Source organism: Dipteris shenzhenensis, chromosome 20, assembly GCF_047967505.1.
Source record: "Dipteris shenzhenensis isolate YYH24624 ecotype China chromosome 20, Dip_SZ_1.0, whole genome shotgun sequence".
NCBI lineage: Eukaryota > Viridiplantae > Streptophyta > Polypodiopsida > Gleicheniales > Dipteridaceae > Dipteris > Dipteris shenzhenensis.
Genome location: NC_141615.1, coordinates 1,499,010 through 1,787,367, shown reverse-complemented (window position 1 = coordinate 1,787,367; position 288,358 = coordinate 1,499,010). Strand labels below are relative to the sequence as shown.

The window sequence follows — 288,358 nt, the reverse complement described above, 5'->3', positions numbered from 1 at the left end:
ACTTCTTTCATAGTGGATTTTTTATTTATTTTAAAGAAACAAAGTATAACCCCCCCTCTCTCTCTCTCTCTCTCTCTCTCTCTCTCTCTCTCTCTCTTTCTCCAAGTTTTTGACCTTAGTATCAATGGCCTTTCACGCCACACCCTCTACTCACTTGTAATCCACAATTGTTCATAGTTTTTAAACCTTTGAGGAAGAGAGAAAGAGAGGAAGAGCAAGCTCAAGCGATGTTAGGGTTTTGGTGATTGAGCAATGCTAGGGAAAGGGAGGTGCTGCTATGGGGAGGGCAAAAGTAGAGGGTTATGCTATCAAAATGGCAGAAGCAGAGCGAGAGATGGGACAGAGGATGAGGGTTTAGTGGAGGCCTAGGACTTAGGTTTAGGGGTTGAGTATGAGGTTTTTCAAGAATGGTCTGCCCGTCTTCAGGGGCTCTCGAAAGACATCATAAGAGGGTCCTATTCCATGAAAGGATTTCACACCAATGTGTTCTTGTGTATGAAATCCTCTAATAGAATAGGATCCTCTTTCAAGAGCCCCTAAAGGATACTTAGCAGCAGAGCAAAACCCAAGTTCTAGACCTCCCCTAAACCCTCGCCCTCCATCCCATCTCTCCCTCTACTTCTGCCCTCTTGATAGGTACACCCTCTACATTTGCCCTTTCCATAGTAGCACCTCCTTCTCTCAAACCTATACCAAGTGATCAAGTGCATTGATCAAATGTCTTAAAGGTTGAAAAACTATGAACAGTTGTGGATTACAAGTGTCACGATTGTCGCGTTGAATTTCCTCCCTGTAATTTATTCTTTCTTCCCTTCTTCCTTTCTTTCTTTTGTCTACATTCTTTACATATTTTTTGCATTCTTCTCTATATTTCCACACACTTTCTACATTTTTGCATTCTTTTCCGCATTGTTTTCCATATTTCTGCATTCTTTTTGCATTTTCGTAGTCTTTTCCGTATTTTTGCGTTCTTTCTTCTTTTCTGCATTTCCGCATTTTTGTTTCACATTTCAGCATTCTTTTTTGCATTTCCATCGCTATTCTTTCCCTATTTTGGCACTCTTTTCCATATTTCTGCATTCTTTTCTTCATTTTCACATTATTTTTCGCATTTCTACATTGTTTTCTATATTTTTGCATTCTTTTTGCATTTTTGCACTCTTTTTCGTATTCCCGCACTCTTTTCTGCATACTTTTATGCAATTTTGCATCCTTTTCCGAATTTTGCATCCATTATTCTTTTTTGCATTTTCTCATTCTTTTCCTCTCTTTCTCTCTTCTCCTCTCCACTACTCTTTTATGTATTCTTTTCTTCTCCTCTCCTCTTTTCTCTTCAACTGTCCTCTCTTTCCCCTTCCTCTCTTCTTATTTTTGCATTAATTAGTATTTTCACATTTTTGTCGTTTTATTTATTCATCTTTCTTTTTGTGTTTGAATTTGTGTTTTATTTATTTAGCATGGATTCATAATGCTCATCTTTTGCTTCGAAGAAGTCTAGCCATTCTAGGGGAGGCCATGGACTCATGAGTTTAGAGGACTTTGCAGCATAGATGAGACCACCGTCCAACCTAGAGAGATACCAGCATCTTATCCAACCTCGGATCACCTCATCTCGTGTCTCTCCTAGCGCATGGGGTCTCCCTAATGCTGGATCATTAGCATTGCTTACCCAACATACATCACTTGTCACATTTAGCTAGGCATCATCGCCTGGGGACCGAGGTCCTACCTCTAGGAAGAGTAAGAAGGATAGTTGTTGGGATGGAGGTGTAGCCATAGATGTGGATGAGATGGCACACCTTGCCACTGGCCCCTTCTCCACCCCTCTCTCCACCACCCCTAGCTACACACCTCACCCTAGCAAGACTAGGAGGTGCTCTTGTTGTGGTCGGAGTGAAGATATAGATGAGTTTGCAGATTCCCGCTTCCCCCACAATGATGTGGCATAGCTTGGTACTAGCCACATGCCTTCTCACTCCACCACCCCTACCTCCACACTAGGTCGCTCCACCCTAGGTTGATTTGACACCCCTCGCTCCATCGCCACCCTCATCTCTAGCATTCCTTTCATACTAGAGCATATCAACCCTGAGGACCTTTGATACACTCTCAATGAGATGCAAGAGATGATTGAGCATAAGAAGGGGGGAAAATTCATCGCTTATATGAGGTGCCTGATGACCTCATTTTTTTCCATGCAAGCTGGCACATGTAGGATGAGACAACAAAGAATACTATCATAGCGACACTCAAAGAGAAATTTCCAAACCCGTGGGATATGAGTTTAATGATGATTATACACAAAAACTCGCATGAGCTTTGTACTCCAACATCGTCAGCCAGAGATGAGAGATACGCTGAAGGCTAGACAAAGTAGGCCTTTGTGGGCACACAAAGAAGATTGGAAGCTTGCCAATAAAGATCTCAGAGAAATGTCGGACAATTTTTAGAATCAAAGAAGGGCGATGAGGAGATGGCTAGACACAACAGGTGCTTTGTACCTCAGGAGTGGTAGAAGGGAAGGCTATGAGGCATGGATGGTAAGTCTATTTCTCTTATAATTTATTGTTCTATTTGTTTAATTACCCATATATGGCAATTCATCTAACTCTCTTAATTTGGGTCCATAGGAATCTATGATTCATCGTCGTCCTATAAAGCGGAGTATCGGAACGCATGGAGGTAGGAGCGACAGTATTTTTTACAGACCTGGAACATCAAGGATACTACATTGATTGGGCTGTGGTGGCCACTCTCATGTAAGTCGAATCCAATCATCATTGTTCTCAAGCATATTTGATCATACCATTGATTTTACAACTAAGCTGTAATCTCATTTTTTAAATTGTTTCGTTCTTGGGGTGGCTATGTGGAAACCCCAAGTGACACAGAGGAGGAGGAGCTTGCAGGTGGGGACATGGAGAAGAGAGAGGAGGGCAAGGGATTAGGTAGAGGTGGAGAAGCTAAGGGATTAAGCAGAGGCGGAGATGGGTCTAGTGGTTCAAAAGAGAATTAGTAGCAGTTTTGCCATTTTGTATTTAGCATACCTTTGGCAATTTTGCCATTTTATATGTCACCTTCAAATTTTTTACTACCCTCTTCGAAAGGGAAATTTTGTAATAAGACATGATAATTTGAGAGTTTTAAGCAATTTTCTATGTTCCTACCTTGGATTGCATGTTGTATCTCTTATCTTCTAAGAGTGTCAGTATATATATTGATGCTTTAACGAGTGTTGATATATATCGATGCTTCTTGGTGTCAGCATATATCGACACTAATACCGATGAACATTTATCGACACTAATATTGACGATTTACGCTCAGGAAAAAAAAGGTGTGATTTTTGTTCAAATATGATGAATACCTTGTAGTGGATATGGCAAGATGACCTAGTCCCATGACCCCAGATTTGTCGCTTAATTATCATGAAAATTATCATTTTCTATCACTATATGTTTGTGTTAGTAGAATGATTATTGATGTCACTATAATAGTTGTTATTGTTTATATATTTAATGATAGTCTAGACATACATTGCCCCATGGTATGTGGACCACCACATGATACAAACTTCTTTATTTCTATATTTCTTTCCTTCTTTTTTCTTTCTTTTTTCTTTACTTGGGACAGTGATAGATCATGCTATAAATGATGTTGGTTATTTCTTACTAATGCTCAATTGGAATTCATGAGGATATTATAGGGATTGATAAGTTAAGCTATTACATTAACTTCCCCTTTATTAAATTTTGATATTCATGCTTTTGTGCATTAAAAATCCCCTTCTATATGCATATTTCTATGAATTTATAGGATAAAATAATCCATTGTGTTGAATCCATATTTTATGGTTACATATTTCTAGGGACACTCCTCCAATTAAAATAGCTATGCTAGTTCTTTGCATTTTTGTGCTTTGATTTGGTATAATACTAGGCATCAAGTCAATGTAGCTAGGCGTAAAGGCACACTTAGATATTTTGATATGGATAGGTGGCTCATGGCATGTGTACGAATGACTTAGCAAAATACAAGGTTGTTATGCATGAATAGTCTCCTTATATCTTTTTATAATTGGACTCTACTATTGTGGACTATATCTTCTTCCTCTTCAAAAGCCATTAAAAAAAGGCTCCTTAGTAACACGCGGCAACGTGCGGGTGATGTACTAGTAAGCACTTAAGAAGAAGTTACTTTATACAAGTATAGCTACTTTTTTGTGCGTTTTAGTGTCATGTTGCCTCATTGTTGTTGTCCACGTCCTTGATCATGTGTTCCATCTATATACTAAGAGAGATATCAAAACATGGAGTCTCCAAAGTGGGTAGCCTCTACTTAATCCAATTTGTAGTTAAAGAGTTTATGGGCACCACTTTGATGTTGTGCGCCTCTAGATTGGTGTTGCGGGAATGGTATATTGCTTCTCGATGCATCAAAAGAATATATTTCTCCTTAATGTGCCATAAGAATAAAATATTTCATTAGGCTAGTTACTATTCATCTTGTTGCCCATGCATTGATTCACTGCATGTAACAAGATGAAATTTCTTGGAGTAAGAAACACCCATTGCCTATATACTTAGTATGTATGGCCATTTCTTAAATTTTCTTTCTCCTTTAGCTTTGGGATTTTGAAAAACCTCCCCTAGCTTGTTGCTATAGCAAGCTCAAGTGCCCTTTAGCAAATTAGAAAAATTGCATGAAGTGTACGGTTTGTGATGCAAGATTATGGCCGGGCCCCTTTAAATGGCTTTTTTTAATAGCACAATACCTTGAGTGATGGTCATAAATTAAATCCACTTATCGCCATTGATGGCTCTCTATATTTCATAGTCCTTGGTATGTATTTATTAATCCATTCATTTCTCACTCGCTATACTTTAGAGTTCCATTTTTGCCATGGAACACATAACTACTACTTTAAAATAAAAGTTGGATCCTATTGTTTAATGAAATTTTCCTAAAGGGAAAAATCAGATTAGAAAAAATATGAACATGAGACACGACACAGGGTCCATCAGGACCCAATCCTCCCTGCAAATGTCCTGCAGGGGTAATGCTTTATTACTGTCTTGGTTTATCCAAAGATTTGTGCCTTTTGGCAATTGAAGCCCAACAAATACATGAACAAAATTATACTCCCAAGAGCTCATAATTTATCCTTAGTTGCAATCTATGTAATATTGTTTCATCAAATACAACAATATGAAATGGCATCCTTCGATTGTGCATCCAACTTGGCTATCTTTCCATTTGATGGACCGAATCTTGCCTCACGAATCTTGCCTCACATTGAGGACGGTCATGTACATTTCTTTGACTAGCTTTTTTGGCGGTATATAGTTTTACGAAATAGCTTTTTTGAAAAGAAAGTATACTCTTTGCTTTTTTGCTTTTTTTATGGATTTTGTCTTGTGTTTCTTTTTTTTCTCTTTGCAAGATAGCTTTTTTAGCAGTATATAGTTTTGCAAAATAGCTTTTTTGGAAAGAAAGTATGCTCTTTTGCTTTTTTGTTTTGTTTGTAGATTTTATTTTATGTTTTTTTTTCTCTTTTTACAAGATAGCTTTTCTCGTCACAACTTTGTTTGGATAGTATGTTTGTAAACAACTTTTTTTGTTTGTATGAATTTGCTTTTTTTTGTGAGCCTAAAAAATTTGCGAGCTATGGCCCCCTTGGTGCCTGTTGCCACCTATTTCCTTGAGTTGCTAGAATATGATAACCTTCTTTGTATCCTGACATAAAATACAAAAGAAGCAAGCAAAAATACTGTTAATCAAAGACATATTGCAGGCCTGACACTGCTATAAGAATTGATAACAAAGAAAAGGTTTACATGCTAAAAAATTCTTGCAAATATAGTCTTTAGCAATGTATTTTACATCAAACTACTAGCATATGTCTACAACTTATAATCCAAATCAAAGTGGCAAAAGTTAAAAGCCATTAACAAGCTCATAATAAAATTGCATATGCTATGCTTTGCATTGATTCTGCTTAGCAAGGGGTATGATTTCCACAATACAAGCACATTCATCATACCCACCTCACACTATTCCACATTTTTATTTATAAGCACATGGAAGCATGTGTTATGTTAACCATAATCATAGAAGGATCATGAAATGGTTATAGTGAGGTGAAAAACCAGAGGGCTTGACAACCTTGACAACGCTTGCTTTTGGTGTGGCTACAAAGGCTTGGTTCTAGGCTTATACCTAAGCTTATGCATTAATGAGGGGTGCAAAGGGGAACCCATGAGAGGGATCTAATGATAAGGTTCCTAGTGGGACACATGGCACCAAACAAGCAGCCACTTGGCAAGTGTTGGGTTTAGGGGAGATTTTCAGAGAGAGGCTCCACAAAGAAGGATGGGTAAGACAAGGGAACTCAAGGGGAGTTCACAAAAAAAGAGTTGGCATCATCTCGAGGGAGCTCTCAAGGAAATTGCAGTTGGGTGGAAAATCAAGAAATCCCTCCATGTTGATGATGTTTCATAGGTATCAGAGCTGGGCAATGTATTCACAAGATTCCTTGCAGCAAGTCATGTGCATAAACACCTCTATCTAAAGTGCAATTTATTTATTGTTTTGCTCATTTTTGCTTCCGTGGTTGGTTACAATTTCTTTTGTCTTCCTTTCAAAGACCCTTTCTTAATATTAATCTCAAACCCTTCAAGCTCTTAGCCTCACTGGTTTCAAAGCAAAGAAGTCAAAAGCAAAAAGGATTTTGGAAATCGTGATTGTGCTACAAGTAGGATCGAAAAGAAATAAATATTTCATGTGAAGGAAAAGAGCAAGTCAATTTCGAAGATTTCCAAAGTCGATTTCAAAGATAAATCCAAACCCTTGAACAAATACTAGGGAAGTGCCCATCATATTTTTTTCTCATTTAAGCTTTTTGCTTTATAATATTTGAAAATTTCTAATTTCTAAAGCAAAAACTCTAGAAAGAGATGAGGCGATCAAGGAGAGAGAGGAAAAGAGCTAGCAAGGGGAAGATGATTATGGAAGAGGAAATACATGAGGAAACGCATAACAAAATTCAAAAGGATAGTATGGAATGGAGGACGCGATTACGGAATACTGTATTCGGAATTCATTAAACTTGAAACTAGAACATGAATTATAGAGCGGTAGTTGGGGACAATTAGTGATACATTAAAAGCCCTAATTGAAGCCATATCTAAACTATCTAATTCTCAATCACTAACTCCTATGGAACAATTACCGATTCCTCCTAGCCAAGTTGAGAGGTCCACCTCTCAACTTAAAGAAACCTCTAACATTCTTAAGGACTTAAAACCACCAATTTTCAATGGGGGAAAAGGAATGTAATAAGGACACGATTAATACGTTCTTGCAGAAATGCCAAGACTTCCATCGACTTAGGAATACCCCTCCTAAAAATAAAGTCGTGGAAGCAAGTCTTTCCCTTGGAAATAAGTCCTATAAGTTGGAGATAAATGGTGGATGAGCCTCAAAGAAAATGATAGAATTCCTAGGTATTGGGCTAAATTTGAACAAGCCTTCTGAAAAGAGTTTTTACCTGAAAATGAGTTAGAAAGAGCTTGTGAAGCTTGGGACAATTGTGCTTTGGTTAAAACCACTTTAGTCTAGTACATAGCAAGCTATAGGGAGGTAGTCCAGAAGATAAGGGGTTTCATGAGAGGTCTCAAAGACACTTATAAGATTGAGGTAAGAAGAAATTTTCTCAAGACCTTTGAAGAAGTAGTTGAGTATGCCCAAATATATGATGACACGATGGGGAAAACCAAAGCCAGAACTTTGGAACAAATAGCTTTTGTTCCTAAGTTCAAAAAATTTCCCAATTTGAAAAGGAAGGGGCACTTCAAGAAGGTTTGGCAAATACCATGCTTCTTGGAACTACCCTAAAAACAAACATGCGGGAGCTAAATCCCCACATAAACCTCCACAAAAAAAGTTACATGTGGTGCAGGTGTTGCCGCTTAATAGTACTGAAAAGTACATTGAGTTAGAGGTTTATGATGAGAATAGCACCCATAGATGTTGCCTATCATCGGCAATGTGGTAGCCCACCTTTGGTTCTCATGATTTAATGAGGATGAATACAAAAACAAAGGGGCAAAGGGTAAGAAATATGGTCGATGGTAGCGCAACACATAATTTCTTAAACTACTCACTAGTTAAGAAATTGAAGTTGCCAGACAGTCCAAGTGACCATAAATATGTGGTCTCTTTAGCAAAGGGTAGTGATAAAAAAGTTTGGGACACCATGATTCATGGTGTAGAGGTGAAATTCCAGGGTTATCAGGATGCCTTGGATTTTTGAATTATGCATCTCGATCGAATAGATGTTGTGCTTAGTCGAGCGTGGTTGTATAGTGTTAGGCATAGCTTGCAATGGAGTTATCTAAATTAAAAGATGGCCTAGGGTCTTCTAGAATCAAGGAGAACATGATGTGCCTAACTCTCCTCTTATTTGTTTGATGGAATTGGAACGACTTCTACAACACCAACAATTTGAGGCATATCTTTGTGAACTTTCTTTTATTGGTGATTTTATTTCTACTATATTTGAAAAGAATATATTTTCTCTTGATGTGATTAACAAGTATGATTCTTCATTTAAGGATTTAATTTTTGAATTTAAAGATGCTTTTTCAAATGATTTGCTTGATGGGTTACCTCCCGAACGAGACGAACGAGATGTAGATCATAAAATAGACATATTTCTAGGATCTACCTACCCCTGTCTATAAACCATCGAGAGTGTCATACCCTGTTTGGAAGTGGTTGATTGAGGATCCTGAGGCTTTACAGAAAACCTCAAGGCAATCCATCACACAGCTGACATCCTGATCAGTATTTCTAGGGGTCAATGTGGTGTCATCAGTAAATTGCTGACATACCAACTGTTTACCATTCATAAGTTCAATACCTTTGAGACTTTCCTCTTGGACTTGACTTCTGATAAGCCACTCAAGGGAATCTATTGCTATAGCAAACAAAAGAGGAGCTAAGGAGCAGCCTTGTCTGATTAACCTTTTTAGAAAAAAAGGACTCACTCATCTTCCCATTGACATTGACCTTGGTTGTGGCATTAGTGAGAAGAAGCTTGACATTTGACACAAAAGAACGACCCAGACCCATGTCCTGTAAAGATTGGATTATGAAATCGCATTCTAGTCTGATCATAAGCCTTGTCAAAATCTACTTTAAGAAAGCATATATTCTGTTTAGTTTCTTTAGCATACTCACATCCTTCCCAGATATTAATGATGGCTTCAAGAAGGTGACGTCCTTTAATAAACCCCTTTTGCTCAGATGGAATCCATCTTTCATCTTGCCTTGTACCCTAAGAGCTAAGCTTTTGCAAAAATCTTATAACTGCAATTTAGCATTGTTACTTAAGGGTCTCTAGTTCTTGAGCTCATCTTTGGGACCCTCTTCAGGGATCAGTTTGATAATTTCCCCATTAATGTGAAGAGGGAGAGCACCTTTCTTGCCATAGCAGTAAAAGATAGGGGCCAACTAGTTTCCAGAAAGACTTACAGAACTCAATAGGTAGCCCATCTTCCCCAAGTGTCTTACCATCTTCCATAACTGACACAGCTTCCTTCAACTCTTCCAATGTAAAGGGTCTCTCCAAATAGGGTAGATCAAACCGTTTGACAGCTTTCTTCATTCATGTCTTGAATTAGTTCAGTCGGAAGCCGATTAAGCAAGTAGTTTGCAGTGGCAATTGCTTTTTCCCAATATTAATTAAAAAGATGCTTCTCACTGAGCATTTCTTTAGCACTATCTACTAAAGTACTATTCTTCCTTCTATTACATTCTGCTGAGAAGTATCTGCACATGTGAACCATCTTTAAATTCCATTACTTTCGTAAAAGGTCATGAATGCTAAAGACATTATTCACCTCCTCTGTCTGATCTCATGACTTTGATCTTTCTGCCTATCTGGTTCTCAACCATTCTTGAAATCTGGAAAAGACTTTAGATTTCTCTTTCAAAAAATAGACCCAATAATATTTGACGTAGTCATTGATGAAAGTCAAGTAGTAAAGTAAACCATTGATGCTATGAGTCTGTGCATAACCTCATATATCTGTATAAATAAAATAAAGACTACCTCTGGCTTGAGAGGTGCTTCTACCAAAACTGGTTCTCTTTTGTTTACCAAAGCAACATGCTTCGCAAACATTTCCAAGAAACTATAGTTTTGGAATTTCAATTGCCATATTCTAATTTCTTAGTTGCATTAAGCTTTTGAAATTGTCATATTCTAATTTCTTAGTTGCATTAGGATTTTGAAATTGAGATGTCCATATCTCTTATGCCATACTACAAAAAGTGGCATTGACTGCTGCTGCTAGCATCCTAAATAAGCATCTTTCCTTGATTGCTTTTCCTACTAGCTCATATCCTCTAAATTTGTCTCTAGTTGTGCATTCATCTCCATCAAAGATGACTATATAGTTGTGTTCTGTCACTTGCCCAATTGATAAGAGGTCCTTGCTAAGCTTTGGAACATAGAGTACACCTTTCAGCAATCCTTTCGTACCAGTGAGATTATTCATAGGGACAATGCCTTTCCCTTGAACTGAATTTGGTGTGTTATCTGCCGTATTGATAACATTTTTCTATCCTTCGAATGGTTTCATCTCTCTCTATGAACCATTCCTGATGCTTTGTCATGTGCAATGATGCACCACTATCAATGTACCAAGGATCTTGATCTGCTAGCTCAACTTGATAACTACATTCTCCTTTTAAATTGCAACAATCTCTCAATCTCGATCTCTCACAAGAAGGATGGCGCCTCAGTGGAAGACAGAACCATGCTCTAATACCATGAACAAATATGGAGAGAGCAAAGGAGAAGAGTGGAGATGAGGAGAGAGGGCATATCTAGAGAGCACACCACAAATGACTAATTGTATGCTAGTATTAGTTGAAAATGATGAATATATACGAAACCCTTTAGGGTTAGGGTTAGGGTTTCCAACCCTTTCCTTTTTAAAAACCCTTTTGGGTTAGTGCTATGCACATATGATCACATGATGTTGAGATGGTTCCTCAACAAGTGGTGCCAGCCAAATGCACTCAAGTTGGGTCATGCCCTCCTGGCTTGTAGGGTATCCTAGAATAATCTGCTCATAAATCTTGAGGAGAGAAACCAAACGCTAATTTCTACTAGGCAACCAGACGTTGATTTCTACTAGTTGTTCAGTCGATATGAGCAAAGAGCTTTGTATTCCTTCATATATTTTTATGCTTAGAGGAATGGGCTCATAAATAATAGGTGTATCTCTCTAGTAGTTGGCCTCTTGCTCAAGCTGACAACTGAGCATGCTAACATGTTGTACCTTGGTCACAGCCAGGCCATTAGTGGGTGAGATGCTTCAGTAAGTAAAAGGAAGTAGCGATCAATAAAAAGTGGCCCATAATTGAGATATTTTGTATGTCATTCATTCTATTAAAACATATTCATAGAGGTTGTAGAGGAGCATTGAGCTCTCCAACAAAACTCGAGTACGAGCCATCCTCCTACTAATTGATATCATTCAGTTGATATCATGTAATCACACTATATCAGCTTTGTCTTCTCATAAGTTACACAAATATATGTCTCTATAGACCTGATATTCACTAGATTTAGAGAAATAAATCTCCATCACCAAAATTCCCACATAGACTGTCTTCACTATCTTATCAGAGCACAAAACACTCAGTCTTTCTTCATTGTTGTTGTCAAGGTCTACTCAGGAGCACGTCTCCTGAGTCCTCTCTACATCGAAGAGATATAACCCATGAAATAGCTATCAAAGAAGTTTCTGAAAGTAGGGTCAGTGCATTAATGTCTCATTAGTGTTGACTCAATTTGTCAAAATGGAAAGCCTCCCTGCAATAACTAGGGCCAACGTGCTACGTACTTCATGGCAATAGACCGCACCAAAGCATATGATTGTCAAACAACTTCATAGGGCTCTCCGCATTCACATAGTCTGGATGGCACCCAAGCATGCCAGTATCCTTACTACAAACGTTCAAGCTATCATGCAAGTGACTCTTTCCAAGGCCACTATGAACTAGACCGGCTGCATTGTTGTAAGGAATTCTGGACCACCAATACTAGAGAGGCAACCAACATTGTTCCAAAATAGACGAGGTAGCGTGCAATAATACCTAATGTAATGCTTTCAAATTTTTGGCTAAGGTAGAGGAGCCATCCTTGCTCGCCCACCATGGTATCCTCTTACTGTGGCAAATTACAGACCAGAAGTGAACTATAGTGAGCCAGCACAAGAATCGATTGTCTATGGTCCATCCAATTCAATGCCATCTTGAACCGGTCCAAGACTCGGGGAAAACTTCTAGTGCATGGCCTGGCTACTCAGGAGTCCTAAAGAAGAGTTCGAATAGTATATGTAGAATGTTTTGGTTCATCATCATCCACGAATTTCTCGTTGTATCTTCACATTAAATGTCTCCCACACTTTCCAACCAACCTCTTCTCTTTATGAGTCTCGATAACACCCAACCATGGTCAGAGGTACTTGCTCCCTTCTTGGTGGCCACTCACGATCCAGTGTGGGTAGTTTATAATGGGATTTCAAGTAAGTACAGGTTTGTACATATATACAAATACACACACACACACACACACACACACACAAATATATATATATATATATATACATATACATATACATATATAAATAAATGAAAATGCACACACACGCACAAATATATACATATAAATATATATATATGTCCAAATAACCATGTCTACTTCCGTATCAATTAAAAATGGTAGTAGTAATGTCCTTAGGTGCTAAGTTGGGCCTTTGTAATCAATTTTAGCTTTTCCCATCACTACAAGAAGGGAGACGTATAGTAAATCACTTGATAGCCTCAAGGATTTCAAAGGTCCCAAGGAGGAAGGTTTCATCATACATTCTTTAACAATAAGTCTTTTTTCAAGCAATTAAAGGGCCCCGATCCAACTTAACTAGATTTATTGAGTTAGAGAAAGAAAAAAGCAAAAGAGAAAAATATGTGGCAAGTCACCCATAATATTGCATAGTACGTTGAGATCAAGGTAAGATTAATTGGTACTTCCATTTTTAGATATATACATCACGGGTTCCCAATCAATATTAATTCCGAGGAACCCCAAGTTCTAAAGCAATATATTTAAATTATCGTGGCTAAACCATAGGGTTAGAAATTTTCGTCAGAGTTCATGGCAATGGGCATCCTTTTTCCTTTGATCCTCATGTTGGGGCAGAGGGGCATCACTCATCAATTAGGTGCTCCTAATTTTTCAATAACTAGATAAACATGGTGGTCCTTCCAAATGTCATTTGCACAGTGGCAAAAGTCAACAATAATATCAACGGTCTCTAAAGTGTTGGTCAAGTGCCAAGGGTCCCCAAGGGAAGTCTAAGCAAGTGTCAATTTACATACACATCCCAAGACTATAAGGGTACTTGTTGAGGGGAGGGGTGTGTGTGTGTATAGATTTAATAATCCCATCAATATATGAACCATACAATTAATTCAATCATTTGGATAATTATAAAAAGATGCATATGAGAAATGGATTGAAATTCTTTAAGAAAACTAAATTGTATTCTAAAAAAATGGAATTAATATAGGAAAAAACAAAAGATTACATTGGACTATAAAGCTTACCTGTTGAAAAGTGTAAAACCAATTTTAGGGGAGGAAATTATTGATTTTTTCAAAACTTAAGCTACGATGAATTATTGATCCATAGCTAGTAACAGAATTCATTTTATGAAAACAAAAAGTTTAACAAGACTAACATAATGTTATAAGTTTTGGATATGTTTATTAGCATACATCATGGGGGTACTCCTCACACTATGTTGAGTGGGTTACCAAAATGTACTAATGAAAATTAATAAAAAGCTAAGGGGAGAAAGGGGGGGATATAAGCATAGAACAAAGAGGCAAGACTAGATTTCGCTTCCCTTTTTAAGTTTGAATCATTCATTATTGCCTACTCATATTATACACAACTGCTTCTCCTTTAAAATCAAACAAGCTTCATTAATGAAATAGTGGGATTAGTATGTGAGAAAAAAGACTAATAAATTAAACCTCAATCAATAATTTAAAATAATTTATTATACAAAACTACTTCTCCTTTAAAATCAAACAAGTTTCATTAATGAAATAGTGGGATTAGTATGTGAGAAAAAAGACTAATAAATTAAACCTCAATCAATAATTTAAAATAATTAGAAACCTACATATATAAGTATATATAACTACAAAATGAAATAAATTTAATTAAAAAGGGAAATTAAAACATTTGAAGAATTTATACCATAGAATCGACAAACAGCTACAAGTACGAATATATATGTATATATAAAGCGTAAACACATATAGATATCAATAAACAAATAGATAATAAAAATATATATAATCAAATAACTAAGAGTATATAAGAGAAATAAATTAAAGAGATATATGAGAAAAGTACTAGAAAAAACAAATTAAATGGAGGAAAAAAGAAGGGCCTAAAAAGAAACCCAAGGTCTAAGAAATTAAAAAGGGGTTGCTTATATATATATATATATATATATATATATATAGACTAAAGGAACCAACCAATAGCAAGTTACTATAGATATCTTCATACGCGACTCGTGAGTAGGTTCGCAAGATAATGAAAACATAAATAAATGAAAAAGGAGACAGCATATACAACACCATGCAAGTGTACCCACGTAGAAAACTATCAAGCCAAGAGTAGTTATATGATAGCTTGCCAAAAAAAAAAAACAATCTCTATCCGCAATGCTGTGTCAAAGCGCAACCATGCAATAGGTACAGGGTCATGAGCAGCCAAGTGGTCCAAAAGGGAAGAGTCATTAAGCCCATTAATCAAGAGAGTCCGTTGATTGGAGAAGGAAAGAACAATAAAAGGGAAAGCGGCTGAGCACAACTGTAAGTGAGAGCCGGACTAAGACTAAGATGCAGCAACGAGTAGAACACTAACAAAATGGGCCAAACCATAGGCTACATGGAGGGCTAACCTCTCTTAATACCAAAGAGCCGAGTAGAAATGCAAGCAACAGGAGATCCCTGGGAACCGCATCGTCGCTGGGTGCACAGGGACAGTTTGTATGGCCAAGGGATGGCAAGAGAGTATAAGGCAAGTAGAATCCTTACGTGTGAAATGGAAGTCAAGATAGGGGACAGAAGATGTAGAGGCACCTAGCAAAAGGAAGGATCAGAGCAGCTCGGACTCTACGTGTGAGGCATAGCCTTGAGGGTAGCTTGCAAAGAGGACCTAGTTTGTTAACAAAGTGGAAAACTCACTGTCTCACCTGGTTTGTTAAGAGAGCAGGTCGAGTATGAATTCATAGCGTGACCTTTCTATGGCGAATAAGATCACAATGCCGGAATAGGGAGAAGAAGCAATGACGACTCAAGAGAAGATAGGGGACTATGGCATGGTAGAAGGAAGTCGTGAGTGGGGAGATGAGCAGGGTGATGAACTGCATGACAAGGGGAGGGTATAAGCAAGGGAGGGCGGCTCAGCGGTTGTGTGTAAATGCACGGGAGGGGCGGTGCTTTAAGATCAAGAATGCCCATGCCCATTATGGAAGGTTGGTGGTGAAGAATATGCATGGTAATGAATAGCCAAGCACGAGGTTGTGTGTTAGGGAGGGTTTCTTAGGGGTTGGTTCATTAGGGAGTATTTAGTGTTACGGGGTACTAGTTAAGGGGTTTGTCTTGTGTGTGAGTACAAGGGAAAACTATGAGTGAAAAAATGGGGAAAATGTAACTCAAAAAGGGTAAAAAAAAAGGAGGTTTAAGTGGGGGGTGGTTGGCATCATAGTGAAAATGTATAAAATGGAAGTGTGTGTGTGTGTATAGGGTAACAAGGCCAATTAGAAAATGTTGTAAGATGTTGGTAACATTGTAGTGGTTTTGAGGTTAGAGTGAGGGAGATGTGTGCGTGTGCGTGTGCGTGTGCATGTGCGTGTGAAATTTTTTTTGAGAAAAATGTCTCTGTGTGTGTGGACTTGACAAAACCCTGTTTCATAGTGAAATGAAAACAATTTTCATAATGGACACGAGAGAAACCTACTGTGAAACATTACAAAAAAATCAAGAGGTGTACAATTTGCAAAAGTTTTATAGAATGCTTGACTATACAAACAAGTTTTACTTTGATAAGTCGTAGCAAGCACCACTTTTGTTGAAGAGGGGAGTGTGCTTACCTGCGACCATCTAACAAGAAAAACACTGTGAGAACCCACTTGAGCTTAGTTGGGAAGGCAGGTGTCATAAACACCCCTCCTTCGCTATCAACATCACATTAAAAATTACCGCTTAAGTACACTACACACTTATAAAGCTATAAAGATTAAGAAGAGGAGGGTTTATATTATTAAAAAGCAAGACAATTTTGGGTTAAATTAGAGGGACTTTTATTTAAAATTTTGGAAATATTAAAGGTGGAAAAAAGGGGGGGGAAGTTAATGTGATTTTATGCAAATAAATTAAATGTGGAGGGAAATATATAATGGGAAGGAATAATGATAACAAATAATGGACTAGAAGTGTAATTGTAAGGGGAGAGAAGATGCTAAGAGGAGTAAAGTAAAAACTTATTTTAGGAAAGAAGAATGAACTTTAAGAATTTCAAAGGAAAAGAAAGAATTTAAAGAATTTTTAAAGAAAGAATTACAAAGAAGGAAAGAAGATGGAATTTCTAAAGAAAGAAATTTTAAAGAAAGGGGGGAAATTTAACATTTAAAATTTTAAAGATGAAATTTAGGAATTTTAAAGAAATTTAAAGAAAGACTATTTAAGAAAGAATTTCAAAGAAAGAAAGAAGGAATAAAAATTTTAAAGAAATAATTTTTAAAGAACAGGGGGGAGATGAAACCTTTAAAATATAAAGAGAAAGTGGGGGATTTAAAATTTAAAGAAAGGGGTTTTTTAACCTTTGAAAAGGATTTTAAGGGGGGGGGGGGGGGGGGGGGGTAAAAGATTTTAGAGATATAGCTAACCAATAGGGAGAGATAAATGAAAGTTAAAGGAGAGTGAAATACACAATAAGTGGCCCATGGCACAGCCGTGCAGGCAGCAAGCTCTGTAAAGAAACAGGAAAGGCGGGAGCCCGGAGCGAGCGCGGAATAACTAACACGGATCATAGCACAATGGGACAGACTATGGAAAGCTTGCGGGCAGGAGGTGTAATTAATGCAGTAGTGCACAAGGAGGCAGAGCCACATATCAGTTTTGTGGCGGATCGTGGTGGGCTAGGACAGCCAGAATGACGTAGAATAGGGAGGTGCAGTGCAAAGAGGGACGAGCAAAACGGGATGCGGGGAGTTTTTTCAAGCGAGCTGGGGGTATTAAATAGAGAGGAGTCATAGTAGTCCAGGGATAGTCGGGGGAAGGGGTTAGAGAGAGAATATGAGAGAGAGAGAGAGAGAGAGAGAGAGAGAGAGAGAGAGAGGGAGAGGGACAGAGGCGGGGGGGTTGTTAAGTGAATAAATTGGGGGAAGCTAGGGAAAAAAAAACAGGGTGTAATATGAGAAAAAGAGAGGGGTTATAGGGAGGGAAAAATATAGAGAGAGGGATAATTAGAGAAAAAAATAATCAGAGGGGGTTATCTTGAGAAAAATGAATCGAGACAGAGGGGGTTTGGAGAGAGGGTTTTGGAAAGTGAGAGAGGATAAGTAGGGGGAATAAAGGGGATAAGTAGGGGGTTAGAAGGTGAGAGATGATAAGATGGACGGGGAGTAAGTATACAAAGAGATGACTAGAGAGAGGGGGGGAAATTAAAGTAGAGAGGGGGTTATTTTTAAGGAAAATAAATTGAGAGAGGGGTTGGAGAGAGAGAGAGAGAGAGAGAGAGAGAGAGAGAGAGAGAGGAGGGGGGGGGAGTTAAAGTAGAGAGAGGGTAGGTAAGAGAGGGTTAGGTAAAGAGAGAGATGGTAGGCTATTAAGAGGGCTATATTAGGAAAAATATAGAAATTAGAAAAAATAGAAAAAGGGAACATAATTCTTGATGCACACCTTGGTATAGCTAGACTTTAGCAAATTGCATCAACCATCAACAAATTTTAAAAAGCCAATGATAAAGATTTGGTATTTTAAAAACTACTTATCCAAAGATTATGGAGTCCCAGTCTTAAAAGTAGATGGATCAATCCAGATTCTATGAAATTTTGTACTTACAAAAAATGGCCTATCGTATGCATGTATATCAAGCAAAAACATTGATCCCGTGGAAGATCAACATCTACCAAGATCTCATCTAGCCTTCTACGAGCTATGACACACTCAACACTCTCTTGATGCTAGTAAGCATATCTCGTGGTTGTAATAATAGCACTAGCATCAAGGACATCATCCTATCCAACCCATGAAAAGGATAGTAAAGGACTCACATTCAGCTACTATTACACTTTTTCAAAGCAACACGCTTCAGAAGGAATAGCAATTGAGAAATTCTAGTCACATAAGTGAGAGGGTATACAATACAAAAAATTAATTGTCAAATATAACACTTGATCTCCATAGTTATAGTCATTGTTTACAAAAGGGGAATTCAAATGAAACGAGAGGTTGGCTTTCGCCTCCTTAATAAGCCCACTACTAAACAACTATTGGGTGTCTAAACATCTGAAAACTAGTAGCTGCTACTCTTGTCGTCACTACTATAGCTCACTAAAATATAAACACTAGAGATGACAAGAAGGTGTGTGCAATCAATTGCAATATATAAGCAACAAGTTAATGTTTACTATGTGGAAAAATCACCTACATGGTGGATCATCTCCCCGTCGTAATTTAGAAAAGATCCTTTGAGGATTGCCACTCACAATTATTGGGCCTACCTCAATAACATCTCTTGGCCCAATTGCAAGGACTGATAAGTAAAATACACTACAAAAATCTCCAAAACATAATAGGGAGCATTTTCAAGGGATGCAAAGAAAACGTAAGCACATACTTGCATTCCATGACTTCGACCACGAAAGATCTAGTAAAATATAGTCAAAACATTTTTATTAGAGCAGAAGGCAGACAGGAATATCAATGTTCTAGCATAATTCTATCGTAGGCAATAAATGCAACCTCAACCATGAGAACCACATGTAAGTGATTTTCGGAAGACCAATTGTCATAGTAAAAGTAAGGCAGAAAAAAAATTAATGATGAGACTTGCAAGCAATGCACGAAAGTCAATAGCCTACCTTGCAATTGAGGAAGCCCCCTAAGCCATCCAAAAGAGTTGGGTGCGTAAATGCACTCCCCTTTTTGGTGGCTCAGGTCTTTTTAAAGGGGCTCCCTCAAACTCTATGACATGCTATTATTATAAATGTGCTATTATTGTAGGTTCTTAGTTTGAAAGTTATTTTTATCGAACTCTCCATACATTGCATACAATGAAGAGAAGAATCCATGGCACTTTTTCTACTTATAGAGAAAAAAATGTTATACTTTCTCCTATAAGAATAAATTATAAGTTTTCATATCAACATGGTGGCCATTGTTGACCCCGAGTACCCATGATCGCAGAGGTAACCTCGAGTAGCCAGGAACACCAAGGTGCGATCGAGTTGGCAAGTGCATTTGAGCAAGAAGGTCATGACCGGGTAGCCGAGCAGTTAGAGATTGCAAATTGGTTTTAGAAGCGTCGAGGTGATTGTAGCGCACAAAGGCAATCACAAGAAGTAATGATACATAGGCAACCAAAGCCGATGGAGAACTAACCTTACATAAGGCACAACACATAACAAGGACGGTTTGATGTTTTTCTTGTTCTCATTGTTAATGCTAGTTAATGCTATTTTGCTACTCAAATTGCGATTGCTTCTTAGAAGACTATTCCTCAGTTTGACACAAACCTTTTGTTGATACTTCTTTGTCTAGAGTCGACGTGAGAGTGAGCTGAGACCACAACATTAATTGCTCGAACTAGATACGAGTCCTCTTTTGGTGGATAAAAAGTTATGTTTCCTATGACACTCTCTCCCGTACTCCTTGTCGGTTCCGTTGCATGCTTGTTCCCCATCACCATATGATTTCGTCCATGTTATACCAAACCAAGCTGAGGAGACAACATTTGGCATCCAAGTGGGACCGAGTATTAGCAGCAATCACTGAGTTGCGTATTACTATGACCTACGGATGATAAAGATTCAAGACCAACGCATCTACGAGCATTTGGACAGTGGAGTGTGACCAGGCCATTTGCAGAGTACTTGATGCCATCGCAGATGTCTGATACACGCTCGGAACATCGACAAAGGTATACGGCCAAGCGAGCCAAACACCTGCGCCAAGTTTGGTAGAATCAAGCCGGAGGCCAAGGACGGACAACCAACATCCAAGAACGAGAGTAGTGGGTGGGCCCAAAACAGCGAAGAGCAAGGGGACTGAGAAGACCCGGCCTTGCAAGAAGGGAAGATGGGAGGACGAGGAGGAGCTGGGGAAGGCAAACGTGTGAAGGAGGATAAGGAGGCATCATTCAGCTACCACGTCCAGACCTGCAGTGAGCTAGTCCTAATCTTCAACCAAGAAGCGTGGAGAAGACTGAAGCAAGAACATCTCTACAACTTCAAAGAGCCAAGCTATGAGCGAAGCTATTAAGAAACTCAATGGGTAACAATCCTGAGGCGATGAGCACCTCTGATTGAGAATGGCGTGTTCGAGCCAAGAGCGAGTCACAACCGTTATTGCGAGCCCTGCACAAGGGGATCAATCCTAGAATCAAGACATGCACAGGAAGCGTACAAGCCAAGCTATGAGCGAGGCGACCCACAAGCACACAAGGTGACAAGCCCCGAGTGTAGATGTGCCTCTGACAATGATAGATGCGCTAGATGGGAGGAAAGAAATCCCGAGAGCGTTCGACAGTGAAAAGAAGGACGTGTATCCGATCAAGACTAACGTGCTAGATCAGAGGCAAGAGACTGAGCCCAAAATGGAAATAAGATCTGAAACTAGGTTGCCGTAGGCAGTCTTTTCATCATGGCTCTAACTCCAAATTGGACCTGAATCCTCACTATTATCCAATTGCAGTTTCAATAGCAAGATTGTGAGCTTTGTCCAACAATTAAGCAATCGAGTGAAGGCAAGAAAGAAAACATGTAATTATCTCCCTCCTTATATAATAGATTTGGGGGAAGAATGAATTAAAAAGTATGCTTTTGGGTCAAATTTGGAAGGAGTGTTTTAGTCCTTTAGATCAATCTAAAATCAAGGGTCTAAAGTTATACACGTGGCTTAAGGAGAGCTCACAAAAGTTTTCTAGAAAAGGAGAGCTCACAAAAGTTTTCTAGAAAAGGAGAGCTCACAAAAGTTTTTCTTTTCTAGAAAGCACGTTTCAAACCCTTGGATCTTCATAAAAATCAATGCCTATAATCACGACACAGTTTCAAACCGTTGGATCTTCAATAAATTCAATGCCTATAATCACAACACGTGGCTTAACGAGGGCTTAGAAAAGAAAAACTTCGTTCTAGGCTGCCTACCGTAACAAGCAAGTCATGCACAAATACGACCCAAGGGTCCAGCTTTGGGATTTGCCAAATATAAATTAGCACTATAACTATGTTATGCAAGCCCATCCCAAGAAGTATCCATACGCTTTTAGATGAAAACCAAGAAGTATCCATTATTTTTTTTTTTAGAGTATCACATGGAATTAGCAAGATTCCTAATTTGAATTGATCGTATGAAAACGAAAACCACAATTGAAGCAAGTCATGCGAACGTGCGACCCAAGAAAGTGGTATTGCAACCATTTCTTCAAGCTTCTTTAGATTTGGCAAGTCCAATCCAATATCATATTCACCAAATTGCTCTTTCACCAATTTGGCATGTCGAATCCAATATCATATTTACTAAATTGCTCTTTTACTCGTTCATTGATAGTTTCCACCTTTAAAGTTTGAGCAATGCTTCAAGTCCTCATAGCTCCTTGTAAATTATAGATGATAGATGCATTTATTTCAATTATTGCTTTGTTTGCTACATAAGCATGTTTGCTTGTCCCATGTTATACATAATACAAGAGCAATTGTACTCTATAGAAGCTAGGTTGCATCTTTGAATAAGAAATATTGTACAAATCTAACAAGCCTTTGTTTATTTGTCTTTTATGCTCTCATTCTCATAATCATATTTTAATTTGAATGCGCAAGACAAACGGAATTCACATTCTTTCTTTTTTAAAATGTGTCCACTACACTCACATGTGATTTCTGCTAAATTGATATCAAGTTTTTGAACAAGTTATAGGTTCATTTGCGATGCTCTTACTGAGTTTGTGAGTTGAAGAGGTATTATAGTTGTCACATATAGTCCCTCTATTTCTATTATCACTGCTTTGGATCCAAGCCCCCAATGAGGAGATATCCTTGGCACTATGGTGATAGGAAAAAGAACTTTAGGCAAGGGTGAGACTGGAAGTCAAAGATGGCATAGGATTTTCCTAGATTCATGGGACTACTCCATGAAAATGATGCCAAGTTCATGGAAGATACGGAGTTCACATCTTTAATGAAGGATAGGAATACACTAGAGGTGTTGTTGCAGATCTTAACTTACTGTTTAAAAGGTGAAGCCAGGATATGGATGCAAAACCATGCAACAATGTTTTGAGAGGCCCAAGACCCCCCCTCCACCCTGCCTGAGAGCCTACATATAGGGAAGTGAGAGCTGAATTCTTAGATCAATATGCTTGAGAAAGAGACCCCAATGGAATCTGGAAGAAGCTATGCAATTATTAATAAGTGTGAAACCAATATATGAACCAATACTTGATTCATTTTCTAAATGTGCAACCATTAGAGAGTAGCTTTCCATAATATCCATATAGAGATCCCACCCAAAATCATTTAAGAGATTTGTTGCAAGCCTTAAATCGGATCTTATATCGAAAGTGGAACTTAAGAACCCTCTTCACTTTGATGAAGCAATACGGTATGCACAACGAAAGAAATGGAAGATGAAGAGATTCATGGGACTACTCCACAAAAATGATGCCAAGTTCATGGAAGATACGGAGTTCACATCTTTAATGAAGGATAGGAATACACTAGAGGTGTTGTTGCAGATCTTAACTTACTGTTTAAAAGGTGAAGCCAGGATATGGATGCAAAACCATGCAACAATGTTTTGAGAGGCCCAAGACCCCCCCTCCACCCTGCCTGAGAGCCTACATATAGGGAAGTGAGAGCTGAATTCTTAGATCAATATGCTTGAGAAAGAGACCCCAATGGAATCTGGAAGAAGCTATGCAATTATTAATAAGTGTGAAACCAATATATGAACCAATACTTGATTCATTTTCTAAATGTGCAACCATTAGAGAGTAGCTTTCCATAATATCCATATAGAGATCCCACCCAAAATCATTTAAGAGATTTGTTGCAAGCCTTAAATCGGATCTTATATCGAAAGTGGAACTTAAGAACCCTCTTCACTTTGATGAAGCAATACGGTATGCACAACGAAAGAAATGGAAGATGAAGAGATTGTGATGATCAAGGTTCCAAGAGAGTCCAAAGAATCCACCAGTTTGCATTGAAGCTACTCTAGTTGTTGCCAGAGAAGAATCAATACTCTCTCTTGCCAAAGGGACAGAAGAATCTTTGAAAGAGAACCTCGAGGAGATGGTTGAATTAATGAAGAATATGAGCTTGAATATGTTGGGTGGTATAGGTTGAGGTAGGGAAAGAGGATCTTATGGTCGTATAGGTGGAGGTAGGGGAAGAGGATCCTATTGAGGTAGGGGTGTTGGAGTTCCACAAAATCAAAATGGGCAGCCACCATGGTAAGGAGGAAGTGGTCGAGATATGTATGCTATGAATGTGCAATGTTTTAATTGTGGTGAGTGGGTTCATTATAGCACCTATTGTGACAAGAATCCTCAATGGGAGATGACATGTTTCCTCTACCACCAATACTTGAACAAGAGAGCTAACAATTCAAGATCCTTCCTAGCCTAGCACTAGTGGTGGTACTACTGTTATACCCACAAATGAAAATAGTGAATGGAAAGATAAGGTAGCGAATCTACTTGGGTTGATGAAAGTTCCAAAAGTAATGTCGGTCTCAAAGAGAACTAGAGCTCAAAGCAATTTGAGAAACAGGCCCTAGTCCAATAAGCGGAAGCAGATGAAAAAGAAGTGATGGATTTAGCTTTGGGGAAGAGTTTTCCTGTTTTGAATTCTTCCTTGACTAGATGCATCTACTGCCATGCATGCTTTCATTGTTTCTTTCAAACCTTATGTGATCATTTTTGTTGTATACAAAGGATACCCAACCATGTAGGCTTTGAGATGTTTTTGTTGTGTTATAGTAAAGCTTTTTTCCACACGATATGGATGCATGTATTGGTTCATCTTCAAACTCTTTAAGATATTGAATAACATGCTTCAAAATGGAGACCACAAAAACATTCAAATTCTATGCCATGATAACTGCATTTGTTTAGAAGACTCTACCAGGATATATCTTGAATAAATAAGTTTGCCACCCTACAGCTCCTTCACAGTCATTAAAAGCCCAAACCCATTGTGATGGGCCTTTGTGCCCTCCAGAAGACCTGCCATCAACCTAATTCTGTCATATATCTAGATGAATCTAGGAACATTCCCAAACTCATCCTCTAAAAACACAACACAGTGCAGTTTCAATCTCATGATAGTCACTCCCAAGGTTGAAAACCATAAACCTAATTCTGTCATAACTAGTTTAGCAACTCTACCCACCTGAGAACAATACTACACTTTTCTCCACCTAATCTCTGCCATGGCTAGTGTAGCTATTCTACCTGCCTGGGAACTATGCTCTAGGCCTGATGCTCCACAGCTTTTACTGCCTCTTTTGAGCTCCATTTGCATATTACAATAAACTCCATTGGAACTCAGAGGGACATCCATGCACACAAGTGAGTGCAATATACAGCATATGATCACGAGTAAGAGTATTAGTACGAGTACCACACCTGACATGCATTGTACAAGTACTTCGACACAACCAAGGCTCCATTTACACGTGTACAACTACGAGAGTCGAGTAACTTTTAGGTTAGGATGTATGCATGAACACGACTCAAAAGAGAAGTGCAGGCATGCAAATCTAAACTAAGAGCACAAGTACAAGACGATGCCCAAGAGAAAATAGCACAAAGGGTCAGACAAGCAAAAACTGAAGAGAGAGAGAGAGAGAGAGAGAGAGAGAGAGAGAGAGAGAGAGATTTTAAGCATTGGGTGTATTGGATAAATTCTCTCTTTTTTTGGGAGGTGGCAGGGGAATGTCTCTCACATCAAGACAGTACCAATGACCATGAGAATGCTTCGACCCCACTTATGCAGAGTCTAAGAAAGCATACACTAGCACACTAGAAAATATAGAGAGATTGAATCAACAACATGCAGGCAAACAAAAAGTTGATCAGACTCACCACATGAAAAGGAACCTTGACGCAGCAAGAGCTCCTTAAGCGGGTGACACCATTTGCGCATTCCTCTTTCAATGACACAGTCACAAAGTCTTTCATGTAGAGTCTCTGTTTTTTAATAAAACACCATGCTGCTATAATCCAATTGTTACACTGTAACACAACTTCCAAGCAGCAGATAATGGACAGATTGAGCTCTCATTTTGACATTGAAAATAACAGGTTAAAGTGTACAGAAAACGTAAAACTATGCATGTCTCCTGCATTTTTCCTGTGCGTTTTGCACAAATGGTCTTAAAACTATCCCCATCAAAAGGGTACACCCAGGTGATAGCAAGATTTTACATTCGAAAGACATTAAGATACAACAAAAAATGGCTTCTAATTTGGAGAGACTCTCAATAACCCGGTCTCTTCAGAAGCCTGTTCTAAGACCAATAAGTGGAAAACCACTCTCTATACAGGGCAAACCTTTTGTGGAACCCCTTACATTCATATAAAAATGTTGTGAAGTGTGTAAAAAAGGGCCAGCTTGCATGTACAAACTTCTCAGCAAAATCTTCGTGACCCTCATGCACAAGGTCACAATGGCGGATGCAGCTGCTTTAGCAGCTTCTCTGGAACTCAGCTTCGACTTTACAGTCTCTGCCTGGTGTAAGTGTACCCCCAGTTCCCACACTGCATATCATTACAAGCTTGCGCATGCCAAACCAGGCTCATATTTCTGATCCGAAGTAGCATATTTGCTGGAGAATCCACCATATCATATATGACTGGAAAATCAAGGCCCAAATACCTCTTTAAAGATCAAAAGATACTCTTTTGGTCACAAATGGCTTGAATACTGCTGAGCGGTTACATTTTCTGGTACAGCCAAAGATACATTTATAACTGGAACCGCAGTATTATACCACATTTGCAACAGCATCAGAAACCCAAATTAACTCACACCAGGCCACTTTGCCTTTTACAAAACTGGTCTCTGTAGTGTAAAACCCTTTCAAACATATTCCATGATCGTTGTGTCCTGACTAACTTTGATACATCCAAAACAACCAGAAAGATGCCAGCAACATTTAGCTGTATGCCATCAATGAAACACATCCATGAAAGACCTCATCTGGGAACAATTTGTTGGTTCCTTATCAGCCTGCTTTGCCTCTCCGTGGAGAAAAAATCTGTTCACTCTCTCTCCTCAAGGGACTATTTCTCATTTTATCTTGGTCCAATCGCTGTGGAGAGTTTCTCATCCTCTCCTTTTCTGCCTCTTTCTCAGCTTTCTTTTTCTCTAACTCCACCAGCTTCATGTTTTCTTCTAAAGCTTTCTTGAACATGTTCACAAAATTCAGAAGTATGGAAGTTACTGCATAAATATAACAGCCATGAAAATCATCAAATCAGTGCCATATAAAACACCAGTACATAACGTGCAAGTATGCTTCACCGTAAGTCCAGAACTTCACAAAAGTTGCTTCAAGAACCAGGGAAGAGCTACTATGAGATGTCCACCAAAGCCATGAGCACCCAGCGATGGGTGTAGACCAGTATAAACTATGCTCATACACATACATATCCACACGCCCACAAATACTGAATGACTAGAAGGTTAAATAGAGCAAAATTACCTATACAGTTTTTAAGAAATCTCTGTTACACAATAAGAACATAACGAAATTATTAAAATTCAATATCAATATGAACCTCCAAACCGGAATGATTTACATTATCCTAGGATTGCAGTGAATTAACATGCATAGATTCCTTCACCCAAAAAATGTAGATTGTGTAAACATTGAACATTTAGAAGACCAAGGACAAGTACATCAATGATCATATATGAGCTGCCCAGCTGACTGCCATTTCCACTACAGATAAAAGTCCCACTAACACATGAAAATTTCAGGACGAATTTGCTAACACAGATGAAAACTCTACGACTTAAAATTGCAACACAATAGAATTACTGAAAATTATGCCTTCATTGTCTGGAATCACAATTATGCCTTCATTGTCGGGCATCCGCTGTTTTTCACAATGGCACAGGTTTTTTAAAAAGCAAGAAATAAAGCCAATTACATTCATAGTAAATGCTGCATCCATTGTCCTCCACCTAGGGCTGAAATATGTGACATGAGGTTTCCTCAGATATTCTAGATCACTTTTTGTATAGAGCATAGAAAACCATGGAATAAAATGTCAATTTGTCTTCACCTAGAACTCCTTTCAATCTGAAGTGTAATTATCAATGTCACTTTCAGCAGATGCCACATTTGGTATATTTGTAAACATGTTTTAAATGTAGGTGAAGGTTTCCTTGTTTGCAGGACACTACCCAACCATGTCACATTTTCAGTTTAAAGAATGTCTTTGAATGCAATTATCAAACATATGCTATCACACATAAAAATCCACACACCCACACATACTTGAGCACCCATTTATACAAAGTCTTGGTACAGAGTTTCTGTCGGCATTCCGAAGGTGAAGGGAAGGGGCAGACTCAGCCATGACGAAGGCTAGCCCTAAAGGAGAAGGCTAATCAAAAGGTAGTCCAAAATCTGTTCATTCAAGCTACAACTGCTTGTTATGAGTTCTCCACATCATACAATTCTTTTTAGAGGTTCTTTTATTCTTACAACGAGTTGATTGTACTTCCAAATTAAAACCTCTTCGGAAGAAAGTGTGTAGAGTTCTCATCCAAAACAATTCGCGAGGTCGAGCAACCTTGTGAAAATCCTTGGCATTATTAAAATGGCCCTCTATATGCCCAATAGGAAAGCAACAAAAAGAGTCAAAACCACAGCCTCATTCCAAGCTCACTAAACTACAGCATTCAACAACCCATTTCACACCCTTCACAAATGGCGGTATTCCACATTACACCTTGCAAACAATGGGATTACCTTGCTCAAATGGACAACGTGCAGGATCCTCCCCAAAATAGTGTGCAAGAGAATCAGCATTCCGACCCTGTTTCAAAACCAAACTCTTCATGAGAAATCAACATCAACATAATGCACACACATAGAAACCAAGCAGGAGCAATTGGTCAATTGATAGAAGGAGAAGAGAAAAAAGAGGTGGGGGTGAAACTACTAGATAGATAGTTCCCCCTTGCAACAATCTATGAAAGCAATCTATTATTGCTGCAATAAACACCATGGGGTAGTTTGAAGTAAGACGTGTTTTGGGAGACTCAATAAATCTTTCAAAGTAGGCACTTTTTGTATCTGCCCACCATATCTTAGCCATGTATAAACATCATCTATGGTATAGGTTAGAAACACAACTATAGGTGCTATGAAATCCCTTTTGTAAGTGCACTTGTAGTCAATCATTGCTCACCTTAGGGCTTACACAATGTGTGGATGCTCATCCAATCTTCTTCACATGCATGCATACATATGCCATCCAATGGGACGATTAGTTACCCTTTATGGCAATTGGAATCGCCATCTTGTATTGATGTCACCTCTGTTGGAAAGGTCACCTCCCCATCTGTAAGCCCCCATATGAGGAGAGCATGGGGAAGGGAGACCTAGGAGAACCTTTTGGTATTGTATCCATAGTTTTTTCCATATGTTACCATACGCATACGTCATACGAGTATGGAAGTATGATTGGAGTATGGTTCAGCCCCTAGGGTTGAAACATACGTGACCCTAATTTTACTCAAAAACATTTAGAAAGATATACATTGTACACATTACATTGACATGGAGCTACAAACCTTCTCCAGAGACCAGGGTCATTTGGAATCTAGATTCTGATACATAGTGTCAATGATAGATCAATACTACATCAAACATCATGATCAAAGGTAGTGGGTAGTAGAAACTTGGAAGTAGGTACTACACCAAAACATCAAAGGCAAAACATCATAGAAGAAAAGGCTGCCACAGCGCGGAAATAAAGCTGAAAATTGAAATGCATCACCATTCACAACCGATGAGGCTCAAGCCTCGAGCTGCAGCCTGCATCCTCATCCTCATTCTCTTGCTCATCCTCATCCTCATCATCATCATCATCATCATCATCATCATCATCATCATCATCATCATCATCAGTGCCATCCTCCTCCTCCTCATCCTTCTCCTCCTTGAGACCATCCTTGAGGCCAACCACAACCAAAGTTGGCCAATAGTGTAAAGAGTACGGATTAGCAACATACGGATTAGAATAGTGCTAAACATGTGTTTTCCAAGCTTTGGCCAAGCACAAAATCGATCCCCCCTCCCAAACAAAAGAACCCCCCCGGGCCCCCCTCACACACACACAACAAAAAAACCAAACTACACCCAAAAAACAAAACCTTGCCTATTTATTTAATTATTATTTTATTTATTTAAAAAAACTCGTACACAAAGCCGTACGGCCGTATGGAACGCATACGAAAAAAACGTCCATACGCGTACGGATGCAACTATGATTGTATCATGTCCTACTTTGTGGACAGACGGAAATATAAGGAGTTGCTTCTATATTTGTCTCTAAGCATTGTCTATTTACTGGCTTGCACATCTATGCACATTAAGTTAAGAAGTTTGTGATTCCACACCCCACACCACACTGTGTGAGCTCTTGCGCAATTCTATCAGTCTTCCGCTGTGCGTACCCTCTGTCAGGTCATTTCTAACAACCTCTTCATGGAGACAGTATATTATATTGTAATGATGTAATTTATGTGCTGCAATTCCATTCTTTGGCAATGTTGTAACAGTCTGCCAACCTACTCTAGCCATGGTGCCATCTAATCCTACCCCAAAGAAGATATGCACAAGTTGTCTCAACTCTCCAAAGCATCATTTGTGAAAATACCAACATGATGTGATATACCTCTATATGGCAAGCAAGACCTGATTGATTAGCAAAGCTCTATCGGCAAGGAAGAGTTTGATGGAGCTCCAATACAAAAGCTTTTGTCAACTACACTCTTGTTATGTCCGTAACTAACCTAAGATCTTGGATTGAATAGGGTTAGGGCAGAATCTAACCTTTGATGTTAACAATGTCTAGCTCTAAAGAATTATGGTACTAGACTATAAGTTCAAACATAGAAATTGCATGGGATGCATGGTAACAACCCTAAGATTGATAGGATGTCTTGATGAGTGAGGACACAAGCTAGAAATACCAACCAACACCACTGAGAGAGGTACAACACAACATCTTTAGCTGAAAGACAAAGGAAGGGGAATTTGCTACAGCTGTAGAACAATGAACTATCTACCAAATACTACCAAGACCGCAAAATCATATGAAAGCTACAATTTTGTTAAAAAGGAGAAGTTTAAATTTGTGAAAAGTTTTGAGTGGTTTTTAAGACTCACTACTTCTGCATATAAAGACGCCAAGAACTTCACATCTGCCTCTGCTGTGTTGAGGAAGACTTTTAAAACCTTCAAAAAAAACAAAGAGGTAATATTAGAGAATGGATACCATTTACTTGGCCCTCTTTAAAACTTAAAATATACACATACATCATGTGAAGGAAATGTAGCAACAAGAACCAAGATAATTTTCTTTCCCCCCCCACAAAAAAGAAAGGGGGGAACATAAAAAAAGAGCACCATCTCGATTGATTCATTGGTTATACAAATTATTAGAGTAAGACCAAGACCCAACCTGTTGACCACCAGAAAAGAATTTACTACAAACAACCCACATCTTGACTTGATTAACTGTCACCACAATGTAAATATCCTAAGTTAAAGTACAATTGACCATTTATTTGATCATAATTAAAGAGTTTTCATTTGTGTTAATTATGGTCGAAGAATTGACTACGGTCAAAGATACTTGACTCTGGTCAAGTAAGCTTGATTTCGATCAAAGAGGTTTTTTACCAAGAGGGTTAACTGCGGTTAACTAGATAACCACAAACCTAACTACGGTCAAAGAGTGTTGACTTCGGTCAAAGAGACTTGGCATGCGCCAAGAGGGTTAACTACAATTAACCAAGTTGTGCCAACTTCCGTTGGAGAGATGTGCCAGCTTCGGTTGGAGAGACTTGGCCATAACTAAGGCGCCACGACCATTGGTCAAAGCCCCTTAATTATGACCAAGAGGGTCGACTTAGGTCGACCAAGAATTGTGTCTATGTTTTGTTCACATATTTGTTCAATGGGGACGCCCACCTATGACTAGGATTAGTCCACAGTTTATTATTTGCATGCAAAGCGCTAACAATTAATGGGTGCCATGGTGGTGCGCTTTAATTAATTGTTGCAAATACTATGAGGGGCTAAAGATCCAAGTAATTTGGAGCATAGCAAGTATTTCGAAGGCCACCCGCATGATCAAGTGCTACGAAGACCCCAAAAATTGCCCTTAGAGACATGTAATAGGATTTTAGTCCAGATTTTTGACAAGTGGCATGTTGCCATTTTGGAATGAGCTCAAAGCTCTTGTAAAAATTGATTCACGTTTGAATTTATAACACACAGCTCTACGCTGAACTATGTACGCTGAGAGAAACCACTCTGACAGATACAATACAAAGGGCCAAGAGTGCCCCATTTAGAAGGGAACCCGCCCTGGTCTGTCTATTGTAGCAAGCCAACTAGGCCTGACTGGCCCTTGGTGGGCTGGTCAATTTAACCCAGCTGACCCAACCAGATGGTCGGGTGGTTGGTTGACCTTACTGGCCCCAACTATCCTGCTGTACCTTTGAAGACCCTGGTGGCCTAGTGGAGATCACTTAGAGCTATGGTCGCAAGAAAATGGCAAGACAAGAAGTGGCAAATCTAGACTTTTAGGAAAGAGTCTATGGTCGCAAGAATCTAGGCGGAGCATGATCTCAATACAAAATTTAATCAGTTAAGTTGCACATGGTACCAGATATTGTACAACTTCATCCGCACAATTCAACCTATTCCTAGTTTTGGAGGGGGACACCTAGATGTCCCCTCTCAGCTTGAGATGTGGCGTTCATGTAGTGGTGATCCATTGGGTGGACATGATGGTGGTATCTAGACATCTAAGAGATTCTTGCACATTCATGACTTGATTTGGTAGTGCCACATGCAAGAGGCGTTGTGATGATTGTATATCTAATAAGGCTTGGCCTAGGGAGTTCGTGGACCATGTGAAGCATAAGTTGAAAGTGCAAGAGCTGCAAGTCATAGGAAAGTGCAAGAGCTGCAAGTCATAGGACCACTTTTCAAGATGCCTTGACTTCACGGGAGGCTGAAGCAAATGGAGCACTCATTTGATCAGGTAAGAGGATCATTTCCTAAATCAGGTGGGAGGGTCATTCCCCCACATGTGAGACCCCGAATGAGGAGATGAAGGAGAGACACCTGTGATATGTGTGGGCTAGATAGGCCTGCCACATGGGCATTGTGGGGGAGATGCCACATGGGCAATTTGCTGGTAGGGCAACCATGTGGGCTGCATTTGCGGCTGCCATGAGAAAATAGGCTGCCAAATGGGAAGCACATATTGCCCAGCGGCTATGCAGGCCAGGCAAGGAGCTGGTTCAGCCCTGGAAATGGGCAGGCTTGTGGGCTTATATAGGCCCAGTAAGAGCAGTAGAAAGGGCCAGCTCATCCCAGTTATTAGGTCATCCTGGGGTCTGGATATAGTCGCGGCATGAGTTGTTGCAGCAGCACCCCTCTTGGTACTCATCTGAGCAGCTATTGGCTCCAAGTGTGAGGTAAACACGGGGTACCTTTTGTAGTGATTTTATGCATTTAGGAGCATAATATATATGTAACATTTTGGCTGTCTAGTTGGCACATTCTCTGGCCTTTGTGTATTTTCTTGTGTACTTGCGTGCACGCCACTGTCAGTAAGATATTGAGTGTTGGGTTATCCTGGGAACATTCCCTTGTAGACCCAACTGATAGTGGGGTTGGGGAAGAACAGGCCAGGTAGTCCCTGTTATTGGGTCAGCCAGGGGTCCGGATATAATCAGTAAGTGGATTAGAAGCAAGAACAGGGAAGCATGCATGGCCCCTCTTGGTACTCAACTGGACAGATCCAACCCAGCAACTAGAACAAGCAAAAGGAAACTTGAAAGAAGTGCGAGTGAGTGTGAGAGTGAGTCAGAGAGAGAGAATTATGGCATCTTCAATCCTGAATTTTTCACCCAGGCCTAGTCCTTTCAACATTAGGCATCTGTTTACCTGACGAAACCCTTCAGAGACTGCTCCATCATTTTCTGATGCAGTGAGTTCCTGCTCAACTTTTTCAAGCCCTTTACTAACTGCCTGCATCTCCTCTGCCAGGGACTTCAATTGAATCTGGAAAAAATCATATAGAACCATTAGGAAAAGAAGAGAGATCTAAAATCCATTCAAGTATATAAAACAGCCAACCTGTGCAAAAATACAAAAGGTTACCTTTGTAGCAGGTTCCAAATGAGAGAGATCTTTATCAAAATCTAATAAATCTGGCAGCTTCTCTGAGATTACCTGCACAGTCCATCCAAACATCACTTTAAATGTTTGCAAACATGGTAACCCCTTGCAACGAGAGAGAGAGAGAGAGAGAGAGAGACAGAGGGGGGGGGGGGGAGAGAGAGAGAGAGAGAGAGGGAGAGAGTTAGTGAGGTATTAATGCCCTTGGAAGACCTAACGGGCCTATGGGACAAAGTACAACTAGAGAGAGAGAGAGAGAGAGAGAAGAAGAAGAAGAAGAAGAATATATTATCGTCCTCTGAAGACCAAAACCGGCCTATGGGACCTGAGCAATACAATATCACAAGTACATGAAAGCTCCTCCCGAAGATGGGAGGGTGGAAAGAGAGAGAGAGGAGGGGGGGGGGGGGGGCGGGGGGGCGGGGGAGGGAGAACCAATCTAAGCCACAGACGCATACCCAAAGCCTCCCAATAACAAGAAGAGGGATAAATTTCTAACTATCCATACCTTCAGTCCATTACAGTTAGTCCACAACCATAAGCAAAATATCAACTGCCACACATAGAAGCAAGTAAAGATATGGCCTAGCCGGGATGCTGTTTGAAAGATAAAACCACTACGCACCACAGCCTATAAGCCTCAATGAGAGCAGAGCTCTCCAGCTCAATTACAATCAAGTTGCTTCATTACTGTTGACCAGCGAGAAGCCCTGGAGAGTAAGATGCCTGCTCCAGATTTTGCCAATTTGAGGCATTGGTCACTATTGACTAACAGTAAGCCGAGACTCACTCCTGAGCAAGAGCAATTCATAAAATCAGAAATGCCACTCTGCAGCAGTCCATGGCAGCAGCAAGGCAAAAGGGGTTATAGAGATGTTCCTGGAACCAGATTGCTGGATGCAGTCAGTCACACACCATCCCATCTAATCCATTTCACAAAAACAGGCCTAATCTGTACCTGACACAACCATCTCCACCAGTTATGCCTGCCCCAGATTGTCCTTTCTTGCATTCATTCATTTTCACACATGACAGCACATGGACCACACCCATTCATTCAGCCTCACCAATCTATTTGGCAGATCTAGCATCAAAGCTTCTTAAAATCAAAAAGTCATCATGATATCTTTTTGGATTTTCGCACGAAATTAGCAAAATGTCTCAACAAATTTATCAGAAATGTGGATCCATTATCGGGTGCATGATTGGTTGGCAGTGGGCACTTGATGACATTTGGGTCATGTTAGACCACTTTCAGTAAAACAAATGCCATAAAGTGCCCGCGCATGTCTGTGCACACGTGCAAATGTTTCCCTTAGGTTGTTACATCTTCAAGCCAGTATTGCAACCAAGGTAAATCTTTGAGCTGCTCAAAGGTCATGGGATCCTAGTATGAGTCAATAGCTACGTTTAGGTAAGGTTGGATCATGATCCACAAACCCTAGTAATAACTCAGGGCTAAGTAGGACACCACTACATGGGAGTCCCTACCATGTGTCAGCAATTTCCTACCTCAAATGTCTCAAATCACAGTAAGCACCCCAAAGGTGGCCATCAACTGGATCTATCTATACCACATTGCAAGCTTACCCTTTTCAAGGCCTATTGCCTTGATTATAGGAGTTGTCAAAGATAGGCGAGCTTGGAGACCATGTACCTCCTCCATATCTAAGATCTGTTGCATTTCAAGGATTTCACTCTTGATAAAGATATAAAACCGTTTTCAAATGAAAAAGAGCAATATAATTGGTAGTGGAAAAGCATACACAACAATGGACAATTCGCTGTGTTCGTCATCTGGCTCAATATATGTACAAACAACAAGGTGAGGATTTATAATGGTACGAAAGTGGATATCACCTTGGAAGAAAAATCAGTTACTCCTATTGATACCACACCTTTAGACAACACTACCAGTCAAGTATCTTTGCAGGTGCAATTGGCAAGACGAAAAACAAGTCTAGAAAAATGTCTCAACAAATACACCCTTTCTATTTTGATGATGCTATTCGGAAACAGCAAACGCTTCTCAATCTGAAGCCAAAAGCATCGACATACCAATAGTCATGGTAAGAGCATTGTGATTCAGTACCTTCGCAAGGTAATGCATGAGAGTCATCTTGTTATTCCGAGCACGAGTATCAGTGAGCTTCAAAAGGCTGTCAAGCTTGAAACCAACCGCCGATCCTGCACCAATATCATCCAAAAGCAACAGTGCACAAAGCCCATTTCAAGACATTCCCTAAATAAAATGGCTAGAGGCAGAATCCAAAGACAAGAAAGAATGCAGTTACCACGTGCAGTCCCTTGGTTTAAAGCATTGCCGAGAGAAAGGATAGTTTGCATGATCCTTCGCAACTTTAATGACTCTTTCACCTGAGACACACTAAGTAAATGGCTGTCACAATACCAACCTCAATGTGAACATCCTTCAGGATCAGTTCACATTTGCCATCAACATCAAACTGCCTCATTATATATACCTTCATAAGACTAAAATGTATCCAATCTTACAAATTAATTTTTTTATAAAACAAGCAGAAGAACAAAGGAACGAAGGGAGTTTGTCAGCGACTTTAAACAAAATTATTAGTAAATGAGAAAAAAAACTTAGTACGCAAAGCTAGGCTTATGTTCTCATCAGTAACCAGGCATGAGCTGCCATCTGGGCTTCATTTTTAAGAGCATACCTCATTAGATGCAGCATTGATTGTTTCCAAACTTGCTCTCAGCTCATAAACCTGTTCCAGCAAAGAGAAACAGAGGCTGTAGGTGTATTAACAAGGAATTTGTGCTATTCACAACATTGCTTTGCTCGTTATTTATGCCAACATGGCACCATATTTATTCTGTGTCTATTGCAGTCAGTAAAACAAGCCCAAAGATGCAAATCTACAATATAAAACACAAAGAACCTGCCTGGGTGGAAAACTGAATCTTGAAAGAAAAAACTCTCAGTTTTGATTCTGCTCGAGGTACTCGCATCAACTCCAAGAAAAACTGGCAAAAACAGGCCACATCTGTCTTCATATTTATGCGCTAATATTTGCAATACCAAGAACAGCACAACCTCTGCATATCTTGATTTCCCTCAACTCACGCGATGCTGCCAGCTTGTCAATAGGAAACACAGGTCTGCAGTTCCTTGCATGTGCTTGATAAAAAAGAAACGCATACTAATTAAAATTTTATATGAGCCCATTACCTGCTCACATTTTCCAAGGGTTTCCTTGTCACCATCAAAGGCCTGCAGCATGTTGAAACAGCTCAAGGAACAATACTACTATTTCAGTGATAAACTGCCAACTAATTGAAACGGGACTCCTTCCTGTCTTCTTTATTGAAAAGATGCAAAGGATGCAGAAGGCGGCTTCTCTGCATAATCTAACCATGTCATGCTCCACAAAGTTTACACTACTACAGTCGCAACTTGCCTTCTCTGCTGCTTTTACACAGGAATTGCAGCAACGAGTTAAAAAAAGCTATGAGGAAACAGACAGAAAACTCTTACCCTCAAAGTGTCCATTTCCTCTTTTGTTGGGCAAAACTTGATCAGATTTTCAACCTGGTCAGAGTCCAAAACAGTACTATCCAGAGCCAAGACTGCATTCTGCATCCATGTTAAGATAAAAAATGCAGTGGCTGGAACTCCAATAAGATGCAACAACCGAAGAAAGCCATCAACCTTCACAAATTTCACATATGTCAAACAATAAAGTGCTATACCTACCATTATACTTGGGAGTGGCATCTTTACTTTAGTAAGCATAATCTCACAGTTGTTTGCTCTTCTCATGTCAACCTGCAACAAATCAGCATTCAGAGCATTTTATCCGGTAAGGTCAGCATTGAGTTTTGCTTCAGTAGATGTAGAGAGACAAAGCTTACCAAATGTATGATTTCCTGTTTAGGACCATGTGCAGCACGCCGCCCTCCAGCTTTGTCATTGCCAGCAACCCCCACTCCACCATTGGAATTTGGGACAGCAGCAGAAAATAAAGACTCTAGCTCTGACATGTCAAACTCCGGTTGTCTGCAACCCATTTGCACACCATAAATCAGGATAAGTACAGGTAAGAGCCTAAAGAATTCCCCCAAAACTTGTTGAGTGCAGTTTTAAGTGATGGAGAGTTACTTGGACTGCTCTTCTTGCTTCTGAGCCTCAGCCCACAAGCTGCCTTGTACAGCTCGAGTAACTTTAACCCAATGAAGTGGCTTTAATGACGCCTTCTTTGCAGATGCTGATACAGGAACTTGGCCAGTAGGAACAGTATTTCCCCGCCCCTGTCCCCCTGGTGGCATTGGGGGGGCCGGTTGACCAACACCCCTACCTTTTCCAAAAGCCGGTGGAGGGGGAGGCACGACACCTCCCCTACCTCCTGGAGGTGGTGGAGGGGGAGGAGCACCGCCTCTACCCCTTCCTCCGGGAGGTGGAGGTGGAGGTGGCCCAGCTCGAGGTGGTGGGGGAGCTGGTGGTGGCAGTGGTGCACCAGTCTTTGAAGAAGCAACAGGAGCCATTGCTGGACCTCTAGATCCTGGGGGCAATGGGGGGGGAGGTGGCGGTGGAACCCCTCCAAGTGCAGGTGGAGGCGGAGGGGGAGGGGGAGGAGCACCTCCTGCACTGAATGAAGGGCGTGGAGGGGGAGGGGGAGGTGGAGGGGGCGGTGCACTGCCTGATCGTGAAGGTGGGGGAGGCGGTGGGGGTGGAATTGCACTCAGTGGACGTGAAGGTAGGGCAGAGGGTGGGGGAGGTGGGGGTGTGGGTGTGGGTGCCAGTGGAATTGCACTTTGTAGGCGTGAAGGTAGGGAAGAGGGTGGGGGAGGGGGTGGGGGAGGGGGTGGGGGTCGGGGCAGGGCAGTACTCCCCGTCCGTGAAGGTGGGGCAAGTGCAATAGAGGCCTCGGTTGCACGCCCAGATGGAGGAGGTGGAGGCGGGGGCGGTGGAGGTGCAGCCCTGCCATGAGGTAAAGCTGATCCTGCAGCTCCAAGTGCTGGGGATGAACCATGTGAAGAAGGTGGCAGAGGAGGCGGTGGAGGGGGTGGAGGCACTCCTTTAGCAAGTGGCATAGACTTCTGAATATCCTCACATGGGGGTTGGGGAGGGGTAGGGGAACCTGCTTTCTGCACTGAAGTTGGCAGAGCCTCAGAAACCATTGGAAGGGATGAGCGAGATGAAATAGGAACAGAATTGTTGAATGGAGGCACACCACCCACCCCAGAACGTGAAGGAAGAGGTGGCGGTGGTGGTGGGGGAGGCGGCGATCTTCCACTTGCAAAGGTCGATAACTGTTGAACTGGTGGAGAAGGGCGATGTACTGTGCTTGTTTGGAAAAGATTCTGAGGCGTTAATGGTGCATTCCCAGGATTCTGAGGCGTTAATGGTGCATTCCCAGGTGTCCAGTCCTGCTCCTTCTCTTCTGGAGGAGTTGGTGTGAATGACTGCTTGCTTCGGACGATTATCCGATCATTTATGTCACCAAGTAAATATTTATCCAGCTTTTCTGGAAAACCATTGGCAGAAGATATCTGCTGAAGAAACAGAAGAGCTGCTGCATTTCCATTGCCATCCACCCAATCCACATTGCTGAAAAGCTCTTGCACCCTCGCAAAAGCCTCTATTGGTAAGCCACCTTTCTCCTCCCCTCCCAGCAATGGAACAGGGGCCTTTGAAGGAGAAAAGTTATCGATGTCCCCAAACAAGATCTGCTTCAAACACCATTATGCACAGCATGAATGCAGATGCCTAGTCCAGGGTAATGTGGTATGCAAATGCAAAATGTTGCTCCCCCAAGGGCAAAAGCTTAACCTCACCTCAGCACGGAAATCCTTTGAAAAGCGCTCTTTCGAATCCCAAAGTATGTCAAGGTCATCACTGCCTAGCATCAAGATGTTCGAGCGAATAAAGGCAGTATTGAACATGACACGAAACATCATGGTCTCCCTCTCGGAAGCAGCATCAAGGTGTATGCATTCCAAGACAACATCACCTTGCACGACGCACTGAACGTCGATCTTCACAACGTCACAGTCGACCTGAAACAATGTTCAATCGTCATCAAAAAAGCATACCTACTCGAGCACGAACTGTATACCACTTCGGCAGCTAAGCCCTAAGCCGATTTCTCAGAAATTCCCGCGAATGCCCACCTGCCGGTAGTGCCGTACTGTTTTATTCTTTCTGCCCTGCGAGAAGAGCATTTGCGTTGTGCGACCACCCGTACGTTGGGGATCCCTGCCAAAGATACGGACAACGGGACTGCATCCTCCTTGCGTGTCAAAGGTAGGAACGACTCTGAGAATAAGACAGTCTAACGTTAATGCCCGTTCAACAGGTGGCCATTCGGGCGCATTGTTTCGTCTGGCGACGTACTGAAGGTACCGAAGTTGCGAGGGTATAGGATTAAGAGGCGACAAGAGCTGCAACAATCCTCGCGGTGCCTCTTTGTGAATCATGTCCAAGGTCCTCTGCTCGCCCGTTTGGAGCTTCCTGTATATGAAAAAGCAGGCCAGAATGAAGGCAAGCAGGGGCCAACCTCCCCTTTCGCAGTTGATGAGCAGGATATTGTGCTGACCCTCACGAGACAGCCAGCTGTCGCTGGCTCGCAAAAAATGGTGGATCATCGCCATCGGGAGAAGCGGGCAGCCTTCATATTGCCGAGGGTAATCCATCACCGTAATGTCATACTGGGATAAGATCTCTGAGAAGCGACTCTTTTTATCTCCTTCCCTGAAATTGCAAGCCAGGAAGGACGAACCAGGAAAATCTTCGTGCAGCTGTGTGGCAATCTGCCGCATGAAAATCCTGAACACCTCATCCCCCAGAACTTCTGTGGAGAAGCAAAAGTCGAACACTGCGAGGCATTTGCACAGACAATCGACTAGCGGCGTCAGCCATACGACACGGCCCGAAATGCCGGAGAGGGAGGGCAAGGACACGAACGCCAGAGAAATGAAACAACGACGGACAGAGTTGAATTGGCCGCCGGAAAGGTCGTCCGAGAAAGAAAGAGAGAAAGAAGCAGGATGTGCGACTTACCGTAGACACGTTCGGAGAACTCGAGGAGGCCATCGGGGGGGCGACGGTAGAAGAACCTACGGAAGAGGGACATGGTGAGGAGCGAGGGAGGGAGGAAGCATAACCCGGAGGAGCGATGGAGGGGGGGGGAAGCTGAGAAGGAGAGGTGGGAGGAAGGCTGGGGCGATGGCGAAGCAGAGGTTTGGCTATGGCGATGGCGAAGGATAAGCAAAGTGCAGGAGGAGAAGAAGAAGAGGAAAAGCAGTGGCAGCAGAGGAAGAGGAAAAAGAGGAAGGCGTGACTGCTTATGACAGACGTAGTTACGATCGTGCCTCCGACACCCCCTCCAAGACAGGCTTTGCGGCCTTAACCGGCCTTGCCTTGGGCCTGCCTTAATCCTAATACGTGCCCTCGTTGAGGCTGTAACGTGTCTCCTTTAGTATTTTTCCCCCTAATTTGCCTTTTGCCGCGTTTCCTTTTTTGAATTCCTCTCACTCCCACTTTTAGAGCGCATTCTCCTCCTTTCTTTTGGCCCCAAACAAGAAGCTTGCATGACATCTTAAATCCATCCTACCACTTCTTGCATCACGTTTTCATTTCAAAGTAAAATTGTTTATACATACATTTCAATTCAGCCTCCTTATTTTCTCTCTCCTCCCATGAAAGTACTACCTCGTTTATCACACTATGTTTTAGGATCAATGGGTTAAAAAAGTTGATGATGGCAACAACAAATGGCACATCATTGTTATGAATGCAAAGCATGATGGGGTTTATCTATAGGCTAGCATCTAGGCACATCACCATCCCCTAGTATGCCAAGAGCAAAAAATGGCAACCTTAGCTCTCTTGTATTTCTCTTTTTGTAGCTCTTTCCTTTTATAACATAAAATTCTTCTTTTCTCACAAAAAGAAAAAGAGAGCAAAAAAAGGCATAGTCTACGTTACTTGTGGAAAAGAAGGTTAGGTTAGATTGTTAAGCCCTCTTTCATTGTCCTCCCTTGCCTTCACATCTTTTCTATCTAATGCCAACACCTTTTTTTCCACAAAGAGGGTTGACATGAATTACTCACCAACCCAAATGTTTGATAGGTCTATTCCATGTGTCCTCCCATTGATTCTTCCTCGTATAGGGTAGGTTTTGTCTTAAATGTGGAATAGATACCCAAACATCCTGTTGATTAAGTACTTAGAGGATACAAGGGAAAAAAGAAAAGTAGTGGAAGAGTATTGCTTTACATCTCAATTGTTCATGAGCATAGCTAAGTCTCACTTGCACCCATGCACAAAAATTGCACTGGAAAAAGGGGAGGAGTTGTTAGGCAACAATTTCTATATGGGACAACAAAATCCCACCATATACAATAAAAACCAATAAGCTTCTAAATACATATGGAATAAGGTAAGCCGTTGTAAGACAAAATGATGTAGGCAAGAGGATTATTCACTCCCCTCGTTCTCTAATATTGGACACCCCACTTTGGGAGGAGCCACTTCTACAACCAAAAATAACAATAATGGTTTTCCATTCTTATGAGCATTGCAACAAGAGATAAATTTGAGTACAACATTAGGCAAACATTTATCAAATTGCACGAGGGGAATGAATTGTATATATAAAGGAAACTGAATACAAAATAGCAACCGTTGGCATGATACTAAATGGTACCGCACTATACATTCTACAATTCTAAGCACGAATGTGCACATGCATAAAACACGAAAGTAGTGTATGAAGTGGGAACTTCCTTGCTAGTTGATTGGTTGGCCATGTTGCATGGGCCTCCTTATATACCTAACAAGGTTAAGGAGACTTCCTCGCCAATGGATGCTTACACACTCTAACACGAGGCAATCACCCACCATGATAAGAAACTACGCCAAGAATTGTAGGAAGAAAGCAACTGACAAGGACTGCAATGAGAAGCTCAGGCTCATTGATCACCTTCCTCCATTCTTTCCCTCTGATTTCAATCTATTGCTATAGTGACAAAGATTTGCCTTCTCCACCCTTCACCCTACAGGAGTTTCTTTAGGGTACTCTACCTTTAAGTTCTTCTCTCTCTCTCTCTCTCTCTCTCTCTCTCTCTCTCTCTCTCTCTCTCTCTCTCTCTCTCTCTCTCTCTCTCTCTCTCCACTTGAAATGAAAGTTGAAAAGTATAAAAGACAAGCAAAAGCAAGATTCTCTCTTCTAGTTGGGCACAAGTCATTCAAGAATGGTTCAAGAGATGGAAGGTGGAGAAACTACTAGATTTTCCATTAGAGTATATGCTAGTGGTGGATATTGATTCATATCTTGTGGATGCACTTAAGGTAAAATGGGTAGAGGATGCAAAGAAGAGAAAACCAACGTATGATTGCACTCGCATGAATCCAACATCTTGGGAAACATGTAAAGGCACACCCAACCACATAGTGTCATTTGGTGACAACCAATGCAACGCGCTCCCATGATTTGGCCATTGAAATCGAAGCAAAAAGTGGTCTAGAAGGAAAAGATCGAGTATGCAGAATATGTGAAGGGCATGACAATGAAGATGAGGAACACTTCAAACTCACATGTCCATTCTATGCCAACATTACAGTTCACTTTTCCACATTGATTACCGAGTGTACCAATCTATCCCAGTTTCTTGAGATTAGCCATAGAAATCCCCATCTTCTAGGTACCTTTTTATGTCTATTATTAGAGCACAAACAAGAAATCATAACAAATTGCATGAGAATTGAACCCTCTGATCACTCAGAGGAAACTATGTAATGTTCTTGCTTGGTCCCTTAGGTCATGTCTCGCTTGCATTCTGAGGACACTAATAAACTTTTTCTAATGAGTCACATAAGCTCTTAAAAATAATAACTTTACTCCAAAGGTTAGATGACAAACTTTCTAAACTAGAACATGCAAGAAATCTTGGGCTACAAGAATTATCTAAAAGAAATAGAAAATGCCACGACAAGAGGGTTTGTGACTTGACAAAAGTAATAGCTTCCCCTTAGCTCTGATCCCATGTTAGGATAGGGATGAGAGAGGGAGGAATACATAGACCAAGTAGTTAATTATAGAGTACAGTCAAATAAGAAAATGACTATACATATTGATTCCCATAAGGAATTAACGTTAGGGCCTATCCCAAGTTCCAGTTTGAGTCGTCTCTAGCGTATAGTGCAATTTACATTATCTTAATACCCCTCTTTAAATGCACTTCGTAGATGTAGGGTGCTTAACAAATACTCTTAGATATTCAAGAATTAAAGAATGGAAAATAGTAGATAGATATAATTGCTCTTCAAGCTTGTATATGCTCATCACTAGTCATAGTGCTTAGGGATTTTGTTAACGATTTCATATTTGCATTAACCCATTATTCATGAATTTCAATGTTGTTCCCAAAATGCATGAAAATAATGCACTCTCGTTGGTAATTTGAAAAATTCACCGGTGAACCGCATAAATATATCGATAGTAATTAAATGAAATTGGTGGTACATATCATATGTCTGTGGAAATTTTTTTAAACCTGACGATAAATTTTACTATACTGGTGATACTTGCAATTATGCCAACAATATTAGGAATTCTATTAGTGAAGTTTTTAAGTGGATATACTACTTGTATCTTGTATCTTGTATCTTCTCACTAGCTGGATAAGAAAAATGCAAGACTGGCTATTTCTCAGTGGATGTAGCCCACACTTGGTGGACCACATATATCGGTCTCTCTCTTTCTCTTCCATTCTATGCGCTTTTTGTATTGCGTATTTTATGCATTTTGCTTCTTGCATTGCTGCTACGTTATTGTGTTACCCCTAACAAAGGGGATTATGTAAGGTATCAACATTTCCAAGAGGTGGATTTTGCTTGGTTATTTGGATTGGAATCGTGCCTTTATATTCATGTAACATACCAATTGTATCTGGAGAGATTGTGTTAATACGTGTTTATGCTTTTGCTCTTTTGGCTTGAAAAGCTATGACCTTTAAGTATGGAGATGAGAAATAGCCTTTTACGATTAGATCAAGTAAAAGGCAAGCTATTTGCAATTCAAGCCGATAGCATAGAGGCCTCACTTGATGTTGTGCACAATATGGTTGGTGAGATCGTGGTTCGTACTATTAATGCTAATGCAAGTCAAAATTAGGCTCCACAATCACAAGTGGATAAAACAACTTCCTCACATAATGTTCATGAGAGTTCTAGGCAAGGTACACTTAGAACGGTTATGGAGGTTTCTCAAGTAGTGACTATGTTGAATGGAAATACAAATATTGTAATGAGGTGAGATCTAGAGGTGCCCCTAATATAAGGGTTCACCTATTTGGCTCCACAAACAAATATTTGGGCTTTTCCATGCTATCAGAGGGGTGATAATTGCTTGACAATTAAAAGATAAAAACTACAATCAAGTGGAAAAGGCAAAAAATAACATTTTGCCAAGTTACAAGCAATAGTTCCAATGTCACATGTACCACCATTGCAACAGAAGCTCAAACTTCAACAATACATGTTCCCACAAGTAGTGAGGCTACTTAGGCCCATCTCAGTAGTGTTGGTGTAAGCTTGCCTCAGTCAAGGATTCAAGAAACACCGCATAGAACTGGAGCTAGGAGTGGGAGTGAAAATCAAACCCACAACCATCAATTGTAGAGAGGATTCGCAACCAAGACCCGGAAATGGCTCAATATGTTATTGGCTTATCGATTTTTCATTCTAGGTATCCATTGAGTATGGTTGATAATGTTGACATGCAAGATACATGGAATTACATCGCACAATATGGTGTAGGTTTCAAACCTCCTAATTATAATACCTTATGGACAACTGTACTAGACAAAGCGTATATGAGTAGAAATATCACATTAATTGAAGTAATTTTTAGTTCTTTCATAGCATAGCAAATGGATGGACAAATATAAAAAGAAGCCCGTTGTTGAATGAGATGATTGTATTATCGAGAGGAGTGGCATTTCATAAGTCCATTGATTCAAAATATGAAAGAAAATTTGGGGCTTACATAGCAAGTATTTTGGCAAACACCATAAGGGAGATAGGCCCAAACGAAGTTGTGCAGATTGTCATGGACAATGCAAAGAGTTGTAAAAATGCTGGTAGATTACTATAAAGAGAATTTCCCCAATCGTATGCATCAAGGTGTTGCACTCACACCTTGAACTTGGTGTTGAAAGATTGGTACAAGCATGGTTCAAGGAGATTATACACGAGGCTCGTGAGTTGTGAAATTTGTTCGATCACATCAATGGCTTGTGGCAATATATAGCTCACGAGATGGGTCGACAACGTTGCAATTGCCTATAGGAATAATATTTTGTATGCTTTTTACACATTGCAATCAATGATTGAAAACATGACTTTGATTGAGACTTTCCATTGTGACATTTTCCAAAGATGGGTGTCTGAGGCTGGGCAATAAAGCAATCTGAGATGAATGCAATTATATTAAAGATAAGATATCATCAAAAAATTTATGGAAGTCTTTTGAGGATGCCATGGGGATAACGTCGCTTATCATTGTTGCATTGAGAGGTCTAGACTCAAAGGCCCTAATCATTGTGAAATCTTGGATGCACTTTTGGAGCATAGAGGAAGCACCCATTACTAGAAATCCACCAATGCATGTAGACAAGAAAAATGTAAGAAGCCCCTTCGATGCAATTAAATGGAGGGAGCTATGGACTTTCTTTAGAAAGTGATGGGAGAAATCTCATAGTCCACTACATAATGTTGAGTAACTCCTTGATCTAGAGCGGTGGAACATAAAACCTGAAGAGGTTCCTAATGTTATGAATGATTTCCATAAGGTGGTTTGAGCATATTATCCGCACGATGATGTATTTACTTGTTGTGCCAATGAGCTCACTAAGTATCGATGCAAATAGGGTTTATTTGCATCACCTAATGTACACACGCTAGCCACAAGTACAACTATATGGAAATGATGGATGATGAATGGTGCTAGTTGTGAAATCCTACATCCACTTGCCATGAGGATTTTGGCCCAAACCAACTCATGTGCCAAAAGGAATTGGAGTCACTACAAGTACATTCACAACACTTTGAGAAAAAGAATCCAATAACATTGAGCTAAGAAGCTTATACATATGTATTGTAATCGTAAAATCTTAGCTAATGTAGGAGATGCATGATACAAGGAGCAAGCTCCAAAATGGGCAGATGATGTTGTCCCCAATTCCACCGGGCAAGGGGTTTCTCCCATCAATGAAATTGTCATTGTTGCACACCAAACATTTGAGAAGGAGATCAAGGAATAAGGTGATATGAGCAATGAGGACAATTGAGGAGGAGATCATGGAAGAAGGTGATATGAGCAATGAGGACAATGAGGAAGAGGATGCCATTATTGGCCTTCTAAACCACAATGATGATGAACAGGATGAGCAAAGTGAGAATGATGATGATGATGATGATGCCTGTAAACCTTGTAGCCTTGATGATTAAATTTTATGGGTATAAGGTGTAAACATTTAAACTTTGTTAAGTGTTAAACAAATGAGATAAATGGTCTCTCTCTCTCTCTCTCTCTCTCTCTCTCCCTCTCTCTCTCTCTCTCTCTCTCTCTCTCACACACACACACACACACATTTGCACTTGCACACATGCATGCACGCGAACCATTGTTGCCTCGTACACTACCCTAGCAAAAAAAATTATAGTTAAAGTTTAAATTTTTTTATATGCTTTTTTTCAAAACTAATCCATTGATTCCCCATTTTCCTCTTTCACATTCTCCTCTTTTATACTTTTTCTTTATTAATTACCTATACAAGGTTCCAAATTAATTTAGTCTTATTTAGCACCCTTCTCATAAGCACATTTTTTACTCCAATTTTTTAAACACTTACTAGTCTACATCAAGCTTGATAAGCTCCTGTTTAAGCTTGCATTTTTATTGTGACCCCAATAACAAGGGAGGGGTGTTTATGACACCTATCTTCCCAACTAAGGTTAAAGCCGTTTCTCACCAATTTTCTTGTTGGATGGTGGCATGTATGCAGTGCACCTAATTGTTCAAATTCTTTTCCTTTAAATGCAATAAGTTTGTCTTTCTTTTCCATTCTCCAGCTTCACTCTTTGGTCATTTCACTATGCAAAGGAGTGTTGTCAGGTCTTCCACACACACACACAAGCGCGTGCGTGCACACACACACACACACGATGTGATTTCATTAAGATGGTGCAGCTTACATTTATCTTTGTGTGAAGTGCCTATTTTATTTAGAGAGATTGTATTGATGCGTGTTTATGCATTTAGATTCTATACTCTCTGTTTGAAAACAAGATTTGAATTTGGTTGCAAAAGTGGTTGATGGCTTGAATGTCTAGCATATTAGGGTAAGGGTCAAGCACAAGTGTAAGCCAACAAGGAGATTGTGTGAGGTAATGAGATTTCCAAGGGGTTCTTTTTGCCAAAGCTTTTGGATTGGGAAGATTGTGCAACTTGCCTTTATATATGTGTGGGTGTCAATTTCTTTTGGAGAGAAAACATGGAAAAGCATTTAAACTTTTGGTGCCTCTTATAGATTTGGTATGCATGATGATGCAACATGCAGTGCTGCGTGACATGGGATATGACATTTCCAAATCGTAGGAAAGTAGACTCAAGAGGCTAAAAGGTTTTACATCATCGTAACAAATGTATGTACAAAGGAGATTGTGTTCTATTATAATTGGCTAATCTAAAAGCCTTAGAGAAAGATTCATCTCTTCAATAGGACACATATCCAACTCCCCATCATAACCAAAACATTGGAGCTCTTGTAAGTCATGTTTAGGTGTAAGCCTCTCCGATGAGTTCCCACAAGTGAAATGTTATGCATACGAAAACCCAAATGAACATCCAAGAAGAGCTTCACCATTTCTTTGAGAATCCAACCAAGGGCCTGAATGTCCAATTTTGGATTGTATCTCCCTCTTCTTGCAAAAAGACTTGCAAAGCCGATGCAAGCCAGTGTTTTCGAGCATCTTCTTGCTTGCGATTAAAAATACATCAATCCCAATCCTCTAAACTCTAGTTGTGCAACCACTTCATTCTCTTGAATATATTATGCCATGCCCCAATCACTATTCCCCACGCAACATGTACCACATGTAAAGCAAGCAAGATGTTGTGAGGGTGCAAGTTCTATGGAACCGTTGGGCCTAATGTAATCATGCTAGTCTTTGTAGATGAGCATGGAGCAGATGGTGAACATTCATACAAAAAAAATTTATTATTTGCCACAAATCTCCTAATCCAGGGAGTACATCCTCCATCCTCAAGTCTTTCTTCTACTTGCACCCACCTCTCTACTCCTTTTAATTGTGAATCAAAAGGACCCTTCATTATATGGCAACTGGAGGGAAAATTGGGCCAGGCTCCCACCATTTAAACATGGTGTGATGGTCCCAATGGGCCCTTTTATGGTTGCTACAATAACTCTCATGAGAATTGTGAGTCTCCCTTAGATTGCCTTCTCTCTCATCCATGCATACCAGCGTTGCCCCTATATTTCTTGCCAGCATATCACCTCCGCTGATTGAAACTCGAGCAACCTATTAGATGGACATGATACACAACCACATAGGTTCCAAACCTCTTTTGACTATTCAGCTCACTCCTTTGCAATTACATATTTCAAGGCCGATTGGTGATTCTCCCAGCTCTCAATTAGGCAGTTTTTATTGTCTAATTGCAGGACTTCACCTTTTTCCTCAGCCCATAGTGTATCCCATTCTTTCCTCTTTTGAGATATGTAGCAACTAACTGACTTTTAGCACACATCCTTAAATCGTGTGTGCACATTGCTGATTTGCCAATGAGCCAAATAAATGGATCCAACTCCCAATCCACCATGCTGCCAACCTAACAATTTAGGACATCCTATTCAAGCATTGACTTTGTGTCTTGTATAAGCTTTACCTACAAATTGTAGCCTATTTGTGCTTTCTATTATTCTCTCCGTCTCTCTCTTCTGCTAGCTATTTATGTACTCTAATAATTTCTCTCAAAGCATTTGGTTAACATGCTTGTTTTGCTTCACTTGTTAATCCATGCTTACACTCAATGCCAACGGAACCTTCCATATTGCAACTTGCAAAAAAAATTATGTAGAAGTGAAAAAACTATATCAGATACAATATCTACATATATAAAAATCCATGTGTGAGTGCAATGTGTAGTTTACAAAATACTATGCATGAGACAAAGTGTGGAAAAAAAAAGAGAGACCTCCCTCTTTGAGAGAGTTGAGGGACTTGACCCTTGGAGTGATCCTCTCTAGCTCCCATACCTTGTGAGTACAAGGGCTAAGGACTACCCCATGGGCTAGGACCTAGCATAACCCATGGGGTTTTGATATAGAAGCAGTAGTAATTATATTGCCGGATATTTATCCAAATACGATTGATAACAAGCACACTACGGACGGTACAACATTTAATACCACCGGTCATTTGCATATTACCAGCAAGCAAATTTGCACTGAAGCTTTTCGTCAGTATTTCTATTACTACCATAGGTAATATGAACTTTCTTGGTGGTTTATTGCTCATTATCAATGATATTATGGGAGTTTAATAGTGGTATTGGTCATTTCACAGTGGTATTTAGTCGGTTTTTTATTTTTTTAAATCAACAAGGTTTTGTTGTCATTGCATGCGTGATCTCATGAAAGTTTTGTTCACAAACATAAATCATGCAAAAAGTTGCATGATTATGTGAATATGCAATACATGATAGTGCTCATTGCCATTCTTTGCTTCACCCCAGGAGGCAACAAGGAGCCTTCTTGCTAAAAGTGGAATTGTTCAAGCCAGCTATGGAGATCCAAAGTGGCAAGGGATCCAAAGTGGAAAAGGGATTAAGGCAAATGCAAAAAATTAGAGGAAATGCAAGCCATCACCAAAGGCCAAGAATTCATGCACTCAAGCTAAGCACATGCTATCTCTACCAAGTGGGAGTATGAATCCAATGATTTGGCCATGCCTCTTTGACCATTCCCACTCACAAGTGAAATACAAACTCTCTCTATCATATGGTAGGATGACTCCATGGACTTGGCCATTCCCCTTTGAGTATAAAGCCTTCCCAATATTCCCAAGGTGAGTGGAGACTATCTACATCAAATGGCAGGATGAGTCCATGTATTTGGCCATTCCCCTTTGAGAATAAATTCTTCCCATTCCCACCAACAATTACATACTCTATAGAGATTTTTTTAAAATACGAGCATTAGCTAAATGGAAGGATGACTCCATGGATTTTGAGCCTTCTTGATAAAAGTGAAATTGTTTAAGCAAGCTACGGAGATCCAAAGTGGCAAAGGGATTAAGGCAAATGCAAAAAATGAGAAGAAATGCAAGCGATCACCAAAGGCCGAGAACTCCTACACTCAAGCTAAGCACATACTATTTCTAACAAGTGGGAGGATGAATCCAATGATTTGGCCATGCCTCTTTGACCATTCCCACTCACAAGAAATACAAACCATCGCTATTATATGGTAGGATGACTCCATGGACTTGGCCATTCCCCTTTGAGTATAAAACCTTCCCAATTATTCCCAAGGTGAGTGGAGACTATCTGCATCAAATGCATTCCCCTTTGAGCATAGATTCTTCCCATTCCCACCAATAATTACATACAGAGAATTTTTTGAAATACGGGGATTAGCAATAAATCCTTCCCAATTATTCCCAACGTGAGTGGAGACTATCTACATCAAATGGCATGATGAGTCCATGTATTTGGCCATTCCCCTTTGAGCATAGATTCTTCACATTCCCACCAACAATTACATACTCTATAGAGAATTTGTTGAAACATGGGGATTAGCTAAATGGAAGGATGAAAGTGGGAGTATAAATCCAAGGATTTGGCCATTCCCCTTTGAGTAGCTAATCTTCCAATAGTTCTCACCAATAATATTCCCAAGGATTTTGCCATCCTACTTTGAGTATATAATCTTCCCAATAATTCCCCAACATTAACTTACTCTCTAGAGGACTCTATGAAAAATGGAGTTTAGCTAAATTATAACCCGCACTCTTTGTGTCTAAATTGGCAAGTTTACTAAAATGGGTGGAACCCCCCTATATAATATATGCTCTACCCATTAAAGGTGGGGGGTAAAGTTTGTTCTTCCATATGCATTAGGGGATCTCCAATGGAGAATTAGATTCAAGCCCAAACCGAGTTAAACAAGAAGCCAATCTTGAAGACCCATGGAAGGAATTACAATCCCATGTGTGAGATGGTGTTTGATAAAAATTATCGTTTAGTTCATATATGGTGCGATACCTTGAATCATTGTGAATGCGCATCCTCCTAAATCATATTCCCCTAAGAAGAAGCACCATTTGTGAATGCCTGCTAATAGGAGACAGTGTGGGACCTTGAGATTTAGATGATCCCTGTTAGTTACTCCGCGCTCGCTCCGAGCTCCTGCCTTTCTAGTTTCTTTGCTCTGGCTTGCTGCCTGCACGGCTGTGCCATGGGCCACTTATTGGGTATTTCACTCTCCTTTAACTTTCATTTATCTCTCCCTATTGGTTAGCTATATCTCTAAAATCTTTTACCCCCCCCACCCCTTTAAAATCCTTTTCAAAGGTTAAAAAACCCCTTTCTTTAAATTTTAAATCCCCCACTTTCTCTTTATATTTTAAAGGTTTCATCTCCCCCCTGTTCTTTAAAAATTATTTCTTTAAAATATTTCTTCCTTCTTTCTTTCTTTGAAATTCTTTCTTTAAATTTCTTTAAAATTCCTAAATTTCGTCTTTAAAATTTTAAATGTTAAATTTCCCCCCTTTCTTTAAAATTTCTTTCTTTAGAAATTCCATCTTCTTTCCTTCTTTGTAATTCTTTCTTTAAATTATTTGAATTCTTTCTTTAAAAATTATTTAAATTCTTTCTTCTCCTTTGAAATTCTTAAAGTTCATTCTTCTTTCCTAAAATAAGTTTTTACTTTACTCCTCTTAGCATCTTCTCTCCCCTTACAATTACACTTCTAGTCCATTATTTGTTATCATTATTCCTTCCCATTATATATTTCCCTCCACATTAAATTTATTTGCATAAAATCACAGTAACTCCCCCCCCCCCTTTTTTCCATCTTTAATATTTCCAAAATTTTAAATAAAATTCCCTCTAACTTAACCCAAAATTGTCTTGCTTTTTAATAATATAAACCCTCCTCTTCTTAATCTTTATAGCTTTATAAGTGTGTACTTAAGCGGTAATTTTTAATGTGACCTTGATAGCAAAGGAGGGGTGTTTATGACACCTGTCTTCCCAACTAAGCTCAAGTGGGTTCTCACAGTGTTTTTCTTGTTAGATGGTCAGAGGTAAGCACACTCCCCTCTTCAACAAAAGTGGCGCTTGCTACGACTTATCAAAGTAAAACTTGTTTGTATAGTCAAGCATTCTATCAAAGTACCCCTCTTGATTTTTTTGTAATGTTTCACAGTAGTTTTCTCTCGTGTCCATTATGAAAATTGTTTTCATTTCACTATGAAACAGGGTTTTGTCAAGTCCACACACACACACATTTTTCTCAAAAAAAAATTCACACGCACACGCACATGCACGCGCACACATCTCCCTGACTCTAACCTCAAAACCACTACAATGTTACCAACATCTTACAAACATTTTCTAATTGGCCTTGTTACCCTACACACACACACACACACACACACACATACTTCCATTTTATACATTTTCACTATGATGCCAACCAACCCCCACTTAAATCTCCTTTTTTTTTACCCTTTTTGAGTAACATTTTCCCCATTTTTTCACTCATAGTTTTCCCTTGTACTCACACACAAGACAAACCCCTTAACTAGTACCCCGTAAACCACTCACTAAATACTCCCTAATGAACCAACCCCTAAGAAACCCTCCCTAACACACAACCTTGTGCTTGGCTATTCATTACCATGCATATTCTTCACCACCAATCTTCCATAATGGGCATGGGCATTCTTGATCTTAAAGCACCGCCCCTCCCATGCATTTACACACAACTGCTGAGCTGCCCTCCCTTGCTTATACCCTCCCCTTGTCACGCAGTTCATCACCCCACTCATCTCCCCACTCACAACTTCCTTCTACTATGCCATAGTCCCCTATCTTCTCTTGAGTCATCATTGCTTCTTCTCCTTATTCCGGCATTGTGATCTTATTCGCCATAGAGAAAATCGACTGTAGTCGCCATGACATCCTTGAATAAGAAGAGGATTGAGAATCCATCTTAAATTCTAATCAATTATATCCCTTAAGTGTTATAGCTAGTATGAGAAGAAGAAATGCATGATCGGCCTCTTAATTCTACTCCTAAACCTTAGAGACTCTAATTGAGACTGGAATACACAATATGTTAGAAGCCATGGAAGTTATGAAGACCACATATATGAGGAAACAAAAAAGGAGATCAGAGAGGAGATCAACAAATGCAAAATAAAGAAGAAATTGAATAGATCCAAAGGGAATGCAAGTCTGAATAAGAGGAAGAATTGTGTCACCATATTGGGAGTTCAAAGGACTTTAATCAGAGAGATGTTTCTACTTATTTGAAGTATCATAAGATCAACTAGGTAATTAATGGTATTTCCCCAAGACAAGAGAGAAGAGCAAGCACGAGTTAAAACTAGTGCATGTGAAATAGAATTGACCAAAAAGTCAAATTTGGCCTTTGGGGGGAAAGATGAAAACTTGTGTACATTGGTAAATAGGTAGCTCCCAAAGATGAATCAAAACGTAAAGCCCTAATACTCACATACAAAGATGTATTTGCATGGTGATACATATATCAAGGGTGTCTCACCTAGGATAGCAATGCATACCATCCCCACCAAAGAAGGTGTCGGATCTAAAGTTTCTAGACGACACTAGATTGGTTAAAAATATGTAGAGAAAGTGAAAGAAGAGATACAAAAATCTATCGATTCAAGGTTCATATATGATATTGAGAATTTTGGATGGGTGTCATAAATTGTTGGAAAACTTAAGAAGCAACACAAAATTAGTATATGTGTGAATGTTAACAATGTTAATTTGCAATAATAAATGGTCCCTATGTAAGAAAATAGTACGCAGCGGAAGATAACAACAACGCAAGTACACGATGGAAAGCTGGAGAGAATAAAAAAATTCTGATATACCAAACTGCTGATACAACTGATGGTTGGCTGTCCACCCGTGCGCTCTACAGACAGAGCTTCGATGGTGATCTAGACAGATGCTGGACGGAGGACTATGAGCGTGAAGAACTGGTGATCTGATGATAGGGGGTGGCCACTTATATAGTGTAAGTGGTTGACGGTCGGCCCTGTAATAGGCAGTCGGCCTAATAGACAGTCGGCCTGGAAGACCACCGACCCTTCAGAAAACATGCCGGCGGGCAGATGAAGGATCGCGCATAGGTCATACCATTGGGCCTGGGGCTATCGGCAGCCCCCGGACCCTGCCGCTAGGGGCTTTGCCCCCAAACCCCCACCGGGGGCCTGCGCCCCCCAGACCCCCTGCTATCGGGGGGGCTATCGCCCCCCCGAACCCCCCCTTTTTGCAGACGGGTATCTACTCTTGGCTCCTAAGCCGTCTCATAACCATCTGGTCTACTCTAAGACCCCTTCCAGTGTCTAAACTGGGGATCCCTCCCAATATCTGATACCCATCATGGCTTCTCCTCATATGGGGGCCTTACAACATTGGGTACACAGAATATTGGTGGGTTACATGAGAGGTGGACATTTGAGCTAACTCTAACACCCTAGAGATCAGTCCAAGATGTCATTTGGTACAAAATGGCAAACAAATGATGCCATTTGGCTCAATGATGCACCATTTACCTTTCAAAGGGTCGCAAGCTGTGCCTTTAAGGACATATTGACAAAAATTTGGCAAGTTATCCTCAATGATCTTTAGATGCAGCCTAATAAGAAAGGACATTTGGAGTGCCTAGATCAATCTCTACTAAAATGTTAAGGATAAAAAATTTTCTTAAAACTTTTAAAGTGATAATTCTTTGCAACAATTGGGTAATTCTTCTTCAATAATAGCACAAAAGACTATACAAAGTAGCAGATGTGCAAAAAAAGTAGCGACATTCATTTGTAATGATACAAAAATGCATGGGCAACCACATTGAGAAGTGTAGTAAGATTTTGTGAGACTGGGTGATAATATCAAAAGGTAACCTAGAATGGAGCATGGCCAAACATATGCAAAAAACATGCAATAGCTATAATTAATCTCTTAAAGTTTATAGCTTTAAGGATTTTCATACATGGGCAACCATAGAGAGAATCTAGTTGATGGGAAAATCATATGTCAGAATAGGAGACTATAGTAAAATGGCTCTCACATGCCCATAATGGCTTGATAGACACCAAAGAAAGTCTTCCCAAGATAAGGTGAAAGTCTACCTTTTTAAATTTCTCAAATCTTGCAAAATCAGGGCTATCTAAGGGACATATAAGGGGCACACTTAAGCACCAAAAGGCATCAATTTCTATGGACAATATATTTTTTGTATAGAATTCAAAATCTAGATCTATTTAAATCAAATTGAATGGCATAACTCTCTCTTTTCTAGAGAAAAGGAACTTCTATTTATGCTTTAAATAAAGCCACCATACAAATCATTGAAAACCAAAAAAGGTGTTGTTCATGTAAAAGAGAGAAAAAATGCCACCTAAAAAGGGCCAACTTGTTTCATGAGACCCCAGCATGCCGCCTAGGGAGTCTTTGGAACAAGGGCTAACAACCATAGTGGTAGACTATACAACCAAAGAATGCCTCTCGCAGTGAGGATGTAAAAAATGCCTACTGTTGCAGGCCCCATGCCTTGTAGGAACGCTCTCATCTTCAACAATCACTCTGAAACCCAAAGTCCCACGCTCCAAAATAGCTCATAGAGTGTAGATGATGTCTTGCCAAATGGTGCCAAGAGTGGCCACCAGAGTAGTCTGTTGGCCTCCCATGACAAACAACAGTGGGTGACCGAGATGTGCTAGGCATTGATGCTGGCAACTATCTTCCACACAATATCCTCTATCGAGGGTGCAGGGCGAGCTTGGTTGGGAGGATCTGCCTCATGTTTCTTGATCCTGGCCACTATGTGGCCATGAATCTAAAAGGCTAGAGTAGTGGGGTCTATAAAAAATGCATGCCCCCACTTTGTAAGCCATGAAACCATCCCCATCTGAAGTCTCTCTCCATCCATTGGGTGCTCACTACCATCCTCAAGCCTATTGCCTAGATCCTCTACACTACTTGGCATCAACAAAGATAGCGAGGAATCATCTCAAATCACTCTCTCCGTACAACAATGACATCTGTTGTCCACCTACATCTGCCTCAATAAGGGGCCATGGTTAAGCCTCGATTAACTACCATCCAAATAAATAGGAGATCTTTCGTGGCCGCAAGCCTGACCAAAGGCACAACTGGAAGTGGGGTATGATCTCCCTAGGGACCTCTTGCTCTACCCAACATCGCTTCCTCAAGGGGGTCCATGTTGTTGCCTCCAATTGCAAGCGGCATCCAATAAGGGTCATGTATGAGAAGAAGGGCACCTCCTCCACTCTCTTTAAGTGCCCTACTTGAGTAGGCCAAAACCACTCCCCTAGGTCCCACTACATGTCCCTAAGGAGTGCCTCTCCCATAGCCAGAGTCTCTAGTGTGCTCCCTCCCAATCCAAAAGAGCTGAGTTTGGGTCAATAGTCCAGTTCTTGCCCAATTGGCCCACAATCCTAATCCTCTACCAAGAAAGCCCATCTAAAGCCTCCTTATCCCATCAGTCTCTCTCAAGCTCTATTATCAAAAGGCCTCCTTGCCTAATTTGTAGTACATGCACCAAAAGGAACCCAGAGTCTACTTGAGGAACCATATGCTGAGAGGTTGTGGGGGTTAAAGGTCACTGTGCCTTTACCCCGGTTATGTACAATACTCAAACACATATATAAATGAATGAAAAAGAAGATTAGGGGGGTTCTACACCCACCAAAACTTGTGTGGCTCTCTGTTTCTCTCTCTCCTTCTTCTGTTGTTGCTTCCGTTGAGAGCATTCTCAACTGGTTTCAGAGCCCGGGTGATCTAGCTGAGCGTGCGTGAATGCTTGAAGCTCAGCAGCTCTGTGGGAGGAAGGAGACTTTACTTACATCCGAGTGTGTAGAGACCTTGGAGGAACCTTTGGAAAAGTCACTTTGGTTTTGCGAAGTGGTTTTGAGAGCCTGTTAAGTGTTTTCAAAGAAAAAGTCGTTTTTTGAGCTTTTCCCTATTTCGTTCGATGACAAAGACTCCATATTGACTTGTAGAGGCAACTATTGCTTGCTTTTGGTGTCCACTTCACTTCAGGAGCTTGGAAACACCTTCATTCTTGAATTTGGGATCATTTCATTGGATTTCTGACTCACTGTGTTAGTTTCTGCGTTTTTCTGCCCGGGTGTTGGAACTCAAGTTTGGAGCAACCATTTGCAGATCTGTCAGTTCTGGTGGACTCAGGAGGTCCTAAAACTTCTATGTTGCTCATCATTCGCACTCCGGTGGAGTTTACAAACAGCTCTATTTCCAAAAACGTTTTTTCAGTCTGTGTGTTGGACCCAGTGATTGAGACCACGGTTTCTAAAACCGTTTGTCCCATTGCGTTCCGGACGCCCAAAAACCCGTACCTGTCAGTTCTTACGTGATTTAGTGGAGGATTTTCAGAGTTATAGATCTCTGTGTATTCGATTTCGTCTCTCTGTTATGCATTTTTCATTCTAAGGTTTTGAAACCTTAGATTTATGCCACATGGCAGTGGATAAGTGTTGACTCCCATTTCTCACTCATCGGTTAGGATTTTGGAGTTCTGGCAGAAGAGAGATTTTTGCAGATTTTCTTGCTGAGTCCGATTATGCAATGGCACCCATGTTTTGAGGCATCTTAGGTTCTATTTTCAGTAGCGGTCATTACCATGGGACTATGATTTCTTGAACATACCTTATGCAGATCACTCTGGTTACAGTTTGAGTAGTGTGCGCTCATTCGTGGTGTGCATTGGGTTGCAGTGGATGATTTATAGGCCATTTGGATGCATTGCGATCCTTATTGGATGTGCTGATAGGCCCAAATTGCCTTGTGGGATGCTATTTTTATGGACGCTTTGCACATGGATGTTATTTTATGCTGAGGGACAGCTTTGACACATTGCAGGTGATGCACTAATAGTGCTATGCTCTCTTGGATGAGATATTATTGATGGATATGCCAGTGGACAGTGTTTATGCTTGAGTCATTTGGCACTTATTGGCATTTTGGATTGCCATTGCAAATGGCATTTTCTTTTGGGCCAGATTTGCTCATATGGATGCATAGTATATGCACATGAGTCAGATGCTTTGAGACATGAGTTTTGGTGATATTTCACTCTATTGTGGTATACACATTTGGGTGCACCTGGTATTTGGTGTGATTCTCTCTCGTAGGCACTAGCATTTGGGATTTTGCTTTAATTGCATCATGGCATCCTCTTCCATGTCTGAAAAGGAGATTTTCAGCATTAAAAAGTTTGATGGGATAAACTTTTCTTTGTGGAAAGAACAAATAAGGGATGTGCTTATTCAAAAGAAGCAGATTAAACCCTTGGCAGGGATTGAAGCTAAGCCTGCAAATATGTCTGAGGATGATTGGAATGAGTTGGATGCATTAGCAAAATCTACTATTAGACTTCATCTTGCATAGTCAGTTTATTTCACAGTAGTAAATGAGCAGACTATGGAAGATTTGTGGAAGAAACTGTGTGCCACTTATGAAAAGGAAACTGCCTCTAATAAAGTTTACCTCATGAAGAGGTTGTTTGAGCTGCAGATGAAGGAAGGGGTCTCCATTGCTTCTCACTTGAATGAATTCAATATTATTTTCAGCCAGCTTTAGGCTTAGAAGATGAATTTTGATGTGGAGACTAAGGCAATATTTCTCTTATGTTCATTGCCATCCTCATGGGATACCTTCTGTACAGCTGTCAGTAACTCTGCACCTGGTGGAGTACTGAAATTTGATGATGTTGTGGGTAACTTGTTGGCTGAGGAGATTAGACGCAAGTCTATGGACGGCAACAAGCAGGATGCAGCCTTAAATGTGCAAAGGGGTAGATCATAGTTTAGGGGGAAGTCCCAAGAAAGAGGGAAGTCTCGTAGCAAATCCAGGGCACGAAACATTGAGTGTTACCACTGTGGCAAGAAGGGCCATATGAAAAAGGATTGCTACAAGCTAAAAAGAGAGCAAAAGGATAAGAAAAAGAATGCAAATTGAGGTGCAAATCAAAAGGAAGAGAGTCCAAGGGAGGACAAAGGAAAAGTGAAGATCAAGGAGATCAATGCAGTCACACATGATAGTGACAATCACGCTCTTCATGTCTAGTTTATGGTACGAAAGAATTGGTGAAGATGTACTCTATGTTCTAAAGCTTAGCAAGAACCTCTTGTCAGTTGGGCAATGATGAACCACAACTATTGAGTCATTTTTGATGGAGATGAATGCAGGTGAATGCACTATCAGAGACAAATCCATAGGATATCAGTAGGAAAAGCAACCAACGAAGGATGCTTGTTCAGAATACTAGCTTCAGTTCAAATTTGCATGCCATGTTACCTCAACAAAAACCGATGCCACTTTCCATAGTATGGCGTAAGAGATATGGACATGTCAGTTTCAAAAGATTGATATAGCTAAGAAATCAGAATATGGCAATTGGAATCCCAAAACTTTCGTTTCTAGGAAAACTTTGCGAAGCATGTTGCTTCGGTAAACAAAAGCTAACCAACTTTGGCATAAGCACCACTTGAGCAGGAGGTATTCTTGATTTTCTTCATACAGATGTATGGGGTTATGCACAGACTCGTAGCATCAATGGTTCACTTTATTACTTGACTTTCATCGACAACTACAGCTGATATTGTTGTGGGTCTACTTTCTGAAAGAGAAATCTGAAGTGTTTTCTAGATTTCAAGAATTCAAAGCCATGGTAGAAAACCAGACAAGAAAAAAGATCAAAGTCATGAGATCAGACAGAGGAGGTGAATACATGTCTTCAGCATTCATGAACTTCTACAGAAGTAATGGCATTCAAAGACAATTCACTTGTGCACAACTCCTTAGTATAATGCAATAGCTGAAAGAAAGAACAATACTTTAGCAGATAGTGCTAGAGCAATGCTCAGTGAGAAGCATCTTCTGAATCAGTATTGGGCATAAGCAATTGCCAATGCAATCTACTTGCTTAATTGGTTTCGGAGCAATCCAATTTAGGGTATGAAACCTTATGAAGCATTCACGGGATACAAGCTATGCATTGGGCATCTCCACATATTTGGTTGTATAGAAAATTCCCACATACATGACGACCATGATTCATCACAGAAACTTGGATGTGAAGTTTCGTAAATGCATCATGGTTGGCTACAGTGAAGAAAGCAAAGCATACAAGTTGTATGATCCCATCAACCGAAAGGTCATAATCTCCAGAGATGTAATTTTTTATGAGATGGAAAACATCAAATACATAGGAGATACCTATAGACAAGGTTGATGAAGAAGGACAAGAATTGCCAGAGACACCCCAAGAAGAGTAGCAACTTACACGGTCTACTAGGGAAAGCAGATCACCAGCCATATTGATATATGCTCAAAAAGGAAAAGCAATTCAAGTTGAAACAACCAAGTATGCCCTTATGACTACCATCATGGCTATAGAATAGCCAGTCTACTTCGAAGACGAAGTTGGCAAGCCAGAATGGCAAACTACTATGAATGAAGAAATGGAATCTTTGTACTTGGGAATTATGCGACCTTCTACCAAGAAAGAAGGCCATAACAAACAAATGGGTTTACAAAGTGAAGTACAATGCAGATGGAAGCATTGAAAGATACAATGCTAGACTAGTTGCAAAAGGATTTGCACATCAATATGGTCAAGATTATGATGAGACTTATGCTCCAGTAGCAACAATGGAATCCATAAGATTTTTGATATCACTAGCGACACTCAACAGATGGAATGTATACTAGCAAGATGTCAAGAATGCTTTTCTCAATGGTTACTTAGATGAGGAAGCCTACATTCAGCAACCAATAGGCTATGTTGAACCAGGGAAAGCGAATCAGGTTTTCCATCTCAAGAAAAGCCTCTACAACTTAAAGCAAGCAACTAGAAGTTGGTATAGCAAAATCGACAAGTATTTTGCTAATCTAGGATACATGAAGTCCAATGCAGGTCATACACTCTATACAAAGTTCAAGGGGAAGACATTACTATTGCACTTATGTACGTAGATGATCAGATTGTAATAGCAAGCAATGATAGCTTCATCAATAAGCTAAATCAAGACTTATCTACAAAGTTTGCCATGAAAGATGTTGTACTTATGCACTATTGTCTTGGAATTGAGTTTTGGAGAGACTCAGACAACACCTCATGAGTCAACATAAACATGTTGATAGTCTTCTGAAGAAGTTTCATATGGCAGATTGCAAGATTGCAACCACTCCTATGGAACATAGTTTAAAACTTACTAAAGATCCAAAAAAGCCTACAATCAATGATAGGTACTATCGGCAACTCATTAGATCTCTTATATATTTGACTATCACATGGCCAGATATTTGTTTTGAAGTAAGTTCACTTGCACAATTTATGGCAAATTCAAAACAGTCTCACTGGAATGCAGCCAAAAGAGTCTTGAGATACAACATCAAAGGTACAAGACAGTTTGGAATAGAATACAGAGGAACTCATCCAAGATTACATGGATACTGTGACAATGGCTATGTAGAACATCAACATCAAAGGTACAAGATAGTTTGGAATAGAATACAGAGGAACTCATCCAAGATTACATGGATACTGTGACAATGACTATGTAGAACATCATGAGACCAGGAGATCCACACAAGGATATGCATTTTTCCTTGGTAAAGGTGCTATATCATGGTTGTCAAACAAGCAACCCTTATTTCTTTGTCTTCAACAGAAGCAAAATATAGGGCACTCACAACACGCGCATGTGAAGCTATATGGCTGAGAAGAATATTGTCAGAAAAAGATTACTTTGACTCATCAAAGCCAACAACAATATATTGTGATAATCAATCGGTTTCTTCTACTAAAGCTAAGCATAAAGCAACTTGCTTTGCTTCTTGTGAGCTACTCTAGTTGAGAAGTATTTCAAGAGACATGGGAGTAGTTCAAGTGTAGCCGACAAAGTTACATTGTGAGAATCAAAGTTGCATGGCGATTCAACATTACTTTGTGCATGAGCTCATCATGGATGGAGAGGATGAGCTAGTCTATTGTCCAACCACAAAAGAAGGTGCAAACACTTCATAAAGGCTCTTGGGAGAGAGATTTGCTGGAGTGACATCTTCATCAACCTAGCATCAGGCCAAAAGGTTAGTTCACCATTGAGAAGGGGTGTTAGAAACTAGTGCTCAACTCTCATGTCACTATGAGGGTACTGACTAGCTCTACTTTATAATCCTCCCTTTGTGAGAAGGAAGAATTTAGTAGCATGGATGCTCGGTACATCCCAATTTAACACTAAATGGAGATCAAGTGTGGCTTGGTGGTGAAAGGTGCAAGCATTCGATGGGGTCCAAGGCATTACCTCTGCTAGACGTCCTTAATGGGGGTGACCTCCCAACAAGGGCTATATAATTATAGCTCGTGTGACCGGTCAAAATTCACTTTCTATTACCCTTTTATTCACTTGGCATACAACCTCCATCCTCTAATGTTTCTAGCATGCCATCGAAGCTTCTTCACTAAAGCACATGATTGGGAAGCAGTTGCCATCAATTGTATCAATTGTAGCAATATTGTTTTACTCTCCATTCTCTCTCTCTCTCTCTCTCTCTCTCTCTCTCTCTCTCTCTCTCTCCTATAAATATCTTGCCATCTATGTTACACAAAAAAGTTGTACTTTCTTACAAACATGGGGGGGGGATGGTTGGCATATTTTCTCTTTAAGGTTTTATAAAATCCAAGGAAAAAAATATTCCCTTGTAAGGTAGTAGCTACATTTTACATTTCTATTATTTAAAAAAAAGGCACAATAATTTCCGCGCATAATTCGCTATGAGCTACAATGGTATACTCTTCACAAAAGCATTTTAGATAAGGACATAATACTTCCATAGATAATACTATATGAGTTACAATGATAACCCCCCCCCCCTTTAAAATTTCCCTATTTTCCCCTAATTCCCCCATTTTCCTTATTCATTTTTCTCCAATTTTCCCTAATCCCCCCCCCCCCCCAAATTTCCCTTTTTACCCTGAATTTACCTATTTCCCCATATTTTCCCTATATTTCCCCTACCCCTCTACCTTTTGCATTCATTTTTCTCCAAATTTCCCTAATACCCCAATTCCCCCCTTTTCTTCCCCCCCTCCCCCCTTAAATTTCCGTATTTCCCCCTAATTCCCCCATTCCCCCTATTTTTTTTCTTTATTTCCCCCCTATTTTTCCTATTTCTCCCTACCTTTTTTTTCCTTGTCCCCCCCACCCCTTTATTTTTCCTATATCCCCCCTCTACCTTACTACTCTCCCTTACTACACCCCTCCTAATTGAACTCAACTTCCCCAACCTCTCTACCTAACCAAACCTAACTCCACCCAACCTAGCTAACCCCCTCAATGCATACTATTCCTCCACCCCTTCGTTAACCCGCCCCTTTGTTTCTGATGCTCTGCCTCGACCTTCTTCCTTCTCGACCTTCTCCCTTCTCGACCCCCTGACTCCTCATTACACATCATATTTAAGGTCCTCCTTTCAGTATGCTCTTCACTGCCTACTCCCACTCGCTTATACTGCTCACTGCCTCCTCTTGTATAGTTGTTTCCCCCTTGTGCAATAACTACCACGCCCTCCCTCCTACTCTCTAACTCTATCTCTGATCAATATGCATCCTTTTTGCACTCCCCTCTCAGTCCATTTCTACTCCTATTACTTGGGACACTGTGCCATCTCTAGGACTCCACGCCATCAACGGCACGGGTCGACGGATTATTGGATCAAAAAATATGACGAATCATAATGCGCACCTCAAAGGGTAATCAACCGCATTCCAAGAAAAATTGGGAGAGCTGGTAAAAAAATCGTGGCCAATCTGCCATATGTGCATCGCAACCCGCACCCCTTTGATCATCTAATTGTGGCCCTTCGATCATGCGTTCATCCAACGGACATCGATCTACGTCTAATTTTGACCCTTTGATCAAGCCACCGCGATGTGTGAACTGCAGATGGTCGTGCAGTGGGGCAGATGCAGTTCTGGCAAACTGTGAAAGACATGTGGCAAGCCCTCGATCGCACTCCGCCATGCCAACCAATAAAACGAATACATGTGGCCGTCACCTCCTCGCTGTTGTTTTGATGGCAGGGAATTTAGTTCGGTCACCGATCCCTGTCGAAAATCGAGGCAACCGGCTCTTGGGATCGTCGAGTGGCTCCAGTTTTCTCCTGAGAATCATGTCCTGGAGCCGATTCCCTTCTCCATCACTGACGTCACCTGGGACACGCCCCATCACTGTTGCCTAAACAAAGTTCCTTGGCCTTTGTGCTCTCTTTTTGGCTCCTCCGTCGGCCATAGCACTCCCATGATTACCGCGTGCTGTAGCTCATCCATTTGCTTCTAGTCCCCCCCTCCCCCTCTTTTACCTTTATTGTTTCGTAAATCCCCCCCCTCCCCCCCCTCTTTAACCTTTCTTTAATTATTACAAAAGTCCCCCTCTCTTTTTTTTCTTAAAAAAAAATAAAACAACCGATTTATGTTAAGAGTGGGGGGGGAAGTCCCAAAAAAACCCCTACAAATAATGGCCAACTATGGGGGCATAGCCCTAGGCCTATACTCCTAGAGTAAAGAGAACTCAGTTCAAAACTGACTCAAGCACCAGGCTAGATCACCCAGGCATTGACTTTACAGTGACTTGGTCTGCCCTAGAATCTCGGCCAAATCATACAAGGATGACTTAACTGTGCCAAGGACTACCCCTTCCCCAAACCTTGGGGTAAGGTCTTTCCTAAACACTACTTGGTTCTTGACTGACCAAATCGACCAGCAAACTGCTCCTTGAATTAGAGGCCAGCATGCTTGCAAAGTGGAGGGGAGTCCTGTAGAGTCCCCAAGCAGACCTAGCTTCCAATGATTGACTAGAAGGAAATTTGTCACTAGGCCAGCATCCCTCATAGCGTTTTGACTTTCTTCCAACACCCTTTGACAATCGAGCATTGCCACATTAGATGCAAAACCAATTCCACCGTGTGACCACACAAAGCACACAGGCGGGAGACTTGGAAATTTTTTGCTAGCTTGCGTCTAGACGACAACCATTGATTTAAGATCTTCCAAAGGACAAAACTAAATTTCCCACATAGCAATCTTTCCCTACTTACTTGAACCTTCTATGCCACCATCCATGAGCGCGACGGAGGCCCCACTTTTAATTAAGACTCTAGACTAGTAAATGGCTTTCTAGCAGTCCTCTATAGACCGGTTTGGTTGAGATCTTCCTTAAGGGGGTATTCCCCAGATACCACTACATCATGCGCATACTTGGTGAAGCTATAAAGTTAGCTGGCTACTTTTCTAGGATTCTTAGCAGTAATAAATGCATCAATGCGATCTCCTGAGCTGTCAAATGGAAATTGCAGCTAATGTCCACTAGAGGGACCCAATTACCCCTCCTAGGGTCCCAGATTTGGGACTAGGATCCTAGCTCAGATTAAAAGTCCCCCTCTTATTAAAGCTAAAACTCTTAACTCTATTATCCTTTAATATTTCCCTGTTAACTCTAAATGTTAAGCTATTAACTCTAAATCGTCATTTCTTATAACTCATTCTTCTTCATCTTATTAAGCTATTAATTATTTGGAGTTGGTTATAAATATTCCTTTCTTAAAATTCATTCTCCTTTCTTAAAGTAATTCTCCTTATTACTTTACTTTTTGGTTTACTTTGTTTATTTCTTTTATTTAATTTATCTTCTTCTACCCCCCTCCCTTTGTATAAAATCCTCTTCTCTTAATTCCCCTTACAATTACACTTCTACTTTATTATTTTTCAACTATTGTTCCTTTCCTTTTAAATTTTCCTTCACATTAAATTTATTTGCATAAAATTACATTAACTTTTGCCCCTTTCCCCCCCTTTTTCATTCTAATATTTTGTATAAATTTCCCTCTATTTTGAATCCAAAGTGTTGCTTTTTTACAAATATACCCCGTTCCTCTTCTTAATCATTAAGTATGCAATTAAGTGGTAATTTTTATTGTGACCCCAATAACAAGGGAGGGGTTTTTATGTCACTTGTCTTCCCAACAAAGCTTAAGCTAGTTCTCACCATGTTTTTCTTGTTGGATGGTGGCAAGTATGCAAACTCCCCTTTTCAATAAACGTAAAGCTTGCTACGACTTGTCAAAGCCCGACCTTTAGTGCATTTATGCATTTTGCAATGCTTTGCAAAATGTCTACCCTTTTGTGGTGTTTTTTAAATATATAAACATTAGTAGTGGTTCATTACTTGCTCAAAACTTTTTCTTTCAATACATTTCAAACTTCTTTTGCCCACAATTTTAATTGTTTTCATTTCACTATGAAAAGGGGTGTTGTAAAGTCTCTCTCTCTCTCTCTCTCTCTCTCTCTCACACACACACACACACACACACAGAGTCCACTTTGTCTCTATGTACACTACAACCATATGTAAACTTTGCCTCTATGTATAGTATACCCATGGGGACATTGAATTTGTGGGGGATGTATAGTATACCCATGGGGACATTGAATTTGTGGGGGAGACAGGACCATAATGGAGACATATCTTCCTTCTCTTGTGCACATGAGATTGATGAGGAGGTAGGAGAAATCATTGCGAAACTAAGGGATGATTTATTTTGCTACAAGAGCTGGAAGTAAGAGAGTTTGATGCCAGGATAATTGGGAAACGTCGTTTCTCTATCTCTATTTCAAGACCTCGCCACTTTTTTCAAAGGATACCTTGGAGTGGGCAAAGTTAGCAAAAAATTCTGGTTTGGGATAAGGATGATACTCATGACATAGCTTCCTTCTAGCACGAGTAAGAGAGCTTATTTCAATAGAGGGAATTTGTCTCTTAGAGGTTGTCACAGTGCTCTTGGTCAAATGTAAGCATACTCATAGTCGTAACTTCCGAAAAATTTATTAAAATCTCAATATCTTTTTAAAAACAATTGTTCATTTTTCCTCAACATCTTAAGGCTTATACTCAAAGAACATTACACCTTAAGAGATATAGGTTCATGCTCTAATTTACATCCCGTTAAGAACAAGGTATTAGTCAAGGAGCATATATACTTATATTTAGAACACAATTGAATTGGAAAATAAGCTTGTACCAAACAAATTAATGATTGATGGACTATCTAGGTTAAAGTGAGAGCTGTTTTCTTAGGAAAGATGAGTTGAACAATAATTGTACCAAAAAGTGTCTTCATCATGAGTATAACGATGTACCATACGCAAGATGATTTCTTGTTTGACCAAAAGACCTTATACAAAGCATCTTACTTATGATCACAATTTTGATGTGAGATATAGAATGGTTTTGGTACTAAAACCTGTTTGAATGTAGGACCTGAACAAAATTTAGTGAGGAAGTAGCTTGAGTTTTAGGCATGTCAAACACTATAAATATAAAATATAAAACCAACATAAGGGATAACAGAACATAGGAGACCTTCATTATACATGCTTGCTTAAGAATTGCATCCATGGGTCCGCTAATACCAAGCCATCAATTAACATTACTGTGCAAAATTGCACATATGCTATTAATCCAATCAATAAAAAAAAGCTTATTTATAAAGTCAACGTGTCACTTCAAAACCTATGGCATGAGAAAAATTGCAATAGTATTGTTAGATGAGATGGTTTGAAATGATAAACCTGATCAAACAAGTTGATTTTTGATGCGTCGTTTGCTGTCATCCAAACTTCAAGGCTAATAACCTATGTTCAATTGATTCAAATGTGTCTAGAATAACATGCTTGTAAAAGGGCTTGGCATCTTGATGCAGTTTTTGGGATTCACTTTAAATCTTTCTGCAACATCCAAAAACTTAAGACACTGAGTAAAAACATATTTTCCCAACTTCACGAACTCGAAATAAAACAAGGGTATGCCCACAGTGCTGATGCAATATTGTTTTAAATCTTGATGCTTCATATGCATGGAGCATGCAAGCACTAAATCACCATTGTTATTCTCTGGAAAACGTTATCTAAAGAATGCTTGTAATTGGATCATAGCTCATTAGTCATATACCAACCAGTAGAAAGGAGTCAGCCCTATCTCTCATGTGCTGTTGGAAAATCACATTTGAAGGCATTAACTTTGATGCTTTACAACCCTATACAGGGAATACTAAAAACGCTAACCATTAAGTGGTGGTGTATAAAGCTAATATCTGTTAATTATGCAGATCAAAAGGTCTGATACGTTGTGCCAAGGAAGTGTGATGAGGTGATACCTTTAAGCAAGCTGATTAAACCATTGAATACACTAATAAAATCTTTTGCCAGAAGTATCATTGACATGATCTGTGTAATCCAGTCAAAACCGTCTTCTATCTTCTGCCAGGAATCTCAGAGCTTTTGCAAGCAACAATAAGACAGCTTCTGTTCATGATGTAGATTTTCCCATAATCTACCCTCATGTAAGATACAGAATTCAACAGCTGCCATCAACTCAAGCCTTTTAAGAGTGCAACTCCCTTTTTTTTTCTTGGTGTTTCTCAGATATTTCACTACCTTTTCCGCAGTGTGGCTTTGGGCAAACAGGTTAGCCTACTGAAAAGAAGCCCTGGTTTAGGAAGGTTTCCATTAGAAATACTTTTATTATATGCTTCCTTGCATTCTTGTACCACCTGGCCATAGGAAAGAATAACAAGTCCAAGTCCAATCAATTAGTTGAAACTTGAATCCTTGCATAAGCTTTACAGGTGCACAGAATGTGAGAAAAGCAATAATATAGCGTACCTCACGAGCATCCTTTCTAGGAATACCTTCACGAAGAGCAACCAGTTTTTCAACCACTTCAGGCTGCAATGTCACGTCTCACAATAGTTAGTTGTTAATGGAGATCACACTAGCATTCCGTTTCAAAGTAATAGATGGGATTGAGAGAAGCATTAAACATGAATAGGCAAAACAGCGAGTTTTAAGGTAAGGATTGAAGAAGGCCTACAGGACAATCAGGATGATTTTGTAGAAGATTTGTATATGCCAAAGTAAATTCATCTACACTTTCTGCTGATGCAAGCTCTCTCAATTCAATTAATGGCTGCACTCTTTTTTCAACTTTCTGCAAAAAACAATTGGCATAATGTCTCAAAAATTTACATCCAAAAATGTTCAAAAAGGACTGAGACAACATCTTTTGATGTTGTATTAGTACTCAAGCAAGAAGCTTCATAGAAGTTCTTCTAAGGATGCATCAGTCTTTACCACTGGATTTATGTAGTCTCTGAAAAATTCTGTCAGAACCTCTTCATCGATTTGCATCCTTGTTAATGTTTCTTCTCTAATATAGTTTCTCTGATGACACACAAGAAGAATCACACCACGTTAGCAGATCCATCATTTTGTAAACTGGCTTGGGCAATGCTTTTATGATCGCACATGTCTAAAGATATTCACATACCTGAGAAAGCAGATGGTCTACGTAGACTATAATAGTTTCTTCTAGGCATGACTCTACAAACCTTCGGAACGACCTTTCTTCAAGGAAACTGCACAAGATCAAGACGGAAATAATCTTACTCTTAAAGGGACCATGAATGGAATTTGAAGCTTTTTGTGGCACTTCTCTTCCTTCCAAGCCTTGCAAGAGGAAAGGAACACAAAACACTCATTTGGAATCTGAAAGGTAGACTTTAAAACAGTCTAGGATACAAATACATACATCTTTACATCCCCGAAATAGTCTCCAAATGTTGCTACAAGGTACTCAGTTACAAGGCCATCATTCCAATCTGTGCAACAACAGTCACCCCAACTAAGTATTATTATGAAGCAGAATTTGTTAAAGCCAAGAAAGAGTAGAAGTTCTGTTCTTCACCTTTCTGGTATAGTTTAGCAATCAACTCTTTTACACCTGGGTCTTCAAAAATTACTTTCACTGTATGTTGTACAGCTTCCTGAACCCAGCCAAAAAGTGGATGCCATCAGCTTCAGATAATGGATGGCTTTACAAATTCTTTGCAGATTGTTCACTCTCTCCATTACACGTCATTCTACAACAAACCTTGGCAACTTCTTGGAAACCCTTGCATGTGTCCTCAAAATTGACCTGCAAACACCCGTCAGACTGTGATGTCATGAGTGAGGAAGAGCACAGAAACTGAAGCAGCATAAGTTCTCTTTCCACAACGGATGCAGACCATATAAGCACATCAAATGAGGACATACAGCCATGAGTAACAACTACATAACAATACTAAGCTCTTCTTAAAATAATAAAGTTCTCATCTCATGCTACCGAATTCACTTCCAAAACTGACATAGATGCTATCGAATTCACTTCCAAAACTGACATAATAAAGTTCTCGTCTCATGCTACCGAATTCATTTCCAAAACTGACATAGATGCTATCTAGATAACTTTCTGTTTGGAAAATATTGCCCACCTTAGAGGCTAGAAAAAACAAAAAGTATAAACCAGCATGAAATCTATAAAAAATAAGAGTTCTTTTTTTACGTCTCTGTTCTTGCAGCCCAATTAGAATTTTGTACTTTTATATCTTTGCTTTTGCCCTTTTTACTTTTCTTCCCAATTTTGACATTGGTGTTTTTTCTCCTCTGATGTAAATGTACAATACTTCTTCAAACATGCATAGGGCCAAATAAAAGCCTGCTTTTGGTATGACATTAGAAACCAGCTTTGGTGCATCATTATGGTAGAGACACATTACCTTACAGGCTGATATTTCATGGAGACTTATTTTCATCGTGAGTACATTCAGGCCCAACAGGTATTCAAGAATTCACTTTGTTCTTATTTGATTTATATTCGTGAGTCTGATAAGGTGAGCAATGAGGATAGCCTTTCAGTCAAGACTTGAGAGGATAGATTTTCTTGGGGAATAGATGAGGATTTGCCAAGGAGAGTGCTTACTTGGTCTAGTAAACAAAAGGGTGATAAAAGGGTGATGGTGAGTTGATCTTGAGCTCCTCCCGCTTGCTAGCACCATTACAATACCTCTCCTCCCGTCACAGCTTCACCCCTCCCCGTCCGTTCCTTGCTTTGCCCTCTCTGCCCATTGCCTATTCTCCTTCCCCCTCAACTGCCTCTTTGCTGCTTGCTATTCCACCTCCTCCCATTCTGCCTTCTTCTACTGTCGTTCCACCCCTTCTAGCTGGTGCTGTGCAGCTAGACCCGAGGCTTCCTTAGGCCCCGTTGCCAGACTTAAGCCCTCTTTGCCTTTTGTAGGCCCATTCCCCCCTTTCTTATCCCTAAGGGATGCCCTTGCACCTCAACCCTTCCAGCTTTAGTTCGGAGCTTGCTCCTCAGGTCCAGTAGATGTGGCATAAACATTCTCGAGCTTGTCCAGGGCCTCCTTAGCTGAAGTAGTGAGGTTAAATTGATGAAGCAATTTGTTGGCCAACCTCACACCAATAATCGCCATTGCTTTGTAGGTCTGCTCATCCCTAGCTGAAAGTGATGCTGATGAGTATTCACCACCAGGACGATAATATCAATCTGAGGTAGCAAAGGCAACAAGCTGAAATGGATAACCAGCCCATAAAGGAGCTGGTCTAGGGTTCTGAAATGAATCAGCAGCTTGATAAAGGCATGAATAAACATATCCAGCTGCTGGTGGATGACCTCGGAGGTTCCAAAGCGCAAACCCTAATGGAAAAGCAGCAAGAATATACCTGGAAATGTAGAACTGAGTGAACCTGAATCAGAGAACAGCAAGTAGATTCCATGAAACACAGAAATAAGCCAAGGAAAGAGCACTTGTGGGCGGCGTGGAAAGCACTCCAGGTTCTGTAGCAGGTCCAAAACTGATCAAGTGGCTCTCTAGAGTATTCCGAAATGAAGGAGCAGGCCTCCACAATGCAAAACGTTTGTTGTGGGTGTGCTAGAGGCCTAAAACAGCTCCCAAAGGCATAGGCGGCTATTCAAAGTGCACTAGGTGCTGCAGCAAGTCTTCACGCAGAGAATTGATTGATTTTGATGTGCTGAAAGACCAGAAACACCTCGAAAGTGGCTGGAAATCAGCTCCAAGGTGATTTAGGGTTTTGAAATGCTGGAGCAGATGAGGAAATCACCTCTGATGTAGGCGGTTATGCTGCAGCAGCACCAAACAGCTCGAAATAGTAGTAGCAGCTCCAAACTAGGTCGAAAAGCCTCCAAAAGATCACGAAATTCTGAAATCAAGGCCCACAGGTGGTCAATTTCTGCTGCAGCAGCCTGGAACCCTGATTTTTGGCGATGAAAAGCTCCAAGATGGCTCGTGTACAGGCATTTCTTGAAGAAAATGCCGACCAGCAAGCAAGGGAATGCGCCAACCAGCAGGGAATGGAGGCGGCTGGCTGCGGAGAAGCAAAACTGAAGCAAAAGGCAGCAAGAAGGAGAGGCGAAATGAGAGCAGCAATGAAGGCGGCTGTGCAGAAACCTTAATCGGTAGGAGGCAGCTGAAAGACAGAACTGAGGCAGCTGCAAGAGGGAAGAGATTGAGCAGAATCAGGGTTAGGGTTAGGGTTAGGCAGAGATGACGTGGCAGGGCAGTTATGGCAGATTCACCTGCTCTGATACATGTTAGAAACATGGTGTGAGGGAGAGAGAGAGAGAGGCTAGGGAGTGAAAAAATGGTAGACAAATGTAAAATCCATGAAGGCTTTCATTCATTCATCGTCACTAAATGAGACTAGTGAAGTACAAGCCTTATAGGTTACACACACACACACTTGCACCAAGTCCATATGGGATAAGTCCCATAGTGACATGTGGCACTCACTGTTCACACATGAACTAGTACTAGATCTCCTAGTACAACTCATCACACATCACATCTCACACACACTCTTTGGCTATGATATCTCCAACACCCTTGAGCTTCAACTCTCCCAGTTGTAGCTCAAAGCTCCCCCTTTTTCCTTTACCTTTGCATTTTCCTCCCTCTTATCTTTCTTGTGCCTTTCCGTCGTTCTTCCTTCCTGTTCCTTTCCTCGTTTATGTTTCTCTTTGTTATGAAGGCATTGAGTTACTTTCTCCAGTCACATAAGGTAGGGATGGTTGGTATGTGTCTTCTGATCTGGCATGAGGAGGAACTTTTGGACTTAAGAACTACTCTTTTTGGCGGATGGCCTAGAGAGGATGAGGCTCTTGCTGGCCATTTATTGTTGTCTAGCCCTCTTAGGAGGAACAAATTAGTCCGATTTCTTACAGATAATGAGTGCTCTCCCATATTGGGGGAGACCCTTAACTCCCGTCAAACCCCTCCTTTTATGGGGTTAGTTCTCCCCTAGAATCTACAGCATAGCCTCAATCATAATCTTAGTCATGGATAATTTTATAGCCTCAGCCTAGCCCTTCAGTTGGGCTCAGATGCATGCCCTCTTCGATGAGGGGACCAAGCACTCGGTGGGCTCTGTGCGGTCTTCTCCATCCACTCTTAATATCTGAATGGCAGGTTGGTCCTTGTTTAGTATCTGCAACTGTATAGCCACTTGATTCGCATATTGGTTGACTCCATGACCCCTTTTGTCAGCTCAAAAAAAGGTGCATGTAATGTGGTGGCAGAAACCGGGCTCAAATATCTCCATGAACTACTCCCAATCATGGTTACCAATGTCCAACTCTATGTTAGTGCTTAGTATGCCATTAAGTGACAGCTTTTCATGTCAAGCGCATTGAAGTGAGAATCCAATTTTGTTGCCTTGTGTCTAGATGCACAATGGAAAAATAAATTTTGAACTGGTTGAGCCAAGACAGGAGTACTAAAGGCTCTCCTTCCCTTGCAACTATGTCTGTAACTGCTCATAGACTTCCCTGTAACTACCATTTCCAGAGACTGAATCAGTCTGTCCAGAGATCACATCTGGTCTGTGAGTTACAAACTTGATTTGAACCTACAAAAGGCTATTGCAGACCTGCGTTGCTGTTTTGGACCTGACCTCCTGCAGGATCACTGTGTTAGAAACATGGTGTGAGGGAGAGACAGAGATAGGCTAGGGAGTGAGGAAATGATGCTCAAATGAAGACATGACAAAAGGCTTTCATTCATTCATCAAGTGTGACAAGACAAGTGAAGTACAAGCCTTATATAGGCTACTCACTCACACACTAGCACCTAGTGCATATGGGATAAGTCCCATGATGACACGTGGCACTCACACGCATAGACTAGTACATGATCACCGAGTACTACACACCAACACACTCTTTGACTATGATATCTCCAACACACTGCTGTTCTGCCCCATGCTGACTGATGTGGCTATTGGGCAGTGTTTTGTTGCCCTAGTTGATGTAAGGCTAGGTTGAGGGCTCCACTTGGCTTATTTTGACAGATAAGTGGGGGTTTAAGAGCCCTTCCCCTTTATTAAGCCCTGGAAAAGTCCTTTATCCTTGAGCTGATTGAAAAATTGCCGAGCCAATGTACTTTTGTGGCATAGCAACATTAATAGGGATGGGAATGTTTTGAGAAAACACCCCTTTCTTGGTAAAGATGGCAGAAAAAGAGCTGCACAAGTCGAGTGACATTATAGATAACCAAGATAAATGTCCTGTCTCAGAATCAGGCTAAGAGAGTTTGGATTTGACAACAATGACAAAAGAGACTTGTCTTTGTTCATTCACCTATAAGGGGGAACTTCTTGACTTCTAGATATGGTCCCTCAAAGTGTGCATGTGGATTGGTCCTTACTTCTCAGTTAAGAATCCCTACCCAGTGACTCATTAACTACACCCCATCCCACTGGCCAACCAGAGATTTCGTTCAGCATTGATAATAATGGATTGCTTGAACGATTTGAGTGAACAACAAATCCCCACCCCTTAGAAGCAAGGATTAACAATTTTTGGGTGGCTGCTTTTGGAGAATGCCTTGAATATCAAAAACAGAAAAAATCGAATCTCTCAAGCTGATTTTGCCTGCCCCTCTGCAACCAAGTTCTGGAGGACAAGTCCCAACGTTAGTGGGTATCAGAGATGCCCAAACCAAGTGAGTACAGTTGGCTCAAAGATTTGGTTTCAAAATGGACGAAAGAGGGGCTTTCTACAAGTAGAAATAAAGACTTCCTTCCAAATGACAAGGCGGGTATGGAAGGAAAGACCTAGAAAGCCTTTACTCAGGTGGACTCCACAAGGAGGATCTGTACAAGATTTGACCATGCTGTCAATGACCCTTTTTAGCAAGGGGAAGATGAGCAAGGAGACATGGTCTTGTTGGTTGGGTCCTATAAATAATGTTAATTAAAAAGGGAATATACATATGCTTGATTATACCTAGGCATACCATTAGATGCTATAAATTTCTTGTCATCCCCTGCAAATTCTGACTTTGGTGACTATAAAAGTTTACCTGGGCAAAGCAGGTGATGAAGCACCAGGAAAAACAAATAATTTCAGCCAAGGATTCAGTCATGCATATTGGCGATCAGTGGGACAAGCCCACTCCTCAAGCTAGAATGCTTTGAATTTGGAATAATTCTTAATTGAATGTGATCATTGCGCCCGTCATCGAGTTTTGTCGAGGTAATTCAAATTCTCTCTTGGGTGGGAGATTGGAGCAGATTTTGAGAAATGTTTACTTATCGCAGAGCTGGTGCAAGATGCCCAGGCCCCATCCAGGAGGATGGTAGAATCAAAGCTATAATGGAAGTGCTGTAGATGCTAGCATGGGTTTTGTGCCAAGTGTGCCAGATTGTTATTGGGTGTAGAGAATCGCAGAGCTTTAGCGTTCAGTTGGCAATAGTTTAAAATACACTCAGAATGAAATCTCTGGGGGTTGAGAACAAAACGGGGAGCTGCAGTCTTTGGCAAATCTTTCCCTTTCATCATACTCCGGCCCATTTCGCAGATGACGCGCATCTTGCATTGGTTGTTTGAGAAAAAAACCAAAGTGGAGCCTTGTGGTAGCCTTCATTATAGTGACATTCCTTTCAGTGTTGAGACCCAAGATTGGGCTCTTGCTTTGTGCGAGTGTCTTGCAGTTTTCAACATGTTGATTGACAACATTGTGGCTCAGTTTGAGTATCTGTAATTTTCCTCAGTACGTGTTGGCCTCATGGGGATGATTTTTCTCTCTTTTCAACTTTTGTGACATGTTTTGGTTTTTGAGACAACGCCCCTGATTATTCTACAGGTCAGCAGGGTGGAGGGTGGAGTGGTCAGTTAAGGCGCTGTATGCCAGTTGTGATCCCCAGGTGGCTCGGCTCAGAGATCTCATTTTTAACGGCAGTAAGCCTAGTTGTATTTGTATGGTGTCTCTGGTGTAACAGGACATTTATCCTATATTTTAAAATTATAATTTCAAGATTACAAAAAATGATGCTTTGATAAAAATGCACAATGTGATGACACAAATCTTGTTTGACTAGTCTTCATACAAGCAAGAAAGCAAGGCGAATTTGGAGCATGATTAAGCCTCACAGTGTGAAAATAGGGTGGGTATCCATTGAGTTTGGCAGTGGTCAACGAAGAGATTCAAGCAAAGAGAGAAACCTGCTCTGCATAGTATGGCGTTAATGCCTCCATTACATTACTGCTAAGCTCCGTAGATAGCTCATAACAGCGTAGATTGTTGTTCACCTAAAATGCAAAGTGGTCACAATCAATGATGTCAGAATGTATCACGGCTAATGGCTTCTCCTTGGAAGAAAACTAAGCACTGAGAAAGACATAATACTTCTAAGATGCTAGCTGAACCCTCTCCTTCCCGAAAGCAGTTTTATGAACCAAGTTTATACCATGGCACACAGCAATTCAAGCTCAAGTTCTACTGCCTCCTCCAAACGTTCCCTCTCAGCTGCCTGAAAGTCACCCATTACCTGTAGGCAAAAACTAAAAATCTTCAATATAGATTTGATGTATAACCCAGAAAAGTTCAACTGCAGAGCTACCGTAACACAGACATGCAAGCAAAGTTGTGGCCTACCTGGATCACAGCAAGTGCAACACGATACAGCATTACATCTGTGCTGCTCTCCTGCACAACTTGCACTTGCTCACCCAAAATCCGGAACAGATCAACGGCTGCCATCGTGTAGCACTTTCCATCTTCAGCTTTCTTCACAGGTTGTGATTTATCAGCCTGCAAAATATTTCTATACCATACCTGAAATGCAGAAGCACAGTTTTAAATTCATCAAATGCCCTGGTCATGCTAATGTTTTGTTTCAAAAATCCAAAATCCTGACTCGAATAGCCATGCCTGCATTGTTTCTTGCATACGATCAACATAGGCATTCATCAAAGGATCCATGGCACCGCTTTCTGCACAGACTTGGGCTAGTGAATCATCGACTCCCAGGCTTATTAGTTGCTCTTGATATTGCACTACCCAACTGGTAACCTGTATGAGCATGCTTATTTAATTAGACGTTAAGATATTCTAAACGTTAAGCATGCTTATTTAATTAGACGTTAAGAAAGATATTCTAAACCTTGAAAAAAGACAAACCACCAGTGCTAGACATTGATGAAAACAGATACTACCTTCAATATTTCTGGATTACTGAGATCATTTGCCCTATCTCCAAGATTTCTCAGCATTTGAATGAACCGTTCAGTGTAGAGCTGCACCATGAGCTGGAAAATTTCGTATCTGAAAACAGAAGACATCGATTCACATCTGTAAACATGAACAACAGGAATGTTGAAATTTTAAAACGCCTAAAAACAATAGAACTTGATCACAAGCTGCTTTACCGAGTCCGGAAAAGCATTTAGTGATGGGACTTTGGAATATGTAAGGCAACATAAGAATGATGTACTGGGACATAGCTCTGATGGATAACAACCCTCTTGGGGCAGGTGGTCTACTTGTACTCGAGTTGTCCCAAGCACGATTTATAGACTTGACCTGTGTTAATATCTTATACATGATTGAAGTTCTAAACATTACAAAATAATTGCAGATATTCCTTAGATACCTGTAGCAATACCTAGCACATTGATAATGTTGGAGCACACATCCAATGATGAGACCTTACAATGACATCTTCCGATGACATAGCATGTGACATCACACAATGAGATGGCATCATAACAAGGTGAGGTGACGGTAAGTTGTTGATACTGTCCTTACTGCCAATACTAGTGGTGACCTGGAAGTAGTATTTCAAATAAACTAGCCATTAACCTTCAAAAGCTTCCCTTAATGAGTATTTTGTTTTGTGAGACTCCAAGCAGAGTCTAAAATTCTCAAATTTCGATTTCTCTTTGCTGTAAAATTGTCTGGATCCTGTTTTTCTGTGCTGCAAAAACTTGCCTGAGTTCATACTCTTAAGATTCTTCCGTTGTGATGCTATGATTCTATGTGTGTGATTCTTGCACAACAGTTGAGTCCTCAACCACAAACATGGTTCTTGCAATGTGAATACAAGTTATGTCTGATGGTCGTGAAACTTCACAAAGACCTTCAAATGAAATATGCACAAAGTTTCATAATCACTACTGCATCATACATAGTCTCCTCAGCAGCATACTTCCATGTCACAATAGATGTAGCATTTCATTTGCCCCTATAGAAGATCAACCAATGGTATTCAATAGTCTCACACAAGATGAGACTTCCCAAAGTTCATTAGCCTATTTCCCCAGAACACATACCAAGATTAGGAAGAAGATTTTATAGAGAACATTGGTTGTCTATTAGGGATAAAAAGGTTCCCTCTTTCTCTAGCTTTCTTAGAATACATACATTAGAGCGAGAACTTAGTGTGAGTGAACAGGCAGATTCTTTGTCACTAGTGTTTTATGCAATAGAGAATGCAAAGCATTATATATGGTCTGGCACTCAGCCCATACTTGTTTGGAGAAGATTATGCCATTGATAATGTGGCCATTTTCTTGGTGAGTGGCACTTTGGATTAATGTATGCAGTGGTGATATTTGTACTCCAATTCTCGTCTAAACCACATCAACACAAGACAGAGCATGCGAGATTGTCTTTACAACGATGCTTTGGAGGATTGATGTGTCATTTTGCTATTAAGGTCATCAGTGGACATGAACTAGAAAGCAAGGAGATCCTAATACATATCTGCAAATTAGAATCTTGGGATTGTTGTAAAGGCTCTAAACCTTTGGACTAACCACCTCAAGCGGTTATCTCACCATGGATGAGATGACTGAGCAACTATGGGTCTTTGGTGTTGGACTCACCATCTAACCATAGGTCGCGGTACCTTGGGCCACCCTTGAGCTAAAGGTCTGCAACTTCACTTGAGCTTAGTACACTATAAGTTAGCCCTCTCATCGCCCAATAGGAGATATCCTCAACATAATATTCCAAGTCAAGTATAGAGTTGACCTTTAATTTGACCATAGTTAATGAGCTTTTGGTTAATTTTAATTATGTTCCAAGAGTTCTTTTGATTAGTCAAAGAATTGACTTGGTCAAAGATACTTGACTCCAGTCAAGTAAGTCCAACTCCGGTCAAGGAGATTTGGCTTAGGCCAAAAGGGTTGACTTTAGTCAACCAAGATGTTCCAACCTAGACTTGGTTATAATTAAGGCACCTTGACTCTTGTTTGTATGTACACATCAGTTTGTTTGGTGCGGACGCCCACAAAGACTAGGAATTAGTTTAGAGATTTATTTTGCATGCAAAGGCTAACAATTAATGGATGCAATGGCTATGTGCTTTAATTAATGGTTGCAGGTACAAAAGAGGAGTAAATTGTCCAATTTTTAAGGGGCTAAGCTTGCCTATCAAGAGGAGATCACAACAACATATGACCACCATGCACTATGGGTTCATTTATCATAGAGGTGATGATATTGATCTTCATGCTTTAATGGATGCCATCAGACAGCAAGAAGCACCAAACTCGTGCATTGTCTTCCATGGAAGCAGATTACAAAGCAGGAGCATGGCAATATGTAAAACCACATGGTTGAGGCTTGATTGAGATGCCATAAATTGATAGCACATCCTTGTTTTGTGATAGCCCAGCTCTATTTGTTTTATGAAAAATTCTTGTGTTTCATGCAAGAGCCACAAGCACATAAAAGTGCCATTCACAAAAACGGTTGCATCACAAGAGGTGAAGGGACAAGTTGGGGCTGCAAGATATAAAATTGAACATTAATTATAGAGTTAATGCTCAGTTTGTTTTGTACTGTTTGAAGTCCAGTTTTGGACCAACCATTGGTCATTTTAAGGTTCTAACAATAGTCAACTCAATAAGGACAGCTTGTGAAAAGGGCGAATTTTTTGAGATAGTACATGGCATTGCCACATTATCAAGGGTTGTGGAAACCGTAACTTTGTCAAGTTGCGTCTAGTCTTGTGCATTCTTTTCACAAACTTTGTACAAGATGTACCTTTTCAAATTGTGACAGAGAGCTAGCTGATTCCTCCATTCTCTTGTTTCCTTGGCCTCCAATGTTACTTCACCTCCCAACTATTAGGTTCCGAGACTACAGGTACATGTCGCCTCTCAAGCCTTCGATGACACAACCTTGTGAAATCCTCCCATTAACCCAATGCTTGCCACTTGGGACTCATATGGGTGCCATGTGGACCTTTGACCAAATAAGCCCTCTTTGAGCTTTCCTATGCATTCCTGGCCTATTGCCTTGGCCTAGGATTATCATTAGACCCTAGCCATTTATCTTGCGACAATGTTGTAGGAAGAAATGAACACAGGAAGCAAGGAAAATGCAAACACAAGCTCAAAGAGTACTTACTGTAATGAAAATGCTACTACAATGAATGGACGCTCAAGAGGGAGCCAACATAACAAAACCCTAGGGCTAAATGCCCTAACAGGACTAAGTGTCCTAACTATCATAAGTGGTACATGTACTAACTGTGCCAACTGACCTAATTGAATGTAACTAGGCCTACAAGGCACATACCAAGGAATGAGTGGCACCTATGGATAGCCCATAGAATGGCCTACAAACCCCCCTCCATGGTATGGGCTGAAGTATCCTGGACATGGATCAAGATACCTGGATATCTAATGTCATGGTTGCAAGAAGTAGGAACTGTAGTCTACTTCTTGCTAAACCAAATGAGCTACCAAGCATAAAATAGTTGCCACTATGGTGTCCGAACAGCCAACCCAATCACTATCAATGAATCCATGCATAACAAGTGAAGAATCAGCCTCATAAAGGAGGCCAAATGCTGAATGCCTTTGAGATACCTGAAGACACGCTTCACGGCATGCCAATGGTGCGTAGAGGGGCTGTGCATATATCTGCTCAACTGTGAGATAGCATACTGAAGATCAGGTCTCATATGGCATAAGTAAATCAAACAACCAACTACCTGCTGATAGAAAGTGACATCACATGCACCGTTGCCATCCTCAGAAGCAAAGTGAAAACTAGGCTCTAATGGTGTGGGTACTGGCTTGCAATCCTCAAACTGAAAACACTGCAAAAGTTGTCGGTCCAATATACTTGGATTGTGACATCCAAATGCCCCCCTCACTGCTAGCAAATTGAATGCCCAAGTCAAGCCTAAAAGCTGCAATTTGCTCAGCATGTGTCCCAGTCACAAGCATGTCATCCACATAGAGCACTAAAATCAGCAAATCTGTCCCACTCTTGCGGATGTAAAGGGTAGCCTCTATACGGTTGTTCTGAAAGCCAAGTGAGAGTAAATGAGCATGTATCCTAGAATACCAAGCCCGAGGTGCCTACTTCAATCCATAGAGGGCTTTCTTTAAGCGACTTACCTTGCTTTTAGAACCTTCAACCTCAAAGCTAGGGGATTGGCAAACATAGACCTCTTCCTGCAAATGCCTATGAAGGAAAGATGTCTTGATATCAAGCTGCAATGAAAGTGGGAAGGCAATAACAACACAAATAGTAGTGATCCTAGAAGTGGGGGCAAAAGTCTCCTCAAAGTCAATGCCTTGCTACTGAGCATAGCCCTTAGCAACAAGACTGGCTTTGGAACAGTTCACTGAACCATCAGCTTTCCATTTAATCTTGTAAACCCACTTAGTTCCAATGGCACTCTTCCCAGGAGGCAAGTCACATAACTATTCTGATAGATTGAATCCAATTCAGCTTGCATAGCCTTCAACCAAAAATCATTTTGAAAGGCATCCTTACGGCATAATGTCTCTTCATTGCATGCTGTAGCAACCAAATTAGCATGCTCTTTGCGGACAGCTGCTCTAGTACAGCACAGGAGTATCCTGTTTGCTGTCTTTTAATGTGTCAAGGAGCCAACGGGAAGCTTTCTTGGGTTCCTGTTTCCTATTCAAAAGCCCTGTGCCTAACGTCCTGATCAAGCTGAGGCATATCAAGCTGTAAATGAGGCTGAATATCATGCTGCACATGTGGCTGCAAATGACCAACAGATGGAGGAGGAGCAACCTCATATGTGACATCATCATGAGCATCTAACGGAAACAAAAGCATCATGCTATCAAAGAGATCTGGGGCATCAACGGGCTGGTAGAGCTTGTAGCCCTTGCGATACAACATCCCTACTGATAAAACACTTGCCCATGCGAGGCTGGTAGAGCTTGTAGCCCTTGCCCTTTGAGCTATACCCAATAAAAATGCATTTGATAGCTTTATCAACCAACTTGGTGCGTGTCTAAGAAGGCACATGGACATATGCCAAGCATCCAAAAGTCCTCAAGTGAGAACTAAAATAATAGAATCCCCCAAGAGCTGCAACCCGCATGGGTCCACAAACATCATGATGAACCAAATAAAGCTTGCGTGAGGCACCAACTCTCCCATCCTTGGGAAATGCAAAACGGTGCATCTTACCAAGCAAACAAGGTTCACAAACATGCTTTGAAGGCATATGCATTTTGGGATGCTCAACAACCATACCATCCTTATGTAACTTCACCAAAGCCCCAAAGTTGAGGTGGCCAAACCTCTAATCCCACAAATGGGTATCTGCCATGGCATAAGAATCAAGAGCAAATGCATCTGCCTCTGTAAGTCCAGCATCATCCAATCATCTGTCATAGGCATTGAGTCTATACAGCCCTCAAGTCAACGTCCTAGTCAAGACCATAGTAAGGGCATGTGTAGCATCATAGACCGCACACCGAACACCATCAAAAGGAACCTGATAGCCACAAGTAGCTATGGCTGAAACAGAGATGAGGTTCTTGTGAATGCCTGGAAAGCCTTTGCCTTTGTTTTTATGTTGGGCAGCAAAGGCTTGATCACTAGCCATAGAAGCATTGCGGTTTGCACGGCTTTGTTCCTCCTGTAGTAAGAGGGCAACTAGCTGGTCAAAGGAATAATGGTTGGCATTGCCACCTGTAACCAACCTCAACGTACTAGCAAAACCCTGATGAAAGTAAGGCAATCCATCAAGGGTATAAGAAACAAGCTAAGAATCATGTACCATCTCATCAATATTAGCCAATTGCTGTTTCAAATCCTTCACACAGTTAAGATAGGCATCCATGTTACCACCCTCTTCAAGCTTCAAGTCCTTCAACTGCTTGCCGAGATAGGCATCCCTCGCCTCATTCCACACCGGATATAAGGATGCAAGCTGACCCTTTCAATTGAAAGAGCAATCAAGGCATGTGCTTTGGCATCACGACCATCCCACTGAATCTGCTCCTGTGTAGGAGGCAAAGTACCTGTAGTAGAAGATGAAGCTACTCCAGAAGTAGCATTAGACCGCATCACCTAATGAGCCTGAAGCAGTACCTGTAGCACCAGAAGCTACATTACGTATAGGCTTGACCTCAGAGCCTGAAACAATGTGGCACAAATTCTTGGCAACGAATACATGCCCCATCATGTATGCCCACATGGGGTATTTTGTGCCATCAAGCTTGTCCTATGAACCAAGCATCCCAAAAAGGTCATCTTTACTGCCAGCCATTGATGCAAATAGAAAACAAGTACCACAATTGACAAAAGCAAAAGAGGAGAGGTACAACTCTCAACTACAAGTACTAGTGATTGCAAAAGCCTCAAGGCTTTCAACTGGATAAATATCTTGCTGTCCCAAATAAAGATGCTGAGTGGACAGCAAGTATTCAGCTCAAGGAAGATGAAGACCTTGAAGAAAAGTGCTCAGCTGATGTTCAGCAGCCCTTTATCAACTTGAGATGAGTCAAAAAATACTGCAGCAACTGCCAGGGATGTAGAACTCTCAGCCAAAGGTGAATAGAGAGTAATGGATAGCAAGGCGGCTGACCTAGAACACCTCAAATCGCAACAGCCAGCAAATGACAATAAGTCAGCTGGTGACATAAGTCAGAGTAGGTCTGTTGCTCCCGCTGGTGCCTGGCTGCTCCTGTTGCCCCTCCCCGCCATCTCCTCCTTCCCGCAGCCTCCCCCGTCTCCTCCACCATCGCCTCCCCTTCTCCCCCGTCTCTTCTGCCACCTCCTTCCCCTGCCTCCTCCTCTACCTTCTCCGCCCCCCCTCCTTGCCTGCCCGTCTTCCTCCCGCCTACCCTCTCCGCCTCTCCCGCCTCCCCCCCACTACCCCCCCCCCGCCTCCCCTCTCCACCTCCTCCGCTTCCCCTCCTCTCCTCCCCTCTCCGTTGCCCCTCTGGCCTCCCCCGCTGCCCCTCCCGCTGCCCCTCTTCCACCTCCTACCGCCCCTCCCACCTTCTCCACCTCCTCCTCCCTGCCCCCCCTCTCCGCCGCCTCCTCCCTGCCTTCTCTGCCTCCTCCTCCACGCCATTCCCTGCCTCATCTCCGCCTCCCTCCCTACCTTCTTCCGCCCTCCCCCCCCACCTCATTTCTCTACTTCCCCTCTTCGCCTCCTTCCTTGGCCACCTCCCAGTTGGCTTCACCCTTTTTTCCTCTTCCTTAATAGCAACGGGAGTTTTTGTGCTTGTTTGGAGAAAAAAGGTCTTGGTGGTGACCCTTGGTCTGGCCAGAGGGGCTCTATGGCAGCACCCTCGAATCCCACAACCGTCAAGGTCCTCCTTTTTCCAGTCGACAAGCAACAGGTACAGCAAGCAGTTCAGTCCCTCCAGGACAAGGCGATCATGGGCATAATTGTGGGCCTTACACCCACAAGGCGACAGGTGCGAGAGTGGATCCAGACGAGCTTGGCACTAGAGGGTGACCACATTCAAGAGGTCACCATCTATGGAAGAAGCGGCTTCCTCATCCAGCTGAGCTCCCCCGATACTGTCTTGACACTTGTGGAGTAGAGCCCATCCTCCTTGGCCCGCATTTGGTGCACCTCTTTCCTTAGTACCATGTCTTTACAGTGGAGGACATGGACACGATACACCATGTTCCCCAGTTCCCAGTTATGCTCCGCTTCCCAGAACTCCCAAAGGAGTATAGAGCCATCCTCCCCTCCATTGGTCGGGCGTTTGGCACCGTGCTCGAGTCTCCTCCACATTCGACTGCAGCAGTGGTAGCAGATGACAAGGTCCCCAGGATCAGATTGGTGGTTGAGAGCCCAGAGTCCCTTCCAGAGTTGATTCTCCTAGAGACTCTTGAAAGGGGTACACTTTGCCAGCAACGAGTGGAGATTTCTAGGTTGCCAGGACAGTGTCTTCGTTGCAGACAGATGGGTCACCTAGCCAGAGATTGCCCTCGTGGCCATGGCCGAGCGCCCCCCCCCCCCAAACCCCGCAGAGCAGGCAAAGTCACCAGGCCAGAGTCCAACACCCCCTCAGACAGGAGCAACAGGAGTCTCAGACCCTTGGGTGACCCCTACAGAAGGGGACTGGACCCTGGTTAGAAAGAAAAAGAAACCAAGCAAACACGCCTGCAAGCGCCGCAAGCAAAGGACCAAACGTAGAGACAGAGAGACAGGGCATCTGAGGAGTAGCAACAACAGCATCCCTTACGTGGAGACCCACCTCCCCAGCGGAAGGGACCACCGCCCAACCAGATCTCGTTGTGTTGGAGGTTCAACATTCGCATTCACCCTTGCATCAGCAGCGAGCCACAAGAGCTCCATATGTGGCGATGGTGAAAGCCGCAGACATTAGCCCGTCAGCGGCTAAGGAGTAGTAGATCCAGAGCCCCAACAAGCTTGATCAGCAAGGGGGGCATGTGGTCGCCCCTATTCCCCCTCCTCCCCCTGCCCCTCAAGATCCCTCCCCCTCTTCTTCTCTACTCCCCCCCACCCCCGTCTCCTGGGTTCCCCCCGCCACCTCCCCCCCCCTCGCCTCTCTTGCTATGATCGCTCTCACCACCCGCCCCCCTTCCTCCACCTCCCTCACTCCTCCCCTGCCCTGCCTCGACACCCCTACCAGCAGGCAAGGGTAAGACGACGTCCCCTTCCACTTCCTCATCATAGCATCCGGTCCATTCGGGGAGGAAGCAAGAGAGACGGGACTCGTCCTCCCGATCAGCAGCTCCCAACCTCCAACTTGGGCGTCCCTTGCTGCAGGACTTCTGGAGATTGGGACCCTGGAATTATCTGGAGAATCCGGACTCCTATCCTTTACGACTGGAGATAACGCTTATGGTCTTGCAGCCCTGAAAGGGGGGTTTGATCAGCGTAGTGGGCTTCTGTTGGGTGTTGGAAGCAATGGAAACTCAAAAAATGGAAGCAAGAAGGAGAAAAACGAGATGCTATAATAGATTGCTGCAAAACTGAAGTGAGGAGGCTCAAGGGAGAGCCAACATAACAAAACCATACGGCTAACTACCCTAACTAGACTAAGTGTCCTAACTGACCTAGATGGTACATGAACTAACTGTACCAATAGTCCTAACTAGGCCTACAAGGCACATACCAAGGAATAAGTGGCACCTATGGATAGCCCATAGAATGGCCTACAAAACCCCCTCCATGGTATGGGCTGAAGTATCCTGGACATGGCTCAGCATACCTAGGTATCTAATGTCATGGTTGCACATGTTCGTCTTGTAGGGATATAGTAACCTATGACTATACAGAGTATAACAGATAAGGTTACAAAAGGTACTAAGTTTAAAGCTTGCCGAAAAGCCTCAAACTTAGATCAGAGGTAGAGCCTTCCTAAAAAGATCTGCCAAGTTGTGTTCAGTGGGAACACAAGACACCTCAATATCACCTACGGATAATCGCTCTCTGACATAGTGATAGTGAACCTCAATATGCTTTGTGCGAGCATGGAAAATTGGATTCCGTGCAACAGTCAAAGCACTCTGACTATCAGTGAAGATGACGATAGGAGCAAGTAACTTCCGAAGCCAGACACAGTCCACTGTAGCTGTAAAGGCTGCTCTGTACTCAGCTTCACAACTAAAAGTAGCAACTGTACTCTGCTTCTTGCTGAACCAAGAAACACATGAAGTACCAAGCATAAAACAGTTGCCACCATGTGACACACGAGTGCCCGGACAACTAGCCCAATCGCTATCAATAAATCCATGCATGACAAGTGAAGTATCAGCCCCATAAAGAAGAGGCTGGAACAGACTGGGATGAGGCAGCTGCAGCAGAAAAATGCTTCAAAATGCTCCAAAACAGGTCTTCCTTTGCAGTGGGCACTCCAAAATGCAAACTTCCCATGATAGAAATACTTGGAGAGGCCACAGATGCTCACAAGTGTGTAGAAAACCAGCAAACCAGCAAGAAACAGGCTGCCAAACAGCTCCCAATGGCTCCAGAAGGGCTCCAGGTGGCTGGAAATGGCTAAAGGGTGGATCCCTGACCTGCCTTGATACCACTGTTGGGTGTTGCAAGCAATGGAAGCTCAAAAGATGGAAGCAAGAAGGAGAAAAACGAGATGCTGTAATAGATTGCTGCAAAACTCAAGTGAGGAGGCTCAAGGGAGAGCCAACATAACAAAACCCTAGGACTAACTGTCCTAACTGGACTAAGTGTCCTAACTAACCTAGATGGTACATGAACTAACTATACCAATAGTCTTAGCTGACTATAACTAGGCCTACAAGGCACATACCACGGAATAAGTGGCACCTATGGATAGCCCATAGAATGGCCTACAGCTCCTAGACACACCCTGTTAGGAGATTCCAGTTCGCCTCCACAGGGTTGGAGAAATGGTCCCCAGAGGTGTTCGATGCTATTATGGGAGATCAGATTTCACGTATGATGGACGAGTGGATGGGACCACCGAGATTGGACCTTTGGCATGCCCATGGTGCGGAGGTGAATTTTCAGCTGTGCTTCACGCGAGAAGAGCCAATGTGTGGTTTGGCGGTAGGAGTTATCAGATTGCCGCTTGAGGCAAGGGTTGATTAGGCATACTACTAGCCCCTCCAGAAGTGTGCGGAGCTGTTCGAGGTGGAGGTCTCCTTCATGATGAAGTGGGCACAGAAGTTTGGCATTGAGCCAGTATCCACCCTAGTATGTTGACGCACAGACACGGACTACTCACCCTCCAAACCCCCGGCAAAATCACATAAGGGAGTCTTTCTGGAAAAGACACCCACTCACAGGAGAGCCTTGTTTTCTGCATCCCCGTCCTCATGAGCTGGACCATAGTGAGTTGGAACATGCACGGGCTCCACGACCGTGCTCGTAGTCAACTGCAGTACCTGATACTCCGATAGGAGTTGCAGAGAGCAGTGGTAAGGCGGACACTGGACATCCTTTTGATTCACGATCATATGTTCTCAACATTAGACATTAGACGGCGACACCACCTTCTCCCAGGGAGAGGTCCGAAGGAGTGGTCCCCTGCAGTAGGACGGAGCGGAGAGGTCTGCATCTTGGTCTCACAGACTTTGGCTCTAGAGGTCTACGGTCAGGGCGAGCTTATCCCAAGATGGGCAGTTTGGATGGGAGTTAAGACGGGAGAGTCAAGGATTAGGATCCTGGACGTGTATGCCCCAGCATGCAGACAACACCGCCCGGCCTTTTGGAGGAGGCTATCAAATTGTCTTTCGGATGTAGACTCCTAGATTGTTGGAGGGGACTTCAACAACCTGGAGTTTGGGGAAGACAAGCAAGGCGGCGCCTCCTTCTCTGAGATGCCAACAACAAAGCCAAGCACCTAGGAGCAGTTCATTTTCATGATCAATGGCAGAGACCCATGGCGAGAGCCAGATTTCAGCAGGATACCTAGCAGCAGCCTCTTCTCCTTCGAACAGAGGAGACATGATGGACTGCTTGAGAGACTAGACCGCTTCTATGTTGGGGACTGGGCACTGCACAGAGGCAGCTCTACCGGGATTCTTGCAGGTACCACGATGTCAGACCACTCTCCAGTAGTACTTCACTTAGATCAGCCCCACCGAGGTGTTCCCCAAAAGGGGGTCCGCATTCCAGAGGATCTCCTGCAGGACGAGGAGATTCAGCAGGTCATGGCAAGGATTTGGGAGCAGTTAGAGACGACACCGTGTGAGGGCTGGGCTTCGTGGGTGGCCGTTGCGATCCAGAGGAGCAGTGAGGAGTTGCACGCTCATGCCTTAGGCGGAGGAGGACTCTTCAAAAGCACGAGCGGGCTTTGAGGAGAGACCTTGCCTCCATAGAGCGGCTCAGGGAGCAGGACCCATGTTCTCAATGGCTTAGTGACAGGTTCAAGAGCACTCGCCCTCAGCTTCAGGACACGGAGATTCGGCGGGCTGAGTTCTCCTATCACTCTTCCCGGGCCCAGTGGGTACAACAGGGGGATAAGATGACGAAGCAGTTTTTTCATACCACTGGGCCTCGATCGGTAGGCACACAGCTGCAGCGTCTCCGTGATCCATAGGGCATCATGCACACTGACCTACAAGAGATTTTAGACCTGACGACAGGATTTTACAGCCAGCTCTTTTAGACTGAGAGGATGACGCCAGCTGGTCTTGTGGCCCAAGAGGTAGTTTGGGCTCCCGTTCCGCCAGTAGTCTCGCAAGATTTATGCAGCAGACTAGAGGGGATGAGGAGCTCTAGGAAGCCCTCAAGTCTCTCCCGACCCAGAAGTGTCATGGCGAGGATGGCTTGACTCCGGCCTCTTTCAGAATTTCTGGGAGATTATCTCCACCCCTTTTCGACTAGCTTGCCAGGAGATATTTGACACGGGCCCCCTCCCTCAGTCCCTGAGTAGGGGGTGGATTTGTTTGATCCCGAAAGAGGGAGATAGGTCAAACATCCGGTAATGGAGACCGATCACTCTGCTTGATACTGCATACAAGATCCTTGCCAAGGTCTTGAGCTTGCGGTTACGGACCCATCTTATTGACATCATCCACGACACACACACCGGGTTCGTCCAAGAGCGCAACATCCTGGACAACATCTTCACGTTTTGGGAGGCAATGGATTGGTCCAAGGAGGAGTCATAGCCGCTGGCCGTCCTCCTCTTGGATTTTGAGAAGCCCTATGATCGGGTCAAGTGGTCCTTCCTGGAGGGTTACTATGAGGAGATTGGGTTTCTTAAACAGATGGGTCAGAGGAGTTTCTGGGCTTTATGCGGGGAGCTCTAGTCAGATGCTTATCGGAGGACACACGGGCGAGGCCTTTCCTTTCTCTCGCTTGGTGGCCCGCCAGAGCTGCCCACTCGCACCCCTCCTCTTCTTGTTTATGGCGGAGGCTTTGGGCTATTACTTGAGATCACAGGTGGCGGGCCTCACAGGGTTGAGGCTCTCAATCAGGCAGGAGGAGCTGCTAGACTCTAAGTTTGCAGATGACACGGCCTTGTATGTAGAGGGCACCGCAGCGAGTTTCGAGAGAGTCAGGGGAGCCCTAGCTATTTATTGCGAGGCCTTGGGTGCGTGGATCAATCGGGTCCGCGGATCAAATCCATAGGTTTCTTCACAGGCTATGAGGAGACATAGGAGATTCGTGAGTGGGGGAGTGACTTTGGCTTTAGATGGATACCGCGGGACCAGACAACAAGATACCTCGGATGCCAGGTTGGTATTGACGTTACAGCAAAGCAACAGATCGCCTCGGTCTTTGAGAGTGTTCGGCGCAAGCTTCTCTACTGGAGCTCGGCCAAACTCTCCCTAGTAGGTCGTGCCTTAGTGGCAAACCAGGTCCTTGGTATATCGCCTCCTGCTGGTGTTTTCACAGAGGGTGCATTGGACAGCTCCGACGGTTGGTTCGGAACTTCCTTTGGGCAGGTTCGGATGGCACGAGGAATAGTAGAGCCCGGGTCGCTTGGCAAACGGTGATCAGGCACTGTGAGGCTTGGGTATCATTGATCCGGCAATGCAAAGCAAAGCCCTCCTGGGCAAGTTGGTTGTTCGCGGCCTCACCCGAAGTGTAGAGCCCTGGAAGCTCTTCTTACAACGAGGGCTTCTCAGGAACACCCCACGCATTGGGGGGCAGTGGCAGCTTTCACACATATGGATCTTCTCAGAGGCCCCCCACACAGGGAAGGGTTCCCACTTGATAAGGAGCTTTCACAAGGTCTGGCAGAGACTAGCAGAGGACCTCATTCATGCTTCACCCAAATGCAGAGAGGAGTTTGAGCGACCCTTGTGTGGCACCCAGAGATCCGAGGTCAGGAGGGACGTATGCTCGAACAACGGACTCACATTGGTTGGACACAATGAGACAGTGGGCCAGCCGGGTCTTTTGGCAGATGGAGCAGATTACCCATGGACACAGAGGCGAGGCTTGGCGCCATAGCGCCTCTGCGAGGGACAGGGCAGCGGATGAGAGAGATTGACCTAGCCATCCCTGAGTCCTGGTGGGAGGGACTTCACGTATGGAGGGACATCAGATGGTTGGGCCAGTTTTCTCGGATTGTGTCCCCTTCAGGATGATGATGCAGTGAGGCAGCGCGCACCCCGGTTTTTTCCATGTAGGACCTGGAGGCCTACTTCAGCCACTCACTGAGAGAGACCTTGAGATGGATGGGAGTCTTGATGGGATTCACTGGCAGATGATCATAGTGGTGGGACGTCTGGGGAAGGAGTGGCACATTGACCCTCCCAGTATCTCAGAGGAGGATGCCCCCAGATGGCGCCTCTGGCTTTGGGAGGGTAGACCCTTGAGGGAGGTCCAGTGGAGTGGTTTTGGCCCTCCAAGGGCGGCCTTGCTGGGCAGGTGGACGAGGTGCCCTTCTTTTCCTACACCACACGGATTGGCACGAGGCTTTAGATGGACTCTTCAATGTGGACCCCCTCAAGGGAGAGGCATTGGGTGGCCCAGAGAGTGCCCTAGGATGACCGTTCCAAGTTTTGGATGCGGTTATGGTCCAGTTTGCGGCCAAGGAAGATTTCATACTTCTTCTAGTTGGCCGCCCACAGAGGCCCTGCCCATCGGACCGTGGTTGGAGCAGATGCGGGTGGAGGGGCAGTGCCATTGTTGCTCTGCTAGTTTCTTGGAGACGATCCCGCACTGCCTCTAGAGCTATCGTAGCGCAGCGAGGATCTGGATGGGAGCCCTTAGGATCATGACCCATATGCAGAGTCTTTAGAGTACACCTCGAGGATGGTGGCTTGGTTGATTGAGGGAGGACACGTGTTCCAGATTGATGAGATCTCCCCAGCTTACTGGATACAGGGTCAGAGCATTCAGAGGATACCGCTCCATAAGGCAGTCCCTCCTGATAGCCTAGCTCCTCTTCCTCCTTCGGACGACAGCGTTTGGGAGGTGGTAGCCAGTATCACTGCATGGGACATTTGGGTGGCTCGCTGCAGTCTCGTGATGGGTGAGCATCCGGTTCCACCTTCGGCTACCTTGGTTGCCATATGACAAGATATCATCTACACCCTACGCTCCACTTGGAAGCGTGGGACCCTAGGCTCTAGGGCAATTGTCGAGAAGCATGCCCAATTCTGCAAGGTTTGGCCTGCAAGAGTTTTCTACATCTTCACTCCGCAAGGGATTCGCTCGCTGGTTGTATAGTCCCCCCACCTGGCTGTTAGCCTCAGTACCAAAGATCCCCTAGGCAGTGAGCTGGGTTTCTTTGGAATAGGTCGGTCTTCTCTTTCAGCCTTTTCTGGTTTTTGGCCATACTCAGCACCTTCGGGGCTGCTGTTTTGCATGAAGACTTTCAAGCATTAACAGAAGGTTCCTTTCTTTGAAAAAAAAAGGTCAGCTGGTCTAGGGCACCCCAAAATGCAGCAATAAGCCTCCAATGTGTAAGTCGGCTGAAAAGGATATTAGTGCAAAGATATTATGCTTGCCCAGTTTGTGAAGATAGTTTCAAGAGGCAACACTTTGTGGAGATAGTTTGGAAAGGAACCACCTATGCATCACGAAAAATAGTGCATGACTATCCCAAGCTACACAACTGTGCAAGTGTGTGGTAGCAATTGTTTTCTTCTCAAGTATGCCAATGTCAACTAGTTAGCTCCCTCTTTTTTCTCAGATGTATTGTTTGTTATTGCATTTTGTGATTGGGGTTATGGGACTGATGAATGCATTCAAGCCAAGGTCTTCCAACCAAATGGATTGCCAAATTACTACATCAATCCAAAACCCGACCTCATAGGTGTATCGAAACAAGTTGAAGTATGTCAGGCCCTAGACATTTCCAAAGTCGACCAATTATCCAAAATTGTAAACACTTCTCAACTTTGAACCAGCCAGAATGTTCAAAGAGCAATGATCTCTACAGGTCAAAACTCACATTAAATTGAATAGTCAAGGCAAGCTCATAAACTTATTTTTATCTCTTCCGAAACATTTGATTGTCAGATGATGCTTGCACTAATTATTGATTGAAATATTTGCTAACTCCATGTTCATCAATTCCTGTCATCTGCATGGAGTACTCCTCAATATTGGAGAGCATATCTCACTTTTTACATTGTATAATGCTATTGACTATGCTAAGTAGAAACTCTTATCATACTAATTAGAAGTATTGACTACGCTGATTAGCACTACTTACTATGCTAAGTCACTAATCAATATGATATTTAGTCCTTATTGAGTATGCTAATTAGAACTACTTAATATGATAATTAGCACTACTATATACGATAATTTTCACTCTGACTATGCTAATTAGCATTACCGAATCAACTATGGCATGAGATTTGTGCAATTAACATATGGGGGATGTATGAGACAAAACTTGGTATCATTGGCTGACATGGAGATTTAATCAATAGAGAACAAGCTCTTGTTGTGTTGAAGATTGATGTTTGGCAAAAATCTTTTGCATTGTGAGCATCACAAACTCTACACCATCCCTCATAAGTCTACTATAAACACTAATTTGACCAACCACCTAAGCAAAAAATGGAGAAAGAGAGACAATCCTAAGCACTCTTCGATATGCAGCCAATCAAATGCACTACTGTAGTAGCCAATCAAATGACATAAGTTGGAAGTTTTCCATAATCTTAGACACAGATATCTTCACTAGTGATTGATCATACACCATGCCCACCATGGTGTCGTGATAGTTTTTGAAGACAGTTTGGGTACTACAACAATTGGCAACACTATCTAATCCTTTTCCCAAAAGCATGCAACAAGTTGCACATATAGCATATCTTGATGCCACCACTTATTCTTTTCCTTTTAGACTTGGCGTTATGGATAGCGTGTTTAGTGATGCAAAATCATGCATGGTTCCTGATTGATCTTATTTGTCATTCAAAGCATTACTTAGTTTTAGCTTGCAATTAATTGCTAGTTTGTAGATTGTATTGAGCAACCAAAGAGGCGAATCAAGAATGATGGTGATTTATACATCTGTAGACCCAATGTTGTGACTCGTGCATACCAACACCTCTCATTCCCATCTTGCATGAGCTGGAATGACAATGTCAACCAGTCTAAACGATACTATAGTCTCAAAGGTGGTAGTTACGTTGGTAACTAATCAAGAGCCAATTTTGATAGAAGCACTATTGGGTCAAGAGGGATTCTTAATTTGTTTTATTTGGACATTTGGGGAGATTCACAAACAAAACATGCTAATGATATGTGGGGCAGGGAAAAAATGGGTTGCCAAAGGCAACAGGTTGGGCGGGATCTTGGGGGTGGGGGGAGGAGGATTGGCAGCAGCCACTGTGGGCTGGGGACCTGCAGGGCGGGGGGGAGAGCTCAAACGTATTGAATCTTCTCATCATGTAAAAGCTTTAGTATTATAGTATTTGTCCCATCCTTTACTCATTCAGGTCCTAAGTGGTTATCACATTGAACAATGGTATCCATCTGGTACTTACATAAGCTGATTTGAAGGGGAAAACGGCAAAAAAAAAGGGATCAGGCTCAATTTGGGTACACATGAAACCTGCGATAGGGTGCAGGGATCAGCTGCCTCTGGAGGAAAATTAAAATTATATCATCATCGTGACTGCTATCATAGTGGGATGTCTGAAAAAATGGAGTGGATATACAGATAACAAAATTGCTGAGATGAGCTTTTAGCAAGGGGTGCACGGGGAGAAATACAAGCTGCAGTCGGCGTATTGCATAGGGAACAATAGATTTTCATAACATTGATCCTTCTACAGAGATGGCTTTGACAAGGCATTCTCATTAAGCATCACAATATTTTGCTGGGTGAACATATCAAGTTTGTCTAGTATTTTGGCAGCAACTTGCACTTTAATATGCCATGATAAATAAAACAGCAAGAGAGGAGGAGTCGGGGGCACTCAGAATACCTGTTGAAAGATGCTTTTGGACAAGCCTTCTTCTAAAAGCTTTTCGCACAAAAAAATTTCATAGATACAAATTTGTTGCATGAAGATAAGGAACTACTCTGACAGGGTATGAAGATAAGGAACTACTCTGACAAGGGCATGGAGATAAAGGAACTACTCTAACAGAGGCACAGCAGAACAGGGATGCATAATCATCATGAACTTATTACTGCAATCAGTTGAAAAAGAATAGAATTATCGACTTCTATTCAAGGGTTTGAGCTACAAGCTCATCCATTTTCTCTTGAATTTACCGGTCTGGAACTACAGATTTTAGCGAATAGAAAATGCAGGCTCTCATAAACGAAGACCTAGAGAGAATACCTGGGAGGAAAGCATGGCGCTACAAAGTCATACATATCGGGCAATTCCCCGGCTATCTGCATGATTATGACCAAGACACAGAATACATTCGTCAACATAATCCTCTTTCTTTTTTCAGAAGCATTAACACAGACTCAAAATATGACGGACTCCACATATACAGCGTTTTGTTACTTACTGCATTGGCTTCCTCAAGGGCAGCCCTGAGATCTTCTTCAACAAGCTGCAGAGAAGCTTCCACTTTGTAAGGAGCCTTATGTTTGAATTAAAAGAGTTATAGTAACTAATGTAAACATACATCAGGAATGAACACATTCAAAGCCTTATGAGACTAAATATAAGAAAATGAGATTACATAAGCATGTTAGTACTTGAATGGCCAAGTTAAGACCCTTTGAGAGAACCATGATGATTAGTCATATTAGTTATTTTCATCGATCGAGTTCAACAACTTATTGGATTTGCAGGATGGGGTCTGAGGAAATGGATGATCTCCTGCCAGGGAGTACTAAATCATAAGAATTGAACAAACTGCTGACTGTAAGAACAAGAGGAATAAGGAAATCCGAAGATGGCCAGAACCTATCAAAAAATTTCTTGAGACCAAAGCTCAAGTGAATATCCGGTGGCAAACAGGAAACATTGATGCCATCCATAGGCAAATTCAATGTTTCATATTTCCTAATGAAACAACATGGTTATTTCCTCACCCTGGAAAGAAGTTCATCAAAGCGTTTTTCCACAGCCCTCCGAATCTCTTCATAACATCTGTCCTTATAGCCTCTTCCTCCAGCTTTTTGTTTTTCCTTGACTTGATCCTCAGATTCCCTTTGATCCATCACTACTTTCCCTGCTGTTGTGGATGGCCTGGGATTATTTAAAGATGTCATCATTGAGGTACTTTACTGCTGCTATATTAACTACCCTAACATAAAAAGATCTTTGGAAAGTGTATATCCAATGTACAGAACTGTATTGAAACCCAAAGTATATAAACAAAGAAGTTCAGAATATATACGTCTTGTTGCCTCTTGGAGTCAAAAGATTTGAAACAGAACCTCCTTCAGACTCAGCAGCTTCCTCTGCCTGTTGCTGGTCAAGTATCTCCTGCATCTCCACCACTCTAAAATCAAATAATCAGCTCATAAAACCAATAAAATAGCCCCCCAGAAAACTATAACAAATCAGCCTTTCCTTGCAACCTTGCTTGTGCTAGGAGTTTTTAATAGGCTGCAAAGTTGAGATTCTTTATTCAAGAAACCCAGGGTTCAAGATAACCAAAATCCTTTTTCACTAAAACATAATGTAAGGGTGACTAACAACCTACATTGTTACACTGAAAAGAGAGGAATACCACTATTGCACACACACAAACACACTTGTCACTGATTCAATATAGTCAGGTAAAATAAAATTAAACAAATCTTGAAACTTAAACTAGATCGAATTCCCAATCTGAAAGCTTAGAAAGGAACTGAAAGATCATCCATATGGAAATATGGCGGAGCTAGTATATATTGTGATTCCCAATCTCCAAGACTGCTCACAGAGATTCAGGTGATGTAGCTTCTTATTCTGATGGAATAAACTGGTAGGGATAGTAGCTGCAGATAGAAAACTGTACTGACAAGGGATTCTTCTCAGAAAGTGAAGGGTTAACAGGAAGATCCAGAAAGATGACTTCACATGCGGGAGAGAAAGAGATAAATATGGAGATGAAGTTGTGCTACGAAGTAATATCTGACATCCAGAGAACCAAATTGAAATCCATACTGCTAGTTATTGATCATGCACAAAATAATGGCTTCTAAATCCCACAATTCGTGGAAATAATCACAAATTAGTAAATGCAGGTTTATATTAAATGTTCAAACAGTTCAGCCATTTCATGGCAAGTCTTCCCTAATCTTGCCTTCTGATCCTGTTCCTTAAGATCTTCCACTGCTCTGGAATATGGTCAAAGATTCATCTACTTTGAGGGGTGACACAGACGGGTGGAGTCTTGAAGACCCTTTCAACAAAACTCTTGAAGCAGATTAATGATTTCTGCAATCAAGTGAGCTCTAAATCCTGGGAGAAACGGTCAAGCTTGTTGGAAAAGTGAGTCATGAACTATGGATTCAGTTTTTTCATTCACCCCTTGGGTAGTTATAACCTTGGGGCATAGAAGGACCACGTCATGACATTATCTCATTGGTCCCTAGGGGGTTAGACATTTTCAAGCGGCCACATGAGATGGTGTACCCCCACAAAATCCCACCATGGATCAAGGGGATGGGCGCCATCGTGTAGTCAGTCCTAGTGGGCTTTGCTACATGTCACACAAGGCTGCACTCACCAAACACTCTAGGCATCCAATCACATGAGCGCATTCACCCAGACGTGTGTTAATGCATTTGTTTGGCACAATATGTCAATGCCACACAAGAGGGGGATAATGGTCGAGCATCTGTATGAAGCCAAAAGTAGGCTTCTCTCACACTTCCTCACCAACAGTTAGGTTTGAGTGCAAATGATTCATTTTGTGTGAGCAGCCATCAGTTGCTGCATTTTAGTTAGTACATTGTAGCCATTATTTGGCACTTGCAATTCATTGTATGTGAGCAGCTGTCAGTTGCTGCATTTTAGTTAATACATTGTAGCCATTAATTGGCACTTGCAATTCATTGTGCGTGTGCATTGATTCTACCTGTATTTCTGGAAGGGCATCAGAGTCTCGTGAGTCTCCTTAGGCACGTTGCTTTCCAGGCCATATCAAACCCACAGCTTAGGCAGTCTTCTAGGCTCTAGCAGCAATACACCCTAAAGACCTCTCTGAGAATTGCAAAAAAAGAAGAATTATGGTTTTTGTTTGCGCCAGCGTCAAACATGGAAGCAATATTGTCTTGAAGCAAGGATTTCAACCAGGTGACAAAAGCAGTGGCTACTGTAGGAGAGAAGGCCAACAGTAAGAACGTCACAAAGGCCTTAAGCAACACAAAGGCACAGCATCTCAGAAGACCATTTGCGATGGAACACACTCAAGTTGGTGCAACGATTAATTAAAGCAAGCAGCAACCTACAAAGAGAAGTTGTGATCTACACATGGATGAGAACTAAGTTAATGCGCTACTGCTATGATTGGCGTGGCAAATTAGCTACCCGAAAGCAAAGCATCTACACAGGCATAGTGCTGTATTGGAGCCACAATCAAAGCAAGCTACATGAAACATGTAGATTTCTCATGGCTGCAGGTCAGCTACAATGTCACAGACAACTTGTTCTGTCCCAAACTAACAAAAAATCCATTCTGGGTTTTCACTGCCACTTTTGGCTTTACACCTGTTGATTCCCTATAAGCGTTTCCCCACTTCTGGTTATTTACTTAGAGAAGCAGGGCTGTGAAATTAGCCTTCAGACCCATATTTGTATTGAAAGGTCGTCGAGCCCACATACAAAGGAGCTAAGCCAGTTACAATCTAATAGCTCACCCACAATGGATCGTCAACAAATGTGTGAGGCTACCTCTAACTCATCAAAGCCCAAAGTGACGCCACAGGTTGACTTAGTGCCATAGCCCAAATCACCACAGCCTGTGTGAAATCTCAACACAACCCGTCACACCCTTCTATTGCCTTTTGTGCATATGTTGTCTTCCGTTGGCTCCTCTTTGTTAAGCCCCTTTGGCTGCTCGATGGTAGCCTATAGGGCTGCTGCTATAGGGAGCGCAAATACTGCTGTAGAGCAAGCATGGCCAAAACAAGCCCACATCCCAAAAGCAGACTAAAGGCTGGAACCACCAAATGCATACGACCAATGATGAGTGATGAGTCTCTGAGGAGGAAAGGTGGGAAACCCACACAAGCAAGGAAGAGAAGAGACACGTATGGGGAAGTAGTGGCCAAGAGCTCAGTAGAGGCCTGTGTTGTGGGCAAGAGCAGAACAGAACAGCAGAATGTACCAATAGGATGGAGAGATAACGAGCAGATAGAGGTAGCAAACAAAGAAAGAAAGTATATTAAAGTCTTTGGAAGACCGATGGGTTTATGAGACTGTGAAAAACTTGGTACAAAACGAGCTGAGGGTGGAGCTACTAAACGAGCATCCACACCAATGCAGAATGCAAGAATGCAAAATGATAGTACTAAGTACAACATAGTCATGTCAGTGGTCGACTACATATCAATCTCAACATCATCATCATCATTAGGAGATTAGGGTGGATGAGGCAATGGAGGCATGAAATCAATGATAGAGTGCTGTTAGCTAGCTGCTCATGGGTGCGGCTCTGTGATGTCTCCTGGTCATAGCACTACGCCTAACAAGGGCCACAGTAACCCTTGTCGGCCGGGCTCCGACTCTGAACAGAGAGGGGATATCCCTTAGTGTAATATGCACGTCAGTCCTCTATCTGAGCTGTCGGGTCACTGGCTCTGGGTCACGATCATGTCGAGGCCTCGTCTCATGGGGGTCCATGTGATCTGGCAGGACGAACTCCGTAATAGAGCTCTAAGAGGGATCTGCCAATAAAGAAGTTTGCTCCTGTCTCCGTGATCGAGTATCCTCTTGCGGTGCCTGACTACCTCATGGATGAAGCCCGCTAAACATCATTGGTCAGGGTAGGAGAGGAATCAGGACAAAACCCTAGAGCTATCTCTGAAGAGGCAGTAGAAACGCCCTCGGATCTCATAGTAAACATGGCACCTGAAGATGAAGTGCTCCTCCGTCTCAACCTTCTACATATCACATAATGTCCATATGCACATCTCCCTGGGTCGGCCCTCTGCTCTGTCGCTCTCAATACGAAGTGTACGTGAAGAGACCCGGAACTGCCCAATAGAGATCCTCAGTGAGTGGGGTAATTGGATCTGCGTGTATCTTGGTGGGTCGATGAAACCCTCCTCTATGATGTGCAAGCACTGATCTCTGTAGAAGCTGAGCTTCACTTGGAGCAGAAAGGAGAAGAGTGAGCAAAGGCTAATGAACAAAGATATAATAAGTAGATTTGTCTAAATGCATCTCAATAAGGCTGACAATGAATCTCCAGCACAAGTAGAACTCCTGGAAACCATGCTCTTCTCTATTGGGTGTCAATAGCCTGCCTTGCACAACTCTTGAGATGGGAGGTGAAAAAACTAATGGGTGTCATTAGCCTTCTCAGCACAGCTCTTGATACCAAAGGTAAAGGAAACAAGTGCAAGAGTAAACTACGCCTTGGATACTCTCGCTCCTTTCGAGTGATGAAGAGGGAAGAGAAAGAAGTGATGGAGAATGGGAGTGGAACTCCCAATTATATGCCCCATGAGATGGGCATGGTAAAAGTAGCCCATCCGACCAACCAGTCAATCTGTAACCAACTAACCAGGTGACTTGGCGACCTGCGATGTGATAGGCCGACTTGCCACTTCAGCACATCGATTGCCATGTCAAAGATTGAGAGCAATGGCATCACCTATGTCATCAACAACGTACCTTATCACACCACCATGCCCATTGCCATGTCAGCAATCAGGGGCAATGTCATCAGCAACGTATCCTACCACATGAGCACCATACAAGTCCACGTGGCATTTTACCAACGTCAACACCTCTCATACAAGTCTGTTTGCCACACCAACCACCTTTATACAACTACCATGTGTCTTGTGTGGCATGTCAGTGTTATCCCTATGGACTAATGACACATCATCACCTCAGGTGGTTGTATGCCCTTCCTCCATCCCTTTTTGCATTTATACAGGTGATTTGGACAGCCATATGCTGTCTTTATCGTGCTGCCCATCTCATCAAGATCATGGACGCCTACATACAGATGCCAATGCATCTCATCTTCACCTGCACTATATGCTCTTGGCTTCTTGTCATTTGGGGGCCTTGCATGCGAGCAACTAAGGTATAGTGAAAAAGATGATGATGATGATATATTAGTGTCCTCAGTAGGCCACTGAGACATGACCTATGGGACCTAGTATGAACATTGCATAGTCTCCTCTTAAGTGATCAGAGGGTTCAATTCTTATGCATTTTGTCATGATTTCTTGTATATGCTCAAATAGGAGACCTAAAAGGTACCCAAGAGACGGGTATTTCTATGACTAATCTCAAGAAGTTGGGATAGATTGATACATTGGCTAATCAATGCCTAAAAAGTGCACTCTAATGTTAGCATAGGCTGGGGATGCGAGTGTGAATTGTTCCTCGTCTTTAATGTCATGACCTTCACATAATGTGCATACTGGATCTTTTCTTTCTAGGCCACTCCATGCTCTAGTTTCAATGGCCAAATCATGAGAACAAGTGCAAAGAACTTTGATAGCTCGCCTTGCCCTAGGTGGCATGGGAATGATTGACAATATGTGGTTGGGTGCACCCTGATGTTGCTTTATATGTTTCATAACACATTGGATTGATGCGAGTGCAACTATGCTATTCCTTGCATCCTCTTGCCATTTTAGCTTAAACGCATCCACAAGATATGACTCAATATCTAGAAGTAGCATACCCTCTTATGGAAAATATAGTAGTTACTCCACATTCCATCTCTTAAACCATTTTTGGATGTGTTGTGCCCAACTAGAAGAGAGAATCTTGCTTTTGTTTGTCTTTTGTACTTTACAACTTGCATTCCAAGCATTACTCTAGCAGACGATGCATTTCCGTCCCCTTAGCCTTTCTCACATATTTGTACACCCATATGATGGCTTCCATCTCAATGGGTCGTATGTTAGTTTCTAGAAGCATCACTAAGTAGCGGGTAGTTGGCTTGATCCCCAAATGCTGTCTCGAGAACATTTATTGCACTTTCTCAATGTCATTCCAAGAGGCTTGAGATACGCTACCCCCCCAAACTTCCATTCCATAAAGAAAAACTAAATCCACTATAGCACTAACATGTCCAACATTGGTATGCAGTTTTTGCATGTTGCCCGAGTTAATTTAGATTAGAACATGGTGTAGCCGGCCATCCCACCTTTAGCTGGCATTCTCTGCATGCACTCCGTCCACCATTGTTGGCACATCGATACCCAAGTATTTGAAGGAGCTAACTATTTCAATTGTGTCACCCTTATATGTGAAACATGGGGTAGACCTTTGGCTTGTTGGTTTTCACTACCATGATATTTGTTTTCCTCACATTGACTGATAAGCTGCTTGTTTCACAAAACTCTTTAACAAAATGTAGGAGGTGCTGGAGCATGTCAAACTCACGTGCGAAAATTATGATGTCATCATATGAAACCAACATGATAAGATGCTTTCCCAATGTTGACCTTGTGAGCTTTTCATTTATTGCCACCTGCATAATTGCCTCTTCTAGATGATCTATGCATAGGCCAAATAGAATGGGCGAGAGATGTCATCCTTGTTATACCCCCAAATCACTACTGAATGGACAAGAGAAACCATCTTCTATTTTTAGCATACAACGCACATATTCATATACGTGTGCCATTGCAATATGATATTCTTTGGGTGTGCCAAGTTGTGCCATACATTCCCACAAACCCTTCCTAGGAATAGTATTAAAAGGCCTTTCTAAAGTTCCCTAGCAACAATACAATGTTTGCCCCTTGAGCTGACTTTCTTCCGTAATAACCCAAAGAGTACCTAGATGGTCCAATGTGGAGTGATTCGATTGCAAACCTGCTAGACCAATGTCGATGCAATGAAGGAGGCAAGGGCAGATTGGAGGAAGGGGATAGAATTGGCAGAAGGGAGAGAGAGGAAGGAGTAAGAAGTGAGGAAAGGAGGTAGAGGGAGAGGAATAGAGAGAGAAGGGTGAGGGGAAGAGAAAGATAGAGAAAGAAAGTCTATTAACGTCCACTGGAGACCAAAAGATCTATGGGACAGCAAGAAACCCTCTAGTACATCTGCTTTAGGGAGGGCACATGGCAGCTCCCAAGGAGTGCAAAGAGCCACCTCCATTATTTAGAATACCTACATGATAGTCTGGAAGAGTAAATAGCCATACATCAGTTTAAGATTGAGAGTCTTTTGGTTTTGATTTGAACTCTCTGATTAGTGCTACGCCTTCACGATAAACTGCCCATTTTCCATCCTTTCTGGCAGCCCTAACTTTAGCTAATTCAGCTGCCTTAATCTTTAGTTAAGCTTGTGTAAGCTCCTCTGCTATCCATACTTTGGTGCCCTTCAACTTGTAAGATTGTTGAAGAAGCTTAATCCGAATATCTTTTGACTTCAGTGTAAGGATAGCATGACCTTTATAGTGCAAAATAGAAGCTGGCCTGGTCGTCATCATCCTGCTCATCATCATCCACCCATTCAATGTTGGGCAAGCTTGCTTTGATCTTTGTCAATATTTCACTATATGTGTCCTCCTCTTTGTACCAATCTTCTGGGAGTCCCCCTCTTCTAATCTTCAGCCCATTACCACATCTAGCTTCGTGTTCTTTAATCTCTGCTTGAATATCTGACTTACATGCTTTGGTGTCCACTTCCACAATCACTTCCTTCTTGGCAGTTTGTACTTTAGTGTGAACAAGATCTTTGACTGTAGAGACTAGCTGCGGGGTAGGGGTGGAATCCTTACAAGATTTTACAGCCTCATCAATTATTGACTGCTTACCACGCCCTTCTAGAATGCGAAGTCGAGCCTTTACTTCTGCCAGTTCCAATCGTAGCTCTCTCACTGCCTGTTGCAGATAAAAGATCTGACCCTGTTGCCCAAGGATGGGTCGTTTTCGGCCTTCTTGTTGGTAATTTCGTGCATATGGAGAGGGTGTCATGGCTGCAACTGTAGAGTACTGAGTCTTGATGGATGTTGAAGGAGTTGAGGGAGTTGAGGGGGGCTTGGAGGAGAGGGTAGGCCAGTAGTCCATAGTTGGCTGTCTGTTTCAACACCCTAGCTTAACCTAACCCCCGGGTTGGGTTGGGGGTTTAGCCCAACTCGGGGTTAGGGTTAGTTAGCTGCTTCTAACGGGTACGGAGGTAGAGGTACGAATGGAGAGGTATGGCTTCTACTAACGGGCGGTACGGTACTGGATGCCTGCTGACGGGCTATGTAGACAGGGGTACGGACGACGAAGGGACGGGGTACAGAGGTACAGACGAGGTACGAAGGTGCGGACAGGGTACAGACGAGGTACGGAGGTGCGGACGGGGTACGGACAAGGAAAGAGAGAGAGAGAGAGAGAGGCTGAGCGGGGAGAGGCTAGCGGGAGGGAGAGGCTAAGCAAGAGAGAGAGATTGGGAGAAAAAAAGAAAGAAATTTTATTAAAAGTCTTCAGAAGACCAAAAAGGGTCTATGAGACTTAAAGAAACTGATACAATGAACTGATGAGTGGAGCCACTAAACGGGCATTTACACCCAAGACAATACAAAAATCCATAACCAAAAACCATGATCCATAGCCTTGTTAGAATTAATATCATATTCTAGGCAGTGGCCAATGTAATGTAATAAGTGGGTTAGGGGCACTTTTCCCTCATTGAGGTTTTTCCCCCTAAGCACAGTCTAATCCCTAACTACGGTTAGTGGATAAGATAGGGTTTCGTCACTTAGACAAAACCCCTCACTTCTATTTTGTACTCACTTCATTTCAGCCCACTATTCAGTAGACTTACGTTCAGCTCACTCTTGCTCTCATTTTGTTCACATTTGGTATCAAAGCATGACAAGCTCTTGGACCAGCTCCTCGTACCCAAGCTCCTGCGCCTCACCTAGCTCTTTGCTCCCGGACCTGCTCCCAGCTCCTAGCTCTCAGCTAGCTCCCGTCCGTACAGCTTCCAACGCATTCCATACAACTGCGTGCTCTGTGTCTGCACGCAACCCGAGCTACACATTCCGTACAATCAGTACGACTGTACGGATTCCGTACTGTTCCGTACCTAACAGCTTGCCGCACGTATGACGCCGCTTCTATATGTACAGCGCCATACCTAGGTACTTTGCCTGCGTTGTACAATTCCATACATCTGCGACGTACGTTCGTACAGCTCTTGCGCCATTCTATTCGTACTGTGTACGAATTTCTGTATAGCAGCGCCACAACTCTTCCGTACATGCCTTCTGTGCAGGTTCTTTTCTCTATAGGTATTCTTACAAGTGTTCTTTGGCAGGCATTCTTGCAGATAGCCATTGTTTGGCTTGCATTCTGGGAGCGCATTTGGGGCATATTGTTTTGTTGCAGGCATTGCAGTCAGGTTGCAGAACCTGCTCCAGAAATTTGGGGCTTTTTGGTTCTGCTTGCAATCTTGCAGGCAAAATTTGGGGCTTTTGCAATTTTTGCATATATTTGCAAAATTTGGGGCTTTTAGTTCATTTGTCCCTTTCAAGTGCAATTTCTTGCAGAAATTTGGGGCTTTTGCATTGTGGATGAAATTTGGCAGTTGAAAGAGCATTTTGGAGGTCTACAAGTAGTTTTGGACTCAGAGTGAGTCAATTTGCAGACTTTTGCCACTTTTTGCAGACTTTTGGGCAATTGCAAAGCATTGTGGTGCATTTCAAGCCTTTGATGGGCTGTGACAGTATTTGTCACTGTGGGCAGATTTTCTTTGGCAGATTTTGGTTGTGCATTTTGCATCCCATAAAGGGATTTTACTTGTTCAATTTGCTGTGTTTTTTTGAGTTTATTTGGCAAAAATGGCTAAGAACAACCCCAATGAGGTGTTTGGAGTCCTCACACAAGAGGATAAGTTGGATGGCACCAACTACTCCTTATGGAGTTTTATGGTTCGCAACATCTTGGTTGGCAAACATCTTTGGGATTATGTCAATGGAGATGAAGCAAGGCCAGATTCTATGGCTACACCTGTCACTCCTACAGCTGGAGGAGGTCAAAATGCAGCACAAGTAATTGAAGCTGTTGCTCCAATGGCTCCCACAGCAGTGTAGAAAAGATGGGATTCTAGAGATGCACAAACTCTATCAGTGATTTCTACAAAGAGAATGACTATGCTTTGATGTTGTCTGGCACTTTGTATCAGGGTCTTTTTCAGCTAGATATATATGAGAAAAGATCCGATCTTGCATTATCAGTGAGCACTCCCACTGCTGCGATGCAGAATGCGGAGTTATGGCATGTCAGGTATGGGCACATGAGCTATGGCAACTTAATGACACTTCAGAAGCATGCTATGGTTGATGCATTGCCTTCTTTAGAGTCACCTCCTCCTCATGCATGTGAGGGTTGCATCCTTGGCAAGATGCATAGATTTTCTTTTAAGAAGGATGGTGCAGTGAGAGCTACACGCAAATTACAGCTCATTCACAGTGATGTCTGCGGTCCCATGGGGACACCTGCTTTTGGTGGTTATCTCTATTATGTTACATTCATAGATGACTTCACCAACTGCACTTGGGTCTATGGTCTTAAGGCAAAATTAGAAGTGTTTATGCATTTCAAACACTTTGTGGCTATGGTTGAGAATGAGACAAGACTCAAGGTGCAGACACTTTGCACAAATAGAGAGGGGGAGTATATGTCTCATGAGTTTGAGGCATTTTTGAAGGAGAAAGGCATCACGCATCAGCTTACAATGAGGCTTACACCTCAACAAAATGGTAAAGCTGAGCGCAAGAATCGCACTCTTATGGAGATGGATAGATGCATGCTTACCAGTAAAAGTTGCCTCACAGGTTTTGGCTCGAAGGCCTCATGTGTGCAAACTATGTTTTGAATCGCGCTCCCACAAAGGCTTTGAAGAGAATCACTCCCTATGAGGCATAGCATGGGAGAAAGCCTTCGGTGGATCACTTCAAAGTTTTTGGTTGTATTGCATATGCCCACATGCCTGTGGAGTTTCGACATAAGTTGTCAGATACGACATAAGTTGTCAGATACGGCATATGCCCACATGCCTGTGGAGTTTCGACATAAGTCGTCTCTACAATCCTACTTCTCGCAAGATTTTTGTGAGTAGAGATGTTATATTTTCAGAGAATTCAGCACATACCCATGCTGAATTTACTATTCCAGCTTCTTCAAATGATGGTTTTGAGGGGATGCTTCCTATAGCATTTGGTTCCCCACCTGAGGCTCATGCTGAAAATCAGAATTTACAGCAACCTCCTCTTCATCCACATGCCTGATTCAGCCACAAGCTGATTTTGTACCTCCGCAGGGTGTGGATGAAGTTGTCAGGCAAGAGATTCAAGAGATACATGCAACCAAAACAGTCCCAAATTGATTGCTATAGACTCTTAGGGAGAGTAGGCTTGAGGCCCCATTGCCTAGCAGGACTCGTAGTACAGTAAGGCACGCAGGGGGGGGCCTCTTTCAATTGAGACAGCTTATGCAAGTACTCTTCTTGATGAAGAAGAACCAGACTCTTTTGAAGAAGCAAAGGATAATGTGCATTGGATGCATGCCATGCACAATGAATTGCAGTCCATTAAGAAAAATCAGACTGGGGATGTTGTGGATTTGCCACCAGGTAAGCATGCCATTGGTACCAAGTGGGTTTTTAAAGTAAAAAGAAAGCCAGATGGGTCCATTGACAGCTACAAGGAAAGGCTGGTTGCCAAAGGCTATGCACAGAAGAAGGGCATAGATTATGAGGAGACTTTTGCTTCTACATCCTGGATGACCACAATAAGGTCAGTTATTGCCATGGCTGCAAATTTTGTGAGAAATGTCCATCAGTCGGACATAAAAACAGCTTTCCTTAATGGGGACTTACAAAAGAGGTTTATGTCAAACGACCTCCTGGATTTGAACTTTCTCGCAATGTACTTCAGGTTTGCAAGCTAAACAAAGCTTTATATGGGCTGAAACAAGCCCCACATGCATGGTATGCCAAGATTGATGTATTCCTAGCAAGTAAAGGATTACATAACAGTCCCACGGAAAGCACCCTCTACATCAAGAAGGATGGGGGGCATATTTTGGTCATCATTCTTTACATAGATGACATGCTGCTCACATGGTCAAATGAGAAAATAATTGCAGATTTTAAAGCTGAGTTGAAAGCCGAATTTGACATGACAGATTTGGGCATGTTAAATTTTTATTTAGGGATCCAGTTTATACAAGACAAGTGTGGCATCGTTATGTCTCAATCCAAGTATGTGCGAAAGCTCTTGGATAGGTTCAGCATGCATGATTGTAAGCCTATAGCCACTCCCATGGAGCCGGGGCTGAAGCTTACTATGTATGATGCAAGTGAATCAGTGGATGTCACACTTTACAATATGCCTCATTTACTTGTGCAATACTAGGCTCGATATGTAGTATGCAGTATCTCAGGTGAGTAGATATATGCGCAGCCCAAAGACAACACATTGGTAGGCTGTGAAACGCATCTTCCGTTATTTGCAAGGCACAAAGTCTTATGGCTTGATGTTTCCCAAGGGGGGTGACTTGCAGATGCATGCTTACAGTGATTCAGATTGGGCTGGAGACTATGATACCAGACAGTCCACTAGTGGTAATTGTTTCTTTTTGGGAAAAGCTTGCATTTCTTGGCTGAAAGAAAGAAAGAAAGAAAGTTTATTAAAGTCTTCAGAAGACCGATGGGTCTATGATACTGTGAAAAAACTGATACAATGAGCTGTGGTAGTGGAGCTATTAAACGAGCATCCACACCAATGCATAATGCAAAAAATGCAAAATGGCAGTACTATATCCTAAGTACAACATAGTCATATCTCGACTGTATATATCAATCAATCTCAGCATCATCATCGACATCATCATAACCATCAGCAAGAAGCAATCTACAGTGGCTACTTCCTCATGTGAAGCTGAGTACATGGCAGCTTTCACAGCGACAGTGTTTGACTGCGACGTTTGTTCGCTGATCTTTGTCTCTTATTGGAGGGTCCTTCTCCAATTCTCACTCATAGTCAGAGTGCTATAGCACTGGTAAAGAATCCTGTGTTTCATGCTCGCACGAAGCACATTGAGATTCATTATCATTATGTCAGAGAGCAGGGGAGATCAGTATAATCAATGTGTCAACACATGACAGTGTTGCAGACATCTTCACCAAAGCACTTCCACGTGAGAAGTTTGAGGCATTTCGCAGTGCCCTAAACTTATCTCCTTTTGGTGATTGATCACTACCTTGTACATCACGTTGACACTGCAGTGGGGTGTTAGAATTATTATCATATTCTAGGTAGTGGCCAATGTAATGTAATAAGTGGATTAGGGGCACTTTTCCCTCATTGAGGTTTTTCCCCCTAACCACAGTCTAATCCCTAATTATGGTTAGTGGATAAGATAGGGTTTTGTCACTTAGACATAATCCCTCACTTCTATTTTTTACTCACTTCATTTCAGTCCACTATTCCGCAGACTTACATTCAGCTCACTCTCTTGCTCTCATTTTGTTCACAAGCCTTGCTCATAATGGCATCGATACATAGGAGAGGCAAACTCTCTGGGTGGAAGCCAACGAGAGTATCAGCCCTAGGCGGGGGGGCATCGATGTGTGAGGCTGTAAAAACCCTGTGATAGGGCGCTAGCGGCTATCGGCGTGGGTAGCTCGCTAAACTCTCCTGGCTGTTGCCCTGCGACGAACCAGTGCCATAGTCACTCCGATGGGTTGGGCATTAGGTCTAGTAAGCATGAAGGCCAGATCCCCTAGCGTGATCTGTGCCTCAGTGTGCTAGCGAGTCTGACTCTGACTCTGGCTTGAGTCCCCGAGACCGTTGCCTCCGTGAGTCCTACTCGTCAATACTATTTGCCTGGAAACAATCGGTGATCATGCTCTAGGTGGAGTCTGGATGTGTGTAGTAATGATTCCCCCTACGTGCTTTGAGCAACCGCCCCCTATGTCAAACGGCCTCATGAATGAAGGCGCTCAGGCATCTCTGGTCTAGGTAAGATAAAAAACTAGGTAAGGAGCCAAACCCATACAGTAGTATCAACCTTCGATCAGTTAGTATACTAGGCACTTCAAGGCGAAATGCTCCCCTGACTTGATCTCCTGGGAGTCGCATAGGGTGCAAATGCCGCTCTCTCTAGGTATGCCCTTGCACAACCACTCTCTATACAAAAGCAGTGTGATGAGACTCGAAACAGTCCTATCAAAATCCTCATGGAATGTGGGAGGTAGATCCGTGTGTACTCCGGTGAGTCGATGAAGCCCTCTCTGAGATTTGTAAACAATGGTCTCTGTAGAAGTTGAGCTTCACAAGGAGCTCAAGTCCAAAAGGTGTGTAACTGTAGAGGATCCTCTCGGATGCCCTGGTTCACCTCATGATATGTGAGCAGCATAGAGGGGGCCTCAACACTATACTGTAGCCTATACATGTTGAGCCCAAGGCTCTCAAACCATCTGCAGGCATGGGCATACCAACACCTCTGGTACCCCTCTGCTGAGATATAAAGCCAACCAAGGAAGCCCACGTCGCTCTGTGGTGCATACTGCTGAATGCCGAAGAGATATGTGATGGCCTCAAATGCTGCATCGATCTAAAGTGGAGATGCCCTGAATTCAACTAGAACTATCTGATGTGGAACGGAAGGCTTCCTGCGGATCAATCCGAGAAACCGTGAGAACCTGAAAGCCTCTCAAGTCGAGCCCAATCCGTCTCTAATAGATCAGACGGGCTGTCATACATACATGCGGGTCGAACCAAAGAGTCTAAAAGGAGAGACTTGGTCTAAGGGTCCTGAGACTGAGAGTGAAAGCACTGTCACTCAAGTCTGGCTAATGCAGCATACCCCCTGCTCAATCGAGCCCATAGTGTTGGTCTCATCATAAAGATCGAGCTAGAGAATAGGACCCCGAGGTAGGTGTAGGATGAAACCACCTCCATTGGTAACCCATCCAAGGTAAAATGCTCTCTGTGCATGGCTGCTCGAGATGTATTGAAGATCATGACCTGCTTTTACCAAGGTTGACCTTCAAGTCATGTGTCTCACAGAAAGCACCATAACTACCCAAATGATCTCTCGATCGTATCTCAAATCCTGTAAGCGTCTAATGAGTCTGGCTCTCAGCACTGTGTCAAAAGCCTTGCAGAAATCCACAAAGCAACAATACACCCTCTGTCTCCGTGCTCTCACCTCCTCGATGACCCCCCTGAGTGTGAGTGTAGGCAACACGTAGCAGGAAGGAGGAGGGAGTAGATAGGATTAAATGCCACATCAAAAAGTACAAAATGAGGGGTGGACGGGGACTTATATAGTCCCTCCCCAATTCCAACCTAAAGGACAACTAACATAGCCTTTCTCCCCCTTCATTATAGCCATCCCTTCCCATAGAATTTTGCCCTCAAAATTACATGTACTGGCTGCTACACAAGGGTACTGGGACATCCAAGTGATCTTATCAGCCTAGTAAAAGATAGGGGAATTCCCACCTAAAGGACCACCAACACAGCCCTTTCCCCCCCTTCATTAAAGCCATCCCTTCCCATAGAAATTTGCTCTCAAAATTACATGTACTCGCTGCTACACAAGGGGGCTGGGTCTGCAAAAGAAGAGGGCATTCCAACCTTGCATCCGTGCATTGCCTCAAACGGGCGCATGCCAATAGAAAGATGCTTGGTACGGTTGTAGCAAAATTCAGCAAGTGCCAACCATCTATCCCAAGAATTTTGAGTATCATGACAAAAGTGCCTCAAGTATTCCTCCACCCACTTGTTTACCCTTTCCGACTGTCCATTGGTCTCAAGATGGTATGCAGTGCTAGGTGTCAGCAAAGTACCCACTGCTGTAAATAACTCCTACCAAAAGTAACCCATAAATTTTGCATCTCTGTCACTCTTAATTTCTTGAGGGAAGCCTTGATGCTTAAAGACATGCTCAATGAATTGCCAAGAAACCTAAGATGGGTATGAAGTGGCCTTTTTTGTCATTCTATCCACCACAACATAGATGTTGTCCCATCCACCATCAATAGTAGGCAATCTTGTGATAAAATTTATTGCTATGTGCGTCCATTTGCCGTCTGGAATGGGTAATGGCTGCAAGAGACCTGCGGATAATTTGCTCTCCACTTTATTTTGTTGGCAAGGCAAGCATTCAACCACCTACTTAACCACATCCCTCCAAGATGAAGCTCTGTTTGATTCTCTCATATGTCTTAGTGACACCCGCATGTCCAGCCATGGAAGAGGAGGACATTTCTTGCAAAACCAGCTGTCTATATTGTGAGTCTGGCACTAAATAAATCTTGTCCTTGCACCACAACAACTTATTATGCAATTTGAATTCTAGGTGACCCTAGCTAGAAGGCTTCTGCAAATCTAACAATATGGGAGCTGCCTTAGAATTCTGCATATAGCAAAAGGAGAAGTGCTATGACAGATGAAGTTCTTCTCAAAAAATTCCTGCACCTGTACTTCCTAGCACCCATCAATGCATCAGAGGAGATAGCATATAGTGCTAGATAAGCATCCCAATAAATCTCCTCCTCAGCACAGGAGCATTCCCATCCACATCATCCCGGGAGGGCTGAATGTCAAATGTGTTACTAGCATGCAAGGTGCCAAAAGTGCTGAAACTATTAGATTGAAGGGAAAATTAATGACAAGACTATTCACATGCTTGTGGACAGCGGTAGCACTCATAGCTTCGTCAATTCCAAGACCTTACAGAAGGTGGGACTGATTGCTATTCAGATTGATCGTTTCGTCAATTCTAAGACCCCACAGAAGGTGGGACTGATTGCTATTCAGATTGATCATGGGCTGAGCATTGAGGTGGCAAATGGACAGCATTTGATCAATAAATTTTGTTGCCAAGATGCAAGGATCAAGCTCTCTGAATGAATTTGTTGGGGATCTCTTGGCAGTGGACATGGGCCCAATAGACATTGTCATGGGCTGCGATTGGCTAAAATCTTTGGGTAAAATTTAAATGCCCTATCACTCAGCTTTATCAACAAGGGTAGAGCTGTAGCATTGCCACTCCTAAATTGCAGGTCATTTCAGCAAGTCAGTTGGCCAGAGAGCTCAGGAAGGAGCATGCCCTCTATGGATTGAATGTGTCAGTATCTCAGGGGGGTAGCATTCCCCGTGTTGAGGGTTGTGATATGCAGCAGTTGCTCTCGGAGTTTGCGGATGTATTTGTTGATATGCCATCCCAATTGCCTCCCTAGAGGGATGTGGATCATGCCATTGTTCTAGAGCCTGGCAGTAAGCAAATAAACAAAGCCCCATACCGTCTCTCTAAGGTGAAGTAGGAGGAAGTGGCAGTATACGTGCAGGAATTGCCTGAGAAGGACTTCATCTCTCATAGCACTTCTCCTTTTGCCTCCTTGGTGCTTCTGGGGAAGAAGATGTTAGCACTTAGCCTTGGTATGAGCCTTGCAGGTCAGGTCAACTCTATGAGTTGACTTATTTGGTCAACCATATGGTTGACTTGGGGGACATATAGGCCATCCTTTGTATTTTTCTCTTATCCATTTGAGCAGTACTGTTGTTTGCTCCCCACACTCCACTCTCGTTTCATTGCTTCCTGCACCCAACAGTGGTATCAAAGCAGGTTCTCTTGCTCCTACCTACCTTCCCTTGTGCTCTCATTGCTCCTACCTGCCATTTTGCTCCAGCTCAATCCAGTGCCTCATTTCATCGCTAGAAACCTGTTTTTTGAGTAGAAAAATAGTCCAACCACTGTTTTTTGACTTTTTGAGGTCTGATTTCAATGTTTTTTGAAAATTTTGAGTTGCCCGCATATAAACGACCTTGTCTTGCACCATTTCGGTCGGGGAAAATTTTGTCAGTACTATCGTACGTACAAACGTCCATACGGTCGTACGAACCTGTACAGACAAGTGCGTGCTGCTTCCACGAATCCGTACGACTTGTCGCATTTTTGGAGGTTTTTTGCTCAAATCTCCACTCTTTTCAGTCATTCGGGCCTTCCTCTAGGTGCTCCAACCTGCTCTAGCACCATTTGGCTGGAATTCTTCCAGTGATATTGCTCCATCGCCTTGAGTCTAATGCATCCTTCAACGAATCCTATTCAGGCAGGCCATATTACTGCACCTTCGCCGGAATCAGCTCGCCTCTGTCTCCATCATCTGCCTTGCCGACTCATCTCTTTCCTCTCTCTCCTCATCGTCACTCTCTAATCCTCTCTCTCCGGATCGTCGCTCCTCGTTGCTCTTCAACCGGTTAGCTTCGCCAACCCCTCTGTTAGCCCTCCGTTCAGCCTCATCAACCCCTTCTGCTCCAATGCCTTAGAGCCAATGCCTTGTCTTGCGTCTCTGTATGGTGGAGCAGCAAGCCTTTGCCATTGCCATCGCCATCGCCTCCCTTCCCCTTACCCGTCACCGTATCAAGAAGAACCTCAACTCCATTGCAGCCATATCCTTGAATGGCTTTCGAGTTCTCTTTGATGGTTATCAATGTGCCGTGTGTGACAACCAGTACGATGACATCATAGTACTTACTGGGTCACTTTCTTTTGGGCTATATAATCTTGATGTTTATGACAAACAGCCTGCTATAGAGGCAAATTTGGTGGTTGAATCTGTAATTTCAGATTCCCACTTATGGCATGCGAGGTTGGGTCACCTCAACTACAGAAGCTTGGTTAAAATGCATTCACAAAACATGGTGGTTGTCTCCCACCCATGCATGCACCGGTTTGTGAGGGATGCGTGTTGGGCAAAATGCACCATTTCTTATTTCCAAAGGATGGGACAGTTGGTGCATCCAGGAAGCTTCACCTTGTGCATAGTGATGTGTGCGGGCCGATGCGGACAGCATCTCTTGGGGGCTACCTTTACTTTTCTACCTTTGTGGATGACTACACCATATTTGCTTGGATATATGGCATGAAGGCCAAATCTGATGTGTTCCCATGCTTCAGACATTAGCTTGCCATGCCTGGAAATGAATCAGGGAACAAGCTCCTTACTCTACGCACTGATAGGGGCAGAACCTGTAAATAGACCTTTCTATAGATTAAGCTTTACAGAAGAAGCTGAGGTGCAAAGACAACTGGAAGAATACCTCAAGCTGGGGCAGATTCAACCAAGTTTTTCACCTTTTGCTTCGCCAATGATATTAAAGAGGAAGAAAGATGATACTTTTCGCCTCTGTATAGACTATAGAGCATTGAATAATATCACTATTAAGCACATGTAGACAAATTCCTCTGGCGAAGGTTTCTATAAGCATCCCAAGCTCGGGACTCTTCGCCAGGTGGAAGAAAGTGTTTCTTAAATTCAGCTTTAAACCCTTCCCAGGTGGTAGGGGCAACTTGATCTTTCTGTTGCTTTATCCACCATCTATCCGCTGCCTCAATAAACAGGCGAGTGGTCTCGCGGATTTTCTTTAGATAAGATCTGATTTCACAAATGGCGAAGGCTTCTTCCCACTTGTGTAACCAAACCTCGATCACATCAGAACTGTGCTCAGTCATCCGACCAGCGTACTTTTCTGGTCTATAATTAGCAATATTAGATACCTTGATCTTTGCACGTTCTGATGAGTGTATACTGGGCTCTGGCTCTGCTAGAGCTTTGCCCTTTTCATTTGTAGATGGTCTAGCCGACAAGGCTTGCACCATCTCCCTAATTTCATTTTGACCAGCATTCACTTAAAGCTGCTGGTTCATGATCTGTTGTAAAGCATCTTCTAATACAGAAATCCTACCCACCAGAGTAGGTGTTGTGTGATGGGACATTTCTTGCGTAGATCGCGCTCTAGATTCACCAGGATTTACCCTGGAATCTTGTCCCTCTGTCTCCATTCTTTCAAAAGGGAAAATAGAAAATTTTTATTTATTTATTTATTTTTTTTAAATTTTTTTTTTCAACTTCTTTCCGTACGTCAAAACCCCAAAAGTATATCACACTTCGAATTCCCCTTTTGCTGTACAGGAATAATAGACTGACTGAAAAGTTGTATAGAAGGGAAAAAAAGATGCTCCCTGGATGCTCCAAGTAGCGCAAATCACCCGGACTTCTCTGCCAAAGCCTTTGCAAGTCTCTAGGTTTCTGCAAAACTCTGTCTTTCTGACAAGAAATTAACTGACAGCAGATAAGTGGAAACTGGTGGCCAAAAAACTCTCTTTTTTTTTCCACAGTAATTAGATGGATAACTGTCTGGTTACACTAACTGGACCAACTGGCTCTGGTTTGGTGAACAGATGAATTATCTGCAGTTAGCTAGACCAGACCAAACGACACGGTCTCTAATTTCACACTGTTCCCTGAAATATCCACGTAACGTAGATGTCTCGAAGCCTGCTCTCTGTCTCGGAATGATACGCTATCTACTGCTTTGAGTAGCTACTAGATGACTTGAAGGCCTCGATGTGAATTTGGAAGCGGGGGACCCGTCAACCACGCATCGTCGACGAGTCACCCATATGACCATACCGCTGCCCGTGCATCGTCCATCGCTACGCTTGAGAAATCTGAAGATCCTTCAACCACTTCTCAGCCTTCGCATGATTCAGATCACCCAGGAATAAAAGCCTCGGCACTATCTCCGTTGGGTAACTCTGAATTTCAGATGCCTTGGTCGACTTGGTGATTAAAAACGGATAAGCTCTTGCAAAGGACAAAAAAGCATCGTCCTCTCCTTTTTTCTCCAACAAGTGAAGCGACCTTACGTGCCCTTCTTCGCGCAAAAATTTATACACAGGGTGATCACAAGCTTCAAAACCTGTTTCCTCATTTTGCAAAACCGCAGCCTTGCGTTTCCTGCCAAAGGATGCATCGAAAGGGGTCACCAAAATAGCGTGACGATCCCACCAACAGTTGTCGGACCACCAGGGAGGCCCAGGCCCTACAACTCTTTCAAGGGTTCTTCCACTTGCAGAATACCTTACACAGATGGAGCTCCAAGTGTGGCCAGCAGCGTAAGAGCTTAAGCTTCTAGCATTAACCAAGCACGCGAGGCTTGTACATCAAATAGTTGAAGGTGCGCCATGCCATCACAGCTCATCGTCAGCCTACCCCGCTACTTTCCCCCTCGTCAAACTTGCAAGCTCTGATACCAAATGAAACGAACCGTATCTAATCTCTCCTTCCTTGTGAATATTCACGGACTAAAATTCACAGGCGTTGGCATACTGAATATCCTCCCAGCCTATCTCATGGATCACATGTACAAAAGATACGTAACTTTATTTCCTTCATGCTTATCCACAAGCCCTCAGTTCCCTAGATGGTTCCCTCCTGCCACATGTCATCATTTTAGACCTTTATCTTGGTACACCATTTACCCCTCTCTTGGGCACAATTAAAACATTTGCCCCTTGGCATTTTTACACATTTAGGTGCACCTAGGCCTTAGCACTCAGAACCACCTAGTCGATGCCATTACACCCTCACCTAGGACCTTGGCATTTACTTCCCTTGACCATTTTATTTACGCACATAAAATATTACAAAAGTCGGTCATCTAAGGGAAAATGCCCACCGATCTTTCCGAGGTCATGCTATCTCGGCTGGAGCATAACATTACGTTTCACCTTGGTCTAGGTCCCCCAGATGGCTCCACCCAAGGGGTCCAGGACTCCATCTGCCGACCACACTCGTGCGGGGCTCTCTTTGGACAGGCAGCCCACTCCTCTTGTGGGATAGGTGTCCCATCTACCTGCATCGTAGACACTGTCTTCGTAATCTAGAGATCTCGCTCCTCTGCTTGAACTCTCTGCCATCAAGTGTCTCGAGAAAGATCTCCTGTGGGAGGGTCTCTGGGTGCGCTATGACCAACCCTAGGTGAGGGACCCAATTGTCTGCTATCACAGAGGATGCCGTCGGGGATTGAGTCTCTAGAGCTGTGCCCAAAGCTCGCCCTATAGAATGTAGAATGGTCTGGTACTCCTTCGGGAGCCCTCTGAAGCGTAGCATCACTAGTAAGTGGGGCACATGGTGTGTCACCTCCATGTCCTCCACAGTGAACCCATGATATCATGGAATGAAGTAGACCAGGTGCGGACCTAAAGAAAGGTGGCTCTGCTCTATGAGGGCTCGGGAAGTGTCAGGGGAGCTCAACTCGAGGAGGAAAACCCCCGTGCCATAGATGGTGACCTCCTGGATGTGGTCATTCTCTAGCGCTAAACTCACCTGGATTTAATCACGTACCTACCTTCTCGTGGGTATGAGCCCCACTATCCTACCCACTATTGTCTTATCCTAAAGAGACTCCACTGCTTTCTTCACTTGTTGTTCTCTAGGGGATAAGCAAACCTTGACAATTGAGGGAGTCGAGGATGTTGCCGTTTGATTGCCAAACCAATGGTCACTGCCAAAATTCAAAACCCAAGAGAAGAAACTCGCTCTTTGCTGCTTGAATGAAAGAACGAAAAGACGGGAGAAAAGCGAAGCCTGCAGCTCTCTAGGAACACCACTAGAGCGCTCCCTGGCCCTGAAAAGGCTCCTCGAGGATCATCCCCAAAACTGCAACTAGAACCCTTACCCTCAGGGCTAAGAAAATTTGCAAGAGGTCCGGATCGGATGCTATCATCCAGCCCATTGTCCACTACTTGAGCTTGCAGGGGTCTTCTTGGATCGCCTGCTGGGTATGGGGCTAAGGCCAATGAGTGGCCTCCCACTACTCGGACAGCTCATGTGCCCCGAGGGCACACAAGAGAGCCGGGGCGACCTCTAGCCCGCTAAAGGTGCGACCTACAACCCTTGCTGGGTGCACCAAGCAGCCCAGTGAGGGCATGAAGGCGAATGCAGGGAGGGGGCTAGACAGGGCGGCGCAGCCTAGCTCACGCAGCCAGCCACTGTCGTGCGGCGGGCAAGAAGGAGAGTGCGAGGCACCAGAAGGGACGGGGGGTGAGGAGAGGTGCAAAGGGGGGAGAGAGAGAGAAAGAAAGAAAGAAAGTTTATTAAAGTCTTCGGGAGACCGTGAAGGTCTATGAGACTAAAAAGAACTGATACAATGAGCATAACGGTGGTGGTCTCAAAACGGGCCAACCAACCGTTTCTACAAAAAAGAGGTTATGAAGGACTGTGTGTCTAGTCCTGATACAAAAAATATGTGTCTACCTCCAGATGATACAAAGAAGAAGGGGGGGCACCAAAAATGGGGCAGAGAGGGGAGATAGTGCAGGTGGTGATTGTCAGAGACCAATCATAGAGGGTCCGTCAAATGGGAGGTCGGAAAAAACCCTGCGATAGATGATTGGCCTCTGACGTCACGCGGCCTAGTCGAGCTCGGTCGTCGGGGGCGGCGGGTGGCCCTGTGGATGAGGGCAACGGTAACCCCGGTGGGGGGGGCAGAGAGCAGAGACGAGATGTCATGGACCTGGATGTGTGAGTCTGTCCGTTGACGCAGCTGTCGTGGCTCTGGCTCTCGCTCACGTCCGCGTCATCGGCTAGACTGAGAAGAGGTATCCTCTGACTGAAAGAAGTCAGTGATAGGCCGCTGGGTGTCCTCACGCTGTGTGTGCTGCTCGTGTCGCCGTGCTCGGAGAGAGGTATCTCGGTGGCGAGTCATCTCATGTAAGAAAGCGGCTAGGCATCGCTGATCCGAGAACTGCAGCATGTGTGGGAGGGAGCCGAATCCGTTGCGGAAGAGGCAGTGGTATCCGCCTCGAATGGCATAATAGATAGGACATCTGAAAGCAAAGTGCTCCTCCGACTCGATCTCCTGCAAGTCGCAAAGTGGGCAAAGGCGGTCCTCTCGTGGGATACCCTCTGCGCGTCCGCTCTCGATCCGTAATCGGTGTAACGAGACCCTAAACTGACCGAGGGAGATCCGGAGCACATGTGGTAGATGAAGCTGTGTGTAACCCGGAGGTGTGATGAAGCCCTCCTGTGAGATCTGGAGGCAGTGTCGGCGATAGAAGTCGAGCTTCACAGGAAGCTCGGAGTGAAGAAACCATGTCCGCCAGGTGTGGAGCTGGAGCAGATCCGCTCGAATGAGCCGGTTGACCTTCTCGTCAGTGGGGGAGAGGGGAGATGGTGGAGTGTCGAGGCTGTACTGAAAAGGAGGCAACCGGTCTAAGTCGAGGCCCAGTCGGGTGAACCAATTGGAAAGACGACTATACCAGCATCGCTGGTCCCCATCAGCGGATAAGGCCATAGAGGAGGATAGGGCTAACCAAGGTAGGCAGAGGCGACCGTCAGCGGAGGAGCTGAAATCCTTGACTCTGTGGAGATAGGTGATAGTCTGAAAAGCCGCATCAAGCTGTAGGGGTGAGGCGCCGAATTCTGCTAGAATGATCTGGTGTGGTACCGATGGTTTGCTACGGATCATCTGAGCAAACATCAGTATCTGTAGGCGCTCAACTCGAGCCCACTCTGTGTCTGAAAGGTCGACTCCCCACCAAGGGCCACCGTACATGCCTGCTGGGCGGACCAAAGAATCAAAAAGGAGAGACTTGGTCCGCGGGTCCTGGAAGTGGGAGTGGTAGCACTGTCGCTCCAGCCTGGCAAGAGCGGCGTATCCCCGGCTGATTCTGGCCTGCATGGCCGGGCGCATCGTGAAGATCGGGCCTGAGAAGACAACGCCCAAGTATGTGTAAGAGTCAACTATCTCAACAGGGTCGCCGGCGAAGAGGAACTGCTCTCGGTGCATAGCGGGTCTGGAAGTGTTGAAGATCATCACCTTGGTTTTCCCAAGGTTGACCTTCAAGTCATGTGTATCACAGAAGACCTGAAGTCCATCCCTACTGCCCAGATAATCACCGAGTCGTAGCCTAACTCCTGCAGACGTCTGATGAGTCGGGCGCGGGGAACGGTGTCGAATGCCTTGCGGAAATCCACAAAGCAACAATATACTCTCTGTCTCCTGTGTCTGGCCTCCTCAATGATCCCTCTAAGTGTAAAAATGTGATCGTAAGTCGAGTGATCCGCCCTGAAGCCGGCCTGTCCGGATGCCCTGAGCCCCTGTACCTTTGCGCGAGCACTGACTTCGCCATCTAACACTGATGCATAGATCTTGGACATAACATGTCCAACCATGATGGTCCTGTAATTCTTTGGATCCATGGGATCTCCTGCTTTGTGGATGGGTGTGATAGTGTTCAGGGTCCAGGCTCTGGGGAACCCGTGGCAGACAGCTTCATTGAACAATGTTGCCAAGATGGGGGCTAGAGTTTTGATGCCATAGGCAACAAACTCTGTGCATAGGCCCTCATGATCCTTAGCTCGACCGTTATGAAGCTTATGCGCTGCGTGGGTGACTCCCTGGGTTGTGAAGAGGATACAAGAATTGGGGCGGGGGGTGGCTGAGAGGTCGGGAGGAGGCTGATCAGGGATATCATATAGTGTGTGTGCGTAGGTGTGCCAGAGGGAAGTGTCCGTGAGGGGGGAGGGGGATCGGCGTTCTAGGAATTTCCTCCAGAAATCCTTGGAGTTGCTACTAAACAGAATGTTCAGTAGCGTATCCTCATTCTGGCGCAGGAAGGCTAGCTTCTTGCGACGGACTAGTCGACGATAATCCCTGGTGAGACGTGGGTTGGCCCTAGCGTTTCGCTGGGTCGTGAGTCGGAGAGAGAGAGAGAGAGAGAGAGAGAGAGAGAGAGAGAGAGAGGATAGGGAGTGAAGAAGTGGTACATAAATGTAGAATCCGTGAAGGCTTTCATTCATTTATCATCACTAAATGAGAGAAGTGAAGTACAAGCCTTATAGGTAAACACTCACACACTTGCACCAAGGATAAGTCCCATAGTGACACGTGGCACTCACACATGACACACAATCACTAGTACTAGATCTCCTAGTACTACACAACAACACATCACATCAACACACTCTTTGGCTATGATATCTCCAACACCCCCCTTCAGAGCAGAGTGTGAGACCCAGGGGCCAGCATGCAAAGAGTAGACCAATCCTACATACTGCAAACAGCAAGTCCAACTATCCCACACCTCCCGTGTGATAGCGATTTCTCAGTTAGCTTGCGACCGGCAAGGGCAAACCATCACTCGTCACCCCCCTTACTCTAAACTGGGTGGTCAATACCATCAAACCAAAGTAAAAATTTTTGGGGGACAACCCAGGGCAAAGTACCTCTTATTGACTCCAAATGCATTCAATTTAGAGGGACAACTCAAGGCTGAGAACCTTTATTGACTCAACACAAAAATACATAGAGCTAAGGATCATCTACCACCTCGGGATAAATCATACAGTATAGCTGATAAAGCTTGATGTGACATAGATATTCTCGAGCTTGTCCAGGGTAGTGAGATCAAATAGATAAAGCAATTTGTTGACCAACCTCACACCAATAAGTACAAGTGCTTTGTCATGCAATTCATCCCTAGCTGAAGGTAGAGTTGATGAGTCTTCACCACGAGGACGTATCAAACTGAGGTAGCAAAGGCAGCAAGCTGAAATAGATAACAAGCCAATAAAGGAGCTTGTCTAGGGTGCGGAAATGAATCAGCAGCTTGGGAAGGGCGTGAATAAAGGTATCCAGCAGCTGGTGGATGCCCTCGGAGGTTCCAAAATGCAACCCTAATGGAAAGGAGCAAGAATACTCCTTGAAATAGAGAACTGAGTGAACCCAAGTCAAATAACAGCAAGTAGATACCCTGAAGTACAAGAATGAACCAATAGGAGAGCACTTGTGGGCAGGATGAGTGCTCAAGATGCTGGAGCAGGTCCAAAATCCTCAAGGAGGTAGCTATAGGGGTGCCAAATGGGAAGATATGGCTTGAAATGTATGAAGCAGCTCTCCTAGTATTCCGAAATGAAGTAGCAGGCCTCCACAATAAAAATGGTCTATTGTAGGTGTGCTAGAGGCTTCAGAACAGCTCCAAAATGCTCAAACTTGCCTATTCAAAGTGCACCGAGGTGCTACAGCAAGTCTTCACACTGAAAATTGATGGACTTTGATGTGCTGAAAGACAAGAAACACCTCGAAAATGACTGGAAATGCAGCTCCAAGGTGATTTAGGGTTTTGAAATGCTGGAGCAAATGAGGAAAAACACCTGAAATCACCTCTGATGTAGGCAGTTATGCTTCAGCAGCACCAAAAGAGCTTGAAATTGCAGTAGCAGCTCCAAAACAGGTCAAAAAACCTTCAAAAGACCTCAAAAATCTGCAATGAATGCTTACTGATGGTCAAATTTAGCTGCAATAGCCTGCAATCCCTAAAAACGGGGATGGAATAGCTCCGAATCAGCTCTTATGCAGGCCTTTCTTGGAAAACGTGCAGCCAGCCAAGATATTGATGGAACAGCATGAAGGATTCAGCAAATGGAACAAACAGAGTAGTTTATTCAAGAGAGGAGAGGCGCTTATAAGGGCAACTAATACAATGCATGTGTCCCAAGGGAGAGCATCTCCAGATCCACAAATCACTCCACTGATCTCTCAATCAAGCCCATGAATCTCTCAATTACACTTAATAGAACCTTCTACAACCAAACCTAGTCACACTAACCAACACACAACCCTTGTACCCCTAGGTACACCCCATTACATCAATTTGTCCTTCATTTCCCCCCACAAATTGATGACCTCATCCCTCAGCAATAGTACATGGGATGTTCCATGGCTTGCCCACCATCATGTGGCAGCACACATGGCCCCAACCTATGACTCACTCCTAGGACTCTTGGTTTACAACTGGAGGATTAGACAATGACTATGTATGGAAATCCCCATGGGTCCAACAAGGTAAAACCTCAAACAAAGGACTAACAATCATTTAAGGATGGACTATCCATGGCAGAGAACCATTATTAACCACATCACACAAATAACTTAGAAAACATATGGGTCATCACCCTTGTCAAGATTGACTTGGGTGGTGAAAGCAATGAGAGCTTTAGCATCCTCTGGTTCTTCTTCTTCTTCTATCTCTGCTTCTTCCACAAGGTTTTCTAAACGCGTTCAGAAAATTTCCAAACGTTTTTCAAAAACTCCATGTTTGGAAATATGGGGAAATATGGGGCAACTATGATGCTCTCACAACCCATGTCATCTAGAATCCACACAGCCATATTGCTTCACATGTCCCAAATCAAACGACTCGATACTCTGTCGAAGAGAGTGCAGATATAGGTTGATTACTGCTCAACCGTAAGACACAGCTACCTGCCAATACAAAAACAATATCAAGAATTAGACCTCCGAGTGTCGACAACTCCCACACAACCTGAGTCACAAAAACCATTGAGTATATGCTGTACTCCCAAGTTTCTTTGATGTACTTGAGAATTTTATGGCAACAAGCTAGTAAATCTCCCTTGGTTCTGATGAAAACTAACCGGTACTCTGTGATGTCCATTAGTGGAAAATCTTTCTTGAACGGCTTTGTGTTCACCTCCATTGGTGTGGCTGCTAGTTTGCAATCTTTCATCTTATAAGCCTCCAAAATCTCTTCGGCGTACTTCGTTTGTGAGATGAAGATGCCAATTTTGTCTTCATGCACCTCAATCCCAAGAAAGTAATGTGGTAATCCAAGGTCTGTCGTCTCAAACTCTTTCCTCAAGCATGTCTGAATCTCTTCGATCTTCTCCTTGTGATCATTGTACATGATTAGATCGTCAACAACCAAAATACCAGGGGATGTATCAAGATGAGGCCTAGTAAGGCCAGAGCAAGGCCAACAAATGAAAAAAAAGGAGTGAAAATTGGGCAGCAGATCTGCAATCCCACCCCAATGATCCTAGCATGTCTACACTCCCAAAGGTAGTACTAAACAGACATGCTAGGATCATTGGGGTGGGATTGCAGATCTGCTCTAAAAACATTCTATTGATTCACTGCGATCCCTCCATACATAGAAAGCTAGAAAAAGAGATCCATTCCTGAGGGAGATTCTTCTCCACAAAGATCTCTGAATCTCCTAACTGATCTGAAATCTCTCCCAATGATGCGCTTGGTTGAAGAGCTCTTCCAATGAATTGACAGGAGTGCGAGTGTGCCCTCCATTGTTGGCAGCCTAAGGGACTAATTGGCGAGAAAAGGAGAGACCAGGGCCCCACAAAAGAGAGGGGAAACGTGCACAAGTGTAGGGAGGGAGGGGGGGGCTTTGAGCAAGAAGCTTAGCACCACCCTGCCACGAAAAGATCAGGTGCAGCGTGAGGGTGCGGCACGACCAAAGATGTTAAGATAGGTCACAATCATTTGGAACAAATTTCTTAGTAGGTTACGAGATTTACAGACGACTCCAGCCATGGTCCGGCTTTCATGGTCACCAAGAGAGCCATTCCTCAAGGTTCAAGATGGATCCTAGTTATGTATCCCCTCAGGATGTTGCCTCCTTATGGGTCTTCCTTCTCTCTGAGGGGTTCCTATTGTAAGGGGATCTTTCGTTCATCATGTGTATGGCTGACCTCAGGCTCTCTCATTTTAACGAGGTTCAAGGGTTCTCTCCAACTTCTAGCAACGATTTGAAACTTCCTAGCATTACTTAACTGTAAAATCAAAAAAGGGAAGACCATTCAAGCATTACTTGCAAAAGGATAGACCCTTCAAAACCTTTTTTGAAGATGAACCAAAAGTTGAAGATGCAATAGAATTATTATACCTAAACCTATTCTTTTCCATCAAGAGAAGGGTACTGGAAAAAGAAAGAATGCAATACTTACTGACTTTTAAGAACAATCCAACCTCAAAGGCTTCGTGGATGGAAAAGGTTTTCTTTGAAGAGTATCCAAATATATTGAAGCTATGCTAGGATGCAATTATAGTTCAGGCGCTGATGGTGTCGATCTTGTGTACATTTCAGAAGCATTTGCCACAGCTATCTGATTGGTTCTAATATTGTATTACGGGGATGGCCTTATTATATGGCCTAGATCTCAACTGGCAGTTTGGACAAAGCCCTCAGGTCTTGGTGGGACCAAGTAATATAACAACGTGATTTTGGCTGATCATTATAATAAAGATACGCACACATCTTAAGGGGTCTAGTATGGGGAAGGGTGCACTAGGATGCATTTAAATGATAGGTCTATAGGCTAAGGGTAGAATTAAATGGACAGTAAGCCTTGAGCGAACTCTAGAGTCATTCCTCTTCATGTGTCAATATATATTCTTTCTCAACCATGCATATGCTTCTCTCTTATACATCTTGCATGTAGGTTCTCTCTCACAAGGCGCTCTTCTCCCACTGGAGGGCCAACTTAGCACAGTCTCTCCTTCTTTTTTTCTAATGAGCATAGTCTCTTTTTTGTAATTCTGCAGTTTCATATTAACGTTCACTTGCACACACATTTGTTGCATTTTGCACAATGAGTTCAAAGCAATTTGCACATGACACTACCCTCTTCGTGGAGGACCCAGCTACCAACATAGAGAAGGTAAGACTCCTGCTAGATGTATTTTGCCTAGCTTTTTGGGATAACAATCAACTGGAACAAGTTAGTCAACTTGGGCTTTTTTGTATAAATAAAGGGGTCTCTCACTTGGGCTAAGACTGTTGGATCCCAAGAGGTGAAACCACATGTTATCTTTGTTGCCAAGTTGGGATTGATATCTCCACAGAAGAGCAGGTGGCCCCTACCTTGGAGAATGCGCGCCATAAGCTATTCTACTAGGGCTCAGCTAAACTCTCCATTGAGGGTAGAGTAATGTCGGCCAATCAGGTCTTTCCCGTATATGTTTGATTGTGCCCAATGAAAGTTATGCACCAATTGCCGAAGTTGACCAAAGTGTGATGTACCAAGCCGTGGTGGGACACTAGGCTAGATTGGCTTGGACCTTACCCATCTCCTCAACTGATCAATACATCCCTATGGAAACACAAGCAAGCTGCTACAAAGTAACACTTGATTCACTACCAAGGCTCTACAATTGCAGGAGAGTTTGATACTGCTCCAACACAAATTATTTGTGACAAATACTATCAAGGACTGGCGTGACACACAATTGTGCTGAATCATGATCCCAATCTAGTAGCCAAGGTTAACCTGTTATCAAGCCGTCACAGACCATTTGATCTTTGAGTGCCTCCCTGTGTTAAGGGAGCCACTGAAACCGAAATGAAAACCAACCGGTTTGTGTGAATGGATGTGGCTCCACGATGCAATGAAGTACTATAAGGAAGGCAATGGACGCACTCAAGGCCATAGCAGCACAAATGGTTCAGTCCTCACCACCCACTAGTATTAACTTAAGGTTTGGTATATGTAACAACACATAAGGACAATCAAATAAATAGCCCTCCATGTCTTCTTCTCAAGCCATAGAGCGTTGCTGTAAGCAAAGCTCAATCATTGGAAAATCTTTCTCAAATACCCTCTTGTTCCTTACAGGCCTCAACAATCTTAAGGCATGGAAGAAGTAACCCTTGAGTGATAATTATAACATCCTTAGAGAAGCATAGAAAGCATGCATTTAATCAAAGAAAGCTGTACACAAGACATTCCTTTGGAAACCACCTTGTCTAAAATTTCAAACTTCGTTCAAGCAATTCATTTTTTCAAGACTGCACACCACAAACATTCTACTACTTTGCCCCTCGAGCAAATTTTATTTTACAAAATACCATTTGCCCTTTCTTCTCAAGCCATAGAGCGTTGCTGTAAGCAAAGCTCAATCATTGGAAAATCTTTCTCAAATACCCTCTTGTTCCTTACAGGCCTCAACAATCTTAAGGCATGGAAGAAGTAACCCTTGAGTGATAATAATGACATCCTTAGAGAAGCATAGAAAACATGCATTTAATCAAAGAAAGCTGTACACAAGACATTCCTTTGGAAACCACCTTGTCTATAATTTCAAACACTCGTTGAAACAATTCATTCTTCAAGACTGCACACCACAAACATTCTACTACTTTGCCCCTCGAGCAAATTTTCTTTTACAAAATACCATTTTCACAAAGGGAAAATGAAGGCATTGACAATATTTTAAACCCGAAATATGCATATTGTACCAAAATTAGAACGCACCTTAGAGCACGAACAAGTGTCTGAGGACTGCAAATCAAATAAATTTATTAAGTGATACCCAAAATTTTCTTTCAAAAATAGACCGCCACCACAAAGCTCAACAAGACAAAAATATTCTTATATATTTTTTTATATACCTTTGTAAGACTAGAATAAGTCCAATCATACAAATTTAGAATTTTTGTTGTTCTAAAGATCAAAAATCTACAAAGAAAATAAAAGAGAAAATGAAAGAGAAGAAAAAAGAGGTAAAGAAAAACTTTTATGAAAAGCAAAAGGAAGACATACTTAGCAAGCAAATTCTTAAAGAATATTGATCTCTCTTTGAAAACAATAAGAATACAGTTTTTTGCTGAAAGCCAACATACAATAGTGCAAATGAGCAGATACAACATTTTTTTTAATTTCATTCTTACTTTTTTGTTTGGAAGAGGATGTTCACCTACTTTTATATATAGGCAGTCCATGAAAACAAAACCAAAAGCCACTTGCCTTGTAAGAATGACAACTATACATTTAAAAAAGACTATTGCATTCTGAAACATTCTGCCAATACTCACAATAGACAACATGTTTTAGATTCCTTTTATAAAGTCACGTTTAACAGCTGTCTTTTCATGCTATAATGGAAGCGATCGATTAGCTTGCAATGTATAAGCACGACAACAGAGGTTACAAATGTGTGCACTGAAGAATGCAAGGAGTAGCACAGATTTAATATGCTTGGATAAACTCACATACAAATTTTATATGCCTGAATAAACCACTTTGGTAGGTCAAGGTTGCAAGTCATATGGTGGCTGTCACGAGGGAGTGATTTCTCACGAATGCTGATAGGCAGCCATAATACATATGGACCTATGCCATTGAATAGACAACCAATAGCTATGTGAAATGGACAGGATGCTCCATTGCAACAGTTTATTCATGGTCCTGGTGCTGATTTTGCATGGCCAAGGCAATGGTTTTTAGCATGCAATCTCTCAGGATTCAAGGTTGTACAGTGGAAGAGCACTCCCTACTCTCCCCAAGGAAATGGGCAAGTAGAATCTACCAATAAATCCCCATGTACCACTACTCCCCCAATGCCTGCCGCCGACCCTCCAACACAAGAACAAACTCATTGGGATCAGCGAGATGCATTTGTAAGATTAAGTATCCTTCAAGTTTGGATGAGGATATAGCAAATTAAACTAGGAAGTCAATAATTGATGCTAGATACATGTAGAATGCAATTACTAAAAGAAGAGGACATAATCATAGATCAACACGAGATCGCTCGCAATGTTTCAAGAGAGGGGTATGTCACGAGGGCATCATTTCTAGCGCGTGCATGTTGGCCTGCATGTGGGCACGACATAAAGAAAGCAAGGAGCAAGGTCCTGGGCTACTAGGTGTGCTAGAACCCCTAGCAATTAATGCCTTGGGGGTAAAAATGGTGGTTGGGTCCAAGAGGGGGGGGGGAAGCCCTAAGGATCCAAGGTTGGGCCATTGGAATGGACCCCATAGAGGGGGCAAGGGGCAATTGAATTTCAAGTTGGTCATTGGAGTGACCACATAGGAAGCTTGGGGGCAAACTAAAGCCCAAGGGGAAAAATGCAAGCGTGGGCTGCCACGTGGCATGCCCATGCAGAACCATTTTGGCAAGGAAGACCTTGGAACGCTCCAACGTCGCATGAAAGAGGACTGCGCATATGTTGTGAGCTCTCACATGCGGATTTTCGTACGAAAGCAAAAACCGCAAGCTGGCTGGTCATCACGCACGTTGACGAACTTGAAGGCTGGCTGGCCGACGAGCAGTAACGGGCTAATGGCGCATGCAAGAGCTCACAAGCTGGATGTTTGGCATCGCGGGAGCTATGTGCTTGGCCCAAGGATCAGCCTTGGCCCGTCGCGTGGGCAGGGATCCATCTGAAGGTCGCGTGAGCTCGTGGAGGACCTGGTATGCACGTCGGGGCTTGGCCAGAACTGTCGATGCACAGGTTGGTGGCTTGGAGGCATATTTCATCACGGACTCTGCCGCTCGTCAATTGTGTCTTGGTTGGAGAGGGGCTGCGCCTTGGCGCCTGGCTTTCTTGACATGTGAGCTCGGTTGGAGAGGGCAGAGGGTTCCAAGTGACTCTTCCTACTGGTTAGTCACAAGGCCCTTGCTGGGCCACGTGTGGTGTTTCGGGAGTGCCATACATGAATGTTGGGCTCCACCCGCTGGTGGAGGACTGACTGATAGAGCTGGCTGCACATTTTCTCTTTCTCTTTTGGAGATTCCTTAGCTCGTGGATGAGCTGGGTTGGTGACTCTGAAGTTGTCAATTAATGCAGCAAGGAACCTGTGTGATCCAGTATGGATTGCTAGTAACAGCACCTAGGTTTGATGCGAATGCTTGGGACAGAATTAGATGCTTCTAGTTTGCTTGATGAAGGAAGAGCCTAGAAGGGCTGAAGTTAGGGGCATTCATGCCTGAGGAAATGTGGAATGCTCTGAGTGCAAGGCCAAAGGGGACTTCTAGACAGGTGAATGCACGAAAGGCAGCTTCACAAGAGGTTCAAAAGCTTTTGGCGGGTATCTTGTTTTGTGTAGAAACATGTTTTTGGTTTCTCTAGGAGATAGGCAGAGGGCACACGGTTGGTACAGTCTTGTGGGCTGAATAGACATGCTTGAGATTGGAAAGTATCCCCTAAACCCTAGAGAGAGACGATACCAGTGTGACTGCCATAGTGTTTGCTGTGTAGAGAAGCAAGTTCTCTTTTGGAAGAAACAGGTTGATGTATCAAGATGTATGCTGCCCATAGGGTGAGAGACTATTGGTAGTGGCAGTCCTGAACAGTGTAGAAAGCTTATGTATGCTTTCTTTCTCTGCATTGAGCCGATGGATGGCTGATAGGGCAAATAGTGACAGCTATGGGGAATTGTGTGGCCAAGGGTGGTTACTAGTAACAGTTCCAGGCTATGTGCAAGCTTCCTGGAGTAGGATGGAGACCTACTATCAAGTGTGGTCAGAGCAGTGAACAGTAAGGCTATGCAAGGTATGTGGATGCCCAATGGGATGTGGAATGCTCCAGTTGTAAGAAGGAATGTATTCTCTGTATAGCCTGGATTCAAGACCTCTCACTTAATTAAAGAAATACCGCAAGGGGCGCCAAGGTTTGGGGCCAATCTGTGTCTTTGTCTTGGTACAGGGGCACTCTATCTCCCAGTCTGCTGGTAATACTTTTGCTGAATTGTTAATGTAGCAGTGTTGATTGGTTGCTTGTTAGTTTTAGTACCCTTTAATTTATTGAAGACCGGTTTCAGTAGCACATAAGATATGGAAGCTAACAATCACGGTGGAGCCAAAGCCCGTGAATGTGGAGAACGAAAACGGAAGTCCAAGTACAGGGGAAGAGAAACATGCTGAAGCTGTGTCCATCATCATCGAAAATACAGTTGATTTAATTATCCCCCCACATCTAGCTCACATGAATGACATGTGAATCTTCGACTATTTTCAAGGGCAACCTATGAGAGAGCAACCTCATAGGAATCCTAAGCCTCCAGAATCAATTGTAGAAAGAAAGAAAGTTTATTAAAGTCTTCGGAAGACCGATGGGTCTATGAGACTGTGAAAAAACTGATACAATGAGCTATGGTAGTGGAGCTACTAAACGAGCATCCATACCAATGCAGAATGCAAAAAAGCAAAATGGTAGTACTAAATCCTAAGTACAACATAGTCATATCTCGACTGTATATATCAATCAATCAATCTCAGCATCATTGTCGACATCATCATAACCATCATCAGCAGCAGCGGCAGCAGCAGGACATCAGGATGGATGAGGCTGTGGAAGTGGAGGCATGAGGTCAGCAATAGAGTGCTGACACCCCCCCAAGGGTGCAGTCCTGGTACGTCTCCTAGTCGTAGCTCTGCGGCTAACCAGGGCCACTGTGACCCCCGTTGGTCGGGCTCCGACCCTAAACAAGGAGGGGATGTCCCCAAGTATGATCTGTGAGTCAACCCTCTGTCTCAACTGTGTTGGGTCACAGGCCGGTCACGGTCACGTCGAGGTCTCGCTCGTGGGGGTCTATGTGATCTGGCTGAAAGAACTCCGTGATAGAGCTCTGAGAGGTATCAGTCAAGGAGGATGGACAAGGTTTGGACTCCACACTACATGACCACATCACGTAAAGGACCTCAGATCAATTGGCTGCAGTTGGCTAGAAGGTGGATAAGCATGCCCTTGCAATGCTCCTCTTGAAGGTGCTTTGTAGCAACCATAACATGAGCAAGATGTGCAAATCCTAATAGTTTCAAAAGATGGGTACTTTGTTGCTAGAAGAAGAACAAGGGCACAAATTTCCAATGGGAGGCCTTTCTAGCTTCAAAAAAGGAAATGAAAGGTTAATCCCAGAAAGGGTGACGACAACGAATCTTCAAATAATAGGACAAGAAGCAAAAGGAAAGGTGTATCTACTATAACAAGCCAAAATACTCTCCCAAAAACTGTGAATCAGAAGAAGAATGACAAACCCAAGAAAGAGACCGAATATGAATTAACCACTCTTAATTTAGAACCCTTCCCTTGTCGTGAAGCAATCATAGGCACACAGTGTGTTTCCTTCCCTTGTGGTGAAGCAATCATAGGCACACAATGTATTTCCTTAGAAAGAGAAAGTATACATAGACTTCAAAGTATTAAAACACAACAAACAGGGATTGGTTCAACTCAATGAGATTGATAAACCCACATTTCAAGGTGACGATGGGTAAGAAAATGAGTTGTTCTACCAAAGGGATTCACAACTTACCAGTAAGGACTAGTCAAGGAGAAAAGGAAGCACTCACATATGTCGTCTTATATTTCAAATCTGTGTAAATTCTCCAATGACTTAGTGCCATTGCAAAGCATAACATGAAAGTGGAGTCCAATGACCATATATTATCGTAAGGTCAATCCGGGTGGGTGAAGAGAGAAAAAGAAAGAAAATTTATGAATGTCTAAAGGGACCAAAGGGTCTATGAGGCTGAAAAAAAACAGATACAATGAAAGCTAAGGTGAGGGGTGAGTCAAAACATGCACCCCATACCCAAAGCTTGTGTCTGAGATAATAAAATAGATGCATTGTGTTGTCGTCCAAAGAGAGAAAACACAAATGTAAAGACCAACGATGGAAGGCCCTTGGCTATCAACCAACAACTCAGGTATTCGAATGACTAGACCTATGTATGTGGTCGGTTGAGGATAGACAAGATGAGCTCAAATGATAGTGGCTTTGGAATTGGTGAGGGCTGGCGTCATTGAGGAACTAGATCACAGTCAACATGAACAAACTATTCTGATCCCTCCCTCCTCCTCTGTAGAGGAACCTTGTCATTTGACAAGTGCTACCATCACTCCTGCAGTCTATCTCCCAATGCCAAAGAAGTAGAGAGGACATGTTTGCAATCTCATGTTTGTGTCCACCCAAGGTCGAGTCTATTGAGTCGTGCACTTTGGGTCTCTAATACTGTTGGGGTAAAGGCACATTGCCACCCTTTAAAATGTTATGACACCTATGACTGTCTTAAGATAGTCATAGGGTGAATCCCTAATCCTAATAAAACCTATGAGTTTGTGGTGTGGCTCAACACTTTACACACCCACACTTTTTGTGTCTCCCTCTCTCTGTCTCCATTGTTCCACTCCCTCACTCTTTCCCTCACAAGTGGTATCAGAGCCTCTACCTCTCCCTCTCAACTCCGGTCTACCCCTCTCTCTACCCCTCCCTCTCCCCTCGGGCCTCGTGCCCTCAGCAGCGGCAGCAGCGAGCAGCGCGCAAGAGCAGGTCGCGCGCGAGCAGCGACAGCAGCAGCAGTAGCTAGCTGCTACCCGCTACCAGGCGGGCGCAGCTAGCGCCTCCACCGCACAGCACCGGCTGCAAGGCAGCAACCGCGACAGGTACGGCCATCCGTACCGATTGTACGGACGTCGTACAGGCAGCCGTACCGTACGGACGTGGCTGTACGGACGCCGCGACAAGCAGGTATAGGTCGAATTTTTTTTGGGATCCGTGCCCTCGCAGGTACAGGGTACAGCAGGTACCCTGCGCAGGTACAGAAGGTACAGCAGGCACAGATTTTTTTTTGGGGGGAAGAAGGAAAAGAGAGCGCACTCTGCTCTGCATTCCCGGAATTTTTTATTCAGTTCTAAAACTGTGTGTTTGAGGTACAGCAAGTACAGTCGTGTCCCTCGTGCTTGAGGTGACTAGTGCCACAGTGTGTGGTGGTTGCACAGTTATTTTGTTTCGGGAAGGTCAAATGCCTTAATTTGCAGAGGGCTTTTATGCTTTTGCTGAGTGCAAATCTCAGTTTTTGGGTGACAATTTCAAAGGGCTTTTGCCTGGAAGTGTATGCAGTGTATGCCTTGAGGCAGTGTGGAGCCAGGGTGCCCACATTGGTCTTGTTTCCGCAGTGTACTCAGTGACATTTCTTGCAGGTCACATTCTGTGTACGACACTTTGAAAATCTCAGTTGAGCCACGCTTGGCCAGGGCGCATCGAGTTTACTCGGTCCCTAACTGTCCATCGTTGACAGTGCTCAAAAGATTTTCTCTTCAGTGTTTGTACGTTGGGATCTGTGTTGTTACTGTGTACACAGGGCCGTTTATGCATTACATTGTCAGGTGAAAGTGCCAGGAGAGTGCTGTATTATGTATGCTACCTCAGTGTTGAGGTGTTTTTTCACTTGATACACGTGTCAAATCAAGGGGCTTTTGCCCAGATTTTGCTTGTGAGCACTTGAGTTACTGTTTGAGACCTTCAGATGCCTTTTATCCCCTTGGCAGAAGGGTGATTGTTTGGGATTTGTCCCATACTTTGTTGCAGGTTTGTGACAGGCTGAGGTGTTTGGAGCTTTTTTTTTCAGTGGACAAAACAGTGTATGACAAGTGGTTTATGCATATAAAATCAGTGTAATACCTCATCTGAGGTGGGAGAAGTGTCCAGGACAGCAGTGTTTTGTGCTTCGTCAGATGATGATGCACTGATAAAGCACTTGTGGAACAGCTGCAGCATTCTGAAGTTACTGTTTTATGCCTATTTGAGCACGGTACAGTGTGTCAGAAGGTACAGTGACTGGAGGGAAAATTTTCTGTTTTGCTGCAGATTTTTTGACAGTAAAAAACAGCACTATTGTGAGTGCTCCTGGCTCTTGATAGAGTAGGTTTTCTGAGAAATCAGAATTTTATTTAGTCATTTTTTGACTTACAGGGAGTCAGGCACTTTCCTATCTGCTATGGTATCAGGGGGAAGTGAATCTTCAATACTGAACATAAAGAAATTGGAAGGGGCACACAATTATGCATTATGGGCAGAACAGTGTTTGAATGTACTTCTGCTAAAGAAGATTTCTAAGCCCATAAGGGTGAAGGGTGTCAAGCCATCTGGGATGGCAAATGATGAGTGGGAGGAGCTTGATTTGTCCGCAAGGGCTGCTATCATGCTTACTCTCAGTGATTCTCTTGTGTTCAATGTTCAGGCTGAAAAGACCTCTTATGGCCTATGGCAGAGGCTAGAAGAGTTGTATGCCCAAAAGAGTTCAGCCAGTAAGGTTTATTGGTTGAAGAAGCTTGTCGACCTTCGCATGAAGGAAGGTACAGCTATGACCTCACACTTGAGTGAGTTCAATGCCATCTTTACACAGCTTATTGCACAGGGATTGAACCTTGATGAGGAGTTCCAGGCTACTTTCTTGTTGTGTACCCTCCCTGAGAGTTGGGACACTTTCAAGACCACTCTGTCAAATTCAAATGTCACTCTTATGTATGCTGATGTGGAGAGCTCTCTCCTTATGGAGGAGATGAGCAGGAAGAATAATATGGGCAGCAAGTCTTCCAATGCTTTGCAGGTACAGGAAAGAGGTAGGACTCAACAGAAGGGGAGATCTGCTGGCAAGACCAAATCCCGCAGTCATTCCCGTGGCAAAAAGGATATTGAATGCTTTTATTGTGGCAAGAAGGGACATGTGAAGTCTAAGTGCTTCAAGTTTATACGGGATCAGAAAGCCAAGAAGGCTGAGACAAAGGATGCAGGCAGTGGAAGCAAAGGCAAAGGCAAGGCCAAGGCAGATGACTTGGATGCAGTGAATGTTGCAGCAGAGGACAGTGACAGTGACAGACATGATGTTTTATGTTCTTCTGCTGTAATTGCACATACCTTGGTTGTTGATGGCCATGACATGCACACCTCGCTCTTGGATTCAGGTGCTTCTTTTCATGTTACGCCTCATAGGGAGTGGTTTACTTCCTACACAGGTACTCATGGAGTTGTTCACCTTGGGAACAACTATGCATGTCAGATTGCAGGGATTGGCAGTATACAGATAGTATTCCCTGATGGACGCATATTTATGCTTGATGGTGTTCGCCATGTGCCGCAAATCAAGAAAAATCTGATTAGCACTGGCTTGTTGGATGACAGTGGTTACCACACCACATTTGGGGATTCCAAATGGGTGATTACTGATGGCCAGGTTGTAGTGGCTGAGGGTTATAAGAGTGATACCTTGTACCCTCTTTATGTTTCCAGTGTAGGTAATCATGTTGTTGCCATAACCGAGCTGCCAAAGGTTTCATTGTAGCATAGTCGGTTGGGACACATGTCCGTTAAAGGAATGCAAGAACTGTCACGTTTGGGTTATCTGCCGTCTCTTTCATTTTCAGATTTGCCTACTTGTGATCATTGCATATTTGGCAAGCATTCTATGACTCCTCATAAGAGGAGAACTCCCCAGAATAGAGCACCGCTTGATCTAGTGCACACTGATTTGTGTGAGATGCCACAACTATCACTAGGGGGTGCAAAGTATTTCATTACCTTTATTGATGATGCCACACGCAAAGTGTGGGTCTATTTCTTGAAGCATAAGAGCGATGCCTTAGATGCTTTCAAGAAGTTTGTCGCTCAAGTTGAGAATCGGACAGGACGCAGGCTGAAATGCCTTACATCCGATAATGGGGGTGAGTATGTGTCACATATTATTCTTCCTGCTCATCTCCTCCATAAGGAGAGAGCTCTCCACATCAGCATACATAAGAGTGACATTTGAATTTGACAGAGTGGTCTTGAAAGTGTCCCAACTCTCAGGGAGGGTACACAACAAGAAAGTAGCCTTGAACTCCTCATCAAGGTTCAATCCCTGTGCAATAAGCTGTGTAAAGATGGCATTGACCTCACTCAAGTGTGAGGTCATAGCTGTACCTTCCTTCATGCGAAGGTCGACAAGCTTCTTCAACCAATAAACCTTACTGGCTGAACTCTTTTGGGCATACAACTCTTCTAGCCTCTGCCATAGGCCATAAGAGGTCTTTTCAGCCTGAACATTGAACACAAGAGAATCAGTGAGAGTAAGCATAATAGCAGCTCTTGCGGACAAATCAAGCTCCTCCCACTCATCATCTGCCATCCCAGATGGCTTGACGCCCTTCACCCTTATGGGCTTAGAAATCTTCTTTAGCAGAAGTACATTCAAACACTGTTCTGCCCATAATGCATAATTGTGTGCCCCTTCCAATTTCTTTATGTTCAGTATTGAAGATTCACTTCCCCCTGATGCCATATCAGATAAGGAAAGTGCCTGACTCCCTGTAAGTCAAAAAATGACTAAATAAAATTCTGATTTCTCAGAAAACCTGCTCTATCAAGAGCCAGGAGCACTCACAATAGTGCTGTTTTTTACTGTCAAAAAATCTGCAGCAAAACAGAAAATTTTCCCTCCAGTCACTGTACCTTCTGACACACTGTCCCGTGCTCAAATAGGCATAAAACAGTAACTTCAGAATGCTGCAGCTGTTCCACAAGTGCTTTATCAGTGCATCATCATCTGACGAAGCACAAAACACTGCTGTCCTGGACACTTCTCCCACCTCAGATGAGGTATTGCACTGATTTTATATGCATAAACCACTTGTCATACACTGTTTTGTCCAATGAAAAAGGCTCCAAACACCTCAGCCTGTCACAAACCTGCAACAAAGTATGGGACAAATCCCAAACAATCACCCTTCTGCCAAGGGGATAAAAGGCATCTGAAGTTCTCAAACAGTAACTCAAGTGCTCACAAGCAAAATCTAGGCAAAAGCCCCTTGATTTGACACCTGTATCAAGTGAAAAAACACCTCAACACTGAGGTAGCATACAAAATACAGCACTCTCCTGGCACTTTCACCTGACAATGTAATGCATAAACGGCCCTGTGTACACAGTAACAACACAGATCCCAACATACAAACACTGAAGAGAAAATCTTTTGAGCACTGTCAACGATGGACAGTTAGGGACCGAGTAAACTCGATGCGCCCTGGCCAAGCGTGGCTCAACTGAGATTTTCAAAGTGTCGTACACAGAATGTGACCTGCAAGAAATGTCACTGAGTACGCTGCGGAAACAAGACCAATGTGGGCACCCTGGCTCCACACTGCCTCAAGGCATACATTGCATACACTTCCAGGCAAAAGCCCTTTGAAATTGTCACCCGAAAACTGAGATTTGCACTCAGCAAAAGCATAAAAGCCCTCTGCAAATTAAGACATCTGACCTTCCCGAAACAAAATAATTGTGCAACCACCACACACTGTGGCACTAGTCACCTCGAGCACGAGGGACATGAGTGTACTTGCTGTACCTCAAACACACAGTTTTAGAACTGAACAAAAAATTCCGAGAATGCACAGCACAGTGCGCTCTCTTTTCCTTCTTCCCCCCAAAAAAAAATCTGTGCCTGCTGTACCTTCTGTACCTGCGCAGGGTACCTGCTGTACCCTGTACCTACGAGGGCACGGATCCCCAAAAAAAAAATTCGACCTGTACCTGCTTGTCGTGGCGTCCGTACAGCCACGCCCGTACGGTACGGCTGCCCGTACGGCGTCCGTACAGTCGGTACGGATGGCCGTACCTGTCGCGGCTGCTGCCTTGCAGCCGGTCGACGGGCTGCACGCGGCCGGTGCTGCGCGCGGCCGGTGCTGTGCGGTGGAGGCGCTGGCTGCGCCCGCCTAGTAGCGGGTAGCAGCTAGCTGCTGCTGCAGCTGTCGCTGCCCGCGCGCGACCTGCTCCTGCGCGCTGCTCGCTGCTGCCGCTGCCGCTGCTGAGGGCACGAGGCCCGAGGGGAGAGGGAGGGGTAGAGAGAGGGGTAGACCGGAGTTGAGAGGGAGAGGTAGAGGCTCTGATACCACTTGTGAGGGAAAGAGTAAGGGAGTGGAACAATGGAGACAGAGAGAGGGAGACACAAAAAGTGTGGGTGTGTAAAGTGTTGAGCCACACCACAAACTCATAGGTTTTATTAGGATTAGGGATTCACCCTATGACTGTCTTAAGACAGTCATAGGTGTCATAACATTTTAAAGGGTGGCAATGTGCCTTTACCCCAACAGTAAAAAGTAGTACATTTTATTTTTTCGAAAGTTATTAAGTTAAATCCCTGAAAAATTTATATATAAAATTCAATGTAAAGAAAATTGGCACTCACAATATGCAATAATTTAAAATATTTAAATAGAGAAGAGGCATGGAAGACTCTTTTGTATTCCAGAGAATAAGCTATGCTTGCAATTTTACATTATCATATGTTTACAAGAAACATTGCTCTCAATGAGTCTTTCTACAATGGAGTCTGCCACTTGAGGCAATGATTACTACCCAAGGCCTTTTCAATGATTGAAGTACGCCTTTACAATAATTGAATTCTGACTGATGCTCAAGACGATCGGTACCCCCTACCTGCACAATGATTGAGTTCCAGGTTCACTGAAATTGGAACTACTACTCAAAAGTCCACTTTGGGAACAATATTTCAGCAACTGTGGATGCTTTGGACTGGCTGGACAGCAAAGGGCAGCAAAGGATCACCTTCCCAATCAAATCGCTAAAGTCTCTAGGTACTCTGGGAATATTTCTTGAGCACCTCCGGGCATAGCACACAACCCAAAGCACAAATCGTAGCAAACAAGGTCACTTGGCATGAAATTGCAGCACTAGGGCAGCTCCTGGAAGCCAGCAATTGAATCGCAATCACATCATGAATACTCTAGGACAAATCACAATCATCTGGGGAAGAAGCCTAGCGTTGGGATTGCTTGGATTACAAGAAGCAGCTATGAGGACACAGTCGCCTTCAAGAAAGAGTGCTGGAAGAATAGGGGTAGAAGCATCACACTGCACTAGAAAAAGGGCTGGACCCCCCCGAAGGTATTTATTGCAATAGAAATAGACTTTTGTACAACTGGCTCTCACAAGAGCTTGGCTGAGTACAACTCTTAATGATTCTAGAGCTCAGGGGCTCTTCTTTTATGAGCTTGGCCCCAACCTGAAAGCAAAGCTTTCTAAAAAGCTGGGGCTAGCTTTATTTTACCTAATTTTAGACTTTCTTTCCCAAAAAGCTGGGCTTTTATACTTTTAGCTTTCTAGAGCTTCTAAAAGCTGATTCGCATACTTTTTGGGCCAGAGTCTTGGCTTTTAGGCTATTTCGCTGGCTTTTAGCCTTGTGGGGCCCTCCATATGTGGGCACCACCTCCTCCTGATGCTTTTTATCTTAGATCCCACTTTTTGGCGCTTTCCCTTGGCTTTTGAGTCCTTTTTGCACCCTTCTTGGACCTACACATCCAAAATCCAACACTTTAACCCGTTAAAGGTTAGTCTAATGCATGCATTCTAGTTCTTGTACTATTTCTAGTCCCTTGTGGGCGTCCCCATAGTTCTCTTTTACTAATGCAATGCAAAAGTAAAACAATAATACTTCTTGGTTAACCACTTTAACTTTCTTCGGCCAAAATCAATTCCTGTTTAAGAATTATTCCTTTATTTTCTTAGGAGAAGTCCCAAATGGTGACATTTACAATGATTGCACAATGATAAGCTCCACCTTTACAATAATTTTGACATGTGCTCTTGTTGGCAAGAAGGTATCATGTGCCAATAGATTGGTGAGATTTTGTTTACAGCCATTGATGCTTTGATCTCTGCATTCATGATTCTTTGTATGTCCCGAGGATAAAGAAGTGTTTCCCTTCAATTTCATCATTACTAGAAGAGGATTTCAGGTTTTTGAAGACGACAAGTGTACGGTTCGTAACAAGGAGAATGATTATGCATGGTGTTAACATGCACACTCTCTTGTGGTCTATTTCAGCTTGATGCATGTGAGAAAAGAACACAAATTGCATATTCAGTTTCTACTTCCATATCTACCATGCAGGATACAGAGTTGTAGCATGCCACGTTTGGGCATGTAAACTTTCGTAGTCTTAGCTTATAAAGAAATTTCAGCCTTGCCTCCTTTGAAAGCTCCTCCCAAGCATATATGTGAGGGGTCTATTCTTGGAAAAATGCATAAGTTCCATTCCCCAAGGATGGGGCATTGTATAAAAAGTATATCTTTATTCATATAAAATAAAAGTTCTATACAATAAGGCTTCAGAGCCTTTCTCTCTTCTCTGAAACACTGAGAACATTGGGCTTTGAATTCCCAAATACACTCCTAGCTCTAAACCTAGTCGATAGAGAGTCAACGCTATTGTCATTGCTGGCCAGGGACATGGCTGCTGAATAACATGAAACAAAAACTAGGAAAGAAACATACCCTATAAGCAAAAACATGCACTTATGCTCTCATTATCTGGCATCCAGAGGTCCGGAAAAACCTCTCATAAAAAAATGACGGAATGCACATTTATAAACTCCCTCAATCTCAATCTAGGCTTAGCTAAACGATAGGTATACATATACACATTGATTTGCCACCCCTCTACAAGGATCCAACTTGTGATGCTAAATACACACACACACACACACACACACACACACACACATGTGTGTGTGTGTACATATATATATATATATATATATATATATATATATATCCACACACACACACTTTTTATACATACATATCCACACACACAAACTTTTTTTTGTGAAATACACACATACACACACATATGTATGTATGTATGTATGTATGTGTAGAGAGAGAGAGATGAATCCAAGAACATGTCCAAACTCATCCTCTAAAAACACCACACAGTGCAGTTTTAATCTCATGATAGTCACTCACAAGATTGAAAACCATAAACTCCATCATGCGTAGCAGGAACTAGCTACTATGGCATCCCCCTTGATGTCATCAGCACCAATGGTGGGTCTGGACCATAGTATAAATATATACACATGCAAAACCACACACCAATACATAATTGAGCATCCATTTATTCTCCTTGTGACAATGTCCCTTCTCCTTGCAGCTGATAGAAAATTTCCAGGTTACTGATGTTAAAGGAGTTGTTTTATGCAGCCAAAACCATGACCACCGAGTACCAAACTATGCTAATCCTGAAATATCCTTAAAAGAAAGACTAAATCAATCTTTCACGTATGCACATGCTATATGAAGATGCAAATGTAGAGCCAAATTGCAGTCATACTGTAAAACAGGAAGACAAGGATCCCTTCTTAATCAGGAACCTCAAAATAATAAGATGTTGTCCACCTCACAAACTTCTAACAAAAACACTGCCTTCTGCATCATACCTTTCCTTCGCAAGCTGGAAGAAATTCCCAACATGTCCCCAAAGTGTAAGCTCAAATTTTGCTCTTGTTTCGCTGACATCTTCAAAGTACTCACTGTCAAAAAATAATGAAAGCATGTTCACAGTAGATTACAAAGAAACTCAAGATCTCAAAGAGCAACTTGCCTTCCAGATTCCAAACTATAGGTGTAAGGTCTGAAAGTAACGAACCTCAATTTGCTTGCCTCTTCTTTATGTGAAGACGCAGTAGCTAAAGCAAAACGCCGCTTGCCCTCAAGGGCAGTCAGCCGCTGCAACATTAGGCAACTTGTTAGTTCCAAGGCAAAAGTACCCTTTCAAAAGTAACAGGTAACAGTACTGTACATAAAATGTTGGATTTTATGTACAGTACTGTTACCTGTTCCTTGTTTAAACTAACTTAAACATGAGTCCAGATCCTGATAATCACTGCAGCCCCTCTCGAGAGCCCTGTAACAGCCTGTACGTTGGTCTCCTAGCTCATAATGAATGAGCATTCTAATATCAAGTAGTCTATATGGTTTCGAATTATAGAAGCACACTTGCACACAATCCCCTTGTGGAATGAACTACAGTGAAATAACAGGAGGTAACAATCACCCTGGCAGCTCCAGTGAAAAATGGAAGGATGTATTGAAAATGGTAATGCCATTGTGCAGAAGTACCATGGAATAAGTCCATTGCATACTGATCATTATGATGAACATAAATTGGAAACCCGTATCTCAAATTCAGCGCAAGTGAAACATCTATATAGTACAAGCACCCAACTCATGGCTCTCCACCATGAGCAACGCCAATTGCTGAGAGCCTACATTATGGTTTATCTTGTGATGATAGGATACCCTACCATCACAGACATTACATTGCCATGGGTAGGGCTATGACCAGTGGCCATAACTCATCCACCTTGCCATCAGGAAAGCATAATCCCTACATGCAGCAGGGATCTAACATTTACAGCACTCAAATTACAAAATGTACACAGAGCCTTCTCACCGATAGGTGACCACAGCCCCAAGTAGATCCTTGTTCGATATTCATTTACACAAAGTTAGTCAAGAGTAGACCATTCTCAACCTACACCTGCATCCTTGAAATGAGCTTAAAACGAACTATTAAGACAATAAAAATTCTCCCAAATTGGATCTTCTACACAAATGTTCCCACATGGCATGGCATCCTAGTAACTTCAATAAGCAAAAATTGAGAGCTCTCATTGACTGATGTACAATGTAATTAATAGAAAATACATTTCTTCCTTTCCAGCCTTATCCATAAGCTTAACAGGTTTGATAATGGTGAATTAAGGATACTGGGTGGCGCCATCTTTACTTCCTTTGGAGCTTGAGACATGCAAGTTTCAAGTGCATAAATTTTTTAGAGGAGATGAGATCTGAGCAAGAAGAAAGTTCGTAACCCTTGATTAAGTAGCAAGATAGGCCAGAAAAAGCTTCTACTTGAGAAGTATTGAATGCTCATAGAAATGGCTTTAAAATTTCAATCTCCAACAGATGAGTGTGGACATCAATCTCTAAATGTCCTAACTGGTGAGTAAACAAAGGTTGGGATTAATCCAATGTCCAGCAATGGGATAGGATCTACTATCTTAGATAAGAGTGTCAAATGATAGTGACAGCATATTGGTGGGGCCTCATATGATGTCATCCTTGGATAATGTAGCTCCCAAGAGAGAATGGACTTACATGAATTGATGTTTTAATTGAACAACCAAACAAAGCCAGATGGATTTATCGTGTTACCTCCTAGATGAGTGCTTGTAACAGAGGACAAACGCACTACGACTGTGCATAGATTTCCACTTTTACCTCCTACAATTTTTAGACAAAATAGCATTTTTTCAAGAGCTCGTCGCGATAATGCCTCCATTCAACCCGCACATGTAGAGAGAATTATCTTGAACTTTAACCATTACAATCTCTATGAGACTTGAAGAAGATGCTCAAAAAAGAAGAAGAAAAGAGCAAAGTATCTTCCAACCTCAAAAGTGTTGACAAGCTGCCTGTCATCAATTAAAGATTCCCTTGCATCTTGAGACTCTATAGATATTGACATCATCCCTTCTACATCCTGCAATCCCCCAGAAATTTGGCATGACATGAGTACCCATACCACAAGATGCATACCATCAATTCTTCTCATGGATACTTATACATGGCAGCTATGTCATGCTATCCTTCAGCCTTCCTCGAGCAGTATACAAAATAAACAACTACACAGGATAAAAGGCATTTTTGCTTTAGAAAGAACCATCGTTATATGAAGACTCTTAAACTTAACTATACATGACGTAGCCTTATTCCTGAATCAAATCTCAAAACTTCGCTTGATTTGATTTCACACTAACTTCAACACCTAGTACTCAACTACATCAACCATAACAGTCCACAAAAACATTAAAAACTCAAAATTGGACACTCATGAAAATCAACACAAAAGTCCACCAAACATTCAAGTAGAAAATTTCCTCGACACGTTAGTTTAGAGAAAAGAAGGAAATCATTGCATCATTGACATCAAACTCTATCTAAATGAGGCCACGTCCCCCAGCAGGCTTGAAATCAATCCTAATGCATTTATAAACTTTCCAGAATATTAAAGGATGCAAAAATAGGGTCACACTCACATCCTTAGACAGAACTACTATGGAGCCTAACTCTGGAGAGCAATTCAACATACAACAGGTATTTTTATAAGGATTTATCAATTTGGAATTACAAAGATAACTATAGAAGAACCAGGGATAGAGTCGGAAACGAAAGCTTCCTGGAATCTCTATTATCCAGCTAGAATTTCAAAAAAAGTGATGTTTCCACTTGATAAAACCTAACGAGAGTGGAATTCACTCTAATCCACTTCACGTGCAAAAGTGCTACATCACACAAGTCATAATAGAACCATTCCAAGGCTATTACAAATAAAAACATGAAATTACGATTCAAGAGCATCAAAATCTAAGTCTAGAAAACGACATTGCTTCAACCACCTGCAACAATTATTGATATATTTTTAAAAAACGTTATGGAGTATATTCCACCATGGATAATGGAGCATTGGGTTCCCTCATTAACAAACAAGAACCTATGCTGCATAGTGTAATTGATTGTTGGCCAGATCATATCCCATGCCTTCGCAAACGACTCTTCTAGACAACTCTTTAGGATGTTCCAACAGAAAAACCTCTTAGTAAATTTACTACCGGACCTAATCCCAGTGCTCTATCTTGATTAATTGGTGCCTTTAATTGATTAGGACTAGCTCATAAGCCTATCAGATTAGGGTTAGTTGATTAGAGAATAAACTGCTAGCCCTAGTTAGAAGTTCACTTGAGTTTAAATTTAATTGCACCTTTAAAAAGTTGCCTGACAACCGCTCTACCCTTGTTTTAATTAACTAAAAGGTCCTACCCTAGAAATTAACATAGTTTTTAAGCAAATAACTCAAGCTAGAAAACTAAAATCAAGCCTGTAGCTTAAATACATAATCTACACATGCATATGGGTTATGCCAAAGTGCCACAATGCATCTCTACACTACGTAACTCTTGGGTTTTTCAGTTCTGGAGGCCATATCCACTAGACCGCACCAAGAAACGTTAAGTTTGTCTCATTTATTTTCATCTCTCTCCCAACACACCAAGGCTTACCCCCAAGGCGCAAAGGCCATGTAGGTAAAACCAAGACATGGAAAGTCCTATAGACACGAATGTCTCCCTGGGTTGAGCAATCGATACACACGCTGCATCATGTTATTAGGAGAAGGGTGATCCAGTAAATCTGGAATCAGAAAGCCCAAAAGTATATATACTCTGGGCTGTAATTCCACCTACAGCATAAAATCAACATCAATCAGCTCTTACCTCTGTATACAATTGCAAAGATGATGTGCTGACAAAACAAAAAGATGACATCACTACGAAACACGCATAACACTTAACACCGAAAGAAAGTTTCTGTCAGATGGCACATGCATGCACAACATTACAGATGAGGATCCTTTGATACACTACTAGTGGCCACCATGCATAAGCTCTCGCACAACATAGAGTTCATATGCACACGAGTCAATACAAACTTTAAATAATAAGAAATAAATTAAAAAATAAATAAAATTGCAAAAAATATCCTATGTAGTACAAAATTAGGCTTTCTACAACCCTCGATGCATGGCAATGCCATGTGCCATGTAGAACAAAATTAGGCTTTCCACAACCCTCGATGCATGGCGATGCCATGTGGAAAGACAAGTATTTTTACCGGCCCTACATAGACAAGCTGCCGTAGCTAAGCTTACCCAATGCCAAATTTAAAAAACGACCACTGGCTGGTCCAAAATGGCATTCAAAGTACATAAAAAATCAAGCATTAGTGTAATGCTCTAGTTGAGTAAGCATGACCTTGGAAGGGTCAGTCAACGTTCTCCTTTAGAGGACCAACTAAAGGTCAAGGGCCTAGGTGCACCAAAAGTGTAATTGCCAAGGGGCAAACGGAATTCAATTATACTCCAAGAGAGGGGTAAATGGTGCAATAAAGGATGGTCCTAGAAATGTAACATGTGGCAAGTAGAAGAATCTAGGGAACTATTGGCTTTGTGTGTAGCATGCAGGAAGAGCATACGTTGGAATTCTTCCAGCTTGCTATCACAAAGGTTGGCTGGGTGGATATTTTGTGTGCCATCGCCCATGATTGTGGTGTTTTATCGGTTGTACGTGATATTTGGTATCAGAGCACAAGTGTTGTTGACGATGGGAGAGGCGAATTCTTGGCACCCACGCACTCAATAGATTGTTGAGAAGACCAAATGAATAGTTGAGGTGGCAGGTATGTGTGACGGAAGGCGAACAACAACGTGTTGTCCTCATTGAGGCAGAGGCAGACGTGTTACTAGAAAATAAGAAGGCACGGAGAGAATCATTGAGTCGGACAAGAGTAGTTTCCAGAATGGACTCACGTTGATAGATAGCTACTGCCTTATGTTTCCTTACCCACGGTTTTCTCCTACTACAACCTACGCACGGCTTGAAAGCTCTATGTAAGAGTAGACAAAAGAGTGTGGAACTGGGTTCCATGCACGAGAGAGTTGGTGTCTGGGAAGTTGAGGTAGCCTTCCAGTTCGTCACGTCGTCTTTTTTACGATACTTTGATCACATACACCAGCAGATGCGCAGAAAGATGGGTTCACATCCCCTTTTCTGTGAGCTGTGGTGTTTGGCACAATGCTTTGCCTGTAGTCGAGACACGCGTGTGGATCTCCTAGGTATTGATGAAGGCAAGTCGGAGATTTCCGTTCATTGAAATTGAAGGAGCAATCTGACCAGGGGGCTCTCTACTCACTTCTCGACTAAATTTCTTGAAAATTTTGAAATCTTTGCGTTTTTCAGGTTATAGCTTAGGAAATTTGCAGGAATTTCCCTAGCATAGGGAAAAGCTTCTTGGTTTGCAGCTTGATATATGCCTAGTTAGCTGTTCTCTGGAGCATTTGGAGTTTACACTTTATAGTTGGAGGATTCTAGTATTTTCGATGATGCTTGTATAGCTGCGGTTTTGGAGGTTGGGATTTCCAGTTGTAATTCAAGCAGTTTTTTTTTTTTAACAACAACAACCCACCCAGGCAGGGTTAAACCTTTTAGATCTAAGACTCTATGGATAAAGCTATAGCAATCATAGCTCTGATGTCATAGAAGCCTGGTTGCACAAATGGGAAGAGGCTTTTGCCATTTGTAAGAAAGAATTTCGAAAACATTTCTTACCTCGTGACGAAGCATCTTGAGCTTGGGATCAGTACAGAAACCTTTGTTAGAGAAATTTGTCAGTGGCTGAATACACTGATAAATTTAGAGAATGTGTAGTGAAGGTTTATGAACCTCTTCCTCAATTGGTACAAGTATGGCATGGTTTACCTCTATTCGAGGCTACTTGGGAATCCGTGTACCAGATGCGGAGGGCATTCCCAGATTTCATCATTGAGGATGCTGATGCCTGAAGAGGGAAGAAATGTAAAGCTCTAGTTGAGGTAAACCAACTTATGTAATATATTTATTGTGTTTTATTCATATGGTCAAAGGAGTCAATGTCAAGGTCTTTGGTGTGGGTGGTTCGGCACTGACTAGATGGTTCTAAAGGTCAGGGGCCTAGGTGCACCAAAAGTGTGTAATTGCCAAGGGGCAAACGAAATTAAATTGTACTCCAAGAGGGGTGAAATGGTGCACTAAAGGATGGTCCTAGAAATGTGACATGTGGCAAGTAGAATCATCTAGGGAACTGTTGGCTTTGTGTATGGCATGCAGGAAGAGCACAAGTTGGAATTTTTCAAGCTTGCTATCACAGAGGTTGGTTGGGTGGATAGTTTGTGTGCCATCACCCGTGATTGTGGTGTTTGATCAGTTGTACGTCATAATTAGCTTCTAACATACAAGGGGGGCCCCCATTGTAAACATTAAGTTGTATGTCTTTGCCCACTGTCTTTCATACATTTAGTTACTTAAGTTGCTATTCTAATGTCAGTAGCTCACCTGCGAACGCCCCCCCCTCCCTCACTCCCGTCTACCCCCCCCTCGCGCTGCGTGGCCCCTCCCCTCCCCCTCCTCCCTCACCGTCGCCTCCCGCCGCGGCCCTCCGTCCCCCTCTCCTCCCCCTCCGCCCGTCGTTCCCCCCCGCTTTGCTCCTCCCCTCTCCGCTCTCCGCTCCCTCCCCGCCTCCCCCCGCTCCACTCCTCCCCTCTCCGCTCTCCGTTCCCTCCCCGCCTCCCCTCCCTCGCGTTGCGCTACCACCCCCCCCGCCCTCTCCTTCCCCCCCGCTGCGGTGCAACGCTGCCCCCCCCCCTCCCCCTCCTTCCTCGCCTCTCCTCCCCGCTCCCTCTCGTGCGGCGCTGCCACACCCCCTCCCTTTCCCTCCTCCTCTCCCCCTCCCTGCACTGCGCTGCCCCCCCCCTCTCCTCCTTCCTTCCCTCCGCCACCTGCTCCCTCTTCACCACCTCTCCCCCCCCGCTTCCCCGTACCTCTCCATCCCTCCCTCTTCCCTCCCCCGCCTCCGTACCACTCCCCCCCTCCTTCGACTCTGCCATTTCCTTCTCTTTCCCCCGACTTTGGAGCATTCGCACTTTGTCGGTGCAGTATGGCGGCCAAGAGCCCGGAACCAGTGGCTCAGACGGACCCCCCCCTCCATCAGCCTACCGCGTAACACTAACAGAGCACCAGGTCTCCTTGGTGAAGCAGGCCGCCACGGACTTCTCGCAGACATCCGTTTATGGGAGAGTCATTGGCTACTCCCCTTCACGAGCAGACATCAGGGACTGGTTGCAGTCCACCCTCTACCTTGAGGACAGCCACATTGAGGAGGTTGCACTCATGGGACGTGGTATCTTCTGGCTCAAGCTCTCCTCAGCACAGGCTGCGAGCGATATGGTCAGGCGATCCCCTACTTCTGTCGGTGGGAAGATCATCCTTATGGTCCTGACACATCCCAGCACTCCTGAAACCCCTGATCTGCAAAACAACCACCCACCACGTCAGATCTGAGCAGGCTGCTCACCACCCAACCATGACATCTACGGGATGTGATTTCGAATCAGAAGATGTCCCCTCCGAGGCACGAGCTGAGCTACTGGCACGAACTCCCAATCAGATCCAAACCAGCCTGGTGTCCCATACCACCAGGTGGCGCTGTGAAGCCCTGGATCTGCCACTGGGCCTTGGGTTACGCTAAGATGCAGGCGCGCATCCGCGACTCAACAGACCTGGCACCTAGGAACGAAACTTGCTCCCAACTGCACACTAAGAACTGAACCCCCTGGGCCCCTTTTATAGACTCGGGCCCAAGCGCCAAAAATAGCGAAGACCTATAAATAGTTCGTACCCTTGCACCTCAACCCGAGAATCAAGCCTGCCTAGCTCTAAGCCTCCCCAGGCTAACCTGAGCTAGTCCTGTGTACCTAGTACACGTCAGATACCAATCCGTGCACATGACATACTCCCCCTCCTCTAAGAACTCACTCCTGAGTTCGCTAAAAAACCTGGAAATGTTCTTTGGAGGTTTTGTAATGTCTCCCATGTTGCATCCTCCTCAACCAATCCTTCCACTTGATCTTGTATTCCGTGATAGTACGATTACGAATCTGTCTTTCACGAAATTCAAGAATACACTCAGGTTCGTGAGGAATAAAAGTCAAATCTGTAACTTCTATAATCTCATGAGGAGAAACAAGTTGATCATCTGCATCCAAGACTTCTTTCAGTCTACTGACATGAAAGACTGGATGTACCTTAACATCAGGAGGCGATTCTAGTCGATATGCAACTGGTCCAATTCTTTTAATAACCTTGAATGGACCACAGTATCTGGGGGATAATTTCGGAACCAAACCAGTACTTAGGCTCTTGGATTCCTTTGGAATTCGCAAATATACCATCGTTCCTTCAGAGAACTCTCTAGGTGAACGATGTCTATTAGCATAAAATCTGTCCCGATCTTGGGCACTTCTAATAGACTCCTTGGCAAACCGCAACATTTTCTGCATATCTAGCAAGAAGTTCTTAGCAGCATCATTTTGAATCCCTTTTAATCCAACCATAACTGGTGACTTAGGTTGAAACCCGTACATAAGCATAAAAGGACTGTAACCAGTACTAGAATGCTTTGCACTGTTGTAAGCAAATTCAATCATAGGTAGATAATCTTCCCATGAAGACTGTCTCTTAGATACATATGCCCGAAGCATGTCTTCAACCAACTGGTTGACCTTCTCTGTACTGCCATCAGATTGTGCATGATCCGAGGAACTCATACTGAGAGTAGTTTCCAACTTCTCAAATACAAGTGTCCAGAAGTTACTTGTAAACTTTGAGTCCCTATCACTAACTATGTCAGATGGCAAACCATACAGCTTAAACAAGTGGTCCACAAACTCGTGAGCCAACTGAACAGCTGAAATAGTTGTTCTAGTAGGTAAGAACCTAGCCATTTTTGTCAAACGGTCAACACATACTTAATTGACTGATGATCAGTCAATACAAGGAACTTTGAACCATACAAGTAGTGTCTCCAAACCTTAAGAGCATACACTACAGCATAAAGTTCCTTCTCGAGTGTGGGCCAACGATATTGAGTGTCGTCTAGTTTCTTACTCTCGAAAGCTACAGGTCTACCCTCTTGGAATACAGCTGCCCCAATCGCATAATCACTCGCATCGGCCTCTAAAACATAAGGCCGGGTAGGATTGGGTAATGCAAGAACGGGTGCTTCCTTGATAGAAAACTTCAAGGTTTCAAAAGCCTTGTTCATTGCATCATTCCAAGGGATCGGCTGAATAGACCTGCATCCACGACCTTTCAATATGTTTGTCAGGGGTGCCGTGATATGTGAATAATCACGCACAGACTTCCGAAGAAATACCGTAAATCCTAGGAAAGAACGAAGTTGTTTCACAGTCTGAGGGATAGGCCATTCTAAAACCTTCTGGATACAATCCAGATGAATGCTAATACCTTCAGAAGGAATCTTGTGTCCTAAGTAAATGATCTCCTTCATAAAGAAGTCACATTTACTCATCTTGGCATAGAGCTTATGCTGTCTTAGAACAACTAAGACAACCCGGAGGTGTCCTATGTGATCCTCAAGCGTTCGACTATATACCAAGATGTCATCTAAGAACACTACAACAAATTTGCCCAGAAAATCCTTGAACAAATCGTTCATCATCTACTGAAAAGTAGCAGGAGCATTGGTCAAACCAAAAGGTAATACGAGAAACTCGTAATGACCATACCTAGTTCGGAATGCGGTCCTATCAATGTTTTTAGCATAGATACGGATTTGATGATAACCCGTACGCAAATCAATCTTAGTGAAATACTTCGCTCCGGCCAAACGGTGTATCAAATCATCGGAACGAGGAAGAGGGTATCGATTCTTAATTGTTACTTTATTTAATCGTTTATAATCTATACACATTCTCCAGGAAGAATCTTTCTTCTTTCTTAAGAGGACAGGTGCACCCCAAGGTGATTTACTTGGGCGGATATAGCCCATATTCAGGTAATCCTATAGCTGGGTAGCTAACTCATCCTCCTCTACCTGGCTCATCCTATAAGGTGGTACACTGATAGGTTGAGCCCCTGGGACTAAGTCTATGCGATGATCGAGGTAAACCTTCCGGCAGGTGAGCTGGGAATACATCCTTAAAACTATCTAACAATATTCTCAATTCACGGTGTTCAAACACACTTAATTCATTCTTGTTAATGACAGAAACAACAGATGAAGAAAGCGGAATCAAAACACACTGATAGAAATCATAATGAGAATTGTTTAATATATTCCGAAGCTGCATCGCAGATACAATAGGCCCCTGAGAAGAGGGAATTTTATCACACTGAATACAAAATTGGGTGTCCTTATCTACAAAAGAAAGTGTATGCTCCGTCCATCCAATCTGAATATTGTGGATTTTAAACCACTCTATTCCAATCAACAAGTCTACATGCTCCAGATGCATAACATAACATGTAAGAGCTCCCGTGTAGGCTTGAATCCGGATAGGAAGCGCTTCAACCTTGCGATCCCAAAACTGCTTCCCAGCTGGAAGCTGCACCTCATAGGTGTGGTCGCTAGGTACTGTGGACAGCCCCATCTTCTGCACAAATTTGTAATTAACAAAATTGTGAGAGCTGCCCGGATCAAGGAGAATGTGAACCTGTTGGTCCATAACTTCTCCATAAACTCGGAAAAGATCATGGGAACCAAACAACGAAGTATTGAAAGTACAATTACAAGAGAGTGGGCAGGTAATGACATTTACAGAAATACCTGTCATCGAGACTTGGTTCGCTCCCTTGGCTGCGGTACGTGGACCTGCCTGGAGCTTCGGTCCAAGCACCAACTTTTGGTTCTTGCGCTTGGGACACTCATTCTTTGTGTGGCCCCGCTCCTCGCAATAGAAGCGTCGTCCTTCTTTCTTGAGCCTCAAAGTGCGAAGGAAACGGGCTTTACTATTCTTAGCCTGAGTCAAATTTTTCTTGGAGGTGTTGTCCGTAGACTTCGTCTCCCCAGTACCAGTCGTATGCTGAAAGAACTTGCGTTTGTTCTTTCCACTCGTGTCGGAAACTGTAGTTGCTTTGGCACCGGCCATGGTATCATCATATATGCGCGCATAATTCATGGCCTCCTGCAACGTTGTGCATTTGTTGTTCTTTATCTGCAACTTGTATGAATCTGGCAAACCATCCACAAAGAAACCTAACAAGGTCACTGGATCCATCTTAGTGGCCCTGGTTTGCAGATCCCGAAATCTTTGAAGATAAACTTCAAAGGTCAAGTTTAACTTTGACATATCGAGGGCTTTAAGCTTGCCAACGATATCGTAATCATCCTCCTTCTTCAGGAAGGAGTTCCTGAAGATCCCTTCAAAATCTGTCCATGTATCGGGCTTAGGCTGGAGTTCCTTCCACCATAGCAACGCTTTACCTGACATGAAACCCGCTGCAAGCTGGATCTTCTTCTCATCTGGGTATGGATGGAACTGAAAGTGTACCTGCCACTTGTGTAACCAAGTGTCAACTACCTCCTTCGTTCTAGACTTTTGATCGCCCGGAAAAGGGTCTGGAGTTATATTCGGGCCTAGCACTGAAGCCATGGCATCCACATGCGTGAGTGCCTGCACAGTGCCAGCCAGAAGGGTGAGAGTTGCTTGAATCCCCTGGAGTTGCTGTGTCAACCCCGTTTGATTTGCATTAACCTGCTCGAATTTTCCATCCAGAGCAGTCGTAAATTCACTGAAGGCCTTTTTTGTAATCAGGTCATCATAAAGACCCTGATCCTCCTCTCCTACAGGAGTGTAATCCAAATCCTGCTCTCCCATGGTGAACTCGGGATTTGCAGATTCAGACATAACTGAAATCTGATTTGAATATAAACTGAGAGAAATAACTGACTGAACCGAAGCGAAAAGGAGAATGGAGCAAAGGGAAACCATCCCAAGAGAAGCTGACGGAAGGAGATGCTGGAAAACTGGCGAACCGGAAGCCCTCGAATCCCGAAATCTCGCTGAACCCGCTACCGGATGCAACGGGCGAAATCCTGCAGCATACGAACTGCTCACGTGGCTGTACGGTCTGCTGACGTGGCTGTACAGCTGCTGACGCAGTCCGTACAGTTGCTGACGGAGGCCGTACAGCAGCTGACGTGGCTGTACGGCGTCCGTACAGATTGCAGGTACAGTTGCGATGCAGGTACAGCTGACGCAGGCAGGGTGTCGCAGCAGCTGACGCAGGGCTGGCGCAGCTGTACGGTGGCTGGCGCAGGTGCGAAACAGGCTGAATGCAGGGCTGGCGCAGGCAGGCTGACGCAGATACCGTACGGATGGCTGGCGCAGGGCAGGCACGCAACTCGATGGCGCTACTAGGCTCTTTGCGAGGCTATGGGTGGGCTGGTACCCTGCCCCATCTATATAGGGAGCAGGGCAGCCTAATTAGGAAGCCCTGCTTCCAAAAAAGGCCGGCCCCCCCCAGCTTTGGAGGGGGTGCTTTTTTCGAAAAAAGCACCCTCCACGCAGGCTGGTCGCACCCTGCTCGCTGCTCTTTGCGCCTCTCCCTGCACCGGCCTGATTCCGTACTGCCTTGGCGTCCCATCTTCGCCTCCCTCGCAGCCCTTTTCCCTCTCTTTCCTACTTCTCTGCTCTCTCTCCTGCTTCCTACAGCCTTCTCTCACAGGCCCCTTCAGGAATTTCGAAAACTCTCCCTCCTTTCTTCTGCCTTTTCCTTAACATCTGCCCACCCTTGCCCAGGAACCCAGCAGAAAACGCAGCAACAAATTTCGAATTTTAGGGCATACCTGGAGGAAAAATTCGTCAAAAATTCCCGCATCAGAAGTTCCTACCTCAGGAGTTGGCTCTGATACCAACTGACACATCCCAGCACTCCTGAAACCCCTGATCTGCAAAACAACCACCCACCACGTCAGATCTGAGCAGGCTGCTCACCACCCAACCATGACATCTACGGGATGTGATCCCGAATCAGAAGATGTCCCCTCCGAGCCACGAGCTGAGCTACTGGCACGAACTCCCAATCAGATCCAAACCAGCCTGGTGTCCCATACCACCAGGTGGCGCTGTGAAGCCCTGGATCTGCCACTGGGCCTTGGGTTACGCTAAGATGCAGGCGCGCGTCCGCGACTCAATCCAGGAACAGACCTGGCACCTGGGAACGAAACTTGCTCCCAATTGCACACTGAGAACTGAACCCCCTAGGCCCCTTTTATAGACTCGGGCCCCGAGCGCCAAAAATAGCGAAGACCTATAAATAGTTCGTACCCTTGCCACTCAGCCCGAGAATCAAGCCTGCCTAGCTCTAAGCCTCCCCAGGCTAACCTGAGCTAGTCCTGTGTACCTAGTACACGTCAGATACCAATCCGTGCACATGACAGGTCCCATGGTATAGGGGTTTCAGTGTAGCGGACTTCGATGCCCGCTTCCGCATTCCTCGCCATACAGTTACCCTCATTTTCCCAGGTCTCGCAACCGAGCTTTGCCCGATCATCAAGGACCTGGGGGCGCACTTTGGCTGGCCCATGCAGGACACCTACGTTGATGCAGCGGCAGCCCAAGGGGTGCCACGTGTCAAAGTGGCAGTCCTAGATCTGCAGAGTATCCCCTCAGAGTTCGAGATCGAGACGGACACAGGTGTGGTGACGCAGTGCATTATGGTCACTGGTCGCCCAAATCAGTGTCTGAGATGCCATGGCTTCGGGCACCAGGCGCACTCATGCCCTCGCTTCACGAGGACAGAACCTCAGAAGGCCCCCATCCAGGCAACTCAGGATCCCTCCCACCAGGCATCGACACCCCCTCCCGAAGGGGAAGGCTGGACTGAGGTCAAAAGAAAACGGAAAGGAAACAAAGCAGGACCAAAAAAGCCTTCCCATCTACACCAAGAGCCCCCCCCTGTGGTCACCAATCAGCAGCAGCCCGGTAAGGGGAAGGAGATAGGGAAGGAGAAGATCAGCCAGCCTCCCCCTCATCCTTCACCCTGCCCTCCTTCCCCTCCCCCCTCCTCCTCGGTCCCCCGACCTCCACCCCCTCCAGGATCCCCCCCAGCACCGGTGGTTTCCACTCCCCTTTCTTCCTCAAGCATGATCCAGAGGGAACCCCCCTCTCCGCCTGAGCCACCTGCAGCCCCGAAGCCAGCACAGACCTCCCCCGCGCCTATCCCTCCTGGCCTGGTGGAGGGGAGAGGCCCTTCCCCGCAGAAGGCCAGCACCACTCCAGCTTGTTCGACAGCCAGCACCCCTCTCTCTGGTTCAGACTCCTCATCCTCGTCCCCACACCCAAGGGCTGCTCCTAGAGCTCTACCTTTGGAGTTTTACCGAGCAGGACCTTGGGATTATCTGGATGCAGCGGGTATTGGCTCCTTCCCTGCATGCCTAGACATCAGCATCTTCTTCCTCCGCAAGGGGGCGGAGGGTAAGGTGTCCGTCCTTGCCCCCCACGATGGTCCTAGCTATTCCTTCACTATCACCAAGGACGGGAATGAGCAATGGATGAATGAAAATGTTTGGGAGACGATTCGAGATCAGTCCCAGGAGCAGGTGCAGGACTGGATCGGTAGCAGAGCAGCGGAGCTTCTTCAGCAGCAGTGAAAGGAGGGTGACGTTCGTCTGAGATGGCGCCACAGCGCCAAACGATTCTGCCTTTTGGTCATTATTCGGCCGCCGCTGGAGTGGGTCTACGCGGAAGGGCTCCGCCTGTGGAGGACCTCAGAGGTAGCGGGCTTCTACAGTATTTCCCTGGCAGAGGCGTCGAGCTGGTTAGAGAGAGCTTACCACCATGGGATGAAGGGCCTCTCCCCACTGTTGAAGGTTTTAGAGGATGGGTCCGATGATCCGGCCTCTCCTTCGAAACCCTCACAGAAGCGCCTTCGTCTGCACACTGGACATCCTCCGACCACCTCGACATCGACCGCAAGCAGACAGCTGCTTGTGGCCCATCTCCCCTCTTCATGAGTTTACGCATTATCTCTTGGAACGTCAACGGGTTCCACTCATCAGGAACTCGCGGCCCCAGGAAGATGGTGCTCAAACAGGAGCTCCAGCCAGCCTTGGTGGGAAGGGTAGATGTGCTCCTATTGCAGGAACACAAGCTTTCGGCTTCTCAGACCAGTATTTGTGGGAAGGTCCTCACAGAACGCTCTCACACCTACTGGGAACCTTCGATTGGCGAGCAGGGGAGGAGCAGGGGTGTCTATACCTCCATCGACGCTTCTCTAGTTCAGCATGTGTGTGGTTTTGGCACCCTGATCCCAGGACGTGCGCTTTGGGTGGGCTTGAATATTGAGGGATCCCGTATCGGCATCCTCAATATCTATGCCCCGACCGACCTCAGATGGAGAGCCGCTTTTTGAAGCTCTTTGACAGACTTGTTGCCAGAGATGGATTATTGGATTGTAGGAGGGGACTTCAACAACCTTGAGACCCTAGAGGATCAGCAGGGACGGGGCCCAGAGTTCCTCGGTATAGCTCAGGCAGAGCAAGCAGATTGGGACTCCTTCCTGTTCGCATTGGGAGGTCGGGACAGCTGGAGGGAGCCTTCCTTCCGCAGATGGACAAGGAGTCTGGACTTCTCTTGGGGTTACAGGAGGGAGGGAGGCAGACTCCTGGAGCAGCTGGACCGTTTCTATGTCAGCGATTGGGCGCTTGGCAGAGGTGGAGAGTCAGGAGTGGTTCCAGGGACGACACTCTCAGACCATGCCCTAGTCATCCTAGTCCTGGACTCAGCCTCTCACTCCTCACCTCCACGCTCATGCCAGATCCCAGACTCCATCTACTCCAGAGCAGCGGTTCGCAGCAGGATAGTGGACCTGTGGGAGCAGGATTGGGACCCCATGGGGGATATGGCAGCACAGGTAGCTCATGCGCTTGCCGAGTCTAGTCTCATCTGTCAACAGGAGGCGATTCAGGTCAGGCAGCAGTGGTGGGCGAAGGAGAGGGGTCTCAGACGAGATCTCGCCTCGATTCAGCGGATGCAGCAGTCTTCTCCAGGCTCTGAGGAGCTCAGACGGCAAGAGGTTCGAGCCCGAGCCATGCTAGAGGAGATCACCCAGCGACGCTCAGAGTTCTCGTTTCATGCTTCCAAGTCCTTCTGGGCTAGGAAAGGCGACAGGATGTGCAGAAAGTTCTTCAGGACTCATGGCCAGAGGTCAGCAGGGGAACAGCTCCGATCTCTTAGAGCGCAGGATGGTAGTGTCAGGACAGATCCAGACGAGGTCCGGGACTTGGCGACAGATTTCTACAAATCCCTGTTCCAGCATGACCCCCAGACCCTTGTGGCCGCCTATGCAGGGAGGAGGTGTGGAGGTATACACCGCTGCTCGTGCAGCCTAGCATGAGTGATTCCCTTCTCGCCCCTTTCACCGTGGCAGAGATGCAGGAAGCGGTGAGCGCTATTGATGGGCAGAAATGCCCAGGTGAGGATGGCCTCTCTAGAGCTTTCTTCACCACCTTCTGGGAGCAGGTCCACCGGCCCTTGCTCGCAGCCTTCCAGCATATCTTCTCCAGCAGACACATGCCAGAGAGCCTTGCAACAGGCTTGATATGCCTCATCCCCAAAGGGGGGGACCGTCAGGAGATCAAACAGCGGCGCCCTATCACCCTCCTCCCGACTGCCTACAAAATCCTCGCCAAGATGATCAGTAGCCGCATCCGCCCCCTACTACACGACTTGATCCATGACACCCAGACTGGTTTTGTCCAAGATCGCAGCATTTTGGACAACATCTTCACTTTCTCAGAGGTGACGGAGTGGGCCCAGCACAATGGCCAACGCCTTGCCATACTCCTTCTTGACTTTGAGAAGGCGTACGACAGGGTAGACTGGTCCTTCTTGGAAGGTACACTCTCTCGGTTCGGTTTCCCAGACAAGTGGATCAGAGGTATTGCTAGCCTCTACAGGTCGGCCTCCAGCCGGGTTATCATCAGCGGCAGGATGGGGGAGAGATTCACCCTCGAGCGCTCGGTGCGTCAGGGCTGCCCGCTTGCGCCCTACCTCTTCCTATTTTTTGCGGAGGCCATGACCCACTTCCTACGAGCCTGTACCACTCGTCTTCGCGGGATGCGTCTCCCTATTCGAGACGATGCAGAACTTCTGGACTCCGAGTATGCAGACGACACAGCCCTATATGTGCAGGATGATATCGAGTCACTGGAGCGAGTGAGACTGTCCTTAGAGGTTTTTTGTCTAGCCGCTGGGGCGAAAATCAATTGGCATAAGTCAATTGGCTTTCTTACGGATCCAGGAGCCAGCTCACAGTGGGTTATTTTCATGGGGTTTCGCTGGATCCCTAGAGGACAGACGACACGTTACCTGGGATTCCAGGTAGGCCTGGACATCAAGCCGGCTCAGCAGTTCTTACCGGTCCTAGCATCCATACGATGGAAGCTAGCCTTCTGGAGCACGGCTCGGCTATCCTTGGCAGGCAGGGCCCTTGTGGTCAACCAGGTCCTTCTTGCCACCGCTTGGTATGTGGCCTCTTGCTGGTGTTTCTCGAGATCATGTGTAGCCCAGCTGAGGAGACTGGTACGAAACTTCCTTTGGTCTGGCTCAGATGGTTCCGGCACCACCAAAGCCCGGGTCGCCTAGCAGACGGTCATTCTCCCCCATACAGAGGGCCGCCTTGACATCATAGACCCAGAACTGCAGAGTCAGGCACTACTTGGCAAGTTAGTCATCCGCGGTCTGACCCCAGGAGGGCAGACGTGGAAGCTCTTGCTTCAACATGGTCTCAGCGCGTGTACCCCCCAGAGAGGGGGTGATTGGCAGCCATCTATCCGGTGGATCTTCACTTCTGCCCCATTGACTCAGCCCCATTCCCCCTTCCTCCGTAGCCTCGTCTCGGTCTGGAGGAAGTTGCGACATAGCCTCTCCCAGGTTCCCCCTAGCTGCCGAGAGGAGATAGACAAACAGCCCCTGATCTGGAGCAGCCAGGTGATAGATGATACAGGTCGCCAGCTTGGAGAGAGATCCCATATCCCTTGGGCACTCGGGCCCGCACGCTCGCTCCGGGTTTGGAGGGACGTCTACAGCCAGCTGAGCCCAGGCGAGCTGGCAGCAGCAGTAGGTACAGCACGTGGGATCCAGGCTCGGCGAGCGGAGATCGATGCTGCCATTCCTGCAGGTTGGAGGATTCCCATGGTCACCAGACAGCTCTTCCCGGGAGATGAGAGGTGGCTAGGACAGTTCACACCCCGGGGCATTCCTTTGGTGGTTGCAGGCCTTTTCTCGGACTCCTCGATCCACTTCTTCTCCGTCGCCAATGATAGCCGCCTCCAGAGCAGAGAGGCCGTGATCGACCCCCAGCTTCCCTGGCAGCGCCTTCGCATCATAGGGCTGCAAGGGAAAACGTGGCATATAGACCCCCTGATTATGCAAGACCAGGACTCGAGACTCTGGACATGGGAGGGACGTTCCTTGACAGAGGTGGAGTGGGACCCAAGGGAGTGGCGCTGGCCACCATTGGAGACCTTAGAGAACCCTACCCCCTTCTTCTCTTACAATGCGTGTACTGGTAGGCGTGCTCTTGGGGCTCTCCAACGCGGGCTACCCACACAAGCACATAGTTGGTATGCCCAAGGGATATCTCTGGTCTTTCTTCGCACCTTCTGGAAGACTCTTTCGGCAAGCTAGCGGCCGAGGAAGATCTCTTACTTTCTTTGGATGGTGGCACACAAGGGGCTACCAGTTGGCAGCTGGCTGAGGCAGATGGGGCAGGAGGGGCACTGCCAGATGTGTTTTCAGGAGGAGTCGTCCCTGAAGCACTGCCTTTGGAGCTGCTCGCATGCGCACACAGTTTGGAAGGGAGTCATGGGGATCTTAGCAAGGGCTGCACCCGAGCTAGGACCGATCACTTGGGGAGCCGTTTGCTGGTGCAGCACCAAGATGGGACATCACTTGGCTTATGAGTTCTCTAGGCAGGATCCAGTCTTCATCACGCAGGTCACCTGGGCATACATGGACAGCTTCCCTTGGCATCTGACAGAGACAGATGCAGGAGCGATGACTCGGCACCCAGTTTGGGAGATCATAGGGAGCATTGCAGGCTGGCATATCTGGACTTCCAGATGCGCGCAGACCGTAGGAGATCAGGCTTCTTCTGCTACCCAGACCCTAGCAGACATTTGGAGCACGATCATTCACACGCTCAAGGGTCAGTGGGATCAGATTCAGGGGGAGTCCCGGGCAGGGAAGGAAAAGAGACGGCGCTTCCTTCGTGACTGGGACCACCAGGAGCTGTTCTTCCAGCACTCTGCTCAGAGTCTTCAGTGGCATTACGCCCCCCCACCGTGGCTGTTTGTCCACTCTCCGATGATTATGCCCTGAGAGGCTTGTAATTAGCATTTTGGCTCCTCGGGCTGTATCCATTTTGTGATTGCAGCCCGCTGGCCTTTAGGCCCTCTTGTACTCTCGTTTTCAAGTAATATAACTAGCACTACTTTTTGCGCCCCCAAAAAAAAAAAATGTCAGTAGCTCAGCAGCTAGCACACAGCAAAGGATAAGCAAGCCGGTCATGTGCAGGTTCCAGCAAGCTACATATAATCTTAAGAACTAAGGCTTCTCATGGGATAAGGAACACACTAATCTGGCCATGATATTATCCTATATCATAGCTCTATAAACTCTTACTGAACACTAAATCCTACTTAAACAGTGGTTACAAATTTTAAGCCCGCTTATCATGTTAAAGATTGGTTTTCCAAAATGCAATGGCCCCAAAGTATGAAGTCATCCTTGCAGTGACTGCTTCTCCAAAGATTGCTAATGGGATCACATTTGAAAAAAGGAACCCTTAAAGCTGTAAAGGAAAAGTTCGACCCACTTTCTGCAAGAGACGAGTCAGGGATTCAGACAACATCAAAAGCAACAGGAGAATCCAGCTCCGTGAGCAGACTGTACCCTACTTTTTAAGGTCTTCCATAGCATCCCCCTCCAATGCAATTAGTGTCCAGCTAATGCATCAACAAAGCTCCAGAATGCTTACAGAGAACAACTCCTAACAAAAATGTATGTCCTCAGTTCTAATATCATTGCATTTCTCAAGCAGAACAGCCCTCGAAACTTATATTGACACGCCCTTTCAATCCTTCAAAAATTGAAGGATTTTGGTTTTACATTTGGTTTGTTGCAAAAGGCCAAACATGTTATCTCTCAGGTGAGCTATTCTCTAAATGCTCAACTGTGCCCCCTTTCTAGGAGAATTGTCAAGGTGACTGATTCCATTTCTATCACACAATGACTCGTAAAACATTCAAAAGTAGGATTAAGCCTCTTTAAGGAATTGAAAGCATCTGAAACAAACCAATGCCTTTCAAAGCAATCAAGAGCATATGCTAAGTTCTCAGGAATACATGGAGTCCTTATGTACACCTGTGAGTAAACATCTAAAAGCTATCAAAGGGGCTTCAAATAGCCAAAGAGGTGTGTCAGATCACCAAGCATATTTGCATGGCACTTGAGCTCCTTCCTCCCAATCGGGAGCTGTAAACCATATTTGTTGCTTATCACATTGTCATTTCTGAGCCAAAATCCAGAAAGCCAACATTTGGATACAGTTTCAAAAAAAATTACCTTTAAGGTAGTGTTCAAGTTGTTTCGTGCATTGCTGAGAGACTTGATCAAATCATGATGGTCAATCAATGATTGGCACTCTTGGCATAGCCTGAAATACCAGATTCACAACAGTATAATTAAAGAAATACCCCATGAATCTCATAGGTAGACCTAAAAATTCCAGCTAATCTACAAAATACACAGGTCCACTTCTACAAAATACTGAAAATTACGTCAATCAAAATCTTTGCAAATGCCTTCATTATCAACGTTCAATCTCCAAAATGCTTCCTTTAAACTATGCAAATGAATTGAGAACGATAACACTGCGAACACCAATTATACAGACAACGTATCCATAAGTTGAAACTCCAGTAAGAGTAAGGCCTGTTGCCTGCAGCCTGAAAATAGGCTAAGTATTAACACTAATAAACAAAGAGTCTTATTAATACGAAGACATGGCCAGCAAGTCGATTAATCGTTGGTGCTAGACACAAACTCGTCCATTCACTCATTAATACATGAATTTAAAATAATCTATTAGAAGATGGTGATTGAGCAGACAATTAAAGTTTCTGACCAGGACTGCATTTTCAGTTATACGCTAAATGGTATTCAATTAGTAAATTGATTAGAACTCCCACTTAGATAGATAGCTAATGTTGTGTAACGATGCAAAATTAGAGAAAGAGACACTATGCAAAGAAAACCATGAGCAGAGAGCCAGACGACCGGCAACGGGTAGGGAAGCAACTTGCTACACCTATCAAGATGAACCTTGGGAGAAAGGCATGAAGCAAGGTGGGAAATCCTCTAGGAGACCTCTTCCCTGCCTGTTGTGGGACAACAGACACCAAACCCCGCCTGTAGTGGGACACAGACAGTTCCTCAACCCCCAGAAGTTCTAGATCCCACTCCGGCACCATAGAGACTTCCTCAACGCCCAAGGGCTTGAGAGCAGTCACTAGGTCAGCATAGTTCGGATCTTCTTCCCAGCATGCAAACAGCTTTGGGAGGTGGAGGGGCTTCCGTGCTCACCCCGAGGGAGCCCTCAATCCCTTTCAGGGTAGCCTCTTTATGAGGACTTTGGAGAGTTGGCCTTGGAACTACATGGATGTTCCACCCAACTATCCCCACAGGCTGGAGATTACAGTGATTTGCATTCACCTTGGAAGAGTGGCTTGCTGGGTACCTTGCACAATAAGACCCATCCCGTCTAGGGCTTCCTCTTTGCACCAACTAAGGATGAGGTATAATCTTTGAAGGTGATTTAATTAGGGATTTTAAAGAAGCAAATGTTGCTCTTTATGGGACCATGGTGGCTGGGACCCTCAATTTTCAAAGCACACTATGCAGATCATGTACGAGGATAAGGCACATTGTTGATTTTCGTAACAGTGAATGGCTCCCATCCCCAAGCTTTGTGCAGCTACTGGCCCTTATCGGCTACGGCTACCTAACTGGGTATGTCTTACTCAGATTTGATGACTTCGGCCCATAGCATCAATGATGTCCCTTTTGAGACACAAGGTATTGGATCTGGAATGCTCTTGGAGAGATTGGAAGGACTTTATGTTGGTGATTGGGGCTAGGGCTTTGCATAGAGGAGGGTCCACTAGGATTTTGGCAGGGACGACGATGCCAAATCACTCCCCATTGTCTAACATCTGGAGTGGCTCCCTCAAAGGGGAGTGAAGATACTGGATGTTGTCATTCGGGAGCAGCACACCTACCACCTCAGCCACCTCAACAACCGATTTGCATCCGATTTGAACCTAGGTTTCAATGCTAAATTTTTTGATTCCATAAAGCCTTATTTCCGGTATCATTATTCATAGCAATAAGTGTCCTAGTAGGGAAGCTAATTTTAGCTATTTTGGCCATATATCCTGGTCAATTTTGGTTAAATTTCAATGTCATCTTCACTGACTCATATTGGCCTGGCAGACATTATTATTAGAAGCCTGGACAAGTATCCAAATTCACAGAATAAATATCTCAAAGTATGTTGCACAAAACTGAGCAAAACACTTCTTAGAAATGGTTTCCACTGAGATCCCAAAATCCCACAGCAGTGTACTGCCCCGGATGCTCTATGGTGAGCAAATGTATGCCACTACTGCTGAGGCAAAGAGAGCTTAAAACAAGTCGCAATAGCAAATACATCAAGAAGCCCCTTTGTTTCATACAAAGCTGTTTTCAAATAGGAGTTTGTCCACCATACATGACAGTTCAGAATATCTCCATGCAAGTCCACTACTTATTTGCTCTTCCACCTCTCAATCACTGTGACTAAATATCAGCCTTGTCTAATTGCAATAGTCCCACTTGACCTACTACCATTATCAGCCAATATTCAAACAAATTGGATCCATTTTCTAGATCTATTGTCTCAACCATGATACAAGCCTGACTCACACTTCCTGCTGGTAGTCTTCTGAATCCACTTCCTAAATCAAGACAACAGCAATTATTTAAACTATGACTAGCAGCAAGCAGATTGCATCATCAGCAGACTTCTACTAGTAGGCAAACACGTGGAAATGGAGCATGTAGACCTTGCAGTGGAGGACAAATCAGAATACTAACTTATCAATAAAAGCAAAGTTGTCTCGAAGCTGTGTGACAGTTGTTTGAGCACCACCAAGAGCCTCGATTCCAGACCTCGCTTGCTCAACCTGTTTCATGCACATACAATGCATCATATTCAGAAGCAAAAACCCTTTTGAGGACATGTAGCACACGCATGTGAGATATAGATACCTAATAAAGAACCAAAAACTCCACAGGATGCGTTTACATTTCAAAATAGCAAGGCTAAAGGCATTTACAACACAGCAACAGATTAGTCTTATTTTTGTACCTTGGTCAAAAACGTTATATTTGCATTTCTCTGAAAAACTTAGGAGTGCAGTTTGGGATGGGGAGCTTAGAAGAGCAATGATATTTTTAGACCACATGTGCAAAAGGCTGAACAGCACAAAAACTGCATTTGCAAGACACTATCATAGAAAATATAAAGCACGACCATCTTATATAAAAGGTTAGCAATTCCAAAAAAGACAACTAAACGTGTAATAGATGTGGAACTGATACTTAACGCACTTTGCCATCATCCATAAACAGGTCAACACACAAGAATGCAGAGTTGGCATAGTCAGACAATCCCTACCTTATTTTCTTGGAAAGGCCACTTTGCAACTAGTTGATTTTTTGAACTAAGATCTGCCTTGTATGTGAAGGTATCTTCTTCAACCTTGCATGTGGTGTCAGATGATAAGAGTCATCTCCTCACATAGAGCCCCGAATGAGGAGGACAAGGAGTGACGGACAAGGAGTGGCACCCAAATTAGGGCTAGGGTTTGGAGCTGCCATAAGGACAAAACATTGCCTGCCACATGGGCAGATGGACTGGGATGAGGGCAGATCTGGTACACAGAACTACCATGTGGGGCCTGGGCAGCATCCTGGCTGCCAGGTTGGCACGTAGGTGGCCATCTAGGCAGCACTACTGGCTGCCATAAAGGCAGAGATTCTGCCTGCCGTATGGGCAGCGAGAGCTGGCTTGCCTGCTCGATAGGCCCTGCATATAGGCAGACTATGGAGGTTTATGTAGGTCCTGAAAGGGGCCAGAAGAAGACCCGACCAGGGGCATCAGGCTGGCTGGGTGTCGGGGTTGCTGACAGGCCAAAAGGGCCTTACATAGGCCAGCAAAAAGGCCTGGGTTTGGTCGTCCATGTAGGCTGGTCAGCCAGGGTCTATTCCTGGTCAATTTTTTCTACCAGGGGTTGGCCCACATGGCTTAGTTGGCTGGTCAACCAGATTCAGAAGAGCCAGACAGGCCCCTCTCACCATCTATATCAAGGCCTCCTGGTCATTGTTTAGGCATCCACCAGACGCTCTCCCAGCAGCCTACTGAAGCTCAAAACTAGAGCAGAGTAGCAGTATGTGCAGAAGCATATGATCTCCCTTTGGTATCAGATCTGAGCTGCAGTTGGCAACAGGTGTGAGGTACACTGACGTCTACGTTTGTACTTGATCAGTAGCTTGATATAATATCACATTTGGCCGTCTTCTCGGCTCCGCGAGGTGTGTTCCAGTTTAATCGTGCACAAGGTCGTGGGTGTGATCTTGAGTGATAGCGATCTCAGGCAACATTTCTGCAGCGCGGCTTAGGCTGTAGCAAGCTAGCCTCTATTTCTTAACATGTGGGAATAGGGAGAGCTGCATATGGATTGAGCATCAACCACAGTGTCCAGGTTTCTCAAGAGCATGGCTGTTCAAAAACGACCTTTGCAAAATCAAACAAGGGTTATTATAAGGAAGGTGAATACCAAGATTATCAAACAAGATACTAAAGATGCTCATGGGGGAAGAGAAAGAGGAGGTAGCGCTAATGATATACTATGACATGATGTTATTAATGTCCGTCAAAGACCCAACAAGGTCTACGGAACAAAATAAGTGACACAAGCACAAATACAGATGCTGTCAATGACGCCAAGTTTGCCAACTGGTGTGCCATTCTTTTATGTCACTAAGGCCTGTCAGGAGCACATGTCTTACATTCTCCCCAATGTGCTGATATCTCAGGCATTTGAAAGGTGTGGTCCTCTTCCTCAAGATCTCTTGGTTGGCAATACTTTACAGAAGAGTGATAAATTCCTTATTCGATTTGCAGATTGTAAGCCTAATCGTCAGGCCTGTAATGGTGACCATTTAATGTTCCATTAGTTTCAAATTTGTCATAATTATATTGAAGGTTTCAGCAGCTTACAATCATGCAACATTTCCAAGTTGTCCTTGTCAAAACAGTTTCTCCTTTTATCTGATTGGGGTGACTTCTCTTGTGACTAGTACACAATACAAACAAGAGGCACGAGGTGCCAGGTGCACTGCCCTCGAATATGGGTAAATGTCTTCGCCTGATCAGGCTGCAATTTCCCTTTTGTAAAGTCTCCTTTCCATGAGTAAAATTCAATCTTAGCAAGTCCGGTTTAGACGGGGGGAAGTTCCTCGTTGCTATAGCCTGCCCCTTGCAGGGCAGTGCTAATAAACATGTGCACGGTATGCATGTCTATGTGCTTAACATCGGTTAGTACGTGCTTCGTATGACTAGGGTGTTTTAAGTACTGGGGGGTCTCCATTGACGGAATCCCGCTTACCAGCACTACCTGTTTATATCATGGGAATACGATAAAACCTATCTCACATACGTTATCTAAAGAGAATTTGTGTTGATAACTTGGCACTACAAATTTCGCGTGTGGTATAGTCAATTAAGACCTAACGCTTACTTATCTATGAATGGTACACCGATCACAAAACCTTGAACGAACACCATATGAACAGTGATGTGGCTGCTAACAAATGCTAGAGCAAGTATAGGCTGAAGCTCGGTCCGAAGGGGAGCATTGGGCGTAAAAGGCATTGCTTTGGAATAGCCTCCATTCGCACTCTTCTTTCATTGCTAAAGTCTGAGTACGTTCAATGTGTCTGCCGCACTCTAATTAGCCTCATGCCTTGCAGCATTCAGATTGGAAAAATGTTCAAAGAGGTTACGCGTGAAAGTTTTTCATGTGCATCAACCGCAATCTGAACATATAGACACTACAGCAACAAATTCTGGCCTCAAAACTCATCGCGTCCAAATAAAACTAACGCAAGCCTTAGGTTGGAGATCGCCCCATCATACCAGGCATGTCATCCATTCTACGTAGCACAATAAAATGAACTACACGCATAGATAGTTTGTTAAATTAGCCCCAGCAATTGTGCGCAACATCAATGCAGAATTATCCTTAACATCGCTTGCCAAAGGCACGGAGACTGACCTGTGCCATTACGCTTTGGCTGAGCTGAGCATCGTTGGCCTGGTGACAGAAATCAATTACGTGAGTGCAACATCGAAGAAATCGTCAAGGGCAATAATGCTGAGGAGATCAGAAGCTCACTTGCTGCCGTTGGGCGTAGTCGGCTCGTATGGTGGCGATAGAAGCCAAAGAGCTAGGCAATGGTAAAAGCTTGGCAACCTCTCGCACAGCTGCTTCTTTAGCCTCGATACCCAGATCCTGCATCATCATCATCATCTTGACAGAAAGGGAGGAAGACGGCGACGGCAATGACCGGAATGACTTCTGGCTCTAATTATGATGTGTGCTTTAAGAAAGGCCGTGGGGCCGCTCTTTCCCCTTGGAATCAGACATGTCAATCCCACGTGGCAGCTGACTCACGGCCAGCTGATCGACCTCCCAACGCCTTGCAAAGGGGGATTACGGTAAATACCACCGCACTAACTTTGATTAGTGAATGCCTTTACAAAAGCGTCCACCCCCTCGTGAAATCAAAGGGCAACCGGATGCCTCCTTCAACTTCAAAAAGGAAAGGGGCTCACATAGCATTTGGCGGCTTTACCAATCCTCCCTAAGAGTTTGGCCATCGTGATTGCAAGAAAAAAGCCCTTGTCCGCACATGAAGGACAATTAACAATTTAGCTAGTAAGGGCCTCCTATGTCATCATCCCTTAAATATAGATGGGAGAGGATTGCCAAGAAAGTGTGAATCTTCTCTCGACGAGCTTTTTATGGGGGGGATATCATCTTACGCCTTGGCACATGGGATGGTTTAGGATGGGAATTGAAAAGCTTATTCCCATCCTCTTCATGCTATCATGTCTAAAAAAAGTTGCATTTCAATTTTAAACTCCTTTGCAAACAAGTTGCTACAACTATAGTTCCTGATTAGTTTATAGGTTTCAAATCCAAGCCGCTTCTCAAGATTCTCTGTTTAAGTAGTTGCATACTCAACCCTCACATCCACATGATTGTATAATTACAGTTCTAGATTGAAACTCATTTCAGTCATTTCTAGCTTCCACACACTTGCTCCCGTTGTTTCTCATGCTCCCTATCACCCATCATGCCTTTCCTCCTCTAGTAGCACAAAATCTCCTTCTTGGACACTTGAACGACAAACAAGAACAGTGGATTGAGAGGCATCACCCCAAGAGCTAAACTCTAGAAGCTCCTACTCTAGTGGGGGCTTCTTGAAACCACTCCTCACACAGGAGGTCAGTGGGTGGTAGCAATCCTATAGGTGGATCTTCTCCGAGGCTCCTTTGACAAGGAAGGGTTCTCCATTGACGAGGAGTCTCTACAGAGTTTGGTAGAGATTGCGGGGAGGACTCATCCGGGCTAGGCCATCATGTAGAGAGGAGTCTGAGAGACAACCGCTCATATGGCACCTGGAGGTCAGAGACTCGAAGAGGCACATGCTACGTCAGTGGACTCACATTGGATGGGCACAGTGGGACAGTGGACCAGCTAGATCCTTTGGGGCTTGGTTGAGTCAATTGTCATGCAGAGTCTTAGTAGATGTTTGGAGGCACCCTGGTCCCTTTATTGAGAGGGATCTTTGGGTGACCTTGCATGATCCTCAAGACCAGAAGTGTCTCAAAGAGGATGGCCTCAGGAGTATATCTCCACCCCACTCAGGTTAGCTTGCCAAGTGATCTTTGACTCCGGATCCCTTCCACATTCCTTGAGCAGAGTGTAGATATGCGTGATTCCAAGGGGGGAGATAGTCCAGATGTTCATCAGTGGAGGCCAATCACCCTTCTTGACATGACTTACAAGATCTTGGCCAAGGTCTTGAGCCTGCGTTTGCCCCTCTTACCAAACATCATTCACAAGATGGATATTGGTTTTGTCTAGGAGCATAGCATGCTGGATAATACCTTAAGTGGATTGGTCCAGGGAGGAATCATAGCCCCCACCATTCTTCTTATAGATTTTGAGAAGGCTTATAATATAGTGGAGTGGTCCTTTTTGGAGGGTACCACGAAGAGACTCAGGTCCTTAGAGAGATGGATCATAGCGATTTTAGCTCTTTATGCAGGCAACTACAGCCAAGTAATTAGGGCACACACAAGAGAGGCTTTTCCTCTTTTTTGTTTAGTGATACAAGGCTGTCCTTTGGCCCTCTATCTATTACTCTTTGTAGCAGAGGCCCTAAATTACTTTCAGCACTCTCAGGCACTTGGCCTTATGGGGATGAGGCTTCCGATCTGGTAAGAGGAGCTTCTAGACTCTGAGTTTGCAGATGATATAGCTCTCTATGTGGACAGCTCAGCATCCCGTCTATAGAGAGTAAGAGGAGCCCTGTCTATTTATTGCGAGGCTTCTGTAGCTCACATAAATTAGACCACATCTATTGGTTTTGTCACAGGCTTGGAGGAGATCTACGAGGTTCAAGATGGGGAGCTGGTTTGGATTTTGGTGGATCTTGAGAGGGGAGACGGTGAGGTACCTAGGATGCCAAGTTGGCATTGACATCTTGGAAGAGTAGCAATTCAGCCTAGTCCTAAAGAGTGTTTGGTGTAAGCTATTTTATTGGAGCTCCACCAAAATCTTGCTTGTAGGTCGAGTGTTGGTGGTTAACCAAGTCCTTCTTGCCATGACCTAGTATATTGCCTCTTATTGGTGTTTCCACTAGGGCTGCATGGGGTAGTTATGACGCTTGGAGCGGAACTTCCTATGGTCAGGATTGGATGGAACGCACAACACTAGAGCCAAGGTGACTGTGATTTTGCCCGAGGCGTAGGGTGGACTGGGAATTATTGATCCAAAGATGCAAAGCAGAGCCCTATTCGTCAACAAGGTGGTAGTGAGATGCCTCACCCCAGGAGAGCTGAACTCTCGAAGCCCCTTCTCTTGTGGGGGCTTCTTGGGAACACTCCTCACACAGGAGGTCAGTGGTGGTGGGTAGCAACAATCCTACAAGTGGATCTTCTTCGAGGTTCCTTTGATAGGGGAGGGTTCTCCATTGATGAGGAGTCTCTAAAGAGTGTGGTAGAGATTGAGAGGAAGACTCATCCGAGCTAGGCCATCATGTAGAGAGGAGTTTGAGAAATAGCCGCTCATAAATAGTTTTTTCCACAATACAAGGAAGTTTTTGCCTAGAATTATACAAATCTACAGGAGTTCCACTAGATATCTATCATCATCAAATTCCACTCATCCTAGATGCCAAGCTCGTCAAACAACAATGACACCACATGAATCCAAATTATGCTAAGCAAGTCAAGGCCGACCTTCACAGGATCCATTCCCAATCCCATTTGCAAATGCAATTTTGGACTAGGTTGCAAGTCACAAAATGTATTCATTTATGGATGGCTACAATGTCTATCATCAAATATCTATTGCCCCTAAGGACTAGGCAAATATTGCATTACTATAGAATGGGGTGTGTATGCTACCAAGTTCATGCCATTTGGGTTGTGGAATGCACCATTGACTTTCCAAAAACTCATGGTACAAACTTTTTGAGACTACCGGACCGAGTTCATTGCTATTTATTTGGATGATTTCTATGTGTGTACATAGCAGTGTCTACACAATGGTTTCTACACATCTTGGATATTTGGGCAAAGTCTTTTCCAAGAAGATATTCACACTAACCTAGGTAAATTAAAGCTATTGAGAAGATGCTCAAGTTTGAGAACATTACACAACTCAAATCTTTTGTGGGCTTCATGGGATTTTATAGTATCAAAGATTTTGCAAAGATTGTAAGCCCTTTGTATGAGTTGACCGAAAAGATACCAAGTTCCAGTGGACCAAGGGGTTAGTTGAAGCATTTCATGAACTCAAGCTATAGAGTCTTGGAAAACTTCATTTGGATGTAAAAGACAGAGATACTGGCATCGATAACCCATCACCCTAGTATCTTCCAATTTTAAAAAACAGCTTGTTTATGCTAGTTCCTAAGTGTTCGAAATTCGTGCAGACACAAGAGAAGAAGAGATTAGATAACGTATTGACCCATGGTCAATTGGATCTCAACCAAGGTAGCAAGGAAGCAGGCACACTAGCTACCCCAACAAGCAACCAAGTAGCAAGCATCACCAAGCAAATGGCAAGGACAGTCACTAGGACACCAAGTAGGATGTCCAATAGAAGTTAGTAGTCTAGAGAGGTTTTTGGGTAGGAATTAGGAAGGCAGTTGATATAACCACCTGGTAGATAGAAACCAGTGAGCTATTAGAAAGTATGGACTATTACAGAGCGAGGACCTTCCTTGCTCCATCGATTGTGAGTGATAAGTGAGTGGTCTTGTTGTTAGAAAGAGAGCTCCGACACCTTGAGATGAGGTGTGCATGTGTCTATGCAGACCTTGGCTTTTGTATCAGCCGAGGCCATCTTGTTTTAATACAAGTGACTTGATATTTGGTTACAATATTGTAATGCTTGTACTAGATGTCTACATGCTCTTCACCCATCTTCATATAGTTTTGGCCATGTAGTACAAACCCTATTAGCTTTGGATGGGATTCTCCATCCAACTACAGGGTAGGAATGCTTGCCAAGTAATCACTGGAGTGCAAAAGAGGGCATCTTCCTATGAAGCACCATGCACTCATGGCCACCAAGCACTAAGTAACTTGTCCTTGAGGGGGTTGAGCAGAACCGACCATTAACGACCCCACTATTGGGGTACTAATGCACATGATAGTCTAGTTTTTGACATAACATATGAGGGTCTCTATGCAATCATGAGCTCATCACGAGCATGCTTTAAGAGTGCTAAAAGGTGTCCAAAAATTGCACAAGCAGTGCTAAAAAGTGTCCACAAAGTACATTGCAGCCATAGTCATGGTTGAAATGCTACCAGATTTCTAATATATCTCTTAAATACATGTGATAGTCTAGTTTTTATATAGTTGATAGATCTAAAAGAATCTCTTACATCCTAATATATGATTGTCTTTGTGTGATCATGAGCCATCATGGTGATTGGGGTGCAAAGAGATTTCTAATACACCCCTTGAATGCATGGGACAGTGTAGTTTTTGGTAGAGTCAAGAGATCTAGAGAAATCTCTTAGATCCTTAAATATTAGTGTTTTTGTGATCATGAGCATGCACTAGAAGAGCTCTAAAATTCTAAAAATTGTCTACTGTTGAAAATATAAGATAGATTCTGAGAAAATAGTGGTTGCTTTACTTGTCTATGCACTAAAATAGCTCCCCAGATCACAAGAACAAGCAATGATGGGCAAGCCTAACCATTGCATTTGCTTTCATATGCAATGTGCGATCTTATTGTGGTAGTATTGCAATGTATTTTGGTCCAGTAAAGGTGTGGAGGGTCAAGCTCTACCCAATGTTCATAATGATTATATGCAAGGGTTGCATGTCAAGATCTACACAAGGTTCAAAATGATTGTATCCTTGTGGAGTAAAGTCATGGAGTGCGAAGCTCTGTATGGTGTTTGGAATCATTATGCCAACAAATTTTGATAGATTGCATCTCATCATTACGCTAGTGTGGGAATTAGTATGCGAAGAACAAAACCCAGTAAGAGTGCAAGCCTACCTTGAATTTGAAATCTCACTCGCCAACGCATTGTATTGCGGCATGGACCGGCCCAATAAATGTCCCAAAAATAGCTCTATGATTGGCTACACCCAATTGTGCCAGTCCAATCAAGCACTAGATTACTACTGAATGCTTGATGCATCCTAGCTCTATCTACTTCATGTGTTTCCTTTATATATTCTTGGAAAAATTAGAAATTTGTTAATATGAAAAGTCTCTAATTAAATTTGTGATCATAGTTTTAATGCAAGCTATGAACATTGTTTTTCATTCCCATAACTAAGAAAATTGAGGACACAAAATGCCCATTGCCAAAAATAAATATAGTTGAGATATAGATCTAGTAATTCTTTTGTGACATATGAACATGTGGACTAGTACAATTACTATTTTACGTAACTCACCAATTACTTGATTTTCTATTATACTACTAATCAATTACTTTATTATTACCAAATGTTTATTAGTATCTAGATATCTATTATGTACTTAATTTCTTCTCCATGCTTCTCTTAGCTAGTCTAATCATTATATACTAAGACCTTTTTCCTAGTTGTATGTTCATTACTTATATCTTATCTAGTTACAGCATCAACATTTGGTAATTGTGATACTAAGCGTTTGCTTGTTGAAAATTAAAGTTAACTAATACACAAAGTCTTGAACACATATAAACTTTTGACATTGAGATACATGTTTATCTTACAAGACTTACAAGGATATGGTATATGGTATATTTTTGTATGCTATCAAAGTGCCCAACTAATACGGACTCTAGCTCCAAAAGGCTTCAATTAATTTATCTTGAATGTGTAAACCCTCAAGAATTTCTGTGTTTACCAAGCATTGAGCTTATAGGAAATGCCATCATAATATATGGCATTTGTTAGGACAAATATCCATGGCTCCATAGTCCACCATCCAATAGAATTTAGGACTATCCTAGAATTAGATCCACTTAAGAGCATATAATTGAAAAAAGATAGAATCATCCTTAAGTGTGGGATCAATCCATCACATGTTATTAACACTAGGATCAAACAGTATAGATATGACACCATTTACAGTTATGGTCATTGGGTTGCCATTATATAGCAAGTGCAAAAGAAAATACCATCTTTGTCCATTTCATTAGATGATCCACCCTTGTCAACGTCATCAACTCCCCAAGGTCCCATGATATTGGGAACAAGTTTAGGGAAGCCTCATTACAAGTAAATGATGCCCCACCATTCAGCTAAATAAGTGCATCCTTAGCCTTTCCCCTATTCCACCAATGATTATAGGTTACTAAGATTCATATGAGAGATGAGAATGTATTAATTTTTAACAATCAACCCACTTTCCATCCTTCTCCTAAGACCTTGTTACACAATTTTGGATTTGAATTTCATGAGAAGAAAGAGAGGGAACATGTAGGAGTGGTATTGTTGCTATTTATATATCTCCAAAGCCTTGCTAGTGAGTTCTTGAATCTCATATTCTTGTTGATGATTAGCTACTTGCATTTTGTTTCTTGCTCCCTCAAGATTCACATCTACTAAATAAAGTAAACAAAAACATTTTGTTTTAGCCATGGTTGAAGTCTTGTATTGCAGATTTGGCCACCTTTGGAATTTTTGTTTGATATGCAGCCTTTTGCATTTGAATATCAAATTTTAGAAAGATCAGTGCCGGTCAAACAAATCCAAAATGGTATTTGATTCTACAATTGTTCGAAACTCTTGTAACCCCTCCTCAATCCAAAATCATCAGATTTGGTCTTGAATGATTCTTCATCACCAAAGTGCTAATCTAGAAGGATACCACAACTATCTTCTCATTGTCATTGTCACCGTTATTTTGTTCAGATCCATCTTTTTGGGCCTTTGTTTCTTAGTCTGAAGACATTGTCATTGGTCTTTAATTTCCATTTTTTGATGCATTCTATCCATTATCTTGTGGCTTCCTTCATCTCCAAACTTGATTAGAGATCTCAAACCTACAAGATTACCAGTGTTAAGGGGTTGAAATGGATCAAAAATCATGTAAGGTACAACTGGTAATATGTGTTCAAATTATTCATGGAATGGCAAATGTAGAATTATTGTTCATAGTGGATTGAAAAGAAATACAATCTTCTCTAATCTAATGAAAAAAGAACTCAATACACATTCATCTTTATGATCATTCAATACAACCATGCATCATTAATTATTTGGAAAGACAAATGATGTGAACAATAGAAATAGTATTCTTTCATTCATCATCAAAAAAGTCTAGATTCTGAAAGACTATCTCTATCAACTACATGCACATTGCATTACAAGAGACAATGATGATCCACAATTAGTCTAGATCCCAAAAGTCTAGATTCTGAAACATTGTAACATGTGCACTGTAATACAAGAGACAATGATGATCTGCAAATAGTCTAGATCCCAAAATCATACAAGTGAGAATCCAAAAAGGTGCACCTCGTGATAGGTTACTCTTCATATCCCATGCATATATTCTAAGACTTAATTACATTTTGTGACTGAAATATAGATTGGATAAATGCCTAGTCAAGTATATGATCCGATCTGCAATGTTTCAAGACATGATGTAAAGACCTACTTCTACAATATGATTTTTGACAAGCATCAATCCAAGTGTATAAGAATCCAGCACATGTATCTAATGTACAGATGTCGAGGATCAACCCATCCCTACTATGAGGACAAAAGTACCTCAACTATTGAGGAAACATAATCCTCTACATTGCCCTATGCTCCCAATCCTACTCCAATACTTGTCCCAATTCAACAACTCCAACTTGAAGAATCGAGCTGCAACATGGAAGCTGTAGGAGGACTTAACTCAAAGTATGCAAATCAAGAGAGCTTAACCACATACCAAACACGCATCAAGTGAATTAGATGTGAGAAACCATTGGATAGTAGATTTACACATAGAGGTATCCTTGATTCATTTCAGCTTATGTGAATAGTACAATAACCAAATAATAGACACAATGGAGTGAGATAAAACTTTTATCACCAAATAAGATACAAATGATGGTGATATGCACCCGTGCATTCCCTAGCAGAGCATTGATTGCAATCTAGAGAGACTCTAGATGGTGAAGGACTTGAGAGAAGGAGTATTGGCATTTGATGTTGAGTCTTGAGTAGTGGTCTCCTTATATAGGCATGCCTTATCAACCAATTCCACCCACTTGGTATGCTAGTGATCGCACATACATTTTGACTCAGCCCACCACATGACTAAAGGTGAAGACGATGGCACATGTTTACTTGACTTTTGCCACCAACCATTGACCATTGGCCACCAACCACCAACCATGCGTGCATAAGCAAATCCACACGCGGGGGATCTCGCGATTGTAACAAATGGCATGCCATTTGAGGTGAGGCCCGACGATGGCCCCTTGACCCATGTTGGCGCGTTGCTCCTAAAATGCCCTAGGCGAGCGTTTCCCCTCCAACCACCCACTGGGAGCGTTGCCCCCAGACCTCAATTGGGGGCACTGATCCCAAACCCCTCGAGAGTCCTTCTACCATCTCCTAACCATCAAACGGTCACCATGAGACCTATGTATCACGGGAAAACAATCCATGACCTATAATGCCAATAATTCCAAAATAACAGGTGCACCTAGTCATAATATCATTGTCACAATGAAAACAAATATTGACATACTAATTATGAATACATAATATGCAATATGTAGGAGGATGTTCCCTTGCACATGTCATTTTTCCATTGGGTTGCTTATATTAATGCTTTTTAAAATATAAACACCTTTCTTAGGACGAGTATCCATGGCTTCATAGTCCACCATCCAATAGACTTTATTACTATCCTAATATCATGTCTACTTGTTAGCATAATTCAAAGAGGATAGACTTTTCCTTAAGTGTGGGATCAATCCATTGCATGTTATTAACATTGGAATTAAATGGTATAGATGCGACATGGTTGCCATTAAATAGCAGGCGTAAAAAAACAAAAGACATTTGTTTCTATTTTATCAACTGATCCACCCTTGTCAACCCTCATCAGCTCCCGACGAAGGGACCATGATAATTGGGAAAAAGTTTAGGAAAGCCTCATTGTAGGTAAATGATGCACCACCATTCAACTAAATGCATGCATCCTTAGCCTTTGCGCTATTCCACCAATGGTTGTAGGTGTCTTGTGAGAGATGAAAATGTATTAAATTTAACCATCAACCCATCCTCCCCCTAAGACCTTGTTGCACGGTCCATCCTTAATGAGATATGCGATTGATGCATATGTTCTCCCTTATGTGTAGTGATCAACAATGTTGGATCTGAATTTGGTGAGAAGAAAGAGAGGGAACATGTTGGTATTGTTGCTATTTATGTATTTCCAAAGCTTTGCTAGTGAGTTCTTGAATCTCATATTCTTATTCTGCTTGCATTTAGTTTCTTGCTCCCTCGAGATTCACATCTATTAAAGTAAACAAAAACAATATAGAAAAAGTTCCATGATGACAACAAACTCCTTGCTTGAGATATAACAATTCTTGCCTTTTCGATTTCGTGCAACAAATATGACCCTTGAAAAGGTTCTTGTCTAATTATTTATCTCTAATTAAACCTCAATGCTGATTTTCTTAATCTATACATTAAGCTTGCGTTTTCTTCAAACCAATATCTACATGAATGGACCCAAATTCTTAGTATGCTTCTTTACACGTCACTCCATCTAGGCTTATTCCATGATAATGCTGGCATTGATTTGTGTTGCATGTTAGCTCTCATTCTTATAATTGATCAAGTTTCAACTTAATTCACAAATCATATGGTTTGTGTGATTCAAACAAACTTCAAAGACAATGGCTATGCAACCAAAAATCATGTCTTTAGAGGGAGGATCCACATGCAAAAAGCATGAACTCTAAACAATTATTAAGCGACTCCTTTTAATAGAGGACATGTAAGACAAGCAATGTGCAAATTCATGTCCAAGTTTTTACATGATATCCATGCAATTCTCGTCATTAGCTTATAAACAAGCTAGCTTGAATGCCAAAGGGGCCTACTAGTTCGTTACTCTACCATTCCTATGCAACCCATAGCAACATCATCTTCATTCTTAGATGCCAAGCGGTCCCGCTAGTTCGTTACTATAAGTCTACCACTCCTATGCAACCCATAGCGACATCTAATATTTTGTAAAGTATCAAACTTTTTCTTCTTAAGGCACAATAAGTATTTTAACCTTCATCACTCAAATCAAATGGGATTGAGCATTGTTGTATTGTCAACCATGTTCACCAATTAATAAACTAGATCTATGTTTATATTTAGCTTGAGAACCTACAAGGCTAGCTATGTTGGGAGCTGACGTAGCAAGCTAGCTTCACCAAAACAGAGTGCAAAAAGCTTACGAAGTGGGAGCGGACAAAGCTAGCCAGATGTAAAGAGCAAAGTGCGACCGATAAGCCGCTTAGCTTAGAAATAGGACCTTGAAAGTCACAGCAACTCTAAATGGCATAAAATTCATGTAGAGAACTACCTAGAGAAGTCCCTATTTTCGTTATAAGGTCTCACAACTAGGGACTCTAGATGGCATAAAATTGATGTAGAGAAGTCCCTATTTTTGTTATTGGGTCTCACAACTAGGGACTCCCCTCTATCTCCCTTTTTTTTCTGTCTAGAAAAAGGAAGCCTCTATTAATGCTTGAAAAATATTGTGCAACTCAGCTTCCAAAAGGAGCTAAGAAAGGTGAGTACAAGAGAAACAAGTGGCTGTCAAAAAATAACCAGTCTGTTTCCTAAATAGTAGAGAACCCAACACACTCTGGAACAGGGGTTAACAACCAAGTTGGTGGTCTATACATCTAGCGGATATCCCTCCTAGAAAGTGTAGAATACACTTGCAAAATCAGTCCCACCAATCGCTGGAGTATTGCACTCTTGAATGGCATGCAAGGTAAGGATAATGTCCAGCGAGATGGCAACAAGGGTACCCAATGGAGTGATCTGTTGATCTCTTGTCACTTGGCTGCACCGTGCGACCCATATGTTTTAGGTAGGATGCTAGATACCATCTCCAAAACATTGTTCCTCTAGTAAGGGCGTCGAGTGTACACAGGAAGGCGACGATGCGTCATTAGTCTCTATCCGCAAGACCTGTTGGCCATGGGCTCTATATGCTGGCAAGATTGGTCAATAGAGAAGGCATGCCCTCCCTCTGTGAGCTTCCCTCTATCTTCCTATTTTCTACATTGTTCTCTCTCTAGAATTGGATGCTCTCCCTCTACTTGTGTCACCTTCACAAAACTCCCAAAAAGAGATTAAAAAAAAAAGAAGAAATAACACAAGAATTGCGCGAAGGGCTTACCTCTCCAACCTCTCCTACAAGCCTTTCCCGACACGATCCCACCTCCCGTTCACAACTCCTGCCCATTTTTGAATTCTAGAGAAACTTTTGAGAAATTCTACAGAAGATGCAATGTGACACAAGAAAGTGCAATGCAACAACGTGAAAATCTCCTACTACATGTGTGTATGCGTTTGTGTCAGTGCCTACCCCAAATTAGGGAGAACAGAGAGAATAATATATTAAGATAAAAGAGAGAATATTGCAAGTCCATATATGGCACAAAGATTATGCCCTAACCTTTATGGTAGGTATTTTCCATCTTAAGGTAGATATTTCCAAGCAATTATATAAATATCAAGGCAACTCCTTGATTGCAACTTGAGGGTGTTTCTACACATCCAAGTCGGCCTTAACCTTCCATAAATTGCCTCACACTCAAGACTCACCATGTTGATTGATGCTCAATCCTCGAGCAATAGCTCTCGATCTCCACTTACCCCAACCTCCATCTAACACTCTCCTACATCCATCCAACCTATCCTAGCCTCTCCAACCTCCCAAAACATGACCTCAAAGGTGAGGATCAAAGTGTTTAATCTACTTCAACACTATTTTGCAACACCTTGCAACTTTGAGCTGCAACATATATACGTATATTTTGCTACAGTATCTCTTTCAATATTTACACCTAGTTTCAACAAGCTCTTTCAAGTTTTGGTTGCATTTGATAAGTTGCTAGTGAGCAAAGATCCTAGCACACCATGCATTGGTGTTTACCCCTAAAGGTCACGATATTTTAAACTTGTAGCCCCTCAAAAATGTTTTTTTTTTAATTACCAAGATTTAGACATTACATTTGGTTTAATATGCAAGACTCTATGCTTCCCTAAACATGAAGAGTTGACAAACCTTTGAGATATCAACAAAGTTCTCCCTTGTTTTTCTTTCTTCTTTAGGGAGACTTGTAGCTAACTCCTCCACAATAAGATGGTATTAAACTTAAAGTTGAACTTATCACACCTAGTACTTTAATGCATAAAATCAAGTAAACTTAAAAACTTATCACACCTAGTACTTTGATGCATAAAATCAAGTAAACTGTTCAAATACACCCATGACCTTATGCATTGCTTATTTACCAAAATCATTAGTAAAAAGCTCCTTCGATTTGTTACCCAATGCAATTAACTTTTTACAAGAATAGATCCAACTATCCCATAGAACCTCCTCTTGCTACAAGTTCCAACCTTTTTTTTACTATCTTGTGTACACTTAAAGCTCATCCATATTGCCCTTAGAGACAAGGAAAAATATTGTCCTTTGCTTGTAATTTACAACTTGGCTAATCATAGGACCTTCTTCCTGCAAAATGAGAGGTTACTTGCAACACCTCCCTACAAAAGTTGGCTTCCCCTAGCTAAGAGGCAAGCATAGTACAGTAATATGCATTTGGTCCTTTCTTGACGCAATATCATACAATACTGCAATCTTGTCAAAAAATATACTATCTGATGATGTATAGTAGTTTCAATCATTCTGAAAGGTTAAATGACGACAACAATCCAAAGAATAGGATGACTTGTGCATAACTACATCTTATAACACAATACAATCGTAGAATGTTCAAATGTAGTGTTGCAACTACTGTAGAGATGGACCTTTAGCCATCAAAAACTTGACGAAGATGCATTATAATGCTCCACATGTGACAAAATGTCATAGATTTGAGGTGTCACAAGAAATTCAAAGAAATTCTTCAAATTATCCTTGTTAAATTGGGCTCTTGAATGAGCTTCTGAATCACATGCAAGATAATGAATAATTTATTGCCATCTTTGAATATTAAATAGATAAGAGTCACTTCAATATTTGTAAATTTACAGCTTATGATTAATCTTTGGTTTCTGTGGTTATCAGATTGCAGATTGACATCCTAGATGTCCTGCACATTGAGCTCGTCAATTATTAATCCATATACCCTTCTAGAATCAACTTGATATGCCTCTCTCTCTCTCTCTCTCTCTCTCTCTCTCTCTCTCTCTCTCCCTCCTTAAACTTGCCAAGTCCACTTTCAGTGTCCAACTAAAAGATGATGTACTGCCTAGCAAAGCTTGGTGTGAGTTGCTTGCTTCCGGTCTTGCTCTTTGCCTTACGAATCCTTTCAAAGTTTTCATAAATCGCTCGATCAAAAATTGGGTTGTTGCCTATGCATGCACCCTGGCCATTGAAACTTGGCGGAAGAGATACCAACAAGATATTATTGTAGAGCATCCACTCTCTGAAAAGGGAGGCTAGGTCTGATACAAAGTTGGCAGCTGATATGCAGCTTCTCCGCATGTTTAACTCCATTAAAGCATCCTGAACTGGAAAACTTTTTGTCAAATGGAGATGACATGGCCTGCAGTAGAACCAAAAGTTGCACTAGGGCTTGCATGCTCTAATGGGTACGCACCTCCTTTGCCAATGTTGCATTCAAGTATATGTTGCCCCCACCATCAACGACACTAGTTACATTCTATTTTTCAATGCCTTGCTGCAAATATTGAATAAGATCGTAGCCTGATGTTGTCCATTTATTGTATGCATCTTTACAAGTTCTTGCCATAAAATTAGCTGCCTCCCGCTCACTCATTTCTGGATGAAACCGCTTGCGCAAGTTTCCAATAGGATCTCCACGACTAAAACATGGTAATCCACTATCAACCATCAGTGAAACAGTATTAATGATACCATCCATGTGATGTCTTGCAGCCAGATAACCCTTAACACAAAGCCTGCAGAAACAACAAACAAATTGGTTGATGTGTCACAAAGGATTACAAATAGAACCTACAACAAGAAACATCATCCAGACAAACCTGACAAAACGATTCCAGGTCTCGCTTTTCATCACTCCTGAAGGATCCAGCAATTGAGTCATTTCATGACTAAGTTTGAACTGTGCACTTTCAAACCTTAAGTTTCCTCCAGGTGATGTCTCCAAGATAAAACCAAAATCTATATGTACAAGCCTGCCCTGGCTGTTCAGACAGAATATCCCCAAAAAAAGTTATTCACAGTTGACTTTGAAGTGAGAATGAAAGGCTACACAAAAGGAGACTCCCAATGGATACTACAAAAATACGGTTTTTATATCATTGTCACCTATCATGAGAATGATAATCTCTCTCTCTCTTTTTGGTGGAGAAAAGAGGGTATTTATTTATTTATCAAACTGATTTCACTGTAACTACATGGGCTCTGAAAGCCAGTCTCAGAGCCCATGTAATTACCGTGAAATCAGTTTGATAAATAAATAAATACCCTCCTCCTTCCACCAAAAAGAGAGAGAGAACCATTTAAAAAATCCAACTTAAAGTTCCATATCCGAAATATCCATAGTGCAGCAAGCAGTGTCCCTTGCGCTGAAGGGTATCACGTATAACCCCCAGCAGAAGCCAAATGTCTTTAGTGACCTGAATGAGCTCACAAGCCAAAGCCACATCTGAGAATGGTGAGCTTGAAAATGCACAAAGTGAGAATTGACACCTACTTGTCAAAAAGAAGATTTCCATTGTGACGATCCTTTGGTTGAAGTAATAAGCTGGCAACTGCATATCCTGCACTGCTAACTATAAAATTATCACGAGCTGCTTCAAAACGTGGAGAGCCAACTGGGCCATAGTCTTGTTGGAAAATCTCGTATAGACCTCCGTCAGTAGTCTCACCCATCTGATTTCTGCTTCGTGTATTTGGAACAACCTGAAAATTACATAGGTGAAGCATTAATTGAAAGAACCACAAGCCTGATGCCCTACTAGCAGTGTTTTCTCCATATGATGTAAACCTGAATTAGTCTCATAGGCCTTCGTGGCCTTAGATGCATACATTAAAATTCATTCTTCTCTCGCTTGGCAGACACAAAACCATTATGGGTAGTTCAGTCGTGGCAAATCTATTTGAAACAGCGTTGGAGACAAAAATCAGCTAATGACAGAAGACTATTAGAAAGATGAGCTGGCTTTTGCAAAGCACAAGGTAGTTGCACCGGCTTTGTCAAACAGCATATGTCAAGGCATGTTAGGCTTTGCTTCGGGGGTTGCAATACATAGATGATGATTTTATTCCCTTATGATTGAAATGTCCCCCTGCCTAGGGAATCTCTGAAACAGGGGCCAACAACTAGGGTGCAGAGCTATACATCCAACGAATATCTCGCTCTGAGAATATGTAGAGGACACCTGCAGGCCAGGCCCTGCAGAAACGTGCCTGCCTCTCAGCTGCCATCCGAGATCCCCATGTCCCACACTCCCATATGGCACACAGGATATAGATAATGTCCTACCAAATGGCAATGAGGGTGACTTCCGGGGAGACCTAGTGGCCTCCCATCACCAAGCTACAACGAGCGGCCCAGATGTTCCAAGCACTGATGCTGGACACCGTCTCCGAAATACAGCCCTTTGGGGAAGAAATAAGACACTGCCCGGAAAGGGGAGTTGCATCCTATACCTCGATCCAAAAGATCATTTGTCCCAATTGAGAAGCCAGGACCAGCTGTTGCCAAATCTCTGCTATGGCCTGTTGCACCCCCTTGTCCTATGACAAGCCATCAAGGACTTTCGTGACTTTCGTGGGGGTTCAAACAGGGAGTAATCCATACAAATGCAATCATCGATGGCACGCCAAAGGCATAACTGGCTCTATGCCCAACTTCAAGGCCCATAGCAAGGAGGTCTCCACTCCTAGTCAGCTGGCACACTAGTTTAGTAGCCAACGTGTGACTTCATCCTCCATCCCCAAACAATCATTGCTACTGCCAAGACCCAGCCCATGTCTGTCACACGAGAAGGTAGGTAAAATGTGGCTGTGGGTTCGCAAGATCCACAACTCCTTCCGCAACTGTTCCAGCCACTCCTCGATCATGTGAAATATCTGGTCCCGTATCATAAGGTCAAAGAGAAGGGGGTCCACTGCTCCTCTCCTATGGATACAAAGTTGAAACCCCAAAAGGGACGAGGGGCTACCAACTGCTTCAATGAAAGCCCCTTTACAGGGCCATAGGTTCAGGATTGACATATCCAAAGCAATGGGGTCACGTCTATCACACGAGAAGCTAGGTGAAACGTGGTTGTGTGGTCGCAAGATCCGCAATTGTTCCAGCCACTCCTCGATCATGCGAAATATCCGGTCCCGTATCATAAGATCAAAGAGAAGGGGGTCCACTGCTCCTCTCCCATGGATACAAAGTTGAAACCCCAAAAGGGACAAGAGGGGCTACCAACTGCTTCAATGAAAGCCCCTTTACAGGGCCATAGGTTCAGGATTGACATATCCAAAGCAATGGGGTAATCTTTCGAGACGTCAAGGTAGTTTTGGAGCCCTAGCCTTCATAACTCCCTCGAGAGGGGTTGTCTCCGACGATGCTTTGGTCTTGGCAATTGTGAGAACATGGAGCCTGTCTCTAATGGCTTTGTAGAAGTCGAGTCTTGAACTAGTGAGGGGTTGGGATGGGGCTGTGACAATGAAGATGTGCTCTATGCAGGTGGCCTAGGCATGGAAGGGTGTTGGGGACTTGGAGAGGCTAGGTGGAAGGAGAGCAAGAGAGGTTGTGGCGACGAAGGAAAATGACATGAGTGGAGAGGGAGGAGCGGTTGAAAGAGATGGGATGGTCGGAGGAGATGAGGGTGATCATCAACTATACTATGATGGCAATGGGAGAAGGCTACGGAGAGGGGGAGTTGCGATCACGTAGACAGCGCTTGAGGGGGGGGGGGAGGGGGGGGGGAGGCGACTAGAGGCGGGGTATGAGGTAGGGGAAAACCTGGGACCGGCTGAGAAGGGGTGGGATGGAGGGGAGCAACATGAGGTCTAGGAAGGGAAACCTCTCATGTAACCTAGACCTGGGAAGGCAATGGCAAATTCTAGGTCACTATCTCAAGCAAGTCTGCTAAAAGCTCAAAGAAGATCTCTCTCTCATGTGTCACGCAACATCTTGAGGGAGCTCTCTCTGCTATCTCCCGTTCTTTGCAGCCCTCTTGCCTAGCTTCTCCCAATCCACGCCCCCTCAAGAGGCTCCACCTAGGGGATCTGGGACTCCTGCTGCTATCTGATTGGCCAATGGGATCTGTCCTCTCAATCCTCACCCTATTGGCCCGAGCAAGGCTGCAGGTGGAGGCCCAAACATCCTCCCGAGGGCAAGGCCTTGCTACATTTCCCATCTATCTGTAGCGAAGACAATGACTCGGGAGGCCCGAAACCTCAACCCTCTGCCGAAGCTCTCCCCTATCTAGTGTCTCGAGAAAGATCTCTTGACAAGGTCTTCAGGCACTTTGCAATTACCCAAGTTGCAAGACCTCGTCATCTACAAGAATCAAGATTGTTGTGGTAGGCGGGGGACTCCAACGCTATGCCAAAACAGCCTCTAATGGAGGACAAGAGAAATGAGGCGTCACTGGCAAGTCTGGCATGTGATGAGTCATGACCATGTCATCCATTGTGAACTCGCGATTCCATGGTATGAAGAACACACTGTGCGGGATGAGGATAATACGATGCTCCACCACGGCTTGAGTGGTGATGGGGGAGCTCAGATAATGGAGAAGAAAAACCCCTCTTGTAGATGGTGACTTCTTGGATGTGGTCACTCTCTAAGACCAGGATCGCCTGGATCCAATCACGAATCTGGCTCCTTGTAGGCATGAGACCAACAATATGGCCCACTAGTGCTCTGTCTTGGAGGACTAAACTGCAATCTGCACCTATTGTTTGTCCTCCAAGGAAAGTGCAATCTGAAAGGCTGTGGCCTGCCATGTGAGCCTCTCTTGCTAGACCAAAGGGTCACCATCAAGATTACATTCCCCGGAATGTAGAAAACAAAAATCTGAGCTGCTAGCAGGTAGAGTGAGAGGCAGGGATGAGATAGAGCTGATCATCGCACAATAACTGTCGGGCACTTCGCACATCGTGAATATGTTTCTTTGCCGTAGCGCAAAAAATAAGAATATCATCTAGAAAAAAAAGCATGCACTTTCCAATATAATCTTCAAATACCCGAGACATCATCTTGTTGAAAGTGGGTGGTGCATTCTTCAGACCAGATGGCATGTCTACGAACTCGTAATGAGCTCGCTTTGTCTAGAAGGCTGTCTTGGGCATATCAGCTTTATAAATCCGAACTCGATGGTAGCCACTCTTGAGATTGATTTTTGAGAAGTACTTTGCACTGTTGAGTCTTTCCAAGATATACTCGATGTGGGACATGGGGAACTTGTTACTTACTGTAAGTTTGAGTTTAGGCTGATGGAAATCCAATATCTGGGCTACATCATTAGTGCTCAAGGTATTCGATAAGATCCAGAAAAGGGAAGGGGAGAGGGAAAAGGAAGAAAAAAAGGGGGAAACGGTCGAGGGAACTAGAGCAGGAACAAGTCCTGCCTCAAGGAGAAAACAGCTCCTCAAAATACTGTTAGACAGAAAGGAGAGGCCAGGCCGGGGTTAACTGCAGGAAAAGATCCCAGTCAGTAGAAGGCTGCCACAAAACAGCATGGCAGCAAGGAAGAGGGGCAGGGCACATGGGAGCAGGAGGCGGCCGCTGGGGTTAGAGAAAAAGTCAGGGAGTGGTGGAATAGGAGAAAGGGAAGGGGGGATAACAGGCACAGGAAGAGGCAGAGAGGAGGTGGAGAAGGTGGCAAAAAAGAAGGCGGTGGGGAGGCAGAACAGAAGATAGGGGGAGGAGGCGCAGAAGAGAGGTGGGGGAGGCCTGAGGATGCTTTTTTTTTCTTTCTTTTTGTTTTGTGTGTGTGTGTGTGGGGGGGGGGGGGGGGGTAGTACCAGCTCAGAATATTGCTGATCTTTCGTGCATGCCTCCCTTTAATGTTGTTCATTCAATTCCTAACTTTCTATTCGTAAGTTGTTTTCTGTCCACTAGATGCTTTCTATTGTGAGCTTGAGCTTTATTTTTGCCACCAACAAACAGATCTGCTTCTGTCAGAAACATGTCTTCTTCATAATACACACAATTATGAGCTTTAATGGTAAAGGGCAGGATATCAAACCTCAATAATGCCTTTTCCACAGCCAGTTGACAGGCGCATGCAGGGAGAGCAGCTCTCTTAAGTGCAATTGTTTCAAAGTAATCCTTTTAGTGCTCTCCCTTTAAAACCTAATTGGTGGTCTCTGTGCAACCAGTGAAGACTTGCCTTCCTTTAATGTTGTTCATTCAATTCCTAAATTCTATACACAAGTCGTTCTGTCAACTTGCTGCTTTTTATTCTTATTTTGTGAAATTGAGTTTTATTTTTGCCGCCTTTACTAGGCAACAAACAGTTCTGCTTCTGTTAGAAACATGTCTTTTTCATATTACACATAATTATGAGCTTTAATGGTAAAGGGGATATCAAACCTCAATAATGCCTTTTCCACAGCCAGTTGGAAGAACACCATAGGGAAAAAGATACAGATTTAGACCCACAGCTTCAAAAATATCCCTTAACAACGAAATCACTTGAAGAGCCAACACATCCTGCCTGCAATCATCCCCCACCTGCAAGATTCCCAATAAATGACACTTAACATAGCGAAAAAGGCACAGGAAATCACCAAATCCAAGGAAATGCATCTGCAGAATCATCTAGGTGAAGGGATTGCCAGATGTGCCATTCCAACAGAAACTTCAAGCCACCTTGAAAATGCATGCTTGAGGCTTCATTATGCCAGGCTCGTCTCTGTCAACCACATTGAAGGTAACCATGATAGGAACCTTGGCTGCTGATTGTAAAGGTATGCCACTATCTAGTTGAATCCCCCTAACTAGTTTGCTTGGCGCAGTGGGCAAATATAAATCATCACCCTCAACTTCAATCTTTTCCAATTCTCTGTGGCATTGTCAGGCATGACATGTTAGAGCAATCCAGGCAAACTTTCCTCACTACAGTTTTTTGACAAATTGAGGGCTCGACATGCAACGTACCTTCGTATTCTTGCTCGACGATCCTCCTTTGGCAACCCATATAATACACCAGACACATCAGTGACTCTTTCAAAGAAGTGAAACTCCCTCACAAACATATCATGTGCGTCAGGGTTAAAACTCTCTATAATGTGGTCCTTAACCTTAAGCACAAGGTCATGAAACTGATTTGCCTGTACCTTACCAAAAAACAACACATGCAAGATTGATGTCAGCTTCCACTACCCTTCACAATCATACCATCACAACATGAGGATTAAAGGAATCTGTCATTTTTAAAGCATTCTGGAAGACTCAAGCACAATAGAACCATTGACAGAAGTAAATGAAAATAATCCTTGAAAAGCACTTAAGTCAAGGATGTCTGAGTAAAAGATACCCACTTGAAAACATCGGAGATCTGGATCAGAGACCCTACTTCAGAACAAAAAACAAGGCCTCATGCATAATCTCATTGCTCAACAGAAGCAATAAAATAGAGCAGAAAAACATGTGGCCATCTGTTATAAAAAGATAAACAAGAGTGAATCTTAAACATCACACATTTTTTTTTTTGGGTGAAATCCATTTGTCTTTTATGTTACATAAAACAGTACCAAGAAAAGGGACAGACAGGTACAAATCTTCAAAACATATCATTATGTGACAACAAAGCAGGATAATCTAAACCCCACACATAGAGACAATCATAAAAAAATTGCCTTAAGGATGCCAAGAAGAACTGATATTTAGCCAGAGAAAGAAAGAAAAGAAAGAAAGATATATTAACCAACGCAAACCTGGTCATAGAAGTGGATCAATTGTGATAGTGGACCGAAGGCACTCCCATCTTGGAAGCAAGACTCCCTTAGTCTACCCACCTTCCTCAAGCCCCTTAAGATCACTTCCCCTTGGAAACCTCACCATCCCACCTTTCCTCATCGCCCCTCCTAGTGCAGCATAATGCATAAATGATAACGTAAAGGGATAACATGTTTGAACTTTGCACTGCGATAAGGGCAAATGTTGTCTCTTTTCATGTTATCCCAAATGTGAGCTACTCTAAGCAAGCTAATGGATTATCCCCTGGTGGGAGAAATAATGGTGATGAGGATCGGGGTACATGGATGTGTAACAGATGACATTAAAGCACTATAATAAATCAACCGCCAACTCCTAGCATTCAAGAGTAAGCACAACCTCATCTAGTAAGGAGTGCCCAACGATGGAACCCAGAAAGCATCACCCCAAGTGATTGCACAATAGTTGCGAGGCTGCAACAATCAATCAGTTCTCTGTAAGTGTTCGAAAGGACAATTACAAGCTCTAAACACTGCTCTGCAATATACACCCAGAAAGACCATGTCGGCATATTGGGGGCTTACCACAATACCAAGTATAGTGTTCTGTGTTAAGTTAATCAGAGAAATTGAAGTAATATTCTTTTCTCACACATAGTTGAACCTTCAACCACACATGACCGCTAGTGGTGAATGGTCGCTCTACTTAAGTTTCAACCTCTTCTTATGCAAGCTTCATCGTACGTCATTATTGTGGTTTGTCCACCACGAAAATTCCATTTTATGAGGGAAATCCTAGAAATATGATGCTGGTCATTGCAAAGATTTCAATGGTACATGTAGCTACTTAAGCAAGCCATTACATTCATGTACTGTGTGCCTAAGATTATACCAAGCCTAGTCACTAGCTCTGCAATTCTCTAAAAAGTGCAACAACTTCTAACCAAATCGCTAGAGGTTTTCACATCTTAATCGATAGGGCTAACTGATCGAGTAAAGTGATTCGCTGACTAAATAACATGAAAATTTCTCCACAATGACTCCAAATTCACAGTCCCAGATGAGATAAACAATAATACAAAGGACCCCTGCAAAGCAATTGCTCAGGTGTGAGCAACACCTACAAAGGAATAGAGAGGCTGAATGAAACAATGTGACTGAGCTAAGTGTGTATTATAACCTTGGGTGCTTCTTTGCCAGGCTCCTCACTAGATGGAGGCTCCTCACCCTGCAATTCAAAAATGTCCATGCATCAGGTTTTATGTACAAATCATACCAAAACAGACTGATAGCAAACCATAATTGACTCCAGAAAGCTTAACGCAAATCATTAATGGCGAAAGGTTAGATAGCCACTGTCATAAGCATCTCCATAGCATCTTTCACTGCTTGAAAGAGACTCAGATATAAATACAGTCCAGGAAGTCGAACCATTTTATAAAATTGAAGCACAAACTTTTTCCTGAGACACAAACATCCTAACTGAAAGGGACTACAGGCAACTTTGACATCGGGCCAGGAAATCAAAGATCTACAGAATGACATCAGACACAAACTCACTTATTTCAGATGGACTTTCTTCAGGAAAAATTTGGAAATCCCAATCAAAAGCACACTACATGCATGCATCATTCTGGTTGGAAAGTTAACCTGAAGTTGCCAAATCAAGATGTGGGCAAAGAGATGGCTCCTCTGTGCAGCAGTAATAAGATAGCACTCAACAAGACCCTGAAGCATAAAGATTATAACTTAAGCTATGTCAAACTATGATGCTTTCAGACACCCATATCCAATAAATTTTACTTACTCCATCATCATAACGAAGTGCCTGCACCAATTGAGGCATAAAAAAGGTCACACGTTCAGGAGGATATGACTCAAGGACACGAAGCACATAAGCCATAATCCGTGGATGCCCTCTATAAGCTGGCGTCAAGAATTCAAGAGCACTTGTTATTGAACAAGGAGCCCAATGTGGTAAACGATGTAGCAATGGTGAATTCTCTTCTGCAGCTTTAGGAGTTATAAAATAAGGAAGAGCCTCTGGGAGATTGTAAAGCTCGGATATGTGTGCCTACAGATAAAGTGAATATGAGAAGTTAGACGCATTATAAAACAGAACCCCAGTCCAACACTTCCAGGGAAAATTTGTGTGATTTAGAGGAGAAAATGTAAGTACCTGTACTAATGTCGTAACCTCGGTCCTCAAAAGTCCAACTGCAGGAAACCTGGCTGCAAGGGCAAGAGCAATCTGCGGGTCCACTGACCAAGCTGTTCTCACATAATCTACCCAGCGATCTGAGCTGACACGGGGCCGAGTAGATGCATTCTCCCTGGCGACAGAAAAGTCTTGATTGACTCAGGCTGTTGTAATGCAAATCATGCGAATCCACCAGCCTGGCATAATTTACTTTGACTCGAGCATTCAAGATATAATTATGTTTAAAGCCTAGCCTCTTACCTTAGAGGGTTTGCCCAGGTGTCTAATCTGTCTGCTTCATGCTGACAAAGCATCAACAGTAGATATTTTCGCTTCTCCCTTCCAATAAAGTAATTGTCCCCTTTGCCCCAAACTGGATGAGAATTATCTAGCTACAAACACAGCCCGGATTCAGATTACTACGTGTCAAAGAAAGGCAATAGACTCAATCTGTGTATACTAAAACCATTCTCCAATACGAAATGCCTTTTAGGAACTAGCGTACGTACATTGTTGCTCACTAAGTTTTCACCTTCTTCAACAAATAACTTGCCCACCATATCCCCCGTAGAGGACGCTTCCAAACAATCTGACCCTAATTGCTGTACAAATATAGCAACAGCGAGAGCTTCAGCTTGAGCAAATCCCTCCTCTTTTGAGTCATACCACTGTGGATCAGCTGAAAACCACGCCAATGCAGACCTGCAGTAAAAACTGCAAAATGAGCACAATATTTGACTACTTTAGGACTGTTTATAAGTCTGTTCATAAGTATTATGCCAAGATCCAGTCATGAGCATCAAGCATGGCCTTGTTTGTGTTATCTGCCCCACAATTAATCTTAATTATATCATTGGTACGTGTAAATGGTATAAGCCAAGAGCCAAAAGCCAGATTAAAGGCAACACATCACTTGCACCCCAAGGGAAGTGCAAGTCAGCTGCCTAGAGACGCTTTCATTTTGCTACTCATTATTCTTCTCGGAAGAGGGAGGAAAGACTCAGAATGAATGGAGGCTAGCACTCAAAAGTAGAGTACCTAAAAGAAAACTTAAGGCTACCTTAAAAAGAAACCATTGCCAATGAAGCACTAAAAAGGCTACAATACAGAGTTTTACGAACATAAAGACTATAGGTATCCACTTCCTCTATGCAGAATCCATGCACCTCGTTAAATTTATACTCTTCTTGCACCCTTCACTGTCATATGGGCACTCAAAAGCTTTTCCAAAAGATACCATTGGGCTTTTTAATTTCAAACTTGCAGACTGTGGGCGGACATTGGATATTCTCATGCTCGAAGAGCACATGTTTTCAGCCATGGACATCAGCAATGAAGACACCTTCTTCCATGAAGGGTCCAAATATGTAGTCCCTGACACACTCAGACGCAGCACACCGAGTTGCATCTCAGTGGTGCAAACCCACGCCTTAGAGATGTAGGATCTTGGTAAGTTCAGCACGCGATGTGCAATGTGGATGGGAAGCAGGATGGGTGATATACTCAACATTTATGCACACGCTTGTCGACAGCAAAGCGCCCCCTTTTGGAGGCAGGCGGCTAGAAAGTCTTCCAAAAGGAGACTTCAACAACCTCGAGTTCAAGAAGGACAAGCTCAAGGGGGCCACCTTCGCTGCCATCCTTCACCTGAGCAAGGAACATGGCAGCAATTTATCTTTACCATCAAGGGGCAGGGACCCTTGGCGAGAGGATGAGTTTTCCAAGGCTCCAGGCAATCTTAATTTCAGAGATTGGACAGATTTTACTTGGGCGACTAGGCATACCTAGAGGGGCTTGTGTTGGCATCCTGTCTAGCATGACGAATGTTAGAAACAACCATGGCAAGGGCTCCCCCAAAAACGGGCAAGGATTCCATATGTTCCATGAGGAGGAGGTCCATCGTACTTTCCACTTTCCTATTGTATTACGTCTAAAACAATCATGTCAAGGGCTCCCCCAAAAAGGGATCAGGATTCCCTTTACATTTTTCCATGAGGAGGAGGCCCATCTTACCATTGCATAAATTTGGTGGGTGGAGGTCACCCCCCCCCCCCCCCCCCCCTCCCTTCCCTTCCCACACACCCACACACACTTTCTTTTTTGTGTAAAATAAATTTTGCATTAAGAAAGCATTTACATTCATAGCTGTCCCAAAGTGGGACAGCTACTATTCATAACAAAATACTGGCAAGTAAAAGCATTAAAAGCTGCTCCAGTAAAGAACAGCTAGTACAACAGAACTAAAAACACTCAAAAAACACTTCTAGCTGGGCCGCCTGAGTGTGTCCTGCAGAGAGCAAAGCAGGGAGAGAAATGATAAATATACACAACAGAGTGCCCATAGAGCTGAGGAGTACGGGCATGTTATAATGACCATAGAGCCCAATAACCACACCAACTGAAAAACTGAATGTAGTCGGGGGTGGCAGTATATCTCCCCAACAACTGAAAACTGCCTGCCAAAAGCAATACGAGGAAAACGGGCACGAAGATATGTCCTCAACCTGGGAAGAAAGTCACAAGCAACGGACCTAGTCCAAAGTAGACGAAGGACTGTCTCCAGCGGATGCGAACAAAGATGGACAATGTGAAGAAGTAATGCGCTTGGCAGCCAAGAAAGAACCCACTAGCAAAGCACCAACCAAACATCGCCATTACAAAAGCTGCTGCCACAGCAAGAGCTTAATGTTCCAAATACAACCAAGACAAACCTTCCACCAAGCAAGTGGTTTGTCAAGATGCCAAATAGAAAGACCCCGCTCATGAATCCATGGCTGCGGTAGAAGAAGATGATAAGCTCTCTTGGTAGTGAGATCCACAAAAGAGAAAGTAGAATAACCCGCAATGCCCCTTGATCAAATCTCCAATCCAAAAGAAAAGGATCAGTAAACAAACGGGGAACTGGCTGGAAAGATAGGCCTGTGATGCATACCCAAAGAGAAATATGTCCTGGCCTCTGGAAAAGAAAGAGTAAGGCCCCTGTCATCCCACCACGTCATCCACTGTGGAGTGACCTAGTCGTTGTAGAAAGTAGGTGTTCCTAATGGCGGATCAAAGACCCGGCTCCAATGGGAAGATAGGCCTGTGATGCATACCCAAAGAGAAATATGTCCTAGCCTCTGGACAAGAAAGCATAAGGCCCCTATCATCCCACCATGTCATCCACTGTGGAGAGACCTAGTCGTTGTAGAAAGTAGGTGTTCCTAATGGTAGATCAAAGACCTGGCTCCAATGAATACTCTGCAGACGGAGCGCATTTCCAAGATCAGGGGGACGGCTTGACCAATGCAAGTGCTCCAATAGAAACTCCCAGTCCCGAAGGCGAGTAGAAAATGGACAACCAAGAATAGTACCTTGTAGAAACCAAAAGATAAGATTTGAATCCACTGTCCGAATGCATCAGAACGAATAAAAGCAAACATACAAGAGAGCATAAGCATCCATGGTTGCTGCTGCTCTAGAAAAGTAAGCAAAAGTGTAGCCTTGTGAGCTATCACATCAAAATATTTAAACCCCCATGCATCTTGGACGAACAGACATAGCTGTACTTGAGTAGGCGAACTGCCTTACAATCTGTTTTAGTGAGCCAAAGGCATTCCATTGCCCTGGATATGGATTTCTCAATGTCTGTTAAAGGCCAAGGAATCAATGGCAAGTGAAATTGCGCATAGGCCATTATAATGGATTGCACTATTCAAAGGCGAACATGCAATGGCCATGTGGGGAGCTTCCAATAATCTATCTTATGAAATAGCTTTTGCAAAACCCACAGTCTTTCCTGTGGCAGAGAATAAGCCCAAATGACGAACAATCTAATCAACATGCAAAATCAATCCACGCCATAAAATGCGGTGCCAATCACTTGCATGGAAAGGAAGAAGTTTGGATTTAGCAAAGTTCACTTTTATGGAGAGGAAGAAGTTTGGATTTATCAAATTCCGTTTTCAATCCAATTGCAAGGCCAAATGAGTAGAGAGCCTACATAAGATGGCGAACATCAAAGGCACAATCATTGGCATAGGCTTGACTGACAAAAGGAGAAGCTCCAGGAATATCAATGCCATGCAAATACTGGCGAGAGACCAAATTATCCATGTGCATCAGGAGGGGATGTGTAGCAATGACGTGCGCGCGCACACACATAAAGAATAGTTTGGGCTAGTTGGGCGACTGATGCCAATTAGTGGAGCGGCTGTAAGCAATCCTAGATTTACTATATTTAGAAATGTGCTAATGAACAGAAAGAGACTAAATAGCAAAGAACAAGGAATAAGTCTAAGGTATAGAGAAAGGAATACGTCACAGATCGTGACATCCCCTCCCACTCAAAATAAGACCTTGGTGGAGGTAATGAACTGATGTAGAAAATATCACAGTAAATTCTAAAAATACTGATGTAAAATGTCAGGGTACTACTGTAAGTCTTCATCAGATTGCCAAGTAGCGTCGGAGTCGTCCAAATCTCGCCAAAGAACAAGGAATTCCGTCATAAGTCAATGTCGAGTCTCTCGCTATCGATGGTCCAGAACACGCTCAGGAATAAGGAGAACATAATCATCTTCGATTTCTGGGACATAATCACCTACAGGAGGAACTGCTTCATCGCCTGGAATGTACGTCTTTAGCCAAGAAAGATGAAATGTCGGGTGGATTTTACCCCATGATGGTGGTAATTCCAATTTGTAACTTAAAGGTGAATTTTTCTTGACGATCCGGAAAGGTTCATAGTATCTTGGTCACAACTTAGGAAACACAGACTTAACCGTCTTGTAGTGATGTGGGGCTACAAATAATAGCACCATGTCACCAGTTTCAAATTCCAGGTGACGTCTATGTTTGTTGGCAGACCGTTGATACCGCTCTTGCGCTTTTCGAATATGATCCCTGACTTGGAGTAGAATGTCTTGCATTTCTTGAAACAGTTGATCAGCTAGGGCCACTCGATGTTGAAGTACAAAATTTGTTGGTACAATCGGAGTGTGTCCATAAGCTGCTTGGAATGGAGTCACGCTGATGGCACTTTCAGTTGGAACTGGAAGAGGCTGAAGAAGTCCTGCTAGAAGTCGTCGGCTTGCTTTCATTTGTTGACAAGATAAGCAAGATGTAACCATTTTGATGACGTCGCTTTTCATCCAAGGCCAGTAATACGTTGCACTGAGTAACCTGTAAGTCTTGTTGATGCCTGGATGGGCAGCATAAGGAACTATATGATGCTCTTTTAACAAAAGACGTTGAACATCCTTGTCATGTGGTATACAGACACGATCTTGATAATACAGAAGGTTGTCCGTATAAGAATAGCATGAGAAAATCTTCTGTTTGGAAGTCGAAGGTTGATCTTTCGAAAGAACTTGTACTGCTGTGCCAAAGTCTTTATCATTGAGATACTTCCCTTTGAATGAATTCGGAACATCCATAGATGATGTGGAGATTACCATAGCTGATGCTAGAGTGAACCTACTGAGTGCATCTGCAACTACATTGCGTAGTCCTGGAATGTACTCAATGGTCATGTGAAAGTTGGCCATAAACTCAACCCAACGTGCTTGTCGAGCGTTCATGACTGGCTGAGTAAAGATATACTTTAGAGAATGATGGTCTGTCTTGACCACCGAGTCGGCTCCCATGAGATAATGTTTCCAAGAGCGATAAGCATGTACAATGGCAAGAAACTCCTTATCATAAACCGGGTATAGGGTTTGGATATCGGAATGTTTATGGCTGTCAAAAGCAATAACTCTGCCTTCTTGCATCAAGACTGCTCTTGTAGCAATGTCGAAAGCGTCGGTCAATACCTCAAATGGAAGGTTTGGGTCAGCAATAGCCATAACTGGTGTGGTAGTGAGTACTTGCTTGAGTTGTTGGAAACTATACTCTGTTTCGGAAAGCCCCCTTGAAAAATTGCTGTGCTTTTCAATAATTCGGACATAGGAGCTGCGATTTCGGAAAACTGATAGACCTTTGTATAGTAGAAGTTTGCCAATCCGAGAAAAGAGCGAACATCATGAACATTCTTAGGAGTAGACCAATTACCTCGACCTTCTTGGGATCCACAGAGATGCCTTGAGCTGAAATAACATGTCCCAAATATTCGAGTTGGGTCTTGAAGAACTCACTCTTCTCAACGTTGATGTAGAGAGAATTTACGCGGAGAACTTCAAAAACTTGGTGAAGATATTGTTTGTGCTCATGTAGGGATCTGCTGAAAACGAGGATGTCATCGAGGTAAACAATGATGAGCTTATCGAGGAAAGGCCTGAAAATGTCGTTCATTAGTGTCATGAATGTGGCCGGGGCATTGTTTAACCCAAAAGGCACGACCAAACATTCATAGTATCCATACTTTGTTCGAAAAGCTGTCTTGTACTCATCGCCTTCTTGTATGCGAATTTCATGATAACCTGAACGAAGATCAATCTTTGAGAATTGTGTTGCGTGTAGAAGTTGATCGAAGAGGTCATCGATGCGAGGCAATGGATACTTGTTTTTTATAGTGAGCTTGTTGAGGGCTTGGTAGTCGATGCAGAGGCGCATTGACTTATTCTTCTTTTCCACAAGTAGTACAGGAGATCCGAAAGGACTGCGACTGGGCCGAATGTGACCTTTATCGAGTAGTTCAGTCACTTGTCTTTGGATTTCTTCATTTTGAGTGTAAGAAACCCGATAAGGAGGTTTCGACGGTGGATTACTGTCGGGAATAAGCTTGATTGGGTGATCCACTAGTCGTCGAGGTGGTAACTGCTTTGGCAATTCCTGTGGAAAAATATCCAAGTAAGGCTGGAAAAAAGGTTGGTTGAGGTGCTCACAAGGATCCTTTGTTGGTGTCTCCTCTACAGCCGTAACCAACAGAAGTGAAGTCTTTACTTGACGTTTACGAACCCACTTCTTTACTTGTAGGGCAGAGGCAATTGGGGTTGAAGGAGAGTCCCCAGAACCAGTTAGCTCAATAAGTTTTCCCTGGTGGACAAACTGGATAGTATCGCTGCGAAAACTGATTGATGGATCACAGTCGTAGAGCCACTGTTGTCCGAGTATGACATCGTACCGAGAAAGAGGCATGATGTCGAAGTTCAACTTGTCCGTATAATGTTGGATGCAAAAAGACAAGTTTTTGATCCTGGTGTTGCACAAGAAGGTAGTTCCATTTGCGAGTTCAATCCGATAGTCCATGGGACTAGGACTGGACTCTAGTGGTCAACCAAAGTTTTTCGACCATAGAACTAGCTAGGAAGTTATGAAAGCAGCCACTGTCGATGAGGATAGTGACCGTTGTTCCACGAATCGATCCTTGGACACAAAGTACTTGAGTGGCCAAGGAAGGTTCGGGGTTGCTGGCAAGGCTCATGTAAATGGTATTTGCCATTCGAACAACTTTGCCTTTCTTGTCTTGTGTTAAGGTAGCATCCTCTGATTGGAAAGTGCTAGGTTCCATATTGGAATTTTGCTTTGGTCGCTTGGGACAATCGAACCATCTATGGTCGCCCGTACAGATGGTACAAAGTCCTTTTGTGTTGGAGTTGTTCTTGTCAGTGGCCGCACCTTTATGTTAGTGATGACGGTCATGACTTTGTGAAGAGGAAGAGGCGCAATCCTTGGAGGAGTGCTTATGTTCGGATCTAGCATACGATTTCTGAGACTTGTGGGGATCTTGAGACTGTCGCTAACCTTGATTACCCGAGTTTTTTTTGAACTTGGGGTTATCTTGAGGACGAGCACCTTTGGCCATAGTAGAGTTCTGTGTTCTATTAGAACTCTGCTTCCCTGTGTTTTGAAAATCGGTAATGCGCTCTGCGTAAGCAATAGCGCCAGCTGTGATGGTGATGTTTGCTTTGAGAACATCAATGCATAACAAGGAGTTTAGGCCTGAGATGAAAGCATGAAGGCAATCATAATCAATTAAACCATCAATCTCCAGCACCAATGTGGTGAACTGAGAGATGTAGGAAGACAAGGAGTCCGTTTGCTCCAACCGTCGAAGTTTTGAACGTGCTCGGAAGTCCACATTGGCAAGTATGAACTGCTTCCGAGGCACATGTTCAAAACGTTCCCAAGTTAACATACTTTTGCCGTCTTTTAAGCGTCATTGCCACCATAGGAAAGTTGTATCCTTAAGGAGGGAGGGTGCCAAGGCAATCTTTTTGCCTTCAATGAGGTCAACAGTATCAAAGTACATGCGCAGTTTTGCGAGCCATTGGTCAATTGTTCGACGATTTCGTTGACCAGTGTAGGCTTCCAGAAGTTTAATGTCAAGTCTTTTAGTTTTGGAAGCTTGGAGTAAGCGGTAGAGGGCACAGAGTTCAGTGTTTTCTACCTCTAGTGGGAACGAGTCCACATAGTCCTTCGGTGGCATCACGTCATCCTCTGTATGTGTGGTACTGCGAGAATCCTGGAGTTGTTAGACTTTCTGGACCAAGTCGGAGATGCTGTCCTAAAGCTGAGAAATTTGAAGTTGAAGTAGTGCTTCGCCTTGTAAGTTGACTTCAGGAGTCTTTTTTGGACTTGAGTCGCTTATCTTCGGAGAGGCTGCACACGAGCGTTGCGACATATCTAAGGTCCCTGTGAGAAGAGCACGAACCTGCGCTCTAGTTTGTACCATTCCTGGAAGAAGATCCGGGCTGCTCCCTAAGATTGCTCATGTTGGAGGGGGCAGGCGAGGCAAGATGGAACCACCCGTGGAAATTTGGTAAAGGAGATCCTGTCTGAGGTAACACTGGTGATGCCGAAGTGGGTGTTATTGCTCGTGAGAGTACAGGGGTAGGTAGCAGAGTCCACAGATCTAAGAAGGGATAAGGAGCTGCTATCAGGAGTGGAGGATATCTAGAAGGAGGAGTGCCTTCAGTGTAAATACTGTCTTGGGGAAGGTAAAACCTGTGCACTTCAGTGTAAATACTGTCTTGGGGAAGGTAAAACCTGTGCAGGAGGATATCTGGGAGCTGAAGGAGGTGGAGAGTACCCTGGAGATGTTGAAGCCGAGGGATAAAAGTCTCTCCAAAGATGGACAGCAAACTCGTGAGGAATATCGGGTTCTGGGTATCTACGTGTCTCGTGAAACACAACCTGGACTGTGCTGAGGAAGTAATGTAATTGAGGTGCCTCACGCAGAAGATATAGGATGTGGTTTAAGTCACTGGAAGGGCACGTGACACAGAAGACCCACGGTGCAAAAGCTCCGAAATGGGCTGGTTGTGCAATCTGAACACGATATTGTGTGATAGATGATGCCTGAGGTGTCCTTGAAGGAACTGAGGCATTACCAGGGGTTTCCATGCTTTAAGGAGGGGGCTTTCATTTGCTGTAATTTGATAATGAGCAGCAAATAACAATATGAAAGACAATCCTTAGAAATAGAATGGAAAGAATCCACCTGGCATAGATTAGATCTGCCAGACTGTGCTGAAAAGCGTGTACCAGCGGTGGGCTTCGGGCTGGAAAAAGTACAGCATCAATTGCGAGTTGAAGGAGGTCCTGATGTCGAGTTGGTAGAAGACAATAGTCAAGCTTCACATTTCGAAATTAGGGTTTGCTGTAGAGGGAGGCGATTCAGTGACCAAACAGTTTGGTTGTGGGCAGAAATATGCTATTGATCAACCAGTTGGGGCTCGATCTGTTGATAGAGGCGAGATTTTCTTGTACAAGAGGGGCTGGCTGAGGGGATTTGCTGGACAGCAAGGCCTCTGTTCGCAGGCTGAGATGGCGAGGTGAAGAGATAGAGCAGGCTGTGCAGAGATTGGCGTCAGGCTGTCACTCTTCAAAGGTGATGGAACACATCCATGGTTGAACAAATGCTGGCGAACAGATTCAGAGGGCTGAGGGCATGATTGGTGTGACTATGGAAGGCCGCCAAAGGCTGAGCAAAGGCTGGAAACAGAAAACGGCAAGCTTGGCGTGGGCTTGGCGTGGGCTGGCGAGCAGAAATCGGCAAGGGAGGGGCAGAATCGGCATGATAGACTGTACGGAGCAGCAGGCGCAACTTTCGAGAAGAGAGCGCCAAAGGCCGATTCGCCAAGGCTGCAATAACTGCTAGGCCTTGCTTTCCCCAAAAATTCAAGGCTGGGTTACTTGAACGCAAGAGTAATCTTGGGTTGGGCCTTAGGTTTAGGGCTGGTTGCCCTTTTTAGGCCCTCTAGGTACCCTTTTGTAGGGTGGTGCTTGGTGCCAAAGGGTATGCCTATTCTAAGGGGTGTGACCCTTGGAATAGGTGTACCTTTTCATGAAGCGGTGTAACCCTGTTTTAAAGAGGGGTGTCCCCACACGAAAATATGTGTCCCTTTTTCCACGATGGGGTGTGTCCCTTGGGTGAGGAGTCAACTCTTCATCAAAAGGTGTGTCCGATGGTGGAAAAGGTGCGTCCCTTGGTTTTGGGACAACCCAACCACATCAAAAGACACGATTTTTGTCGTGTCCATTCACATCAACTCGTGATGTGAGGGAGATGGAGAGGCCACTGATAACTTTAGGTGGGGTTGGCGCTAAAAAATTTTACGCTCATTCTCTCCATCTCTTCCATGCACAACGTGCGTGGATATCCTTCTAGCGAAAAAAGATGTATCAGATAGGCGCTAGAAGGTGGGGGGCATTTCCTACAGGTAGGAGCGAAACTTGCCATGATACCACTACAAGAAATCCTAGATTTACTATATTTAGAAATGTGCTAAGGAACAGAAAGAGACTGAAATAGCAAAGAACAAGGAATATTTGTATTGCTTGAGTGTCTGTCATGTGTCATCCATACAGTTGGGCCTCTCTTATATGAAGAGTGAAGAGTCACACATGAAAAGGTGTGTACTCCAAAGTGTATGTGCATGAAGAGGTGTGTACCCCTTGTGAAGGGTGTGACCCTTAATGAGAGGGTACATTACAATGGTAGTGTCTCTTCGATAGAATGTCTCTTGCGAAGGGTTGTGCCTCATAGGAAGTGTCTCGTCGAAAGGACATACCCTTCCACAAGTGTCCATTCATTAAACCATCCATAAGTCTAAGGTATAGAGAAAGGAATACGTCACAGATTGTGACAGCGGCAAAGAGTACCAGTCCCTTGCACTATAGTGCAAGCAAAGAGAGAAAGAGAGAGGCACAGAGAGAGAGAGAGAGATAGAAAGAAAGAAAGTTTACTAAAGTCTTCGGAAGACCGATGGATCTATGAGACTGTGAAAAACCTGATACAATGAGCTGTGCTATTGGAGCTACTAAACGAGCATTCACACCTGCAGAATGCAAAAAAATGCAAAATGGCAGTACCAAGTCCTAAGTACAACATAGTCATATCCCGACTATATATATATCAATCTCAGCATCATCGTCGGCATCATCATAACCATCATCATCATCATCGTCATCAGCAACAGGACATCAAGATGGATGAGGCTGTGGTCGTAGCTTTGCGTCTAACCAAGACCACTATGACCCCCGTCGGTCGGACTCCGACCCTAAACAAGAAGGGGATGTCCCCAAGTGTGATCTGTGAGTCAACCCTCTATCCGAGCTGTCGGGTCACAGGCTCCGGGTCACGGTCATGTCGAGGTCTAGCCTCGAGGGAATCTATGTGATCTGGCTGAAAGAACTCCGTGATAGAGCTCTGAGAGGTATCAGTCGAGGGAGAAGGCTGCTCTTGTCTTCATGCTCGGAGTATCCTATCGCAGTGTCTGAGCATCTCATGAATGAAACCAACCAAGCATCGCTAGCCTGCGTAGAAGAGGACATGGGCCAACATCCCATAACTATCTCTGAAGAGGCAGTAGAAACGCCCTCGGACCTCATAGTAAACAGGACACCTGAAGATGAAGTGCTCCTCTGTCTCAACCTCCTGTATGTCACACAGTGTGCGTATGCGCCTCTCTCTGGGTAACCGCTCTGCTATCATTCGGACGGAGTTTGGGTCACCCCCATTACAGCTAGATGCTGCATTTCAAGTCATCACGTATCTGTACCGAGTAAGGGAGTATGGGGATTACACCTCTGGGCGTAGCAGGATAACATGGCTAGCACTGTCCTCTTCTATGACACTTGCAGCAGGGGAGACCAGAGGTGCTGGTATGCATGCCTTGAGAGATGGTTTGAGGGACTAGGGCTCCACATGGACAGACTATCTCCATTCTAGTACAGCATGGATGCTCCATACTCCCCCCTCCTATCACACGAGGTCAACCAAGTTATCCGTGAGGATCTACTACAGCTACACACATTCCGGACTTGGTTGGGTCCGAGTGATCTTCCAGTGAAGCTTGGCTTCTACAGAGATCACTTCTTACATATCACAGCGGAGGGTTTCATTGATCCACCAGGATACACGCAGATTCACCTACCCCACTCGTTGAGGATCTCTCTTGGGCAGTTTCGGGTCTGTTCACACAGACTTCGTATCGAGAGCGGCAGAGCAGAGTAGTTACCTAGGGAGAGGCGCATATGGACACTGTGTGACATGCAAGAGGTTGAGACAGAGGAGCATTTCATCTTCAGGTGTCCTGTTTACTATGAGATCCGAGGGCGTTTCTATTGCCTCTTCAGAGATAGTTATGGGGTTTTGGCCCGTTTCCTCTCCTACCCAGACCAGCGGTGTTTGGTTGGTTTCATTCATGAGGTGCTTAGACACTGCGAGAACATTGTACCTATGAGGATGATGTTGATGACACCACTGATGCTATATGACTATGCATTTTTAGGACATCGCATTCAGCTTGAGTGATGATGCTCGCTTAGTAGCTCCACCCTTCTGCTAGTTTGTATCAGGGTTTTATTAGTCTCATAGACCCATCGGTCTTTTGTAGAATTTAATAAACTTTTGTAGAATTTAATAAACTCTCTTTCTTTCTTTCTACATATCACAGCGGAGGGTTTCATTGACCTACCAGGATACACGCAGATTCACCTACCCCCCTCCCTGAGGATCTCCCTTGGGCAATTCTGGGTCTCTTCACATAGATTTCGTATCGAGAGTGGAAAGGATGGCTTACCACGGATCATCCGTGATAACATGAGAACCTGTAACCGGAAGCACTGCCTCTCTAGTCTAGCCAATGAAGCATATCCTCTGCTCAAACGTGCATGCATCGCGGGTCTCATAGTGAAGACGGAAAAGACGACCCCAAGATAAGTGTATGATGAAACTACCTCAACAAGGGGACCATCAAATGCGAACTGCTCCTGGCGCATGACGGCTCAAGACATATTGAAGATCATAACCTTGGTTTTATCCAGGTTGACCTCCAAATCATGAGACTCACAAAAGGACTGTAGTGCGTCAAGGTGTCTCTGGAGCCCCTCTGCTAAGGAAGACAAGAGAGCCACGTCATCTGCGTAAAGCGCATACCCGCGAGAGAGCAACCTACCCCCCTTGTGTTTGCATCACTGTCTCGAGCTCTTCAATGTAGAGGCCAAACAAGGTAGGTCATAATGGACACCCTTGTTTGACCCCGATAGTGCTCATGATCTCGTCTGTCCATCCAAATCCTGTCCGGACTCTGCCTGAAACTTGCTCATAAAGTGCCATGATAGCCCAAATGATCGCCTGGTCGTAACCCAAATCCTATAGGCATCATATGAGGCAAGCTCTCGGAACCGTGTCACATGCCTTGTGGAGGGGGAGAGAGAGAGAGAGAGAGAGAGAGAGAGAGAGAGAGAGAGAGAGAGAGAGAAGTTCAAGAGACACTCGCAGAGGAGCAGCTGCAAGAGCCCTTGCTTGGAGACCCTCCCCAGCGGCATGGCCCACTGTCCAGCCAGGTGATCCTCCCTTAGTGGAGGTTCAGCGATCGCAGTCACCCATGCATCAGCAACGAACCTCAGCAGTTCCTGACGTTGTAATGGCAGAAACTGCAGAGGTTAGCCTAACAGCGGTTGAGGAGGAGGGGATCCAGATCCCCAACGAGCCTAATCACCAAGGTGGGCCTGTGATCACCCCGCGAGAGAGAGAGAGAGAGAGAGAGAGAGAGAGAGATGCAGCCAATGGGATCACTAGCAGGACAGAACAGCCATACAGCCAGTAGTCTGCATCGAAATGAGTGCCAGGTCGTCTGTACTGCCTGCCGAAACTGCCTAGGGATATGTACAGCACGCCGTACAGCTAGCAAACAGCCCATATTGACGTGCCAAGCTGATCAATACAGTCCATACAACAAGGAATAGCCTTGAAATGCGTGTAATCAGTCCCGTACAGCAGTAAATCCACCTTGGGCTGCATGCCAACCAACCGTACGGCCAATTAACGTGACGGAATTTCCGTACAGCCTCGAATTGCATGAAGGTGCTCACGGGGTAGCCAAGGAGAATTCCGCACGTCACGTAACAGCCTCAAGGTGCAAAGCTAGAGAGAGAAATCCAAGGTAGAAAGAGAACTGTCAACACTTGCAATCACATGCACACAAGAGATTGTCACAAAGCCTCTAACCCAATTACCAATGACACACTTATGCCTTACTTGGGCCCAGCTTTTTGACCCCTCTTTTCCTTGCCTTGGCCTAGCACTTGGGCCTAGTGGGTGCACTTGGAATTAAACCCACTTCAACATTAATTCCTAGGAATTTTAGTATCCATGGGTTTATTTGCACATAGAAAACCACGTCGTTGGTCTTTGTGGAGAATCCCTCACCTTCCGAACACACCAGACACAGTACGAAAGTACTGACGTCTTGTACGTCGGAAGAAGCAGGCATTTCTTTGTCGAAATGAGGAGCAGCTGCTGAACATCTTGTACAACAACAACTCTAAGGACTTTTGGCGGAGATTCCTTGAGCGTAGGTCTCTATCACCCCTCACCGACACGAGAGTCTGGCACACGTATGCACACCATTTTTATGATGTCCCACACCAGCCCACTCTAGATCTCATACACACATCTCGCCCCACCACTTGCACGTTGTTCACCAGAGGGGGGGTCAAGGACGCGACATTGAAACTGCACAATGGCCGAGCTAAGGATCACGAGGGGCTATGCACTGAGTTTATCGCATATGGGATCGACACTTTAGCCTCGATCCTAGCATAGCTATTCAATGACGCTGTTTGCCTTGGCTACCCCCGCACTTGGACACTCAACACCATCACCCCCATCCACAAGGCAGGGGATCCCATGGACCCGAGTAACTACAGGACTATCATGATTGGACATGTGATGTCCAAGATCTATGCAACTGTATTGGATGGGGTCAGCCTATTCGCAGAGATGAGAGGGCTCAGAGCAGAGGGTCAGGCCGGTTTCAGGCGAGACCATGGGACTATGGATCACATACTCACACTTAGGAGTGTCATTGAGGAGGCCAGATCACGGAAGGAGAGGGTATATTACTGCTTTGTGGATTTCCGCAAAGCCTTTGACAGAGTACCTCGAGCTCGTCTCATCACACGCCTACAGACACTGGGATTTGATCAGGAGATCATCTGGGCAGTCATGGCACTTTATGAGAGAGTCTCAGGCTGAGTTCGGACAGGCGCAAGTTGGACAGATGAGATCTTGAGTACCATAGGGTCAAACAGGGTTGTCCCTTATCACCAACCCTGTTTGGCCTCTACATCGATGAGCTGGAGACTTTCATGGGGGCGTTCGGAGGGACCGGTTGCTCTCTTGCCGGGATCATCATCAGGATTCTTCTTTATGCAAATGACGTGGCACTCTTGTCGTCCACACCCGAGGGGCTCTAGCGACACTCGGATGCACTGCAAGCTTTTTGTCTATCCCATGATTTGGAGGTCAACCTTGGCAAGACCAAGGTCATGATCTTTAACACCTCTCGAGCAATCATGCAACGGAAGCAGTTTACTTTCGGTGGGTCGCCAGTTGAGATCGTATCCTCATACACTTACTTGGGAGTCATCTTCTCCGGCCCGATCTTCACGATGAGACCAGCGATGCAAGCTAGACTGAGCAGAGGATACACCTCACTGGCTCGACTAGAGAGACAGTGCTTCCACTCACACTTTCACGACCCTCGGACCAAGGCTCTTCTCTTCGACTCCTTGGTCCGACCAGCCGGTATGTATGGCAGCCCTTGTTGGGGACCTGACATGTCAGAGATAGAGTAGACACGGGTGGAGCGCTTGCAGATCCTCATGCTCTCATGGATGATACGGGGGAAAGCATCTGTACCACATCACATCATTCAGGCCGAGTTTGGTGCTTCTCCACTCCAGCTAGATGCAGCCTTTCAGACCATCACATATCTACACTGGGTTAGATCATATGGGGACTGCACATCAGGGAGACAGAGGTTGCCATGGTTAGCTCTCGATTCCTCCATGAGGTTGGCAGCAGAGGGAGACGAGCGATGTTGGTATGCACGGACTCACAGATGGTTTGTGAGACTAGGGTTTCACATCGATAGAATACCTCCTTTTCAGTACAGTTTAGATGCCCCTTCGGTACTCCCACCCACCATCCCGATCGGGCCACACACCAACCAGGTCATTCGAGAGGATCTCCTGCAGCTACACACCTTTAGGACGTGGTTGGAGTCGAGGGAGCTTCAAGTGAAGCTGAGTTTCTACAGAGATCACTGTCTTCGTATTTCGGAGGGGGGATTCATCACACCACCAGGGTACATTGAGCTTCATATGCCTCACTCACTACGGATCTCCATCGGACAGTTTCGGGTATCATCACACCGCCTCCGCATAGAGAGCGGCAGAGCAGAGGGGATCCCTAGGGAGCATCGCATATGCATATTGTGCGACTGTCAGGAGGTTGAGTCGGAGGAGCATTTTATTTTCAAGTGCCCAGTGTACTACGAGATCCGAGGCCGCTACCACTGTCTCTTCAGAGACGGCTCCAGGCTCCTTTCCAAATTCCTCGCCTACCCAGATCAGAGATGCCCCGCGGCCTTCATTCACGAGGGGGTCTGACACAGAGAGTACTTACTCAAGCGACAGGACTTGGCCACACCATCAAACACCTCTCAGAGCAAGATCACAGAGTTCTTCCCATCGAGTGACATTGATCGTCCAGTCTCTAGCCGTAGACGTGACAGAGACCTCGACCCGACGACTGTAGCACGACACACGAGACATCGAGGGGACACACAGATCACTCTAGGGGACCTCCCGTCATTGTTTAGACCCGGGATACATCCCACGGGAGTCACAGTGGCTCTGGTCTTGCGTCAAGCCTCCTCCAGGAGATTGAGACGCACGGGACCCCTTGACAGATGCCAACGCCCCATCATCGGCTATGCACCAGCCAAGGCGACATGACATACGGAGGATTACGTTCCGCTAGTCTTTTTTCTTTTCACTGTCATACCCAGATGTATTTGATTATGTATCATCAGACTTAGGATTCAGCACGGGTGATGATCCTCGTTTTAGTAGCTCCACCCTTACTGGATTTGTATCAGGTTTTCTTTCAGTCTCATAGACCCATCGGTCTTCCGAAGACTCTAATAAAATTTCATTCTTTCTTTCTTTCATGTACACCACCATGTGTGAGCATAGTCCTGCAAATGCATCCCTGGCAATAAGATACGCTCCAAATCGTATTTAGGGTAGAAGCCGAAGTAATCTTCTAATTTCATGAGCAATCCTCCAACTAATTAGGGGTGCATTTCACCTTTGAACTCATGCACCATGATCTTATCCTTGACAGCTTTTGGAGTATAATTGTTATTTTGGCCACCTCGGAATGTGCAGGGATCATCACGGTCAGGCTTCACATAATGATGGAACAGCATTTGTTTACGGATATCCAGGAGTAAGGCACGGTACGAGCGCAAAGCCTCGGACATCATGTAATCAATAGTAGGCTATTGTCCATGCCCAACATCCTGCTGAATTGTGGAGCCTCATGTCTCATGCACGGGCTATGCATAGCTATATGTGCCCACTGATAGCAAAATGGAAGCATGAACCCCCTCGCTATGCAATCTTGCCAAATGCATCTCAAAGTGAAGGTTGCATACCAAAAGACTGAGAGGAGGATTGACCTCTCTTTCAACACTATAGACTGCTATGTGAACCTGCAGCAATCCCAAGCATACTAGCTGGTGCGATAAAAGACCCAACAGTGTTACATGCTTTGACCCTAGTTAAAGTCCATCCTAGGGTTTTGTCTGTATGACTACCCTAGCTTTGTAGTTCATTGCTGCTGTTGATTTTTGTTTCAGCTCCATTCTCTCGTGTTCACTCGCTTCCGTATCAGAGCAAGTTCCCCTTGCTCCTCAACACCTCCCCGCACCCGTGGAGAAACATTATCGCAAAAACCTCGACTTTTGTCCCGAAGAAGGTGGAGCTAAATCTCGTTTTTGCAGACAGCCACCTGTTTATATACTTTGGAGAGCTCCTATAGTCTCCCTCAGCATAGGCGACTGAACTTGGTACATTTTTGTGGCATTTTCAGAACTGATCTACTTTTTTTTGCTTCAATTTGGAACTGTTTTCAGCAGAACCAGCTTCGAATTGCTGTTCCAAGCAGAGGCACCTGTTTCTGGAAGCTTCTTGAAGCTGGGCAAGGTAGTTTTCGCCAATCCTTTACTAACGAAGATATACTTGACTTGTCCTCCACAATGAAGCCAAAGCTTTCTACAATCCCACGTAACTGCTGCTACTGCATTGAGAGCAAACTGACCTTTTCTTGCACCATAACATGTATGACCAGAGCATAAGAAGACGAAGATGCTATGTACAAGTGTGTAGAAGCATAAAGCAAATGTCTTTCTAAAACGACAGTACAAAGTATTCCTGCAAGTCCATATAGATGTATGGCAGTATATAACTGCATCACGCTGATTTTGAGCAAACTGTTTGAATATCGGCACAGGTTCAAGTGAGTTAAAACTAATAGCTGCACCCAAAGTGGGAAAAATCAAGCTAAAACAGCCTTAAATGTTGTGCCTCTCATATGTCACCTCATGTGTCCAAGCCAAATTCTTGCAAGAAACTTTCCCAGTAAGAAATGGGAGATGCAACTATAAGAGAAACGACACACATAATTGCTCAGCCAGCAAGGAGAAAGCGGACATCAAGAAGCTGAGATCACAATCTACAAATCAGCAATCAAGGTCGTTACAAAGGAGAAAATGTGGGCTCTATAATAAACCCTACCACATTCATTCCATGTCACATTACCTTCAGCCAACAGCTGAGGCATGGTTTTGAAAATGACTAGACTACACTCATGCATGGCCGGCCCTAATGTAGTTCTACCCTACAAGGTAATCTTATATTAATATAGTTCATTGCAATCATACAAACACAACAGTCGTTCACATTTCCTCTTATTGGATTGGCAGGTACTTGGAATTGGTAGGTAAATGCATAGTCAGGTGTCAGTATTCCAAAGCCAAAACTTGAACATGACACTATTAATTAAGCTTTAAACATTGAAAGAGCACTCGTGGAAGCCAGTAGCAGAGTTCTTGCAAATACCTATGAAGACGATCCTCGAGTAGATAGATATCCATGCTCTTTGTGGAAGATATTTGAAGTTGGCTGGCACAATACTTCAATCCCAACAACATCAAAGAAAAAAAAGTACCAGTTGCAGCGGGATGAGATGAAAAGTGGTCAGGTCTCTTGAATGATCCTTGCAGCAGGCGTCCAATCAAGGAAAGTTGCTCTTTGCTACTATGTCTAACAACCTGCAAATCACCACAGGAAATCTGAAGCTTCTTCTGTAAAGACTTTACCACTCACCCTACAAGGGGGAAAAGAGAAATACAGCACCAATACTTTTGACTAGAAACAACATTAAACATTCGCTGATTATGCTGAATGCCTAAGCGAATACAAATTTCAGACTTCAAGAAAGCCACTTTTTTTCAGAGAAAAGAACGTGCAAGCACAAGCGCAAGCCAGTAAATAGACAATGCTTCACCAGAGATATAAAACCAACCAAAATATATTTCCATCCGCCTGGAAACAATACAAAAGAAGTCAGGAGTCCCACCAAATCGTGGTTCCCTGTCCTTACCCCAAAAGGTGTTGTCCTACTACCTCCATGGCACTTCTAGATCCCTGAGCCTGCATTCTTCTCACTGAGCTTCTGTAGACTTAGTCTCCGTGCCGTGATCTCTCCACCTTGCTGCCATGGATGTCAGCCTACATGGGCAGTTCTTCCTAGCTTTGTCTGCAGCTCTTCAGCCTCCTGTACACCTCTGGATGTAGGCCTTATTCTTGCTGATCTGCTGCTCCAATCTGCAGGGGAACTTGCTGATCCAGATGATGATGAACGAGGCTCCCGTTGCCTCCTTGTATAGGGGCTGGAAGCCCCCAAAATGGGCCGACCTGCTGCTGGTCTGTGAGCCATGGGGCTGTGGGGACCTGCCATGGGTCTGTGCGCTGGCCGACGAACCAGCCACCCCAGGTCCTGTATAAGGGCAAGGGGACTGCCCTTGCAGCCCCTTTCCCTGCCTTTCCTGGCCCCAGACTGCTGGCTCCATATCTTGCAGCCTGTCCCTTCCTGGCCAACCCAGTGTCACAACAAACGTTTCTAGAAACGCGTTTCGAGATTTTGACAAACGTTTCGTCTAGAAACGTGTAAAATTAGTGTATTTTATATAAATTATTTTATATAAATAATAAAAATAATGTATTTTTTACTTTAAAAAATTCAAAAAAACTTCCACGTTTTGCACGTTTCTTAGAAACGTTTCGGGCAGAAATGTTTCTACTGCCCGAAACGCGTTTTCTGGTTACACTGGGCCAACCTGATCAGGCCATGGGAACTCTGCCAAAACCTCCATACAGCCTGCCCTTTAGATCCGTACAGGTCCGTACTAGTGCCACGTACCATCGCGGCATTTTTCCAGCAGGATCTCATGGTGTGCTGCTGCTCCAACTGCAGCCAATCAGCTCCAAGCAGCCAGGTATGTTCCTTGGGTATGCTGCCCACATGGCAGCCCATGTGCTGCTTATGTGGCAGCCCCTTCTTCACACTTTTCCCTGTGAGTATGCCTGCACATGGCAGCCACTGTGCTGCCCATGTGGTAGCCCTATCCCTGAGTCTCCCTCCCCCATGCTCTTCTCATATGGGGGGCTTACAAATGGGGAGGTGACTCTTCCAACAGGTATAAATGGTGTCTAGCTAGACATTAGACTAGGGTCGCCCCAGGTAAAATCTGTTGCCCTTCTTCACAAGGCTGTAACGTGCATCGCTCCAAGTAAGGGATCCCGCCTCTAGATCAATTTCGAAAGCATGCTAGCCCTCCATGAGCCACGCAGCATCCCTCATGAGAACATCTCATCAAGTGTACCATTACTGTGAGATCATCTTGAGTGACCACCACCACCCTTAGTTCTAGTGAAGCTCCATAGACGGTATTGAATAACTTTGAAACCCTTGTTAAGCAATGGAGACATGCCATCTCTCTTCATCTACTTGCCTCCACGTGTTGCTAGCCAGAAGTAGGAAATCCTCCAGTGGCTTACAACTCATCCAAAGCCATGAACAGAATCTGGGATAGCAATTGAAACTTGCTGCTGGAGCTAGTGCCTCTCTTGGCTTGTCGCTCAACAACTCCAATCCTCTGCCATGGTACCATATCAAGAAGAGTGTTCATTTATGATACCTTAGTGCAAGGCAGGAGGCTCTAGCTGGAGTATTTCACCCTCTCCTATCCTATAGGACACAAGGAAAGTTTACTGCCAAGTGCCATGATATTAGCGGACCGTAAAAGGGACTCCAATCGAAAAGAACTCTTCCTGCCCATTTGTGGCGTGTAATCGCTCTTGCAAGGCCTTTAAGGTGGCCAGGTCAATCTCCAAAATCCATTGTCCTCCTCTTGTTGGATTGCGGATGCGGATGCACACATAGAAGCAGTAGGAAAACAGTTCTAACTGGGCCAGAGGAAGGTCTCCAAAAGAATGAGCATCCTAGAGCGATACAAGGATGATCAAAAATAGGAAAAAATATCCACAATAGAGTGCTCATACAATCGAATCATAAGAGCATGATACGAAGATCAGAGAGCCCAAAAACGCATCTGGAGAAGAAGCGAACGTAGTCTGGCATAGCAGTATGTCTACCAAACGAGAACCCGGGAAAATGAGGACAAAGACATGTCAACAATCCAAAAAGAAAATCACGAGCAAGAGGAAAGGTCTAAATAGATGTAACACAGTCTCCTGCAGATGAGAGCACACACACACACACATGCGCTCCCCCCCCCTCTTTCCCTTCTTAAGGGTTTGTTCACATGCACTAAGGAAAAAACCTCTTAGTGAGGGAAAAGCGCCCCATCGAATGGCAACAAGTTCATAAGCTTTCAAAAGCTTCGAACTTCTCACAAAAAGAGTCTTTGTGAATAGATGTGCCACATTGTCATGAGTAGACACATAGACCATGCTGATCTCCCCTACAGAGAATCTCTCCCTAACACAGTGATAGCACACCTCAATGTGCTTCGTCAGAGCATGAAACATGACATTCCTCGTAACTACCGATGGGCTCTGACTATTAGTGATATCGTAGGTTGTCCCATACCCAAAATATGCAAATAATTTTCCAAGCCTAACATATTCAGCTTTAGTTGTTAAAGCTGCCCAATAATCACTCTCAAACCTAGAAGTGGCCAATATAGATTGCTTCTTACTGAGGCATATGCACGAGTCACCAAGGTTGAAGCAAACTCCGGTGACCGACCCTCGTGTGTCAAAACACCCAGCCTGTTCAAAGTCATTAAAGGCATGCAATTGTGACTTTACCTCCCTAGGATAAAGCAATCCAAGATAATGTGTCCCAACGCCTACTTCCTAGGCTGTGCATGACGCTGCTAAACTATGACACCCCAAACTGAATCCTGGCCGCATATTGCATAAGTAAATCAAGCATCCCACGGCCTATTGGGGTTTGATCAAAAAGTTCCCCTTGATCCTCAAGCCTCAGCCTAGCACCTGTCTCCATTGGTGTTACACAAGCCTTGCAATCTTGAGGGAAACATCTTTTCAGAAGTTTCTGTATATACTTCGACTGTAACATGAGAATACCATCACTCTGTTTTGAAAATTGAATGCACACATAGAAATGCAACGGGCCCAAATCTAAGATGCATGTAACTCAACCGTTAAGGCTAAGATGTTCTCATGTTAGTAACATGTCCTTGACATACAAGATGGTGACCAATAAATCCTCTTTGATCTTTCTAACATAGAGGGTACTCTCACTATTGCAAAACCCATGCGCAACCAACTATGTATGAATTTTCTCATTGCCTCCTTAAGGCAATGTAGACCTTTCTTGAGCATGCAAACTTTGGCTCCTTGCCCTTTCTGTACAAAACCAGAACGCTGAGATACATAAACCTCCTCGTGCAAGTCACCAGGCAAAAAACTTGTATATCCAACTAATAGTTGCCATTGATCTGTGAGAAGTGCAGCGAAATGAACGGAAGAGTGAGAGAGAGAGAGCCAACCTCAACACACACAAAACAAGAAAGGAGAAAGAGATGAGAGAAACTGCAAGTGATCTCAGGCCAAAACCCCACAGCCAGCTGGGGAAAACCTCTGCTATAGATGCTCAACCTGCTCCATAATGAGATGGAAAATGAGGGGAGCGGGGAGGCACATATATAGCCCCAGCCCCCACCTAATCGGCTAGCTTGCTAGGACACCTACCAGCTATCAAATGGGCCGACCCCAGTGCTGTATAGGGGCCGACCAGGCCAGGTGGGCCAACTCACCTCTAGGGCTGCCCACAGCCCTATGACAGGGGCTAATACCAGCCCTACTGCTCCTCCAAACAGGGCTGACTAGGCCTACTGCAGCATGCCCTCCATAGGGGGCTGCACCCAGCCATAAAAGGGGTACCCCTCCTACCCGACCAAACAGAGCCAGGTGGCCGACTAGCAGGTCGGACCACCTATGCCCATAAAAGGGTCATGAGGGTGGGCTGCATCATACACGGGTGGCCACGCAAGCTCCCCCAAGCAGCCAGCTAGATGCGCCTCCTCATAGGCTGCCCTGAGTCACAACAAGAGGCCTAGGATGGCTACGCAACCATACTGTCAGCCCTACCCTAGACTACCCTCACTAGGAAGGATGGCCATTATGACTTTTTCATTAACCTCTTTCTTAGGATTTGAGAGGATTAAAATCTCCTCTTCACCATATGGAAAAGTAAGAGGTTGTTGTCAAACAGCAAATCTAGCATTAAATGATTTTCCCATCTACTGCAAGGTAGTCATATTTTCATGACTCATCCAATGGACAGTGAGATCAGCTTTGGTTTCTTGAGGTGAGCTTCCTATTTTCTCTATTGAAGGTGTGTTCTCATCATCCTCCTTCTATTTTAAATAGATAAAAAAGCTACAACATTTAAACATTTATAATAATTCCATGTTTTAAAAAGGCTTTGTTAAAGAAATAGAGAAAACTAAAGTGTGACGCCAGGTAGAGGCGCTGTTGGATACAACATATCCATCTTATCTAGTCCAAAATCCTACATGTCAACATCCATATTGTTAAATTCATCTCATACTCAAGATTTTGATAAGTATTCTTACTAAAGGGAGTCGGCGCCCCAGCCCTCTCTCAACCTACCCTAGCCTCTCACTAGGCGGGCACACCCACAAGCAAGACCCTCTCTCTCTAGGTGACATCCGGAGATGTTGACCCCTAACACCCCCTCTCAGCTCTTGGATGGCGCCAAGGAGCTGGGTGTGTCGCTCGAACAACTGGAGGAATCCATCGTGTGATACTCCATCACTGAAGACCGCCATAAGTACTTGAGTCATCAGGGACCACTCCTCGTGGCTCGAGGTCCTGCCCGATGCCTGCCTCGATACATGACTCCCCTCGCACCTGATTGGCAAGTCCTGTTGCCACAAACAAGCAAGCAATCCTCCATCTGGATCTAGAAAGCCTGTTGGCAACGCCTACCCGTGCCACTAGAAGGCTAGAGTATATGTCATCGCAATAGTAACACCATTCGCCAACTGGTTTTTGTGCCCATTAGCGTTCGTTTGGGGACACTGCGCCAATAATGACATTTTTTGCCACATGGGTTACACAAACGGATGGCTGGAGTGCTTCTCATTCCGCAGCTGTCAACTGCTTTCTACCACCATCAGGACCAATTCCTCCAAAGGCAACTCATTCATCCTACCACTCGTGATCAAGGACAAATACAAGGCTCCATACTGAGAGGATAGCTCGGAAAGGAGTGTTATGCGCATGTCCTCGATTGATATCTTCTTCCCTGTCTGGACGATCTCTTGCTGAAGTTCCTGTAACTTGTTGATGTGATCCTGCATCGATGAAGACTTCTTGGGATCCAACAACCGCCTCTGGACTTTCAGGGAAACCCTCTTCATGGGAGAGGTTCGATTATACATGGATGCCAAATGCTCCCATATACTCTTGGCCACTGCCATGTGCTTCACGTGATTAATCACCTAAGGAGTATAGTTAAGGAAAATAAATGATCTTACCCTTGCATGGACACAGTGCCATAGTTGAGACAGGGACTCAGCCTCCTATGCCAGGACGTCAAGGTCCTTTGCAAGGGGATCTGATCGAGCAACACCGATCAGGATGAAATCTACTATCAGGATGAAATATGCCAAATCATATGACTGTAACACAGACTCCATCATCACCCGCCAGATGTTGTAATTGAGCCTATCAAATTGCCGGTCAACCAGGAACGTGAGCAACACTGGAATTTCTGTCTTGTTCTCTATCATCTCGAACAAAGTCGCCAAGTTGGGGAGAGAGCTGAACTGAAAGAGAAGGTGGATGAGATAGACACTGACAGAAGGTGGAAAAAAGGAGGGGGCTAGAGAAGAGGATGAAGGGGCTGACAGCCCAATGTGCCTTCACTCCTCGCTATACGTCCCTCGAAAACATCTCCTCTCTGATCTGAAAACACCCTTCAAAGTCACCCCTTGCTAGGCACTCGAACAGTTCACACCTCGCACACGCTCCCCTCAAAGGCACCTCCGAACAGCTCACACTAAACCTCTCTCCCTATGTGCTGGCTCAACAGTCCTTCCGCTCCTCGAGTCTCAAGCTAACTGCGGCTCTGATACCATGTGAGAAGTGCAGATGAAATGAATAGAAGAGTGAGAGAGAGAGCCAACCTCACACACACACAACAAGAAAGGACAGAGAGATGAGAGAAAAAGCAAGTGATCTCAGGCCAAAACCCCACAGCCAACTGGGGAAAACCTCTGCTATAGATGCTCGGCCTGCTCCACAATGAGATGGAAAATGAGGGGAGCGGGGAGGCACATATATAGTCTCACCCCCCCTTAGTCAGCTAGCCTATTAGGACACCTACCAGCTATCAAATGGGCTGACCCCAGTGCTGTATAGGAGCCGACCTGTAGGCTATGTCATGGGCTATCCATAGATGCCACTTATACCTTGGTATGAGCCTTGTAGGCCTAGTTATAGTCAGTTAGGACTATTGGTACAGTTAGTTTATGTACCATCTAGGTCAGTTAGGACAGTTAGCCCCAGGGTTTTGTTATGTTGGCTCTCCCTTGAGCCTCCTCACTTGAGTTTTACAGCAATCTATTATAGCATCTCGTTTTTCTCCATTGTGCTTCCATTTTTGAGCTTCCATTGCTTCCAACACCCAACAGTGGTATCAGAGTAGGTCGGGAATCCATTCCCTCAGCCATTGACAGCTTTCCCAAGCTGTTTGACAACCTCTGGAACTCTCATTCTTGCTGGTCTTGCTGGTTTTCAAACTTCCACCAGTGTTTGAGACCTTTCCAAACACTTCTGTCGCGAAAAGACCACACTTTAGATCAACTCTCGCGAAGGAAACTGTTTCTCGGTGCATTTTCCAGCCTGCTGCAGCAAAAAACGACCACACGCGAGCATTTACATCATCTGTACGAACTTTCGAGCCTGTCCCAAAAAACAAAAAAAAACGTACATGCGTCAGAAATTGTACAAAAATCCGTACATGCATCAGAAATTGTACGTAAATCCGTACATCTGTCTGAAATCGTACGAAAATCCGTACATCTGTCAAAAAATTCCGTACTTCTGTCCGGTTTGTCAAAATTTCAGTACATTCATTGCAGTACGGAGCTGCCTCGAGCTGCATGCCAACATTTTCGAGATGCCTCGAGCTGCGTGCCGGCGTTTGGAGCCATTTGGAGCTGCTGAATTGATCTGGAGACTTCTCTTTGAGCCCTTCCCTCCTCATTTGGCATCCCTTTGCCTTGGGCTGCGAGCTTCTCTCCATTGGATCTCTTTCTTTTGCTGTAATTCTCATTTCCAGCCCTCATTTGCTCGCTTTCAAAGCCGTTCATCATTGGGTAAGCCGTTTTTGCATTGGCTTTTTCCAATTTCTGCTTCATTTGCATTTTGGGAGACCTCGTGTTGCCTTTGGGGATTTTTCTTGCAACAGGTACACCTTGGGACAGCAGAGTCTTTTACAGACATAAGCTTTGAAGTTTGGGAAGTTTTTTGGCACTTGATTCTGAGAGGTTGCCTTTCTCACATTTGCTTGCCAGTTGGTACATTTGCCTTGTATTTCAGCACCATGTCTGCTGGCAAAGATGATTTGTTTGGGCTGATTGGGGCCGATGACAAGCTTGATGGCACCAATTACCCCATGTGGTCATACATGATGGGACATGTTTTGGTTGCCAAGAATCTATGGCATATTGTTGTATTTGAGAAGTTGGAAACTACTCTAAGTATGAGTTCCTCGGATCATGCACAATCCGATGGCAGTACAGAAAAGGTCAACCAGTTGGTTGAAGACATGCTTTGGGCATATGTATCTAAGAGACAGTCTTCATGGGAAGATTATCTACCCATGATTGAATTTGCTTACAACAGTGCAAAGCATTCTAGTACAGGTTACAGTCCTTTTATGCTTATGTACGGGTTTCAACCTAAGTCACCAGTTATGGTTGGATTAAAAGGGATTCAAAATGATGCTGCTAAGAACTTCTTGCAAGACATGCAGGAAATGTTGCAGTTTGCCAAGGAGTCTATTAGAAGTGCCCAAGATCGGGACAGATTTTATGCTAATAGACATCGTTCACCCAGAGAGTTCTCTGAAGGAACGATGGTATATTTGAGAATTCCTAAGGAATCCAAGAGCCTAAGTACTGGTTTGGTTCCGAAATTATCCCCCAGATACTGTGGTCCATTCAAGGTTATTAAAAGAATTGGACCAGTTGCATATCGACTAGAATCGCCTCCTGATGTTAAGGTACATCCAGTCTTTCATGTCAGTAGACTGAAAGAAGTATTGGGTGCAGATGATCAACTTGTTTCTCCTCATGAGATTATAGAAGTTACAGATTTGACTTTTATTCCTCACGAACCTGAATCTATTCTTGAATTTCGTGAAAGACAGATTCGAAATCGTACTATCACGGAATACAAGATTAAGTGGAAGGATCGTGTTGAGGAGGATGCAACATGGGAGACATTACAAAACCTCCAAAGAACATTTCCAGATTTCTTAGCGAACTCAGGAGTGAGTTCTTATAGGAGGGGGAGTATGTCATGTGCACGGATTGGTATCTGACGTGTACTAGGTACACAGAACTAGCTCAGATTAGCCTGGGGAGGCTTATAGCTAGGCAGGCTTGATTCTCGGGTTGAGTGGCAAGGGTACGAACTATTTATAGGTCTTCACTATTTTTGGCGCCGGGGCCCGAGTCTATAAAAGAGGCCCAGGGGGTTCAGTTCTGTGTGAGCAGTTGGGAGCAAGTCTCGTTCCCAGGTGCAAGGTCTGATCTTGGATTGTGTCGCGGACGCGCGCCTGCATCTTAGCGTAGCCCAAGGCCCAGTGACAGATCCAGGGCTTCACAGCGCCACCTGGTGGTATGGGACACCAGGCTGGTTTGGATCTGATTGGGAGTTCGTGCCAGTAGCTCAGCTCGTGGCTCGGAGGGGACATCTTCTGATTCGGGATCACATCCCGTAGATGTCACGGTTGGGTGGTGAGCAGCCTGCTCAGTTCTGATGTTGTGTATGGTTGTTTTGCAGATCACGGGTTTCAGGAGTGCTGGGACGTGTCACTCGTACACACTCTTTCACTATAGCTTGGATGCCCCAGATCCCTTGGTCTCACAAGATGAGATCAACCGTATTATACGGTTGAGCCTAGTCCAACTTCATACATCATGGACTTGTCGAGGGGACCAATTCTCTACCAAGATCTAGTTCTTCCACGACCACTTCTTGAGAGTATCAGAGGATGGAGTGATTATCAAACACCCAAATCTAGAGAACATGCAAGTCTCACGCACCCTGAGAATTGCCATCAAACATGTACGAATCTTTGTCCAATTGAGGATTGAGGCAAGTACGCCTAGAGAGCAACGAATTTGCAGATTATGCACGTTGGATAAGGTAGAGACAGAGGAGCATTTCCTGTGTACTTGCCCAATTTAGTATGAGACCCCAAGACAGTACCACTGCCACTTTCAAGAGGGATACGATTTTGGGCTGCTTTCCTGGCTGATTCACTTCTAGGATCAGGTCTGTGCTGGCCTCTATCCGATCGAGATGCGACGACATCGAGAGATCCTGCTACGTCAGATCAAACAGCAAACGGAGACAATACCGCGTGAGACAGGGATGGATCAAGCTTAGCGACTTGTAAAAGTTTTCTACGCATTCGAGTTTGCCACTAGACATGGCAGAGTAGTGGAGGAGATCGATAATATGAGGGCAGCATAGGTCGATGGGATGAGACGACGAGGAGGAGAGGTGCAGCTAGAGATACAAGGGCCACACATGATGCAAAGATGGACCACAACACGCACAATGGAGGTTCAGCCCACATAACTTTACCGGGAAGGGATCACCAAAGCAAAGGCGTCACTCTTGATATGACCCACCGGATACAGAGACCGCGCCGCCTGTCACAGGAATAGACACAGATGCGAGATACTTTTGCAGCTCATAGGAGAGCTACAATGGCACCTAGTTATGTGTTTTGATTCTAAGATTGAGTGATAGCTTTGAGCTTAGTTTAGTAAAGTACTCAGCAAAAGGCCTTAGTGAGCCCTTTGCCTCAGCCCACAGAGGTTTGTATGAGTTACTCTGATTTTGTACTTTGTCTCATAGGCCCCCAAGGCCTCCCGAAGATGGTAATACATCTCTCTCCTTGCACATATGTTTAACCTTGCACTTTGTCACGGCTTCCCACCAGCATGGAGCACCACTACTCTGAGGGCTATCATTGAGGAGGCGAGGTCTAGACATCAGAGAGTCTACACATGCTTCGTAGACTTTCGAAAGGCCTTCGACGCTGTTCCATGATCCCGCATGATCAGGAGACTACAGGAGATGCAGATCCCAGAGATGCTGATTTGGGGTGTGATGAGCTTATATATATGAGTCAATCAGAGGCAGGGTCCGTGCCCCAAGCGGTCTATCGGATTGGGTCAAGAGAACCATTGGGGTGAAGCAGGGCTGCCCTCTCTCATGGACTCTCTTTGGACTCTACATTGATGAGATCACATCTTTCATAGATTGTCTAGGTGGCGAGGGCTCATTACTAGGGGATCTCCTCCTACAGATATTGTTATATGCCGATGATATAGTCCTTATAAGATGGGTCCTGTGAAGACTGCTCCCAAATATGTGTATGACTGCACTATCTCCATTGGTTCACCACGATAGGTGAAACTAAGTCGGGGAGTCACTGCTCGTGAGGTGTTGAAGATCATAACCTTAGTTTTCCCAAGGTTGACTGTCAGATCTCTCTCTCTGCAAAACACCTCTAATGCCTCTAGATCTCTCTGCAGCCCCTTCGCTAACGATGAAACATGCAGCCCAGGCACAGCTCACACGAGGGCGTAGTGCTTTGGCTAGACTAGAGCGGCAGTGTTTCCAAGCGCACTTCCAAGATCCACCGACGAAGGGCTGGCTTTTCGACACACTAGTGCGGCCGACTGTCATGTATGCAGCACCTTTCTGGGGGTGCGATCTTCCGAGACCACTTGTGCGACAAAGAGCCCCCAGGATACATTCTATTGAGGTCCAACCTATCACAGCTTTCCTCAAGGGAGACCGACAAAGACGAGGGGTCACCCTAGACATAGCCCAGAGAGTCCAAAGAGCGAGGAGACCGCGTCCCCCACCGCAATGCGAGACAGCTCGACAGACGCGGATACAAGACATCTTCGCAGCCCACCACAGAGCCATCACTGTACCAGGATTCGGTTTCGTCCCAGCACCTAGATTGATTGATTGATTGATTGATATGGCCCACTCTGCAATTGTAGTTGACTTTCTTTTTCCGTGATTATGATGCTATTAGCATAGATTAATACTCAGCAAGGGTCCTAGCGTACCCTTTGCTTCAGCCCACTAAGGCTTGTATGAGTTTGCTTTTCTATCTACTTTGTCCCTTAGGCCCGTGAGGCCTCCCATGGGCGTTAATCTCTCTCTCTCTCTCTCTCTCTCTCTCTCTCTCTCTCTCTCTCTGTGTCGAATGCTCGATGTACTATGAGATTAGAGGTCACTGTCATTGCCTATTCAACAATGGTTTCGAACTCCTATCCATCAGATGCGTCTGGCAACTTTTATCCATGGGATCATCCGACCCACGGAGCATTTGCTCAGATCACAGAGACGACACTAGGACATACATCCAAACTCCAAAGCACGATTATTACTGAGGTTTTTTCAGCCAGATAGTACGGACTACCAGTGTTTAAAGAGATGACGGGCCTGCGGACCACAACAAGAGGAACATCAAACTCACCAGTGGGTTGAGAGACAAATCAGACTAGGAGACCTTCCTTCCTTCCTCACCAAGTCAGAGCCACGGCCGATTGGTGTGACAGTGGCACTGGTTCATTGCAAGGCCATAGGAGACCACAGTGAACCACACGTACTGACAACCGTCACCGTCTGATCACATGACTTATGCCCCCATAGTAGCCTCGCACATCGACCCCCTCCTAGGCTTGACTTCTCCACCAGCCCTCCCCAGATGATCATCATAGTGCCGTCAATCCTGACCCTCTTCATGAACTCAGAGAGTTCTCTCTCTTTATGTATCGGTATGGATAAGACCATGGATTTTTCTTGGGTTCATCACGGGTGTTGATGCCTGTTTAGAGGCTCCAACCCTCAACTCATTGTATCAGGTCTGTTTTAGTCACATAGTTCTCCTCCAGCTCCACACATCTCGGAATTGGGGGAGAGACCAGGAGCTCCCCACCAAGACCCAGTTTTACCACAATCACTTCTTGAGCGTCTCAGAGGAGGGATTCATCATCAGACCCCAGTATCTCGAGGACAGAGGAGTCTCACATGCACTGAGGATAGCTATTGGGCAAGTGCGGGTTTCATCAATTGAGGATTGAGACAGGGAGAGTTACACGTATACCCAGAAAGCAGCGGATCTGCATGCTATGCACACTGCGAGTGATTGAGACAGAGGAGCACTTTCTCTGCGCCTGCCCAACCTACTACGAGATTCAAGGGCGATACCACTGTCTCTACCAGGATGGGAGTGGCTTCAGTCCACTATCACGATTGATCCACTTCCATGACCAGTTCTGTGTTAAGCTCTATAGACTTAAGATGCGCTGACACAAGGAGACTCCTATGACAAATCAAAGAGCAACACAAGGCGATAATACCACAGGATATAGAGGCTGACCAGACACAACGACGAGTCACAGATTTCTATGTTTTTGAGTCAGCTCCAAGACACGGTGGTATGGAGGAGGAGGAGCTAGCCGATATGCGGGCAGCCTGGATTTCTGACCCGCGACACGAAGAGCGACCAAAGCACCCTCTATTGAGGTCAAACCTATTACAGTTTTCCTCAGAGGAGACCGCCCGGGACAAGTGGTCACTCTGAACATAGCTCAGCGGGTTCAGAGATCGAGGAGACCACGTTCCCCTCCGCCACCACAGCATGAGACAATCCAGCAGACAGATCCGAGACATTTTCATCACTCATAGACGAGCCACCATGGTGCCCGGTTTTAGTTTCTGAGTTCCAGCTCCAGTCTCAACCTACTTCAGATAGCACCTAATATATTCTGAACTTGATTTAGCTTGAGCTATTGAGCTTTTTTATTTCAGCATAGTACTCAGCAAGGGCCTTAGCGCGCCCTTTGCTTCAGCCTTTGTGGCTTGTATGAGTTCTTTTCCCTTTGGTGTGTTTTGCACTTTGTCTTATAGGCCCGCGAGGGCTTCTGAGGACGTTAATATATCTTTCTTTCTCTGCTTCAACTCCTCTCTACCTTCACTCACCTCTACTTCAGCCTCCTCTCTACTTCCACCTTAGACTCCACTCCTAGCGCTTTTGCACACCTCTAGTCTTATCCCTTAGCCTCTACCTGCAAACAAACCATACACTATTTCTTACTGAACGAAGAAATGCATGAATGTTCGAGAAAGAAACAATTCCCATTGGTTGACTACCATGTATCAAAGTTACCAGCCCAATCCAAATTGTTGTAAGCAAGTAAAAGCAAGTCACCCCCCCTAGGAAGGAGAAAAACAAGAGACAAGTGCCTTGCAAATATCTGAATACACACTTCACAGCCTCCTAGTGAGAAGCCTTAAGGTTGTGCATAAACCTACTCAGCTGGGACAGTGCATACTAAGCGTCAGGCCAGGTAAATGAGACATCCTATAGCCTGGCTATAAACAGTGGCAACAAAACAATTCACTAGCATCATGAACAGACAGCTTAAGCCCTAGCTCCATAGGAGTGGAAATGGGCTTGCAATTCTGAAATCTGAACTGTTCCAAGAGTTTTCTAATATATTTGGATTGCAATAACCACATACCTCTGTCATCCTGCACAAATTTGGATGCCCAAATAATAATGAACTAGCCCCAAACCTGACATTTCAAAAGTCCACTGCAGTTCAGCCTTGAAATCTGCATTTTTTCTAAAATTTGTACTCGTGAGCAGCATGTCATCGACATAAAGACCAATAACGAGCAAGTCTCTCCTCCTTTCCTGACATAGAGGGTGCTCTCATGTGAACTATTCTCATTCCCTAGCTGGTCAAAAAGGCATCAATCTTGGCATACCAAGTTCTAGGAGGCCTATTTCAAACCATACAAGGCTTTCTTTGGCTTCCATACCTTGTCCTCCATCCCAGGTACCACAAAACCAATTGGCTGAAACATCAACTTCTTCGTGAAGATTCCCATTTAAGAATGCAAATTTAATCTCCAGCTGATGAATATTCCATCCATGAAACACAGCCAGTGTAACCATAGACCTAATAGTGGTCATACACGAAAGGTCTCGTCATAATCTATGCCTTTCTTCTAAGCATAACCCTTTGCAACAAGACGGGGTATGTACCTGTCTATGGAACAATCTAGCTTCTGTTTCATCTTGTACACCCACTTAGTTTCAATTGCTTTCTTGCCGGCAGGCAAATCCACTTGCTCTGAAGTGAGTTTTTTCTGAATAAAGTCCAACTCTGCTTGCATGGCCTGCATCCAATGCACATTATCATGTGCATCATCGAAACAAACAGGTTCATCCATCTCAAGTATCTTGCTGACCCAAGATGATTCACAACAGTCGGCATCCTTAGCATCTCTAGTGTCAGTCCCTGTACGGCCTGGAAGAGGTGCAGAAATCTTGTTGTCCTCAAGAGTGCGGAGTAGCCAGCGAGGGACTGTCCTTACTTACTACACTAATGTACTTTCATGTGCCACCACATCTTCAATTCTCTTGCTGAGTCACTGGATCTGAACTGAGGCATCAACCACTAGAGTACCTTGCTGCAAATCCTTAGCATCTCTAGTGTCAGTCCCTGTACGGCCTGGAAGAGGTGCAGAAAGCTTGTTGTCCTCAACAGTGCGGAGTAGCCAGCGAGGGACTGTCCTTACTTCCTGCACTAATGTACTTTCATGTGCCACCATATCTTCAATTCTCTTGCTGAGTCACTGGATCTGAACTGAGGCATCAACCACTAGAGTACCTTGCTGCAAATTCTGATCCAACATAGGCATTTCAGGTGCAGCATCAAATGAAATGGGCAGCAGTCTGCAAAGGCATCGGAAGAGTGCACGCAGCCTTCACTATACCTGTCATCCGTTGGGGCTCACCAAACCTTGGGGATGATGTCATTGCTGCATACAATTTGTGTGTAACACGATTTGTTTGTGTAGAATGTCAATGGGGCATGTGCTTGTGTCTAACACAACAAGAGACTCATCAAATCATCCGGTATGACCTATGGTAGGTATACATCCAAAGGACATGGGTGTTTCCCACCGCAGGCACATGCAAGAAAAAGCGTTGTATAGAGAGCCACTTCAGTGAGGACGGCTTCATCCACGCACCAAGAAACCTGCAAATATATCTTCCCCATGCAGTATAGATCTCGAGTTCTCATCCCACCGATTTCGTATCGACGCAAGACATGAGATTTCAGCCGCACAACACCATACAATTTTTGAGGCTCTGTACTCTTTGCGACGCACATGAAGTGGAGATGAAGGAGCATGTCCGTATACGATATCCTAGCTATTATCAGATGCAGGGGAGGCTTTTCACACAAAAATACATGGATATAGCAGTCATCGACTATCTAGACCAGAGATGTACTACACTCTTCATACATGTCATGAGGGGGGAATATTAACCATGCCTCAAATTTATGAACTACCAAACCATGAACAAAGAATCAAAAGAAAAATAGAGAAAGAGGAGAGAGCAACGCAACATGGGGTCACCCTCCTCTAGATGGTGGCTCTTGCTCCCCAGCTAGAGTATTTAGAATTGTATATTTCAAAAAGCAAAGAGCCAATAATGGTACATCCAAAAGCATCCCTTGTCCATAATGAGAGAGATTACTCAACCTAGCTTCAAGGCTTAATATGCCCTCATCAAAATAAAAGCAATAAATTAGCCCACATTATTTTTACAATATTGGCCCATGGCCTTTAGCAACCATTTAATACTTTGCTCAATCCAAACTATCTCACCACCTCCGTTCCTCGTTATCCAACTCATCAGCCGATGATTGTGTTAGTTGTTAACAATCAATTGATGACTCATCACACCAACTAATCCCAACACAATTACGCTCGATATACAAACATCAAAACACCCACATTGCATCCAATTGCAATAACACCAATCACACTAGCGACACTAGTATTAAAATGAGATCACCCACCATGCTTCAATCTAGCCCGGCAAAACACACGTCCAGTTAGGCGTCCCAAAATAAACCATGCAAAGCATCCACTAGAACCCGAACCAAACCCGATATATTTCTATGGATTACTTTGCCATCGTCAACATGACTATAATATAAAATAATATCCTAAGCAAGCGATATAAAAACAGTAATTTCTGTAACATCCCTCTTGCTTGGATTACAACTGTGTCTTTTTGTCTAGATCACAACACCTTGCTGCCCTAGAAGACAGCCAAGGTCCAGCCTCTAGGAACTCAGTCTGCAGCACACTTTTCACTCTCCTTCACCCCCAGTGTGAGGCCCAAGGGACTGGCTTCTGGCTGCTCCTGTCTGCTCCTGCTCTTGCTGAATGGTTGGATGATGAATGAGGCCCAGGGCCTCTCCTTTTACAGGCCCAAGGCCTTGCTGCAAAAACCGACCAGAAGGGGGAGATCTGGCCAACCCACTCAGCCCCTCCCTGACCGACTTTACTGCCTCAAAAAACGGCTTCAAAGGGGCACACAAAACAAGGACCTTTGGCCCACACTTCCTTGCAAGGCCCAGCCTAGTATCCAGCCTATAAACAGGCCTGGTTGGCTGGCTCTACCTAGCCCAACCAGCCTGTCTAATCAGGCCGATACTTCATGCTGCTTTCCCGCCTTCATTGCACCATGTGGCACTACTCCATACAGCCCCGTACACTGCTGATGTCACCTGCTAGCTCATCGGCTCTGTTCCAGTCTGATTCTCCTGCGCAGATCTGCCTCAACCAATCCCAGACAGCTGCATGGCCTTTCCAAGCCCTTGCTGTCCTTTATGATCTCTTCCATCTGCCAGGTTCTCTCTTTGGTTTCTGCCCACATGGCAGCCCATGTGCTGCCCAAGTTGTAGCCCCATGCTTTTCTCTGGGCTTGTTCTCCCGTAGGTCTCCCTCCACCATGCTCTCCTCATATGGGGGCTTATAGATGGGGAGGTGACCTTTCCAACATATTATTCTTATCTTGTAGCATTAGAAATTACTATACTACATCAATTCATTGTTCTTGTAAATTTGGTATAGGTTCAAGCATTATATGTCAAAATCCTCGAAATCTCTACTATCCCATACCATTGTGACATTGAGAAATAACAACAAATGCAACACTTAATTTCTTTATGTTCTTTCCTTGTAATGTAAGTGGCAACATTTCACATGTGAACGAGCCCTTAAAGTCATTCTTTTGTGGTTACAAAAGCATTGTTATCATCTTAGAGATAGTTATTGTCTATATAACGATGTTAAATATTATGTTCAATAAATTTTGTTTATGCTTAGAGGTCGAGGTAGCTTCATGCCTAGAGGTAGGGGGAGAACACAACCTTGTGGAAAAGGCTGGTTTGGGCATGCACAAAGAGTTGGAGAATGCCATTACTATGGAAAGTATAGGCACTATGAGCATGAATGCGCAAAATGCTAATTCGCAAGGATGAGAAAGATACCAAAATCATTATGTAGGTGGATATAATGGATATGGATACTGAGAAAGAGCAAGCTCAAGTGTGGCTCACTTGTTTTCCATGGAACATGTCGTTAGTAGCATGACACAGCCACCGAATGATGATGATTGGTTCATTGATTTTGGTGCCACAAACCACATGACACATCATGAGGAGTGGTTTGACTATAAGTAGCCTATGTGAAGCAAGGAAGTACATGGCTATAGGGGATGCTAGCATGTAGCTAATCAGCATGTAGGGAATGTACCACTAGCAACTAGAGATGGAGGACAAAATAAGCTTGGAGATGTGCTTTATATGTATGGCCAATAGAAAATATATGCAAATTGTCTAAGCACACTTCAAAGTTTTTTATTTCTCCAATCATTAACTTGATGCCTTCGTATCTAGTAATGGTCCCGCACATATTTTCTTTTGCAGCTGGAAAATACATAGAAGCCATTATCTGACATAACCATCCTAAATTTTAAGGCCTATGCAACTTTGAGAAGCTCAGACCCTCAATGCAATGCATGAGGGGCCACAAAGAGACAAGTCACACTTGTATATCCACTTTAACCAGCAGTGTTGTTCCATCCCTGGCTAGCTGGCCTGGCCCTCGGGTAAGTTTAAACATGAACTAGAAGCACAAATTCATTCAACTGAATTTTAGAGCTCAAGTTGTCAGCCGACTAATAAATAAACTGATGACAATTTTTTACAACAGCTGAAGAACCATTGTTGCATCAAGCTTATGTTCAAAGAGCTTAAACTTTACATCACTACATGTAAGGGGCAATATTTTCAAAAGACCCTGCAAAAGCAGCTATCCAGAAAGCAGGGGTCTCACCTCAAAACGATCAAACAAGAAACCCAACCATAAACGATGTGCCATAATCCCTTCAGCAGGATCCCTATCACCACAGGACACAGGCTCTCCAGGCATCAGATGTGGCCTCAGCTTTCCTGCTGGTCCAGAATAGGCAGCTCCTGATGCAAACAGACCACGACCTGTTTCTGTAGTCCACAGCCAAGCATCTACAAGCTCTGCCAATACAAGCGAGCTCCACTGAGGTGCTGCAGATACGAGCCAAGTCCAAACATACACCCCTGTTTCCATTGCTTCACGAGAACAAATGTATGCAGGACACCAACAAAGTAGGCGAAGTAGCTGAGAAAAATCTTCCATGTCTCCTGTTTTAGAAATTTCCTGCAAAAGATCACACAATGCAACTCAAAGACGTGGCAATTATGCTAATAGATGCAACACAAAAGACAATCCATTAAAAATAAGACCACATGCCTGCATGTACATCATATTTTAAACAACAAAATGAAGAAGGGTTTCCTAAGAAGCCATGTAATCTAAGCTAATCCACAAATAACAAAATCCCTGTAAGAATAGTTAACATGGGATCATTCCATTCCTGTTCATACACAATCCTTTTGCATCACAGAAATCAACTGAAAGATGTTATTGAGTATCCCAATATCCAAATATTGAGCCTCTAATACCAGAAACTCTGTTGAAACTCTAAATTGGCAAGCTTCGGTAATAATTTAAAATTGATAAAAGTTAGCATCCCTTCAATTATATCATCACCTCCTCAGCATTCCCATCAATCTAGGTGATGACCTGGAGTACCATTCTTCACACTACGTGCACAACCACATGCCTCCACTTTCTGTAATCTGTTTGCCTCTAAGGTACAGTCTCTCTCCAATGGAAAGGGAAGAAGTGGCACAGCAGGTCAAGAACTTGCTTGCACAAAAGTTTATTCTGATGATATGATTCAAAGGGGAGATAGCTTATACTGCATGTGTGTGCCAATTTGTTACGCTCAAGTTGAGGCAACATGACCTCGGAAGGGTCAGTCGACATTTTCCTTTTCAAATAATATTTCGCCCGCGCATCACATATTAGTGTATCGATTGCATTCAACGCCATCTTACGATGAACGTGACGATCTAGCCTGATAGCTCTAATACCAAATTGTCACGCCCAAAAACTATAAGCTCAGCCAAGACCACGAATTTGACGAATACAAAATAACAGGGGATGACACAATGAATAACCGCCCAGCCATTTCTCTGGTTCAGCAAGCTCATCCAAAATCTAACACGTGAGAAGTACCTGCATGCTGAATACCAAAGCCCACAATTCCCTCGATGGATCTAGTATGCCACATGTCTACATTTGAGGGCATCTCCTCAATGCATCATTTACCCCTCTCTTGGGATATCATTGAAATCATTTGCCCCTTGGCACATTTAATGTTTAGACCCCTTAGCCTTAGATCCACCTAGTCTTGTGCCATGTCACCCTCACCAAGGACCTTGACCTTGATTCCTTTTTAATCATTTACGTGAAGCCCAAACAAATATAATACAAACATTGATCCTTTAAAAGAAAATGTTGACTGACCCTTTCCGAGGTCATGTTGCCTCAACTTGAGTGTAACACAATTTGACTAGAGAGATAGTAACAAGGCCATCATTAAGAAAAATTTCCACTCCTCAAGACTCTAGATTCGTTCAATGAGCTTAACGGAGTCACTATTTCAAGAAAGTTGATAGATCTGAGATCAAGATACCACCCGATCAACGTCAAAGAGGGCGAGATGGCATAAGACATCCCTCTTCATGGAAAGATGCTTGTATATATAAGATCTCACACTGATGACCTTTAGACTGCCTAGTGCCCCAAATCTCTGATAAACAAGATAATGAATTCGCTTATGTTTCAGTTTAGCTGGTTTTCCTTCATGCTATCCTCATTTATAGCAAGAGTAAAGGAGAACACAGAATCCATGCCAGGTATGTGCTGGAAAATTTGAGATTGCAGCAGCCTTCCATTGTTCTATTCACTGAAGAGCACAACTTATACGCAATCAATTATAAGAGGCCTCCACTGACAAACCAACAAAGGGAAATCACAAAGGAGAACAAAGGAAATTTTAACTATAGAGATCCTTGGACAGTTTAGCAGAACAAATCATCAAATGTAGATTCTCCTCTTGAATCCTAGGACCTCTCTAGACTAAAATGGTGACCAATCCACGTGTAAACATCCCAAAATGGATCTGTTACATCGAGGTTAGCTAATGATCTCCTATGGGTTGGGATAGACCCTAGTCGGTGCAGTCAGGAGGTTAAGATGAATAACCCTAACTAGAGTGATATATCTGGATGGAGGTCTAGAAGGGAATATAGGGCCTGTATGCTAATTATAGACATGGACTCTAGCTATATATTGGTATTGGAGGGCTCACTGTTGGAGAGACTAATCAGTACCTGGACAGTAATTCCTACTAGAGGCATGGCAGTAGCTGATGAGCTAGGTTGATGCATCCCTCTTGGATGGGGCTTCTGTGGTATGGCACATGGAGGTCTACTGACTAGGGTCGGCCGTGTCTTCCCTTTGGCCTCCAGAGCTCGTGGGCGGGCGGATTGGTCTATGGTTTGGTGGTGAATTCCCTCTATGATTGAACATGGTTCATCTTTGTAGCGGACTCGGCGTAGGAGTAGTCTCCATGGTATCAGGGAAGATCTTTGCCAAAGTCTGCGCATTATCTCTAGATTTCTTCTTCTGGATAGTTCCATTTATTTTGCTTACCCTTGGTGGGTTCTCCTTTATTCTTTTCGGTATAGGTATAAGTATGAAACCTGTGATCCAGTTGAAAGCAATAAAAGCCTGAGGGAAACCATGGCATGTGTTGCAAGAATAGCTCACATAAATAACGATGTTGGATTGGTCTCTTTCAGTTAGGACTACTCATGGGTTTACTTCTACAATAATTGCCAAGGGAGCATACACAAGGCTGAAATTAACGTACAGAACTCTGTGTTTTCCTGTTATTTTACATGTTTCTCTGGAGCTTTGTAATTGTTTGCCAGCAGGTGTCTTCTCTACCAAGTAGCACCTCCCATTTAGAGCTGTCTTGATGATGTACCCCAAACCTTTGGAAAGTATGCAGGACCCAGCTATGTGGAAAGTAATCATGTCCACTGTAAGTTTGCCTACGTCTGGAGAGAACTTGAGTTCTCAGTCTGATACAGCAATAGTTTGATCCAAAATCAGTCTTCTTAGAGCATTAACAGCTGCGCGTTGTGGCCTTGAACAAAGGGATCTTGTTCCATGCATGCGGACTTGGCACCACCCTTAACACTCCTTCAAGATGCTCTTGCACAATTTTTGAGTAATTTATGGCACCAAGCTCTCCTCTGGTCCAAGGCTTCAATCCAAAATGTTGACAGAGTTGCTTGGGGTCCTGTTTCTCAGTTGCTGCTCCTGCAAGGCACACTTTGTACTGTTGTGCAGAGGCTTTTGCTGTTGAGCTCAGAACCTGCAAACTCCTATCAAACCCTTCCAAATATTATTATAGATGAAAATTTACGTTCATATCCCTAACTAATCTAGGAGAAGGTTCAACCACATTATAATTATCTGACACTACCTATCTTGTAAAAGTCCTTGCAAAATCACACTAGGTTAGCAACACGACAAAAACCACAAAGATTTTAGACCACCCTTTAAACAAAGTCTCTTTCAAGAGCAGTTTCCCTCTGTTTATGTCTTCCTGGAGCATCCTAAAACCCAACCTCTAGTGTATCACCTAAAAATAAAAGCCGTTACTTGCTAGAATTAGCTTCTCCATATCTAATCCATGTTATAAGGCATAGATATCATTTTGTTAATTGAGAGTGTTGGAGGGGAAAAGCATGACACATACTGTGAGCAAAGTAGTAGTTTAGATAGTACACCCATACACAATGCCCAGATAATAACCAATCTGTGTTTTTTGGCTTGTACTTAGTATGGTGTAAACAGCAGTTACATTCTGTGAAAACCCTTGTTCCACTGTCTCTTATCCTCTTGAAAAGGACACAATAATTTCAAGACAATCAGCCATTACAACACATATGACTTTCCAGACCCCTGATATCCAAACAGACAATATTCATTTCAAAAAGAAAGCTCATAACTGTACCTACGTAATACATCATTAAGCAACCTAACATTAACAATAACATTTCAGAGCCCATGAAGAAATGGAAATTTGCACTAAGACTGAAAAGGGTTAAAAAATCATGCAAATACTCTACTTACCAAGTCTGATAAAATAAACGCTGTTGAGCTCAAGCATATCTCGCGGAATGCTTTAGTTTCTATTGCTGCACCTCCTTCTGCTGTTATGATAAACTGTTGGAGCAATTGCAAAAAGTTTGCAATCATTTTATCTTTCAAAGCATGTTTTGCAATTGAGACGAGCTTTCCAGACCGCCTTTCATTTACACCATCAAACCCTGAACTTCCAAAAAAAATTCCAGTTGCATTGTCTCGCAATTGACTCTGAGCAAAGGTCACACTTCCAATATTAACATGGATGTAATACGATTTTATGTTTGCACTGACAATACCAGTTGAGAGCACCTCTAGATTTCCCAATTCAATCAGATCAGGGCGAACTCCTGCAGCTGCTGCAGCTGCTGCAATCACTGCCGGAACAACCACTACCTGATTGTTACTCCAACCTTCATTTTTTATTGGGTCTAGCCGAATTTCTGCTAGAAGTGAGAGAAGATCACTTGTATGTGAAGCTTTTGGCCAAGAATTCAATAAACGGAATTGTTCCTGTACAGCAAACAGTGAAAAATTAACTTTAAAAAGTACTAGAAAGATCACAACTATATACTTAGTACAAGATGTGGGTGTACAGGAGCAAGTGAGCATGTGCGTCTGTGCCCATGGACTTTTACAGAAAGTACTAGAAGCCCAAGCATTGATTCCTATGGGAATTGGCCAGTGCGCGTCCGGGCGTCCGGAGTCATGTAGTAGGCACTTGGCTTCAAAGGGCTGACAAATCTCATGTAGCCATTTCCTTTCTAAGCCAGTTAGTACAAAACACTGTTGATGGTCTTGCATTCAGTCCAAAATCAATTGGAGAAGGTCAGCCACGAGTGTACAAGGTCACAATGTTGATTGAACGTCCGATATTCGAGTCCATGTCACAGGTATGCATGCATGCCTAAGTATAAACATACTTAATTTTGCGAGTGAATGATTGTGTTTGAGGTTGCAAGTATGTGCACGTGTCTCCCCAATGCACAATGCTTAAATGTTCCCAAATACATGTTTTTGTTGGGATATTTCAGAGTCTCGTGTGTGTCCATCTCCAGTCTGTAACCAACTTTATGCATTCACGTGTGTCCATCTGTTTACTACCCCCAAAGGGTGTGTGTGTTTGTTCTTATTGCGCATCATGGCCACAGGCTGTAGATGCCCGTGACAGGAGACATGTCTAGTTCTGACATGGCACAGTCCGGAGGCCATCATTGGTTTTCTCAGTCACATTGCCTTTGCTCCGAAGGAGGGTTTGTTGGGATATTTCCTAGTCTCGTGTGTTTATCTCTAGTGTGTAAACGTCTTTATGTGTTCATGTGTGTCCATGTATTTACTACCCCCAAAGGGTTCATATGTGTGTTCTTATTCATATGTATGTGTATGTGGACAATTGCCTAGGTGTGGATACCTCTTATATCTAGATAAGATAAGTATGTGCCATGTGGCACACACCTATTAGTGTGTCTGATTTATATGAGTCAAAAGATAAGGCTCACAAAGGCATGAAACATTAACAGCAATCGAATTATCACTTTAGACATGCAATATTGTCTCTCTCTACAGTTCTCTCTCTACCACTCGTTTCTCTTCTCTACACCATGGCGGCTACCTTCAACCTACCATAGCTCTGTGCAGCATTCCATGCATAGTTGCAAGCAAACGTTTGCAAAGTGCAATGCAAACATTTTGCTTGCTGCTCCTGTTTGAAACAAGTGTGGGAACTTTACAGACCTACAATTTTTAATAGATGCATTTAGTATTTCAACTCCAGGTCACTAAAATTCCAAAATCCTCATTGAAAACCACAACTACTACCAAACCGCATGTGAGGTGCAGGCTACAGGTCAGCAGGCATGCTCTAGTGTCATTGCCTCATAGCCTTCGTCATCCTCGTTGCCTCCATTGTTTGCAGGTGAAGCATGACTAAAAAATAACAACTTTGCAAACGCTTTTTCTGCAAACGTTTGCTAAAGCACGCGAAAGCATTTGTTTGCAACTATGATTCCATGAAAGGCTGCATCAACAGCTTTGAATGTCAAGCGAGAGTCTATGTCAATTCTTTGGTTAGCCAACAGTCGAGTTCAAAATGTGATATTGGGAGGGAGATCAATCTCTTAAAATGTAGATATCCAAAGTTTGACCCTCACATTCTGAGGGCTATCCGTGGTAGTCTTCAAGCCCTTCTATGTAGTTTATGCACGTTTGTCACTTGTGCATGGAGCGCACACTTGTAAACAAATACCACCTTTGTGTGTGTATACAGGACTGAAAGTGATTTTGAGCTTAAGAAAGGCATCTTCTAGCAAGACAAGGAAATTTACATTCTTTTAAGAAAGGGATGTCAACATTTCCTTCGGTAAGAAAATCAACACCAAGTCCAATCAACACCCAAGGATAAACCTGATAAATTAAATTTGTCTTTTTTATACAAGTAAAGCAGTTAAATCAAGAAAGAAAAACCAAACTTAATAGAAGACAATATGAGAGAATAATGTTGGAAAATTTTCGGTAGTGTAAATGTATTAATAAGGTTAACTTATCATAGTTAGTGGTTGAATTAGTCGATGTGTATATGCTCACAACGCTAGTTAATGGTTGACTTGGGGTTTTCATGGTTTCGTACTTCACTCCTCATTCTTCCCTATTCTAAGTCTGACAAATTTCAGCAAGTAAACCATGCCATGCAACCAGCACCATTGGTATCTTCAAATTGCTACTTGCTTTGTTCCTAGATCCAAATTCTTGTTGGTTTGCGCTTTGCATTATCCTCTATCTCCTGAAACAAAACATCCTCGATTGGTAAGTCACCCAGGTGCGAAAGGTGTTTTAAACAGAAACATGAAACACTGGGTGCACCTTAGAACCTACGGTAATTCCAATCAATATAGGCTACCTCACCTATTCTCTTTCGAATTAACCACGGCCCACAATATCGGGGTGAAAACTTAACACACTCTCCTGCAGTCAAAGACTTGAATGTGACGGAAGTTCAAGAAAAACTCTCTCCTTACTAAAGATTTGTTTTGATCCACGTTCATCTTAGCTCTATCCATAGCTTGGTGGATGTTTGCTCTCGCATGCACTAGCATCTCCAGCATCAAAACAACATAGTTTATGGCACTAGGCACTTTCTCGGATATTCCAACGTACGATGTAATGGTGTATCGCATAGTTCAGAGACCAAAGGACTTGATCTACCCTAAGCTCGTGCTATGAAGTTGATCCCAATGAGTGAGCACCTGCGCAAAAAAAGCACCGAGTGCTGCCAGTTGTCATGGGTTATGGATTATCTCTGACAAGTGATGAGATCCACACAAGATGTGTTCATGTTTCTGTCTTGCATGGGCATGTCATTACAATCATAGAGGGTATAAACTCCTTACTAAAGATTTGTTTTGATCCACGTTCATCTTAGCTCTATCCATAGCTTGGTGGATGTTTGCTCTCGCATGCACTAGCATCTCCAGCATCAAAACAACATAGTTTATGGCACTAGGCACTTTCTCGGATATTCCAACGTACGATGTAATGGTGTATCGCATAGTTCAGAGACCAAAGGACTTAATCTACCCTAAGCTCGTGCTAGGAAGTTGATCCCAATGAGTGAGCACCTGCGCAAAAAAAGCACCGAGTGCTGCCAATTGTCATGGGTTATGGATTATCTCTGACAAGTGATGAGATCCACACAAGATGTGTTCATGTTTCTGTCTTGCATGGGCATGTCATTACAATCATAGAGGGTATAAAGACGTTGCTGCTTTCCTAGAATCCACCCTCCGCTCCAAAGAGCAATGGGACATAGTACAGATAAAGGTTATGGCGCATCAAGCCTCAGCTGACATTGGTGTCTGTAAGACTTGCTCCTCCATGTAAGTCTTGCAATACCAGCATGGATTTGTGCACCGCAGTACTAAAATTTGCACCATTTAAAAGAGTCTTTCCATTGTCTATGTAAAGTATCCCACAGATGGTGACCAATAATTTTCAGCTTCATTTCTTCAAAAGTGGACCATAGAGTAGTAATAGGCATGGGCCTGCCACATGGGCAGCACATGAGCTGTCATGTGGGTAGCAAAGAGAAAGGACAGCTACCTGGCAGGGGAGACCCACCGTGAAGGGCAGATCTGGCAAAGGAACATCCAAATGCTGTCCACACATGGAGAGGACAGAAATGCACAGGTCAGCAAGCTTTGGAGTAGGGGAATGCAGCCAGCCACATGGCCAGGCAGGGCCAGCAAAAGCCCTGCAAATGAGCCCCCAGAGGGGTATTTAAAGGCTGCAAGGCTGAGTCGGTTTGGACCCTGTTTTGGTCAGTTTTGGGGCAGACAAAAGTCGGACAATTTGTCTGGGCCTAACATATCACTTGGAGCAGCAATCCAAGAGCAAGAAGGAGCAGCAGGAGAACCATCCTTGGACCTATTCACAGGAGTTGAAGGTGACCTACAGAGGGCTGCAGACTTAGCTCAAGGAGCTGCCGGGCTAATCTATCAGTCTTCCGCTGCAGGATACCCTCTGATGGGATTTCATTTTCTAACACGTCAATGGGCCAGCTTGTCCGCTGACCATCTAAGTGAGTATGCTGTCACTCCGTCGATCAAATGAGGATAGAAGAAACAATGCAGTTCCAAGGTTTCAAATCTAACTAAGACTGGTCATGTCATCCTTTTGACTTTAGCCACTAGCATCACAAACACTGTCATATTCTTTAACTAACCTTTGTAATCTTCTTGCCAGCACCTTGTGCCTTTGAGCACATGGATAATATATAGACCAGAAACCATACTTTTGTTAGCTTGTTCAAAGACTCTACTCAGTATAAAAGTTCCCTTGCTATGAAGGGCATGGCACACCTGCCAGCTTGCCCTAGCTACCTTTCTTTGAGAAAAGAAAAGACAGTATCACTGTTGAAGCACACGCACAAGCAGAAATACATTGTAGGGAAAGAGATGGGTTCAGAAGGATAAGAAGGTGAGATACCTGCAGAAGTCCTTGCATAGTACATGGGGCCAGCGACAGAGATTGAATTACCCAATCGCGAATTTGCCCTTGCAGTAGCAAGCGCATAGAAGCCACCCACGTAGAATCAGTGGAAGGTAAAGCATGTGTTCCCACAAGTTGCAATAATGCATCTAAACAAGATGGATTCCAGAGGACCTGACAGAAGGATGAAGAACACTAGATTATCCAAGGAAAATGCAGAATCAGATTTCAAGACAAAAACATCTGGAACACTTAACACCCACCTGTGGGAATTTACACTTTATCTCGTTCAACAATCCACAAGCCAGGTCACGAGCATTCTCATCTCGATGTGTCAACTTTGATATCAGAAAGCATGCATGAGAAACAATCACGGCTTCTCTCTCCTCTGCTTCAACACCACCAACAGGCATTCTCTCATCCTGTCACAAAAGAAAAGTAAATCTGCCTCAAACATATGTCTTTCCTTTAGCATAACAAATTCTCTCCAAGGCTGTCACTATCAGAAGCTTGAAATCAAATGACAAAGGCTCATCTCTTGATACGTGGTTATTAAATGTCTACAGCCAGAAAATGTGTGAAATGATATCAAGGAAAAAGCACAAAATCAAAGAACAAAGATTCATTCGCAAATCACATATGCCTTTAAGTAAACAGTGGGTACCCGTCATTTGGGAAGGAGGGGGATTATATGCCTTAAATTTAGCACTGAATACCCATCATTAGGGGAGGGAGACAGGAAGTGAATTGAGTCCAATAGCAAAATGTTACCCCACTGTCAAATCAGAGTAACCACTTGTGACATGTGGAGACCCAAGTACAAAGACATTCTGCTGCTGTATCTTTAGTATGGAGCCCCCATGCAGAACAATATTCAAGCAACCTGATATCTAATACATTAAGGCTACTAAAGGATCTCTGAATAAACACTTCAAGCTGCCTATACTACCATGGTATCAAACATTCTCTTTTTGATTATCTATGTGCACATATAACTGTATGTATGATCTTTTCTTTAGCAGCACTTCGACACTATGGCCCACTCCTTCCAAGGATCCTCGCCAAATGCATATATTTAACATCTGTATCTATTCTATGGCAATAGATGATCATTTACAGCATCGCCCTATCCCAGGCCTTAAGATCCTACATGCATGTTTTCTGGGTTTTTTTTAAAGACCCTACATGCATGTGAGATTGCAAAACACCAACCCCTCCCGGGGGGGGGGGGGGGGGGGGGGGGGGGGGGATCACCAGATTTCCTTCCACACACATGGCAGCCTGTGCTGCACATATGTCAGCTTTGAGTGCTGCACACATGGCAGCCTTTGCTGCTACCCACATGGCACTAGATATGTTGGACCTTCTGCTGCCCTTATAGCAGCCCATCCATGAAAGAATAATGCATCTCCATGCAATAGTTCACTGAGCACTCCACACTTATTCCATGGGCTGCATGCAAGGCATATATGGCCCATGCATCAAAGCCCAGTAAAACACTTTGTCCTGGGCTCGCATGTGGGACGTCGACCCATAACAGCTCCAAGGTTACCCCCCCCTACCCTTGCTGAAACCGCATGTTCTGTTGCATGGAAGAGGAAAGACCCTTTCAGTCTTTTCCCTTCATGAAGCTCAAGGGTGGCTCTGATACATGTGAGAATTCACAAGAGAGAAGAGGAAGCTACACACAAGATTGAATCTCCTCCAAAAACCAGAGCTCAGACACAGCCTAGAAGGGCCTACTGGGACAAACGCTGGTAGATTACCCCTAGGCTGACCTGATCAGCCAGTGGGCCGATAGACCAGCCTTATGGGGCCCAGTAATGGTGCCCCTTTAAGGCCTCGTAGCTGGGCCAAGGTAGCCCCTGTAAATAGGGTCCCTAGGGGACCTCAAACCAGCCCATAGTAAAATATTCTAGCCTAGACACGTCATATGAGGGCATCACATAGTGGGCACTAGCTAAAACCTAAGGACACAAGGTGGAACACTGACTTCCAAGAGCTGAGTAGAGTGAATACGGAGAGGAAATGCTGACTAGTAAAGAATTCGAAGGCCCAAGCCAAGATTTAGTACAAATGTAGATAAAGGAAAGGACACAAGTAAAGGGTTTGTGATAGCCAGGGAGAGGGGAAAGGAAGGGGAGAAGTGGAGGAAAAGAGGGGGGTAAGATGGACAGAAGGGGGAGTGACTGGCACAGCGGAAGTGATAAAATGGGAATCCATGTAGGGAGAGAATACAAAAGCAGACTATAGACTTGCAAGGGTGGTACCAAGGATCTCCATCTCTCTCAAGGTAGGCCTTGTTAGGCCAAGCTAACAAAGGGAACATTTATTGGTCAAGGCTACTACTTGGGTTGTGTTGGTTTAGAGTGGTCTTCAATTTCACCACCAAAGGTGCTACAGCCACATCCTTCCCTAAATCATTCTGCAACCAACCAACACTAACAAAAGTTTCCCTCGATGGTTCCAGGTCACCACCACCTAAAATAAGACTTCGTCTATGGAAGACAAATAGGCGTTGTCTTCCAAAAAAAATTGCACTGTAGCCGCAGAATAAAAACATTGAATTAAGAACTAGCTTTTGGCATCTCCACGTATGGCATCATTCTCACTCCAGACATGTCAAGTCATTCCTACTCTTATATGGTTTTGGCAATCTGGGAATACCAAGTCAATCCACCAATGCCACCCTTAACTATAATGAATTTTCATCTCCACAAGTCATTCTTGTGAAGCTGTAAATGCACCTTATTTTGAGTCAATTGCCCAAATCTTTTACTTTGCAAAACACTCACAGAACTTTGTAAAGCAGGCATTTATTGAATAACTCTTCCAATGCCATGACCAAGAACTATATTTGACCTAGCAAAATCAGTGCTATCTTGCTAAAAAAACAGGCCATGTTTCAGAAGCATGGTCATGTGAATTTAACCTGACAAAATTCCAAAGCATAGAGCTTTGCCAAGCTTCAAAACATAAATTTTGAAGCTAATAGGAAGCTAAATACATAAAACAAGAAACTGAGAAAGAAAGACATCACAGAGACGTGGACTGCTGTTGTCACAAGCCTTAATGAGTTGATTCTTAGCATTTTCTGCAACATCAATATACAAATCTAACTAGCTAACAAACTGGAACCAATTATGGCTCTATACCATAAAGAAATGTAAGTTTAAGATTACTGTACCAGCCAAGCCACTGCAGCATCAAAAGCACTATGCACAACTGCTGTCAAACACTGGTAGACAGATGGCATCAGATTGGGCTTCTCCAGATATTCAAAGGCACAACACAAAGCACTCCTACGACCTTCCCTTGAGCCATTTTTAAAGACTCCACCATTGCAGTTAAGTCGTAAGACTTCCAAAAATGCAACTGCAAGGAGATATGTAGCTTTGACACCTGGTTGTCAGACAATAAGAACAGAATCATGATCCTCTTATAAATGCAAAAAGAAATAAGCCTTTGCAACAGAAACACATGCATGCATCGGCACATACACACATTTTCATACTCTAAGAGTGAGTGAGCGAGAGAGAGAGAGAGAGAGAGAGAGCTATATTAACATCAGAGAGAAAGAAAGAGATGATGATAAGATTTTGTTGAAGTCTGCTTGATAGAGAGAGAGAGAGAGAGAGAGAGAGAGAAAGAAATATATAAACGTCCGCGGGAGGCCTCGCGGGCTTATGGGACAAAGTGCAGAAAACACCAAAAAGGGAAAAAAACTCATACAAGCCACAAAGGGCTGAAGCAAAGGGCGCGCTAAGGCCCTTGCTGAGTACTATACTATGCTGAAATAAATAAAAAAGTGCTCAATAGCTCAAGCAAAATCAGGAAAAAAAACATGTCATATCATATCGTGTCATGTCATGTCATATCATGCACTATCTAAGTGGGAAGGAGAGAGCTGGAACTGGAACTCAGAATCCCAAACCCGGCACTGTGGTGGCTCGTCTATGAGCAGCAAAGATATCTCGGATCTGCGTCTGTCTGGCCCTCTCACGCTGTGGTGGCAGAGGAGGGCATGGTCTCCTCGATCTCTGAACCTGCTGAGCTAAGTTCATAGTGACCCCCCGTCTCGGGCGATCTCCTCTGAGGAAAGCTATGATAGGTCAGACCTCAATCAAGTGTGCTATGGTCGCTCTCCGTGTCACGGGTAACCTCAGCAATCTTCTCACGGAATACCGCCGGCATATCAGCTAGCTCGTCCTCCTCCACGCCACTGTGTCCTGGAGCTGACTCAAAGTATAAAAATCTGTGACATGCCGCTGTGTCTGGTCAGCCTGTGTATCATGTGGTCTGGTCCCCTCCTACCGCTCCGCGATCTGTCGTAGCAAGGTCTCCCTGTGGTGGCGCATCTCAAGTGGATAGAGCCCAATGCAGACCTGGTCATGGAAGTGGATCAATTGCGATAGCAGGCCGAACCCACTCCCGTCCTAATAAAGACAGTGGTACGCAGATCCACTACTCTCTAGGCATACATGCTGCTCTCACTGTCTCAATCCTCACCTGATGAGATGAAACCCGCATCTACCCAATGGCGATCCTCAGTGCGTGTGAGACTCCCCTGTCCTCGAGATACTGGGCTCTGATGATGAAGCCCTCCTCCGAGACTCTCAGGAAATGGTCGCCGTAGAACTGGGTCTTGGTGGGGAGCTCCTAATCTCCCCCCAATCCCAAGATGTATGTAGCTAGAGGAGGTCTAACCGCATGATACGATTAATCTCATCTCGTGGAATCGACTCAAGGGGTGCATCCATACTATACTAAAAGGGAGGGAGCCTGTCCATCTAAATCCCACGCAAACCATGTGGATATACGTGCATACCATGTGTCCGCCTCACTCTCAGCTAGTCGTTTGGTGGGGAGCTCCTAATCTTCCCCCAATCCCAAGATGTATGTAGCTAGAGGAGGTCTAACCGTATGATACGATTAATCTCATCTCGTGGAATCGACTCAAGGGGTGCATCCATACTGTACTGAAAGGGAGGGAGCCTGTCCATCTGAATCCCATGTCTGGCAAACCATGTGGATATACGTGCATACCATGTGTCCGCCTCACTCTCAGCTAGTCGTTTGGTGGGTCAAGGACACAGTCAAGGTGGATCTGGCTGCGTGCACGTGGGGGGGGGGGGGTGAGGGGGGGGTCTCCTTGTGGCTGGCATAGTGGCACAGATATGGGAGGCCAAGTATGAGTGTTCAGCTCCAAGTGGGGAGGGGGGGATGACAAAGTCGTGTATCCGTGAGACAAAATCTAGTGCGCCTAGTAGATAGTCCACCGTACTAGAATCACCACCATGTGGGAAGCAGGTGAGTTCTCCAGATGATGGCCATCTCTGGAGACCATTATGAATGATCAAGTCGTGGACTGCCCCTAGCTCGAGCAGATGTCGTCGTCCAGATCCTGTCACCTGTGGGGCATCTGCAAAGTGTCTCAATATCTCGAGCTCAGCTGCATCTAGCTCTGGGACTATATATGGATCTCTATCATCGGTGAAGTCAAGCAGGCCAACTTGCTTATTTCCGGTCCGTGCATTGAAATCCCCTAGTAGGAGGGTGTCTCCCTGTCTGGAGAACTACATGATGTCATCTTGAATCATCTCATATGAACTGTGTCCGTCTGTAGTGACCTCTCGTGCATAAGATGACTATCCAAGTTTGATCAACTATGAGTCCTTAGGACAAGATAACTTTGGTGTTTCACTTTTTCTTAATGAGAACATTCACTACCTGTTCATTTGTGTTTCTACGTCAACTTTGGAACAAGGCTCTTTGTTTTGGGCACTTGTCGGTTTGTTGACAGCTGGATTTTTCTCATAGCTGATCTTGAGACCACCCATCCTCAATTTGTAGGGGGTATTGGAAGGTGGCAAACTGCGGATAGGATTGTTAGTGGAATCAATCAACACGTGTCATTATGCATGAAGGAGTCACATGGTATTTACACGGGATTTAGGTCTGTGCATGGTAAATTGGTGGCCCGCCTGTTATGGAGATTCTTTGTTTTGGCTCTCCTTCAATTATGGCGGATTCTCCTCCGCTATATGTTGCAAACTTCCCATGATCGATGCTCGTGGCGACCTCTAGATACTGTTTTACCTTCTATATCTAAGATGGCTCGATGTTATGATGAAGCTTTTCATTATGTATACCTTTGTAAGACTAAAATATGTCCAATCATACAAATTTAGACTTTTTGTTGTTCTAAAGCTTTTCATTATGTAATTCGTTATTTTTTATATTGCAATGCAGTTCACTTTTGTTATGATTTGTGTATTGCTATATTCTCATCTCTGTTCCTTGAGCTCTCGTTATTTCATGCATGGATTTCATCTTTGATCCAACATCCTTGTTCCTCTTCCAATTTCTCTGCCATCCTGTGTTGCTCGCAGCCCAAAAAGACCCCTTGTTATTCTACCTCCTCTCCTTAAGCTTGCCTCTTCCTACCAGCAACCCTCTTGCTGCTATGCCCTCTTTCTACCACTTCCCTGCTACTACCCACAAACTTGTGGGAGCTTTTCTCTAGCCCCATTTTCACGATGCAACAAGCTATGCAGGCCCCACTAAGCAGGGGATACGCTGCACTTGCTAGGCTTGAGCAGCATTGCTTTTACTCTCATTCCCAGAATCCTCAGACGAGGCTCCAAGTCTCGTCGCTTTCCACCCAACATGTATGGCAGCCCTTGCTAGGGGCCTAATCTATCAGACGTAGATTGGGCTCAAGTGGAGAGGCTCCAGGTTCTCTTCTTGTCACAGAGGATCTTCAGGCTGAGTACAAATGATAACTAGAAACCGCCACCTGGGGCTCCTTATTATATAGGGGCAGGATGGCTCTCAATACAGCCGACCAGTTAAGGGTTAGACCAACCCTGTGACAAACTGGCCGTCCAATCTGCCACCTGACCTGATTGGTGGACTGCCGACTTGGATCTGAGCCCCTGCCGACCCTGACACGTGGCATGTCAACAAGCCTCCTGCCTGCTGCTGTCTTGACCTCTCCTGCTATGCGCGGCCTGTTGTAGACCGACTCTACACCTACAGTCTTCTATTGGCCGACCTCAGCTGCCCATCCAAGCTGATTGCACAGTATACTGCTGACGCAGCACCTGTCTGATGCAGCACTTGCCCGTACCAGGGCCTGTAGCAGCCTTTGCAAATCCCTGTCCAGGGTCTCTTCCGCCTTTGATGCTGGCCAAGGTGGCCCTTGTGGCTGCCATAAAACTAATACAAAAGGTTAGTCTCCATGTGGCAACCAATCTGCTGCCCACATGGCAGCTCTAATTCTATGCTCTCTGTCCCCTCCTATACTGTAAGTCATCCTCCCCTCGGTCCTTAAAAGGGGCCTCACGAATGCAGCACCAACCACCTCAGGCACAGCTGATCTCGATCACGAACATGTTAGCTTCTTTAGTCCATCCACGTACTAAGAACAGGTCCACCTGGCTGCCCCCCTCGTCAACTAGGAACACTACACATCCTGCAAAGCACCAAGTCTTCCAGGTCTGTTTCAACCCATCTTAGAACTGACACCATCCACAAACTGATCCATGAAAACACCTCCTATTCTCCAACATTATACATATGTTCCTTTGTTCTCTGAATCATCAATCTCCACCAAAAAGATTTCAATTAGTTCACCAGTTGATTCTTCCAGCATAATGTAAATGGTAACCATAGCGACGCCTCCTGATCACCGGTACTAGTCAGTAGTCCAAACTCCTCAAATTTTGAACCACCAACCTTTCCTGCAATCTCCCTCTATCCATATGGAAGGCGTTTGCCCTCCATTCTACTAGGAACTGAACTCCTATACAAACGGTCACCCCAAAGCAAACTGCTAAAGTCTTCAATAAAGTAAGTAGGCATTACGTACGCTCGAAACTCAAACTGTTGCTTGCCCTTGAAGCAAGCTTGGCACCTCCCGGAAGTGTCCACCATTATGCAGCTGTACAGTTTCGAACTACCCATGGTGACCTCAAGGTGCCCATGTTCATCTTATTCGGTGGTATTGGCCTCATCCTAAAGTCCTCTAACTGAGTAACATCTGCCATCTTCCACCTCAAAGTCCAAGTCAGTGGATCATTCCTCAATGTCCCACATGAACATTGTCACCCCTGGGTCTACAAACCTCACCTCAAGGATGCTGGGAGCAGCCACTAAGATAAGTTGATAACTATCAGAGTGCTGAAGGCTGGAGACAACAAAGTGAAGGGAAAAGGCTCCTTCTAAAGGTTTAGTGGCTGAGTCTGTAAATCCACAAACTGGCTCTGTAAACCCACTGCCTGACTGCGGAGGCTTACAAATACCACCCTCCTGCTCTGGTACTCTGCTCCTGCTACCCTGTCCTGGAGACAGCCCCATTGGCTGCTGTGGACTGGCCTCTAGGCGGCCATGTCCATGGGCTTAGATGCCCATGACAACCGAGCAGCAGCAAGAGCACACTTAGGGCTGCCAAAGGGTAGCTAGATCTGGCCATGCAGGGTCAGGAAAGCAGCTGCAGCACTAGCAGCCATGGAGGGTTGCCACAGCGAAGTCAAAAAGCACCTCAGGCAGTGAGCAAGAGCAGCAGCTGTATGGCTGGCAGGCACTGGCCAGATGGCACAGACCATCAGCAGGAACAGCAAGGGCGTTGGGGGAGGATCACCCTTTACAGAGGCCCCATTCCTCCTTATTCAGTGGCACCAAGCAGCAACTTTCAGCAGCAACAATAACCCTTTAGCAAGCAAGCAACATAGCCTTGATCCTTCCAAGGCAAGTGTGGGCTCCGCAGCTCTCTTCAGTTGTATTCTGTTGTATGCCCTGCCAATGCATCGCACAAATAAGAAAGAAATTCAGAAGGGGCTTGGTGCAACTCAAACAAGAGTCATCTCTTTGATGTTTATACTCTCTCTTCAGTTAAGAAAGTACATAGGCAAGACTTCCATTGCCACCGGTAGCAGTAATTACACAACAGGCATGCAATGGACAAGCCAGCAACTAGGTCTAATGGTCTAATGCATTGCTATTAGGAAGCGTAACTATCAGTTTCAATTGGCAGCCCATAGGAGTTTTTAATCTTCATCTTATACCTAGTCAGACTTATTTATGCAAATCCCCTTCATGTATCATATCCAATCCTGAACCAGACAACCTTGTGTCAAATATGAGAAGGCATACTGAAAAAGATATGTAGGATGAGAAAGCGTACAATCTTTTCAACACCTCACATCAAGCGCATACCTGAGATAGTGCTCATAGAGGCAGCATCAACACGGCCTCCCAAAGCTGCAGAAAGTGCTGCTTTCTGAGCAAGAGCTGCTTTCTCGTTATTGTTTCCCCTTCGACTACCGGGATTGTGAAGCTCATTCAATTCCAACTCATCTTCAATCCATTTCAATGAGCTCACCACCTACAACAAACAGTCTATTCTTGAAAAACCTTTCAAATATGTGAACAAAGCACAATTCATCTCCCTGATTCAGCAAGTGCAAATATTCCTTACCAGAGGTGGTGTTCCCTGAGTGATCTGCCTAACTGCGGAAGACCATTGGGTATTCCACATATAGGGTCCAGTAACTGCTTGCAGAGCAACAGCACTTGTACTTCCTAAGCTGGTAATACTCGAAGAAACATTTTTTGATACTGTTTGTGTTTTCTGAATAGGAGGAGCTAGACCAAATAGTACAATATAGAACCACAGGTTCCTGAATAATTTTAACAGGAAGGGTTCCACAACTTCAGAGAATTCAAAATCTGAGCAAATCTCAGCTACAGCTGGTAGAAGTGGGCCAAGTAAATCCGCACCGCTTCTGTGGCATGACACAACAAAGCCAGATCATTGTAGAAAGATCTTTGAACAACAAAAGGTGGATCAATGATTCACATAAGAAAAAAGTTCACAATTTTGTCTAGGAGTTCAACGCTTTAAGGTCAGGTGCAAGCAAATTAAAAATAAACATGGGTTTGGAGGAAGAGGGGGAGGATAGCTGTTTCCCATGAATTAGCATACCACCCAGGACCAAAACGCAATAGCTTACTTGCCACTCTTGGACTCTGCAACAAGACCAACATCAGAGCAGAGCTGCAACAGCCGTTGTCTATAGTCTGCCCTCAACTTAGTTTTGGTGAGACGAGAGGCCATTGTGAGGAAGGCACCAGGAAGAGTCTGCAAAAATAAAATTTGAAAGCAGATAAGTCATAAAAACTTCTTTTGAATTCACATGTGCTTCAGATAGAACCCAACGAATGTATCCGCTTCACCTCTACTCTCTCTGTGGTGGCTTCAGGTGCTAAAGTCCTGCTCTGAGTGGATCCAACTGTGGAGAGTTTATCCAGGTAGCTTCTCGTAAGCAGAACAACTGTTTCTCTATATGACTTCTCCAATCCCAAGCTTGCCATGCGAGCCACTGCATCCAGAAGCTGCACAAAAGTGATGACCGCCTAAGGACTACATTGGACCATTACAGCTTCGATATGCCAATTAGTCACATTCATAACGATAAGTCATTCATACCCTTAATCGCAGAAGGCTAGGTACAGAAGCATCTCCTTCCTCAAGGCTCTCTACAAAAAGAGGCAAGATCATCTCTGCAACTTCAGGCTTGTGCATCAGAATAACCAAGTCTGCTAAAAAGCGAATCACGTTGAGCTGCATCGTTGCCACGACCTGTTTTTCTCCCTCTTCCTTCACAAAAAAATAGTAATAAGTTGCAAATGAAAATACAAGTTTGCAAACTTTTCAAAAATATCGACCTTATGGCTTAATTTTTTCTTTAGTCTCCTCCCAGCTGAATTGACAAAGCCCACACTCCACAAAAACAGTTTTAAAGCTCGGGTCTGATCCCACACTGAGCATCAATAGTGTGCTGATGAGGCATTTCAGTTTACTGCCTGATGCTCAAAGCCATAAGCTTTGTGATGCATAGATGGAATAGATACTCCTACATTCCAACTAATGAATCGAGACTCATATGTGATGCTGGTCCCACTTTTTTCCCCTTTTGAACATCCACTAAAATGCTCCTACTTTACATCAAGGAAGCATATACCTAGATGAATCCAGGAACATTCCCAAACTCATCCTCTAGGAAGCAAACCACAACACTTACAAACAACTAAAGTAACCCTATAGAACAGGCTAATTGAATGACAGCTTCAATCTCATCGAAGCATGAAGTAAATTCAGAATTTATCCCATTAGCTGGCAAAAGATGATGATGATCATTATCATGGGCTCAGACTTGGCCATACAGCAGCTGGCATTATGCCAAAATCATCAATCAAACTGGCAGATGAGCTGATTGCTACAAAACCCTTACAAGCAGCCGGCAACAGTACAGACCACGCCATTGAGGTTGTGCAAAAGTATTTTGACCTTTCAAAAATGGCAGCATTGTTTGAAGTCTGAACACTTAAAAGAGTTTATACCTGCTCGCTACGCTCCCGGACAATTGCCGTCAAAGCTAAAATAAATGACTCAACCGCAGGACGGTCCACATTCCAGCCGTTATTCAAAATTTCGTAGCTGGCTTTAACAATACTCTCAAACATAGGCCCCTGACTGTTGCTCCAAGTATCAGCCTGCTGCAACAACAAACAGAACTTCATTGCATCGAAGTGAATTCGTCACATGTCTGATTCCATCTAAAGATAAGTATCCAAAATTACCTGTGCACATGTAGCCAACACCAAGGACTTTAGTCGGAGTAGCAACATTTTTAAAAATTGACTTCCACATGAAGCAGCTGCACATGCCATGTTGTGCAGAAGACAATCAAATAGTTTCTCGCAAGCTTTCAGCCTATGCCAAGATGACACAGCACAAGCATCTGCAGCATCCAACAAGAGTGCAAGGGTTTCTCTTAGTGAGCTCTTGAACCCCTTCCCCTCAACCTTCAACAACAGGAAGCATTTCGTGTAGACCAACGATGCTGCTTGGGAGACTTGGAGTTTCACAATGATCTTTGGCTTCAATAGAAACCCGTCTACAGGCCAGTCTCGCTTTCTTAACTGCTACCACCAAAGACAAAGAAGAAAGACAGAAATTAGGAGTAGTCGCGAATGCAGATTCTAGAAAGTACTTACTGTAAGAAAGAAGCCAACCAAGAAGCAAGGGCTGAATGTATATATACCTTCATATGACTAGAATATATCCAATCTTACAAATTAATTTCAAAATTTTATAGAAGAAGCGAGCTGGGGAAGTTGTGGTGTGATCGAGCGCACCTTCAGAATGGAGGGTATGGCCCTTAGCTGCCTGCCGGCAGAGATCCTGAGTTGCCGCAAGAAATCCTCTCTCGCCACAAAGCTGAACTCTGTCTTGTCCAACATGCCCGCCAAGAACCGAAACGCCATCTCCTGTTTCACTAAAGCGTCCAGATTTTCATCTTGTAGAGCAACAAGGCGTTGTAAGTTCACTGCTCCATCGGTGAGACCACGAGAGAGAGTCAACTGGTCAAGGCCGCCTCTACCTGCCATGCTCCCGTTAGCTTCCCCAGTGGTAGACAAGACTCGCTCTCCTGCAAGCGGATGCTCTTTCACGCTCCAAGGGGAGGCCATTCGAGCCATGCTAGGTGTTGTTGACGGAGTTGAAGCCGGACTCTCGTCTTTCCAACAAGGGTCCTCTGCCCGCCTAGCAAAGTCTCCATTTTGGTCCATACTTTCCCGGCTTGGACTGCGGGCATGATCTAGCGACTGGCTCGTCGCTCCATTCGATGGCGGTTTGATTGAGCACTTCTTCTGGTAAGGGGAACCGTGTGCCGAAGTTTCACAAGAAGACGGGGCACTAGTCTGCACGGGAAGAATCCATTCCTCGAGCAAGAGACTACTGACCTGATCGACGTGGGAGGCGTCAAACCGAGGACAATTGTGGGCCAAAGCGTGGAGGAAAGCGCTGGTCGCAGGTGGAAGCCCCTCGCTGCCTGTCGCACCCGCAACAGCAAGCCTCTTGATAACACTTGTGATCACTGCACTGATAGTTGCATTGTCTGCACGGCCACATTCTACGATCTTCACAAGATACCCGGTTAGCTCCGTGAAAAAGGAGCTGGCAGCATCTACACCAAACCATTTTGGAAAAGGGGCTGCATTGGAGAAGGAGGGGAGCGCCTTCAAAAAGTCCAGAATTATAGCCAACAGATCATGGCGAGTTTGCAGATCTTGACACCGAGACAGGAAGCGAGCCAAGGCCAGCACGCCTCTGAGTTGAGAGGTAGACAAATTCTCATGATCGTCGCTCTTGAAAGAGCTCTGGCTACAAATCCAACCGACTCTCTCCTCTCCGAGGTCTGCATTCTCAGCAAGCACGTCGGAGAGCTCTCTGAGAGAATCCATGAGTCCTCTTGTTGAACAAAGACGCGCACACTAACCTGCCTGTTTTTCCATCCTCTCGCTCGGAAACTGCAGATTAAGAGCAATCGGAAGGGATTCCAGGGGCTCCATGATGGCAAATCCACTGCGTTTCGATGTTGCTCGTCCTGCTTATGATAGCTCCAAGGCCTTGCTTATGATAGCTCCAAGGTCGCGCTTGTCCGTCTCTCTCCCGATCATGAATCTTCAAAGTTTCTCAGGCTCGTTTCCCTCGATCGGAAACCCCGCGAACCGTTCCCCTGATCCGAACCTACAATTGATCGACCTGGGGGATAGCAGGGAAGCAGGCGAAAGCCAAGCCCGTGGTTGGGAAAGGAAGTTGAAGGAACCCTAGAGCGCCATTAACGTTGGCGCTGCAGGAAGAGGGAGTTGGAAGATGGTGGCGAAGGCGATGAAGAAGCTCAACCCGCATTCATTACTCTTTGTACTTGGCCTCCCCCATTGCCCATGTATACACTTGCCTCCACGTTGGCATTGCCCACGTGGCAATTCCTGCACATAATGGGGCACCTAACTCGTTCTTGTAGACCATAGGTTCTTCATTCACAATTGCTACGGTTTCATCTTGTCCACCTCTATTTACGCCAATCACCCGATGGCTTCCAAGCTGCGTCCGTAAAGGGGCTCCGGGTGTGTCAAGGTCTTGCAAAAAGTTAAGTTAGTCTGAATGTGGCATAGTACTGGCCCACTAATGCCTTTTTGGCCTGCCCTCTCGGTAGCCTTAGCATTTGTAAAGCAGAAATTCAGAATTTTTAGGATTAATTTGCTTCTAAAATAGGTGTGATGCTTTGATTGGTTGCCGTCAAGTGGGAGTTAAGTGCACTAATGGCTTTTACACCAGTTTGGCAGCGAGCATTCAAGACTTAGGGCCCCTCATTTTTATTGTCATTCCGTCTCTCTCTCCATTCACTACCTCCTTTGTTTTACATTTTGGGCAGGCCTTATGAATGACGAAAGTCATTCATTTCTTTCACATTTTAGTATTGGGTAGGTAGGCTTCCACCAAGTTAATTTTTTTTCTCTCTTTTTCTTTTTTAAAGAAATTATATCCTTTCTCTATTTCCATTCACCCGATGCCCTTACATTTCGAAAAAGATCAAAAAAAGCATAGGCCCAAAAGATAGGGGTGCACAAGACTGGCCCCTTTACCCTAAGCGCACAAAAGGACACTAGAGTTCGACATCACACCTTTACGGAATGAGTCGATTGGCTCGTAACTAACATGTTGTGCAAGGTGCAATGCCAAAAATACAATGCTTTGCTAATTGGTAATTATTTAGAGGGGGATACACCCTAGCAGTGTCATGACTGACTATGAGGAGAGCTCAGCACAAAGGTGTTGGGGAAAAAAAAAACAAAAAAGCAAAGGTGATGGTAGGATCCGCCTTAGAGAGCAAATTTGGTAAAAGGAAGAGGCTTTAGTTCAAACAACAAGGTTACTGCAATTGATTGTAGCATAAAATCCTATCCAATTGAATAAGGCTAGTTTGGTTGAAACAAGATTCATCCCAAATTGTTTGCACATGAAGGATAACTTCTCAATACTTGAAGCCCACACCACTCACAAAGCCACTTTGCACAAGGGCAGGCTTAACTGTAGTAGTCCTTGATGGGTGCCTCACTAGAATAGTCTCCTCAATTGATGCTTTCACATGACCTTGCCAACATGATGTCCATTGGAATATGTATCTATGTGAAGGATGATGAAAGGACAATAGAACCACATCTCCACATGTCTAAGCATGCGCAACTTGAGGTGAATGGATGTTTTGAATAGTGACTTGCCATTGTCATATTTGGTAAGCAGAACATGCAGGTTTACATTACACATCAAGGGCTCATTGATCTAGGTGTTGAGCACATGTTCAACCTCTTTTGGACTGGCTTACATATTGTAATTGTTAGAAATGTAATTAACAGCAAGTGTTCTAATTTCAAGGACATTACAAATAAATGACAATGAGTTACAATGATTCCATCCTGTAAGAAAAACATCCTTAGAACAACACAAGATTAGGAGAGCAAACTACATGATCCAAGATGATGGTTGCTTGCCCTCTGGGTTAAATCTGACCAAGGATATTGTGTTAAACCTTGATCTTTTGTTGACCACGTACCATAAGAGTTATGGTTGAGATGTATTCCTTTTGCTAAAGGTTGAGAAGGGGAGAATAAAGGCCTACCATAGGAGTTCTGATCAAGATGTATTCCCTTTACTAGAGGATGAGACCACAAGAGCAATGATCAAGAAGCATCCCTTTGCTACAAAAGGAAAAGGAGGTTATCAGTAGTAGCATCAAATCCATGAAGCTTATTGGAAAATGTGTGGTACTAGCAATCATTAAGGACAAATCAAATATGATTCAGACATGCCAAAACTAGCTCAAGAGCCCTCTAGCATTTCACGCAAATGAGATTAGGAATGTAGGCATGGGAACCCTACTGACTTAATTGAATAATTGAGAGGTGCACTTGAGTTGAAACTTGATGTAGAGTCCCACATAAGCGCAAGGAGAGATTGTACCATCATTGCCCTGGGTGATTAGGAGCTGCAAGTTTTAAAATGCTCATAATAATATCAGTCTTCAAGCTACATGTATGGCATGTATGGTAGTAATGGAGTCCTTTACCTTCTTATTACAAATCTATGCTACCCAATGGAGGTCGCTTTCATAGGCTTCATCTTCATTGACAATCAGCGTTATATTTTTACCAGCTTTCTTACAGTGTAAGGTTCAAACTATTGACAACTTAAGGATATTAAGGTTGGCACATAGGTCCATTCCAACAACCTAATAAAACTTGAATCCGTCAACATGGAGTTTAACACCTTTTGGCAAGGGTGAGTGCATCGATTAAAATTTGTATGCACCACAACTTAGCGTAGTCAAAGATCGAAAAACCTTAACAAATAATTAATGTTTGAAATCTCACAATAACTATTTGGGCCAATCTCTAAATGCATTGCCATGCATAATGAGTGCTCGAAGGTGGCATGCATGCGTGCAATCTACATACAATGCTTTATCTTTATTCGTTCAAGGCCAAGTCATCTCCATATAATGCAGGTTGCATCACACAACTTATTGGGGTACTTTACCAAATTGTACCCATTGGACACTAATTCAAATCTATACATAGCTATGGCCCCATCTACTGTTCATTAAAAACTTTCATCTGCATTTTGTATAGTCTTACAATGCCTTCTTACAAATGCCATGGATATCTCATGTATGAAATATTATGCTTTGCCAATTGTAATAAGAAACATGTTCTTTGCCTTAAATACCAATGTTGGATAGGAGAGTTAACCATATCAAACAAGTGTAGATTGTTACTTTGATAATGATAGACATTATGGCATTCAATATGGGTCATTAGTCATACTTCACATGGTGATATCCTATTAGTCAAGTGCACACATACACAATTAAAGCACACATACACATTCACATATGCATGCATTCTAAGTGGGACAACTCCCCAAAAATCTAACAAATATATAAGGAAATAAATGGTGGGAACCCTTCCTCACCTAGCACACATTGTAGAAAATAAGATTAGATAAGATATGGCAACCAAAAATCATGGAACAAAACTCCTAATCCAAGTATCATGCTCGCAACTCTTTCATGGAAATATTGATTGGACTACATAAACATGGAGTAATGTGGCTCAATCATCTCTTTGCACACCTAGTGGGAGGACTCCACTACACTAAGTTTTTATTATTGATAAATGTCGATCACTGTTGATATCTTATGGTTGATGTTGTGTACAAAATATAGGTATGTGACAATGCTTAGCCAACCCCACCTCTAGCATATCTCTGGGAAAAAACCCAATAAATTGGCTAATCTTACAATAAGTAATTACCATACTACCCCTAGCAGTAGGACTTTTACTGGTCGTAATTTGGCTAGTATTAATAGTATTTTCTCACAAATTACATATTACCACTAGTAATAGACACATTGCTATTGGGAAAGGCCACATGAGTGACATAAGATTTTATTTCTCTTGCATTTTTATTGCATACAAAGTGCTTACATGGGTCACAAAAACTTTTCATTCGATAAGATTGTTGTTCATAGCTCATGTACCTAGTAGCTAGGGTAGGTGGACCACAATTCTACCATGAGAGTCTAAAAGAGGAATAGGGTGAGAGAGTATGGGTCAATTGTGCTTGTAGAAGTGATCCACTACTCTAATGTCTTGTATATTGGGGTAACTATTTACCATAATTTCAAGCTAATGAATGCAATTGTGAACATTGCATGATGGGATAAGGTCAGTAGGATTTTCATTTCCTTTCTAAAATATTAGATTGGTTTCTTTTAATTTGTTTCACACAACTTATGCACTATTGTATAGTATATGATTGAGGGGCTATCAAAATCTTGATTGGTTGGATTGTTACATGCGTGTACTTAGGTGCATTGTTGTGTGATAATATAACCTTAAGGACCAAATAGATAAGTAGCTATTGGAAGTAGAGAAAGACCTTTGGTAACTAGGATTGTTGCTAGAGTATTGCACAAAATTGAAACAAATCGTAAAGAGTAGGTAAGTTACAGATGTACCCAGCAATGTGGATGCTACGACCATTGATAGTTATAGATGTACTAGTAATGTGGATGCTACACCATTGATATTATGAACAATGTTGACCCTCTATAGGGGTAGGCTAACTTATTCAACCAATGCTTAAAATTTGAGTCTACATTGTGAATCTGTGGAAGTAGAGCATGCTAGTATCTTCATCACACATAAATAAATTTGATTTATAGCATCAAGGTATGAAATTGCGTAGTAAGCACCAATCACCACTTATTGAGCATAATGTAGTTGCATACTCCAACTCCAATAATAACCTTTTCACATTTGCTGTGGAGATCCCAGGTATTTTCTCAGAGATTGAGCTTATCATCATGCAATTACTGATTATGTGACAAGATATGCTCCTTTTCTTCGATAAATAGGGATCAACAACATTTGATATTTTATCACACAAGAACTTTAATAGGTTCATAATAATATCATGTTACTAGCTATGATTTAGTTATTTGATGAGTATTTTTTGTGTTTTCAAATTTATCCACAACGCAATTTCATATGGTAATAGCTAAGGAAGCATGGCTAGTATTGGGATAAAGGGGATGTGAAAGGCCTTTTGTGTGGAAAACATCCTAAGGTAAGTTACTTACCTCATGATGAGTTTTCTTTGGAACATTGTTTGTGAGTTAGGGTAAGGTTAAACAGTTGAAGAAATCCTTTAAGTGTTTTCTAAGGTTACTATTTTGGCTATATATTAAGCTCTCTGTCATCTGTAATGTAGATTTGGTCTTGGCAAACTTAGTCTTCTATTTGAAGTAAATATTAGAGTGGGTTAGATTTTGGAATTTTGTTTGAAATCATAGCTTTTCTCCCTAATTCCTAAATATGGCAAATCCTTAAGAGTCTATAGATCCTTAAACCCCATGAACAGTGTGGATATGGACAATAAAGAAGATCATAGCATCTTTGAACCATTGATAAGTAGCATATATAACCTCCCTAATGAATCATAAATAATTTTCCATCTCAATTTTGTTTTTCCATGCAATTACATGCCTTGATACCACCTATAGAGGATCTAAATTTCCATTGGAATCAATTGATGGTAACCACCATGACAATCAATGTCTGCCCCTTCAAATTTCAAATAAATGAAATTCATGGACATATCCAAACAAGAATCTTATAGATTCTTGGAATTTCATTTGTGTGAAGAATTGTCCTAGAGTAGAAGCCATTTTATCGATAGACACCTGCCCAATTTAAAGCTAACCTGACCACTCATCCATGAAAACAAACATGAATACTTATTGCAAGAAGAGATAATATAATTACTTCTTTGAAAATTGAATAAATATGACCATGGGATAGTAGGGTCATAGGGTCTATAGATAAAGATTCAACTATCAGGATAAAATCCATTCAGACCTCACAGATTGGAAACATTTGTTCTTCTTTGAATGGTTAAATCCCTTGAAATTTTGGAATGCATAATGTTAATCTTTCAACATAGGCTTGTATTTGAAAGACTCTCTTGATGAGTGGAAAACTTGCTAATAGATTAGCACTTATTATTTGTCATATTATCCTTAGAGAACATATTGTTATCTCTCCTAATAGACATGCACCATATGAGACATTGGCATATATCTCTATGGTAACCGCCAAAATACATGCACCATATGAGACATTGGCATATATCTCTATGGTAATTGCTAAAAGAAAACAAAGGAAGTAAGTTTTTACTATCATTGATTATAGATTCCACTTGTATATGATATTATTACAAAATGTTTTGAGGTAGGATTATTCCACGTTTATCTATGTCGTTGAAGTTTATAAGGTGAATGTTCTATGAGGTTTGCATAAAATGAATGGCAATAGGTAAGTCTTATGACAAATTGACATTAAGATCAAAAAATGGTATAGTATTATACCATGTTTATCTATGTAGATTAAATAAGGTGACAATTTATGGAATTTGCATATAATAAATTCGGACCAGATAAGTTTTAAAACAAATTAGGTATTCTTGAGATAATTTTTATCATTGATTGTGACATAGATTTTAGGAACCAATTACCTGGATATATGACAATTGATTTCATTATTGTATTCTTTTAGAATGTTTTCCTTCTTTGAGATCTTGAATAAGTAAATATCAATGACTTATCTCACTAAGAGAAGTTTATAAATATTGTATAACCATATACTTCCAAAGCGTATTTGCCTTTGATATGTCTTTACTTTTGTCAAGTCCAAGGGTATTTTCTTTTAGCACACATCCTATGTCTTTACGAAGGTTGACCTCAAAGAAATTATTGATACATAGATGCATATAAGATTTGGCACCCCTCTTTAATTACTAATATATAATCTTAAATGAAAAGTAGTGGAATGCGATTGGGTAAACTTGCTGAATGTTGTAATTATCGTTTAAGATGAATAAGTCAACCTTGATTCGTGATTTTTTCTTAAGAGATAGAACAACAATTGATAGTTGCTTATCTTGTGGACTTGTGGTGGCTGTAGCAATGAATATTTGGAATGGAATTGGATAAACTCGTTGAATTTTGTAAATATCCTTTAAGACGAATAAGCCAATCTTAATTCATTGAAATTTATTGAGGGGATAGATTAATAAATTACAATTACATACCTTGTGGACTTGTGGGGGCTATATGAATGAATATTGATGCTCTAGTGGATATTCAACTAGTCATCCATAAAGCAAATTATTGTTGTAAATCCTAAAGCAAGGACCTTTATATATTTTTTCAATCACCATTTGGATTTAAAATTGATGCCTGAAATGAAACCCTTAAGAAGATTTAACACCAAGAGCCGATGAAAGGCTAGAAGACCGAGTGGATCAAATTATAAAGTCAAATTAAAATGGCTAACACACAAAGACCTATTACATGAGTGGTGTATAGGTCACCATGATATTGAAAAAATCAATTAATCAGTTTGGTGAGGGGCGAGAATCGTATGTGGGAAATATTAAGCCCAAGGTGTGGGAAAGCTGTTTTGGAAGCTTCTTCCATCTTGAAGATTCTAACCGCCTCTTATGCTTCTACGTATAGTCCCTCCACCTTCAATTTTCATCTTCTCACTCCTAGCATTTCTTCCCTCACTCCCTCCCCTCACCCCTGGCTCTGCCTTCAATCTCTCATCCCTAGCTCAACCTTCACTCCCTTCTAGGATTTCTCCCACTCTTCCCTCTCTTCTGCCACCTATCTTGCCATGTCCTCCACTTTCTTGCCTCTCTCCACCCACTCCACTTCTATGCCCTCCCCTCTCAAAATTGCCTCTCATGCAACCTCCCAATATCTGTGCAATTAACACTATGAATTAGGTTAATCCGCCCTTGCCTGCCCATGGACTAATGCTAATTGTAATTTCTCAATATCGTGGTGCCCTATTGGGAGCAACATTCAATCCTTAACCCTTGCTCATGAGCTCAAAGTTTTGTACAAATAGGAGAAATAAGTATAAAACAACAAAGTGAGGCACCTTTCCCTCTTTAAGATCCTACAAGGAGGAGAAGAAAGCTTGCACCTTATGAAAACATCAATGCACTTTGATCTTAATGGAGATACTTCCCCATATCAAGACTAATGGTCTATTGATGACTAAAAGTGGCATGTGCTGCAATTAGACCTAGCCTAACAGTTACTTGCATATGGTGTGTGTGATTATGTCAATACCCACATAGGACCCATTGCTTGAACTAATTAGCCCAAATGTGACAATGCAGAGGAATCCTACATGGGATCGCTAGTCAAAGTGTAGCTTTGCCAATCTATGCCAAAGTCACACCATGCAATGTGTCAATAATTAATCTCCACATGACACATGGGCAATAAGAACTAAGAGGTTGGCATGCTTTTGTTATTGTGTATATGAGGACATTAGATGGGATCATCACACCCTTGTCCTCTTGTAGGATACAAATGTCATCAAAGAAGAGCGTGAGCACTCATCAAAGAACTTGAGTTACTCATGAGAGAAGAACATGAGGAATGACAAGAGGGTTGATGGTCCCACTTATGAAGGTCATCATATTGCCTTGAGTAATGCTCTCTATGATGGAGGTAATTTTGCCATTAGATTAGAGTGTTGAAATAGTAATCTTTTCACTAAAGCTAAGTTTATTTATTACCATTCTTAGATGAGCCATGAAATCACATGAGTACATACTTATCTCAATTATGGCAATATTTTAAGGATAGAACTCCAATGAAAGTCTCAATAATCTTGAGAACATGACTTTTGAGAATAACAAGTTGATATTCAATAAGGTTTAATAAAGGTATGGTTTTGCCTAGTAGATCAAGATGGAATTGAAATCAAAGATATTCTATTACATTGAATACTATAAAATGTGCAAATCATCTTGATATCTACAAACCTTCAATTTGATTGAATAGGTATGCATATACCTTCAAATCCCCCCTATAGTAGATCACTCTCTAAAAGGAAATAAGCTTAAAGCTTTGTGAAAGGCTTCAAAGTTCTCTTAAGACAATGTCTTTGTAAACAGATCTGCAACATTACCTTGTGTAGAGCAATAGCATAGATTCGTCTCCCCAACATGCAGTCTCTCTTTGACATAACAATAGTGTATCTCAATATGCTTGATGCGAGCATTTCTTATGAGGTGATGCGAGCATTTCTTATGAGGTACTTTTGAGACCCCATTTCTACCCAAAGAATAGAAGAGAGGTGTCTTGAAGGATGCTCATGGAAATATCTAAAGTGGAAATTTAGAAAAAATGGTGGTGAAATGGATTCTTGAGAATCCGCAAGGGTTCTTGTTCTTAGAGAGCATACTCTTAAAAAATTAGCTTGTTATATCCTCTAATGATGTCCTTAAGCAGAGAAATATTTAATAAAGTAATTGTCATAGGGTACAAGATGATAGAAGGAAATTTGTGTGAGAGCTAGAGGAAATAACAAATTGATGCACATTATACACCCACTAGTCAGATGTTGGAATTGGAAATGGTTTATTGACTGGTATTGACCAAAGCTCAAAGTTGAATGGATCAATTTTATCAAACTCAAAGATGGAAACATCTAGTATTTGACTTTGATATACATAGTGAGGATGTAAACTGTAATTGGTGGAATGTTATGGGTAGCAAATACAAAGAATGATGTATGCAAGGAACCAAAATGAACATACTTGTAGTGGGGAAGTATGTTACATCCCTGGCTAACCATAGTGGCTAGTAGCTAGACCTAAGGTTAGGGGAGACCCTAGAAGGTGAAGCTCATAGTGTTAGGTGGAATAACCTAGGGCTAAGGTTAAAGAGAATCATCTAGAAGCAAGGTCTATGTGGTACAAAGCATTTAGGCCATATTTAGCCATGGCCCACCTATATATTGGCATGAGGATTCTTTGAGACCTAGATTGTGGATCTTGGCCATAGGCATGGTCCTATGCCTTCCTTGTAAAGAGGGCACCTGTGGTACAAGATGTATGTGCATACTATGCTTGGATTAGGCCATGGACCTTACCTATGACCTCTATGTATTCGAGGGTGAGAAGGTAGATCTCTATGGTTGGATATGAGTCCTATTTGTGCTTCATGAAGTTCATTCCTAGTCTTTGGTTTGCTTTCTATTGATTGTGTGCAATATGTGAGTTGTTCTTTTGGAGCTTGTCAAAAATATATTGGTTATTATTGTCCTTTTGGGAATTTGTGAAGAAGAGGTGTGGAACGTCAGTGTCTAGGGTTGGGTGTTCTATGGTATGTGTTGTTCAAGTAGGCAAAGTCAGCATCAATAGTGTGTGCATAATCCTATTTAGGACGTCTATGAATCTATCATCCTTTTGTCACATTGTTGTTTATAGTAATGATTTTGGTTTCCAATGTGATTGCTCGATTAGGCTTTTTACCTATGTTGGGTCCTTGAAGGTCTAGGCATCTTTGATGGGGCTTGTTTCACAGAGGTCATCGTAAAATTTAACATCCAAGCCGTCAAATTATTTTGCACGCATGAATACATGTATCAAGAAAGAAAGAAAAATACTCATAGAAGTGTCTGAAAGCACCTACAAAAGAGCATGAACATGGCTAAGAATTGAGTGTAAAGTAGGTTCATCTTGGTTCACATTTCCTATAAGATAGCTTACTTTTATACATGCCTCTGGTAGAGAACATACGTGACTATTTTTCTTCCGCGTGCAAAAATTGTATTGTACCATGAGAAGGGCACATTTATAGACATGTGTAAACTAACTCGATACTAGTATGTATGTTGTAATATGATACATGTGTATATATGTATTTATGTAATAGTATATACATATTGTAATATAATACATGTATATATGCATATTTATGTACATTGTTATGGATAAGTACCACACAAATGTTGCTAGAAAGAATATGCACTTGACAAGCTTGGTCATGGCATTTAATATGCAGGTCAGGTGACCAAATATATGGACATATATATATATATATATTTATGTATAATTTACCACATAATTGTTGCTAGAAAGAATATGCACTTGCAAGCTTGGTCATGGCATTGAATATGCACGTCAGGACACCTTTGCTCACTTTTAATGAAATAAACAACATGCTTCTTAAAAGTGCATCGCAAGGCTAGTCAAGGAGACGATTCAAGTTTATTTGGAAGCTCAAAGAAAGGAAAGGGTAAAGACTCTAATAGCTTCTCTTCTCCAAAGGATAAGAGGAAAGGATAAGAGGAAGAGAAAGATAAAATGCTTCTACTATAACAAAAACAACAAGATTCCAGATGAGTCTAGAAAGAAGGTTGCAAACGAGAAGGATGGTATGCTAAGGCCATCCAAGGAGTCTAGTAATAGTGTTTAGGATGAGTTTGGAGCTATCCGTGGTGGCTATAGAAGAAATATGTACAAAGGCAATCTATTTGCATGGATCATTGAGAGTGGAGCTTCTTAACACATGATAGTCACAAAGATTGGTAACCTTCCTACAACTTGTAGGGAATGGCATCCTCATAGTAGTTGAAAATGATGCAAAATGCCCAACCATATTCATGGTTACCATTGCTTTCATGTCTAAAGGAGCTACTAAGAGGTTGTCCGAGGTCCTATATGTGCTAGACATAAAGAGAAACCCATTATTTGTTACATCTATCACCAATCGTGACCTCAAAGTCTATTTGATAAGAATGGTGCAATCATTGGAAAGGGCACACAACACAACAATATCTATGAGCTTTTGAATTACACTTCTCCTATTAATGTGGGCACGAGTAAGCTATGGCATGAAAGGTTTGGTCATCTAAGCTTTATTGCATTAAGAGAGATGAAAAAAATTAGGATGGTGGCAGACCTCCTAGTACTGACATATTTGCTAGATGTATATGAAGCTTGAATCATAGGCAAGCAACATTGGAAACCGTTTCCATAGAGATGAGAAAAGCATAGCCTCCTCTATAGCTCATCCATAAGGACCGTTGTAGGAAGATAAATACAAAAGCATTGCATAGATTTTTCTACTTCATGATGCTAATTGACAACTACACTAGAAAGATTTTATATATGCCTTGTTGATTAAGGACCAGGCCTTTGGAAAATTCAAATAATGGCATGCAATGGATGAGGATGAATTAGGCAAGAAGTAGAATATGTTGAGATCAGATAGAGCTCCACAAATCAAGTGAATTCCCAAGTCATTGTAAGAGGCATGGAATAAAATAGGAGAAGTCCCCTCCCCATACACCACAATAGAATGGAGTAGTAGAGCACACAAACCATGTCTCAACTGAACCTAGCAAGCTCTAAAGGGAATGACTCCTCAACAAACAAATAATGGCGTGCAATGGATGAGGATGAATTAGGCAAGAAGTAGAATATGTTGAGATTAGATAGAGCTCCATGGTTCAAATCAAGTGAATTCCCAAGTCATTGCAAGAGGCATGGAATAAAGTAGCTGAAGTCCCCTCCCCATACACCACAATAGAATGGAGTAGCAGAACACACAAACCATGTCTCAACCAAACCTAGCAAATCTCTAAAGAGAATAACTCCTCAACAAACAAATAATGGCATGCAATGGATGAGGATGAATTAGGCAAGAAGTAGAATATGTTGAGATCAGGTAGAGCTCCACGGTTCAAATCAAGTGAATTCCCAAGTCATTGCAAGAGGCATGGAATAAAGTAGCTGAAGTCCCCTCCCCATACATTACAAGAGAATGGAGTAGCAGAACACACAAACCATGTCTCAACCAAACCTAGCAAAGCTCTAAAGGGAATGACTCCTTAACAAACCTACTTTGTAAGAAACATGCAACAGGTGCACATTATAGAACTTTTAGAGGTGATTGTTATGTGCATGTGCCAGATGCATATTGCCTCTTTGATCCTTGAAAAAGGATTTTTGTATGCTAGACTCCCTTTTAATTACAAAGGGCAATTATTGTGTCATTTAGTTGGCGAGGTAGGACTGATTGCTGGCACATTGATAATGCTTCCTTTTATAATATACTATCCATATCCAGAACCTTGTTGTATTTGTGAAAAAGTTGCACGTGGTGGTATTAAGCACTCTTTGGGCTAGTGATCAGATATTTATTAGATAGATGTGTTTAATTCCATTTTAGTTGGATCGATATATTTTTGAGTTTTTTCTTTATTAATGTCTTGTAAGCATGCTTTGCACATCTCTAAATATCCAAGGAATTGAGCTGATTCAATGTAGGTTCTTCACATAAGAATGCTACTATGTTCTCATTTGCATCTGTCATTTGGCTTAGGAAACATAGTCTTTGGCAACAACAACATGGGTAAGTAGGGGTATCTGTAATAGTCTGCTTGAAGCGTGTGACTTCTGCTAAGTTGAAATCCTTAGAATCTGATGGGTAGCTTATGACTTGCTGAGATATTTAATATGCTAAATGATTTGATCGCTAGTCTTATTATTACGATCATCGCTTGTTACAAGAGCGTCAGTGATATCCTTGTATTATTTTGTTGGTGTTTCTAGCTATAATGTAAGTAGTGTCTTGTTCATCATCTAATGACCATGGGCTATGGGAACGCTAGCTGCTTTTTCCTTTTGTGTTTTCTTCTTCCATTGGCACTGATGATAAGCTATTGTTTTCAAGAAGCATTGTACACTTTTTAGGTACTTGAACGGTGGAAGTGTTGGTCGGAGTACTCTTGATTTGCTATTGTTTAGCCTTTCGCTACTCTTACATTTAACTTGAATGCGTGCAACCACCTGTGTGATATTTTACTCATTAGTACCCTGCTGTTGTAGAAAATGTTCAACAATTGTTATTTGAGTGTTGTGTTTATTTCTTTGGATAGCTTCATGCAATAACATATTGTATTCAGGTATCTACTTCATCCATTTACCTTTAAGATTTGATGTTGATGTTGCATTGTCATCATTGGATTGTATTTGGACAGAATTATGTTTGGTTAAGTTTCAATTTTTTGTGCTTGTTCATTTGTAAAATTTTCACATGTATGTTGCTTCTATTGTGGAAGTTCTTGTGTGTGGTATTTATGAGCACATGAGTCTTGAACATTGTATGTGTAAATTATGTGCCATGATAGGTACAATTGGTTCTACGTGTTGTACATTTCCAAGCTTGTCATCGTATGCTACTTGCAAGGAAGCTGTACAAATTTGGCTACCATGTGTTATTATGATACACGAGTGAAGTTGAGACCAAATAATGATAAGCTTGAATAGTAAGTCTGATATCCACTGGATTGTGAAATGGTCACCCCACAAGACACCTTCTTCAGTAAGTAGAGATGCTTGAAAGATTAGCACATGAAGTACAATCTTGTTGTTGTTGTACCATCATTTGTGAGCCCTACATTTGTCATGACTTATGTTGTTGCATGACCTTCAAGCAATTCTTCGAGCATGTTTTTTACAAGTTGACATTTTTAACCATATTATTTGTTAGGCTTGTGATAATAAAGTGTAAGAAGTATTGCTTACATCGCAACGTCTTCAAAATTTGTCCCATCAACAACTTTTAGGTAATGTTGTTTTGTGTATTAACTTTCAGTGTACCCTACATTTGCAAGTACAGTGAACTGAACAGGCCCTAATATAAACCTCTCTTTCTCTTTGCAAAAAGCTTGCAATGTCTACTACTATTGAAAACATTTGCAAGCAAAATTCAAACTTTGGAATTGATATCACCCGTGTGCCACTAGTTACTTTGATGACAAATTTTGAGTTGCTCTTTTCATACGTGCTTCCTTTTCTTCTCATTGTTTAAAAGTTTTTAACTCAAACACATGTACCTCATTTAATTAGTTTTTCCTAAAAGCTGATTAGGTTAGTATCAAGTTGTAATGTGATTGTTATTATTAAACCTAGTCAGTTTGTCAAATCCTCTTGAATATTCAAGTATCTAGAGTCTCTCTTTCTATCATATGTGCTATATCTATTTAAAATCAACCCCTCAAATGCAATGCCTCGTATGTTGGTAAAACAATCTTTTATGTATATAACTTTAGGTTTCGAGTTCATTTCTGTGGAAGCACTAGCATGGACAGTTGGACATTGTTTCTCTACATTGAGAATATTGTCTCCAATACTAGCAAGATTTTTAGGGATAGGTGATAAGTTGTCATCATGTGCTCTCTTTTTATCTTTTACTGATGACATTTTCTCTACTATGTTTCTTTTTTTCCCATGAATTTCTCTACTATGTTTCAAGATGCACTTACTTGGGATATCAATAAGAAGATTATAGAAATTAGTTCCATAGGCAAGAGCATTATGTCAAAGAACTAATCTTATGTACAGTTTTATATATACATGCTCCATAGGTGTATTGTGTGTGTGTGTGTGTGTGAGCCCTTGGGTCAAGCTAACATGGGCAGAGTTCTATGTGTGGTTACTGAGTGTGGACTTGCTTGGAAGCGGTGGAAGAACATTTTGGATCGAGCACCATTTACAGTTGGTGCAAGTAATTGCGACACATCCGATAGCAGCCAAGTAGTAGTGTGGCACACCGAGCATGATATCTTTTAGAAGGAGGTTTTGCGTAGCTAGTAGAAAGCGGTTGTAATAGGGACAGGTAGAGAACAATAGAGGAGTGTGCCAAGTTCTCTCTCTTCGACCTGAGCTTGCTAGGTTATGAAGCTTACACTTAATGTTCATTGTAAGCCAATGCCGCTTGGTTGTAAGAAGAATATCAATATAAGCTGACTTTCTTTATCTATATAGTCTTCTCTTTATAGTGTTTTGCACTCAATACTATTTTCCTAACACGTGTGAACTCGGAATTTCTCTCGTCACCATAGAGTTCCGCAACAACCAATCTCGAACTCTGAGTGTTAATGTTGCCATCTAGTCTGTCACCCAAGCACACTATACTAGAGATTGTAAGAGCAAGCATCTTCACTGAGCATTGAGCACATTAAGTTGGGTGAATCAAGCGTTAACATTTTGGCAATCTTACTGGGTCGGACTAGCATTGAGCACATTAAGTTGGGTGAATCGAAGCATCAACATTTTGGCAATCTTACTGGGGAAGGGTCAATTGAATTGCGAGTTGATGATTATTAGTCTAGGAGATCTAAAGAACTAAGGTAGTAAGCTTAGAATTGAGACGTATGATGTTCATGTTGACTAATGATGAAGTGAAACAATTGCTAGGAAGTGTGGGCTATTACAAGATTTTTTTTCCAAGTAACTCTAGATGAGTGGTGCAGTCTGGTGGTGTGCTTAAAGATTGGCATGTGGGATACACAAAGTATTCACATAGCTAATCGGATACTTTCTACCTTAGTCAATGGTTGACACATGCTCAGAAAGAAGACAAAGATACACACCCAAGCATGAAGAATTCCTAAGCCAAAGGAATTGGTTACATCCTACCATGAGAATGGGAGCATTCTCAAAATCGAAGTTCAATGCCTAAAGGAGAGTGGTAGAAGCATCAACTGTCCAACAGGAGTAGAGAGCATGAGGAGAGAGACTCAGCCATGCTACCCTAGGGGTGGAAGTTAATTACTATGCAGAGTCAAAACGATGAAATGCTGGTCTTGGCTTGACACATCCCAGAAGATTGGCAGATGAAGGTCTGTCATGGCAGTGGAGTCTAAGCAGTCATCTACAAAAAGCTCGGATTTTGAGCAGTTGGCCATTTCCTCTGTGGAACATCAAAATGAATGTGACCAACCTAGGGAACGGAGAGGATGACTTTGACAATACTCGGATGTTATTCCAACGGAATTATGTTGATAAAGATATGCAGGAATTATGTTGAGAAAGATATGAAGTACAAAGGCTAGCTATAATAGATGGCCAAAGGATCAATCGACAGGAAGAGCGGCATGCTTCTAATGAAGAGAGACGCCAAGAAGACTTCCTGCGAAGGTTTATGCAAGAGATCAATGAAGAAGATGTTTGTATGAGGCTAAGTGAGTTAAAGCAAAAAAAGGAGATTCCATCCAAGACTTTGTGCTTAGGATGCAAGCTCTTATCAATCAGTTGAGTACCATACCAGATGATAAGTCTACGTGAGCCTAGCTGATCACAGGCTGCACCTAAATAGACTTGTGCAAGCCAAAGATAGTTAATCAGACTAAGACTTATGAACAATTTCTAGATCGAGCTATTGCTCTAGAGAAGATGAAGGCTTAAAGAGCAAGAAAAAGAAGAAAGATGTTGACATCAACATCAAGGAGATGCCCACAAAGAAAGATAAGCTCATAACCGAGCTGAAGAAGGTCTTGAAGGATTTGGACATTCGAGGAAAACCAGGCAACAATGAGAAATGCTGTAATAAGTGTTCAGTGTTCTAGGGGTGGACACTTAGAAGAAGAGTGCCAAACTAAGTATTGTAATAACTATACCAAGTTTGGGCATGATGACTTCGACTATTCGTTCAATGGTAAAAAGTGCCAAGAATCAGCAAACCAAGTCATGATTGATGATTGGCCACCAAAGTAAGCCACAACATCCCGAGAAGGACAAAAGTAAGAATGGTAAGGAGAAAATAGAACCATCAAAATCAAGTTTTTTTGTTGCGGAGAGAATCATCTGCATTCTGATTGTCCAATTTGGGTTGAATATTTGAAATTTCTCAAAACTAACATGGAAAGAAAGGAATTGGATTTGGAATGTTGAGGAGTTGTAGCCGAGCTACTAGATGCAATTGATGCCCAAGTGGTTACTAGGTCAAAAGGATTAGTTACAACCATTACAGATACGGGTTCCTTAAATAGGGACATTAATTAGAAGGCTCAAAAGGAATTTGCCGCTAAAATTGCAAGGGATTCAAAGGGGAAAGCACCGGAAGTGGAGATGCCTGAAGAAGAGATTCAATCATCCATTATCGAGTAAGGGGAATCCTAAAAATCTAAGGCAAAAGCATCAAAACCGAGCGTTTCATCAAAATCTACTTCAAAGCTAGCCCAAGCATGAGAAATTTCAAGAATATGCAAGTCAGTCTAACATTTGTTGAGCTGATGTGGATAGCTCCATATTGTATTGATTTCTTTGTCCAACAGATTAGAGAATCATTTGAGCAACCAAAAGAGGTAGACTTTTAAGCCACTATACCTATCCTTGACACTCTAGTAGTTGATGAGGAAGTACCAGTGATCACCATCAAAGTTAAGAAACAGACTATACTGGGAGTGATAGTAGATTGTGGTTCTGGAGTCAATATTATTTTTGAAGAAATTGCTAAGAGGTTGAAGTTCAAGTCCTTCCAACCATCATCTTTCCGAGTACAGATGACTGGTCAATGGCCAGTTGACCCAAAAGGTATGCTACAAGATGTTGTCATCTCTGCAAGCGGTATCTATTATACACTTGGTTTTATTGTAATTGCTATGGAGCAACATGCCTATCCAATACTATCCCAATACTATTGGGATGACCTTGGCTTAAAGGTGCAAAAGTACTCCATGATTGGGATTCATAAGATAGATAGTTAAGATGTACGCATTCCTACAAATCCTCGAAAGGTTCCGAATAGTTGTCAGCCAAAGGATTTGGAAGTCATAGATCCATTTCCTCAAGATGTCGAGTCATGACTGATGGAATTGCAAATACTACTTGTGGGTGAGATTGATATTTTCCAAGTGGCTACAGACATCAAACAAAAGCTAAAAGCTGGGCAGATTGCTGAGCAAAAAGATCTCTTTCCAAGTAACTTCATTGAAGATATTGAAGGGGAATGAGAATTAGCCAAAACACTAGTGACAATTATGAGACTTGGTATGGAGCAGTTAGTACGAGAGCCAACACAAGAACTCAATCTCGAAACAGAAGACAACCCTGTAGTGGTAGTGGTAGTGGTAAGTGCCAATCTTTCTTCCAAGCAAGTAAGGGTTACAAAAGATCTATTTGTTAGGTACAGGAATTACATTGATCTACGAGGAGTTCCTCCCGAGTTGTGTCAACATAAGATACCTTTAGTGCCATACACCAACAAATTTGCAATAGGGATATAGAATGAATCCCAACTATACTATATATGTAAAAGCTAGGTTGGATCAAATTTTGCATGCTAGTTTTATCTATGCTATTGATCGCAGTGATTGGCTATTTCCTATTATGGTCATGCCTAAGAAAAATGGTAAACTCCAAGTCTACGTAGATTATTGGAAGTTGAATGCACAGACATTCCTTGATCCGTTTCCAATACCTTTAACTAATGGAATCTTAGATTAAGTTGCAGAACATGAGATGTACTCATTTATGGAATTTGGATGGTTACAATGGTTATAATCAAATTACTGTAGCTCTAGAGGATCATTCTAAAACTACTTTTATTAAGAAATGGGGTGCTTATGCAACCAGAGTTATGCCCTTTGGGTTAAGAAATGCCCCATCAACCTTCCAGAAGTTCATGGTAGAAACTTTTCGTGACTATCTCACCGAGTTCATCGTAATGGGTGGTCAATCTGTGATTGTAGTGAGGCTAGAGATTTCTTGAGTAGTTATGGGACAGGAAGGGTAAGCCCAAGGTGACGAATCACACGTACAGTCATGCCACAAGATTATTGACTGGCCATGGTAAGCCCTAGACCAGAGTCTTTAGGTGTAAAGCTTATGCAGAAAAAAGGTCACATATGATGTTAAAAAAGATTTGAAAACCATTGTTTCTACGGATGTCACAAGCGTAAATGAGTTACTCGCTTTTTCACATGCCGTTAGGGGATAGCTAGATCTTTAGCCATTGGCGAATGTAAAAGACTTTGCTAGTTTCATTGATGCTGCATATAAAATGCTTTTGTGTGCTTTAAGGAAAGGAGTCCATGGAAAAAAGCAACATGATAAACATCTGGAGTGCATAAGTTTTGTTACTAGGACGGAGGGCACTCCATTTTAGCTATAGTTATGTAGGAAAATGACATTTTAGATAGATTATATGGGTAAATATGTTTTGCACAATTGTGTAGTCATCAATCACCTAGCCTTAAGGATTTTGTGAATGATGCTAGAGGAAGCTTGGAGATGACAAAGTCATGACTTTTAACTAAGGTTTTTAACGACATATATTCCAAGGCTAGGAATGGGATAGTGGCGGTAGACTACATGACCAAATGGGAAAGAGGATGCGAGAACCACACTCAATTTCATTTATAAGCCCAAATTTGGTTGTCCCTCTGGGATCATGAATCATAGGGGAGCTCTATTGTAAATGATGTCATTAGGCATTTGTTGGGAGAGTTTTTTATAGTCCACAAAAAATCACCCCCACTCTTATCCGAGTCAATGGGTAGACAAATTCCACCAGCAAGATCCTTAGCAATAGTATCCCCAAATTTGTGGAGGCCAGTAAGAGCAAAAGCTACATGCAACACTATGAGCATATAGGATAACATACAAGGTAAACACAACACATGCCTTTTACGCTCATGTATGGTTTGGAAGTAGTGGTATGAGTTACATTCTCCCTCCCTAGTCTGAGGATGTCAATCCAAGAAATAAAAAGCCTTGCAAGGCCGTGCTATACTAACACTTTTTAAAAAAAGTGTCACTCCAATTGATTTTTGCCAGCAAAATTATCTTTCTAATAGGTTTTTGCCAGGTGGCTTGTGTCATCCTGCCTAACCATGTAGTCTTGTGCCCATGCCTAGCCATGTGGCCAGATATTTGTTAAAGAGGACTTGCCAATTCCGATGCAATTGATAAGATAGGGCTCATATGCCGCCAACACTTACATCGAAATGAAAAGAATAATGTTAAATGCACTTACACGTCCATTGAACTCCCGGTTCTAAGCTCATTCCAATCGTCGGCAAGAGTTCATAGTTCATACGTTGGTAATCGACATTTCAAGATTTGGCTTTAGAAATCATGCATCATTCAAAGGTGGTTACGACTTATAATTATAGCTGTAGAAATTAAACATAGTCGATTGCTTTCTCTAGCATTATTACTAGACCAATCTGTTGGACACAAGCATGCCAATAAGGTGTTTAGTTGAGGGATCAATCTCCTTGTTATATTAGTATCCTTCACTAAAGAGACGACTTCTATCACCCACCAACTGTAAGCAATTCCGAAGTCCACTTTAAACCAAAGTAAATCAATGAAAAAATATTAATCGTAAATTGAGATTACCTTGGATCCATTGGGCATGAGTTCTTGTAATACCTTGACCCATACATTGATACACTCCTGTGGTTCTGTCAATATTAGTAAAAATTCTAGTTGAGTTTTCCACACTTCAAAGGTAAATTGTAGTTCTAAATAAGTTAACACTCTCATAAGTTATTGCAAATGGTTGCGCTGTGTTTTTTAAGTTTTTGTGTATGTCAGTTACGGCTGGGTGGTGGCTTGCTTTTGCTAACCAAATTCATGTCACCTTGGTTGATGTGCAAAGAGAGACACACACACACAGATATATAGAGAGAGAGGTTCTCAATCCAACATATTGTAGGATTGAGTGACAAGGACATTAGGGTTACTACAGGTACTAAACATTTGCTACACAAAATGAAAGAGCAAGTACTTGAAAGCTTTTTATTGCATGGCAAGAGCGTGGGCAAATGCTAAAGCTTGAAGTCTGTGAGGTATGAACCAATTTCTTCCTCGATTGTTCAAGGATATAACAAATAAATTGCAAATATTAACTACAGTAAAATATTTTAACTTGCTTGTTAATGGAGAGGTTAGCCTGACCCGAGGGCTAACATTTCACCTCGGCTATCCTTAAGCCGTGTCCTCATGGACTAGCGGGGAGTCAAATTCTAAGGTGCTTGGATTAAAACCGCAGGGGCGCCGTGAAGGATGACGACATCATCAAGGTGGTGGGTTTTAAAGAGCTGTCGGATCGAAGGGTCCAGCTTAAGTTCCATCTCAAAAATGGTGGCATAGCGACAAACCGGTGTCACTCTCTCCTGTTGGCTCGCGGATCCTTGCATAGATTGTGGGGAGCAGTAAACTCGACCTCTTCAATCTGCCGCCATGCATGATATCTAATAGGTATCTCTTCTTGGCCTGGCACTTGATACAACACTTCGGTTACTGACACGGCCTCAAGAAGTTCCTGCCTTGGCAAAACTGGTTCGATGTGCTCAGATGTCTAGATCCCTACGTTGCATGTGTCTACCAAAATTGCGACTTGTACTTCAGCATCTACAAAATTACAGCAAGTCTGGGTAGCCATACTCCTGTGCTTGACTTGCTCCACACAATCAAGCAAGAGAAGTGCCTAGGCCGTTACTTCCTCCCCTGCCTTAGTACGTGAGCTACCTTCATCTTCAATTGGCTTTGACTCCAAGGTACTGTTTGATTGTTGGCCTGTGATAGTTCACGCACACCAGCCTGGCTTGCTGTCGAGTCATCGTGGTTTGGTGGTTGTCTTTGAGGTAGCTTGCGGGGGTGTTCATTAGGAGCTTGGAGGAGACAAATAAGGGATTGAAGTTGATCATATTGCTCTAACTTCGCCTATAGTCGAGTGGTCTCCTCCCTTAACTCCTCGGCCTCAGCAGCCGCTTGTCGTAGCCAGGCATTCTCTTTTTCTAACATCTCCACCTGAGCCTGGGCCACTTGGTAGAGCTTCGGGTCAATCCTTGTTTGCCGCAACTTTACCAACATGTTTTGCGGCTCGATATTGGTCCTTGCAACATTCACAAGCTCGTTTTGGGACTTGGCAACAGCTGTTCGTAGTCTGTCCACTTCACATTTAAAATTGCCAATGTCCATTTGTAGCTCGATGTGAGTTTGGCTCAGTCAGGCGTAGCTTTGGAGCAGCTCATCATATACCGCTCTCTTGATGTCCAACTGCTCTTATAGGCTCTTAAATTCCACTGTCAAATCTACCTCGGCTCATCTCCAACTCACTATCTACTCATCGAAGAACTTAGCCAACTCCTGCCGATATTGTGTATGAAGAAAGAGATTGTGATCTAGAACCTCGAGAGGGATCCAGTGGTTAGCTAAGTAATCTAGAGCTTGAGCTGCATGTACCATGTTCTCCCTCAAGATCTGCCACCGGGACTCGGGAGCATTCCTATCCTGATGATTCTTCTGCGTCAATAGAGGATCAAGGGAGAATGGCTCCAAAATTGACAGATCTCGTAGCTAAGATGGAGGCGGAGGTAGTGCAAGTATCCTAGATGGAGTCTCTACACTACCATTAAGCTGGAGTCTCTACATTGCCACTCGGAGGCATAACTCATCCAAGTGGCTTAGCTGATGTGTGATGCTCAGTAGCAATACAAAGGCTCCGTACAAGCCAAAGGCCATGCGAAAAGGAGTAAGATTTGTAGTGACCTTATAAGCAGTTTTATATGCCCATAATGCAAAATGAAGTTTAGTATCCCATTCACTCTTAGATGATTGCAGTATTTTCATTAGGATAAGCTTGATTGTCTTATTCACGAACTTAGCTTCACCATTGCCACGAGGATAATAAGTAGTAAAAACTGTATGCATGCTTTTAAATTCAGTCTTAACTACACGACGTCATTAAGGAAATGTGAAACTTGATCACTAACAAGCTGTAGAGGGCATCCATATCTGCATGATATTTTCAAAAATAAGCTTGGCAGTGTTTTGAGCCGAGTTATCGCGGAGTGCCCCTAGCTTTAGCCCACTTAGTAGCATAGTCAGTAGCTACTATGATGTATTTGTTCTATGTGAACCTAGCAGGTTTGAAAGGGCCAACAAAATCAACAACCCATCTTTGAAAAGCTTCCCAAGGACGAGTAGGCTGCCATGGCATAGACTGATTTGGCAATAACCATCAAGTACGCTGGCAAACATCACAATGCATACACATCCTAGGTGCAGATATCCCCATAATAGAGACTACGATTTGTGCTTCCCACATATGATCATGGCAAATGTCTTTATAATCTACGATTTCACATACTTTGCAATTACACAACCATCTATAAATTGACACTGGATAACAAGGCGCAAACCACAAGTGGTTCCTCAGTCCATGTCACTCAGTGATAACAAGATGCAGTAAAATAAAAAAGGATAACTCACATGGAAACCTAAATTTGACTTGGCTATTTAACAAAACTATGCCCATGACCACCATGGTGGAAACAAACTTAAAAACAATGTCAGCACACATGAGATGCAGCAATTTTTTTCTGAATACACCTTCACTTCTTCCAAATCACAATCATGCCATTATCACTCTTTTCTTATATGGGTTTCAATTAAATTTGCCTTGCTCTTGTCAAGGCATGTCCAATACTCCAGCAGAAACTTACAGAATTACAATATATACATGTGCCTTGAACAATAATTATTGTCATTCTTGTTTACCTTCTCTCTCACACCAAAACTGAGGTGTAATGCAGGACTAGCCTCACATGCATGAATCTTTGTGCAAACAGTTTTTGCATCCACTAAAGTATCCAAATTTCCAGGATGAATGGCCCATAGTGAGAGACAATATCTTTACACTGCCACAAGGAATTGAAGTTAAAGCTTTTCTAAAGATCTCTCTCTCTGTCTCTGTCTGTCTCTCTCTCTCTCTGCACGCATGCATGCGTGCGTGCATGCACGTGTGTGTACATAACATGCATGCATGCATGTCTATAATTACATTTATTTGTAGATGTGTAAATTGATGGGCTAGGCTGAGGACCTCACCCTGAAGCCCCTGTTGGAAAGGTCACCTCCCCATCTGTAAGCCCCCAAATGAGGAGAGCGTGGGGGAGGCAGACCTAGGGCAAGATCTGCCCAGAGAAGAGACAGAAAGAGGGGGCTGCCACATGGGCAGCACCTCACAGCAAACCGGAGCTTAAGAGGGGGCATCCAAGGAGCTGATGTGCAGGAGAGATGGTGGGGCTAGATCTGGCCTGGCACGAGGCGACAGAAGAGCAGCAGAGAAGCAAAGGCATAGGGCCTGGCAGCAGCACAAACAAAGGACCAGGTGTTGCAGGAAGGGAGGGGCTGCAGTGGGCAGCACCCTGCCCTTATATAGGGCCAGGAGGATGAGCTGGTCGGCCACATAGGCCAGCCCACAGCCCCGTGCATAGGGGGGAGTGGGGGGAGCTGGCACACACTACAAAGGGGGCTGGACCCCCACTTAAAGGTACAGGGCATAGAGGCCTCCACCATATTTACAGCCCCTAGTTTATGATAATCTTACTCCCAAAGGTAAGCTGAAAGATTATAAGGAGGGAGGGGCAGCTGTGAAGTTTGAAACCTTCAATGGGATGTAGGACAAAGTGAAGGCTCTGATATTTGTGCAACAATTTGATGCTGCCTATTCCGGTGGTCATTTCACAGAGTCTTCCAAGGTACGAAAGGCAGCCACCTTCTTGAAGGGTAACACACTCCAATGGTGGACCAATTTGCTTTTGCAGGGTAAAGCCCCCAACACTTGGGTTGAGTTCAAGCAAGTTTTCTCATCTGCTTGGCTCTCCACCACTTTTGAAGTGGATATAATGACAGCATGGCATAAGCTGGATGCCACAAACTGTAAGAATCTTGAAGAGTATAACAAAAAGTTCTGGGAGGCCTTATTGCCAGTCAGCTCGTATAGGACCATATCACTGTCTGAACACGTGAAAAAGTATTGTTGTTGGCTGCCAAAAGGAGCTTCGTGACTATTGCACCAAGACAAAAGTCTCCAACATATCTCAGCTGATTGAGAATGCTACTACAGCCTATGCTCCAGGATTCAAAGGTAAGCAGCAGGATGACTCTTTCACGAAAAGGAAATTGGCCAAGATGACCAAAGTCAAGTTTGATGTGGACCAGCGACCTGATAGTAAGCCTGATACCAGAGAGAGATTGTCTCCTGAGGAACGGCAAGCCCTATTTGAACCTGGAAAGTGTTTCCTTTGCAAAGAAGAGGGCCATCAGGCCAAAGATTGTCCCAATCGTAAACGGAAACAACCTTTGGGAGCACAAGAAGCGAAAAAGGACAGCCACACGCGCTAGGAGATTTGTTTTCCTTTGGTAAAAAAGCAGTAATATTGGTATGAATAATTGTAACAGCCAGAAATTGGAGAGTCTCCTCTTTCTAGGCTGCTTTGTTATTTGCAGGATGTTTATTCCCTGCTAGTTTTGCATGGTAATTTGCTTGATGGTTCTTCCCTGCTAGTTTTGTTGATTTTGTATCATGGAATAGCCCGCGAGGCAGAGCACAAGGGTGTGCCCTTGTTGTATGTACCAATCTCATTCCTAAAGAATAAATAAATACCGGAAGGGGCACCAAGTGTTTGGGGCCAGTGTGGTGTCTTGTACTTGATTATATTGAGAAGGGGCACTCTAGCCTCCATCCAGTTATTTCTCTAGTTGTTTTTAAGTGGTATTGTTTAAAGTTAAGTGGTTGGAAATGATGCAATGTGGCTGTGAATAATGAATATGTAATGCAAGTTATGGTCTACTGCCCTTTAGGAAACTGAAGGCCGGTTACACAGTGACTACCGTCTATGTTGCACATTGTGGATCTGGGTAAACCATTTGTGGTTGAAACATATGTCCATGATTGTGCCATCGACGCAACCTTGTTTCAGGATGTTCAACATATAGCTTTTATTAATCAGAATATGACTCCAGGACAGTCAGGTCAAATATCCTACACATGAAAGGAGCTATTTGCTGTAGTCATGCAATGAAGAAGTGGAGGCATTACTTAAATGGATCCAAGTGTGTGTGTTTGTGGATGAGGCATCACTCAAGTACCTCTGTATTGCTTTAGACTTGCATGATCGTAAGGGTAGATGGTCTGAACTTATGCAATCTATTTTGAAATCCAATACAGAAGAGGAACCACTAAAGTGGTGGCTAATGCATTTAGTTGCATTGGTTATGTGAACTTTAAGAGTTTCACTGAGATCCGGACTGATCTCTTTCTATCCCTTAAAGGCCTATATATGAGCATGATTATCACTTCAGCCATATTTGGTAGCAGATCCAAGTAGGGGCATGTTTGGGAGATCCGAGATCCGTTTCCATTCAAAATGGTCTCTTGTTCCAAAAAGGCAACGTCTGCCAACCACACGTCCATGATATAACAATCTACGAGTGTCATGACATCCCTTGTGCTGGACATATTGGCTTTGGTCAAGCAAGCCTGCAATTAGCCAAAGATGTGGACTGATGGCAAACATTATCTTAGAGAGTATCAGCAATGCCTAGTCAATAAAGCAGAACAGTTCAGATAAGGTGCCTTGCGGCATCTATTGGAAATCCTAGATAAGAAATGGGAAACATTTTCATGGATTGTATTGTTGGATTGCCAGGAACTAAACACCGACATGATGCCAGATGGCAAGAATTGTTCAAAAAATGTCGGACACTAAACTAAGCATGAGTTCGTCCAAACATACAAAATTGGATGGACAGATGGAGCAAGTCAATCACATTCTGGAGGATATACTTGTATGTCTCTTGGAAGCAATATGATTTCGAGGAGTACCTTCCCAGCGAAACATACAGCAACTAAGCTGAGCCCATTCGTCTTTATGCATGGATTCCAGCATTGGACTTCATGGACCATTGGTTTGCAAAACATGAAGGTTAGGGCAGCTGCTGATTTTCTGCAGATAGGTTGCAATACCTTCATCAGTTTCACACAAATCAAAAGCGAGAGCTTACCTTATGCATTGGCAGAGTGCCAATTTGTCTATCTCAGAATCCTAAAAGATTCTGGAGCTCTACGAACTAGTGAAGTCCATAAGCTGTCAGCTCATTATTGTGGACCTTAAGGTTATCTATGTGATTAATAATGCAGCTAATACGCTGGAGGTAACTCCTCATTTGAAGGTACATCCAGTTTTCCATGTAAATTGTCTAAAAGAAAAATTGGGCATAGCTGATAACTTAGTATTAGCAGAAGAGCTTCTCCGATCACAAAGTCAATCAATATATAATCCCCATAAGCCAGAAGCAATTTTGGATTATAGGGAGAGAACTCTCAAAAATAGGGTGACTTGGACAGGTCTTGTATTAACTCTTTTGAGAGCGTCATGTCTATGCAGTGACAGTTTCTAAAATTTCTAGCTTAGAACTTCCTAGTATAGGTTGTTTTGTGGTGGAAGAAATATTATGACCATGAGCTAGAATTAATGCTGGAGTTAGGTCCAAGTGATGGGACACTTTAAAAGGATCAGCTAGTAATTTAAGACTATTCCCAATGTACGGGTGCACTAAGATAAGAACACCCCTAGATGAGCCTATATATGAGTTCTGGGCTCATTTGCTCGGATCCCTTGGGGTGGGATACCGAGCCCTAGAGCAAGCATATGCATAGTCTGGCCTAACACTTGGGCTGGTGGACTCTCCTGGCATGGCACACGGGGGTTGTGGCTATGGGAGCAGTGCGGTGCTTGGCTAACCTCAAGCTCAGAGGATGATCCTTTATACTAGATCCACAACTAATGGAGAGCATGCCAGCTCCCCAATCTGGTCTTTCTAATCTATGGTTGTTTTGTATTCGAGTAGAGCTTGAGCTACACCGAGGCCTCGCTTTAAGTACTTGTTTCGCGTAGGGCTTAAAGAAGCTATGCAATAATGTGAACAACATCACCCTCATAAAGATTCATCTCTCTGAATTACGTTCTTCCTCAAATGCTCCACATGCTATCCAAGGGATTCTTGCATCGCCAAAGAGTGAAGAATCTTCTTTTGAGATACAACTTGTGTGCTGCACGTTGGCACACTTTTTTTAAGAGAGATTTATTTGCCAAACTCCTAGCAACAACGACACCCTCTTCTGCAGGAGCTTGAGATCTTTGCTCCCATCAATTAACATTGACGACCCATTCCAAGAGGCCAACAAATGATGTTGAATACTTGGACCTCCTTATCAAGGAGGAAAGCACAACCTCCATACATTGCTTGTGAGTTTGTTCTCCTTCTTCATGGTAACTCGTCCCCAATGCTTATCCTCAAAAGACAACATTATCTCAAGGTCATATCTCCCCTCCAATTCCAACGTGGACCCTTGGGCAACTCATGCAAGTTGCATGAGTTTTTGTAAACTCCTCGCATTTCTGTTCAAGCGATTATTTTCAGCAAGAGGAAACACTTATGTCAAAGCATGTGAGCACAAAATCATTGAAGAGGAACCTCAATCATTACTCAACGCTCATTGCAATAGCGAAGGCAATCCATTGCAAAGAGTGCATATGGCCACAAACACGCATGCAACTAGAAGACAGCAAGTTGAGAAGCCCAAATCAAGAGGCAAGCTATCTATATTATTCCACCAAAATTCGTGTAGAAACCTACAAACATATACCTTTGTAAGGCTAGAATAAGTCCAATCATACAAATGTAGAAACCTACAAACAAGCTACTCATGCAAGATTGCATGAGTTTTTGTAAACTCCTCGCATTTCTGTTCAAGCGATTATTTTCAGCAAGAGGAAACACTTATGTCAAAGCATGTGAGCACAAAATCATTGAAGAGGAACCTCGATCGTTACTCAACGCTCATTGCAATAGCAAAGGCAATCCATTGCAAAGAGTGCATATGGCCACAAACACGCATGCAACTAGAAGACAGCAAGTTGAGAAGCCCAAATCAAGAGGCAAGCTATCTATATTATTCCACCAAAATTCGTGTAGAAACCTACAAACATATACCTTTGTAAGACTAGAATAAGTCCAATCATACAAATGTAGAAACCTACAAACAAGCTATCTATTTAAGCCACCAATTTGTAAGAGTGTGATCGATCATTTTTTCAGTATGTATGTCCTCAATTAGACATCGAGAACATTAGACATCCAAACATATCTTTTAACTGTTGGAGGTCAACATCTCCTGATGTCACTGTAGAGAGAGGGCCTTGCTTGTGGGTGCGCCTGCCCAGTGAGAGGCTAGGTTGAGTGAGGGATTTGTTGTGGGTGTGCCCGCCCCTGTGAGGGTAGAGTAGGAGGGGGGATGGATGCATACGGCCCAGGTTCTGGTGGTGGATCCAGGCATGTGCCAGGGGCAGATCAGCCTGCTGATGTGCTGGGTAGGCAGCCCCTGGAACAGTCCTTACTGCACACTGTGGAGGCAAGGAAGAGGGGCCAGTGTGGCCACCCTTTAGGGCTGTTTTGCCAGGCCCCAGCAGCCCTTTGTAGGCTGAGGGAGGTCTGCTTGTTGGCCCAGGGTAGGGCAGTAGGGATCGGCCTTGTAGAGGGGCGGTCGGCGGGCCAGGAGGCAGGGGTTACAGACCTCATATAGGGCTGTGCAGCATCCCCTCCCCACCTAGGGGCAGGAGTCACCCCCCAAGAGCATGGGGTCAGCTCATTCCTACAGCCGACTAGGAGGGGGAGCCAGGCTATATATAGGCTGCCTTCCCTCATTGTTTCGGATCTCATCGTGGAGCACGGTTGCCTATCTATAGAGCAGGATTTTTCCCACCAGACGGGGTTTTTCCTGAGATCACTTGCAGTTCTCTCATCTCTTTCTCTCCTTTTCAGTTTTGTGTGTGTGAGAGGTTTGCTCCCTCTCTCTCTTCTAATTTCTGTTCAGTTCCGCTGTGTAATGAAGGGGGAAAATGGGCTAATTTAGAAGCCCTTTAGGGGGATTTTAGGTGGGACATGTGGAGGGACTTGTAAGTCTCCATCCACCACTCATTGTAGCACCTTTTGATGTGACATCTAATCCTATCTACTACCTCCTCTTTCCTCCTACGTGCTGCCTACTCTCTCTCAGAGACATCTAGATGCCCTAGAGGTGTTCTGTAGAGAGAGAGACCTGATGGTTAACCTTGGGAAGACCAAGGTCATGATCTTCAACACCTCTTACACAGTGCTTCACCGACATAGCTTTACATACTAGAGTCAGCCAGTGGAGATTGTGCAGTCCTACACATACCAGTTTTCACAAGGCCAGTTTTCACGATGACCAACGCAGCTAGAGCACAACTCACACGAGGGCATGGTGCTTAGGAGTTCCCCACCAAGACCCAGCTCTACTATGACCATTTCCTGAGAGTATCAAAGGATGGGCTCATCAGTATCTCGAGGATAGAGGAGTCTCACACACGCTGAGGATTGCCATCGAACAGATGCAGGTCTCATCCCATCAGCTGAGGATCGAGACAAGGAGAGCTGCAGGCATACCCAGAGAGCACGGTGTGCATGATGGGGGTAGTCGAGACAGAGGAGCATTTTCTCTGTCTCTGTCCAACCTACTATGAGATCCGATGATGCTACCATTGCCTTTTTCTAGAGAGGCATGGTGTCACCACAATGTAAATATCCTAAGTCAAAGTACAATTGATCATTTATTTGATCATAATTACAGAGTTTTCATATGTGTTAATTATGGTCAAAGAGTTCCTTTAATGGTCAAAGAATTGACTACAGTCAAAGATACTTGACTCTGGTCAAGTAAGCCTGACTTCGGTCGGAGAGACTTGGTCTATTACCAAGAGGGTTAACTGCTGTTAATCAGAGAACCGCAAAGCTGACTACGGTCAGAGAGTGTTGACTTTGGTCAACGAGACTTGGCATGCACCAAAAGGGTTAACTACGGTTAACCAAGATGTGCCAACTTCGGTTGGAGAGACTTGATTATAATTAAGGCGCCTCGACCCTTGGTCAAAGCCTCTTAATTATAATCAAGAGTGTTGACTCCGGTCAACCAGAGAATAAATATATTTATATATATTTGTTATATGTGCACGTGTTCAGTGGGGATGCCCACCGTGACTAGAATTAGTTCACAGTGTGTTATTTGCATGCAAAGCACTAACAATTAATGGGTGCCATGGTGGTGTGCTTTAATTAATTGTTTTGCAGGTACTAGGAAGGGTTAATTTCCCTAAGCGCTACGGAGCCTAACAAGCATCTAGGAGGCGGTTCGCATGACCAAGTGCTTCGAAGACTCCAGAGTTGCCCTTAGTGGCATGTAATTAGGAAAGTAATGTAGAAATTGACAAGTGGCTTGTTGCCAAGAAAGAGAGCCTACGAGCTCATGTATTTTCATTCACGTTTTGAATTTGGTATGAGCAGCTTCACGCTGAACTCTCTTAGCACTCAAAATTTTTCGATGAATAAAACACCTTGGGGGGGTCCAGCCCGACAAGTTGTCCTGGGCCCTAGTTGCTTGCAGAGTGAAAATGAGAGAGAGTGTGTGAGAGAGAGGTAGAAAAAGTGCAGGAGAAAAATGTTTATGCGCAGGATATGGTTTCAATGGTATCAGAGCCAGCCCTCCCAACCTTCTATGGTGGGAGCAATCAAGGCAGGTGAAAGTGGCGAATAATTGCACCTTTGAGCATTCCGGATAACGCCTACGTTGTGTCAACACAGGTTGTGACCAGCAAGGAGATAAACTGCATATTCCGTCTTGTGTGCTTGAGATGTGAAAGCCAGTACGAGACGGGCTCCGTGATGGAATCAAAAGAATTTGCCTCCATTTTGGGAAAGCCAAATGTGATAGAGCACCGAAAGACTTGAAGGCAAAAGATAGAGGCTGTGACGAAACGAGGCGATGACAGGCGACGGGGAACTCTAGCATTTGGGCGATTTTCATGTAGCGATGAAATCATCTCGTTGAGCAAAGCCTACACTTGAACGCTCATGGTGAGACAACGCAAGCCCGTCTTCGTCACCCGACAGAGATCCTGACAGAAGACTCACAACGTCCATTTTGCCAAGGGACAGATAAGTGGGGGAAAATCCTACGGAATAACTTCACGCGCAGAGACGGATTCGGGTCTTCCACATCTTAATGCAATTGATTCGATAGTAATCTCTCCGCATTACCTTCACCTTTGCTAATATGTTCATGCGGGCGCACCTTGAGAGGCCTATGTTGCCTGATGGAGAAGCTGACGTGGCGGCCACACGTGTCACTTGACGCGTGGCAGTGACGTGTCATATGCTGACGTGTCAAGTTGACACGTGGCAGGTGACGGGACAGTGAGGACACCAGCTGATGTGGCAGTACACGTGGCAACCAGCTCAAATGCTGACGTGGCATTGACATGTTGCAGACATGTGGCTAACCCGTGGTTAGTGTAACTTTGGTTAGCTGGACTCTGGTCAGAGATCCAGTTAGTTGGCCTAACTAAACTAGACTGGTTAGTGGAACCAGGTCTGACCAACTA

General features: G+C 43.4%; 3 protein-coding genes across 6 annotated transcripts; all 3 read right to left on the bottom strand.

The window, feature by feature from the left end:
* Positions 1-25,660: 25,660 nt before the first annotated feature.
* LOC147889116 (formin-like protein 14) lies at positions 25,661-41,110 on the bottom strand. Its single transcript, XM_087391237.1, has 17 exons — positions 40,871-41,110; positions 39,982-40,685; positions 39,646-39,867; positions 37,970-39,537; positions 37,723-37,867; positions 37,565-37,636; positions 37,346-37,444; positions 37,040-37,081; positions 36,754-36,834; positions 36,525-36,575; positions 36,129-36,210; positions 35,927-36,021; positions 33,817-33,888; positions 33,601-33,717; positions 30,802-30,870; positions 28,375-28,441; positions 25,661-26,834 (listed from the first exon to the last, which is right to left on the bottom strand). Exons 1-17 carry the CDS (start codon positions 40,941-40,943, stop codon positions 26,617-26,619), a joined length of 3,777 nt encoding a protein of 1,258 aa, XP_087247363.1. The 5' UTR covers positions 40,944-41,110; the 3' UTR covers positions 25,661-26,616.
* Positions 41,111-68,967: 27,857 nt separating this feature from the next.
* On the bottom strand, positions 68,968-170,981 carry SEC6. The gene is made up of 25 exons (XM_087391376.1): positions 170,665-170,981; positions 170,545-170,583; positions 167,300-167,388; positions 164,729-164,819; positions 146,102-146,191; positions 144,293-144,372; positions 144,084-144,176; positions 129,552-129,578; positions 97,894-97,998; positions 97,586-97,742; positions 97,054-97,098; positions 96,876-96,931; positions 78,611-78,719; positions 78,327-78,467; positions 78,051-78,230; positions 77,863-77,943; positions 77,618-77,704; positions 71,189-71,233; positions 71,003-71,081; positions 70,847-70,916; positions 70,586-70,673; positions 70,390-70,479; positions 70,130-70,246; positions 69,922-69,984; positions 68,968-69,809 (listed from the first exon to the last, which is right to left on the bottom strand). Exons 1-25 carry the CDS (start codon positions 170,797-170,799, stop codon positions 69,690-69,692), a joined length of 2,277 nt encoding a protein of 758 aa, XP_087247502.1. The 5' UTR covers positions 170,800-170,981; the 3' UTR covers positions 68,968-69,689.
* Positions 170,982-184,264: 13,283 nt separating this feature from the next.
* LOC147889114 (Phosphatidylinositol 3- and 4-kinase family protein) lies at positions 184,265-255,689 on the bottom strand. Of its 4 annotated transcripts, none has more exons than XM_087391739.1 (26): positions 254,171-255,689; positions 253,613-253,954; positions 253,373-253,528; positions 252,459-252,629; positions 252,206-252,364; positions 251,983-252,110; positions 251,448-251,754; positions 251,186-251,354; positions 245,154-245,368; positions 242,230-242,388; positions 241,964-242,140; positions 236,972-237,496; positions 232,712-233,071; positions 213,704-213,915; positions 194,869-195,061; positions 194,621-194,751; positions 194,339-194,492; positions 193,967-194,233; positions 193,810-193,887; positions 193,340-193,387; positions 191,381-191,559; positions 191,093-191,285; positions 190,814-190,954; positions 185,963-186,171; positions 185,289-185,450; positions 184,265-185,204 (listed from the first exon to the last, which is right to left on the bottom strand). In XM_087391739.1, exons 1-26 carry the CDS (start codon positions 255,275-255,277, stop codon positions 184,946-184,948), a joined length of 6,201 nt encoding a protein of 2,066 aa, XP_087247865.1. In that variant the 5' UTR covers positions 255,278-255,689; the 3' UTR covers positions 184,265-184,945. The 4 variants fall into 4 exon arrangements, with proteins under 4 accessions (XP_087247865.1, XP_087247867.1, XP_087247866.1 ...); XM_087391741.1 differs by having other exon boundaries at positions 191,381-191,553; XM_087391740.1 differs by having other exon boundaries at positions 253,373-253,525.
* Positions 255,690-288,358: the final 32,669 nt, after the last annotated feature.

Bases quoted from the DNA above. Each gene is read 5' to 3' on its own strand.
- LOC147889116 (XM_087391237.1), bottom strand. From the start codon at position 40,943: ATGTCCCTCTTCCGTAGGTTCTTCTACCGTCGCCCCCCCGATGGCCTC. The intron at 37,637-37,722 runs GTAAGCTTTGTC...GATTTGTTGCAG, and splicing joins AACAGGAAATCATACATTTG to GTTGACATGAGAAGAGCAAA. The intron at 30,871-33,600 runs GTAAACAGATGC...TTTTTTTTGAAG, and splicing joins TCTCTGAAGGGTTTCGTCAG to GTTTTAAAAGTCTTCCTCAA.
- SEC6 (XM_087391376.1), bottom strand. From the start codon at position 170,799: ATGATGATGATGATGCAGGATCTGGGTATCGAGGCTAAAGAAGCAGCT. The intron at 170,584-170,664 runs GTGAGCTTCTGA...TTCTGTCACCAG, and splicing joins ACTACGCCCAACGGCAGCAA to GCCAACGATGCTCAGCTCAG. The intron at 78,468-78,610 runs GTAGTATCTGTT...ATGCTCATACAG, and splicing joins GTAATCCAGAAATATTGAAG to GTTACCAGTTGGGTAGTGCA.
- LOC147889114 (XM_087391739.1), bottom strand. From the start codon at position 255,277: ATGGATTCTCTCAGAGAGCTCTCCGACGTGCTTGCTGAGAATGCAGAC. The intron at 252,365-252,458 runs GTATGAATGACT...ACTTTTGTGCAG, and splicing joins CTAGCCTTCTGCGATTAAGG to CTTCTGGATGCAGTGGCTCG. The intron at 185,205-185,288 runs GTTTGTCTGGAT...TTGTTTCTGCAG, and splicing joins ACCTGGAATCGTTTTGTCAG to GCTTTGTGTTAAGGGTTATC.